Source organism: Hemibagrus wyckioides, linkage group LG06 (assembly GCF_019097595.1).
Source record: "Hemibagrus wyckioides isolate EC202008001 linkage group LG06, SWU_Hwy_1.0, whole genome shotgun sequence".
Taxonomy (NCBI): domain Eukaryota; kingdom Metazoa; phylum Chordata; class Actinopteri; order Siluriformes; family Bagridae; genus Hemibagrus; species Hemibagrus wyckioides.
The window spans coordinates 14090171-14364032 of NC_080715.1; the positions used below are offsets into that span (position 1 = coordinate 14090171).

The 273862-nt window shown below is 37.5% G+C and overlaps 8 protein-coding genes across 9 annotated transcripts in view; 4 read left to right on the forward strand and 4 right to left on the reverse strand.

Annotated features, from left to right (window-relative positions):
* actr3 (actin related protein 3) overlaps positions 1 to 4809 on the forward strand; it is a 12557-nt gene extending 7748 nt beyond the window's left edge. The window contains exons 6-12 of the mRNA XM_058392809.1: positions 132 to 239; positions 441 to 584; positions 1855 to 2028; positions 2696 to 2788; positions 3446 to 3571; positions 3667 to 3750; positions 4313 to 4809. Of these exons, the coding sequence (XP_058248792.1) occupies positions 132 to 239; positions 441 to 584; positions 1855 to 2028; positions 2696 to 2788; positions 3446 to 3571; positions 3667 to 3750; positions 4313 to 4408 (825 nt within the window). The 3' untranslated portion in view covers positions 4409 to 4809. The remainder of the gene's footprint in view (positions 1 to 131; positions 240 to 440; positions 585 to 1854; positions 2029 to 2695; positions 2789 to 3445; positions 3572 to 3666; positions 3751 to 4312) is intronic.
* Positions 4810 to 30701: 25892 nt separating this feature from the next.
* LOC131354882 (inactive dipeptidyl peptidase 10-like) lies at positions 30702 to 118718 on the forward strand. 2 transcript variants are annotated; one of them, XM_058392968.1, is made up of 27 exons: positions 30702 to 30834; positions 31000 to 31315; positions 84409 to 84523; positions 85235 to 85330; positions 97073 to 97167; positions 98543 to 98617; positions 102342 to 102394; positions 102492 to 102573; positions 103245 to 103365; positions 105247 to 105401; positions 105704 to 105801; positions 105902 to 106025; positions 106139 to 106177; positions 106372 to 106479; positions 107436 to 107527; positions 108425 to 108472; positions 108652 to 108773; positions 110634 to 110678; positions 111238 to 111336; positions 111579 to 111648; positions 114112 to 114306; positions 114397 to 114451; positions 115828 to 115927; positions 116097 to 116155; positions 116288 to 116360; positions 116466 to 116539; positions 116970 to 118718. In XM_058392968.1, the coding sequence occupies exons 2-27, from the start codon at positions 31259 to 31261 to the stop codon at positions 117105 to 117107; spliced, it is 2388 nt and encodes a 795-aa protein (XP_058248951.1). In that variant the 5' UTR covers positions 30702 to 30834; positions 31000 to 31258; the 3' UTR covers positions 117108 to 118718. The 2 variants fall into 2 exon arrangements, with proteins under 2 accessions (XP_058248951.1, XP_058248952.1); XM_058392969.1 differs by lacking the exons at positions 30702 to 30834; positions 31000 to 31315 and adding an exon at positions 64110 to 64497.
* A 1083-nt stretch (positions 118719 to 119801) lies between these two features.
* Positions 119802 to 175119, reverse strand: LOC131354883 (inactive dipeptidyl peptidase 10-like). Its single transcript, XM_058392970.1, has 26 exons — positions 174953 to 175119; positions 157073 to 157184; positions 156626 to 156721; positions 150698 to 150792; positions 150384 to 150458; positions 149759 to 149811; positions 149441 to 149522; positions 145959 to 146079; positions 143197 to 143351; positions 137106 to 137203; positions 136853 to 136976; positions 136661 to 136699; positions 136463 to 136570; positions 136041 to 136132; positions 134254 to 134301; positions 133987 to 134108; positions 133049 to 133096; positions 130893 to 130991; positions 130666 to 130735; positions 129532 to 129726; positions 128390 to 128444; positions 127876 to 127975; positions 127637 to 127695; positions 125703 to 125775; positions 122396 to 122469; positions 119802 to 122275 (listed from the first exon to the last, which is right to left on the reverse strand). The coding sequence occupies exons 1-26, from the start codon at positions 175007 to 175009 to the stop codon at positions 122150 to 122152; spliced, it is 2376 nt and encodes a 791-aa protein (XP_058248953.1). The 5' UTR covers positions 175010 to 175119; the 3' UTR covers positions 119802 to 122149.
* A 25042-nt stretch (positions 175120 to 200161) lies between these two features.
* On the forward strand, positions 200162 to 207933 carry ddx18 (DEAD (Asp-Glu-Ala-Asp) box polypeptide 18). The gene is made up of 14 exons (XM_058392923.1): positions 200162 to 200321; positions 200794 to 200988; positions 201908 to 202081; positions 202238 to 202373; positions 202733 to 202833; positions 203486 to 203685; positions 203886 to 204000; positions 204125 to 204264; positions 204722 to 204883; positions 206251 to 206403; positions 206488 to 206601; positions 206710 to 206766; positions 206876 to 207053; positions 207502 to 207933. The coding sequence occupies exons 1-14, from the start codon at positions 200207 to 200209 to the stop codon at positions 207645 to 207647; spliced, it is 1986 nt and encodes a 661-aa protein (XP_058248906.1). The 5' UTR covers positions 200162 to 200206; the 3' UTR covers positions 207648 to 207933.
* An 86-nt stretch (positions 207934 to 208019) lies between these two features.
* On the reverse strand, positions 208020 to 217837 carry ccdc93 (coiled-coil domain containing 93). The gene is made up of 23 exons (XM_058392924.1): positions 217717 to 217837; positions 216030 to 216143; positions 215831 to 215925; positions 215269 to 215380; positions 215052 to 215150; positions 214801 to 214857; positions 214435 to 214535; positions 213269 to 213305; positions 213068 to 213166; positions 212188 to 212238; positions 211968 to 212054; positions 211477 to 211590; positions 211306 to 211368; positions 211032 to 211105; positions 210846 to 210927; positions 210674 to 210748; positions 210296 to 210367; positions 210105 to 210213; positions 209854 to 209936; positions 209562 to 209599; positions 209336 to 209420; positions 209121 to 209234; positions 208020 to 208412 (listed from the first exon to the last, which is right to left on the reverse strand). Exons 1-23 carry the CDS (start codon positions 217798 to 217800, stop codon positions 208356 to 208358), a joined length of 1902 nt encoding a protein of 633 aa, XP_058248907.1. The 5' UTR covers positions 217801 to 217837; the 3' UTR covers positions 208020 to 208355.
* A 1253-nt stretch (positions 217838 to 219090) lies between these two features.
* On the forward strand, positions 219091 to 223059 carry insig2 (insulin induced gene 2). The gene is made up of 6 exons (XM_058393601.1): positions 219091 to 219237; positions 220277 to 220587; positions 220876 to 221000; positions 221579 to 221745; positions 221844 to 221943; positions 222089 to 223059. Exons 2-6 carry the CDS (start codon positions 220347 to 220349, stop codon positions 222125 to 222127), a joined length of 672 nt encoding a protein of 223 aa, XP_058249584.1. The 5' UTR covers positions 219091 to 219237; positions 220277 to 220346; the 3' UTR covers positions 222128 to 223059.
* Positions 223060 to 244629: 21570 nt separating this feature from the next.
* en1a (engrailed homeobox 1a) lies at positions 244630 to 249878 on the reverse strand. The gene is made up of 2 exons (XM_058393089.1): positions 249096 to 249878; positions 244630 to 245744 (listed from the first exon to the last, which is right to left on the reverse strand). Exons 1-2 carry the CDS (start codon positions 249589 to 249591, stop codon positions 245434 to 245436), a joined length of 807 nt encoding a protein of 268 aa, XP_058249072.1. The 5' UTR covers positions 249592 to 249878; the 3' UTR covers positions 244630 to 245433.
* Positions 249879 to 257500: 7622 nt separating this feature from the next.
* Positions 257501 to 267275, reverse strand: marco (macrophage receptor with collagenous structure). Its single transcript, XM_058393703.1, has 16 exons — positions 267117 to 267275; positions 266157 to 266255; positions 264568 to 264659; positions 264357 to 264480; positions 263670 to 263723; positions 261433 to 261531; positions 260894 to 260938; positions 260680 to 260751; positions 260529 to 260582; positions 259262 to 259357; positions 259135 to 259179; positions 258971 to 259015; positions 258846 to 258881; positions 258620 to 258703; positions 258310 to 258471; positions 257501 to 257989 (listed from the first exon to the last, which is right to left on the reverse strand). The coding sequence occupies exons 1-16, from the start codon at positions 267232 to 267234 to the stop codon at positions 257859 to 257861; spliced, it is 1356 nt and encodes a 451-aa protein (XP_058249686.1). The 5' UTR covers positions 267235 to 267275; the 3' UTR covers positions 257501 to 257858.
* Between the last annotated feature and the right edge of the window lie 6587 nt (positions 267276 to 273862).

Here is a 273862-nt window from a genome sequence, read left to right on the forward strand (position 1 = left end):
CTGCTGGGCCCCTAACCCCCAATTGCTCAGTTCTATAAAATTAGATTAAAAAAAAAAGGCAATTTGGATAAGGGTTTCTGCCAAATGCCTGAAATGTAAATGCGTGTTTGTTTCGCTGTGTGCGTTTTCAGGCAGTCTTGGCTCTAGCAGCATCCTGGACCTCTCGACAGGTTGGAGAGAGGACTCTAACCGGTACAGTCATTGACAGTGGAGATGGAGTCACTCACGTCATCCCTGTGGTCAGTCTCTCACTCCACTCCTGTGCATAATACATGAATTACATGGTCATTCTTATTCACAATGAAGATTAGAAGGAAAAAAAAATCAGTTTTTGTACTATAATTTTATGCATTATTGCAAGCTAAGCATAAATGTGGTTGGTGAAGAATGTGGTGTTGGATCTGTAGGTGATTTGCTTTGTTCGTGTTTCTGTGTTTTAGGCAGAAGGCTATGTGATTGGCAGCTGCATAAAGCACATCCCCATCGCAGGTCGTGACATTACCTACTTCACACAGCAACTGTTGAGGGAGAGAGAGGTGGGAATTCCACCTGAGCAGTCCCTCGAGACTGCTAAAGCCGTCAAGGTAAGCATTTGCTCGTGTAAGTGAGTCACCAATCACCGACCAGTCTTGAATCATTAGCTTCTTCTTTTTGAAGGCTCACTGGGCTATCAAGAGCTGCCACCTAATCGTCCGACTGAAACCTGCATTTTAATTTGATGCATGTTAAAAATTCATTTTCCGTCTCTTCTCATTTGGTTTGTAGCGTGTAGGACTGAGTGGAGGTTCTACAACCTCATTGAGAATGCTGTGGACGATTTTCAAAAAGAACTCTCCATGTAAATCTCTAAAAATGCTTTAGGGCAACTCGAACGTTATGCAGGTCACAGTGGAACTCGTATTGACTTGCAAAGTGGCTCGTTGCCTGCACAGAGCTTAGCATCAGTGGGAATGTTTGCATATCGCCTCATGTACCATTTCGCGGAGAACAGTGAGCAGTATTCAAATGTTTATTTACATATCACAGATTTACAGCAGGTTTGTCAGCTTTACACATTTGACATTACATGCACACTGTTGGGATTTGAAGTCTTTAACAAACACTGAATGTTACAGAGCTTTGCTAAAAAGACTAGATCGAATACAGAAAATGTAGCTTACAAAAAATTGTATGTAGTTATTTTTGAATCCTTTAGTGTATAAACGCTACTTAGGAGTAACTAGGCATATAGATTATAACATTGTTTTGCATGACTAGAAATCCATTGGCTGCCTACATAAGTCTTATAAACGTCTTATAAACATTTTTAGCGTTACTATTTGATTTCAATTTTAATTCGCCCTTCTCTTGAAACACTGCATTTAACTACTAGAAACAAGCTGCCTCGTGTGTGAGTGTCTCTTATGGTTTAGGGTTCCATGATGCAATTCCAGCATTAGGAAATTAACTATAGACCTAAATGGGCAGTTTATGTAAAATTGATTCTGCTTCCATATTCACGCAGCTATTAACATCATTTGCCTTTGAATTGCATTTGAGTTTAAATGTTTAATATTTTTCAGGCCGAAGTGTTAGTTTGTTTTGTGTAAGCATCAGTTATTTTGTCTGTCCTGAATTGCCAGGGTGTTTTATTTTCCTTCTGTGCATGCAGTTGGAAGATTGTGTGGGAGCTTAACTTGGATGAGCTTCGCTTAGTTTCGTATAATGAAGTTGTTCCCCCAGGCATCCAGTCATTACTCTGACATGAGCCATTAGTCCTGACGCGGCCTTTCACTGGCGTACAGCGGGAAAATATATTTCAAGAGTTACACTCGAAATACTAAACAATACAAACGTGTGTGTGTGTTTCTGTAGGAGCGCTTCAGTTACGTGTGTCCTGACCTGGTGAAGGAGTTTAATAAGTACGACACAGACGGCTCTAAATGGATAAAACAGTACACCGGCATTAATGCCATCAGCAAGAAAGAGTTTACCATCGATGTTGGATATGAGCGCTTCCTTGGCCCAGAGATCTTCTTCCACCCTGAGGTTTGTACAACATGTGCATACACGCAAGCAGTGCTACTCATTTCTTTTAATTGCAACGTTTCCTCGCCTCACTTCTTATCTCCTCTCTCTGGGGACGTGAGGAAAGAACGGAAACAAGGACAGGAATAATCGAGGGCAAATATATCTGCCAAAAATGACATCCTTGCTCAATGACATGCCAGTGACTGTAAAATGATTTCCCTTATTGATATGATTCACAGTAATACAGATTTGCCTGCGCAGCACATTGTTCATTACATGATTACATAATGATTAAACGGCAGTGCATCACACACACTATACCAAAAATGACTCCTTGTATGCATTTGTTTTCACCATGTCATTGAAAATTAGGAGCATTTATACCATACACTTAAATCATGTGCTACAAAATGGGAAGTACCTGTGTACCTTTCGATCCAGTGAGGATGAATCTCCTTAATCCTTATTCCTCTGAGTGCATTTAAAGAATTGATACGTGCTTAAATATGGCTGCAATTGATTTCCGAGTCACAGGCTAAAGAATGTAGGAATCAAGGACACATCAATTAGATTACTAAGGTGCACCCAGAGAGTGCTCAAGAGAGGTGGGAAAGAAAAATGCATGTGTTGAAAACAGCACTACATTATAGACCTCACTCTTCTACCCTATGCCTGTGTCTGACAGTTTGCCAATCCGGACTTCACTCAGCCAATCTCAGAAGTGGTTGATGAGGTTATCCAGAACTGTCCCATTGATGTGCGTCGTCCCCTCTATAAGGTAGGTGTAGCAGAGGAGCAGTTGTTTGCTGCAATGCGTTCACGTTCATTATGCTGTATTCTGATAGTGTTAATGTTGCTATTGAGGTGCTATAACGTTCTTCAGGAACTAGAACCATATGGTTCCTGGATGTTTTTTTTTTTTGTTTTTGTTTTTTTACATTTTCACGACATCTGTAACAGTCTGTGGAGGTCTCCATGATATTATTTTATTATTTACTTATTTGCCCCCACTTTTCTTACGTTGGTGGAAATCACAATACACTGTCAAAGCTTTCATCGCTGTATGTGTCGTTAGTCTGCTCCTTAACTGATGACTTGGATTCTTGTATGGTTTAGAACTAAATCTCAATAATATTATATCAAGCAGGACTATACATAATTTCAGATTTAACCTACTGTGTTCTCTTGAGGGAAAGTTCAGGATTTGACTCCAATAACAAGCCAGAACACTACATTGAAATAACTAGCCTAATATTTGAATATAAATATAAATAATTCTGTGAACGTGAGAACGTTTTTCAGCTTAATTTGCAGTTAAATGTGCCCCTGGTTACAGGGAGATTGAGAACCTCCTTGAGAACCCGCCCTCATCCCATGAGTCTGAGCGAGTCTGCAGTTTCACTCTGGTTTGTTTTTCTGTGTGTCTCCTCTGTAGAACATTGTTCTGTCAGGAGGTTCTACCATGTTCCGTGATTTTGGCCGGCGTCTGCAGAGAGACCTGAAGAGAACCGTGGATGCTCGTCTCAAACTGAGTGAAGAACTCAGCGGTGGCAAATTGAAGGTCTGACAGAAATCCAAATTTTATTTGCATAAAGACAGTAAACTGTGAAGTAGTTTGATCTTGAATCATCATCTGTGTGATTGTTTCTCTTGCAGCCCAAACCTATTGACGTGCAGGTCATCACTCACCACATGCAGCGCTATGCTGTGTGGTTTGGAGGATCCATGCTGGCCTCAACAGTGAGTTACACACACCGATTAACTCAGCCTGAATACACGAAAGGGATGTATTACTCAGAATGAAGCGATGTTCTACACTGATACAAACAGTGCAGTATACCTCGAGGTGTAATACTTGTTCTGGACCAAGCATGATTGCATTTATGATATTCTTACTAACTGCCTGGTCTAAGCTGCTGTGGTTTAAATCAGGCTAGTGGTTTGTTCATATTATAATAACTGAATTCATTAGAACTTCCGGTGCAGCAGTCCTACAGAATTCACAAGATTTCAGAGCAATTTACTGACATTTCTACCTTTTGGGTTTTTCCACTGTTTACAGGGACATAGTGGTAGTGTTCAAATTTCATTTAAAAAAGCAAAATAAGCAAAAAAATTAGCACTTAAGGCTGACACTCTAAAGTGCTGACTTGGATATGAACATGTAGAACAATAAACAGCTTCAGATTTTCCACTGCATTATATCTCTACTACTACTACTACTACTACTACTACTGGGAAGTCTTTAACTTGTCTTTATAACACAGTTGCCTGTTTGTGTGTGTTTTTTCCTGTCATCCAGCCTGAGTTCTACCAGGTGTGTCACACCAAGAAGGATTATGAGGAAATCGGCCCCAGCATCTGTCGCCACAACCCTGTGTTTGGTGTCATGTCCTAAAGAGTCCACAGACCTACACACACGCGCATACACACATACACAAAGGGATTGGGGTTGGGGTGGTCAGGGCTGGGGAGAACAATAGAGCAGGCCACTGGAGAGAGAGCTCATTTCGGTTAACACCAAACCTGTCTGCTGGATCCAGATGATGAATGTTGTGTTTGTTCGTTCGTTCGTTCGTTCATGTTATTCCCAGGACAAGGGGAAAATGCGATTTACTAGACCAAAATGACTCCAGCTCTTCTCTGCCTCTGCTCAGTAATCTGTGGGTGTCTAATAAACAAAAAACAAAACAAACAACAAAAAAAAAATCCCCCGTTGAGTAAAAATGTGAGTAAACAGTAATATTGACATTCATTATAGTAGTGATGCAGAAGACAGCTGGTGTTGTTCATGTTTAAAGCAAAAAGCGACTCAAGCTACTCCTAAATAAGTTGACCATGCTAGTCTTCTCCCCCCTCGTTCCCAAGCTGCATCATATTCGAGGTGCTTCATGTTCTTTAACAGGCAAAGCAGGGGGGGAAACGGACCAGATTAATCCACAGACCTGTTTGATCCACAGCTTTGTTTCTTCTTGCGCTTTCTTCAATTAAAAAATATATATTTCTTTCTTTTTTTTTCTTTTCTTTTTTTCTTGCATTTTCATCAAATTAGTTTTAAAATATGTTGACTGCTTTTACCTCCAATCATATCATATATATTTACATTTTCCTCCCTAACTGGACGGAGATGCGTTTATCAATAATGATAGGATTATAATGAGCTTGAACAGGAATGACTATCGGACCAGTATTGCTAACCTAGTGGACTTTTATATTTCATTGAACACCAAATTACAGCAGGTTTGGATTTGTAAATGCGATGCCTAAAACATTCCAATAAAGGCTTAAAAAATGTTTCTACAAAATTATTCTTTCTCTTTCTCTTTATTGTTATTTTTTTTTTATGGGTTCATTTCAACAGTACACAAATGCTTGAACCACCAAAGCACCAGACAAGATTAGCTTGTCTTCAGAGTCTTGTCATAATGAACTGTTCTGTCATTTTGAGTCTTGATAAATGCTTTTCAGTGGTTCAGTTAGAGATGATTTATTTTCTAATTCCATGCTTTGGTTCTTTTCACTGGTCTTTTTTGAAGCCAAACATTCATTTCAAGTTGTTATAGAATGCAAATGATTCTTGTAGAAAGGGAATGGAAATATTATCGGTGGCTGTTAAATGATTATATTATTGCTATTAGTAGTAGCTAGATTCAGCAAACTGGTGGATGTGTGTAAGGTGTGAGAAACTCTGCCTGCTTTCTTTCTGACCTGGCCGAGACCTGTAAGAGCAGGCACGATATTGATGAAACAAGCTTTATCCTGGAAACCCTTATGGGCAATTGTCCATCATTATCTGGTATTTCTTCTTTGCTAGGTTTCATAAACTTGGCAAACACATTCCAGTGTGCGATTCTCCCAACATTTTACATTTCGTAATTGTTATACAGTTCATTTGAGTCAAAACATGCATTAACATACTTTATGTCCGATTAATTATTCTTAAAGAGTTCTATTCATGTATACCTTTAGATTGAAGAATTTTCATGACCGTAAAATTTAAAATAAAACGTTTGCAGGGAAAAAAAAAATCAAAATCAATAATTGCATTGTTAGGATGAAAAGCCAGGGCATTTTATATTCCTGCACAGCATTAGCTGGCAACAAGAGGGCACTGTTTTACTCTAAACCCTGACTAAGTGTCTCTCAAACAAATGAATGCAGGCATTATTCACCCGCAGTGTGGTGAAAACCTACTGGACCATGACTCATATCCTTTTATTTACAAAAAATAAAAAATTACCCAGTGCCTATAAAAAGTATATGCTTCATTATTCTCTTTTGACACATAATCTTAGTCTTGGCTTTGTGTAGGCTACTTCATCCATCTGCAGTGGAATTAGGTTTGTATGTGGATGATACACCACATGGCATTACAGCTCTTGATTTGATCCATGCACCATGCTGACATGAGGAAATAATCAGAATTCTAATGAATTAACTGCGAATGCCTCAAATGCTGTTTTAAATATCCATCTCATACCCCGCCATGAAAAAGTTGTATTATTATTCACTGTGGGGGAAAAAAAAATATCTTGGTTACATTACATTTACATGATATTTGACATTATTTCAAGCCTTAGATTTCATTCTTAAAAGAACAAACTGTGTACGATTGAATAATAACATGCCAACAAGATTATTTCAAGATATTTAATGAGTAACATCTAGAAATCGGTTTTAATGAGCATATGTTTGATTTATTGTAATCTTTTTGCTAAGATGGCATTTTTTGCTGTGGGGTTTGTATGATATAAAAAGTAAGACATAATATGGTGTGGTATTATGTTGCTGTTATCACCCAAATGTTATGCAGATTATTTATATATATATATATACTGAGAGTACACTGGCTTGGGCACGGTTGGTTCCCTGGTTCCTGGACTTTAATCCAAGTCACAGCAGTGAATACATGGGATCCTATCTCCTAGACCACCAGGGAACTGTTTTACAGCTCTTAAACAGTTGTAATTTGCCAACAATTGCATATTTAATAAAATAATTGAAGCACACGAAACACATTTACATTTCTGGTATTTAGCAGACACCCTTAAGATAAGATAAAATAAAATAAGATAAACCTTTATTCCTCCCGCAGTGGGGAAATTTCCACGTTACAGAAGCAACAAAAGAAGGAAAATGTGCAAATGTGAAGCAGAAAGATAAAGAAATCTATATAACACCCTTAAGATAAGATAAAATAAGATAAGATAAACCTTTATTCGTCCCACAGTGGGGAAATTTCCACGTTACAGCAGCAACAAAAGAAGAAAAATGTGCAAATATGAAGCAGAAAGATAACGAAATCTATATAAATACAGAAGAAAAATAAGAATAACAATAATTTCACAAAAACACATCTTAAGTTGTTGTTATTGCACAGAATTTAAGTTATCCAGAGTGACTTACAATTCATCTAATTTTCTATATAACTGAGCAAGTGGGGGTTAAGGGCCTTACTCAGGGGCCCAGCAGTGGCAGCTTGGTGGACCTGGGATTGAACTCACAACCTTCCGATCAGTAATCCAACACTTTAAATGCTAAGCTACCATGTACCATTACTAGTTACATTTTGTGTTTACAACTTATAGTACCTATATACTGCCAATCCTTCAACATCCTGTCTTTATTCCTTATTAATAAATAAAACAAAACAGGGTTCTTCCCTTACAATGACTTCTTTGCATGAAGCTATGTCTCTGCTCAGTGAAGTAAAACTCTGAACTGTACAGACTGTATAGTGCTGTGTATGGTACACAAAATCTTGTCACTAATTGTACTCAACCTATATACTAATCTTCATGGTACAGCATTAGCGTAATGAATCCATGCTAAACCTAAACCTGCACAGATTCACTCATTTTTAAATAATTTTAATTAATATATCTAATGAATAATGGGTGAAAAAAAATGAGTATCAAAACATACTTGGCCAATCAACACGTCTGTTACAGTTGTAAATAGCATTAAACTAAGTGTAACATTTTGCAGCCTAGTTTATGACTATAGTTTAAATCTGCAATTATGGTTATAGTTTACTTTAAAAATCCAATATATATACCATATTTAGTATTGAAACATCAAGTATTTTCCCAAATCCATCGCTGCATGCGTTCCACATGCCCCAACTTTTCAATTTTGCACCGGCTTTGTGGCGGTGGCATTAATATTCACACCATTACCTGTTGTAAAACTGCATCAGGCTGTCTGTCATTTAAACAAGTGCTGAACGATGGATTCAATTAGGCCGTAAGGACTGCGGCTGCTAAAAGATTGATGAGACACTGCATAAAGTGTGGGTGTAATAGATGCTATTGAGCTAACTAAGAAATCTTGTTTTGTTACTGACATGGGTGGCGTTTTAAAGTAAATAAAGGAACGGGAGAAAAGCTTGAATAAAAGACGTAAAAGTAGAAGACACTTCATCAGGCGTTACAATGGCACTGCTGGGATTTCTCTTTTCTCTTTATATTTATATTAGAATTAATACTGTCATAATGAATCACTTCCAATGGAGTGTGTTCGGGGATTTTGCCTAATCCAAAGCTTTAAAGACCTTCTATTACAACTATTACTAATAATACTACTACTAATGCATTTTTATAGATAGTGTTTTATATGTTTCTTTCCCCAACAATATTTCATGGCATTGCCTAACACCCCGTGAAGCAAGAATGCTCTGGGTGTATGCTGGATATGGTGACATTATGAGTTGTGACTTGTGAATGTTCTCAAGCCCGCCATCAATACTGAGCACTTTATGTGGCTAGGACAACCTTACGTTTCAGTCCTTAGTTCTGTGTTGTTTTATGTAGCACCACGGTCCTGGAGAAATGTTGTTTCATTTCACTGTGTACTGTATCAGCTATATATGGTTGAAATGACAATAAAAAGAAATTTGGAAACCTGGAATTAAGGCTGCAAATTTCAAGTTATCATTGGCATTCACACAGGTCATTAAACAAGAAATATAGAATATCAGGGAGCTGACTAAAATTTGGTAGATTAAGTACTAAATCAGATTGCCATCAGCATATTAAAAACTCAGAATGTAGTGATGCATGAGATGGCCAAGGGGTGCCCAAATAATATTTGTGTAATAGCAAAATAATGGACTGAGATCTGTGGGACCCTCCCTTAGTAGGAGAGTTTCCCGGCTGGTAAAAAATAAATAAATAAATAAATAAATAAATATGGTTTAAATAAGATAAATTCTCACTTGTCCCCATTTTTTGCCCCAATTTTTAACAGCTGGAGGTGGTATTTGTGTGTTTAATTTAGGATCTGTTATTTGTTGCATGTGTCTGTGAGATCAGGATCTTAAGAATATACAGTTCTATCTGTATTTGATTTATTAACCATCATATCCAACCAGATACAACATTTTCAGTTTTGTAAAAAGTCAACATTTACTTTCATAAGGTGTATATTCAGTGGAATGTAAACAAAAATGTAGATTGGTTATATTAATAAATTCTGCCAAAAATGTCAGAACATTCGAATGCTAACATCTCTGTCAGCCCGGAAAGCACTGCAGAAGGTGGTGAAAACTGCCCAACGCATCGTAGGAGTTCCACTTCCTAAGATCAAGGACATTTACAAGAAGCGTTGTCTCACCAGAGCACGCAAAATCATAAAGGACTTTTATCACCCTGCCAATAGACTCTTTGCCCTCCTGCCTTCTGGGAAGCGCTACAGGAGCCTCCGGACCAAGACTAGCAGGTTTAGGAACAGCTTTTTCCCCACGGCTGTTTCTTTGCTGAACTCTGCCTCCACCCGATCACACACACATTGACTGAGTACATTATTATCAGTGTATATAACCTTTTTCTGTATATAACCCTTTCTGTGTACAGTTTACATATACAAATTATTTATCATAGTATACAATATCTTCCTCATTGCACACATCTAAATCATTGCACTCATTGTACATAACTCCTCTGTATACTGTTTACATATTTAATTATTAATATGGTATACAATACCTTCTTTATTGCACCACTACAATCATTTGCTCATTTGGACTCATTGCATTTACCTCCCACTGTATACTGTTTATATACTGTTATATATGCAAATTATTTATATATTTTTGTATATTGTTTATATATGCAAATTATTTATTGTTATATACTTATTATATATGATAATTATTTGCACTGCGAAATGCACTTCTGGTTAGATGCTAACTGTATTTCGCTGCCTTGTACCCACATGTGCAGTGACAATAAAGTTGAACCTAATCTAATCTAATCTAATCTTGCAGTATACAACATCTGGTAAACATGTGTCTACATCAGACACTTGTATAATCACTACATATAATGGCTAAATATTGAAGACATATTACGCAATGCTTTTGATTGCCCTGATTCATTTCCTATCTTGGAAAATGTTGGTGGTGACTGAATAGGGCCAGGAATGATTTTGCATGCTTGTCTCCCGATCCCAAACAGCTACAGGTTTTGGAGGGTGTGCAGTTCACAGCTAATTATCCACTCTGCTGATTGGATGATGTGCCATAGCCTGGCCTTGTCCTGTGTTGTGGATGAGCTGAACCAGACTGTTATGGAGGAGGTGAGAATGTACTCGGTGAAGGCTGTGAAGCACTGAACCAACACTGACTGAGGAAGATTGCACGTTTTTAAATCAGCTGCTGAACTGTATTGGCAATGGTGTTTATTTTAGACTGCCTTTTAAGGACCTGGGAGATTGCACTGGTTGGAGAGGGCTTGGTAGGTTTTTTTTTTTTTTTTTGGAGGGGGTGTGGGGCGACAGGACTGGAATTCCAAATTGTCATAAATTTACCAAGAAATGAACTATTCAATCTTGAAACCTGCAAGCAGACTCAGTCCAATTACTGCTGTCTCATCTGTCAATTTTAGTTGATTTAAAATGGAGTTCCTTGAGTTGTAGTACGGAGTGCTTTAAGATATAAATTAATGGCAACTGGTGAGCCAACTGAGGAACTGCAACAAGACCAATTAACATTTACACCCTGCAGCTAAAATGATTCGAGCAGATCTAAGGCTCCATAAACCTAAGATCTGAGACCCAAGGTCCAACCAATCCAGCCTCTACCTGATTAAGCACAATCCATTTTGAATGAATTCAAACAGAATGTGTTAAAGTGTCACACTGCAGAAGAAGTAAACTGCCAATTATTTTTCTGGACTTTATTCACCTTTAAAATTTCTCTTATGAATGTGCATACTTTGGGCCATAATTCAAATGCTGTTGTAAAAATGTTTGTAAAATGTTTTTTGTGCACATCAATCTATAATGGCTGGCAAAATTAAAATGCAAATCCATTTGTCATTGTATTTTCAGTGTCTACACTGGTCTGATTCGGCCATATTAAAAAAGTGACAGCAATCCTTCCATTTGCGAATGCACTTCATCATCCTCAGACTACACGGCTAAATATAAAATGCCTTTGCAATCCTGTTTGCATTTGCATTTTTACTTTTAACAAGGTAGACCTGTCAATCAAACACTGTGGTTGGGGGTTTGGGTGGGACTTTTTTGGTTCACAGTGCATTTCACAGGAAGTGATGAAATAGGTATGCATTTGTGGTTGCGACAGAGTTTTTTTATAATGCTAAAATATGGCGTTGAGGACACTGAGGACATTTTAGTGTTTGCTCCTTCTTTCTTTTCTTCTTCTTCTTCTTGTCCAAAAATTTGAATGGATTACAATTTGTTTACATAGTCCAGAAAACAGCTATGGATGATTTTTTATTATCCAACATCATAATAATTTCATGTTGATGAAGAGCTCTTGAGGTTTTTTTTAAACACTTGTAGTGCATTGTGTATCCTAAGGATAATTTATCATAGAGTGGACTGATAAAATCTTCCAAAAGTATAAACTAAAAAGCTTTGGCTGCCTGTATGATAAATTATTTCATCTTAGTTTATTTAATCTAAGAGCTTTTTCATTTGAGTTACTGTATTTGGAACCTCCTGAAAGCCGTCCGCCTCTGGCTTAAGTGTGGGCAGGGAAAGCATTGAGGAGCATATAAATGAATATAACATTCATCTTTTTGGTAAATAGGCCTACCTTTGCACATAGCCTTTGCATGGTGGTGTTGCTTATAAGATTATACTTTTAAAAGATTTTCCACTGTGGCTTTTGCATTTGGGTTTTATTTTGTTTGCTTTTGTTTTATGAATTTTTGTTTTTGTTGTTTTTGATTTATAGTAGTAATATGCTCCTGTGTGGTGGGGGGTGTAATTGAGATGACTTTCCTTGCTCCATGAATTAAGGCCCAAGTTAAGCCCTGAGCTTTAGCTGTTTAAAAGATCTTCTTTCTGCCATAATGCTTTGTGGGGTTTTGTTACAGTTTTATTTATTTATTTATTTTTTTTCTTTCTTCCAATTTGCAATTTCTATGTTTTGCAATTTGCTCTGAGATTTAGTTTCTGTGTTTTCTCCCAACGTTCTCTGTTAGCCAGAGGGATACATCTAAAATATGTAACAAACCTAACAGAGAAAGCACAGGTTCCATTAATATACTGAAACAAGAACTGCTGGATAAATTGAATTGATTTATTCTGACACACGGCTTGGTCTAGAGAAAAGTGTGGACAAGACTAGAAAACAATTTGACTTATTGTAGTAACTGGTAAAAAGGTGGATGGGATTTAGATGATATTGCTTGTATTTGGTAAATTAAGCACAGTGTCACAAAATACATTTGTCTACAGCCAGTAAAATGCTGCTTATTCTATGAACCCTCCTCACTTCCAGTGTTGGTGAGAATCACCAGGAAAGCTTCATTTGTGTATGCACACAAACGTCAAGGCCTTCCAACAAAGTCAACAAGTGATATACTATGATGCTATATTTGCATTGAGTGTAAATAAAATACTGCTGTCATTCAGCCCCCTTTCCCTGGAACCTTCTGCGTAGATTAGTGCTTATTGGGTTGGCACTGGTTGGGAAAGATGACGATTCATTGTGATTAACCAGAATCCTTAAAACAACAGTTACATATGTAATTTGTTTTATATCTCATCCCTCTTAACCACCAGGTGAGCCAAGAATCACCTTAATAACATAAGCCACAATAGTATGAAGAACCAGAGGTGCCTTTCTGGAAGAACTACCTGGAAAAGGATTTTTGCAGATGACTGCCACTGTCACTGCGCTAGGAGGAGCGATGATAATCTTGTAGCTGGGGAAGGAGAACAGTGCTGAACAGGTAGCAGCAAATACAGCAGGGGTGTCCAATCTTATCTGGAAATGGCCAGATGTGGGTTCAGCTTTTCATTCCAACCATGCAGGAGCCAAAACTAAGTATATTGAAAAGCAGGATCAACTGATTAAACAAGCTGATGTGAATCCTGTTGATTGGAATGAAATCCTGCACCTACACCAACCTTTTGCAGATAAAATAGGACACACCTGGTTTACAGCATATATGCTTAGGGATTAAGCCACCAGGGTAATCCCTAAGGTGCTGAAAACCAAGGTGCTGGTGGCCATCTTGGGGCCAAATGTTGGACTGTTGCCTAGTTGCTGAATTCTGTGTCAGGAGAAGGAAAGGTATGTGGTTGTAGATGGTGAATGGTGAAGCCAGTCATTCTGTTCAAGCAGGCTGTCCAGATTCAACATTGAGTGCCACATTCATTAGTGTGTTGACTTGCCATAGGTAAGGAGGTCCATCTGGACTCTGCCCAACATCTCAGTTTTCACCACAGCGAAGTAGAGACACCAATATTCCAGTGTATATCCAGTCTCGGCCACACTGCTTATCAAACAATAAGGGAAGACTTTGTGATGTTTATCTCTGTCCTCTGGGACCACGCTCCATATCCAGCAAGACAGAGCATGTGCCCCTATGACAAGGACACAATACTGCACATTATAACATCCTGTCTAAAACTAATTGGCAAGCATTATAATGTGTGCCACGTATTGCATGACAGGGAGGCATTTTCTGTACATCAAGCTTCATGTAGCTGAATTGTTCTGCCTATTTTAGAGTTTAGGAGCCCTTTTCTGAGTTTACTGTGCAACCAATCCCTGGAATTAGAACAAGGATGTTGCATGTGCAGGAACGTGTCGTCCAAGTCTCAGAAGTATACTGATGCCTCTGGCTATCAAGGCAAGTCCATTTACATACATCTTGAATGTTGCCTAAGGATAGAAATTTTAATTGGAATACCTGATATGACCTATCTAGTGTTCTGGGGCAATGAAGACAAGTAAATAAGTGTTGCATGAGTTCACCAATATGAACCAGACATGGATGCTGGCATCTTGGTGTTGAGCATGGTGTTTTGAACCTTAGAGTCGACCTTTTCCTAGAGAGAACAAACACCTTGGGTGAGAGCCAACTTTAGAAAACATGTGATCTGTAGCCCTGGCAGTAATCACAAATTGTAAAGCAGTTAGCTCCATGTGGTGTACATGAGGTCAGACAGGTGAACAAGACAAGGAAGAGGAAGCAGTATTTATTTTTGTGATGTTGGTGGAAAGTCTAGACATGTATGCACACATACAAAAGAAGGTACCCAGGTGATTCTCTTGGCCTCTGGTGGTTTTGAGGAGTGAAATGGAACTAGATATTATCATCACTAAATAAAGTTCAAAAGAGACAAAGTTAAAACAGTGGGTGCTTATTGTGTATTTGTATTTTTCTTTATTATTTCTTGTCTGCCGAAGCATGCCAGATTTAAAGTACATTACATTGGATTGATGGCACAAAGGTGACTGTTTATGAAATGGACCATAACGATCGCTGATGAGTAAAAGTGTGTAATCTAGCTTAAAATTGTTTGGAAATTCATACTATTTAGCAGGAGGCATCCTGAACATAGCTATGAACTTTAAAAGACCTTGCGATCTAAAGGAGAGGTCAAAAAGGAACTAATGACTACTTGGTTTAAAAAATATATTACTCTAATATTGCAAAATTGAGATCATCCACATGAGATATTGGGTAGAGGAGCATCACTCAGCCAAATCATGATGGACAGCAGCATTTCCAGTACAACTAACTGTAAATGAAAGACATTGATTCTGACAAAGAAACATGCTTCATAGCATCACTGTGTAATGAAGTGAGACAGATGCTGGACATTTAAGTAGACTCTGCTTCCTTCTTATTGACCATAAACAACCAGTCAAACTGAACAACCCAATAATCAAGAAGCACCTTTGAGTATACACTGGGAGCAAATCCTGCGGCGTAAAGCTCACACTTTAAGAAAGACTATAAATGTGTCTTCAGTTTGTCCAAAACCCTACAGGCTTTCCTAGCAGAAAGGACCAGTGTGATTAAGGTAAACACTACACCATCTATTTATTTATCTATTTGCCATGTGAGAGGAGAGTCTCTGCTTTTACTCTGGACTAAGCAGGCGGTTCAAATATCTTCAGGAATGTGTACACTTATTTAAAATGAATCATAACTTTATAAAAATGTGTATTGTTCTCACCTAATGTATACAAATCAAATACAAGCTATACCAATTGCGTGACTTTCAACTAATGATTAAAAAAAAAGACATTGAAAATTATTGTTTTTTTGGCTAAACAACTGTGTAATGATGCAAACTCTAAAACAAGGATTTGCTTTGACTTCACATCTAAACCTGAAACTCGATCAGCACTGAAAACTGTTTCCTCTTATAATATAACATCAGCCTCCCATTTGTCACTCCTATTCGCTTACATTCTCATGCTGTTACTCTTTTTTTTAATAAATCCTTCGTGTCCAAAGCTATGCTGTGATGTTTGATATTTGATATTTGTTGTACGATAAAACATTTATTTTGTTTGTACAAAACTCTGGATCTGACTGGAAATGGCTGGCTTCGTTCACTCTAATAAAGCATTTGCACCAGACAACACATATTTCTCTGAAGCCGCTTAGACCGGCGATTATGCTGGACTTTTTAATTGCTTGTCAATTTGTATGAAATGACCCCAATAAAATCTTGCCAGAATCCCATAACTCTATAATTCTATGATACTCAATGTTCTCAATGTCAGATTATATAATGAATATCCTCTAATGACAGGCATGCAATCAAAGAAAATTACTACAGGGACACATAGAAGAGAACAGACGGGAGAGCCTGAAGTAATAAGGATATTTCAGGTTATGTTTTGGCATGACCACTACTTTATTCGTAGCCTTTGCATGTTCTCTTCCTCTAAAACTGCTTATGATGATTTTATTTTCTATGTTTTCATTCCAGCATACTGGCACTGATTAAACTGAATGGTACTGAGTTAATTAAGCTGAATATTAATCTATGTATCAGACATCTGCTGGCTTTTATATGCTTATTAGTGAACTGTTCTGTTCCTGAGGCTTACTAGAGGTTTGCATCATGTGTGAACCTTCAGAGGTTATGCTGTGTTATAATTCTGTGTGAAAAATCGTACTTTCTGCTACTGTTTTATTTCTTGTGTTCTGGCTTTTGGTGTTGCAGTCCATACTAAGTTGAACAGACAGTATTTTCAGGCTACCCAAAAAGTTTGAATACGTTTAAAGTGATCTCTCAGTATAGCAGTGGCTTTCCTTTGACCATTTTAGTAGAAAACAAACATAGTCCAGATGAGGCTGCCTCTAGAATTAAGCCATTTGCTAGCTCATGAATTCAAAGGGCTTTAATTTGACCATAGCCCACCCATTACAGATATAAATACTTAAATGGACAGGCTATTCTATTTAGTCGTTATAGTCGTTTAGTTTATCTTAAAGGCAATTTGCTATATTGCTATAATAGAGATCCAAACAGAGAAAGAATTGTACTTACCTCATGACCTAAAAATCAATATACTGCAATTCTTTGGTTTTGGATTATTCTTCAGATATGGAAAATTATTCTTCCTGCTTTAATAGAATAATTCCTATGAGCAAATGAAATTTACATAAACTGTCGGGTGTAGTACATTAATCTCATAGCTGTGCTAGTTTTATTTGCAGTTATATTAAATACCTGCTTGGCTGCAGTGATTCCTGAGTAGAGATTTAACCTGCTTGTATCATTTTAGCTGAGACTCTATTACAGCTGCATGCTGACAGCTGTCCAGGGAAGCAACATAAAGAGAAAGATTACTCTGAGACTCACTGCACACTATATGACAATTTATACTGAAGACCAAAAGACCTGACACATGCATGGCACCAGTGTCGCACAAAGTCGCATATGAACCTGCCCATCCACTCCACAGACAAATGGCTGTGTGTGAAGGTTCTTTGAAAGGTATCAGCATTGAACTAGACAGACTAGAGAGACCAAGGATAGAATGAGAGAGAGAGTGATGGAGATCGGGATAAAACTCTGGTGTAATGGAAGGAGACAGGATTCTCGAGAGAGTTATCAGACAGGCGAGATAAGGGGGAGGACAGGTAGAAGAGCGAGACAGAAACAGAACGATAGAGAGAGACGGACAGAGAAGGTGAATTTATTGTGAAGTTTCTTTCTCTGCTCTGCTTTTGTTTCGTTGTGTCTAAGGTTTAGGAATTTCCATACTGGATTTTATTCAATGCGCAAGATGAAAAAAAGAATGCATTTTTACATTTTAGCTTCACTGTACTCAGGAATTCAGTTACACCAGTCCACACCTGGCCACCCACTCAGTCAGACAGATAGACACAAACACACACACACACACACACACTGCAACACACTTATCTCTAAATTCTATTCAATCTCTCAGCTCATCTGTCTCAATAACTGTCACACACATACACTCTCAATCAGCCTTTACTTTACAGTTTCCCTCCTCCACACACACTTCTGGAATGAGCCTGTCTTTCTCTTTCTCTGCATCATCTCTCCTGTAGGCTCTGTGAGCAACTGAACAGGAACGGAGGACAAAGGGCTCATTATCAAAGCGTCAGCAGTGGACGGCTCTGCAGCTGATTCTGAGAACACTAAGAATGAGTTTTATTGGAAATCCTCGGCTCCGGACCCTGTCACAGCGCTGCACAAAGCCAGGATTTCCCTGACACTGAGGCAGACTTTTTTTTTTTTTTTTCCACTGAAAACTCACAAAAATAGTTTAGGATTTTATTCTGGCTAAAATGAACATAACTTTTATTCAAACATATAGTGACAGCTTGATTGAAAATAAATATCATTCAGACAGAACATCTGTACACTCTGTCATTCAAGCAATTACCCAATCATGTGGCAGCGGCGCAATGCATAAAATCACACAGAAACAGGTCAGGAGCTTTAGTTAATGTTCACATCAATGTGCACATCAGAATTGATAAAAAAAAAGAAGGAATATTTGGATATATATATAATACGTTTGAGTATTTCAGAAAGTGTTGATCTCCTGGGATTTTCACACACATAAGCAGGGGTGTTCAATCTTATTTAAAAAAAAAAAAAAAAGGCTAGTGTGGGTGCAGGAAAGCCAAGATCAACTGATTAAACAGGTGGAATCAGGTGTGGCTCCTGCTTGATTGGAACGAAAATCTGTACCCACACCGGGGCTTTGGGGATAAGACCATGCACTACAGAAAGATGTGAAAAACAAAAGTGGCAGTTCTGCAGTCAGCAACACCTTGTTGATGAGAATGGTGAGAAAACAATAGCCAAGAACAAGAATTTGATGCTACAGGCTCACCAAGACTGGAATAGTGAAGACCAGGCCATGCACCTCAAGTTTCAATGTATTGTGCATTCTGAGATGCTTTTCTGCTCATCATGGTAGTAAAGAGTGGTTAATTGAGCTATCATAATCTTCCTATTTGCTGGAATCCTTCTGGCCATTTTCCTCTCTTAACAACAAGTTAAGTGTTTCCGCCACAGAGGTACTCAGACCAACCCATCTGTCACCAGCAGACATGCTACAAGGTCGCTGACATACATTTTCCCCCAGTCTGCTGTTTGATGTGAACATTAACTAATATTCTGGATGTGCTACTTCTACGTGATTTGCTGAACAGATAATTGCACGAATGAGCGAGAGCACAGGTGTTCCTATAAAAACAGCTGATTAGTGGGTATAAATTAAATGCAAACTAACTTTATTTCCTTCCCCCTTAGGAGCGCAGTTGTTACCTTTCCAGTTTTTTTTTTTATCGGGGTGTAAATATAAGGCTGCACACATGTAAAATCCATCTGTCGTCCCTCACCATATAATAAGTCGACGATCCTTCAACACAAAAAAGACAGATGGTCATTGACCTGCACAAATCAGGTAATTGCTATAAAAATACAGTAGTAGTTAAAATACCATTAAGGACAATTAAAGCCAGAAAAGGTTCCCAGGTCTGAGACAGTTGGAAATGTGCCAGGGATTGGACTCATGAGCACACTGTCCACCCACACAGTGTGGAGGATTGTGAAGAAGGGAAAAAAGAACCCCAAAATCACAGTCTAAAATTGTACAGGTTTTTTTTTTTTTTTTTTTTTTTTTTTGGCTCTTGTGGTTGTCAAGTTTTAAAACCAGCTCTTAAACACCACTTTCATAACAACAAACTGTTTGGAGGTGTTTCAAGATAGAAGCCCTTTCCGAAAGCAAGAATGCAATGTCTAAACTTCACCAAGCATCATTTCAAGTACAACCGCCATTGTTTGTTGCAGTCAGAGGAGATGAAAATCAAACGTTTTGATCACACACGCCATCAGCATGTCTGGAGACTGAATAGAAGGACGAGTACCTGAAAGCTCACTGTAAGGTAAAGATGTGGATGACGGATGCTTTGGTGCCGTTTTGTAGCAGGTAGTTTCAGTGTCTCCTGTGAAGACTGATCATGAATTCTGCTAAGTAGCAGGTTGCCTCTGCCTGGAGGTTGAGACTTGAGCATAAAGCTTTCAACAAGAGGATGAGCCAAATATACTTCCAAATCAACAGAGACATTATTAAAGAAACACAAAATCAATGCTTTGCAATGATCACTCTACTGAAAAGCTGTGGGCTGAATTGAAGAGGAAGTCCACATGCACAAGCCTAAGAAAATAACAAAGGTTGAAGTGTTTTATATGGAGGAGTGGACCAACATCCTTGTACGACTGTCTCTAAATTTGTTAGACATTACAAGAAGAGACTCGGTGTTGTTATTCTCTCCAGTTGTTAGGGTGATGATTATTTTCAAGCCAGTGTTTTGTAGAAGAAAATATATAAAGATATGTCTAGATCGATGTGCCTTCCCCAGAGAAACATTCCCACTGGCTTTTCCATCATGTAACAACAGGGGAAGAGAGAAAACCTGCCATCTTTCCCTCCTGGTGAGATTGCAAAGACTGAGCCATTTGGCACGAGGCACAACCGAGTTTCATTTCTTAATCATAGCTGAAGTGTGCAGCTCTGCACTGTTAAGCCAGGCTTTTACTAGATATGCCCTCAGGGAGATGAAGAGCTGCTCTTGATGTCAAAGCAGAACACAAACAGAGAGCCGTTCGCTGTGGCTGAATTATTTTTTGTTAACATAGCCACGGCTTTTCACATAGGAATAAACTGTACGTGGGTGTGTGTAGGTGGAAGCTGTATGTATACAGTATATGTATGTCGAATAAATATATTTCGATCTCCGTTGATAGCACTGGAGAAATGGAGTCTTTCAGAGCATCGGAATTGCACTAATGGAAGAAAGGCAAATTAGTTTTCTAAACACTGTGTTAATGGTGTATCTGAGCACTCAGTGTGGGTGGAAGTGGGAGTGTGTGCGGTGTCTCTGAACTGTAAAACACAAGTGGGTTTTCATGTGTTACTGAAACACGTTGATCATCGCTCCATATTCTTATTCATATTCACAGCATGTCTGGTTTTTCGCAGGCAGTGAAGCAGATGAAAAGAAGAGAGGAGGAGGAGAAGGAGGAGAGAGCAATAATGGTGGGAGAAGCAGGAGTGAGGAAATACTGTAGAAGTAGCACTGGGGATAGGAGGGGGGCGTTTGTAAGACCCAGGACCTGTAATCTAAGGCTAAGGCAGCAGGTGAAAACATGCTGGCTTCATTTTATGTCAGACGAGTATACTGTCATTTTGAAGCAGGAGGAGTTGGATGAGTCGATTTAGTAGGTGTAGTTATCAAATGAAAGCTGATGCTAGCTAGCTATGGGGCAAAGCTGACGTAAAACACAAGAGGATCCGCAACAGATCGTTATTACAATAATGGAAATAACATGTCAGGTTCCTGGGGTTTTTGAGGGGAATATATTTTGCCTGTGGTTTCTAAGGAATTCCTCACAATCCGTGATATCATCAGTACATACCGGCATCACTCGTACCCAGCTGGCCTTTGGTTGTGTAATTACTGTATAAAGTAGTTGTGTGTCCATGAGTATTTGTATCTTTCATACATGTGATATATCCCATGTGTACTGTACTGTATCTCTTGAACAAAAAGGAAATCCTAATTCTCTATACACTATGGGGTGCTACCACCTATTGCTGTGTTCACTCTATTTTTGCCTTAACCATCAGCAAATATTTTATACACAATCAAATCTATTGGAAAGTAACCAAAATGGGGCCATTTTTTATAAAGCTTTTTAGGTACCTTTCTTCCTGTAAGAGCAATAATAACGCTTTCAAGAGGTAAAGAAGCTTTTAAGAAAAGCACTAAGTGATGCCGCTTTGTTTATGACTAGAACAAACAGGTCACTGGTCAGGCACCAAGATGGAAAGTAGAGTGCTGGTGGTTAAATTAGTTTTCCTTCTGTTGATTTTTTTTCTCTCCGAAGACACCTCGAAAGCAAGCAGCCTCCTGATTACAATGTTATAATAAATCCCAGTCTAGCTGTTTATCTAAGCTACCTAGTTATCCAGTACAATCACATACAGTACAAGGCAGAAGTCAAGATTAAAGCATTTTTATGATTACAATAACAAATGACGCTCTAGACAATACCCCCCTGTGTCTTCATCCTAGCAACAACATTCAGTAAGTAGTCAGAATGATGTAGAATAATGGAGGATATGGGTATTTTATTTTAAGTGGAATAAAAACAGAACTCTGATTCATCACTGTTTCAGCTTCTCAGGGCTAGCATATACTGAAGAAAATAACTCTAGAAACAACTCTTCCCGACTTTTGATGTATCTGAGCCACGCTGCTCATTTCAGAAATTTGCTGTGAATGCTGTGGAAAATGGTACCTCAAAACATACAAGTTGAAGGGACAGTTTTTTTTTGAAGGGACAGTCATCATCATCATCATCATCATCATTTTCTTCGCTTTCTTCTCTCACAACAAAGAAAGGTTTGCTACCAGGTGAATTTAGAGAAGCATGAACTTAATTCAGGTGCAGTCTGAGGAGTCATTAAAGTCAGCTGAACGAGTTTATCTTGGCTTGAGCTAAAGATTACTTTTGATTAAGGTGTTTAGCTAACTATCTAATGAATCCAGCACTGCAGTGCACCCCTGTGGGCTGTGAAGAGAATATTTATGCGTTGTGGTGCCTTAAATGTTCTCTCAGGGACAAAATCTAAGATGACTCACATTGTCATACACTTAACCGAAGACTAGGTTAAAAGATAATATGACGTTGTGTACTCATGGATTACAGTTAGTGCTTATTTGGGCTTATTGGTGCATGTGTGTGTAAGGACCTGAGCTACTTGTACAATGAGGCAGTGCGATACTCTGGGCTATGTTCTTTTGGGAAACCTATGGGCATTCATGTAGATGTTATTTTGGCATGTACCACCTACCTAAACATTGTTGTGGACCTAAACCCTTCATCGCAACAGTATTCCCTAATGAAGGGTTTGATGAACATGACATGAGTTCATCAAAGGAGAGTTCACGGTGTTGACTTGGCCTCCAAATTCCCCAGATCCCAATAGGATCAAGCATCTGTGGGATGTGCTGAACAAACAAGTCCAGTCCATGGGGGCCACACTTCACAACTCACAGGACTTAAAGAATCACAGAACCAGCACACCTTCAGAGGTCTTGTGGAGTCATTGCCTCAAGGAGTCAGAGCCATTTTGGCACAAGGGAGATGTACACAATATTAGGCAGTTGCTTTAGATGTTATAGCTGATCAGTGTATAGTTTCCTGGGATTAAGGGTTCGATTTAGATGTAGGCATAGTCTTAATTAACTGCATTAATAATTATGTCAAGGGAAGGTTCTTACAAAAATAACAAGAGAAACATGATTGTGTGAGTGCGTGTATGTGTGTGTGAGAGCATGTGTGCATAATGTGTGTACTGGGTTATAACAGGACTTATATGTAAACTGGCTCCTTGAAATAATGGCTTCTTTTTTTGTGTGCGGTATTTAAATATTAAAGTTCTTTTGTTGGCAGCCCTTTTTTATCAAAGGAGAGCAGATATTGACCACAGTAAAACCCACACAGAGACACGGGTAATATGTTAATTAAACATTAGGATCAGAGATTTATATGGGATGTAATAATGACAGCCTCATTTAAAAGCCAATATGAGGCTTCACTAACCCTATATTATTGAGCCAGTCTCACTCCAACATACTAAAAGAACTTAAAATAGGGAATCCAAACAAATTTTTGCCCAACTGTGGGCAGTGTATGAGTGTCAAAAATAGATAGGACAGTATTACTAGATTCATGATGGTTATATGATACACAATCCTGAGGAAGAAAATTATTTCTCAAACTAAAATGTCTGCAATTTCAAATGCGTCTTGCTTCGAAAAGCACCATTGAGTATTAGATGCATTATGAAGCACGAACATATTCTGTAAACTCTTACCATACATTTGTTCTAATCCAGGACAGTGTGAGTTTGGAGGTGAATGATGAGTTGGTAAGACAGAAGTTTCATCATGTATGGTACAAACAGGCAGCAGGGATGTCAGGGCACATGCAGCTGATGCATACAGGATACAGACATGAGAGGGCAGAAGGAGAACAAGGAAACAAAAGTTATAAAATGATGAAAAGGAACAGGCATCATGGACCTGGGCGGAAAGACAGCAGAGTCAGAATGCATGCAGCTGCTGTGGCAGAGGGAAGCTGGAGACATGTAGGCAGGGACATACTGTACAAAGGCAGGATCAGTTTGACAGGTAGACCTGAAACCTCTCTGGAAGCTTGTGGAATGATAGACTAAAAAGAGAAAATGTACTGCGCTGATTCAGAGCCAACATCAGAACTAATCTAATGAGAGGGCATTAGGCTTCTCGCAGGGGGGCATAGACTGCCATTTTGACAAATTAATCAGCAAAGTAAAATTGTATTAAGAAATAAGCTTTCTGGACTACTGATACAAAAACACACCGCTGTATCACAAAATACTCCAAATATCCACTCTCTCACTCACACAAACTCACATTGGCTCCATCTTTGTTATAGGGCTGCATTACATGCAGTACATGGCTATTTTAATGTACAGAATCACATTTTTTGGCATTATATTACTGCATATAATTTTCATAGCAAACCCACATTATATTCTTTATTTTCTATGGGTATCACTTGTACACCAACTTTTACATGTGCACACACATACTGAGATTTTCCAATAAGTTCACAAAATGAAGTAGGATGTAATATTTGCCATAAATGTCCTACAGTAATTATTCACCAGGACTAAACTAGCACAGGTTCTAAATGAGAAGCAATCCTGGTGATTAAATGGGGTTTATAGTTACCTATATAAGTATTCCCTGGCCCTCTGCTAAAGCAGTGCTCATGTAACAGTGTTCTGGAATGGTATGTCTCAATATAAGGCTGATGAAGATTGTTCTCTTGAGGTAGATATGGGCTTCTCTATAGGCATAGCATGTTGAGGGCTTATGTGATAAAGTTCTTCACCCACTGGGCTAAACCTGTTTTAGACAGAGGAGCTCCCCATGTTTTTCTCCTATATCAAATTAAAAGCAAAACTGTGATCAGGTGACTGCTGTTTCATCCAAATAACACCAACGGGGCACAGCCGAAAATAAGCCTATGTAACCCTAAATTGCCAACATTATTGTAGATGGGGACTTGCCACAGTTAAGGACTTGTTAAACAGTAGAATATTCACTTAATGGTATACATTACCCATGTGCTTCATTCTTCATTCGTTCTTTCATTCAGAAGTGCTTCCTTTTTTGCTATTGTATAGTTCTCAGCCGTTGATCTAGTCTGAGTGGCGACACCCACACAGGTGATTTGACTGCTTGGGAAGAAAGCTGCGGACCAGTGGAAGTAGCTGTGGGAACAAAGGTCTTGGCTGCTGTCTAGGAGTCACAAGTTTGACTCAGTGGACTAGTTGCAGAATCACTGCACAGAGTAGGACTACCAGAAGAAGAGGAAATACATATAACTGAGAGAAGTAAAAGCAGAAGAAAATTAGGTCAGTTATGACCAAGGGCATCCTGTCCCTGCATCTTGCCTGACTCTACCTGGAAAACCACAATATGATCACTTGCCAAATGCGAAGTGGTCTATCTGCTCCTAACTAAACTTTTCTCATACCTGGGCTAAAATCTCTGGATGCAGATGCCACTCTACCAAACATATACAACATCTTGAGGGTGGCAGACAAGTTGCTCACACACTCACATGATATTCTGTGCAAGCTGGAGCTAGCTACAGTACCTGATATCATGCCATCCTGATACTTCATTGTCACAATGTCATAATGTCTTAGCATACTAGTGTGCATGTCATCTGTGAATTTGCCAGAAGAACAGGACCAGATGGATTCCCTCAGTTCCAGCCTGTGCTGTTTCCTACTCCTATACCAGAGGGCCACTCACATCCAGTACCTCAGTGGTACCCCCCAGCACCCCCCCCCCAGCCTTTAATTGAGATCTGTAATGATTCTCTCTCTTTCTGTCTCTCTCTCACTCTGGTGCTGGACCATTCCCAATCAGACTAATGTATTTGCTTTTACTGAAGCAAGATTCAGCCTGTGGTCTTTTAGGTTTGATTGCTAATTACCCTCTTTTGGAATCACTATAGTTCTAGCAAATCTAATAGGATCACTGATTTGGCTGCAAATATCAGTAAAGGCATCCTCAAAGTAGCCAATTCATAGCAGCCTAGCTTAATCTGATTGACAAGATAATTATAATATACACCACACACTGGAATGATGGCGACGTTAAAACACTCAGTGAATCTGGTTTCATGCTGATGAACATGTGTTCTGGTGTTCTTCTCTCCGTTCACTGTAATGTGATTTGAAAGGTAAGGGTGGAAATATTTTAAATGGCCTGCTCCTCTATAATTGTCTCTAACTTACAGGAGCTCAGAGCCTGCACCACATGGCCTGCCTGAATCCCCAAGAAAGCTATCAAAGAATCTGTGGTATGGCACACTCTGCTGTCATAGGTGCAATGCTATAGAGTGAAACCCACAACCACACTCAAGCCACAGCTATCTTCAGGTTGGCTATGACAGAGGACGGCTTGCTTTAAGCTTGCCATGAGTCTTGGCATACACCACTCTCCATAGGTTGCTGAGACTAGCTGAAAGTGGCAGCTCAGTGGTAGGTCATTATCAGCCTGAAAGGACCTCCTGGGGGTAGATGCAGATATAGCATCCATGTACTCATCTGATAAGGAGTGAGAAGGATGCTTGGTCACTGAGCTATAAGGAAAAATGCCGACCTCTGAATTACTCTCGACTCCTGGATCATCAATCAACTGAGCCATGTCTGCAGCCAAGTTGTTCATTCCTTTAGACAATAACTGAGACTGCTTCCTGGGCTTCTCGGTGTGCTTGTTGGTCATTACTTGCTTTAGGCATTTATAGCCAGCAAGCTCTTTAGACTGAGGAGATTCAGCCTTATATAGCTTTGTGCCAGTATCCAAATCTGACTGCCAGAAATTTCCCAACCTCACTATCTTAAAGATTCAAACACTGACTGCCTGAGCAAAAAATCTTGTATCATCTGTGCCTACCTGCTTTGTATAAAGCAGGGGCAATCTATCTCAGGTGCTGGAAAATTGATGTTTGTGTAGAGGGACTGCAAATGACCTGGAATCCAGCTGAAAAAAGCCGGATCAGCAATAACAATGCATGGCATGTTGAGGGAATACCTACTCTACAAGGCTTACAACATGTTTACCAAGTGCTGCTAACCAGCTTGTTGGAGGAAAATGTGCAATATTCAAACAAGAAAACAGGAAACCACCTCAATGAGAGAAAAAAGAGGATTCTGAGCAGGGAAACGAGGAAAAGGCCTTTCCTAGGTTACTTTGAAATGAACATCTCTAGGAGGTATGAAATAGAACTTGAATCATGAGAGTAACTTTGTGACAGTTTTTGGGCTAATTAAAAATCATTAATGTAAAAGATTTAAACTTGCAATGATTCATGTTTAGGTCACAAAATTCACATTCACTTTTTATAGCATCATAACACACGCAATAATGGTTCCTCCACCACTATCACTACTTTGTGTCTTAATTAAATCAGAACTATCCATATTATTATGCTCAGTACAGCCATGGTTCTGACTGCAGTGCTAACAGACTCTAAAACAGTGAAGTTCCTGGTGCATAAACGTGGAGTACTGTTTCAAATTCCAGTTTTATTTGTCACATACACAACCATTCACAGTATGAGATGTAGTGAAATGCTTGTTGAATGATGGTTCTTAAAATGATCTGGGAGCTTATCTCCACATTCTTTGGACGAAGAGAAGTAACACTGATTAATTTCTCTACTTTTATAGCAACTAACTATTATGATACTAAGAATAAAAGCCAAAGCATTTGGCTAGTTCAGGAGGCTATGAATGCACAGAAAAATCTGATTTCTTTCATCCAAATCCTGAAAGACAGATCATTATAACCTATTCTTTTCCAAAGCTCATTTTGTCCAAAGATGATCATATTTTATAATAGGAATTAAAAACATTTTGTAGATACTACACATTGTATTAAATGGAATATTATATAACACCATGATATATCTCTCTGGTTGCTTGTTCAGGATCAGTAGTAACTGTATTATACAAAAATATACACATGCTACAGAATATAGCCCGAAGCTCAAAGTCCCCCAGCTCTATATCTTAAAAACTTTAGTTAGCAACCCAGACATTTATCAGTAGTGATAAAAGGGAATGATTTAAACTGCAACTCATATAACAGATTTGCTCTGCTACTGGCTTGATTTAATGGTCAGCTTGGTTTTTTTCCCCCACTTCTAAATCGGTTTCTCCTTCAATGTTAATGTAGAAAAGAAGTTTTGTTTTCAGTTCAGCCAGTGTGCCATGGTGCTATATGCTGCACGCATTCGCATAGCCTCATAATGTTCACACGAAGAGACAAAATGACGGCAGGGAAAGGTCAAATCTTCAAGGTATTGTCAGAATGTTGCATGCTTGGTATGCATAGCACTTATTCTATACACAGGGATATAGAACTGGCAAAGCTGTATTTTATTATATGTCAAAAGATGGTATGATCCTTTGAATTTTAGTATCAGCAGCTATGCACAAATGCTTAAAGTGGATCCAACTGGAAACACTGAGTGTTCGGTAGAAATACACCCTGGATAGGATGCCAGTCCATTGCAGAGCACCATGCACACACACTTATTCCCACCTAAGGGCAATTTACTTACCAGCATGTTCTTGGGAGGTAGAACCTCAGCACAGAGTCAAAACAGAGACCTTGCATATTGTAAAATATAAAATCTTGTCCAAAAGTATTCAAATGGCTAGATCAATTCTGTTGTTTTCCTTATACTCTAAAGACATTTGGATTTGAGATTAATAAACGAATACAATGCTGTAGTTAAAGATTGTGTTTTAATGTCTGGACCTTTACCTCTAGATGCTTTAAACAGCTTAAAACTTAACACCATCCGATTTGACCCATTTAAAACTTGACCAACCCAAGTGATCAAAAATGTTGGAACACAAAACTAACAGCTATTTCTTGTTGTTCAGGTGTGCCCTGTTAGATTGATTGTTGAAACAGTTAAAAGCTCTGAATGTCTACTTTTGGATATGGCCATGGGTATGCCTGTGAAGACTGCATTTATTGTTGAAAAAGCGTAAAAAAAAACTCATAAAGAACTGTCTATGGGAGAAAAGCAAGCCATTATGAAGCTAAGAAAAAAGGAAAAATCGATCAGAGCCACACAACCATTGGGCATAGCCAGTACTACAATTTGGAATGTTCTGGAAAAAAAAAAAAAAGACCACAGATGTACTAACAACCAAACATCGAACATGACAGCTAAGGCCAAGGAAAACAACAGCAGTTGGTGACAGAAACATTGTGAGAGCTGTGAAGAAAAACCTAAAAACAACAGTCAGTGACAACGCCAACAACCTCCCAGTACAGGGATGAAGGTATCACAATCCACCACTTAAAGAGGACTTCAGGAGCAGAAATAAAGTGGCCATACCACAAAATGCAAACCACTCATCAGCAGTAAGAATTGGATGGCAAATGTTTTGAAACTGAGATTAATCTCTACAGAAGGGATTGAAAGGCCAATGTGTGGAGAAAGAAAGGATCTGATCATGATCCAAGACACACAAGCTCACTGGTCAAATACAGTAGAGGTAGCATCATGGCTTGGGCTTGCATGGCTGCTTTTGGAACATGTTCATTAATCATTATTAATGATGTAACTCATTATGGTAGCAGCAGAATGGACTGAGAAGTCTACAGAAACAGTCTGTATGCCAATTTACAGAGAAAGGCATCCACTTTAATTGGCAGGAAGGTCATCATGCAGCAAGACAGTGACCTAAATATTAAGTGTTATTTACTTTAATTTACTTTGCAACATTTTGCTCACATAAAAACTGAGTGGTGTACCACCAAATGTGCCATCTCCTGAGGTGTCTAAAAGATCGAGATGTAAATATCAGGAAGTGAAAGCTGAAATAATGATCTATAGTCTCATAGTCATCTTTTGATCCTGAACCCAAATGCCTTCAGTGTAGCAGAAACAAAAGAACTGACCTCACTGTATTTACAATATTCTGTCACAGCGATAATACACAGACAATAAAATATTGTCTTACATTTTTTCATCAGGGTCTCTGTTTGATTCTTCAGAGTTAGTTAATCTCTCTAGCTGAATATTCAGAGCTGGTTTGTTTTTCTGGCTGTGTTCAGAGAATGTGTGTTTCTTTGGCTGAATGTTCAGAGTTAGTGTCTCTATCTGGCTGTATTTTCAGAGTTAGTGTGTCTCTCTGGCTGTATTTTCAGAGTTAGTGTGTCTCTCTGGCTGTATTTTCAGAGTTAGTGTGTCTCTCTGGCTGTATTTTCAGAGTTAGTGTGTCTCTCTGGCTGTATTTTCAGGGTTAGTGTGTCTCTCTGGCTGAATGTTCAGAGTTAGTGTGTTTCACTGGCTAAATATTCAGAGTTGGTGTGTTTTCTTGGCTGTGTGTTCAGAGAATGTGTGTTACTTTGATAGAATGTTCAAAGTGTGTGTGCTTCTCTGGCTGATTGTTCAGAGTTAGCATGTCTCTCTCGCTGAATGTTCAGAGTTGGACTTGATCCACTGCTCAATGCCACCCACTGTATAGAGCCATAGACGTGGGGCTTCTGTACATTGCTATCATCTCTCAAATCCCTTTGGTCCCCATTAGCGTTGCTATATAGCAGCACCTCGGAACTGTGGTGTGTTTCATTTCAAACAGCAAGTACAGAGCTGTCTCTGCTGTTAAAATTATCTCAATGCATGTGTACAGCAAAGCCCCTCTGTTGTATTAACTCCTTAAGTGTTCATTTGGTTCACTTCACTAAACAGTGTGGGTGTTCTTCTTCAGGACTAGTGATTTTGCAGTGTGACAACATAGACGGTGAGTGTGTGCATCTGTGTTTACAGAATCTGCATAAACAGACCTCAGCTTGATGGGGTTCAGGACTGGTCACTGCAATGAGAAAAGCTGGTTTATCGGGAAGTGTCCCTTAATCTCAGAAGGATTCAGGTGTTAGTAGTGTAAGTGACAGGTGATTACCATTGATTTGAATGTGCACCCTTTGGGCAATCTGTTGCAAATCAGTTAGTCATTAAAATTAATGTTTCATTTACATTCGTACTACATGCAAACTTAAACATCTTCATGCTTATGTAAATGCTGTGTTGCTGGGCTGTGCCCTACAGGTGCGCATATATATCACAGAGGGGGAGATAGTGGGGAGAGTGGAGCAGAGAGATCCAGCTGAGCACATTACGCATCTGATTCCCCACGCACTATACTGTCGGATCGCAGAGAAAGACCCGAGGAGAGGCTGCTTGCTGCTGCACATGCTTTATTTGCTGCTACTTGTGGACTGAGTGGATTAGTGAATTTCCAGTCGCTGAAAGTCCGGCTCAGACTGCGTCTTTTGGATCGGGCTGCCGCCGAGCTTTGAATGCAAACATGAACCAAACAGCCACCGTTTCCCAAGTGAAGTGTCAATCGTCCAAAACCATAAAGGTAAGACTGTTTTCCACCTTTTGTTTTTTTTTTTATTTATTTCTGCATGACTGATTTCAGGCTGATTTCTCAGTCGTGGGTGCAGTGTTCCGGTGATGGGAGATGAAGTTTGGCGACTCACCGCTCCAAAGTTGGCAGATGATGATGAGGAGGATGATGAGAGTGATGATGAATAGTTTTGCGCAGAGGATCTCCGCCACCGCGCCTTTTGCGTGCTCCACACGGCTGAAAATCCAGCCGTTATTCTTTGCGTATTTGTGGTCACTTTCCCTTAAAGCAGATTTCTACCGTATTCAGGGCGTTCTGATGAAATGTGCATTTGTAATATGCTTGTATTGCTATGCATGTGTGTTGCTCTATTATATAAACACATACACACGATATAATGAGCTGTATTTTTTTAAAAAGTGAATGTTGAGCAAGTGGAACAATGTTTGAGAGGCACATTTGGTCCCCAAATGCATGAAGATGTTGTAATTCTATACACGTCGAATGCAGCACTGAGGAGCGCATATATCACTCCCTTTGCAATGCGTAGCCATAGTGTGTGTGTGTGTGTGTGTGTGTGTTGGGCGCGCTATTTCATATCTAAAGGATTAGTGAGGTGCATTAACACTGCGCAGAGCTTCTGCCGATAACAATGCGAGTTTGCAACTTCGCACAGTCAGCCCTTATTTCAACAACCGACAATGAACTAGTAGTCTTTCAGCAGCCCCACGGTATATCGTATTCTCCACCCTTCCCATATACGTACAGTCAGTAGTGGATTATGTAAAAATGGCAGTGTAGACAGAGCTGGTGGGGTTGCACTTGCAGCTGAGGTTTTCATCTGACAGTGAAAGATGAGAGAGCGTTATGAGCTCTGTACTGCATGTCAGTCAATACTCTGAGGGAGCAGCAGCGTGACTTTAAATCCTCATTGCAGTCTGTCATTAATTTGTGTTGAAATCCACAACAACGGCAAGCACACGCCGAGCAGCTTCATCTGCATGGCTTGTTGAATGGTGAAGCTTTAGTTTGCTTTATGTTAACAGGCGTGTGTCGAATTGAAGTGTGTGCAATTGATGGAAATGATTAACACTGGGCTTACTGTTCATTCCGCCTCATTCATCCTCTCTGTGCTCATTAGCAATATGACCGAACCCGAGATCCACATGAGATCTTGAGATGTTTGACGGATGAGCTGATGTTCGGTGTGCCCGCTGTTCAGAGAGCTGAGTGCCTTCTTCATCTGATGAGCTTGTCTCCTGATTGCGCCAGGCACGCAGCATGGTCAGCTTTATTAGACCTCTTAGGTATTGTGCCTGCTGATCTGAGCGCGTGTGTAGGGTAAATGCAAAGGTCAGCTGTGACAGGGGGGTCAATCAATGAAGAGTTCAGTCCAATTACAGTGAGTAAAGGAGCCATCATCAACCTGCAACTAAGCATCCTGTCTCATTTACACACACACACCCACACACACGCACACACAAATCCTGGCAAACTATTGAAATATTTTCTGCATCTGACTGTGCTTTAAACAGAAACAGGATAGGCAGAATTCACACTCACTGGCTAGTGGAAGCATGCACAAAGACTACATGGCACAAATCAAGTGCAGAATATTCAGTCTATATTGAAATGATGGAATGGCGAATAAAGATTAAAGAAAGATAATAAAACTCATTATTTTATTAATAAAAGTCATGAACTGCATTTCAGTGTTTGAATGAAATGAGCCAATAATTTTTATCTGGTTCATAAAATATTTGCTCATTCATTTATTTAAACCTTTAATACAAAGCTCTGAAAGTGATTAAAGATCCACCAGCATCAGTGTGACACAAAATTTTGTTGCCTAAGAACTGAGAAGTGTGAGAAAGTGTGAAATCGGCCTTCACTTGCAGAGAAGATTGCAGTATTGCATTACGCCCATTGATCTGGGCTACACTGCTATTGTTTACACATTTATGAAGCTACTAAAGGCTCATTGATAAGTGTAATAATACCAAAATCTGGCTACTTAAACACAAAGAAAAAGACCTGGGAGCTCATTTCTGAAGCAGCAAATAAGTTCTCGTACATGCCGTTACACTATTAGTGTGTGATTTTCACGGAGGCCTTTTTTGCTCAATAACACATTTTTGTCTGCATGCACAAAAATATATATCTTGCCAAATTTATAAAGCATCAAATCATAACAAGTTCTTTATCACATATTTTCACATATTTTTCCCAGAAGAGTACATGACTATTAGTATTTGTGGTTTTTGGCTTCTATCTGACTTTCTCTTCACACCATTCCACAATTTGATACAGCCTTCTGCTAATAATGCTTAGTCTTGGCTGGCGTAAAGTTACACTCTGTGATTTCAGAACAAGCAAGTGATCTTGTTTTTCAGTTTTGCTCCTAGATATTTTACTCTCTTTATGTTCATTATATATCAGTATAGACCAGAAACAACAGTCAGTCATTTAAACGAGTGAAAATGTATTATTCAATTGTAATTCAGTTGAGTGCAAAGAGAAGGAGAAGGATTTATTTTTGAGGCATCTAAAAATACGAAATGTCAAGAATAAGAATGCAGATATATGCAAAAAAGAATGTTAAATTCATTTAGGTTGGTAGAATGTAAAAAAAAAACCCACACATTTAAACAACCTATTTTATTACTAAATGCTGAAATAATGCTGAGGTAGTATATGAAATATGAAATGTGTTTATTTTCTACACACCAATCAGGCATAACATTATGACCACCTGCCTAATATTGTGTTGGTCCCCCTTTTCCTACCAAAACAGCCCTGACCCATCATGCACTGTGTATTCTGACACCTTTCTCTCAGAACCAGCATTAACTTCTTCAGCAATCTGAGCAAAAGTAGCTCGTCTGTTGGATTGGATCACACGGGCCTGCATTCGCTCCCCATGTACATCAATGAGCCTTGGCCACCCATGACTCCATGCACCTTCCTTGCTCTTCCTTGCACCACTTTTGATAGATACTGACCACTGCAGACCGGGAACACCTCACAAGAGCTGCATTTTTGGAGATGCTCTGATCCAGTGGTCTAGCCATCACAATTTGGTCCTTAGCAATCTCGCTCAAATCCTTACGCTTGCCCATTTTTCCTGCTTCTAACACATCAACTTTGAGGACAAAATGTTCACTTGCTGCCTAATATATCCCACCTACTAACAGGTGCCATGATGAGGAGATAATCAGTGTTATTCACTTCACCTCTAGGTGCTCATAATGTTATGCCTGATCGGTGTATATATAAATGTATATGGAGGTGTAGTGAGCGAAATGTATAGAGATCTAGAAACAGACAGTTCTTTTTTTCTGTCTGGATTGAACCTAACAGGCATTCTCCTTCTGGACATTATTGCCAGACTCATTTTTAAACCCTGACTTGTTCACATCATGGCTTGCCCTGACTTAAAACCCAAAGTCCCAGGCTAATAACCCAGGAGTCACCACACAGTCGAGCTCTTGCTTATTAGAGCAATCTGAAACACTAGGACCCAGTCCACAAGAGAATCTTTAAAACCATGCACTGGGTTAAAACACCCAAGGATTACTGTATCATTAGAAATCACTGGTTGCATTATAAAGCAGCAGTGTAGTGTATTAGAGACATGTGGCATCTCTGAGTGGTGCATTCGATCTTGATAGAGTAGGAGTGAAACCCCACAAATCAGAGATTACTTTCAGTTGAGGTGAATTAAGCATGCTATTTAAGCCTGTCTGTCAGTTTGAAGAATCATTTATAAGCAAGAGGCATTTGCTGTGAGCTTAGAGGAAAATAAAGTAAAATAAAACAAAGGAAGAGAACTGGTCTTCAATTCCCCCATCTGTTGTATGTTTTCTGAAACATAATGCAAAGTTCAGATGTTTATCGCTGTGCTTGGTGCTATTGCTTCTCTCCAGGACGAGGTCAAATGCAAACTTTTCTTTCTGTTTGTTCATGTGCCGACTGTCTCTTTTGTGCTCCGTGTCCAAGGTTTCGCTGTTATTAACGGAAAGGAACTGGGTCCTCTAGACAGGCAAGAATCCAGTGTCCTCCCAGTGAATGTAAAAAAAAGGCATATATATTTTTCACGAACATCAGATGAAAGGTTAGTATGGGCTGTAATGTGACAAATTTGTACTCCAATCTGTCACCATAAATCATGCTACACTCCACTGAGGTGCCTCCAACTGTACAATTTCCTTATGTTCATAGGAGACATGCAGTAATTTCCTGAGGGGATAAGGATGCAATGATTTGGATGGATTAAAAGCAGTTGGAGCACTAGAGCAGGTATTTTGGTTGCTCTGGGGAGCATCTCTAAACATCCCTTTTGCCAGGCAACAGATAGAAATCTGAGTGAGTGAGTGAGTACGGGAGGATTTAATGATAAGAGGGCTCGTAAAGAGACCACAAAAAAAAAAAAGTAAAATAGACTTGGACCTGATTAAAGATTGTTGCAACAAGATTACAAGTGTCATACATAGCAGAGTTTAAAGACATCCTTTCAGTTTCTCAGAGCCTGAACAAAATTGGTGCAGAATTACTAAAAGCCTGATAAAAAGTTTTACAATTTCAGTAATATATCTAATTGGGGAGGATTAAATGTGTTAATGGATTTAGTAATGAAGAGCCATAGACCAGTCACCACATATGAAGTACATTAAGCTCATAGCTAGAGAGAATGCTTGCACATTTTTTTTTTCTCTATCTAGCTGCTTAATTCTGGCCTTTCGGAGTGTTTACAGGCCACGTTTTAGTCAGCACTTATTTGCAGAGCCTCACATTTGATTAATATGAACACTTGTTTTTGATGCAGCAATCACATTACTAAATTGAATGCTTTCTTCGCTGCCTGTTAGGTAATTATAGAAGATAATTATACAGCTTTTAAATAACCCAAAAGATGCTTTAGAACAGCTATATCACACTGACACATACGAGTGAGAAGATGTAGATGAACAACCAATAATATGTTTTGATAGGAAGTCAGTGAGGGCCTACGGTGCTAAAGATTTACTGTAGATGGAGGAATATGGAACTAGGTGGATTTGAGGGTGCAGGTGGGCTGGTAATGAAAAAGAAGAGTACAGACATAAAAAAAGAAGCAAGTGTATTACGAGATTTATACTGGAAGTGAGGAAAATGTTCAATAAGATTAAATATTTGGTTTTATGGTATAGCCAGGTTCTAAAATACAGCTGTAAAATTGGACCGAGGTGAAGTATTTGTGAGAAGCTGAGCAGCTAAATCTTTGGAGCCTTTGGAGAGAAAGAGAACTGATAGCACTGTGGACAGAATTGCAACAATCCAACGGCCTAGAGACAAACACACGACTGAGGGATACAACAGCAAGTGGGAAAGACAAGCACTGAGTTTCTCAATGTTCTCCAAATGAAAAAAAGAGCTTTTTCACTACAGAGGCTGATGGTAGTCAAAGGAGAGAGTATGGTCTAGAATGACTCAGAGGTTGTGAACAGAAAAAGCAGTAGGCGTGGTATCAATGTAAAAGTTTATATATTTATTTTTGGCTAAGAACCGCTTTTGAGCCAAAATGGTGTTGGAAAACGGTGTTATCGTTTTGGAAATTGAGAGTTGTTTGTCATCCAAATCAAATACTCAGGAGACAAGCAAGAGTTTAGGCCATGGGCAGGTATTGGGTGGGATTTTATGTATGAATGTCATCAGGGAAAGTTATGATTAAAGCTTTATATGGTGTGTCTAAGAGCAAGGAAGTAACCAAATTATAAAAGTCAATGGACCGAGAGCTGAGCCTTGTGTAATAGTGGAGATTGTGGTGTGTCGCCAGAGAAGGTAATGAAATGTTTTTTATCCATCAGATAAAAAGCTAAACCAGTCCTCTGTGCCGTGCTGGCAATACTCAGTTCACAAAGCTTTTGTAAAACGATAGAGTGACACATAATATCAATGACTGGGTCCACATCTAATAAAAAAATATTCTTAAAAGTGTCAGCAGAAGTCATTGTACACTCTTTTCCTCTGTCTTCCTTTCTGGGTGTTCTTTCTTTTTTTTATTTCTTTCTGCAGTCTGCACATTTATGAGCTTGTAGTTTTTAATGCAGTCTTTGTTGTTTTAACTCCATAGCTCATAAACTAGAATAAAAAGAAAATTAATTGGGAAAATAAATACAAAAGAATTATTATAAGAAATTATGCAAGCAATGATAGCCTAAAGCCTACCATCCATAGACTTCCCCAGACTCTTTACTGCGGATGCTCTGCCAGCCTTGTAGCCCCGGTTATTTATTGTTATAATTTTTTTTTTCTTTTTAATTCTGTATTTGTTTTAAGGTCTGTTTGCCTTTGGCTTTGAAATCATAAAGTGAACAAAGCTCAGCATGTTTCAGCTCAGGTAACTGGCTTGGCTACATTGCCCTAAAAAACGTCCTAGTTACTTTAGCAATATATTTCTTATATATCTTTTTTTTTTCTGTTACAAGCTGAAAAGCTGTCTACTGAATTGCTTTTGTTCGCTTCAAAATTTTTTTTATCCTGCTGCCATCAGCAACCACATTGTCAATAAAGACATGTCCTGCCAGCTCTACTTTCAGCTATGTTTGCATTATTCCGACTCGTCATCAGGGGACTTAACATCTCGATTCCAAAAACACTGACCACATTACGTGCTATATAGGCTAAAAGTTTGGTAGTAATGCGCTGCATAAAACTATACAGCATGTGGAAGAGCCATACGAGAACAGTGATGTGTTTTGAACAGAGGATTTGAAGATTTGAACAGACCAGATCCCTACAACACCCAGCCACATCTCACACTGACACGTTCACCTGATTTCTGATACAGCATGCCTGGGTTCAATCATCCACACACCCTATAAATAGAGGCTTTGAACTTTCACGTAACGCAAAGTATCTGCTTAGTGCTTCTCTGCAGCTGACATTACCAAGCCTTCTCGCCTGTGTTTATGCTTCTGGTTTTTGATCTGGTTTGTTTCCCTGGTTAATTTTTCTTTTCGAATGTTTCCTGACCTTTCGCCTGCTTTTGACTATACGAGTAAACTAAGGGGGTTTTTTTGGATCTGTTTGCTATTTGCCATCTTTAATAAACACATTACCCGCAACTGCAGCTGTCTGTGATGGCTGACGTTGACTAAATGGCTGCTGCTATAGTGACCAATTATTCTGATTCTGATATTGTTTATTTATTTATTTTTTTGCGAACTCCGGTTCTACATCCAGCAAATCTATTCTCCTTTAGCTTTACTGAGACTCTAAAATGCTTATAAAGGCTATAGTAACCTAATCAGAGGAATTAACATAGTAAATATTAAGTCATAGATCTAAAAAGTCATTTAGTGAAGAGGACTGTTATCAACAAGGTATTTTTTTATTTTTATTTTTTATTTTATTTATTTTAAGTACAACGCCAAGGGTGGAAAGTAACAGTACATGAGTACATGGTTCACTTTATGAGTATACTGTAATTAAATCATAGTACATTTAATATTTAGTTTTGTATTTGAATAAAATGTCATATTCAGCTTTGCTACATTTATTTGGATCACAGAATAAAATAATATTTCGCCCTGGATAAGACAGTGCAAATTTTAAATAATTCAATTTTAAGACCCAAGCAAAATAAATCTTTCTCCTGCCAGATGTCTACTCTTCTTACAGCACAATGTTTCAGATGAGACAGTGTGATAATGATCTGCAAATTAAGTGAGCCAAAACTGGAGGATATATCAGCATTTCACATCCAAACTGTAGAACCATATGCAGTTTGCTTGAGTAGCCAGATCTTTAGATGGTTTACATTTGAAAATCAGTTTTGATATTCAATATCCATTGCCTGTTGTGTTAAATGTAAACTATCTAGTCAAAGGTTTGTGGACATCTGACCATCAAACCCATATGTGAGCCTTTCCCCGAATGTTGCATCAAAATTCACACAATTTCCTTGGATGTCTTTGGATGCTGTAGCAATCCAATTTCCCTTCACTGAAATTAATAGGCCCAAAGCCTGTTCTAGCATCACAGTGCCCCTGTGCACAAAGCAAGCTCCGTGAAGACATGGTGTGCCAAGTTTGGTGTGGAAGAACTCGAGTGGCCTGCACAGAACACTGACCTCAAACCCACTGAACACATTTAGGATGAATTGGAATGCAATGCCAGACCTCCTCAATCGACAGCTGTGTCTGACCAAACTAATGCTCTCGTGGTTGAATGAGCAAATCCCAACAGTCACGCTCCAAAATCCAGTGGTAAGCCTTTCTTGAAGAATGGAGGTTATTATAACAGCAAAAGGGAGACTAAATCTGGAATGAGATTTCACATAATTGTGTGATGGTCAGCGCCACAAACTTTTAGCCATATAGTGTATCTATGTGCTTCTATAGTCTATAGGTAACTCTCATGATAATGTGAAATAGGCATCTTTCCTGGATAGCAAGCTACATAGCAAGAAACATGAATGAATTAACATGAACATGAAAATATAGCTACTGAAACCACAGCAGCATCTGACAAGTTACCTAGCCAGTTAACATTACTGTTCTTTATATACCACTGATAATTGAGGTAATGTTCACTTCAGCATTGCTCACCTCTTTGGTGACCCTAAGAAGAGACAGAGAAAATAGAATATTGGATTTGTTGTTGTTAATTGTACACATATGAAAACGTAATTACAAGGGTTTATAAATAGTTTTTCACCAGATGGCTTATTTACTCTAACTTGAGTAATTTTCTTAATGATTACATTCACTTTTACACCAGTTGGAATTATTATTATATACAGATCAGGCATAACATTATGATGACCTGCCCAGTGACCCATCATGCACTGTGTATTCTGACACCTTTCTATCAGAACCAGCATTAACTTCTTCAGTAATTTGAGCAACAGTAGCTGGTCTGTTGGATCAGATCACACGGGTCAGCCTTAACTCCCCATGTGCATCAATGAGCCTTGGCCGCCCATGACCCTGTCGCCGGTTCACCACTGTTCCTTCCTTGGACCACTTTTGATAGATACTGACCACTGCAGACCGGGAATACCCCACAAGAGCTGCAGTGTTGGAGATGCTCTGATCCAGTGGTCTAGCCATCACAATTTGGCCCTTGTCAAACTCGCTGAAATCCTTACACTTGTCCATTTCTCCTGCTTCTAACACATCAACTTTGAGGACAAAATGTTCACTTGCTGCCTAATATATCCCACCCACTAACAGGTGCCATGATGAGGAGATAATCAATGTTATTCACTTCATCTAAATATATATATATATATATATATATATATATATACTACACTAGTAATTGATTTATTCATGTCAGAAATGTACTGTTTTAAATAAACCTCTTTGGGTAGAATTGTAGTCTACAAACATATAGAGTTTAGTCCTTAATAAATTGATTAGTACTGAAATATTTCAATATATTTAAATAAATCATTTTCAGCAGGTGTTCCTGCTTCCACACCATTGACAGGAATACAGCTTCAGCAGTCCTTTACATATTTACAACTTCACTTTACACTGAAATTACATGCTGACTGTCTTATATCACTGAATATTTGCAGATATTTCGATTCACCTGTGATGCCTTAGCCTTAGCTTATCTTATGAACCTTTGTTCATGATTTTACACACTTGCTTTCATCCTTTGTACATCCTTTAGGAATTGTGATATTATAACTAATTGAATATGGAAATACGAATAATGAATTTGGTTTCAACTCAAAACTGAGAAATCCTCGTTCCAAATGGAAGTGAGTATACAGTAGTCATGAGGATGATGAATGCAAATTGCAAGCACCGATTCAACTCATTAGAGAGAGATCAAAGAACTCATCATTCTTGGCAAAGAAAGATTAAATTGCAAATCCAGAAATCAATATATTATATTTTATTAGATGGTATAGCACTTCGAATTAAAAGTAGTGTGACGCTACTTGTAGATGCGCATTAAGGGTAGCCATCTGTCCTTCCTCAGCAACCCCTGTGCTTCCTCCCTATTGACCAGCTGGTCTTGAACCAATGCCATGTATGTTTTATATAGTGATTTGTTTTTTTTTTCTCCTCATATCTGCTTGTTTTTCTCTCTCAGTGGAACAAATTCAAAATGGCCATTTTGGTTCTGTTTCATTAGCAATATTATATAAGGCTAATCTGAAGTACATTTTATTCCTATCTTCATTAAACAATTCTTTGAACTTATCTATTTTTTTTTTTTAAATAAATAATAAAGTTAAATATAAATTCAGGCAAAAGTCTAGCTTTAAATCAATACACAGTATTAGTGGTAATATATCTAACTAAAATCGCATTGCATTAATATACAGGTCACAGTCTAAACCACTCTCTAATGTCATGTACATTTAGGCAATAAAAAGTTTAAATATAGCGTTCAGTAGGGTTCTTCACTTTCAGTAGGATTTCTTCACTGCCCCTCTGGGGTAGCCTCTTAAGCTAGACATCTAGCATTGTGTATAGTGTATGGGATGTTCTGTCAATAAACATAGCCAAGAACTTGCTTTCTCAAAGAGAAAAGGTTACAAAAAAGGCTTTCTCTAAAAGGTTGTCAAACATGCAGGATTATGCACTATACATTATCTAGTATACTCATGACTGTCTGCTTCTCTAATAACTTAAACCGGGAGTTCATAACTTATAGTTGCAGGTTCTTGCCCCAGATAGCTCATTGTGTCAGTGTTCAAGTTTGTTTTAATGTAAAACAGCACATTAAATACATTCATGTTGAAGTATTTGTGAGTTTGGTTATCTAATCATATATACTGTATTATTTCCATGATTACAAGAGTTGTTTGCTGTTGTAACAACACAGGGAGACACTGTTAGTGCATTTACAATGGTATTCAATAAAAGAAAAAATCACTTATCTCAAATACGCCCGGCTGTTAGCTTCTAAACATAAAAGAACAATAACAAATAACTTATTTTCTCACTACCCATTTTCCAGCAACATTCAATTTCTCATTAATGAGAAGGCCCAACATAGAAGAAGTGGAGATGGGAATCTTTAGGCTCCCAGTTGCAGAATTCAAGTTGCAGCTATATGGTGAGGTTAGCATTTGGTTTGATAAGTTAGAGATATATAAGATGACAGGCACAGTTTTGATGACATGTGAAAGTGTACTGATGGAGTATTAGTACGAAAGTTGAAGATTTTGTACCAGATCTGTGAGAGCAGAGTGTACAGATGAGGAGAGAGAGAGATAGACAGATGCTGGACAGACTGAAGGATTAAAGCACTGCTGTCCTTAGGCAGAGATAAAGAAAGAGCTAAAACTTGCTGCACCACTATCAACAGGTAGTTGAACTATATGCAAGAGAGAATACAAAGTGAGAATAGATCGATTGTCAATTAAATCGGTTTAAATAAAAGAAAAGTTGAACTCAGAACACCTTTGAAGACAACATGTTAATTAGGAAGATTAATATTCAGGTATTTTCCCCAAATGGCCTGAAGCTTACGGCTAGAAAGTATTGAAATTAAGTATAACTAGATGCTCTAAGGCCTGAAGCTGAGACTACCTCTGGGGAATCTCAGTGGTTTTATGTAGAACCCTACAAAAAGGGTTAGGAAAGAACCAAAGAAAGTATCTTTTGAAAATCTGGAACCATAAAGCATCCAGAGAACCACTGAGTGTAGTGTTCAGGTTTTATCTCTGAATTCAGGAATGAAAAGATTAGGTGAAAAAGGTCTCTCTTACGATAATGTTCACTTTATATAACATTTTGTGTGTGTGTGTCTGTCTGTGTTTGAGAGAGATAGAGAAAGAGAGATTCACACAGTCAACTTGAAGCAGGAAGTCATGCTGAGCACTGCTGTTAGCTGACACACATGGCAGGTGGCAGTTATGTTTTGCTGCGCTTATGGCAGGGAGAAGCTTAGGCCTCTAAGTGCCTGTGAGGATGCTGTGACTAATGAAGTATTTGTACACTCTCATCACAAACACTCAGAAAGTCAACCTCCTGCAACAGCTGTAATTATGCATGAGTGAGTCGTTTTGGTTGGATGTAGCTGGGCAACCGTTGCTATAGTGAGGTGACTGTTAGAGGTGGGGCAAACTGAAAAGCAGCAGCGTGTGATGGGGAAAAGGGCAGATCTCTGATGTACTGTAATGGCCTTTAATTCGGACAGACGTTAAGTGCAGGGGTGAAGGCGGAGTTAGAGTAGTCTTGAACTCCAGCCCCTTCTCATGGTATTACAACTTCTACTGAACATAACAACTCTATGATAACCACATAGAATAGGTAGTGTTTGAAAAAAAAAAGTGATATTTTGCATATTTTAACTCCTGAAAGTCATGGATAATTATTTAGATGTTCATCTTAAAGCATATTCTACCACTGCTGTAAATGATTTAGCAACTATAGTAAAAATAACACGAAAGGTATGTACGAGTATGGCTGTAACCAGTTATGAGAACACTCAGCTTTGACCCTCAGTAATTTCAGTTGTTTAAATCAATGTGGAAACCGTGGCATCCTAAAACAATTGGCTGATCGTCACAAGCTGCTTAGATGGCTATACACACTTGTTAGATCAATGATGTATTGTGTAACTCTACCTTTTAATAACATACGATCAGCGTCATACAGTTCGTTATTAGCTATCACATGTAAAAATGTAATTCAGAAATCCTCAGGCAAAACAAGAAGGCTTGTCTTGTTCAAACAAGATAAGTAACTCAATAAAACTGGGAAGCTGGATGAGCAGTTTCTGGATGAATGGAAGGATAACATAACAGATTAGGGAGATAATTGGTTCTACACACTGTGGTATATCAACAAGGTTTATCACATTTCTGCAATGTGAACCTAAAAATGTAATCCTGGTTATTATTTTGTTTCAGAAAACATGATGCAGCCATTCTGAGGAGTGGTTTCGTCATTAGTTATAGTCTATGTTGTTACTGTCGCTGTGGTTGAAGCTGGGTGTTTTTCTTCAAAACAACTGAAGGTCACCAGTTATGAGTATTTACAGCAGCAGTGTTTTTTCTCGGCTTAACAGTTATATGCAGCAGTGAGAGATGGCTGTCCTAACATCTGTTGCGTAGGCTTCTCTACATTGTCCAGCTGTAGGCTTTGCTGTGAGTTGGTGTCTATTATCTATAATCGCTTCACACAGAACGCCCATATTAAAGCCTATATTGGAGTTATTACTCTCGGAAGCGAGTATGCCTCTTTTTGTCTCAACGGCCTCAAAATGATCCTACTGGATACATAAATATGTAAAAGATATCATGATGTTGCTATGTTGTGCAATATCTCCCTGATTTATTTTGTATTACATTTCTGGGTAAAGTGTGTATGTGTGTGTGTGTGTGTACTCAGGTGTGAATAAATGGTGTTGATCAGTGGCACTTGTGTGATTAGCAGGTCTTAGTGGAAGTGTGGTGCTTCACTGAGTGTGGTTCCGCTTTACTTACTTGCAGCAACACACGCAGTACTGTCACACTGTCACACTCACCCTGCTGTAAGAAAAATTCTGTCTCATGGCCAACTAGCACAAAGCGTGCTGTAACAACTATACCATGTGACACACGTAACAACGATCACTCACCCTGTTCCTGAAGATATGCCTTCCACCAGATTTCTTTTCCAGCCCAAACCAGCACAACTGCTGCAGATAATCAGTTTACCCGACGAGCCGCATCAGGTCATTTCGATAAGGGCTGGAAACGAAATATAGAAAAATATACAAAATATACAGGGCTAATGACTGAGTACCGCTGCACAGATGTTGCTTTGTGGCTGCTACATAGTAGAACAGAAATACTGCCACATGTATGTGATACATGATGCATGCATTTTGTTACCTCAAACACATTACTCTTAAGATAAAGAAACCCAGGTTATATGAGCCCTCATGTGGGGAAAAGTAGAACTGCTTATTTCTTTTCTTCTCGGTGTTTTCTCGTTTTCTGTACAATTTTTGAGTTCTGTAAGGGTGAGTATACTCATGAACTTGGAAAGTGAAATAAAATTTGTTTCGTTAAAAAAATTTTCGCCCAGCCGACAATACTGAACAGACGGGTTACAGTTCATGTGGAGCAGTGACATCATCTGGCAATACAGATCTGTATAGCTGTGTCTCGTCTCCATAGCTATGAAAATGGACTTGATGCAATTTAATAAACTAACCAAGATATAAAATCTAACACTAACAAAATATTAATACTTAGAAAAAGAATTTAACACAAGACCAAAAAGACCAAACAGCAATATATGTGTAAAAAGCCTGAGTGTTCATATGCTATAACTATATAATACGAGAATATGTGTAAAATATGTATATCCAGTTGTGTAAATACAGGGCCATACAAATAAATCAGTGCTTTCATGATTAATTGTCATTTGTTCTTTTGTTCGGTAATCAGTCAGTGAGTTAATAAATGCAGTTTTATTTATATGGCTCAGCTACATATAGGAAATGAAAGGCACATAAGCACAAGGCATATAAGCCAGAGAACAGGTGCTAGGTATCTTTGCATCTTTGTATGTATGAACTGATTCAGGATTTTTCAGTGAGTTTTCAGAGCACAGGGGCTGTTTGGACAGCGTTGATAGGTGAAACCTTCTGTTCAAAGTATGCCAGTTTTTTCTCTCTCGGTAAAACAGGAGGTGAGAGGGGTTTAAGGCAGATAAAATACCCAGGAGATTATTTTGCTTAGCGATGCATGCATACACTGACTTTAGAATAAAATGATGTGGCACATGCTGAGGTCTTGGCCAGTGTATTTCAGTTTAGTGTTTTTGAGACACTTTTAAAAGACTAAGCCTCTTGGTTCAGATTTAATTCATGCTCTAGTGGTTTTGCTATTATCTTCTATGACATATATTAAAGAGAGTACAATAAGTGAGCTTTCTGAGGGCTCCTGAGCTAAGTAATAGAGCTTGGGATACTAGTAGAATAACTCAAGTAGAAATAGCATACAATATGTGAAATGCTTGTCCTTAAGGATTAAAAGCGATTCCAGTTAGAATGTCAGTAAAAGTTCAGTAAAAGTGATGTTTTAGACTTCACAAGATGACAATGTAAAAGGAAATAAGACTGCCACAACTCACAACGAAAAGCAATACCTAATATACACAAACTACCGTATCACAATGATTGTAGAAAATTCAATTAATAACAGTGTTGATGTAGTATTTTCATATCACTGCGCATAAAAAAAAGATCCGACTGCAAAATCTATAACTGTATGAATTACTAAAGCATTCCTGTGGCACACTGCCAGGCTCTTTTGTCTGTCATTCAATTTTCTCCCATCTGAGAGCAAGGAAAGCTTATGGCTGTCAATGTATAATAATAATGGAAACAGTGCGTCCTGGCAGAATAATGAATAGTCACATACTGTAGTGTCATGGTCAGTCCACCAGGAAATTACATTACCTTTCAAGTCAATCTGCTTGAATATAGAAATGAGTAGGTGACGGCTCAGACACAGGGTGCTGCAAGAGATGCTGCTCTCTACCCAGCCACATTTTTCTCTATTAGCCTGTGTACACAGTGTCGAGGATAGTTTTGACAGGCACAATTTTCTTGTAGGCAGAAAGTCCCAAAAATCTATAACTACGTCAATATAGTATAACAATATAACATTAGTATATTCACCCTTTGCCCTATTGATTGAACTGGTGCTTATGGTAAATGCGAGTTGAACAGATACAGTACATACAGTGGATTGCCTTGAGCAATTCTAGTGATTTAGAGCTGCTTAATCATAGTAATAAAATTTACATGTACATGTCAGACCAGCAGTAGAAGCTCAAAGTTGCATGAGCAGCATTTTAGCACAAGAGGGCGCCAAAACTCCACTGTAAATGTAATGAGTTTATAACGTTGCAGTAATCTGCTAAAGCAACATGCCAGCGTTTGATTATAAATTCGAAACAAATCCAATGTATTTCATCACTCACAGCAATCATCTTCAGCATTCGTGCTCAGGCTGCCATGATGCATAGATTTGACGGATTATTTACTGGTTAATATTTGAATACCATCTTAAATCTACCCTGTTAAAGAGACGTCATGCAGCTCACTGTACCCTGATGCTTTTCAGTAATGTGTTTGCTTGCAACTTGATTCCTGATGAACTTGAAGAAGCTTCGTCAGTTATGAAACATACAAAATAAAGGATTTATATAAATAATATGAAGCTTGAGAACATTATGGTGCTAGATTGGTGGGTGGGGTGGGAAACAATATAATGTTGTTGATGAGCTTTCGGCTGCTTCCTACGTGTGTGAGGGTCACAACTGGTACGCACAACAACTTGGCACAGGTTTTACGCCGCATGCCCTTCCTGATGCAACCCTCCCATTTTTATCCAGGCTTGGGACCGCCACTGCATTTAGTGGCTGGGGTTTATGCACTGGCAGAGAATTGAACCTGGGCCTTCCACATGAAACAAAACAAAATTAGAACAATTTGTAATAACTAGGTTATGTAATTGAATAATGGTTTCTGGTGGTTTTAGAGCATTATCATGTTGTATCCAAAGTACACTTTATGTTAGGGCAGGATGCCTCCTGGTTCTTCAGTTTCCACCAAACCATGCACACATAGCAGTAGATGTACTGACTGAACTCAACATCTACAGGGTTGAATTAAGTCTTTCATTTGTGTCCATTTGAGCACTGTTGGTGTTAAATCAGCACTGGGGATTTTGCTTTGTAGGTGTGAATGAGTGTGTCAGTGTGTGTGTGCATTTCATGGTGCCTTAAAATAGATTGGAGTCCCATCCAGTGCCTCCTGCCAGATGTTCCTGAGATAAGCTCTGCATCCGCTGTGAACCTGACCAAGGATAAAGTATTGACTCATAATGAGCAAAAGAACTGATATTCATATTTGGATTAATGTGTTAAGAATGTGTTTATGTTTTACAATGAAAGAAGTGCCATTCAACAATAAAAACACATTCATGTAGACCTATTTTTTATCACCGTATTGTTAGATGGCAATACAGTGTTGCTGATTGTAGTATGTTTTGTCATCATGTGAAGCCTTACCAGCATTGACAGTTTTGAGTATGGGGCTAAATAAAAACTATCTTTGCAACATGCTTTGCTTCCATTAAAGTTGCCCACTTACAATTTTGTTTGAATGACTCAAGAGACAATCAAATGACACTACTGATGTGGAGAAATCATTTTTCCTTCTGTTAGAGAAACAGTTCCATGGCAAGAGATAATATTCTAGGCAATCAGGAGGAAAATGAGATGGTGAAAGACAGATGCACTAGGCTAGGAAAGGAGATAAGGGACTTTGTATTGAGCAGTCTTTGCATCTGGCTTAAATTAACCAGAACGAGTGAAGTGTTACGTGCAGATGAAGCTTGCATAGACGAATCAAAGGTGTTGAGTGAAGTGGTTTCTTCAGCACAGGACACCTCTCAACGTCTACATACTAGCCATATAAATCATCATAGTTTAACATCGGTTGAATTTGTTATCACATAATCAATATATCCTGAGTCAGATTTCAGTAAGCAGTACAGAGAGAGAAGGTCTGGCCTTGTGGTATACTGATGGGACGAGTATCTTCAGGCTCTGCCCACATTCAGGAGCATTAAAATTCATGAGATGTATTGGCTTTTGGTTTTGACTGCCAAGGCATTTCGAGAGAGAGAATAAGAAAGTGAGAGGCAGAGATAAAGACAGGCAGATAGAGAGATTCTCACTAGAAGACAAAGAGAGAAGGGAGATCATGGTCCTGCCATTACCACATTTACATAAATGAACCACAAAAAGAGCATTTATATTTTCAGTTGTTTTCCAGTGGTAGATTTTTTTGTGATTCTTTTGTTTTATTTTGTCTCACTGTAATCTTTAAAGATGGGTTTTTTGATAAGTGGTTTGACAGGTCAGTGTGTGACAAGTGCAAGATATATACAGGACATTAATTATACAGGAAATTGCATGTTAGAGATGCTGTGTGGAAATCTTCTGTAGCAGCAATTGTCTGTAAAATACTGACTATGAGGAGAAGTGTAGCAGCAATATTGGGGAAAAAGGTAGCAGCAAAACAGAGTCTCATAATAGTAAAAATGCCCCATAGAGTTATAAAGTTCTCTGATGGTTATACAGTGGTGGGTGATAGGAAAGGTTTGATTAGTTCAGGGGAGTGTTGGGAAGCAGCAGTGTGTTCAGTATATTAACTGTCTCTTAGAAGAAGCTGTAGCAAAGTCTGGTGGTGGTGGTAGCATGGATGTTCCAGTACCTTCGGCCCGATGGCCGAGTCCATGAGTGGTGTGGAAAGGGTCATCCACAAATCTGGAAGAGTTACGAATACACTGGTTGGTATAAAAGGTGTCAAAATGGGTTAAGAGACCCCACTGATTTTCTCATCTGTTCCCTTTAGTCACTCTAGAGTCTTGCACTCTGAAACTGTGCTGTTCCCATACCGTAAACAAACTGAAACAGCTGGTCAGGATGCTCACTATTGTCCCACTGTAGAAGATGGTGAGGATGGGAGAAGGAAGACTTAACTCTTTTCATCCTTCGAAGTAAGTATCTTTCTTTTAGGTGAGGTAATGTGCATGCCAAGACTCTTGGAACATTTGATGACACTTGGTACTATTTGTCTTTATAGTTTCACTATCCATTGTCACCCAGAGGAAGATGGATATCATTTTGAATATGGTTTCTCTCAAGGTTTCTTTCTCGAGTTGCTCAGGGAGTTTTTTCACTTTCACTGTCACCTCTAGCTTTGCTCATTAGTGTTCTAAATATACACTCAGATTTCTTTAAACCTGTCTCATGACAGTGTCACTTGCTAACAGTGCTATACAAATAAAATTCAACTGAACTGAATTGACATGAGTATGTAAGTGTGTATGTGTGTGATGCCCTGTGATCCAAACCTGGTTTTATCCCCTACCTGTCTACACACACAAACCTAGTAAATGTACATTTTATTTCATCATACTTACATCAGCTGGCCTTCACAACATGGTTTCCAAACATATTTTGAAAACCAGATGAATATTAAATTTAGTATCTGTTTGTCTTTGCCTTAATTGCACACGAGATGAATGTTGTCAATTAAAATTCCCCAAGTGAGACACAGCTATGTCATTATGACATGACATAGAGATAGAGATGGAGTGAGGCATATTGTATCTTACCAGACTTTTAAGCAAAAAGTAAAAGTGTTTTTTCCCTCCTAGCTCTGTCATTGGCTGTTTTCTTCTTTAGCAATCAGACAGTTATATCCCTAACCACCTGAAGCTATAAGAGACTGCTACGTTTTTGTTTAAAAATATCTAAAGTTATGTGATCAATCCGGAGCAAGATTCAGAAGCTTAAAATAGACTTGTTTACCACCAGTTTATCAGTTCCTGCAGCTGGAAATTCTTCTTCTTTTTCTTTTCATTTAAACAATTGTCTCAAAGAACAAAACAGGGACAATGCTTGGCAAAACCTGATATAGTGTAGATTATGCACAGCATTAGCCAGTACTTGTGTGAGCTATTGCTGGCTCTCACATTACCTCTGTCTCATCTCTTTCCTTTTGTCATCTCTTTTCCTTCCTCCTCGTCTTTTTCTCATCCCCGCCACCATCCATTCTCGGATAAGATCAAATCAAACGAACATTTCAGGAAATATTGTGGAATAGAGAGTGTTAGATATGTAAAGGATAAACAAATGAAGTTCTATACAGTAGAATTCTGCTTGTATAAAGAAAAACCCCTGTTGAATTTGTCAGTGCCTCATCAAGGTTCTCTCAGCAGCATCACAAATGAAAATGGGAAAAATAATCCTAATGCATATTTAGCAATTATTATTATTATTATTTGGTGACCAGCTTATGCTAGGATTTGTTTTTGCTAGAAAGTGCCCCTCAACAATTAACAGAAAGATTGAAGGAAGAAGATGGTGTAAGGCGACACGATTTAAATAACTTCATTAATGGTGTGGAATCCAGTGGGTGCTTCAGCAATTATCACTGTGACCCAGAGAAATTAGCTGCCAGTCCCACAGGACTTGACCCAATCTCACGTTAACGAGAACAGCTGCAGCTGTACTGCCCATCCCTACTCCCCTACCCTCCCCTCCCATCCCCACAGCACAGGTAGACACACTGAATACACATCAGCGGCTGCACCATCGACACACAAAAGGTGAGAGGAAATAGAAGAGAGACAGATCTCAGGTCAGCTCTGTCTGCACTGCTGGTATATTGTTTATGTGTTCTGTATGAGCATGTTGCCTCCTGAGTAACTGAAACAAACTTATGTACTCTGACTGAGAGAGACTGGATTACCCATCGTCCTTCCTCTGGTTTTCCTTCTCTATTCATACAGCATCGTCTTTCAGTTCTCCTCCTGTATAGAGGAATAAGGAGCTATTCCTGGAGTGCAGTGAGAGCAGGGGAAAGGCATAAGAGAGAGAGAGAGAGAGAGAGAGAGGAAGAGTGAACAGTTAGAACATGCCCTCACAGTCAAAGTCAGCTTGAATAAAACTGTCAATTCTTTACATTTGGCTTTCCTTAACTAACATTATTGACTTATTTACTTTGACAAGTGACTTCAACATTAATAAATTATAAAAAGCAAAAAAGTTAACACCTCCAGCAACTGAGAAGTTAACACTTCCACAGAAATGAGTCGCAATGTCAATTACAGAATGTTTCGAGATATGGATAACTTACAGGGTTGCCAGGTCTAAGCAAAATTTCCATACCTGCTACCTCAACCTCAACAAATCTTCATGTCTTGTGATCCCTGTATTGGCTTCCAGGTGTAAATACTGGAACTTGCTTTAGGTTCAACTCTGAGTGTTGTCAGTTAACAATGGCAAAAAATAGGGGTGTCATGGGGCACCTCATTTTCCTTATGGATGCTAAGAATACTGGTAATGCAGATGTTAACCTTTTGGTTTGTTTGGTGTGTTATTAACATCAAGTGATACATACCACTGTATATTCCTATTGTTTCTTACAGTGTATTAATATCAGTGTTCTTTGTTTGTTCATGTTAAGTAATGTGTTAAATAAATAAGCCATACTGCACCAGTTAGAGTGTGGTTATATTAAATGATGGCCTAAGCACAAGCCCACAGAGATCTATTGCAGTAAGCGTTTTGATCTAGGAAATGGAATTTTATGTGTTGAACACAGACACTAAAACATCCCAGTGCGGTTAGAGCAGATATAAGCACACTGGAATGCTGTTCGACCAATCAAAATAGTGGATCAGAACAAACTGTTATATAATGCCAGTCAAGGGAACCTTAATGTATCCTGTTAGCATATAATCATACCTAATAGTTAAGTTTAGGTTTCAAGTTCATTTAAATGAAATCCAACAAACTTATTTTTGATGTCCTTATAAATAATATGTGATACTGAATATAGTGGGAAAGATAAGCAGTGAAGGCGAGAATGACAATAAAATTGTTGAGCCATGTAGAAAAAGACCAATAGAGCTTATGTGATTGGCAAATAGAGCCAAAAGTGGTGCTAGAATGCCTCATGAGAGGAAATAGACAATGATTGCATGCTTCTTGGAATAGGCTGAAATAACATCAAGGACAATATAAAAACAGTATAACTTTCCGTAAGCTCTCTTGAGCTGGAATGGGTTGGTGCTCTGTCTCTGAACAGTTGATAAATACTTTATGATTTGCACTCTACAGTGCCTTTTTTCACCACAACTGATTCTTTTTGAAATCTGTGTAAAATAGGTTGTGTGCTTTTTGCTCTGCGTTTCATATTAATTAAATAATAAACCTTGATTATTATTTCAAGAGCTTGTATAAGGTTTGCAGTTCTCCAACATAACAAAAGTCTTAATTAAAAATAAATAAATAAATAAATAAATAAAGAAATAAATAAATAAATAAATAAATAAATGATTGGGCCAAACAATATGACTGTCTGGACCGTTACACACTGTATAGTACAGATGTATGGAAAGTAAAAAAGTCACCATTCCCTGCCTGCTAGACAAAATAGACTGCTAGGCGATAGACACTGAGTAAACACTCACAGAAGGTATTAAACACTTGGATGTTAGCCTCAACATTACCTTATTTCTACCTCTACTTAAATTAAAATCTCGTTTCAGAACCGTTTTTCCTGACAATACACTGATTATTGTAAACTATCACAATCTGAATACTAATTTGGCCTGGTTGGATGCCACTGCTTTTTAAAAAATCCACCACATCACATGTCTTTCATTGAAAGTCATCCTACCTGGCTAATTGTCTTCGGTGTTTAGCAAGCTGTGCTTGTTTTGGTAGCAGACAGCCTGTGATCGTACCCCATGCGGTCATATGCCTAATGAGCTCATGAATATGAAAAAACACAATCACACAGTTCTTGCAAATTCAAAATGATGAAGAATATCAAAATAACCCCAATAGGAGATTGTTGCACCTGAGCTCTAAAATATTTTAATGAAGTGAAAAAGCATATCTTGATGTTGACTCAACTTTTAGGGCTGCAGATGTGACAGCATTTGAAAATACAAAGTCCTATAGTGCACCACATGCATTTCAATGCTCTCCCATAGTTATATGAAGTCAAATGTAATGTCTAACATCAGAATGTCTTTCAGGTTAAAGCTTTGACTTTATTTCGGATGAGAAAAATGAGCACTAGCAACCGAGAAACACTACAGTCCTCACCGGCTGTGTGCAGCACTTGACTAATTTTGGTCATTACTCAGAAGGACTCATGCAGTCAGCCCTCTATTACTCAGCCATGTTTGAGCTCTCAGGCACATTCCTCTTGGTAACAGGCAGAGCTAATCGGTAAAGAGAGACAAGAACCTTCAAGCTGAAGGATGTCATGAGCCAATCGATTAGATATAGATGATCAGCTCAGCTCAAACAGATTTGTAAATTCTCCCACTGACACAAATCTCTGGACTCACACAGATTAGAAAACCGACATTAAATCGATATATGTCTAACCTCTTTTGCATGGAGGGTTTGCAAGTAAGGCAGAAATGCTGAAGTATAGAAGATACACACACACAAACACAAAATGTGTGAGTGGGATGGATTTAGAGTGTTAGAGCAGGGTTTTAATATTGTTATTGAACACTTCTGTAAATGACCAGTATCTAATTCCATTGTACTGAAATTATGAATATATACATTTTCATGCATGAGCTAAGAAGCATATTAATGTGTTGTACTTAAATTGGAATGGCTTCTACAAAACTGTGGAGATCTAAAATTACTGATAATCACTGGTCATGATATTTGATGGGACGATTAAAAAAATCATACCACATCTAGGGGGTGTTTTCTCTGTGCAAACAAATTACATAATAGCCACTGGTGCAAGTGAGGCTGCATATATCTATACTCTGGGCTAGAAGGAAATCAGCTCCAGAATCACTTCTGTACATTTCTGTGTATTTTTCTAAAAAACAATTAGTATACATTTATACATACACACATACATACATAAACCGATCAGCCATAACATTATGACCACCTGCCTAATAATGTGTTGGTCCCCATTTTGCTACCCAAACAGCCCTGACCTGTTGAGGTATGGACTCCACTAGATCCCTGAAGGTGTGCTGTGGTATCTGGCACCAAGATGTTAGCAACAGATCCTTTAAGTCCTTTAAGTTGTGAGGTGGGGCCTCCATTAATCAGGCTTGTTTGTTCAGAACATCCCACAGATGCTCGATTGGATAGAGATCTGGGGAAGGCTGGGAGGCAAAGTCAACAACTCAAACCTGTTGTTGTGCTCAAACCATGCCTGAACCATTTTTGCTTTGTGGCACGGCGCATTATTCTCCTGAAAGAGGCCATAGCCATCAGGGAATACCGTACATGGTCTGCAACAGTGCTTACTGTAGGTGGTGGTACGTGTCAAAGTATGGCGCTTTCAGTGGTGCACAGGGGTCAGCATGGGCACCCTGACTGGCCCCATATACAACAGACTGTGATGCATTGTGTATTCTGACACCTTTCTATCAGAACCAGCATTAACTTCTTCTTCAGCAATTTGAGCAACAGTAGCTCGTCTGTTGGATCGGATCACACGGGCCAGTCTTCACTCCCCACGTGCATCAGTGAGCCTTGGCCGTCCATGACCCTGTCGCCGGTTCACCACTGTTCCTTCTTTGGACCAGTTTTGATAGATACTGACCACTGCAGACTGGGAACACCCCACAAGAGCTGCAGTTTTGCAGATGCTCTGATCCAGTGGTCTAGCCATCACAATTTGGCCCTTGTCAAACTCGCTCAAATCCTTACGCTTGCCCATTTTTCCTGCTTCTAACACATCAACTTTGAGGACAAAATGTTCACTTGCTGCCTAATATATCCCACCCACTAACAGGTGCCATGATGAGGAGATAATACCTAATCGGTATACATACATACATACATAAATACATATATAGTAAATATTCTGTTACCCAAAAACGAAACTTTAAGTCTTTTTGTTTTTGAACAAAAATATGTTAACTAATTATTTCAGGTAAAAATATTTTCACTGTCCTAGTAACTCAGTTTACACCCATCATAACATATTAAGCAGTGAATGCCATTAGCATTATTATAATCAAGTTATAAACTTTTAATGAAGGCTGGATACATGATTGTTGCTTGAAAGTCTCTTTGGCACAAGCATAACCTGATCTGTCACTGTGAATGCACTGAAACCTGACATGATCTTTAATGACCGGTGCCTTTGGGTCTGGGATTGATGAGAATGTACATGCTATGTGATAGATTGAGTGTAACTGTAACCTCCTCTTATTGATTTAAGGCAAACTGTCACTTCTTGCACCTTGTGCATACACTGCACTCTCAGAAAAAGCATAAGGGCATTTCTTTCATGCCAATGCAAAGTAATTTTAAAAGTTATTTAAGGTATATAATTGGACCTTAATGTTTACAATACCTCAGAGAACAAAAATGTACATGAACAGGATCATTTTGGCCGTCAGAATAAGCCCACGTTTATGGTGCGCATCCATTACCAAGCTCTGAAAAGACACATTTAGTCACTACACATGCTGCCAAATTAGATCTGCTTTTTTAAAGGCTGTTTATCAACTTTCTCTTTGCTCAGGATTACAATATGGTCATGTTATGTTTACACACTATTTACCTGCATGCATTGCTTTTTTATTTTGGTATTAATCTGGTTTTAGATTTTTAGCTTTCTCCTTGTGAAGTTTCAGTTTAGATCATTTTATATATTTCCCTGTCAAGTCTGTATTCACCACCATGAGACTAATAGAGCTCAGAGGCATTAAGGTAAGAGCATAAGTCCACCATTAATCAGCTCCTTGCTAAATCAACATGCCAAATTGATGCTTGCAATCACATTAACTCTTCCCACACTGCACTCATTAAGATAAACACACAGTTGGCACAGAACACCCAAACACTTAGGTGCTAATGTAATGTATCTTTTAGTTTGTCACTAAAACCTGATGCCTGCACATTTATTTGTTGCACCTAATTAGATGAATGCGAAAACCCATAAACTGACACCGGAAATGCTGTTTTTCGTGTGAAAGCTCAGCCTGATTATCGAAATACTCTTGTTATAAACACCTAACAACATGGCACCTTGAAATTTAATGCTGTGGAAGCGAGGGAGTGGTCAAGTGCCAGTTTGTGAATGGAGGGCGGAGTTAAGGAAAGTGACACACCTGAGCCGAATTGTATTAATGACTGTTCACTGTTTTAGTGAACTGCTGCAGGCATAAAAGAGAGGGAGACAAGAGCCGAGGCAAGGGAGCGGAGCACATAGAGCTGTGTGTGAATCTGCGTGCTGTGAGTTATTCCAATCCTGCCTCCAGTTTCCTCTTTCCCTGAACCCTCCCAATCATGCTACAAATGCACAGGATCTTTATTGTTCCTGAGGGAACTTGCAGTGTTATAGTCATGGGAAAACAACACAATGCTCCCACAGGACATATATTAATATTTACCTCACTGAATAAGAGGCACAGTTTAGTAGAGAACTAAATATAAAGAAAAAATATATAATATAATACAATACATATAATAATACATTTTCAAAAACTTTAAAGACTTAGTTAAATCTCATTCATTCTTCTTCAGTCAACCATTTTATCTTGGTCAGAGTTGTGCTGGGTCCAGAGACTATACTGGGAACACTGATCATGAGGCAGGAGTATCCCCTTGATGGAATACCAGTATACACACACACACATCCACTTCCTGGCAAGTTTGTGGGAGGTGGGAGTAAACAAGAAAACCCAGAGATAATCCAGGAGGACAGTTGGAGGACAGGGCAAAACCCAACACAGACAGTAACATGAGTTCAGGACTGAACCAGTGACCATGGAGCTGTGTGGCAGAAACACTACTCACTGCACCACCCTGCTGATGTGCAGTCGATCTAACAACTATAATTAGGATCTAAAAAACCAAAGTCAACAAGCTTGATCACTACCAGAAAGCAGCCTTGTTCAGTTTGACTTTTAGAGTGAAGTCAGCAAATATATATAGTGACATTAATATGACCCTATAGCTTACATACAGCACACCGTAACAGTGTATGGAGGTCACATTACAACAACATAAGGCGAGAGTGTTACATATGTGGGGGAAAAGGAATTGAACAAGGTTGAGATTGAACATAATGTGAAGAGTACAGATTATGTAATGAAATAAAACCTACAGCGCAGTGCAAGTATAAAGAAACGTACAAGGATGATCATAAACCTCAAGAACAGTGCGAAACAGATGCAGTACATAGTATGTAGAGTACATAGTTGCAAGTATACATTAAAGAAATGAAGAAATAATGATGATGAAAGTAAGTAGCACTTTAGCAGGGAGGTTTAGTGGAGTGAGGTACGCAAGGCCAGCATCAGTTAAAGCCTGCTGTTAAGGATCCTAATAGTATAGAGAACAGAGATTATATTTCCTATGTCTATAATAAACCATACATCTTATCTGTCTTTCATCTGTATATGCTTACACTCGTAAGTATGTATGTGAGTGCACTTGTTTGTGTAGGACATGAATGTACAGGGCTGTGATCTGTCTGCTCATGCACTCACTCAGCCAGGAGCCTGCTGCAATTTAGATTACATTATGATAGGGAGAAGAGAGGGAGGGAGGGGGAGAGAGAGAGTGAGTGAGTGAGTAACAGAGAGAGAGAGAGAGAGAGAAAGAGAGAGGAAGGGAATTGGTCAGTTGTTGGCTTTGTGACTAGAGTGTACACCAGTGTGACAGGAGCAGATGCTTACATTTCATTTTCTCCACTGAATTTGATTTAAATGTGAAAATTAATCACGTTATTTAATCATGACTATAAGCTGAAGTCACCACGTCCTAGTGGTCCTTGTTCCATGCACTTTCTTGTAGTGGGGATAAAAAATCAATAGTCATCCAATCACCTGTCTCCACTTTAATCTGGGGGCTATTTACCGATGCATGGACTTGATCTTATTTGTTTAAATGAGCAGAAAAATATTTTTAATTATCAAGGTTTAGTGGTATTTTCTGCTTAATGTGATCTAATATGGCAGAAAGCCACACAACTGAAGTGAGTAAGATGAGCAGGTGCAGTAACATCTGTTTAATTATCTGAATGTGGAATTATTTGCGAATTATGGGTCTTGTGGGCTTTGATTTCGCATTTCCTTTGAAATTCTGCCGAAACTTTCCTTTCAGCAGTACTTTAGGGTTTGATTTTGAAACGCTTCCATCCCTTAGTGACCCTGTCTGACCCTACTGAGCTGCTCAGATCCTCCATCTACTTCTCCATCAGGAAGGAGCTGAATTAGATGACCTTTAGAAAGCATGTGCGTGCACACACACACACACACACACACACAGGCACGCACACACACACACACAGAAAGCTAATGGAGAAATGACTTACTGACTTATCAGAACAGAAAATCACACATCATGTATTTTAGGTTGCTATGTTTGCTATGAGTGACATTAAAATTAAAATTAGAGATATTTACTTTGTAGGATTATTTTTGCGGATTTATCTTATCGTGGGGCTACTGCACTGTGGGCCAGATGTACCTGCATGAGATGGAGCTAATACTGTAGTTAATCATGCAAATGCTGCCACTGTGCCTGGGACTGGCATGAGTTGCAGGGTTTAATAGATGCTCTGAACTGGCTCACATGCCACATTTGTAGACAACACACATTTAATTTTGGACAGAATGCATTTTCTTTGCATCTGAGACTGGATGCATAAAACATAGTGCATCTGGCCCTGAATGTCCTAAAGTATTTATGCATCCATTTGCCTAATGTTTCTTTGAAAAGCTTTGGATGTTTCCCCCTTGGCTGCAATAACAGCCTCTACTCTGTTGTGTCTAGATATTGGGGTGTTGATGTGGGGATTTAATTCCATTGAACAGCTTTAGTAAGGTTAGACATTCATGGCTGTTCATACCCATCATACTCAGTAACAAGAGTTGGAGAATGTAGTATGGCCTTGCAGCTGGAACGGTTTTGACACTTTATGCACATTACTGCTAGTTTCATCATGCTGCCTTCACCCACAGACACTATTGATTCATGTCCAAATGTCAAAACCTGCAGTGTATGATTTGGACAGGGTTTGTCCTTTAGCTCTGGTCTTCCTGACCAGAATATCATTCTGTAGCTTAAATCACGATAATGTAAATAAAAAAAAAAATGAAAAAAAACCTTATGTTTTTCCAAAAGAATTTATTTGTTATGATTATCTTTTAAACCTTTAAACCCTTATCCACATGGACCCGTTGTTCATTCTCACATTCAATCATTTGTCATTTGACACATATTATGATATAATGAGGAGTATCAATTGCCAGGCAGTGTGACTGGACAAAATTTTTATTATGGTAATATCGATCGATCGTGTTATACTACAGCAATACTGTGGTCAGATCAGACAATACCTCCTCTGCATTGTTCATATAATTGAGCTCATGCTATTACATTTAGTAACAACGTATAGAGGGGTTTATATGGTGGTTGCTCCACATAAACTTTGAGGAGATGTAACCTTGCATGTAACCTTGTAAGTCTTAAGGAGAGAGGATTTTGCACTTTCTGGTTTTCTGGTAAAATAAAACAAACTGAATTCATTTGTCTTAATTTAAAAAGATAGAAAAGAGAAAGACTGGTGAGGTAACAACTGCTTTGTTTGTTGTGGATGCTCAACAACATTAAATAACTATAAATCAATAACACATTGTTCTAAATATGCAATCATTGCTACCACATCACTGTATTATTGATAGTTTTCTGATAACAGCGGATCCCACTGTGTTTTATTCCTTGTTTAATGTATATTGGACTGCTGGATATAACGGTAAAGATTGGCTTGTATTATTCTGACAAAAAGAAAACATATATTTTTTAAAATCCTTTGTGATTGTTAGCTCTATAAAAAAACCCTACAGAAACACTTGTGTAGATGTGTGAGACTGGTCACAGTGTACAGCTCCCTGTGCATAATAATACAAATTGCAGGGAACTGTTAAATATCGAACCTTGATATCAGTATCAAAAAGGCCAATTCTGTGAGAATGATGTACAAATAATTTACAGCCTTTATTCAGGATAGTGCTACCTCTTGTTGACAAATATCTCTTGTGTAATGGCTGTGCTGAACCCCTCTTCTAACTTTAGTGTTTATTCTAGTTAATTCTAGATCCTAGTGAACTCTTATTGCTAGGTAACGATCTAAAAACCTGTATGATGGAAGCTACAATGTGAGATGCATCATGAACAACAACCCTAAATGGGCATTTCAAAATTGCTGTGAATTAATGAGGGATTGTATAAAAAAAATAGATATAACTGACGCATAATTGTCAGCCATGGGGTATGCTCCTATGGTGCATGTACATCTGTGGGATAATGAACCCTGTTTGGCAGTGTCGCTCATTAAAGAGCCGTTTGCAGTCATTGTTGAACATATCCAATACACACATATGTGCTTATCACCCTGGAGCTGGGGAGAGCAGAGAGATTCAAGAAACAGAGGCTTCTCTTCCTCTTGCATCCAAATCGAATCCAATTAGGATGTATTCCTTATTAGTAGTAGTAAGAAATTTAGATTAGTTTGTTATAACAAACAGAAATAACATTGTGTGCCTGTGTCTCTCTCTCTCCCCCGCTTTCTTACTTTGTGTGTGTGAGTGTATGTGTATACTGTGTGTGTGTATGTGTGTGTGTGTTGAGGCAGATAGAGAGAGAAAGCGAGAGAGATCATGACTATCATGAGTGAATTGTTCTGAGTGGATTCAGACTGAGCTGTATCAGGGATGAAAGACGTTATGTCTTGTCGTTACACACAGTGCTGCTGTGAGTGAGTGACAGGCAGTGTTGAGCGCTTCATGATGGCACAGCATGAGAATTCATGGCCTGTGAGGCTGTGCTGTGAGATTGAGATTACTGTGAAACCACAGATGGACTCTATAGCAATGCCAAACAACAGTACTATCAACACACCAAAACCAACACCAAACAGCTCTGTCAACACCAACTATATCACCAACTCCACCAACACCAACACAACCCACACCGAACAGCACTGTCAGAAACTATATCACCAACAACCCCAACACAACCCACACCGAACAGCACTGTCAGAAACTATATCACCAACAACCCCAACACAACCCACACCGAACAGCACTGTCAGAAACTATATCACCAACAACCCCAACACAACCCACACCGAACAGCACTGTCAGAAACTATATCACCAACAACCCCAACACAACCCACACCGAACAGCACTGTCAGAAACTATATCACCAACAACCCCAACACAACCCACACCGAACAGCACTGTCAGAAACTATATCACCAACAACCCCAACACAACCCACACTGAACAGCACTGTCAGAAACTATATCACCAACAACCCCAACACAACCCACACTGAACAGCACTGTCAGAAACTATATCACCAACAATCCCAACACAACCCACACCAAACAGCACTGTCAGAAACTATATCACCAACAACCCCAACACAACCCACACCGAACAGCACTGTCAGAAACTATATCACCAACAACCCCAACACAACCCACACTGAACAGCACTGTCAGAAACTATATCACCAACAACACCAACACAACCCACACTGAACAGCACTGTCAGAAACTATATCACCAACAACCCCAACACAACCCACACCGAACAGCACTGTCAGAAACTATATCACCAACAACCCCAACACAACCCACACCGAACAGCACTGTCAGAAACTATATCACCAACAACCCCAACACAACCCACACCGAACAGCACTGTCAGAAACTATATCACCAACAACCCCAACACAACCCACACTGAACAGCACTGTCAGAAACTATATCACCAACAACCCCAACACAACCCACACTGAACAGCACTGTCAGAAACTATATCACCAACAACCCCAACACAACCCACACTGAACAGCACTGTCAACAACAACTATATCACCAACAACACCAACACAACCCACACTGAACAGCACTGTCAACAACAACTATATCACCAACAACACCAACACAACCCACACTGAACAGCACTGTCAACAACAACTATATCACCAACAACACCAACACAACCCACACTGAACAGTACTGTCAACAACAACTATATCACCAACAACACCAACACAACCCACACCGAACAGCACTGTCAACAACAACTATATCACCAACAACACCAACACAAACCACACTGAACAGCACTGTCAGAAACTATATCACCATCAACCCCAACACAACCCACACCGAACAGCACTGTCAACAACAACTATATCACCAACAACACCAACACAACCCACACTGAACAGTACTGTCAACAACAACTATATCACCAACAACACCAACACAACCCACACCGAACAGCACTGTCAACAACAACTATATCACCAACAACACCAACACAAACCACACTGAACAGCACTGTCAGAAACTATATCACCATCAACCCCAACACAACCCACACTGAACAGCACTGTCAGAAACTATATCACCATCAACCCCAACACAACCCACACCGAACAGCACTGTCAACAACAACTATATCACCAACAACCCCAACACAACCCACACTGAACAGCACTGTCAGAAACTATATCACCAACAACACCAACACAACCCACACTGAACAGCACTGTCAGAAACTATATCACCAACAACCCCAACACAACCCACACTGAACAGCACTGTCAGAAACTATATCACCAACAACACCAACACAACCCACACTGAACAGCACTGTCAGAAACTATATCACCAACAACCCCAACACAACCCACACTGAACAGCACTATCAACAACAACTATATCACCATCAACACCAACACAACCCACACTGAACAGCACTGTCAACAACAACTATATCACCAACACCACCAACACTAAACACAGCCAGGAAAAAGAACACCACCAACAGCAACAATGATACCACTATCACTATCACCAACAACAGCATACAATGATTAATCTCTGGTAATGAATACATGTGAACTAAGAAGACTTGCTGTGTGAAGTAGCGCGCTTGGAAATAGCACCATGGACAGCGCCACCTCAACACCAGCAGTCGCAACCACTCCTCTACCAATAATTCTACTACTACTACTACTACTACTACTACTACTACTACTAATAATAATAATCTACCTAATACATAAACGATTTTTAGTCTGATTTGAAGTGTCAGTTTACTTTAAGGAGCGCACATTGCTCTAAGATGTGTGTGTGTGTGTGTGAGTGAGTGAGAGAGAGAGAGAGAGAGAGAGAGAGAGAGAGAGAGAGAGAGAGAAAGAGAGGTCGAGCTCCCGCCCCCTAAAAGGAGCATCATCACCACACGGCGCTGCTTTCCTGGTCACGTCTGAATTCTCCGAATTCTCATAATTGTCTCTGCAGGAATTAAGGAGAGAGAGCTCGCGAGAGAAGAGGAAGAAGAAGAAGAAGAAGACGTTACCGTTCATGCTCAGCTTTAAATAGCGCGCACTGGGACGCCACGCGCGCTCCACCACAACCTGGCTCTTCTGAGCACACTTAAACAGAACTGCTCTCCTAATCCAGTATATTGTTCAGTAGTATTGGGATTTGTGGCTTTGGGGAGATCTGCCACAGTGAAATTGCCTGCTGCAGCCACAACACCGGCAGCGGGATTTAAGGATGACGGCCACTAAGGAGCAGCAGATCCAGAGAGCCAGTGCGCAGCAGGACGAGGTAACGGGAGTGAGAGAGAGAGAGAGAGAGAGAGAGAGAAGTAAGAAGCCCTGCTTCTTGCTGCCTTGTTTAGACACTGGGCTAAATGGGGTTTTCAGAGTCTTTCCTTTTTCTCAGTGCTCTGAATGCGCTTAGACAATCATGCATGGTTAGAAAGTCCAAGTGATGCGCTTCCTCAAAAGCACAGTTGTACCGCAGGAGCTGCATGAATAAATTTCATCTTTGATGAAAATAAAAAACCCCAAAGGATCAGTAGCGCCTGTAAGTCGTTGCAGTTGTTTAAAGATGTACAGAGAAGCACACGGAGCGGTGGTACTGGATTCAGCTCGCTCTACCTCTGTTAGCTTTCGTTTTGCGCGCTATTGTGAGAGCAAATTACGGGACACGATTGAGCTCCGGCGGCGCAGATGTCACTATCAAAACAATTAGCGGCCCTCAAAGCGCGTTCTAGGCTCCACGCTTTCGGAATGCTAATCCCCGCCGATTTCTAGCCTGGGGCTCCGGAGTGAACGTGTTGGACTGAACTGAACAGCCGACAGCATGCTTTGTAAGGTAGCCTAGTAAACTGAGCGGTGACACTGTGTGAATCTGCATCGGAAGTCTAACCTGGTGCAATCTCTCTTTCGTGCACCAGAATAAATTTGAACTGCATATTAACACCGTTCCCAGGCGAGAGCAAAGTAAGAAGCTGATATTTTCTCCCTCTCATCACTTTGTCTGTGCGTGCTTTCTAGTGGAGAGGCTCAGCAAGGGAATAACATCACCTGCTATTCGCTAGAGGGCCTTTGGACGTGACTCAAATCGCGAGTAAAACATTGTTAGGGCTTTTCGGGATCCTCAGGACGCAGTGGTGCTGAATAATTGATGGTGAGCCGTTGTAAATGTTTCACCGTACATGATTATAACGTTGTGCCCGCTGTCGCACCTGCGCATCCGGTCTCTCCGTGCTGCAGGACTTACATCAAGGCTCTAATAAATGTTTGATAGAGGCATCACGACATTCCGGGACACACTGTGTTTAAGCAGGGCTCTTAAACATAGAGCCCTGCTTAAACACAGCTCATCTTAAACAGTTTTATACATAGAACAAATTTTAAACAGATCCTATCTTAAAAACTGAGCTTGGCTTAAACAAATCCCATCTTAAACATTGATCTCACCTTAAGCATAGAGTTCGTTTTCAAATACAAGTCTCACCTTAAACATGGAGTTTATCTTAAACCGATCCTATCTTATACATAAAGCTCATATAAAGCATAGAGCTCATTTTAAATATAACACCCATCTTAAACATACACCTTATCGTTTCTTAAACAGATCCCATCTTAAACATAGAGCATGTCTTAAACAAACCCCATAAACATACAGCTCAGCTTAAGCATAGAGCTTGTTTTAAACATAAGACCCATCTTAAACAGATCCTGCCTTAAACACAGAGCTTATCTTTAGCAAATAGCTTATTGTAAACATAGAACCCGTCTTAAACCAATCTAATCTTAAACATAGAGCTCATCTTTAGCAAATAGCTCATTGTAAACAGAACCTGTCTTAAACAAATCTAATCTTAAACATAGAGCTCATCTTTAGCAAATAGCTCATTGTAAACAGAACCTGTCTTAAACAAATCTAATCTTAAACATAGAGCTCATCTTTAGTGTAGAAACACAAAACTCATTTTAAGCACAGAGCTTATTTTAAAACAGAAACCGTCTTACAGAGATCCCACCTTAAGTGTGGAACCCAGCTTGAAGATCCTGTCATAAACACAGAGTTCCTTTTAAACACAGAATTCGTTTTAAACAGCAAAGAACCCATTTTATAGAAATCTCATGATAAACACAAAGCTCATTTTAAATATATCCTAATGAGATCTCATCTGAAACAAGCAGCCATAAAACTCTTTTCAGAATTCATGCCATTAATAAAAGATAGTTAATAATTATATTATGCCATAAATCAGAAAATAGAGCACACAATTATTTAAAAAAACGTTTTAATAGATGTCTTACCAATTGGATTTTTAACCAATTGCCACTTTAGTTTCTAATCATTACTATTTTCTCCATTTTTGGGGGTTATTACTTTCTATTCTCTCTCTCTCTCTCTCTCTCTCTCTCTCTCTCTCTCTCTTACTTTGTGTATTTCTACATTCATATCATAGCTTGTTTGCATCAGCTACCAAGTGGCCAAAAAGTTAAATAACTCAGTATATCCACAAGTCAGATAAAGAAAACAGAGCAGACTGCAGAGTGTAGTGTGCTTTTTAACAGCCAGTATACCAGTATGAACAACACGAGTAGGCCTATGTAGCCTACATAGACTCAGACTCATTAGGGGATCAGCAACTATCGCTTTGCCCCATGGGAAAGGCATAATTTTTAAAAAAAAAAAATATTTAACATTGCACACAAATTACGCTTACATTTTCTAATGTGCTTTATCTAATCTTCTTTATCCTACCATTTTAGTGTACTAAGCTCAACTTTCAACAAAACTTCACTAGACTTATAGTAATGGTACTTTCGGATGACATACTCCCCGTGACTGTGGTATAATATTCAAGGTTAAAATAAAACCATAATGATGCCACAAAATACTCTAATGATGCTTCAGTGACACTGCTCCGAAATTCTGCAATGTCCAGAAACACCTACGAGAATCCTCACTTTGTTCAGAACAAAACTCAAGACACACATGTTTACTCAGCATGTTCTTTCCCCCCCACACACAAACCTAATACATTCCTTACTTACTGCTTTCTCTCCCACACACAAGCCCAAAACTTTCATAACCTTCCTCCTAACTATGTTTAGCGCTCTCTTGCGGTTTATGCTGATTGCTTGTTTTATATAAGATTTTAGACTAATCCTAACTTTATTTCTTAATTTGTCTATTAGTTGCATTTATTTATATATGATTATTGAACTTGAAATCCAAAGTTCCTGACCTCACTAATTCTCTTGGGCCTGAATGAGCAAATCCCTACAGCCGTGCTCCAATTATCTAGTGGAAAGAGATTGCAGACTGTTCTTAAATGACTATATTATTTTTTTCCCAGCATTTAGAAATATCAAACCAAAAGATATAAAGTAGTATCTCCACTGTAAGAGTTCATAAAGGTATATAGAGTTTTGGAAAAAGCATTGACATTTATGATGCTATGACTCATGTCAGTCTCACTGAGGTAAATGGAAATAATGTTTGCTGATGTGATAATAAGTGTCTGGGAGAGAACGGAGACCTTTCTTAACAAACTCGCACAAACAATACAGACACCTACATATCAAGAGATTAGACAGCATTTAGTGGTTTTCAGTGAAAGGTTTCTGGATTCACAGGTTGACGTTCCCTATGATGCATTAAGGCTCTGTGTGATTGTAGAAAGTTTGAATGCAGATGTACACTTTAAACCAGCTGTTTTACGTCTTATTGTGGTGCAATCATGGCACAGTGCATCACTGGAAAGAAAAAAAGGTGGAATAAGTTCTTATAATAACTTCTGAAAATGATACACATTCAGTGATCTTCTGACCTAGATATTGGTTGACATGACTCAAGCAAACTCATTTAAAAGTAGAGAAGCATGGCTCCATTTGCCACTTGGTGACATTTCTAGATATTGCTCTGGCTGGCTATACAGTCAAACCGCACAAAATCTGATGCTAAGTTTACTGTTGCATAAAATTACATTTCTATTGCTGTTCAGTGAAGGATTAAGATAGGATCTTAAATAGGCTAGTGCATTGACCAAAGATTACTGACTTCTAGCTTCTTATAAATTGATTGGATTTAATAAGTTGAAGCCTGAATGAGAAAAAATAACAGTTGAACTAATGAGGAGTTAAATTAACACTGATTTGACTGAATTCACAGGTTTAGTCATGTGTTATGATATGTGACAGAATATAATGTTAAAGGTGAGACTGTGATCTGTTTTTTAAATCTGAGTGAAGACCGTAGATACTACTTTCTATTCTCTCAACAGAAATGCTCTTGATATGCAAAGCCAAACACTCCACTGGTCTGTACTTAATGAAAATATGACTGATGGCGAAAACTCCAAAGTAAAAGTAGCTAGGACTGACAGTGGCACACATAAAACAGGAGGAATTATCGCAGCATCTGGTCAGGCTATGGCCAGTCACTGAGTACAAAGATATGCAGATATGAGAAATACGAATATAGAGATATAATATTTAAGCAATAATAGTAGATGTAGTAGAATTTTTTTTTTCGAGAAACAGAACGTCATCATTGTTTCCCTCTAAACTTTACTCTTAATTTTATATATATATATATATATATATATATATATATATATATATATAGTAATATAAAAATATACATATATATATAGTAAAGTCTTTTTCTTAGCTCTCAGCAAATGAAATGAAAATGTATAACGGAGTGATTCCTTTATTCCTACATGGTTCACGTAATATGTGCAAAACTCTTGTAAACAAAAAACAAAGATGTTTTTACAAAAATTGAAATCAGTTTTCTTATCAGTAGAGAGTAGTACTGGTTTATAAGAAAATCAAACGGCTGTTCCAAGCATCTTGAAGAAAGTGCCACATTTCTTTTTCAGACCTTTTGTGTTACACTCACTCATTACCAGCTGCAGGGCTTTCAGATGCTTTTATTCTGAAGATATATATATTTTTTATTATTGTTATTATTTATCTTTATTTTTAGACAAGATTGCTTTTTAAGACAAAATGAATATAAATTCGGGAGCGTAGGAATTTTGCACAGTAGTGTAGGCAAATACATCTCATATTAATTTTTTCATTTCATGTAGAATCTTGTAGAAAACAAAAAATACAGAAATTGGACCACTTTTCCAGTTGCTTCCAGAGAGCAATGATATTAACACGATCAAAGAGAGCAGACTGTGTATTGAAGTAACTGATCGTGACACACATATAGGTTCCCTATATATAGTTGCATCTAGCCACAGCATCATCTTATTGTGTAATGTCAATTGGTTGCATAACTAGACCAACAAATCCTTTTCTCACTACACCAACACTGTCACTTTCCAGGATGATAACTGTAGGATGCATAGAACCAAATCTGTGTGTGAGTTGTTTTTAACCCCATTGAAAACCTGTGGAATTATTTGGAACGGCATGTTAAAGACACCACTGGCAACCTTACTGAACAGTGTTGTAATTAGTATAAAAGTGTTATTAGGCCAATTTTTGTCCAGGCCTGCAATTCACCTAGAGGTTTTGGGTGACTATTTTGGTGATTCACTTGCTGTACAAATAATCCCAATTATTTTTAGCCCATTGAGGTCCAGTGATTTCTCTGGCCAGTGTTCCATCATGCTCACTGAACCAGTCACACACAGCTCTAGGAATTGGCTCCTGCAGTGGTCATCTTGGAACAGGGGAGTGTCTGTGTGTTCTGCTTGGACATGAAGCACAAAAGACTAGATCAGAGTCTGGCCAGTGATCCCTTTTATGCAAAATTATATTTATTCGGGTGTACAGACTATTGACTTTGTTCAATAAAGCATTGCTATTGGTGCTTTTCTTTGTTTTAAGATCTTATATATAAGCATGTGTGTGTGTGTGCAATAAGTATGAGGCTATATATATCAACCTCCTGGAGGCTTTTGGCTTTTGCTCTTGTTTAGAGTGCTGCCGGATGAGGTTATGCCAGTGCTGTAATCATGAGCCTCCTCTCTCTCATCCATGCCAAGGAAATTACGCATCATTCATCTTGAAAATAAACATCAAACAATGCATCAGCAAGATATACCTTATGCAGACCACAAAGTGCAAGTATTCAACCCCACCTCTGACTTCAATATTGTTCATAGATTGAGTGGGTGCATTGATTTGTTTACACATTTAGCATAGTTGTGTGGGGATGAGACATTGCCTACACTTGAGAACAAATGCATCATTCTAAATTATAGAACAATCATTAAAAAATGTAAGAAACATACCTTAAGTCCTATAAGTTGCCAGGTGGGGCCTCTGTGCTTCACACTTGTTTGTTCATCACATCCCAAAGATTCAGACTGAGATCGAGTCAACACCTTTATCATGTACCTCAAGCCATTCCTGAACAATTTTGCAGTGTTACAGGGTGTGTTATTCTGCCATTGCCATTAGGGAATACTGTTGCCATGACGGTTGGTCTTCAGGTAAGTGGTACGAGTCAAAGTAACATTCACACGAATGCCAGGACCAAAGGTTTACAGCAGAACATTGACAAAGCTGCACACTGCCTCTATCAGCTTGCTATCTTCCCAAAGTGCATTCTGGTGCCATCTCTTCCTCAGGTAAATGATGCACACACATCTGGCCATCGACGTGATGTGAAAGAAAACGAGATTCATCAGACTAGGCTACATTCTTCCATTGCTCCATGGTCCAGTTCTGATACTAACATGCTCTTATTGGAGGTGCTTTTGAAGGTGTGCGGAGGTCATCATGGGCACTCTGAATGATTTGCAGCTATGCAGCCCTGTACATAGCAAGCTGTGATGCTCTGTGTGTTCTGACACCTTTACTATAGCCAGCATAACATTTTGAGCAATTTGTGCTACAGTAGCTCTTCTGTGGGATTGGACCAGAGGGGCTAGCCTTTGCACCCCATGCACATCAGAGAGCCTTGGGAGCCCATGACCTTGTTACTGGTTCAGCAGTTGTTCTGATTTGGATCACTATTGGTAGTTACTAACCACTGCAAACACCACACAAGACCTGCTGTTTTGGAGATGCCCTGACTCCATTGCAATTTGGTTCTTTTCAAAGTCCCTCAGTTCTTTACCCTTGCCCATTTTTCCTGTTTCCAACACAACTTGACTGACTTGCTATTTCACTTGCTGCCTAATATATCGCCCCCTGTAAAAGTTCCAGGTTAACAAGATGATGTTAATTACGCTGCCAGTTAGTGGTTTAAATGTTATGGCTGATCCGTGTGCATATATAATGTACTTTTTTCAGAGTGTCTTTTCCAAAGTTTGGCAATTTTGGGTAATAAAACCTCTGTGGTGTTAACTAATTGGACCTTAGGAGCAATGACTGTGTAAATATGCAACATAAGTATGTGTGTGAGAAAGCATTGTGTGCAGGTACTCACAATGAGCTGCACAGTGAAATGTCAGAATCTAGTGAGATTGTACAGACTGTGATCACAGCAGCTCTCTACCAAACTCCAAGGATTTAGAGTTTCAAAGCATTTGAGCTGAGAGCGCTGACCTCTCCGTTTCCGCATGCGTGAATTTGTGAATCCTACTGTTGCGAATGGACTAAGAGCCTGTTTATGGCATAGCATAGTTTCATCTTTAAAGTGTTTTGGAAGATAATATTGTTCCAGTTTGATTTAAATGTACCATATCATTTATAGGTGTCTGTGTGATGATTTAGTCATGCAGTGTGCCGGATGCTAAACGATTAACTGTCCTTGCTTGTTTGCTAGATTAGCTTTGTAGCTCCAGTGCAAACTTGTCTAGGCTGCTTAATTGGATTTGAGGTAAGAGGGAAAATTGTGTAAGTGTAATTTATGTCTGACATATTGCTTAAAGACTGTTTAAACATGAACATAGGCAGTAGCATTGTTAGCAGGTCCATGGTGCATAAAATTATTTATGATATTTAGCGTTTTCTTCGTGGGTTTATAAGGGTTTATTTTGGTCAGTTAAATTTATGTGTGTTTTTATTCAATTTTGCAATTCATTGGTCCTAAAAGAAGAATTTATGTACCGTATATTGGTAGTGCATGCAAATGACTGAGAAAAATAACAGTTAAAAGAAAGTAAATGCACATACAGTAATGGTGACTGTTTGTGCTAATCATAGTTCTACTTAAGCTGCATTTTATGTGTCCTAAAATGCACATGAGGAAGTGCAGACATACAGGTATTTTGGCCATGAAACCTGTGAAGGACGGTGCTTTATCATGCAAAGTCTCTTATTGCTATACAGAATGCATGCCTAGTTGTGGAGGTTGTGTGGCTTACAGCCGTGTGTAGAGCTGGGTCAGTGCTATTTTTCTGCTGAGGTCACAGTTCCTATTGCAAATTGTGATTACTGATTAAAGTAAGTCTTTGGTGATATTTTTCTGTCGAAACCAGTAATTGTGCAGTCATGACGTCGTTAATTATAATCACAGTTGAGCAGGATACTCTGAAGCAGTTTTCTCCAAATTTTTCTGAACCCCAGCCACGTTTCAACTCCAGCTTGTGACCTCTCATCTAGTGTAGTATAGCATTCTGCTCTCAGTGCTGAAAATCAGAGTCTGAGCGGTAGAAGCATATCAATGCAGGGATTTAAATATCCCAAGATGCGTGCTGCCGAGCAGCTGATTCCTAATACAAGATTGCAGTACACGAACAGCAAGCTGAGTACCACTGACCAGTCTAATGATCTTATAATTATATTTCCATTCTGTCTTCTTTAAACCTGTTTTATTTTGTTATTGCTGAATGTTACAGAAAAGAAATGATTGGTTTATAGAGCAATGAGAATTCTTGTTTTTAAAGACAATGTGAAACTGAAATTTTTTTCATTTCATGGTCTGTACCGCTTATCCGATCTATCCTCAGGTCACGGGGAGCCTGTGTCTATCTCAGGCGTCATCGGGCATCAAGGCAGGATACACCCTGGACAGAGTGCCAACCCATCGCAGGGCACACACACTCATTCACTGAGGCAATCACACACTACGGGCAATTTAGAGACTCCAATCAGCCTAGAAGTATGTCTTTGGACTGTGGGAGGAAACCGGAGCACCCGGAGGAAACCCACCAAGCACAGGGAGAACATGCAGGAAACTGAAATCTCACTTTTTTTTTTTTTTGTAAACTGAGACATTTTTAAGTGAAACCAGCTAAGGATTTTCTCAGTTTTTGGTGATGAGAGCGAGTGGTAGTGTATAATTGGTGCCTAGCTTGCATGTGATACACTAAGTAAAACTCTGACCTGAGACATGCATTTGAATATTTTATTACAGTGGAATTAAATGCAGCATACAGAGAGATTTTCTTACCCAAATGAGAAATTGTGATAGAAGTAAAGGAAGGGAGATGGAAGGGAAGTTTCATGACTAATGAAATGAACATTTTTTGAATTTCTAAAGAAGAGGATCTCTGGTCAGCATGATACAGAATGGGAAACGTGCTTGGCACAGAATGGAGGGCAAGAGATTTTCAAAGCTCAGTCCTGTCATGAGATGAAAGTACAGTATTAAACCCTACATTTTATTTATTTTTAATTTTTAATTTCACCACAAGCGGCACGGTGGCTTAGTGGTTAGCACGTTCGCCTCATGTCCAGTTGTGCATGTTCTCCCCATGCTTGGTGGGTTCGCTCCGGTTTCCTCCCACAGTCCAAAGACATGCTTCTAAGCTGATTGGAGTCTCTAAACTTGCCTGTTGTGTGTGTGCCCTCTGCTGGGTTGGCACACTGTCCAGGGTGTATCCTGCCTTTATGCCCGATGACGCCTGACCCCGTGACCCATGTAGCTATAGATCGGATAAGCGCTACAAACAGTGAAATGAAATGAAAAACATTTCACCACATTTTACATGATAAGGCAGAAAATAGGTTTTCAGTGAAAGATCTTCACACACACATACACACAGTTGATGATACCAATAAACAGATATATCATGCACAGTAGGCAGCAACCTGAACTAACAAGGTGACAAAATTAAATTTTGATTTTTAGGCTTGTTTGTGTGTGTGAGTGTGTCCACTAACATATTTGAGTATAGCAGACTTGATATATTATAAATTCTAGAAGACAGGTCTTTTTGTACAGATTTTTTAAATATCTCTGTGTTAAATGCCAATGTGATAGACTCACTCCTTTATTTCTCTACATTCAATAAACGTCAAATACAAAGCCCATGTCCTGCTGGGAATGTTCCCTTTTTCTTTCATACTGAATAGAAAAATGCTAAATATTCACATCATCTAACAGACTGAATGCTAGTGTCACAGAGGTCTGCTGAGCTCCACTCTTAAGTAAAGTAGGTATTCATTCTGAATCAGCTTCTTTCTCAGTATTTGCGTTCATGACGGCTGAATAGGGATTAAGATTTGATGTGATAGTAATAATGGGATGTTGGAATGGCAGTAATGAGGGAAGGAGGAGAAAAGATTAAGCCTGTGTTAGGCAGTAATCTTTCCGTCTGCCCGCATGTCTGACCAAGCGTTAGGCAAGGTCGGACAAGTGGACGCTGGCTAAAAATAGGTTACTTATTAACCGCACACGCACAGACACACATGCTCGCAGACACACAGACAATGTCACATATCTATATGCATAGTAACTTAGTTACTCAATGACAACCGCAAAGGACAGGGGGATTTATGAAACTGTCTGACATTAGCCAGTCCGCATTAATCCAGCTGTATAAGCAATGAAAAGGAAGGTCAGTGCTGTACAAAATCCTACATTCAATATTCACTGGCGGAGACGGTAACGGTAAAGCATGAATGTCATATCATGAATGCCTAGTGAAGGTTATGATATGAAAAATTAAACTGAACACAATTAATTTTGAATGCAATTGTAATTACAGCCATGTACACTGCCGGCAGCAAAGAAAATACTGAGAAATTATACTTAAGTGAAAGTGAAAGTCAAATTAGATGTGAAACCTGAACATGCAAATTAGATGGAGTTCATGCCTTCTAGGAAGGCAAGGAGGTGCCTCATTTTATACAAGTCATAAGTTACTCAAGCAAACATTACTGAGGATGGGTTAAGAGGTGTTCATGCTCAACGTCTGCACTGAAGTCTGGAGGCTTATCTAATTTCAAAAACACACAGACAGCTATAGTGCTATTTACATTGCGTAGCATGATAAAGACACTACAAATGACTGAATCATGAAATGATGAATCATGATTCTTGAGTTTTTTCTATGCTGATGAACTTGATTGGATGGTTAACTGATGCGGAGCATACAGTCTATGTCTGGATGTAGGATTTATAAAAAGTATAAAGAGTAAAATGTCATCCTTTATATGTATAAAGTATGTGCCAAGGTGTTCAATCTAAATAATACTTAATTACATAAAAGTATAGAAACGTATGAAGTGTTGTAATGAATTACAATAACTCGAGTATTGTCTTGTCCACTTCTGATTGCCAGTCAAAAGGATTTGAACATCCATCTACACTATATTGCCAAAAGTATTCGCTCACCCATCCAAATAATCAGAATCAGGTGTTCCAATCACATCCATGGCCACAGGTGTATAAAATCAAGCACCTAGGCATGCAGACTGTTTTTACAAACATTTGTGAAAGAATGGGTCGCTCTCAGGAGCTCAGTGAATTCCAGCGTGGAACTGTGATAGGATGCCACCTGTGCAACAAATCCAGTCGTGAAATTTCCTCGCTCCTAAATATTCCACAGTCAACTGTCAGCTGTATTATAAGAATGTGGAAGTGTTTGGGAACGACAGCAACTCAGCCACGAAGTGGTAGGCCACGTAAACTGACGGAGCGGGGTCAGCGGATGCTGAGGCGCATAGTGTGAAGAGGTCGCCAACTTTCTGCAGAGTCAATCGCTACAGACCTCCAAACTTCATGTGGCCTTCAGATTAGCTCAAGAACAGTGCGCAGAGAGCTTCATGGAATGGGTTTCCATGGCCGAGCAGCTGCATCCAAGCCATACATCACCAAGTGCAATGCAAAGCGTCGGATGCAGTGGTGTAAAGCACGCCGCCACTGGACTCTAGAGCAGTGGAGACGCGTTCTCTGGAGTGACGAATCGCGCTTCTCCATCTGGCAATCTGATGGATGAGTCTGGGTTTGGCGGTTGCCAGGAGAACGGTACTTGTCTGACTGCATTGTGCCAAGTGTAAAGTTTGGTGGAGGGGGGATTATGGTGTGGGGTTGTTTTTCAGGAGCTGGGCTCGGCCCCTTAGTTCCAGTGAAAGGAACTCTGAATGCTTCAGCATACCAAGACATTTTGGACAATTCCATGCTCCCAACTTTGTGGGAACAGTTTGGAGCTGGCCCCTTCCTCTTCCAACATGACTGTGCACCAGTGCACAAAGCAAGGTCCATAAAGACATGGATGACAGAGTCTGGTGTGGATGAACTTGACTGGCCTGCACAGAGTCCTGACCTCAACCCGATAGAACACCTTTGGGATGAATTAGAGCGGAGACTGAGAGCCAGGCCTTCTCGTCCAACATCAGTGCGTGACCTCACAAATGCGCTTCTGGAAGAATGGTCAAAAATTGCCATAAACACACTCCTAAACCTCGTGGACAGCCTTCCCAGAAGAGTTGAAGCTGTTATAGCTGCAAAGGGTGGACCAACGTCATATTGAACCCTATGGATTAGGAATGGGATGTCACTTAAGTTCATATGCGAGTCAAGGCAGGTGAGCGAATACTTTTGGCAATATAGTGTATCTATCTATCTATTTATCTCTCTCTCTCTCTCTCTCTCTCTCTCTATATATATATATATATATATATATATATATATAAAATATTTTGTGAACTGAGAAATGTAAGGACTGACTTTATTTTATTACAACAATCCAGATTAAATATAATCGCAAAATGCAATAATGCTTATCAAAGCTTTATGTTTTACACTTAATACAATGGAACCTCAGTATACGAATGCCCTCCCTTATGAATTTTCACCTTAAGAATTGAAATTTTGCAAGAAATTTGCATCAGCGTATGAAGCATTTTCGGTTCGAATTGAACCGAACGCCGGGTCAGGAGCAGTTCAAAACTTGTTTGTGTCAGTGGAAAGCCAAGCGAAGCCAAGTGAATCCAGCTGAAGCGAGATTACGATATTTTTTTCAGTCAACGAAAGCTGATACGAAAGAGTCAACCCATGATACTGCCGTTGCCTTCGTCATGCGGTCAAAAGCTATGGGATTTTCAGCATGTTTTTTGTTGACAGATTGGTGGCGTGGGTGGCCTGTTCTTTTAGCCCAAGCTTGGTGGCACGACTTCCTGTGAGGACCCTTGACATGGAATGCTTGGCCTGGGTCACGCCTGTGTAAACAGGCATACAGTCTACATACGCTTCGTATTGGTAATATTGGTAATATTTTTGGGAGGCTAGAATGCATTTACTGGATTTTTACTATTTCTTATGGGAAAATTCATTTTGCTATACAAATTTTCGCTTTAAGAACTCATCTCCAGAACTAATTAAATTTGTATGCCAAGGTGTACTAACTCCACTGTACTAACAGTGTGTATAAATCTTAAAAAAATAAATCTGCTATAGATTTAATAAGTTTACACTCCATGTGTAATAAAAGTTGTGTTAGGAGGATCTGAGAGAGAAGTTATTTAGATTAAATTGCTATTCACTACCAAATATGTTCTGTCTGTTGCTGTTATACTGATGGATCTGTATTCAAACATAACAGACTCAAATGTTTGACAGTCAGTGTACATGTAGCCAAAATAATTTATTTTATTTTATTTTTAAAATAACACAAACTTATCCAACTTGAGCATTATTCTCAGACCTGGTACTGTGTCCCAAACAGCAATACAAAGCAATTGTTTGAAGCATTTTTCAGATGCATCAGCAGGCCAGGTGCTAGATTAGATTAAATCACCCTTCATTAAATGACAGAAACATGTTACTGAATCTAAATGAACTCAGCAATACCATGTTGGCATGAAGAGGCACTTAATCTGAAAGTGCTGTTCATATTCCATTTATATATCACATACGGTCCTGCTCCTGCCAAATCACACAACTGATTACAAATGCAGTACAAATACCAGGAAATAATTGGGCGGTGAAATTACAGAGGTTCTTGTTATTTTGGCTTCGTGTGAGCACCTTGGATTTGGAATGAAATGATGACAATGAGGCTTAAAATCAATAGCATAAAGTCTACGTTAATGAATGAGAGTACTGGATGAATCCTATAGGAATAATAATGCTTTTTACAGTCCTTACCTTTCAAATGCATTCGTGCAAATTATTAAGTTACAAAACTCTCCAGTGTGTTCACAAAATAATCTTTAGCTACAGTATCTGTAGCATATCAGTGTTTATTGTAGATGCACCTACATACAAGAAAAAACTTAAATTGCACTTAAAGTTAAATGTAGGCTTTTCTGTTCAGAACAACCTAAAATATGTGACTATGTGACGTGAAATCAAAGCAATAACAGTAACATTCAACAAAGGCAACTCGAACAAAACACTCAACAAAATCAAGTTTCCAGTACATTGTCATTCTGATTGCATACATTGTGTTGTCCGTGTGCATTCAGGCTTAAAATAAGCCATTCTGTGTTTCCACTGATCAGCCATAGCAGTAAAACCTCTGACAGGTGACGTGAATAACATTGATTATCTTGTAACGATGCCATCTGTCATTGGGGTGGGATGTACTAGGCAGCAAGTGAACAGTCAGTTGATGTGCTGGAATCAGGAAAAATGGGCAAGGCTAAAGATCTTAGCGACTTTGACAAAGACCAAATTGTGAAGGTTAGATGACTGGGTCAGAGCATCTCCAAAACAGCAGATCTTGTGTGCTGTTTACTGTATGCGGCACTTAGTAACTACCAAAAGGTCCAAGAAAGGATAATTAGTGAACCAGCAATTTGGGAAATTTCCCAAGGCTCACCGATGTCCATGGGGTGCAAAGGCTAGCTAGTCTTGTCCGATCCCACAGAAGAGCTACTGTAGCACAAATTGCTGATAAAGTTAATGTTGGCTCTATTAGAAAGGTGTCAGAACACTCACAGCTTGCTGTGTATAAGTCTGTGTAGCAGCAGATCGATCAGAGTGCCTATGCTGACTCCTGTCCACCAGCAAAAGCACCTACAATAGCCATGTGAGCATCAGAACTGGACCATGGAGCAATGGAAGAAGGCGGCTCTATAGAAAAGGTCTGATGAATCACGTTATCTTTTACATCATGTGGTCGGCAAATTGGCTCTTGTCAGAGTCTTCGCTTCTCATGCACATTAACGAGCATTGAGCACCCATGACCTTGTTGTCCGGTTCAGTGATTGTCCATGCTTTTACCTTTTTTGGTAGGTACTAGCCACTATATACTAATAACCCACTACAAGACCTGCTGTTGTGGAGCAGCTCTGACCAGTCGTCTAGCCATCACAATTTAGCCCTTGTCAAAGTCACTCAGATCAGCAGCCCAGGTGCTCAAGACAAGTAGAGCTCTTATCTGAGATATTTATATACAATATATGTTAGACAAGAGCTCTGCTTGTCCTGAGCACCTGGGCTGGTGATTAGTCCACCCCAGAAAGCCCAGAAAGAGTCTTTATTAACCTAGTAAACCTACATTATATGTATGAATTATTGTCAACAGTAATTGTACATTAAATGCAGATTAAGATAAAGATTATGTTGAGAAAATCACTGAATAAAATGGGCATGTGGTTTGTTGCAAATTGCAATAATGACCATGAGAGATATCCGGATAAATATCCGGACACTGGATATATTCGGTGGTGAATCCCTGTCAGACCTTTTAATGCATCGATTTTTATCTCCTGCTTGTTTTACCTTCAGTCTTGTCTTGTAGTAATAGGCTTGAGGTCATATGATTTACTTAGTATTGCATTTCAAATTGTTTGTCCTGCTGTGGGGTGAAGCATCTTCCAGAAAGTTTGAGCCTCATGAAAGCTGTGCTGTTAACACATTTCTGTAAACTTTATTCTTCTGCTGCTGTCACAAATGATATTACTAATCAAGGTTACTGACAGTCAGGCATGTTTTAAAGACTAGGTGATGTCCTTGAATTATGAGCAGTTTTTATTTTTCTTAATTCAAACCTGTTTAATCATCTTAGACTAGTTATAGCTCCTTAATAGAGTGTTTTGTCGTGAGACGAATTAAGCTGATCAGGGTTTGAACAGTTGGTCACTTTGGATACAACCTCTTAGGTCCTGCAGTTCACATGATCACAGTTCATTCAATCATTACGTCTCATTAAATGCTTTTTCTGGTCAGAGTTGTGGTGGATCCTGAACATAACCAGGAACACTGGGTGCCATGCAAAATGACACCTTTGATGGGTGTTAAAGTCACCAATTCATGTACTGTAATATTTTTGGGACATGGCAAGAAAACCAGTGGAAATCCACTCAGACGCTGGGAGTGCACCATCGTGCCACTTCAATATCACAATGTTTAAAGAAATTGTATAAAATTCAGAACAGCATACTTACTGTCTAGAATGTAAAGCTAAATATAAAGGTGGGAACAGCTATAATATGCTAAGGCTCCAATCTCCACTTTCACTTGACTCAAACTGCATCTCTTTTACGTAAATTATTGAAACGCAGTGAAGCTCGAAATATACCACATAATTTTATTCCACTGCAGAGGTGTCAGTACTGATAGGTATAATTACTATGATCTACATATTTGTGGGCACAGTGGCTTAATGGTTAGCAAGCTTGCCTTGCACCTATGGGTTTAGGGATTCAATCCTGCCTCTGCCCTGCCTTTGCCATGCAACTCTAAATTTGTCTGTAGACTGTGTATTCGATTGTGCCCTGTGATGGGTTGGCATCCTGTCCTTGGTGACCCCCCTTGTACTCTAAGTCTCCTGGGACTCGCTCCAGGTGACCCATGTAGGATAACAGAAGATGGATGGATGGAATCTGCTTATTATTTTTCTTATTATTTATTATTATCCACTACACTTATTTTATTATTTATTTATAAATAAATAATATTTATTATTTTCCGGGTTATTATTTTCCACTACACTTGCAGTGAGAAGATTTCTTTAGTTTTTAGGGATTAGGTTTAGATTTATTATTGTAATGATTTATAATGAATTATTGTCAGTTGTGGTGTGTAACAGCTGTTAGATCTGTTAGGAGAGACAGGCATATAGTATCCACACACACACACACACACACACCACCAAAGCAGTTGCGTTGCATGACTCTCTCTCTCTCTCTCTCTCTCTCTCTCTTTCTCTGCCAGGTGTGTATTTATGGCTCCTTCTCCCTTTGCAAAATAACACAGTGATGGCCAAGGAGAGAAAGAAGCACATTTGGAAGATATAGTGCAGCCCTGACAGAAAATCAAACATGAGAAAGTGAGAGAATCAGAGAGAAAAAGAAGGAATCTGCTGTGTACATGAAATGGATGTGTGTGCCTGTCTGGGTGACCTCGGTTTTATAGCCTTGCTGTTTATTTGGACTGTAAATTGTAACAGAGGTCTGGCTTTTGGTATAACCTATGCATATTTGTGTGTGTGCCTTCAAATGATCATCTCATGCATTTTCTCTCTTTCTTGCCCGTACAGCCGATTACAAATGAACCTAGCAGGAAGTGGGGAAGGGGAAAAAAGATAATCACACGTCTTCAATTTATAATCACTGTCATTCCACAAGGACACACTCTCCTACTTACGTACATGTACACATACACCTACATTCTTAGGCAGTCAGCATGCACAAAGAGGTTAGAGACAGAAGCCTGAGTGAGATGAGTGGAGTAGAGGAAAGTGAAGCAGCTGATCCTGCACTAGCTTTATACAATACAGCTCAGCTCTGCAGTCTGAGAGTTAGAAGACTAAACTGCGCATGAACAAACACTTTAGTTCAGAACTACTCTATACTTTCACTGCTGTTAAATCATACTATGAACAGTCAGTAACAAATTAATGTGTTTTTCTGACATGTGCAGTAATAAAAAATATTGAATAAAAAAATAAAGATACTGAAAAACAGACCCACTTGCAGTAAATTGGAAACTGTGGCATTTACTATAGTCTCACAAGACAGGCATCATTTACTCTTTAGAGCTTTTCACACTGATTTATTTAAATATTTAACCCTGGGCCATTCTAAACCCTGTGTACACAGAATCATAGTTTCACACTTGATTCTTTATCCGGGGTTAACAATTAATCCTTTAAACAATCAATTCATAACCTGACGTTTCACACTGTACACTCCTAAATCCTGGGTTATTGTTCTTATTTGCATATTCGTTGTGTCAACAATCATGACAGGATAAATGCAGCATGTGACTGGTTTAAGTAATGGCTTGTCTCGAAATGCCCCTATCATTAAAAAAGGCTTAACACTTGATTGATCTTTAGGAAAAGAAAGAGAAACAAAAGAACTGAAAAAAGTCAGCTGAACTGCATCCCTAGCAGGCATTGTTATCTATTACAGCTTTGTAAACTTTTTTAGCCTTTTTAAGTTTGTCACACAGCCATTCGCCGATATCCAGCTAATATTTCAGTCAATTCCTTTATACTCGGGTATTTCTGATTGTGCCATCCAGTTTGTCCTGAGTATACCATAACTGTAAAAATCAAACTGTTTCCTTTCCACTTCACTTGTCATGATTTTAATCACCCTTTGACATTATTTTTTAACAATGCAGCTACTGTTTACACAACACACAGGGTTTTTGCGATGGTACGAAGCATGTGATATGAGGCACTCACTGTTGGGTGTCTGTTGCTAAGCATCTAGCCATAACATTCTAACCCTGCATCGTTTCACACTGTACCCGTTTGGCATCGTAATGCAGGGTTAATACTGCAAAAGCACTGCTAACCCTTTGGAGCAGGGTTTCATAAGCCAAACTAAATGAATAACAAGTGTGACAGGCAGTTCAGTGGACTTGGCATGCTAAATTGCCCCTAGGTTTGTATGCGTGTGTGTGTTCCTGCCTTGCACCCAGGGTTACCAGGTTGTCTTTGGATCTGCCACAACCCCAGGATACTTACTAAAGCTGATGAAATGAATGATTATCCACATAAAAGTGCATGAGTAAATACTCCCAAGCCAGGTCTAAAAAGGATTTGTCATCACCCAAACCACTTTAGGAGGTCTGAGGTGCAGATTAGCCAGATGCTATGCGAAAAATTAATTTGTCTTCACAAGCCACATTTGACGATTGAATTCCCTCATGATTCATTTCATCAGAGCTGGAAGTTGGTGTGTTGCATGAATCTTAAATAAAAACAAGAAACAATTTAGTGGTTGAATGTAATGGTCAGCATCTGAGGCTTAGAATAGGACACCATGAACCACACAGACTTTTTCAATCTAGTAACTAGATCTTGCTTGGTTAAATAAAGGTCTCTCTTTTAATGGTGTTCAATATTCTTATTGCCAAATACAGTATATGCATTAAATGGAAATGCAAATGTCTGACAGCTGAAGCTAAAACACAGCAAAAACTAACAATTTAGATGACTCTTTATGACTAAGTCTACTAAATGTAAATGCAGACTAACAGTAAAAAAAAAAACAAGTTGGGGAAAGCATCATTTTCTTATAATGTGTTCTTAAATTACAAAGAATAGACTTCCAACTAAACTTGCACTTTTATTACGTTTGGAAATCGGCAAAACCTCCATAGGATCCGTCATACTAAGTAGATTGCGCCATAACCATCAGAAAACTACAACTTCTATAGCTGTGATTATGTCAGCTGTGGTATTTGTGTATGTACACTTTGTAAATATTACATTAGAATGCAGCTGTGAAAAGGAAGATAAAAATGACATTGGTGTTGCCTTCATGGACAAAGCCCAAATCCTCTGAATTTACTGTGTACATATGCATGATATACTGTAACTGTCACACACAGAAAGCCCTGCACAATATTATTGTACATCATCCTTAAAGATGCTTGTTGTAACTTTTATGCAGTCCAGATGAATTATGAATGACTGAATGGCTGTGTACAACAAACAATGACAGGCTGATACATAATACACAGATGGGGTTTAGTAATGTCCCGAGGCGCATGGAGCAGAGAGAAAACACACATGCATGCTTTAACAGCTTGAAACATGGACCTGCATAATCAAGCCCTCTAACCATTTACTTAATCTCTGAAGAACATTTCGGCTGCAGAAAAGCCTGAGTATTGACTTTTTTTTCTTTCAACTTTATCTGACTCTGTCTCTTTCTGTAGGACCTTGGGGGAGTGAGTCCTCCTCAGAGAAACTGGAAGGGGATTGCCATCGCCTTACTGGTCATTCTGCTGGTCTGTTCGCTCATAACCATGTCGGTCATCCTCCTCACTCCCGGTACTCCCACAACCCACACACACACACATGCCCAGTTGTAATTTATCTTCATTTAAAAGCAAAATGCTTATTTCCCACTTGTAGTAATTTGGTAATAGTAAATAATTTAGTAATATTATGAATTACCAAATGTGATGTGCGCGAATGTGCCCACTAACACTGTTTAAAGTTTTAATCAATTTTAAAACCACTCAGCGAAGGCATTGCTAAAAGACGAGGTGGCCAAAGTTCTAAATTGCTTGTTTCTAGCCCATTTATACATTCACACAAATAACACTTAATGAGATTCAGGAAGCTATCCTTGTGTTTTAAATAGCTGCCTTGTTTGTGTGAGGAATATATTTAATAGATTATCTTTCACATTTAATTACATGTATTAGATCTTTGAAAATCTTATAAAATCTAAATACATAATCATGCTAAGATGGTTGCTGACAAATATTTTGCTCATTAGATTAAAGTCAATATTAACCCAATGTAAGTGACTTCACTAACATACTCTGATAGACACACTGTGGACATCCAACATAGGTGTGGTGTCCTTGAAATAAACAATTAAATAAATGTAATTCATACTTTCATACATTCATACACAGGCCATTTACTGGTAATTGATTATATGAATATTTTCAATTACAACCGTAACCTTCCCTGCATAATGTTTTTCCTTATGAGGTTGCATTTGTGTTGTGTGTGTGTGTGTGTTGGCAGCGGACACTCTGGCTGGCAGTGACACTAAGCTGACAGTGGAGGATCTGTTTAGTCCGGATTTCTATATACATGATCCTGAGGCTCGCTGGATTAATGGTAAGACACGAATCTATACGAGAAAGAAAACTTTAGGAGCAGTTTTTTCTCTCTTCAGTACAATCATATACACATATACTGTTTACAGATCTATGCCAAATGGCACCCTTTGATATGCAAGTGTGCACTTGAAGTCAGTGAAGTGGGAAACTATGGTGTGTTTGCTGTGGATAATGCACGGTTGTAAAAACCTAACCTTTGGTACACTGAGTCATTGCTTAAATGCTTCAAACCAGAGTGACAAATACAAAGAATGCATCTTGATGAAATCAAGTGTATAATCTTTAAAGTTTCTTTTTATCACACAATGCAAGCTATAGATATAATAAAATAGACAAACTGCTGAAATGTTTTATTCCTCTTATGCCACAGCACTTTGTCAGTGAGTGTCCAAGAAAAGAGTTCATGTTTTTTCGTATATTATAGCAGCTATAAACGCCTCTTAAAATAAAAAAGACATCCTTTTGGCGCCAATAAGCTCGTTACAGAGAAACTGCAATGCTCAAAGCACTCCATCTTTTGAATTTTCCATGGCAGAAAAACTTAAGAGAACAGCTTTACCTCAGACTGTTAGAAAGAGAAGACACCATAGATTCCTTCCATAAATATTAAATAAACCTTTCCTCACAGAAAGTTGTGCAGTGTAAATGATTATACCTTTTTTTCCCTGTGGTTTTCAATAACAACACAGTTATTAGCCTTGGATTATGGGGAGCATCCAACATGCAAGTCCCTGTGAATAAGTTATTACTAGAAATGATAACATATTACAACAAGCCCATTTATAGAAACCTGTGATTTTCCTTGCATCCAGAACTACTGTCAGCTGTGCTGCTGTTATAAATTAATCGACTGCTTCTGACCAGTCAGTATCGAGAAATCAACAGCACTGCCGTGTGAGATTAGTTAACAGATTGTGCTCAGTTAAATCAAAAAGGTTTTTGTTTCCATAAGTTGCAACCTTAATGCGTCTCAATTAAAAGTTACGTTAACGAAAAAGGCACCTTTGAGTTTCTCTTTTTATCAGTGTTGCATGTTGTTCCCTGCCCTCAAAAATCCATCTGCCAGGGATTTTAGCCAATGTCACATGGGGATTTAGGGGAGAGACGCTGATGAGACCTCTGTTGATGATGGCTTTGCTGACGAGTGCATTAAAGGCTCAAAGTGGGTGCTTGGCAGGACACAATTGAACCCCAAAATGAGAAATGGGATATCCTATGGACCGGAAGACCTTGTGTGCACACAAATGAGGCCCACAAGAACTCCAGTGCACTAGGGCAAATGAATACTGAAAGATCACAGGTTTTATTTAGACACTGTGCTCCGCACCTGATCCCATGTAAGTCTTAAATTTCGCAGTTGTTCTATGCTCTATGCTTGATTGTTGTTCCTGCTGAGCCCTTGAACAAGACTCTTAATCCTCACATGCACTATACTTGGATTGCCAGTTGAATAAATGCAAAAATATAACATGTTCTAGATCCTCCTACAAGCACATATCCTAGACTTAAAGCTACCGGAAAATCAGAAGGACTGATTGCAGACCTTCACAGGCACACATATGGCATCGATGTCAGAGACTCGTTGAATGACAGCATGGCTGATGGCTTGATTTACAGCATGCTTTCGTGAAGCTAGTGTCAGTGTCATGAGTGCTGTCACTATCTCATTCTGGGCATTATGGTAGATGGAGCAGAGGTTTTGTACTTGTGCTGGAAGTACTTGTCTATTATATGATTAGTGTGATGTGTATGTGTGTTGCTTGTGTGTTTATAGTGGATGTAATTTGGTTTAGTGATTATACTGAAGGAGTCTGTATGGGGGTGGTGGATGCCTAAGAAAGAGAGGGAGAGAACAATTCAGTGTGTGTTTGAGAACTAATCAGTGTGTGTCTGGTCTCTAAGCAACATAAATTAAATATTGTTACATATTGATTTATATATAGTCTATTTTGTGCAAAAACAAACATGGTTTAGTGAAATAATGGAAACATTGCTAATTTGATTGAGCCTGAGCTATTTTTTCTTTTTATTCCTCCCATTTGCAGTCTTGAAGTGAATGTATCTGCTCTGAACAGCACTACAGGAGGTGTGTTTTGAAACCTCTTTGGTCCAAAATTGCACTAACATTACTACCTTTTTAGAAAGGGCATTTCTTTTTTTCAAGCCAAAAGTCCTGTCCCATTTCTTATAACCCGGTTTTGTACTTACACTATTTACTTTCACACCACTTCAGCATAAACTAGCCTTCTTCCAAATACTAACAAAATAAAATGTTTATTTTAGAACAATAATAATAATAAAAAATAAACCATAATGACAGTTGCCAAGTAATTATGTACGTAATCATGTATATAATTAACTGAACCAGTAAGTCTAACAAAATGAATTAAAGACTCGCCAACTGTATAATTACAATTTCAAATTCACATCATAGCCAAGTAAACACTCAAATAGTAAACTGGAAAACACATTTGTTAAATTAACCAGTCAGTGATTCCTACATGAAATCTATCTACGCTAAGTGTAGTGGAATTGTATATCATTATGAAAACGGCCACAGTGCTGTGTTTGTCTGTCATGTGTTATATTATATGTGGCTTTGTGTCTGGAGAGGACCTGATGTGATTAGAAATGATGTAACCGCACCTCATTAATAATGTATTTAATTCAGCTCAATTCATTTTTGTAGACATTCTGTACACTATACTTTCGCATGACTAGACCAATAATTGGGCTTATAAAAATCTTGTATGGTTAAGTGTGGAAGAAAGGTTGTGTGTGTGTGTGTGGGTGTGGGTGTGTGTATACCTCATTAACCTCTACAAACTACAGATGGATGAGGCAGATCCGTCTGTCAATACGTTCCACTCTAATAGTCTTCTCTGCACACTTCATACAACACAACTGAGCACCTTCACTGGTAATAGCACTGCACATGCAATAAGAAACCTGAGTTATAGCTCAATACCTTCCCCTCCACTGTGGTGCAGAATGTGGTATTGCACTGCCAGGGTTTGGCCCTGAGTGGAAATAGCTGTAGGAAGGTTAGATGTGGCACTAAATTTCTGGAAGCCTTTCCAATTTCATTTGGAAAGCTTTCAAAATGAATAATCAATACATTAATGGAGAGGGTAACCCACAATTTACTCATAGTCTTTAACTGATCAATATGGCAGGGGAACTCAGATACTGGCCACTGCTAATAGCAAATATATAAATATAGTGCTGAAAGCCACTGACTTGCTCCAGTGAACCAAATCCAGGTAAACCATGTCCGTATGTGTGGTTGTGTGTGTGTGTGTGTGTGTGAGAGAGAGAGAGAGAAAGAGAGAGAGAGAGAATGTGTTTCAAATGGTGTGTGTATGACTCAGCTCAATTAGACTAAACGTGAGAAAAAGAGAAAGTGAGAAATGTTTGGCGCTAAAATTCCTAAAATAACTAAAACTTTGCTGTAACACTGTTTTTTTTTAAAACAGCACACCCTACAAATTTGGAGTGTATATAAATATTTAAATACAATTTCTAAAAGCCATTCGCTCAGCCACCATGCGGTAAAACAGAGCCGTCTGTTTAAAACACACCACAAAGTTAGGATAAAGATCTGTGTGTATTCTCATTCACCCAGAAGTGGTCATTTATACAGACCTTGTAATGTTTTATAACAAGGGAAAACACACAATGTCTAGCAAGAGTTATAATCCATTTAACAAACACACTTGGAACTTGTCATCAAAAGGCATTAGGTAGGAAATGGAGGGACAGAAATAAGCAGAAGGTAGATGAATGAAAAACCCAGTGAAAGATGTGTTTGGTGTATCGCTTAGATGTCAGCTCAGACTTCCTGGTTTCCCACATTTGTCCATATTTGTGATTAAAAAAAAAAGATCAAATTATTGTGAAAAAATTCGTTCTCCTTTAATTGCAGTTTGCAATTGTTAAATAAATGCAGTGGCTTAAGTTCGTAAAATTCCCCAGGAAAAATAAAATCTATCAGCAGACTTAATCAATCTTTTGTTTAAATTGTGTAGACTGTGATATAAAGGCTATAAAGTGCAGCGGGTTGTATTGCCGCCTCAAGGTTCCTGATTCAATCCTGAGCTTGGTTTACTGTTGTTTTGTAAATGTGGCATTCCTCCAGGTGCTCTGGTTTCCTAAATGGTGCTCTGCTACTCTGATGTGACTCGTATCAACTTTCCCTGGGATTAACTCTGGATTTAATGCAACCCTGCCTGCGATAATAAGTTAATAGAAATCACCCACCCTTACAGTCTCAGCCATAATTATGTGATTGTGCACCACAGTGGCCCTCAACTAAATGACATCAGTGATTGAAGAATTGTAGGGAGAACTGCGCTGGGCTGCTTCTGCTTTGCTCGAGATAGCCAGACCCCTTACGAAAGACTGTTGGGGAAAGAGGGAGACGGGGAAGTTGTGGAAACATTGTCTCTAGTAGATGTAGAGATCGATGGGAATTAGTAGAAATTTAAGTAGGAAGAAGATGGAGCTTCAGTCATAGTTTTTCTTTCTCAAATCCATTTAGAAACTAATATTATATGATCATATCATACATCTTTCATCTGACCTGGATAACAATGCAAATCTACTTTCAGTTTTAATGTAATGTTTGCCTTTTTTTTGTCAATAAGAGGTGAGACTAAGAAGCATATCAAGGGGAACAGGATCGATGCTCAACAAAAAGGTCTGGTGTTTGTGTGTGTGCGTGTGTGTGTATGGGTGAGTTACATAGAACAAAATGTTGAATAAAACATTCCCATACAGCTCTGTATCCACAAGTTGTATAGGAATGAGCAAAAGCACAGAATAGTGTACGTATATTATTAGTGGGCGTGTGATTGCATGGTCATTGTGTCTGGATCTGGCAGATAAGTGTGTGTGTGTGTGTGTGTAAGAGAGGTAGAGGGGGGAGGGCTCTAGCAGAGTGAGAAATGTGCAGTCATTGGTTGTTATGGTAACAGGATAGAAGGATGAGGCATGTGGGGCATTCAGGTCTTTTTTTGGCGGTACCATGAATATTTCAGTGGGTCATTTCCCTTCTATGCATGTGTGTGTTGAGAGAGACTGATTTCATGGTTTAGGTGTGTTAACAAAATGTGTGTGAATGTAGAAGAAATAAGAGCCAGAGGTGTTTGTATAGTTAAATGATGCTTTTGGTCTGGAAGGTTTTATTACACACTCACTCACTCATTCATTTTACACACACACACACACACATTCTGCATTCTGACAGTCAGTTTTCATACAAGACTGTAGCTCTCTATTTACACTTTTTATGCAATAAATAATTTAGGGCACTTTCTCTTTCTCACCTGTCAGGCTGTTTGACTCGTCCAAGTATGATATGTTGAGAATGTCTTTGGTTTTCCACTGCACACAGTTACATAGATCAGAATATATGAAGGGTAAATACTGACAGACATGTCAGAAGGGGTGGGGCTAGACTGTAGCACTCACTCATTTGTCATAAAATCATGAACAAATCTTTGGAAAATCACTGATATGAACTGAGAAAAGAATTTTAATGGTATAAATACACACACACACACACACACAGACACACACACACACACATACACACATATATATATATAGCTCTGGAAAAGACCACTGCCCAATCTCCAGATTTGAACCCTATTCAAAACCTCTGGAATGTCATCAAGAGCAAGGTGGATGATCAAGCAAAGCTGAGCTGTTTGCTTTTTTGCAAAAAGAGTGGTATAAAGTTCCCCAACAGCAATGTGAAAAACTGGTGGAGATCATGGAGCCAAAACGCATGCAAATCGGGGTTATTCCACCAAATACTGATTTCTTAATGTTATTTAGCCAAAGTATCAACACAATTTGTTTACAAATTATTTGCATTTTGTTTTATTTGAGTTATTAAAGCTCTGAAAATACTGCATGATCTTGGGTTATTTGGATGTGTTGTCATTTCCTTTAAATATACACTCTAAAGAACAATAGTTATATTTTGAATTTAGGAGATATATTGTCAGCAGTTCACAAAAAATGAAACAAAACTGTTCATCTCACCAATACATGAACCTGTAAGAAAAAACATAAGAAACTTTATTCATTATTTTGAAATTATTTTGCAGTGGACTCTTATTTTTTTCCAGAGCTATATATATATATATATATATATATATATATATATATATATATATATATATATATATATATATATATATATTTTTTTTATAATTTGGCTAGCTGGATATACCTGACCAGGAATGTGAAAGTACCCTGAGAGAGACACATTAGTATTCAGTACATTGCTTACTGTGTGCGTGTGTGTGTGTGTGTGTGTGTGTGTGTATAGCTGAAATGTTGTTGAGTGAGACAGGATGAGATAAAATGTTTCCTGTAAGATGTGTGTGATGAGAGGCAGAGCAGGCATGATTATGTCTGTTTTGTATGTCCTCACGGTTAAATGAGAAAAGAAGAAAGAAGAACGAGATGAATATGTCCTTCTGCTATATACTCCATCTAAACTGCATTCAAATCCATATCTTGTATGCACAGACACAAGATATCCTGCACGGTAATAAATAACAGCTATACATCTCTCCCATGAGCTCCTAAATCCCTGACTTAACTATGATTGTACAAACAGCTTTCCTGTGTGAGATTTAATGCATGAGTAGTGTTAACAGAGAGTGCTAATTTTAATTCCCACACAGTTCTCACTTTCTAATAACTCCCCATCATCAGTTTTTCTGTATCCGAAATACAGAGAGCTTTCATTTCTTACGCATGCAAGAAGGAATCTATCTTTTTCAAAATGATGTCCATGCCCATAGCAAAGGAATAACTGTCATATGAAACACAGGAAGGTGTCGATCCCTGGCATCAGTGTACTTCTGTATATATAGTATTCACCTTTTCGGTTTTCTTGCGTTTTTGAGAATGCTAGTCATAGGCAATTTCCACCTCACAGTAGGTGTCTTGTGAAGATCTGATGCAGTTTTCCTCTATGGCTTATAAAAATGATGAATGCTGTTTTTTTTAGATGTTGCCTACACATTATGAAACAGCGCCACTAGCCTGGCACCAAATTCTAACTGCTCACATGTTTATCTAACAGACAAAAGGCTTGCTCAGTGTAAATATCCAATGTAATAACCACATGGGTCATTGTGATGTACTAGCTAATGTTTAAAGCAGTTTAGATTCTGACTTTATGCTTGCTCACCATGAGATGGAAACTTCATGCCTGGTCTTAATGAAAATTTGATTTGTGACCAGTTGTTGCACCGGGCTTAAATTTACATCAGGAAAGATATGGCTCAGCTTATGACCAGGTGTAAATCCTGTTGGTGCACCCAGGATGAATGGTGTAAACAATCTCTGCCTTGACAACAATCTGATCTAGTAATGACTCTTAAAGAAAAACATCAATAGGCTTCTAAGTAATGCAATAAAAAAATGTTCACCATATTGTTGAGATTCAATCCAGAAGATGCCACAGCCATCTGAGAAAAATATTTTGTGTTGTCTTGGATGGAGACATCAATTTCTCTCCTGTCAATCAGAGTGACACTAATCAATCATGGACGCTTGTGAGCTCATATATGGAGTGAGCAGCAGAATGCATTGATCTATTGCTACACCCCTAGCCAGTATTTCATAGAAACTATGAGAAAGGAACTAGGTCATTTCCCCCACTCTGTGAGAGCAGGTGCTCTCTTTTAGACTCCTGACCATGTACAGTATGCCAGAGGCACTGAGTGACTGCACTACACTAGTAGAAATCTAATGTACACTTTAAAATTCTGCTTTCCTACATCAGTAATTGGCAGTTTTGATAGGCTGCTATTGCTCAATGAAAATAAGCATGAAGCCAGACAAACAGACCATTAGTTTAAATTGAACTGTGATGCATTAATTCAGCTACTGATCCATTCTACATACAACTAATCATCTGAAACATGAGCGGCAGTTATAGATCGATGTAATTGCAGAGTTTGTTGATTTTGGGCTTTTCAACAAATCATAGCCAAAGTTCACAGCAGGTGTCACATTGTAGGCATACAGTAATCACAGACTGATCCATAATCCAAACAGACAGGGTAAGATCGAAACCAGAAAACTCCACAAATACAAATATGACCTGGGACTAGGAAAGGACATATAAAGAACTGTGTACAAAGAACCAGCTCTGACTGGGTGCACAATTTAGAGCTGCAAAAGTAAGACTAGGACGACCATGATAGGATCATGATAGTTTGTGTCATAAATGTAAGAACGCTACTGGCTACTAAGGGTGTATTAAAGCAGGAAGGCATCCAGTCATGTTGATTTGAGTGTTTGTACAGCGTTGGAAACCATCTTCAATCCAGACTACAGAGCAGGTTTGTGTGAGATTGCTGTTTCTTACTGTTTTGACAGTAGCTGGTATAGAGACAGAGTATTTGTTTGATTTCTCTAAAGTAGAATGAGAAAAATAACAGGAGACAGGTGATCAAGGGAAATGTTAGGCGGGAGCTAAAACAGGAAATAGAGCAGGAAGGTTTAGTGAAGGTGTATACATCCTGTGTAACATGTAGCATGTCTCTTCAAAGCTTTTTCTATGTGAATCCGAATCCGAATATTGACCAAGTATGCTTTAGTTGAACATACCACAGTTTAATGCTTAATTCTTTTAATAGGAACTAACTTGTTAAGTTCCACAATATTAAATATAACCTCCATTAATACTGTAGGGACACAGGCTACGACAGGCTGAGCAAAGACACACTGGAAACCAGTTCATGGGTGAAAACAGTGAAATGTTTATTTATAGTAAGTGGCACACAAGTTAAAGGTTCAGTGAAAATAAGAACAGTGCAGGCAGGTTACGGGTGGCTGTACAGTGCTGGTGGCGGTGTAGAGGAGCATGGTGTCCTTCCACAGGTTGCTGGAGAGTGGACGAGGCGGTCACCCAGGGAGTGTCGCATGGCACAGTGGGGAGTGTTGTTGGTGTCCTTTACGGTGAATCTGGATTATGGAGAAAGAGAAAGTCATCATTAATTCCAGCATGAGAGAGACCTTACCTTACTGGCTATGCCCCGAACCATCTATTGTTCTCTTCTCCAAAGTGAGGGTGAGTAGCACTTGTGGCGGTGCTGACTGGTCCGCTGCAAGAGCTGTGTCCTTCCTTCTTTGCCGCCTCCTCCAGGTTCGCTGTTTATTACGGTGGTCCTGAAACGGCGCTGTCCATTCAGTCTGCCGGCGGTGGTTGTATGAGAAGCGATCCCTGGGCCATTAAAGGTGGTAGTGTGAACTCCGCCATCACAATACATAAAAATATATTTTCGCTTTATTTTACAAATTGCTTTGGTATTAGAGGAATAAAACACTTCTGCACATTGGAAAATAATCAGCTACAAGGTGTTAACTCCTCTTCATGTGAGGTCGCATCACACCACAGTGTATTTCTGTAATCACACACACCAAATTGTTTGCACTCCTTTTCCGGTAAATCAGTGTTAGAACTTTCTGGATACATCCTGTACATCTGTATGATCATTTTAAATTTTTTACTTTTTTGTCCTTCATCATGTTGTCTAATGTAGCTCTGTATCTTTATGGAGAGGAACATTGTTTCATTTCACAATGTACTGCATCAGCTACATATATGATTGAATTGGCAATAAAAGCTTCTTGACTTGACTCTTGAAATTCCACACATCACATATTTATAAAATATGACACTACAGACCCAACAGGTTGTATTGGACCAACACTGCAGTAAAGTACGATAACTACAAAGTGATAACTATGTGGGACTAGATTTACTGCACACTATAAATAGTTAAGCGTATTTTCAATAAAACATAAGTGTCAGTGATGTGCCATAAGAAGTGATAACTATCAGAGGCTTCCCCTTGTACAAACTGTAAACATATTCCACATAAATATTGGGTGTAGTTTTTATTTATCATGTTTATCATAGTTTTTATTTATACCGGATGTTCTTATCCTTGAGGTGCTTTCCATTCACTTTCAATAAGTCTTGGGTGACTCTACTATAGACACTACGGTTCTTATGAAGTACGTCTGTTCAGGTAGCATGTGGCGCACCTTCTGATGGAGCAGTACCTCTTTCCTAATGATAGCTTGTGAAACAGTCGGGTTCCCGTGTGTGAGATCAGTTGTGATCTATCAGCTCAGTGCCTGATTCTGGTGTCATGCAGCTCCCTTGATTAAGAGCTGCTGCTGCTGTACTTAAAACTAGTTGTTTTTCCTGTCATAATATCAAGAATGGACTATTTTCCTTATCTAAAGGGCAAAAGGATATGTAGCTGTAAGCTGTGTCAAGATATACTAATCATCCTTTTCAAAATGACATTTTAAAGATCTTCTTGTGTCTATTAGGGGGAAAAAAATCACGGCATGAAACGGGAAAAACACATCTTTGTAATAGCATGTGTGAGACTATTAAATTTTGATCTGTGTTTGAATGCCTTTTTTCTGGAAATATAAAAGGAGTGTAAGCACACACTGCAATCAGTTTGGTGAGATCAGCCAGATTCATACTTTATGTTTGCAGTAGGGAGAAAGTCCCTGCCCACTGGAGAGCAGCCTCATCAGACTGCTCAGAAGAACCTGAGTGCTCCAGTATCTGCAATAGGGAAAAAATGGATGATGCCCTCCCTGGAGCTAGGAAGAGATGAAATGAAAACAGGCTTTCTGAGTAAAATTGGACAGCTGCTGTAGAAAAGGGGCAATTTAGAAAGACGTCTGCAAGTAGATTGAAAACAAGGGTGGACAAGCAGCTGGCTACCGTGGCAAAGGAAAATGAAATGCTTGAAGGTGTTTAAAATATAGTTGAAGTTATCAAGGAGACAGGTGCTCATGAGTGATAAGGGAGATCTGAAGACCAAGACACTTCCTAACATAAAGCTTTGTTGCACATACAACATTTTTGAGTGGGTTGTGCGGACAATTTTAATTACATAACAAATACTAGAAAAGCTTGGAATCAGACTATGTACTTTGTTATGGAGATAAGATACACAGATTTAGATCCCTTTTTAACTCCTGAAAGCACTGGACCATCTGTGTGGGGTGTCTGCGCTGCTCTCTTGTGTTGCTCACTGTCCTTGAAGGCTTTAACAAGCCCTCACACTTACATCAGGCTGCAATTTATCGACTGGAGCTCTGCCTTCAATACACTCTACTATTCACTCCAACTAAAGTTTGCGTTACTTAGGGACCAACCCCCCCCAGCCCCCCCCCACCACCACCACCACCACCACCACCACCATAGTACCTCACCACACACACACTGACCTACACTGCAGATGAAGGTTTATCATTAAACACAGTTTGAAACTTTGTGAAAGGCAAGAAAGTATAGAAATAGATATTGCACATTTTCTTTAATATTTTATGCTCATCCATCATCTATAAAAAAAATCTACATATACTGTCTTGCTATCTTTTCTCTTTTTTAATATATGTGCAGTAATCTTTGCAAATGTTTTGTTTCACACACACACACACACACACACACTTATGTGTGCACACAGTGCTGTTGGTGTTGGAAGCAGTTGGAGTAATTTAAACACACATTGCCTAATTAAATGAAGATCAGGATTGCTTGCCATAGAAATGCAAAGTACTTCAGGGAGGCAGGAAGTCAGAGAAGTAAAAGTCCTTGTTCACATACTTGTCCCCTCTCTCTCTCTCTCTCTCTCTCTCTCTCTTTTTCTATCCCCCCCCCTCTCTTTTTCAGAATCTGAAGTCATCTACAGGAACCGCCATGGCCATGTCATTAGGTTCAACATCCTTACTAATGAAACAGAGATTATTCTAATGAACAGCACATTTGTAAGTGAAGTTGTGTTTTTTTTATAACCACATAGAGGCCTTGTAGGCCTTGTTTACATAGTAGCTTTAGTTTAGGGACACAACCACATTCCAACCTCAGACTCTATCTATCTATCTATCTATCTATCTATCTATCTATCTATCTATCTATCTATCTATCTATCTATCTATCTATCTATCTATCTATATCTATCTATGTATATACATATATATATATATATATATATATATATATATATATATATATATATATATATGTATATACAATACTGCTGCAACAGCGGTCTTAGGTTCTGGTTTTAAATAAATATCTTCCATGCCTATTTTATGTCTGCTACATTAGCATGTCTGTAGAAAAGAAAACATGGTTTCCAAATATTTTTTCTGATTAAAAACATCACTAACTTTATCAGGGATTTTACCTGAACGACTGTAATTAAGAGAATTAATGCATTTTAAGATGAGGCAATTGTGATTAAATTGTATGGTTTTTAAATGTTGTTTTACTCTTTACTGCTGCATGAAATTGTTATTTTGATAAACTCTCTTTACTTTAGAAAAGACACAAATTTTATTTTTTTACATACAGTGATGTCCAAAAGTCTGAGACCACAACGAACATCTGAGATTCTGTTTTTCTGCTAAAATTTGAAATAAACAGAAAGGGTTTTTTTTTTTTTGAAATATTTAAAACAACAGATGTGTATCTTCAGTATCTTAAAAAAAATTAGTATTCATGCTTCTGCACTATTTCCTGGTCTCGATTTAAATGTATTAAGGTGACCATGTTAACTGCTTTGTACAAAAGGTCAGATTTTTCCTCATGTCTAATCTCTTCTACTGAAGCGTGTGTTCAGATAACACTCCTATGGATTTAATCTAAAATAGATGATAAGGTTTTGCATAAACTTGTGGAGGTAATGCCAGCTTGAGTACACGCTGTCATTAAAGCAAAAAGTGGACAAACCAAATACTAAGTCTTTAGAAACTCTGACATTCAAGTAAATATTTTTAAAGATTCTACTTTTCACTCAGGTTGCTGTCAGTAATATAATTTATAATGCTAAATTGTTGTATTCAATTAGAAAAGAATGCAAAATAGGAGCATTTGCACTTGTGCTCTCAGACTGTTGGATCCAGATATAAGGCAAGGGTGTTTCTATGCTCAAGCAGTTACTGTAAGACACTGTATTTATGTTTTGCTCATGTTTTCTGAAAGTTTAACCAAAATTATTACATTATTTTCATCCACGTTTGACTCATAGAGTGTATACTTCACTGTACATGCAGTAATCACCCTATACACATTGTAAAATAAAAGCATGTATTATGCATACGAATGATCTAAATTAATTTATTGTATTTTTTCCCTCAGGTTGCTTTTAAAGCCACTAAATACTCAATAAGCCCTGATATGAAGTATGTGCTTTTTGCATATGATGTTAAACAGGTATGTGCAATTTTGTCTTACTTTGTTGTTTTAAAAACGTTATGGTTGAATTCTGATAATATTTTATTCCTTTTGAAGGGATATAAGTGATTTGAGCTTGCTCAATGTTGCTATGTTGTACATAAGAGAATGTCTCTAGTTGCTCTTGTTTTTGTCATTCTCAATTTAAAGCTTTTATCTGTGATATGTTTAAGCTTATCAATTTACGAAAAACCTTTTCAAAATTTATGGTTGCCAGTTTGTGAACAGTTCCACTCCAAATATCTCCTGAGTGTCTCATATCCGAATCTAGGACACTGAATTCCATGCTCTAAAAATAACACATGGATTACAGTAAATTACCTGTAGAGCACAAAGATAGTACAATATAAAGATCCTCCCAAACTCAGGATCTATCCTTTTCATTTCCATGATAATATGAGATGTCTGACAGGATGGGATTCAGACAGTGGTGGAGTGAGAGAGAGAGAGAGAAAGAGAGAGAGAGAGAGAGAGAGAGTTTCAAGCTAAACTCACCCAGGATTACACACTTTAATCTTGTTACTGTAGCGATTAATCTGATAAACACCTCCCTCCATTCAGAGAGACTGGTCAGCTCAAAGCCAACTAATCAATCTGTAATTCTTTTAAGAATGTGTGTCTGATATCTGTGTGTGTTTGTGTGTGTGTTTGTGTGTGTGTGTGTGCGTGTGTACGTGTGTGTATATGCTTAGAAAGTTAGAAAGCGACTCAAGAAATAGTGGATTAGATGTCCAAGTAACTGTGGCTAAAGAAAATTAGTGGATTAATGAAAGATTTTAGAATATTCTAAAGCAAACACAAGTTTTCAGAACATTACACATCATTTTTTGTACCATTCAAGCCGCTGTAACAATGCCAGCAGCATGCTGTTCTGAAATACACCAGACTCAAGGGTACGATTGCTCATGTGCCTGTTATTTAGGACTGTACATATGGCATGGCTGTCAGTCAGTAAGTAACATACAACATTTCAACACAAACAACAAAGCCACATACACACACGCTTAGCTTTCTTCTCAGAGAAAAGAGAGAAAGAAAGAGAGATCACATCAATATAGCACACAGAGAAAACAGGGCTCAGGTGTGCCACATTAGTCATTTCCCCTGTAGATTTCCCCCCAAACACCAGCCTCCTGCCAAACCACACCCACACCTGCTACACAAACCTGGTCAGAAGCTGTGAAAATTATTAATGAACACTTGCATAGTGTCGTCTGTTGTCTGTGCTGAAACACTCATATTATTATGCTTGTTATATTTCTTCAGCAATTTAAAAGACTGTAATGATAATTGGTGTGACACAGTAATGAATCATTCTTTATGAGGAGTAGCCGCTCATCTTCACTACAGCTGTGTGTTACCAGTCAGAGCGATCCATCGTCCTTTATCATGTTTACACTCGGAAAGCAACACATATTTTTTTTTTCTACTTCTAAGCAGAATGGTTAGTCAAAGCCAGCCGCAGCGCCACTGCCATTATTCACTCTTACTTTGTTTCTGCCTGTGCGAGCATCAGTCATCACGTTGTCTCTTATTTCCACTTTTCCCTCTCTTCCTCCCCCTCCATCCATTCTCCTGTTGACTTTTCTTGTCCTCATCTCTCATTCCGAGCACTTTTTGTTCGACTCACTCAGAACACTATTTGTCTCCGGGAGTAAAAGAAGCAGTTTTGTTTTTTAATCACCCACACAACACTATCCGTATCTATCACTGTAACTCTCTCTATATCTCTGTTTGTCTCTTTACTGCAGCTGTCTGCCTAACGCTATTGTTGTCAATTCTTCTCCCTTTTTCTATATCCTATTGCTGACATGGTGTATAGTAGTAACACCTGCTGCAGTTGTGTATTTCCTTTGCCCTAGATAAAGCAGGTAATGAAGATAAATGAATGAATAACTCCTAAATTATTCCTAACCAGGCATTAGACTTTTGTTTAATACTCCTAAGTTTCCTTATTTTCTTTTTGGAAAAGTAATCACCCAGTTGCATATATGTTATTAAGATGGACATTTTTTATTTATTTATTTTTATTTTTTTACATTTTTAATGGACACTAATGCTCCATTAGATAAGTCTGGTGCAGTACTGTTTGCTAACTGTCAATCTTGACAAAGCCTGTAGACCATTACAATGTTCTCTGCCAGGCAGTGTGATAATGATTGTGATGGACATCCAGTGAGAGTGCAGATTTTGAAATCTCTCATTCCTGCCCTTAGTTGAGTCAAGGCTCTGAACTGATCACTATGCCAGTGATTAACTCAGAATTTGTTCTTCATTTCTTAGTGGAAGAAGTAACCTGTACTCAGGATTGAACCAGCAACCCTGGGGCTGAGAGCATAATCTTTACTGAAAATGTTCTTTAGTGGAATTTATTCAAGGGTCTTGCTCAAGGGTACGGCCATCTAATCGGATCTGCTCGCATATACAGAATCCTAATGCATATCCAATCATCTCTTTATCTGAGCTCATACAGGTCCAATCAGGAGTCTTAATCTAGCTGAAACATGTCCAATCAGAAGTCTTGAACAAACTCAGACAGGTCCAATCAGGAGTCTGGACCGAGCCACAGGAGCCCATATTAAATCACCTTTTGATCCGAGCTCAATCCGTAGCCCATATCCAATCAGCAGTCTGATCTGAGTGTGTACAGGAGCCTATAATCAATCAGCTCTTTGATTTGAACTGGTACAGGGCTCATAGCAAACCAGGCTGCTCAAGTGAGCTCATATAAGAGCCCATAAATGATCAGCTCTTGATCTGGGCTCACAGAGTCCATATCCAATCAGCTGTCTGATCTATCCAGGAACCAATCAACTCTCCAGGCTTTATTCTCAGAGAAGGTGTCATTCTGCTGTGGTGCTCTATAATGATTCGTGAGATTTGTTATTCTTATTTTGTGTGTGTGTGTGTTTGTGTGTGCATGTACACGTTTTCTTAGTCTTAGTAAATCTTTTCTTCATTGTGTAGCCTGTTGATGCTATTCAGGCCATTCTCTTTGACTCTCTTTCACATGTTTTCTCATTACTCTATACTCCTGCATGATGCAGTGTAACGTTTTTCTGCACCAACACATCTGCACATTCAACTAATGATGCAGTGGTAGCTCATTGGTTAATATGGTGGACCACTGATTTACTAGTCGTTAGTTCAAATCCCAGCACTGCCAAACTGCCACTTTTGGGCCCTTGAGCAAGGCCCTTAACCCAGCTCAGTTGTATAAATGAGATAAATGAAAGTCACTCTGGGTAAGCGCATCTGTCAAATGCCGTAAACGAACCCAATTTCATGCTGGAGCATGCACTTGTAAATGAATCAGTCAGTTTAGCCAGAGAGAAGCTCATACATTGAACTACATTAAAACATTTACAAATTAGAAGACTTAAATACTTTAAACAGAGCAAAGCGAGACACTCAGCTCACTTTCAAGACCATTTCACAGTTCTCTGATAAATGATAAAAGAGCAGCTAATATACAAACCATCTCAGTGAGAGAGATATTTGGGCTTTAGTGTATAAAGATGACTTTAAAACATTTCTGCACATTTTACTGGAACCAAACTTTTTTCTTTCTTTTTTTTCTAAAACATTTATACGCTTGTGGGCAATGCTGAGTTTTCTCTACAATAAAAAAGGATTCTTTTGTTGGTGTTTGTTTTCAGACTGTCTTTATTTTTTATGTTTTTTTGTCTGTAATTTTTTTTAGGTTTACCGTCACTCCTTCACAGCTTCCTACATCATCTACAATATTCACACCAGGTATAATTCATGCTGCTGTAAAACCTTTAGAATTACCCAGTCAGGAACAGGACCTAGTCTGTCTTTATGTGCATTTATATATGTGTGTGTATAACAGGGAGGTGTGGGAGTTGGACCCTCCAGAGGTGCTTAACTCCAGATTGCAGCATGTGGCTTGGGGAATGCAGGGACAGCAGCTGGTAAGAGATAGAAATAAATTCAGATACAAATACATTCTGTGTATTTTGCTAAAGTCAGTGATATCCTCTCGTATGTCAAATCCCTGAGCATGTCGATTTTGCCAAGATGACATAAATGAATGCCTCTAAAATCTGTAAAAGGCAGTCTATTTGTAGTGTAATAGTTCGACATTAACAGTTAGGCATGCCTTCTCGGTCAGCTGGTAGATTGGATCAGGACTGCATCAGATATTGTCTGACATCTGCAGTGTCTGTAGATTTTTTTTTACCCACAGGAACTTCCTTTTTTAACAAAAGCCAATTTGAGCTCCCTGCAGGAAGCCTTGGCTGCAGAGTGTTAAATGTTATCAGAGCTCTGCTACAGTATGTTAGTATGACCTTCAGACAGAAAAGCATCTGTATTTAGTGCTGCACTCCAGCTGGGCATTTTCAGTTATGTTGTGTTGACCCAGTGCTTTGCTCAATCTGGTACCTTTCATTCCTTGAACATGGCTGATTCAACTCACAAAGAGTTTGCTAATTGGCTACCGAGTCAAATCAGTAGTGTTAGAGCGGGAGAGACACAGTGCAGTGAGACCCCAGAATAGGAGCTGAACTGCCTGTGTACTGATTTTCTATAAAGCCTTCAACATGTGACTTGATCCTCGGTATAATGTCTCCTCTGTGCGTAGGTGTATATCTTCGAGAATAATATATATTACCAGTCAGACGTGAAGAGCAACTCACTCAGGCTGACGTCATCAGGGAAAGAGGGCGTAGTGTACAATGGCATTGCTGACTGGCTCTATGAGGGTAAGAAAGCACATGTATTTTAGCTTATACTAAAAAAAAAAAATATCTCAGGTCTTCTTTAACCTAAATTAGCTGTTTGCATTTTCTGGAAGCTGTGTGGTGGAAATAATGTTTTATTAATAATATTAATAAAAAATAAAGTGTATTTATGTCTTTATTTTTTAATTTTGAGTCCAAATATTTAGTGATTGAAATATGACAGATGAAACAAAAGAATATTAATGAAAGTATCTACAATATAATGAAAATGATAACATAATATGAATATGCAAAAAAATATACTAAGATAAATGACTCAAAAACTCCCAATAGGCCAGGTTAAGTATGTTTTATTAGGAATATTACGGTTGTTTTCACACCTGGCCTGATTACTTCAGTATCCACCCAGGACAGATTCTGGGCTCATTTGGTGTATGGTCTCATAATCACAGATTTATTTCAACATTGAGGAATATTCCTTCTGAACTGTGGCCCGAATGTATACTTCCATATGTCTCTTTTGTGCATGCAGGTGGGTAAAATTGTAGGCACTTGGTTTATGTGTGTATTTTTCTTTGGTACCAGCAACAAGTAGTCAAGATGATGCATGCCATGTCATCGTACAGGACTACTAGCAAACTGAGACATGTGAGATTTTAGGAATTTTTTTCACACAAGTCGGCCTGAGACGTTTTTTATTTCTTCAGCGATCTCAGTTCATGCATTAACACCACAGAAAAGAAATACTTACAGTGCTCCAATCCTCTGAAAGTCTGGTTTCATATATCCCCAACCTCACATCCCTTTCTCCTGCATTATGAAAGTTAAGTAAAGTAACTGCTCCTGGGCTTGAAAACAGCTTTCACACTTCACCAATCGCATCGAACTCACAGCTCAAACAGCCCCAAGTCCAGAAAAATGCAAGTGTAAAACCAGACCTTAAACACCTTTAGACTTCCAATGTTCTCTGGAACACGATTCTCCTGCTCAGAGTTGTGAGTGAAACAGGTTCAAAATCAGGCTTGTGTCAGCCGAGAAACCTGCTCAGGCTAGGTTATACTGCTTTAGGAGATCAACAAGATATGCCAGGGCTAAACCGTTTAAAGATTTAAACATAAGCAAAACGCTGTGGAACGTAATGGGGAGCCAGTATAAACATTATCAGGGCTGAGCTAACATGCAGGCTTTCTTTTTTTCTAGCTGCACTCTGAACTAGTTCAAGCTTGTTCAAAGAGACAGCAGAGCAACCGGACATCAAAATATTATAAATATTTTTATAGTGCAATCTAGTAATTATGAAAGCATATACCAGGGTTGCCTCAATAATAATATCCTCTTTTAGAAATGTGATGCACCAAAGATGCACCAGGGTCATTAGCTGTAGTTTCCTTTTTTCACAGAATAGCAATCAAGCTATAGAGCATCAGTGCTCCTGTTTTTATCAAGATTCAAAAGAAAGACGTTTCTATTTAGTTTGACTTCTCAAATAAGCAGTTGCGTCTTCCATCTGGCTGAGATCAAATAAAACAGTTTATCCTGAACACTGATTAAAGATATATTTGTTCTGCACGACTGATCTGGAGCTTTGTGTTGTGTGGGTGTGTGAGAGTGAGTGACTGAGTATGAGTTAGTGGATGCAGATATGCTCCTGAATGTTTATTCATTCAAGTTTGGTAATTAAATTGTGGAGACTTAATTCTGTTCTGAGAGATAATGTTAGATTATTACTCATCTAACGGCAGACACACACATACACACACACATTCTGCTCTGACCAAAAGTGTTAATGATGAGTCTAATCAAAATGCCACTCACTTCATCATTGCATTAGATCACCTAATTATACTTACGGCATCAGTCACTTACAAGCAATGGACATTCTACGTGTGTGTGTGTGTATAGAGGAGATTTTGCATACTCATGTCGCTCACTGGTGGTCTCCTGATGGTGAGCGTTTGGCGTTCCTGGTGCTGAATGACAGTCTGGTGCCCAACATGGTTCTTCCCAGCTTTACAGGATCCATATACCCTAAAGGAAGACAGTATCCTTACCCTAAGGTACATAACATACAACACACACACATGCACATATATTACACATATGCACACTATTCACACACCAGTGATCCTTAGATGGACCCTGAAAAAGGTCTTATGTCTAACCACAGTACACACACACACACACACACACACACAGTCATACACAATCACACACAATCACACACACACACAATCACACACAATCACACACTGTAGATTGATAGTGCTTCTTGTGGAATCAGCTGTAATAGTCAGGTGTATCCGGGCTGTGCTGTGCTCTGTGTGTGTGTGCGTGTGTGTGTGTGTGTGTGTGTTTGAAGGCAGGTCAGCCCAACCCCATGGTCAAGCTGTTTGTGGTGAATCTTTACGGACCAACACACACCCTGGAACTCACACCCCCGGATGGACTCAAACTCAGGTGTGTATAATCATGAGATACAAACTGTAATATCAAATTTCTAAAATTTTTTTTAGTTAAGGAGTGAAGCTTATGTCTGTGTGTGTGTGTGTGCTGTCAGGGAGCACTATGTAGTGATGGTGAAATGGATCAGTAAGACTAAGACTGCAGTCAGGTGGTTGAATCGAGCTCAGAATATCTCCATACTGACTGTGTGCGACTCTACCACTGGAGCTTGCGTCAAGGTACACACACACACACACACACACACACATACACACCCCGATACACATAAGAGACATGCTCACTCACACATAAACTGAATAGCATTGGATGATAATTGGTTTGTCTGTTTTAGAGACATGAGGAGACATCAGAGCTCTGGCTCTCCAAACAGGTGAGATCTCTCTCTCTCTCTCTCTCTCTCTCTCTCTCTCTGTTTAACCCTGTATTCAATTCTGAGGAGTGTTACCTTTAGAGTGTTCTTCAGTTAAAGAGTGCTACATAGCTCTAGAGCATTGCACCTGTCCTGGGTTTTTGTGATTTTTGTGTATGTGATATGAAATGCAATATATTTCCCTCCCTTTTCAGGATCAGAAGCCTTTCTTCTCACAGGACGGCAGCCGATTCTTTCTAACTGTACCAGTGAAGCAGGGTGGCCGTGGAGAGTTTCATCACATTGCTATGTTCACCACACAGGTAATCTTGTTCAAATTTTAAGAATGATAGTATGTATATTAGTTATTATATTATAGCAGGATCTTACTAATTGTTTAAAACCATAGTCCATGACTAAATAATCCTTCATTATTTTTGCTACAGTGACCATAAAACTAAATCTAGGTTGTCTTGGTGATTAAGGGGAATTACTATTATAGACAATTATAGAAAACTGTCACAGCAGCAGTTTTTAGAAAATGGAGCTGAAATTCCCGCTAAAAGAGTGTGACAAGAGAATTAGGAGTTAATGTATCAGGTGTCTATCATGTTTCAAAAATGGCCATGTAACAGCAGTTAATCACAGAAAGAAGCTGGACTGGGTGTATAATTGGGACCATTTCAATTCCATTTTTTTTTCCTGTGCATTTTCTGTTGTGTAATTTGTTTAATCTCGACTGCAAAATGAATCAATATATTACTCAATCTAGAAAAAGATACGGCCTTTTAAACCGATTTTGTGTGACTTCACGTTCTCTATCCAGCGAAACATTTTCTTTTAGCCCTGAGATTTAACGACACAAATATTTAGTTCCTCTAAAAGGTTTGATTAACTGAATCAGGTGTTTAAATAATTAAAAATTCCTCGATGGAGGAGACTGCTTGCAAAAAAAAAAAAAAAGAAGGTAGAAGGCTTTTCTTGTATAATACATTAGAGTATGGGCATATCACTAGAAACACTTCTTTGTCTGAGCTAGATATCTTGTGTTGGTAATTGGGAAATTCACTCAAATCTCTGTATTTCTGGCCTGTCATGTAGAATAGTGTGTATAATCAGGATTATTTCTCGAGGTGTAGGTGATCTTGGCTACAGATTATTAATATGGATGAGTTTATGTGATGATATAATAGATTAATTACATTGGTTAATCAGCGATAAAGTGATCTCTCATTTACACATTGAACTTACCAACGATGATGATTATTGCTCTACTCAGGTTAGGGTGGATCAAAACGAGGTACGCCACCTGACATCGGGTAACTGGGAAGTGACAGAGATTCTGGCGTACGATGAGAATTCCCAGACCATGTGAGTCATTTTGTATTTAGCCTTATCACACACGTAACTTTATTAATTTATAAATGTAACGGGTTTGGCAATACCCAATTCACACACAATATAACACACTGCTGTGACATTTTGATAAACTACATATTCGATGTAGCAACCATAAGCATTGCTTGGGTATGTGTCATTTTTAAAACATCGATTAAAGTACAACAATTAGAATTTAATGACAACATTTGCATGATCCGGTCTGACTCATGGCAGTATATAATGAAACAAAATCTGAATCTAATAAGATTACATGTGGTTAGCTTTCACTAAGCTTGCTTCTAGTGTCACAAAGCTCTCTTTAGCCCCAGATGTGAATACTGTGTTCTGCACTAACAAATTACTGCTAATAAATGTGTGCACATGGGATATGGGAAAGATCTCTTAGTATCTTTGAGTTTTGCTGTGAAAATAAAAACAGGTAATAGTGAAAAAACACAAGAACCTGCACTATGGTCCACTTTGGTTGGCCACAAACTCTAGACTTGTGTGTTTATTACTAGCAAAAGACCATAAACTTTCAATCTGTAAATATTTTGTTCATAAATTTTAACTGTACTTATATTTTTTGTAGTAGGTAATGATTCCTTGTAAGCATTTATTCTGACACGAGTATAACTTTTCATAATAAAGTACACAATTATTAAGCAAGTGTCATATTTATATATCATTCTAATAATAATATAAGTAATAATATCTGGTTATTGAGTGCAGCAAGCTATTTGAATATGCTAAATTATTTCTGATTATAGGTAGGTTAAGAAATATTGATGCATGAACATGGGCTTCACTGAAACTTTTATCATTTAGGCTTTAACAAGTTCTGTGAACATTGAATGTCATGAACAATGGCATGTTTTTCCCCAATAGATATTTCTTAAGCACTGAAGGATCCTCAAGAAGACGACAGCTCTTCAGGTCTGGATTTTGTAAACATTTCCTTTAAATAGCTTGAAGTTCGGACGGACTGCTGTACAATAGACATATAATGCATTCATTTAACACACAAAGCAGTCTTTATATTTTTGTCCTCTCTGGGCTTGCTGAGTTAAAGATGATGAAATAAAAATGAAGGCATTGGGTTGTTCTGTGTTCAGTGTGTCCACAGTTGGTCTCTTCCCACGGCGATGTCTGACCTGTGACCTGAACAAGGCCCACTGCACTTTCTTTAGTGCTGACCTCAGTCCAACGCAGCAGCATGTTATACTGCACTGTAAAGGTACAGCCCTTACATCCACCTATTCACACTTGCTTAGGGAAGTGTGTAACAGTTTTAATAATGTTTTATCAATGTATTATACATTTACAGTACTGGCCTTGGAGACCATTAATGCATCTTCCTAGTTTCATCCTTTCCTAGTCAGTCCTCAGCAACAATTCTTAGGCTAGTGTCTTTTGCGCTGAAACTTTGTGTGATTCATTGATGGAGAAAGCGGCTGTATTTAAATGGAGATTACTCTTAGTAACCGTAATTATCTTGAGGTTACAGGGCATTATATGGATGAAAATTGGAAACTGCACTCACATGCTGAGATGTAATGAAAATAGAAGTAAGGCACTTTGGTAAAGCATCAAGCAGAGACAAGATATTATGCATGCTTAGCACAGATTGTGCAAAGGAACATGATTGCGGTAGTGAAATGTCTGACTTTCGAAAACTGCCCTTGACCTCACATAGTATCTAGTGCTTAATAAGCATCTTTTGGAAAAAAAAGGAATGTAAGTAGAAGTGGATGGTACATGGTAATAGTGGTACATACTGTATAATGGTGCAGCTAAAATAATAGTTAAGACATGTGGACATGTGACAGTTTAAAAATCCTTGGGGACAAATTTCAGTTAATAAGAATTTTGATTAACTGGTATTAACTAGATAAAGATGCTATTTATTATGATTAATTACTTTATTAATTTCACAGCCCTAGTAGCATTATTCATAACAACTCAGGGCTGTTATCCCTTCTACAAGTCTACTTACAGAGCAGTGATGGGCCACAGTTTTATCTCCGTGGCCAGAGACTTAAAAACTGTGATGAAAGCTACATACTTCTTACGTATTTCTTTTATGTTTCATTATCTGTACCAGTGACACTATGAATTATTACTTCTCCTTCTATGAACTCTTTACTCTTTAAATACATAAGCTTGATGGTGGTATGTAATAAGAACTAGTGGTATATGAACTAGTGAAACTCATTTTTTTGACTAAAAAATAAAATCTTGTAGTGTGAGTTACTCTGATCAGGCATATCATTATGTCCACCTGCCTAATATTGTGTTGATCATTTTGCTGATAAAACAGCCCTGACCTGTCATGTACTGTGTATTTTGACACCTTTCTATCAGAACCAGCATTACCTTCTTCAGCAATTTGAGCAATAGTATCTTGTCTGTTGGATCGGATCACACAGGCCAGCCTTTGCTCCCCACAGGCATCAGTGAGCCTTGGCTGCCCATGACCCTGTCGCCGGTTCACCACTGTTCCTTCCTTGGACCACTTTTGATAGATACTGACCACTGCAGACCGGGAACACCCCACAAGAGCTGCAGTTTTGGAGATGCTCTGATCCAGTCGTCTATTCATCACAATTTGGTCCTTGTCAAACTCGCTCAAGTCCTTACCTTGCCCATTTTTCCTGCTTCTAACACAACAACTTTGAGGACAAAATGTTCACTTGCTGCCTAATATATCCCACCCACTAACAGGTGCCATGATGAGGAGATCATCAGTGTTATTCACTTCACCTCTCAGTGCTCATAATGTTATGCCTGATCGGTGTAATTCAGTGGTGGAGATCAGTGCAGGCTACTTGAGCTAGTTGTGGTGACTCGGTGGTAAAAGCTGAGCTACAGAACAGAGAATCATATTTTCAAATCTCCCATGACTGGATCATGTGCTAAAGACCCTTCACCTTCAGCTCAGTTGTGTCCTGCAAGTGTAATCCAAAGAACTAGATTATGTGTTGTATACTGTGTAAGATATTACAATAAAAAATTTTTACAGTAACTTTCACCTGTGTTATTGATTTGTAATAATCTAACCCAGGTTTGTTTGATGTGTTTTAATTGTCCTGTTTAGGACCTGGAGCCCCCACGGTGATTGTCCACACACTCAACACAGCCAGTGAGTGTTTATTTACAACATATTTGTTCCACACTCCATGTAGATACACACACACACACACACAAATTCCCTACTTAGTTAACTGGCTAGTAAATTTACTAACTCTGTGTATTAGCTAATGTAGTGTAGCTAGTTTCATGGTCATTTGCAAATGTAATTAGTGAGTTCTATGTCATTGCCAGGTGAAGACCAGCGCTGCTCCATTAATAAGAGGTCAAGTAGCAGCTTCTTTAGGTTTTCAATAAAGCCACTTCAGTACCCATCCTGCAGTGGATTTAATGCTGTTATGCCAGTTGTTGTTATGATTAAATGTGGCAATGGGGCCTCTGTAAACCTCAGATAACTCACTTTTATGGGTTTTCCCTCTTGGTGGCAAATTCCTAAAGTGAATATATGGTTGGGAGACATCTACTAAATCACAGTGTAACACACAGTAGGAGAACTATAGTGAGTGGCCATGCTGTGACTATAGAGATTTTAATAATAAAAAAAAGAAAAAAAGAAAAAAAGAAAATGGCTTCACCTGTTTTGATATTTCATCCTGTCTCTGTGTGCCCAGATTATTTTATTCTGGAGAATAACTCTCTCCTCAAAGCTGCCCTGAGATACAAGAGAATCCAGATCACTGAGTATAAAACCCTTCAGACTGACCGCTTTGGTAAATATCTCTTCCTAGTTGTTCATTTCACAATAAGCTCACAACTTTTCATTAGAGACATTTATGTAATACTTTTTTGTAATACTTTTTTTTTACACCATGATGTCTTTGCTAATAGTTTTTGAAATGAAGACAGGAGCATTTATTTATATTTCTAGACAACTAAGCAGGCATCAATCATATAAACCGCATAATGCTTTTATTCCCTAAAGAGTTTTCTATCTTCTTTTTTTTTTTTTTAGACCTGCCTCTAAAGATTTCCTTCCCGCCAGACTTCTCTGACTCACGCCATTATGGACTACTGCTGATGATGTAAGCATTTGCTGCTGTGATAAAGGCAGTTTATTTCCCCCATGGTTTCGAAAGAAGAGATATGCCCTATTTTAAAAAATAAAATTATCGATTTTCGTGGAAATGGAAATGCAAACTTCCTGTCAGTTCAACCAAGCATTCTCCTCTGACCTCTTTCATTAACAAAGCTTTTCTACCCACAGATCTCCCACTCATTGGAGGTTTATTGTTTTGCACTATTCTGTGTAAAGTCTAAAGACTGATGTGTGTGAAATTCCCTGATTAGCTATTTCTGAAATTCTCAAACCCAGCCCATCTGTCACCAACAATCACGCCATGGTCAAAATCACCGAGAGCAATTGTTTTCTGCATTAAGATATTTGATGTAAACTTTAACTGAAGCTCTGGACCTGTATGTGTATTATTACATGGACTGTGCTGCTGTCACATGATTGGCTGATTAAATAAATGACCAGCTTTATCGTATCCTATTAGAGTGGCTGATGAGTGTATACACTCACAATCAAAGGTACACACTGTAAAAATACAGTCCATATTAAATTGTCTTAAAGAAATTAAAATTTGTTTTGAAGGCAAATGAAAATAGTTAATACGAATCAAATTAGATTTTTAGTAAGTAGTTTTTACTCAAACTCAAAGATTGATTGAAGCTCAAAGCAGATTTTGGTATATTTTCCATTCATTTCATTTGGCAGAAGCAGGTAGGAGCTCAACCTGTTTCAGAGTTTTACGAAAAGTCTCTGGGGAGAAGCTCCCTCATGAAGTTGACGGAAGGATTCCAAGTGTGTGCGAAGCTTCTGCAGGAATACTGTTAATTTCATCATTATTGCTCTAAAACAGTAGAAAATAGTGAAAATGAAGAAAGCCCTTCTATGTCCAGACATTTATTTGCTGGTTTATATTTAGATGTTTCACAATATTACAATTTAACACTTTTCTTTTCTTTTCTTGTTTGCCACAGTTTGGAAGCATTTGTTTTCTTCATTTTGGGTGTGTAACCCTTTGCAATTGACTTTTATTCAGAAACAGCCATGCTCTCATCACACAAGATGTGGTGTAAAAGAAAGGTTTAAGAACTACTTTTGGATTGATAGGAGAGAAATGGAGATGAGGGCTCATGAGAGAGAGAGAGAGAGAGAGAGAGAGAGCGAGAGAGAGAGAGAGAGAGAGAGCGAGAGAGAGAGAGAGAGAGAGAGAGAGAGGGGTATAATATAATGATCATTACCATGCTGTGTGTTTATATTAAGAGCTATTGTGATGAGTGAAAGAGGAACACAGCTGCAGGTAATTTTGTATTTATATGTGAACACCTTCTCCAAAGGAAGGATCTGCTGTCTACATTAGTATCAGCACACACAGTAAGATGATATTTATCCACTTACACTGATTGTGTTAAATGCTGTAATCATAGTGCTGAAAGATGGTAAACTCTTAATACGCTCTTCAAAGTCTTCCGTGGATTTCGGTTTGCCTGCCTCACTGAAAACAACTCGAGTCTACACTTGAGGTGCTAATTAGGTTGAGAAAATTATTATTATCATTTTTTTTATTATTCTTACCAACATTTATTTTGTTGCACTTTTAACATCCTTTAGACTTTAGAGCTCACCTCCTACAGCTTTATTGATATCAGTTGTTTTTGGTTCCATCTGCTCATGCTTTCAATGCATTTGCTTTGGAATTAGCTGAAAAACATGAAGCCCCCAGCCATATGGGGCAGCTGTAGTGCAGAGAAAATCTAGTTCTGGGCAAAAAAAACATTTTGTTGTAATGTCTCTGAAAAATTAAGACAACATTTATCACTGTCTGACTGTTCAGTCAGACCAAAAGGACACCGGCTTAATGCAGTTTATTCTTAGCGTGTGGGCTTAGGGGCTTGTGTGTGTTTGTGTGTGTTCTTTTGTGTCTCTGTTGTTTTCCTTTTGTATGAGCTACTGAAAATAGTTCTCTGCATAAAAAGTACAATTTGTCAGTGCCATCTTCCTTATTTATAGCTACTTTGAAGATTCTAGCAGTGAAATGTCGGTTGTAGACGTTTTTGAGCCTTTTAGGCCTTGGATGTGTAGATGTTATGAAATAAACATCTATAAAACATGTATAAATAAGTTATAGAGGGCAATATAGAAGACCATTTTAATAAATAGAAAATAGTTTTAAGAAAAACACTCATTTGACCCTTAGCATGGGTTACTGTTTCTGTGAAGTTTTGCATGCTCTTATATTAGATTGTAAATTTCCTTTAGGTTTGGATGAGTGTGTGAATATGTGTGCACAGTGAGATATATATATCACTCCCTGTGCTCCTAGGATAGGCTCTGGATTCGTCTCAGCTCTGTACAGGATTGTATTTGTGTGTCTGAAGTGCTTGTAAGTCCCTTAAATGGGACCTACTGTACAAGGCTGACTGACCGTTGATCCAGTTCATCCCTGAGACCTCACATCCTTTTGCTCTGTGTTTTACAGAGACAGCTTTCCTGGTGGTCAGCAGGTGGATGACCGATACTCGGTAGACTGGGACTCTGTACTGGTGAGCTCAGACAATGTGATTGTGGCTCGTCTGGATGGCAGAGGCAGTGGCTTCCAGGGTCAAAAGATTCTGCAGGAAGTGCACAAGCGTTTGGGAGTGGTGGAGCTCCAGGATCAGCTCGCTGCTCTAGAGTAAGCCGCTCATGTTGTTGATTGACTTAATTATGGGTGGATTGTGTGAAGAACAGAAATCTTATTATGTGTCTATCCTGTTGTTTGCAGATACCTGATGAAATTTCCATATATAGATCAGAACAGGATAGGAGTGTTTGGTCGGGTAAGACCTCGGTTTAACTGCCTCATCTAATTTATTTAATACAGTCTTTACAATTTAAAAATATCACATAGAATAGAAGGAGAAAAAATGCAGGTACCAGTATACTGCAAGCTGGGTAATCTAGCTAACCTTTGATGTCCACATCTGTAGTGTTCAAGGGAGATGAAAATCATTTCTATGCAAAAGAACAAAAAGTCACTTAAAATGGAAGTCTAAAGAGCATGTTAGGTCAGTCTACATAAGGAATAAAACATAATGTGGGCCCAACATTAGCATACTGCGCTGAAGTGTTTTGAACTCAGAAGCTACAATGAACTCAGAAACTACACTGACCTAATAGTTCCTCATGAACCCTTTGCTGTTGTAGAAAGGACATTATTTACATTTACATTATTTACTGTCCAGTGTCACCCTAATGAGGATGAGGTTCCCTTCTGAGCCTGGTTCCTCTCAAGGTTTCTTCCTCATATCATCTTAGGAAGTTTTTCCTTGCCGCCGTCGCCTCAGGCTTGTTGTTTAGGGATAAAATAGGTATAAAATAGTTACTTAATATTAAACTTTATAATTTTTTTTTCTCTGTTTCTATACTTCTGTAAAACTGCGTTGAGACGATGTCTATCATTAAAAGCACTATACAAATAAATTAAATCAAATTGTTTTGTTTTATTCCACTATTTATAACTTTTTATTTGTAACACTGCGATTTGTATGTTGTATTTTTTTTTAAATCAGTTTAAAGTTACATTTAATGTTGAACATCTGATCATTTATGAATAAATTTTTACATTCGAAACAATAGCATATAAATATGAGTGCATTAATATAACACCATAATTTGCCTCGCAGCCAGAACTTTTCTCAGAGCTGCTGTTACAGAAAATTACCAATAGCAACAACCACTAACCCGTCAAATTTGAGAATTCATCAAACACTGATAGATTCCAACTCTGCCTCCTATCCAGATTTTATAATTCCAGTTATTTTCCTGAGTTATCCATGTACCACACATACAAATATTCTTCCATCTGAAAAATATATTATACAGAAGGTATTATACAGATTTGGTGCCAAATTTACAAATAGTTACACAGTTTTAGAAAGCATTCTACAAAAATATGTTTCATACAAACATTATGGCAGCTGCTTACAGACTTCTATTGGATATGGCTTTCATGAGCATGGTTCTCTGTTCGTTTCTGAATACAGTATCACCTGCCAAAATGATTGTGGTGATAATGCATGAATAGAAATCAATTCATTTTTATTCATGTAACAGATACATCACGGAGACAATAGATTGGATTAAGCATCTTCTGTTTATTGAGAATGATCTGTTATTGCTGTGTGTTCATGTATTTTTTGGTGTTTGGCTGCAGGGTTATGGAGGATATGTGACACTCCTGCTGGTGAAGTCTACTGAGAGTTTGTTTAAATGTGCTGTGGCCATGTCTCCAGTTACTGACTGGACTTTACATGGTAAAGCATATACAATCTCACTCTTCCATAAATCCAACCTCTAGCTTTGACCAGTACCTTTACTTCTTAGTGTGCAGACAATAATTACACTGGAAATGTTTGGTCAGTTAGGTCTCTCTCTCTCTCTCTCTCTCTCTCTCTCTCTCTCTCTCGCTCTCTTTCTCTGCAGCCTCAGCATTCTCAGAGCGCTACCTAGGAGTTCCATTACAGGATGACAGCAGATACCAGGTGGGTTTTTCACTCACTATACTCAAACCAACAATATACATTTGCTTACTTGTCATTGTTGTACTCCAGAGCATTATAAATTTGCATTAAAGCAGCAATTAAGATATTTTAAAATACTTGTCTGTTCTTCAGTCCTCCAGCGTGCTACAGAATGTACAGGGCTTCAGAGACCAGACACTGATGCTTGTACATGGAACTGCAGATGGTAAGACAGAAAGAGAGAGAGAGAGAGAGAGAGAGAGAGAGAGTTGATTGGGTTGAAATGACGTTATACTGAGATTTTTCCTCTCCTGTGTTTATTTCCTCCAAGCTAATATTCACTTCCAACACTCAGCTGAACTCATTAAGAATCTGGTGAAGATCGGAGCCAACTACACACTGCAGGTACTGAACAAACAGTAAATATGGAATGCAACAATCCTATAACTATAAATGTTTACTACTACTACTACTATAAAATATTCACAGTACTGAACATGCACCGTGCCATAAATAGGAAGCCGAGATTATATTGCGCATTTGTACACTATGTTTAATTCAATTCGATTCAATTCAATTCAATTTTATTTGTATAGCGCTTTTAACAAAGAGCATTGTCTCAAAGCAGCTTTACATGAGAAATAACATAAGAAAACAACAAACATATAAACAGACAGTCCTAGATGTTATCCCAAGTGAGCAAGCCTGAGGTGACTGATGCAACTGTGGCAAGGAAAAACTCCCTTAGATGGTATGAGGAAGAAACCTTGAGAGGAAGCAGACTCAAAAGGGAACCCATCCTCATTTACAGGCTTGATGTGTGTTTGTTGTGCAGATTTATCCAGATGAGGGTCACTTCCTGTCAGAACAGAGTCGGCAGCATCTTTCGGCATCTCTGAGTAGCTACTTTCGATCTTGCCTTCAGGAGGACATCTTCCCACTCAGTGATGAAGAAGAGGAAGAGGAGGAGTAGGCTGAAGAGTGTATAAACAGCAGGACCTTTACACAAACACACAAACACACACACACACATACACACACACACACACACACCAAATCTTCATCCACACAGACCTGTGTAACACACACCACTGCTCCCTGTAGGATCCCACCTTACAAGAGGCCTGCAGCTCTAAATGGAAAGATTTTTAAATTTTCGATAAGAGGGAGTGTGTGTGTGTGTGTGAGTGTGAGTGAGAGAGAGTGAGTAAGTGATTAGATATGTATATATGCATGTGGGTTTATGTGTTGATGTTTAGACAATGTGGATGTTGAGACATAGGCCCAAAAGGTGTGTAAGTGTTTTGATGGATGTGTGTTTGTGTGTGTGTGTGTGTGTGTGTGTGTGAGCGTGTGTGTGTGAGTGTGTGTGTACTTGCTGACAATGGACATTTCTAACTGGAATCAAACTTGGTTGTTACAACAACAACTGAATCTTTCACATATCAGAAATCACTGCTATCTTAAGCCGGATGCTTCATGCGCTGACCAATCACCACATTGATTTTTCAACTGAATCCCGATTTGACCAATCACAGTGCAGATTGTCTGTTTGTGTGGACCTGATCCAGTCACACAGCTGCATGTTTGTGTTTGTTTTTTCTTCAAATATGTGTGCGGTAGACACCGGGACAAAAGCGCTGCACTTTGTTACCGCACAAAAAAAAATGCTCACTGTTTCCATGGTAACAACCTTCACCAAGAAGAAGTGGCGTCTCTGTCAACAAGCTCTAAACCATGCTGAGAGTTTGAAACGACGAGTTTGACTCTTGTGCGCGCTCACACACACACACACACACACACACACACACACACACACTGGACTTTACTGAATGCTGTAAAAAATCAGCTGCCCCCCTGTCCACACAAAAAAAACTGTGTTCAACAGGTGAACATATTTATTTCAGAAAGACATGTTTCTGGATCAATGTTTCTCTATTGTAGCTCAAACAACATTGATTTCAACTAATAACTGCTATCTGATGTGATCACTGTGAGTCTCCTGCTCCTCTGATTTCAGAGTCACTTTTTCCTCCAGATAAATGTTGCCATGTCCACAGTTTTCCCACTGGAATGGATTACTTTACACCAGAAGGTTGAAAGATGGTCATTTCACATCTCCAGATTCAAATGAAATACTTTAATCATCATTTACCTATCTGCAAATTTGACACCACACTGATCTCATCACAAACTCACAACACACTTCTTAACTCCTCATGCAGTAGCTGCCACAGAGGTGTTTCCCGATCCCATTCATAAAATAAGCTCTGTACATTTCTGTATGCAGTATGTTGATGATCTGTAATAATGTGAGATGTTTTAATAAGCTATAAATACTGTTTTAAACATTGCTTTGTTTATTTGCATGGTATTACTAAAACAATACAGTACTTTTGGTTATGGTAGTCAGGGGTGGACAATGTTTAGAATCTGGAAAGGGCCGGTTTTCAGCCCTAGTATTGTTTCTGGGCTGGCTTTAATGACGATAGACATGGCAACCTTGCTTCAAGTAACATGTAGATCTGCATTTCAGCTCATAATATATATTCATTAATCTATCAATTCAATCTTTGTCAATACAGTCACAACTTGTCACATCCCTGTCACGTTTGTGGTGAATCTGCAAGGTGGGAATGTCTGTTGCAGGGTAATGTGCACACATTCACAGTCACTCATACCAGTGGGCTATTTGGCATAAGCCAGTCACCAATGGCATGTTTTTGGGAGAAGGAAACCCATCTAGTTTGTAACTCAAGCTCAGGATTGAAGACAGGACCCTTGAGCTGTGGAGTAGCATTACTATTATTACACTGATGACATCAGATAGCAGTGATCAGTTACACGTGTTATTATTCAAGTAATCTAGGGACATGTGCTACTCAAACAAATCACCTTCACAAGTTTTCAGTTATCACCAAATGACTTTGGAGCATTTTGCATTATTTTTGTTAATGTATTTAAACTGCAAGTGTGCTACAGATTTGACTGAGTAAAGAGCAGTTTGCACAATTGTGTCACAGAAAATAAATTATAACTCGATCACACATGGAGACTGCAATAGCTTTAGAGCAACAGTAGTGCTTCAGAGTGAAATGAAATTTCTGGGTAGTTGTCATTAGTCTAGCTTATAGGGTAATAGCACAGAAGTGTACACAGCATGCGGAGGGATTGTTTTCTTTGTAATCCTTTAGATGTAAATTATTAAGGTGACAGGAGCGCATTAAAAGACTGAATGAGAGCATCATGCTGATGGCACAGTGTGATATATTGGAAGCTTCTGTAGCTTTTGTGCAACCGAAAAACTGAAACCTGTTCAAATATAACTCAGTGAATAATTATACAAAACGCAAGTCCAATGTGGAAACTGAGCACGGATATTCTGTATCATATTATCATGTTTAAATTCTTAGTGCGGTCATTTAAGTCATAGTGTGGACAGGCCCTGTGTAAGGGTGCATGTGTGTGTATATAGTAGACTCCACAGATGGCGGTGTGATTTGTACAGACAAGTGTATCCAGTACATACAGTATATTTTTACGATTTATCAGATATCATAGTAGTTTAGCCAGCAGGGTGGATATTGTCATCATCTGTGTTGATTTGATTGTTTATCTCTTTTGTAATTCAGATTTACTGTTTTTTCTGCTTTATTTTTGTTTGGCTGGTTGGGATCAGGGCAATGAGAAGGAAGAGAGGTTGGAGGATTGGGCCTTTCTGTCCTCGAGTAATGACTATAAATAAACAGCTCATCCAAACTGACTCTGACTCAGTGATATTATACATTTGGCACCATGATAATCAACATCTGTTACATTTATTTATACAGAATGGTGGTGAAAGTGAACCAGGACAACAAACAGAGAAAGAAACCATGTATGCCTGAGATTATTTAACAAATATTTAACTATTTATTTACATACTTTATGCACATCTTTTTTGCTGGGCTGGCTACAGAACATGCCCTTTTCCCACATTTATGGCTTTAGCAATTTACTATAATATAATCACCCTTAAACTTTGATTAACCAATTACATTTCATAACCACAAACATTGGTATCAATGACTTATTTTTAAATATTACAAGTATTATATTCCACTACATTATATTAATTCTCCTTACAATAAACATCAATGCAATGATTAGTGTTTAACACAATGTTGTACTACATAATTGCAATTATTTAAATATTTTGTGTATATTGAACAGCTTAATCTTATAGACGAACCATTTACAATCCACTGACTGGCTATTCACTTCTAATTAGTATGAAAGTTGGTGAATTTCAACAATAAACATTTAAACTGAGGAGAGGGAATACGACTTTATAACAACTATTCTAATAATAAAGGTATTAGAAGACAGACAGGTCAGAATGTCTTAGCAAAGCTGTCCGGATTTAGTTTTACTTACCAACTGCTGCTTTCCTGATGGTTTGCTGCATTGCATAAAACTAAACTACAGGGGAAACCACAAATTCATCACTCTGTTAAAGTCCTTAAAGACTGAATGACTTTACAAATACATGTCAGTGATAATTTTGAACATGTGTGCAAAGAAACATAGTCAATTTTCTGGTAATCACACACATACTATATACAGATACAGCAAGAAATAACTGATAATCTTTGATTCACAATCTACAAATTTTTCTCCCTAATTTAGTCTAGGCTAGTTCCTGCTCACCAGCCAGCTTTCTCGAATCACACTACAGCCACCAACTAGGGAAGGTGAGGGCTATTACTGTACATACTTTCTCTGCGACATGTGAAGCCACCCAACAACGTTGTCTTTAAACTGTCGCACATGCCACGTAAGCTTTACACACTTGGGCGAAAGCTATTTGCCCTCCTTCACATGAGTTCACAGATGAATGATTTTCATTTGCTCTATTAAGGAGCCCTTCATTATTGGATAATTTTTAGAGATATATTACTGGAAATCTACTGGATAATTGGATACACAAAGGACTCATAATAAGAATTTAAAGTATATACCTTGTCTTATTGCAAACATAGAACACATGAAATTTCTAATCTGATGAAATTTTTAGTTATACATGGACTGTTAATATGAATTAAATGAATGTAGCAATTAGCAGGGCAAATACAGTTACATATTCTACAGATCCTTTAATTACATGACATTTACTTGACATTTGGCTTATGAGTGATATATAAAGTCTTCAATTTGCCACAGGAATGTATACACACTAAAATTCACACAAAATGATGCAGGGAAACAAACATTTACTTCATACTAAACGTTCATGAAAGGTAATGGTGAACATGTCCACAGGACTGAGGTACCTTGATGGTTATACAGTAGACTCAATTCTAAATAAACTGTAATATAGAGTTCATACAACCTTACATCTTACAGAGCATCCCAGAAATAAATCTTAAAATCTATTCTTAAAAAATAATAAAAATACCTAAAAAAACACTTGATCAATAATCCACAGATGAATTTTATCCAAAATCTCTAAGCAAAATTTCATTATTTTGTGAATAATGCTTAACAGAAAATATAATAGGAAAAAATAATGGGAAAAATGCCCATTATTTTTATTATCTTAACCTGAATGGGGGTTCAAGTATGCTTTATCCAAATATCCTTTAATGCGCCGATTTTTTAAAATCTATCATTGGTCTAGTTTTATTATAGTATATTTAACTTTCATGAAGTGAACAAAAAGTAGCACTTTACTAAATAATCATTTGGTTGATTTGTAAGCTTCATAGTATCTATGGGTATTGTAAACTTAGTCATTCATACCAGTGCTGTCTCTACTGACACAGCACAAGTGATCTTGCAAAATCTCAAACTGTGTGACTCAGTGTCGCTGCTCCACTGCTACACCAGATAAGAAAGCCTTCTGTGCCTCTGGCAGGTAGGAGTGGGACCAGAGGGATTAGAATAAAGTCACCCATGTCAAGGATGCTTGTTATGGCAGCCATCTTGTCCTTAAATCCCATCTGAGTCCAGCTGAGATCACATAAGCCACAGATGCTAGTCCTCCTCCCCGGTTTCCATGGTGACAGCAGTGTTTTCATGGAAGCACCCTCGGAAGAAGCTGATGACAGAACTCAGCATGTAGTGTGTGCTGCTGATGTCATGGCCCTCATCAGGAAAAATCTACAGCAATTCAAGAAGAGAGTGAGAATGTGTACACAGTTACAAAATGGACAGCATGGAAAAAAAGTAAACTCTAGCACATTCATTACTGGGCTCTATTCAGAGGGCCGCAATACTGACCTGTAATGTATAGTTGACATTATGCATAGATAACAGCTTCACCAGCTCTGCTGTGTGTTGAAAGTGAACAGAAGCTGCAAGAGACAGGTAGAGTGTAATAATATATGAGAAAACACTGCCAAGAGAACCACTAAATTCCTCTAGATTTATATCTATTTTTAAGTGTATCAGTTGCAGCTATTGCAAGCGTTTCTTACATTTTTATAAAGTGATTGAACTACATTAATTATCTACATCATGTCATGTCCAGATGCTACATTTCACCAGAAGTGCTTAGTTACTGGCAAGAGCTGGTTTGTGTCAATACATGCCTCAATACTTTCATTCGGAGGTCTGCTTGCTCTACCAGACTAATACGATGGACCACTCTGCTATTATTAAGGATTATAGTCAAATTTAGAACACAGCCATCAGACCAATGGCTGATGAAGACCAAAAGTGCCATGGTGATGCACAATAAAAGCTGTCAAATTGGCACATATATCTTCTGAGCACTTATCTGTCTCTATCACTGTCTAAAGCAGAATTTCACTATTCATCAGAAGAAAAAGGTGGAAAGGAGGAACTATTACAACTTTGGAAAAGGTCCAGATTCTGATACTGCCTATGCCTTACACCATCTTTCCTACATTTCTGATAATCACTGATGGCCTCATGTAGCTGGAATACGCAGGATTCTGTACTCATTACTGAAAGGGTCTCTCGGCTAACCTGCTGATGAAGAACTGCCATGGGGGCCAACCCAAGGGATACGATATCATCACCCACTTTCTCAGAACCCCTTCATTTGGTCGTAGTTGCAGACACAAATATTTGACCATTCCCCAGACCATTTCACATTCCTCAATATCTGTGGAATACAGACTCATCTCAGGATGATGTGATAAGCAGACCTCAGTGAGGTTTTTAATAAGAGCAGAGCTACTACACTTTCTCCACATTAAATTCCTACAGCACACCAATCCTCCATGGAACTGAATCTACCTTCTCTACTATGAGGAGACTAAGGCCATGGGATGAGAATATTCAGGAGGTTCGCCACAGGGATTCACATCTCATGCATCAGACAGGTTTTATTTGTGAAGAAGAAGATGAAGAAGAAGAAGAAGAAGAAGAAGAAGAAGAAGAAGAGCTTTGACACTCATGTATCAACTGCAGAGGACGGAACCTAATCACTGTCAGATAAGCAGTTTGGTTCCATTTGTTGCCATAGCTACAGAACAACTCAGGCATTCATGATTATTTATTAGACTAGAGGTAAACATTATAATCTAATTTGGCTACAAATATTTGGTGATGGTTTCATCAATGCCTCATTTATGTTCCAGGTATTTATGAGCACTTTTCTTCAAGACAAGCTAGACAAACAGGTACTACACGTCTACATCAGTGGCATTCTCATACACTCCGCTATCCAATGTGAGCCTATTCAGCATGTGCACAAGGTCCTGAGCCAGTTGCCTGAGCACCAGCTGTTTGGCAAAGCTGTCATGTGTCTTTCTCACCAAATAACCATTTCATTTTTAAATGATGTTATCAGTATTTGGGTTTCAGTCATTTTACTCCCACTTCATTAGCATGATTACATGAGACCATGCTAATGATTAAACATTTAAAACCAGCAAATAAGCAAAAAAGAAACCCTTCCCCTATCCTGAGAAGATTTGCAGCACTCTTAATGTACCGTTAAACCTCCTTAGTGGTCTCTCTTTCTGCACAATTCCTCAGTAAATCTTGTAGTCAGGACCCGTTCATTGTGATTCCCCTCGAACGTAACATACTACTTCTGTGCTTGTTGAAAATGTCCTTCAGTGTTGAAGATGAATTTCACACATTTCTAAGCTCAAATGTTGACTTTATTTCTGTCTAGTATTGTGTGCTGCCACTATTTATGAGATCGTGATCAAAACAGTGCACATATGGCACTTCGTGATTGAGCCTTTTTTGCACATTTTTGCATTCCTCCATATTTAGTAGATATATCTCTGACACCAATGTGGCAGGACTCAGAAACCTGCCTTGAAAACACTTGGTAATAAGGTTGGTTAAATTCAAGAAATGAAGTAAGGGCGAAACAAAATCACACCCCTTTTGTATTCATTGCAGACTAGTTTAAATTCACTCAATTGTCATTTTGAGGCATGCATGAATCATTGCCCGGAATAGTGGTCAAAACATTTTTATGATCCTTTGCTTTTCTGAATGTATTATCCAACATTTCCCAGAGTAATGCTCTACCTTCCTCATCCTTACTATCCAAGACAAGATTTCTCTGAAAAGCAACTTGACAGCAAGACATTCAACAATGCCCATAATTGCTAGTATATAGATCTGATTTCCTCTGAGTTGTGCCTAATTTAACCATGCTCTTTTAACCACTGTTTCTCTTTGCGAAGCATTGTGCTGTTCAAATGTTCCTTGCAAGTAGCACAGCAAGGGTCATTCAAGCTCCTTACTGCTATCTATAGGATGGTACCAGTTGCTGTATCAAGTGTGAGTGAAAGCCTTATTAACACTGAGCTAGTTACTCATCAGATCATCAGGTTCTTGTAGTGATATCAGTGTTTGTTATGTCTTGATAGTGCTGGCCTTGCTAGTTTGATTGGGATGACTTCTTCATTAGGTGACAAATGTTAAATGATGTCTGTGTGGCTGAGGCTGGTTGTTTAACTGAAATTATTACTTAATTACTATTTTTTTATTTCAGTGATACTTTCCTTACAATTTTTTCTCCTCACAATGATTGAACATGTACATAGCATAGAATCTGATAAGTTAATACATTTACATTTATGGCATTTGGCAGACAGGAATATCTAGAGTGACTTACAGAGGTGCTTTGAAGTCACTTTCAATGCATACATCCTGATCCTGGTCATATATTAAGAATACTATCAGTCTAAAAGCTCTGTTAGGAGGTTTTGCAATAAGAAAAGCACACAGACAAAACTTTTCTAATTAAACTGCCTGAAATCACTGGACTTTAGACATCATTTCAGGACTTCCAGTTATTCAGCTTTTCAGACATCTAGGAGATATTCATTCTACCAACTAGGCGCATGTGATAATTTCAGCAGGAAGGACTGAACAGATCCCTCTGCTAGAGCATGCTGACAACTGACTTGAATGCTAAGGACAGGCCACATTGCAGGACAAAATACAAATGCACAAAATGTAACACGATATTTCAGCTGTGTTGGCATTGCCCCTTCGGGCCAAAACCCCAGTTTCCTCTGCAGTATGTAAGAAATGTGTTTGTAATGCGACTTCTGCTGTGTGATAGAGGCAAACTGAGCCTTTCACTTACCATCAGCTGTCCCATGAAGGATCAGAATCTTCTGCTTCTCAGAGTTGCTGATGTTAGACAGCAGGCTAGAGATCTGACAAATTCACGCAGTATCACTCATTATACAGATGTACATACAACTCATATGCAACCGAACATGTTACAATATATTACAATATAACAGCTAAGTCTGGTATAAGGTCTAAGCTGTCTTATTGTAATATATTGTACCATTATACATACTTTATATTCCAGAATATTGTATAAGGAATAAGATGGTATTATTTCCTGGAAATGAAGGTATGATACAATAGTGTGATCATATCGTTATGCACAACACAAAAATAAAAATGCATGAAAAGAAACCTGAGAGAAATTCCCTTGTGCTGTTAATTTATAGCTGTGAGCATAGATGAGTTTTTATCATAGCAGAGACACTGTATTAAGCTAAGATACAGCTATGGTGATTTTTTTAAATAGAGTTTTTCATTGGGATTCATCAGTACACTATGTAATTGTGTATGTAATAACACTATGTAGAAGTTTTGTTCCTGGGTAGTAGGTGTTATTTTCCAATTTATCAAAAGTACAAAGAATGGCCATTACTCCCCTCAAACTTTGCTTGTGTCCAAGACATTTTGAATTTTGAAACTGATCTATTTTCAATGAGAAAACCAGTGAATTTCCTTCACCTGAAGTCAGAAAAAAAACAGCATATGAAACAAAATGAACTACTATCGTTATTTAAAAGATTTGAAGTGAGTAGATTTTCAAGATTTACAGCTATATTGTAAATCATTTACACGAAGCAGCCCCCAAGTGTAGTTTCCTGTCATGTTATGTTGTGTTGTGTTATATTGTCCTTGGTAGCATTGAAAATCCGGTACGTCCTTGTGGAAGTGCTCTCCATGGTTCTGAATACAGTGCTCCCTAAATATATGCTCTTCTAGAATTGATCAAATTGAGCATCAAAGATATGGTCCTGTAGTTTATGTGCCATAGTTCTTCACCAGAATCTCAACCAGTGGTTGTTCTACATAGCTCTGGGATTGCCCAGGAAGCCCAATGCCACCGTGACAAAGCTGTTCCAAACTGCTTCTTGGGGAATACTTTGTACTCCGGGATCTTCTTCATGTGCTCCAAAGAAGGCACCCAGTTGAGTTTTGTCCATGAAGCACCTTTAAAGATGTCTTTCCTAAGCTGGCTGGGAGCTTAGGAAAGACATCTTTAAAGGTGCTTCATGGCTACAGACTCCTTATCTAGAGCTGTGACAGATTGTTGGCCCAATTTGACGTTCAGTATTGGCATCACCAGCTTTACAGGGGTTTACCAATAGCTTCCACTTGAGGTTACTCTCAAGGCACACCACTAAAGGAAGGACTGGTCGCTAAAGCAAGTTTGATGGCGATAATAGTCAATTTTCCTACTTTTGCATTATAAGCCTATTAGGAAATACCACTTACTGCCAAGAAATGAAAAATTGCTCTTTCCTCCAACTGTAATATGCTGCTTAGTGTTGTGGTGTGAAAAGCACTTTGCAAAGATCCAGTTCATGTGTTTTAGAGAAAGATCACTCCCTTTTTAGAAGCAGTATGATATAGGGGTGGATAGGAATTAGCAGGTGACTAAACACCCACAAAATATTTAGCAACTGGTGATTTTTTCAGGTGCCATCTCACCCTCTTTTACCATCATCTTGCTATATTTAGAAATAATAATATAATATAGTTATAATAATAATAATAATAATAATAATAATCACCAGTGCTCTTATTGTTATTATTATTATTATTACTATTATTATTATTATTATTATTATTATTATTGTTATTATTATTGTTATTATTAAAAAAGAATGATTTATTCTTTTATTTAAGAATTCTTAAGAATTATTTATTCTAATTACTTTTTTATTATTTAAAAAAGAAGAAGAGAGGCTGTGTCACTTGCTTTACCTGATACTTGTGTTCCTCCTTGGCTGGGAACCCAAAATATCGCTCTGTAAATGCTGAGGCTTTACAGACAAACAAATAAGCATCTGATTACTAAAGGTCAAATAACTTATTCCAACTCAAATATATGAAATGGCTTTTCAAGACTCTAAAAGAAGATTCATAAACTCGTAATGATACAGGGTGTGTGGGTGAGATATGATACTGTTCATGTTATTGTACTGTAATAGCTTCTGTGGTACCATAGAGTCTCCAGTCAGAGACGGGTGCCATGGCAACACCACAGTGGAATGGGGAGTTGTGAGACAGGAGGAGAAGGGAGCTTAGGAAGCCACCGTATGCCTGCAGAACCACACACACACACACACACACCCACAAAATATAATCGTGCATAACTTCCACAATTAGGGTATGTTAATGCGACATATAGCTTGAAGATGAGTTTAAAGATACAACGACAAAGTATAAAAACTTATGTGTGGTGGTTTCAGAGCTTCTATTAGTTATGTATTCTGCCAAATACCTTGTGTTAAAAAACCTTTATAGATCCATAATATAATATAAAATGCATTTCATACATTCAAATAATGCATGGATTTTTTTAAACATTTGCAAATGAAGAAAAGTAAACTACTTCTAGAGTGAAATAAACATTACATGATTATTGATTATTATTTATATTATTGATGATTTGATTTGATGCTTCATTCCTGAAGCAGAATATATAAATATAATAATATTAACTGTTCTCTTCACCTTGCCAAAAACACCAACCCTTCTCCCATCAATGTAGGACTGCTTCAGCAGATACCTGCAAATACAAACAAGATTACCGAAGCTGATTTGATTCATATTAAGAGTGATGCCCTTAATTGTATCATCAAAGACAATCAATCCTGCCAAATACAATAGAAGCCATGACTAATACTCATTTTAAAACCATACCATATAAACACCTGTAACCACATCACAATAACTGAATTCTTTATTACTGTGCCTGGTTTTAAACTAAAAAAAACGACACTACAGCCATTGTTCTGTCCACAGAATGGCCTAATCTTTGCCCAATATGTTGCTTAGCAAAAAAAAGCTTACTGTTAACTATACTGGCAGAAGAATTGTTTACTGTGAATATTACTAATAAAAAATTCAATTTTTTTATTGAACACTGAATTTTTTATAATATTGTTTTTGTTGCTGCTTACTTTGTGCCTAAAAACATCCATAATAATATCACTGTAATACACAGCCTCTAATGACTTATTGAATGTTGTTCCTCTCATGATTACTTCCTCATATCATCATGACCCTGTGGCCTGTGGCTTGCTCATTAGGCAATGCAAATATCTGTAAAGCTGCTTTGGGGCAATGTCTCTTAAAATTCTATACAAATAAAATATATTTGAATTCATTGAATGAAGTCTTTAATAAGTAATAAAAATATAGGTATGATTTTACGTATATAAAATCTTAATAATATTTTGTGGTTTCAGTCATTTATGTACACCTACATTGATCAGCCATAGCATTAAAATGTAAGAAAGTGAACATCTTGTTACAATGGCACCTTTGCCTCAAGAGGTGGCATAATATTAGTCCATTTTGGAAACTGATGTGTTTGAATATTGGCAAGCATAAGGATCTGAGTGACTTTGACAAGGGCCAAATTGTGATGGCTAGATGATGGATCTGATGGATCAGAGCATCTCCAAAACAGCAGGTCTCCCTTGATGAACCAGAGCTGTTTTGGTGTCACACAAGGGCCTACATTATAATAAGCAGGTGGTTCTTAAAGTTTTGGCTGATCCATATACATTGTGTACTTAAAAAAAAAAAATCTCATGAATTATGGCTTGGACATATGAGGCATATAAAAAGAGAAAGTTACTGTCTTTTACTCTAGAGCAGCGAGTTGATCCTGGAGATCCACCACACCTAGACCCTTGTGCACTTCCTGTAGAATCTTTTGTCCCTGGAAGCGGCTGCCTCTGCCGTCCAGACGAGCCACAATCACATTGTCTGAGCTCACCAGTACAGAGTCCCAGTCCAGATGGAATTGTTCACTCACCTGCTGACCACCAGGGGCACTGTCACTAAAACCAAAGGAGAAACTGCAAGTTGGTGTGCGTGTGTGTGTGTGTGCGTGTACGTGTGTGTGTATGTGCATGTGTGTGTGTGTGTGTATACCACACTATGCACAGACTGAAAGCAGACTGAACAAAGGTGTCATGAAATCAATAGCAGGTGATAGGTAATCAGTGATGTGCCAGGATCAATAAAGAGCTACCACAGTGTGTGTCAAGCTTCAGCAATACCATTGCTCTAATTGGACAGCATCTGAATGCTCCCACACACAATGATATAAAGCTGGTATTGGTAGTATGAGTATCTAGGTTCAAGATTATTGGATCAGTATCCATAAACTAAATATCAATGAGATTAAAAGAAAAAGGAACCTATATCCAAAGTGATTTATTTACAATTTAAAACAAAAATTACTAAAAACAAAAAGAAATTAATAAAAAAAAAAACACTTGGGCTAAGCTTAATCTATGTAATAAACAAGAGATAATGTGTGTAAAGGGTTGGAAAAGCTTACAAAAATGTTCTTTTTAATGTGGTACTGATTAGTGATTACATAATGGACTATTATCAGAGGTTCTATGTAATGGATTACACTATTTCACTAATATATTTGGTTTCATTTCAATCTTTTATTGTTTGTTTCATTTAATGGGTGCTTACTGAAATTGAAATGTTATTGAAACATTTTGTTAATGAGGTTTTTTTTTTCCTTTTTCGACCATAATACTGCAATCCCTATTATTTCTACAACTAATCAGTGTAGCCAATTACAAACTTTCTTTATAACTGTATTGGTTTTATTTTCTACTTTCTCTTTGTGTCTTTTAAATCTGATGCTGGCTTTGTTCGGTGTTCAAGCCCTTTCCCTTCTACACACAATAAGTGTTTGTGTGTATCTGTGAATGTGTGTAAGCAATGGTTAAATAGAGGATAACGGATGAACGTACAGTATGAAAAGCAGAGGATGCTGATTATTCTCATCAAAATCCACAGGGAAGCTGAGCTCCAGTCGCAGTGCTGCAAACACACAGCTCATTATAACAGCTATCACTACGAAACAAACATGCATTTCAGTGCCATCTTTGGTGTACTTTATACACAGTCACGTATTATCTAAAGAAAATCATTATGCGTGCATTGACCATTGTCAGTGTTGATGACAGTAATTTGTTACCATGGTTATTGGAGGATATGATTCTGATTTCTCTGTGGGGGATGTTTTTCTGTCTGAGCAAGTCTTTGAACTCCAGACCAGAATCTACAGTCATGTAACCTACAAAAACAAACAGAAACATTTAGGCTTAACAAATACTTACAAATCTTCTTCATGGGAGAAATTTAACAAACAGCGGTTTGTTTGGGACAGTGCTAGAAATCTGTCATAGAAAACATTAATAATGTTAATAATACAATTGGACATAAATCATTTGAGATATCCCATTATTTTTCTTATCTAACCAAACACTTATCTGCTGCATCTGCAGAATGCTGAACAATCAATTTTAATTTTTATTTCTAATGGAAAATAACCTAAGTACTCAAACTCACAGAAATCTCAGGGTAGTTGTTGGTCCATCAATAAATGATTGTGCAAAATGGAACCAGAATTCTTCACTAAAAGTCTTTGAAACTTACATTTAAAATTATAATTCAACATTTCAGAAGTGGAAAGGAATTGTGTACAGGGTCATTATCATGTCCTCTTAATTCCAGTGAAAGAAAACTACAAAGAAAGCTACGGTTTACAAAGAAATCCTATACATCTTTGTGCTTCCAACAGTTTGGGGAAGAACCGGATATAAGTGTGATGGTCAGTTGTCCACATACCTTTGGCCATATTGTTTGAGCTACACTATATAATTCCCCTGAATAGTAAAAAGCTACAAATTTCCTTTACATTTGAAACATAATTCATATATAAAAGTATTTGAATTTTATTTGCACAGAGCTTTTACGAATGGACGTTGTCAGAAAGCAGCACTACAGAAACATAAAATCAGGATTTAAATTTTCATTTATATATTTATCCCTAATGAACAAGCCAGAAGTGACTTTGGCAAAACTCCCAGACATGTTATTAGGAAAAAAGTCCCTGAAACAATCCTTAAGAGGAACCGGACTTAAAAGGGAACTAAAAAGAAAAGTGTACCATGGGAAATAAGTAATCACGCTTATTATCATCCACATCATATAATGTCTTATACTGTAACCTGAGGTAAAACACACACAGCATTTGAGTGTCTCACACCTACACACATGAGTCTTATATCGACTCTTCACTCAACATGGGTGGGGAAATAATAAATTATTCATTCAGTCAGTTCTGATGGCTATAATTCATGTTATTAATGTTTTTTTATTCCTTCATTTGAACATTGTAGGACTTCACTGCCACTTGTACAGAGTGTTTTTTTTCTGTTTGAATAACAATGTGAAGGCATGGGGGCATCATGCACAATTTGACAGCTGCCAATTTGACAATTCACACATCATTAGAATAGATTATGTTTATATCCATTTTGTTATGACATGTAACTCTCCGAAAAACATGATCAAATTTAAAATATATCACACACATCGTGCAGCTAGTTTTAGACATCTTTAGGCAGACTGACTTCATTTACAGCTGTGTTTAATAAACTGGCACACATATACATCTGGAGATACATACAAGAGAACAAAAAGTACAAGACAACCACAGTGCAATACAATAAGATTTGTAATGGCAGGATAATTTATAGTTACGCAGAACACAATGAGCAGCAGCAGCAGCAGCAGGATAAGCTGCATGGCAAACTGCGCAATGTTGAGAAGTTGAACAGAGTGACTGATGTGTGGTGTAGGCCACTGAATACTAAATGAAGGGCGCATTCTCTCTAGTTTTCAGATGAACTTTGTTTCAGTGGTTAATTTGCAGTTCAGCATACACACTGTGTTCATTCAGCATACACATTGTGATCCAAAATAGATCTCCAGGAATACATTGCCATAGGCCTGAAAAGCGACTATTATTCTCAACAGTAAGTGCTGTACCTATGCATTAGAGAAGGTCAGAATGTTCCCAAGCTATTTTATTCAGTGTTAGGTAAAAAATCAAGTGCAGTAATTATCAGGCTGAAAATCATGCCAGTAATTATCTGATCATTTGCAAGACATGTAATAATTTTATTTAATTCTGACATTACTGGCAATAAGCCCAGTGATGTAGAAGACAGCCGAAAAAGACAAAAAATCAATGAAAAGACAGAAAGTGCTCTCTAATTAGAGCTGTAATTATGGTTTAAATCATTTTATTCTTAGTGACAGTGTGTGGGTGTGTTTTATACTCACTGCTTATATTGGCAATCTGGTGCACAGTAGTTTTGGGAATACCAGGCCCTGGGGAAAGACAAAACATGAACACTTTAACCCACTCAGCAAAATAAATCACTTTAGGTATTTATGCTAGTTCATTTATAATTAATTATGGCCACACAGCCATGCTTCTCAACTGTGAGAATCTACTGAAAATTAGCACTAAATCACGACAATGTGCTGTTTCAGGTCTGATGAAATTAAAGAAGTGTTTTCTAACTCTATCACTATTTACTTCAACGCTATTCCCTTTACTGAGGAAACAACAGAAGCTTGTTTACTTCACTCTTAAAATATTGGAAGTCTAAGTTAAGTTGATTGGTAAACAGACATTTCCGTGGAACACAAATTTTTGTTTCAGATGAACTCTACTTAAAATACCAATTACTGAACACTGAAATGAAACAACTTTGAATTCATGGAGGTTTATTTCGAATAAATAAGCACAGATGTTTACTTTCAAGAACCACAGTATTTTCATGCATGGTTAATTCATACTCTCATTTCCACCTAGGGACAATTTATTAGAGCCAGCATGTTTCTGAGAGGTTGGAGGAAACCAAAAAAACCAAAAGCAAGCTCAGACTTGAACCAGGGAACCTGATGCTGTGAAGTAGATGGTGTTAAAGTTTTATTTTTATGATTCCTTTTAATATTTAACTCATTTTCCAGTGGAGACACCCTGGTTTTTATATTCACACTCATATATGCTCTTAGACTTTCATTACAAGCGATTTGGTCCACAGATCATGGATGTTACACAGGGAGTAAACTTGATTTAACTTCCAGCTAACTTGAAGCAGCACTGTGTGTCAATTTTCTTCTAAGTTTAGAAAATGCTTAATTTACAACTTATTGAAACCCCCAGTTAAAATAGAGAGCTGTGTACAATATGTTGATGAAGAGAGGTGAACCTGCACAGTGCAGCAGTACTGATTGTAAATCCGGGCTCAGCATTGCATCATAATATGAGCAGTGAGTTTTGAACAGGGAACAGGTCAAACACTCGCGATGAAGCAGATCCACTGTCCTCACCCTAGGTACACAAGATAAAACATTAGACATGTCCTTATGCAGCTACTGTACAAGCTGGTCAAATGGTAGAGTAGATCTGTGAAAACATGACTACCCTGATAGAGTCCTTACTAATCGCATGCAGAAGAGAATTCTCCTCAACTCACCTGTACAGGTGTCTTTGTGAGACTCCATCCTCTGTGCTGATATAATACCTACATAGAAACAAGAATGACTCTGAGGCCAATCAGGAAATTGACATTTTCATCCAAAAACCTAACAGTGCAGGCAATAAAAAACGAATTATTTCGGACTTTCATCAAATACTGTTATGCAACATTTATTCTAATTAGGGAATAAAACTTAGAGAAGATGGACTAAGATGAAATTTTTTCATCCTGCCACAATTTATTTCAGAAAATTAGTTTTGATCATTATTTTTCCACATATTTTTCAGCACACATTAAATTGGTATTTGTAATACTTGGGCCTTTTAGTCAAATGCATTTCATTTTTATTAAAAAAAGCCAGGTATACAAAAACCCCTCGGGTTTGTTTAAGAGTGTGTAAAGAAGAGATGGATGGGTGGATGGATGGATGGATTTGGGTGGGTGGATGGATGGGTGGATGGATTTGGGTGGGTGGATGGATGGGTGGATGGATTTGGGTGGGTGGATGGATGGACAAGTTCTTTCACTATATTTATAAAGAGAAATTGTGAAGATTCAGATCTGAAGTGTTTTATGTTGATAACCAAAATTATAGAAAATATTACTTTTGAACAAAATCATTTCCTTTATGTCAGAGGTAGAAAAAAACAGTAAGTCTAGTCTGGCAGAAAACTGTGTCTTGGTCTCTTAAACTGGTATTTTGAGAAGAAATTTAGTAAACGTAAACATAGACTCTGCACTGAGAATGGCAAATATCCCAGAGAGCAACAGAAATTCAGAATTATGATTCATATTCAATTACAGTTAGGGTCTCAGAGGAGTTGAGGTGATTTCCATCTTATATTTTATATCTTATATTTGGAGGCGATTTACATCTTATATTTTCTTATAATACAGCAGAGTGGAGTGGAATTTTATTCCACTCTTCCTTGCAAAAATGCTTCAGATCTATCAAACTGTGAGGGGATTTCCTTTGCACAGCCCTCTTCAAGTCATTCACGGGTTTTTCGATAAGATTTAGATCTGGCCTCTGACTGGGCAATTGCAAAACACTGATCTTCTTCTGAAGATATTCTTTAGTTAACTTGGGTTTGCGCTTTGAGTTATCGTACTGGAAGGTTAAAAATTTTCTTCATCCTCAGCTGCCTAAGAGAAGCCTGCATATTTTGTGCAGCAAAAAAAGATTGGTCTTTGGAGCTATTCAAGATTCTCTCTATCTAGAGTGGAGCAGTCCCAGTTGAATAGAAGCAGCCCCATAGCATTATGCTGCCAGCACCATGCTTCAGCATGGTATGGTTATGGTATTCCATGGGTGATAATCTATCTTGGTCTTATGCCAAAAATACGTTTTAGAATTCTGCCCAAAAAGTTCTACCTCAGTCTCATCAGACCATAACACATTTAGCTACATGCTTTAGGTGATTTATTTATTTATTTTTTATGTGATTAACAATACTAACAATACTTGCCAGATATGTATGGATGTCAAGAAAATCATCCAGAAACTGCTGGTTAGGGTTCATCAGAATCACTTCATTGATGACTGAATCACTTCATTATGATAATTACTTTTGAACATGTGATGAAATGGAACTGCATATTCTAGACACTCTTTTCTTTTCCATTTGTTTTTCACTTGAATTTTGTTGGTTGCTATAACATATTAAACACTGAAAAAGATCTGACATGATCTATCTTGGTTTGACTTCACTGAAACCTGCCATTCTCTAGGGATGTATAGACTTTTATATCCACTGTATACAGTATGTTTATATGAGACTCACACTGCATTCAGGCTCTCATCATATGCTAGTATCTCAGTGACCTCCCAGTTGCCAGATGTCAGGTGTCGTACACTGACCTCCCCATCACTTTGCTGAGCATCAGAAAAGAAAGCAGAGGACAGAGGTCACACAAATATTGATTCTCTGTATGTATGAACCCACTCTATGTCTGAGTTTTGTCATTTTGTAGACACATATAAAAGGGAGTACAGAATTATGATAACCCATAATGCACTATGTCTAAACAATGAACCGGAGAATGCATGCTGTGGTAGGAATATGATGTGGAGAACTATACAAGAGCTAGCTATAAAAGAGCCAGATTATGTCTTTCATCTGTGTACATTTTGTTAAGGTAAAACTATAAATATTGTTAATATTTTGTAATCAATATTGAATCACAAAAAGTTTTAACCATGTACCTGCTCTGACATCATGGTGAGGTGGCGGAAAGACCCCTGGCTGCCATGCTTTATGGGTAAAGTAATAAAGAACGTAGCTCCATCTTTCGAGAACACAGGTTCCTCATTCTGCACCATTCACACAGAAGAGCAGAAATTACTCCACCCATAAATAATATAAGTATATTGTGGAAGCTAAGAAAAAAAAAGTTTGATTACCTGACAGTCAATCCACTTGTCTGATGTCATCACATGCTTCTATATAGAGAACAAACCAAACGAAAGACTTATAGTTGGTGGAAAACAAAAGCTCTTTGTCCACATGTAGTATGCGCATGCAGCTTTGCATGTGCATTGATCAGGAAGAGCCGTCATCTTAGTGTGTGTGAAGCCATGTCAGAGATCACTCACCCGTTCACACTTTCCGGTGTGTGTGTAGCAGAGTGTGAGAATGGATGTGTTTTGAGCTCTGTTAAGCCAGCGCACAGTCACACGTTCCTCGTTCACCCATCGCACCATGCTTATGTAGTACTCACTGCCAATAAAATGGCACCAACACAAACATGTTTACGAGTAGCAGCAACATGGCACTTATTTCAGCACAATTAACCATGATCAGAAAATATAAGGCAATTTATGTTCTTTTGTTCTCTGTGTGCGGTACCTTTTTTCCAGACTACTAGGAGGCAGAAGCTCAACAGTGGGAGATGAGCCATTCAGAGTAACCACATTCAGCTTCACTGTAGGGTTTACTTGACCAACCTGACACACACCCCCCCCCCACACACACACACAAACACCCCCCCCCCCCCACACACACACATTTGTCTATTTTCGAGTACTTTTTCCATTTTCAGCTTTCTAAATAAAAGCTGCAATTATTGTAAAAATAAATAAATAAATAAATAAATAAATAAATAAATAAATAAATAAATAAAAGGCAGGTTGTCTTGTAGGGAACCAGGCAAATGTGCCCACAAGATCAAAAGTGTCAGATACCCTTACGGATACATTTCATGTCCACCAAGACATAACCAATTGGTAATAAGATTTACTATTCTAATGCATTTCAATATTAATGAACCTATAAAATTTTACAGCCTCTGACAAATGGCTTCGTACACTATATATGTGCTTATATAACAGCACAGTTCAATTCTCAAAGGTGTGAATTAATTTTCTATAACAGCATGACTCCTGGCTGTGACATAAACCAGGAAGTAGATAAATAGCTTCATATTAACCCTTGTGTTAAGGGTCAAAAATTACCTGCCACTATGTTTAATAGCAGAGAAAATGAGTAGTATCCAGTGATTGAATGCAGTCATTCTGCACTGTGTAGAGGGAAAACTCAGATATTCACAAAGTTTGTGATGGATGGCACGTTGTTTCTTCCTGCAATATAGATTTTGGGTTTAAAATCCAATTACACTGCTTTAATTTAGGGATTTAGTGAAGGCAGGTCATTTTTGACCCTTAGGAGAAGAAGAGTATACATAATATAAAGACTGCACAAGGGTTGATGCACTTGTTCTAATACATTATCATTCCAATAGAAGCAGCTCATTCACAGGGACTGTTATCTCAGACGCTCCACATAATCTAACACCAATAATAAACAAATTATAATGTGTTTTTGTTTACCAAAGAAAAACACATTTGTTGATGAGAAGTTTTCTGTTTATGCCAAATTTATGGAACAAATCTTGAGGATCAGCACATTGTAAAAGTCAGAGTTTTCACAACCGAGAAGTTTGTGCTGTCACATTTCTTAGTGAGATGACGTGTTTTTTTTTGTCTTATGAACTTCAAGAGAGAATAAAAGAGAGGCTGTTGAGTAAATGGCTTTAACTTGGGTCATGGACATTACACAACCTTGTTGCACAGCACACCGGCATGTATTCTTTTTATATAACAGCATGGTATATATGTATTATTCCTTACTCATTACATAAGGTATATATCAGATTCTAAATCTCTATCAGAACACCAATGGAGATTTAGCCATAGAAGAATAAGGATTCTAGTGATTGGCTAATGGCTAACTTGTTTACTGCTTGAAGAATTTTTTATTAATTTGCTTTTTTATATATTGACTTAGAAATTGTATCCATAATTTAAATGATTTGTGAAAATACTGTATAGAAGTGATAAAAAAGAAAACCCCCGAAAGATCGTTTGTCCAAAAAAAGACGTTTATGGGATTATGTTCCAATTTCTCACCTTCCAACCTTCAATATATATATATATATATATATATATATATATATATATATATATATATATATATATATATATATATATATATATAAACAGCTGTGAAATTAACACACTTGCACAATGTATGCTTCTAAGTATCTCAGATTACTCTACTTATCCCCTACAGGTGTTCAACAGTCTGGCAACAGTTCATATAATTAGTTAGGTACTGTGTACATAATATGCATATGAATGCAGTAATGCAGCAGCTGAGGCTTGGACTCTCAGCCAAATCCTTTCAGACCTTTCACAGACTTCACAGAGAGAGCTAATAGGAACAGAGCGACAAAAGCGGGGGAAATGTGGCAGACTGTAAGCTGTGCCCTTTACTGTCTTAAAGAGCATGGTGCAGGATTCAGTTATATGCTGAATCTCATTTAAAGTACTCTGATGTTCATATGGTCCATAAACTGAAAGACATAACCATCACCATAACTGTAATATCTAGAAACATATCTAGAAATATATATATATATATATATATATATAAATATATATATATATATATATATATATATATATAAATATATAGAAATATATATATACACATTTTCTATTATCTCTCTCTTTTTATTAATGCCATCGTCTGACAGCTACATTCAGTCCTGAAGCTATTCTTCATGTAGAATGTGTTTGTGTGTGTGTGTCTGTGTGTGTGTAATGTAGTTTTTGTAGTCCTATGTCCTATTAGTCTGCAGCACTGTCATTATGTGTGACTCTGTGTCTAAGAATGTTTCTGTCTTTTTTTTTTTTTAAAAAAAAGCTTCTTCTGGAGGTCTGTAGCGATTGACTCTGCAGAAAGTTGGCGACCTCTTCACACTATGCGCCTCAGCATCCGCTGACCCCGCTCCGTCAGTTTACGTGGCCTACCACTTCGTGGCTGAGTTGCTGTCGTTCCCAAACACTTCCACGTTCTTATAATACAGCTGACAGTTGACTGTGGAATATTTAGGAGCAAGGAAATTTCACGACTGGATTTGTTGCACAGGTGGCATCCTATCACAGTTCCACGCTGGAATTCACTGAGCTCCTGAGAGCGACCCATTCTTTCACAAATGTTTGTAAAAACAGTCTGCATGCCTAGGTGCTTGATTTTATACACCTGTGGCCATGGAAGTGACTGGAACACCTGATTCTGATTATTTGGATGGGTGAGCGAATACTTTTGGCAATATAGTATATATATATATATATATATATATATATATATATATATATATGTGTGTGTTTGTGTGTGTGCCATAATTATGATTGCTTTAATTGATTTTTGTGCCCTTGGACTAAAAAGCATATTTATTCTGAATTAATCCCATCTGCCTGTCCAAACTAAACATGAAATTTATATACACTCTGAATATGCAAATGTGCCTTTATGGGTCAGAGCTATTCAAGCACATGAAGTCTGGAGCTGTATGAATAAAACAGGAGTTTTACTCAGCTGAATGAGGAAGGATGTACATTATTAACCTCTTACTTAACAGTGGTGGAAGGTGGGCTTTGGACTTGCCTGCCTGCTGTAAGGAAAGCAGATTTCATCTAAGCTTTAACTTCCCACTACTCTTTTGATTTTCTGGCATTAACAGAGACCTGTATATGTACAGTATATCTCCATAGAACTCTGCTACAGTGATTGCTCTGTCCTTTGCTTATGCTTTCTCTCACACACCACGAGAAACAATCAGAAGTGGTACAGGTCTTTTGTTGTCATGGAGATGGATTTTCACACCTTTCACCATGTCTCATCTAACCTTCATTTGCATTCCATGCAGTTACAGTTACATGTCCAATCAACCTTCTCATCATCATCATCTAACATACTTCTGGTCGCCTAGGAGGCTTTCTGTAAAGAACAGACATGCTCCTCAGTCTTTTCCCTACTAACATCACCCCCTGACAGTCCTAGGCTATTTCAACCTCCCCTCTGAAAATTCTCTTGTCTTTTGCCTCTTCTGCATTCCTTCTCCTTGACTTTCAACAGCTGCCCTCCCATGCACAAGAGAGGAAATGCCCTGGATCTGGTTTTCACTCATACTCACCCCACATCTCATCTCCAATCGTCTCCTAGTATCCTTCATAATCACTCTCCCTATTCTGCTTAAAACCAACTACCAGCATTTCTCTCTAACCAGTCAAAACCTCCAATCTATCTCCCCTTTCTTGGTAGCTTCCTGCACCCTTTCATCTCTTCCTGACTCTGACTCCTCAACTCAACTATGGACCTCCTATGTTCTCTGTCAACTAAACCCAGGAACCCAGGAGTTCTTGCCCTGCTCCTTGGCTTTCAGACATGTTGCGCAGGAATTGGAGAGAACTAATACTAACAGAGAAAAAGTGGAGGAAATCAATACTCAACAATACTCTCCAGTACAAATTCTCCTCGGAAGTGACTTCTGATAAAACTGCCCTCTTGAAAACTTGAAGCTTCTGCACAAGATCCTCGTGAGCTCCACAACATTTTCTTTTCACTACCCAACCCTATGGCTCGCCCTGCATTGTCCTTCCTGACTGCTGAAAACTTTGTCTCCTTTTATGACAAGAAGATTGAGATAATCTGCCAGACCAACCCCGACTACCCCTACATTACACGATCAGGATTCCCCTTCTCCTTCACTAGCAAATTTTTCACAAGTCATTCTGTCCTTCCACCTGCCCAATGGATCCAATCCCCTCCACAATGCTTCACACCCTTCCACAAGGCCTCCTGCTCTTCATCCCTAAAATCATCAGTGGTTCCATACCAAGTACCAAGTACCTTCAAAAGAGCAGGGGTTATTCCCAACCTTAAGAAACCTGCTCTGGATCCCTTAGACATCCCTTAGACATCCCTCAGCAACTACAAACCGGTATCACTTGCCTTTCTTTCTAAGATCCTTGAACACACTCTTTACAATCAACTTCAACAAATCTCTTTACCTCTCACAGAACATTCTCCAAGATCCCAGTGGCACATTCCACAGAGACTGCCCTTTGGCTATCATTAAGAAATACATGCCGCTAGATCAACCAAACTATAATCTATCCTCCTTCACTTTTCAGCAGCGTCTGACATGGTCATCCACAAGAATCTCTTGTCCACCCTCAAAATTCTTGGAATTCATGGAATAGCATGGCTATGTTTACCTTCCTAACTGGAAGGCCATTCATATCAGGTCCCATAAAGGGATCAGCACCTACTCCATCTACACTGGTATCCCAAAAGGCACAGCACTTGGGCCTCTATTTTACTACATCTATAACTGCTCTGTTGGTGAAGTTATGTCCTCTAATGGGTTTTTACCATTGCTATGCTGATGACACACAACTCAAATTCTCCTTCTCTCCACCAGACACCACTGTTTCTGTTCAGATCTCAGCAAAACCAAACTGCTGGTCATACCAGGAAATTTATCTACATGTCAGGATTTTCCCTGGACAACTCGCTGATATCCCCTTCGTCCACTTTGTTCACAACCGTGAATAATCAACTGTCCTTTTCTAATCTGAAAGTGTCTCCTTAACGATATAAGAATGATTCTGTCATTTTTATCCACACAGACCACTCAGGTGCTTCAGTCTTTTATGTGTCATGTGTATGTAAATAGAAATCTTACTCCTGGAAGCTTTGTGAGGAAATTCAGTGTATGAGTGTATCAGTAGGCTTAAAGATCATTAAATGGAATAAATAATTTCTTGAAATGAAATGAATGCTCAAATCAGTTTGTTTGTTTTTTTTAGATTGGTTGCTTGTTTGCTTGTAGTATGGCTATATTTAGACTATAATGAGTTGAATTAGCACTGAGAAAATGGGAAATACAAGTAAAACAACATAGAGCACAACCAACAAAACTATAATATTTTAACAGTGGACTTTGTCACAAAGCAGCTTTACAGAATTCCAGATCTAAAAAATCTAAATTGAAATTTAACAATTATTTATAATGAGCAAGCCAGAGGAGACCGTGGCAAGGAAAAACTCCCTGAGATGAAAAGAGAAAGAAGAAGAGGAACCAGACTCAAAAGGGAATCAATCCTCTTCTGGGTGACACCGGATAGTGCCATTAAAATATCATCACACAAGTAAAATGCTAGTCCACTCTAAAATGTGACAGCTTGTGGAGTATTTTCTCACACTGTTCATTTTATATAAGCCTCAAATAAAAATAATTAGTTAATAATAATTAGTTCCTCATATACAAAGCTCTCAATAATCTTGTGTTCTACAGCATCTGTATACACACACATACCTACACAAACACACTTTTGAGTTTGAATAGCTAGTGATGTTGAGTAGCCAAATACAGACAGAGGGAGAAACTCCCCCAGTCAATTTAGGATTGGACCCCAGGCTCTGAAGTTATGTGACAGCAACAGTATCTCCTATGCCAATATGCTACTATGGTTTACTTACTGGATCAGCATATATCTGGTTATGTTTTGAGATATATTACACAAATACCTAAAAATAATTAGATATTAGCCCTTTTAATGGTGTGGACATGAATGTGTGAGGTATGTACCTTCGGGTAGGGGTAGCGTATTCCCCATGGGTAGAAAGCCCCAGTAAAGCGTGGCAGCAGCATGTTTGGTACGAGAGTGTCGTTGATGGTGAGGAATGCAAGGCTGGATCCAGAAGAAGACCACCAATGAGCTATTGGTGAGTGCAGCACCTCCTCTAAAAGCCAAGCCAATACAAAGTAAACCACAAACACCTGAATTAGTTTCCATTCATTTCTATTTAAACAGTCTACATTTAATGTTTACTATATATGATATTTTAAAATTTACATTATATTTTAAGCTGTACTTTTGTAGACATACTTAAAAGTACAATGCATAGTGATCAGTGAGATGGGGGAGAATGAAATAAGCTGTTCTGACAATTCTGTTGTATTAATTCACAGTCAGGACTAGGTCAGGAACAACAGGTATGAACTGGTAAGATATTCATACATATACGTCATACACCAAATCAAATATGTCACCCTGATTCAGGTGAACGACATTTCACCTGGGCAGATGTGGTAGCTTAGTGGTAAAGGTTTGGACTTTTGATAGGAAGGTTGTGAGTTTGTATCCCAGGTCCACCAAGCTGCCACTGCCTGGCCCTTGTGCAAGGCCCTTAACCCTCAATTGTATAAAAAATGAGAGGAAATGTAAGTTGCTCTGGATAAGGGTGTCTATCAAATGCCTGAAATGTAAATTTGGCTATATGATGACTGGCAGAAGGCACAGACAATTAGAAGAATGAGAGAAGCACTGGATTGTTTCTTTGTACAAAATGAACTCTGTTATAGTTAAACACTATAAAGCATTTGTTCTTATAGCACTTGTGTAAAGCTGACAGGAATATGTTCAGGGTCATAGAACACCTGGGGCATGTCCCAAACCACATTCTACCCTACTAAATACTGTCCTTTAGTGTGCTACCTCTGGCGTCAACTCTATTATGCATTCCAAATAAATACAGTTTTAGACACAACAGTGAGTTCTCATTGAATATGTATTACTTGCAGCCATCAAGAATAATCTGAATGATGTACAATGCTTATTAAATACTTTTCTTTTGCATGGAACAGGCAAGAGTGATCCAAAATATTAAGTCCTGCAGTAATAAGAATGTTACTTAAGTAATCTACTTACATGTAGATTATAGATAGATAGACATAGATAGATAGATAGATAGATAGATAGATAGATAGATAGATAGATAGATAGATAGATAGATAGATAGATAGATAGATAGACAGACAGACAGACAGACAGATAGATAGATAGATAGATAGATAGATAGATAGATAGATAGATAGATAGATAGATAGATAGATAGATAGATAGACAGACTGAGACCACGCTGAACAAATTTGGGATTTCTGTTATATTTAAAACTAAAATGAGAAAGTACAGGAACCTTGGCATACGAATGCCCTTCCTTGGGAATTTTTGCCTTAAGAATTGCATTTTTTTTTTTTTTGGACAGATTGGTGGTGTGGGTGGACTGTTCTTTTTTTAACCCAAGCTTGGCGGCACAACTTCCTATGAGGACCCTTGACATGAAATGCTTGGCTTGGGTCAGTTCTTTGTAAGCAGCCATACAGTTTACCTACGCTTCATACTGGTAATATTGATAATATTTTCAGGTGGCTGGAATGAATTATCAGCATCTAAATGATTTCTTATGGGACAGTTTGTTTTGCAATACAAATGTTCACCTTAAGAACTCTCCTCCAGAAGGAATTAAATTCATTTGCTGAGGTTTTATGTTAACTCCTTTGTACAAAAGGTCAGATTTTCAGTGAGTCTTATCTCTTCTACTGAAGCACGTGTTCAGACGACACACTGATGGATTTGATCTAACATGGTTCATTGGGTTTTCCACAAACTTGTTGAGTCTGTCAGCTCAAGTGCTTTAATGTCATTAAAGACATTAAAAGTATTAAAAATAGAGGCATACCAAATACTAACAAATTATGAAATTCATGTAAAAATGATACTTCTCAGTTATTGCATGCCTATTGAATGCCTTTTACTTTCTCTCCCTTCAGGGATCTCTATTGACATTGCGAGATCAAATCCATTATAGACCACACAAAGAGATTTGAACTTCTTCCACATACAACCACAAACATGGCCTTATTAACCTAATTGACATTACATGTGCACTGCTGCTTCACAGCTGAATCGGTGCAATCATAAGCAGTTCAGGTAATTATAGTTAAATAGAGAGAATTGCCCTCGATAATGAAAAATATAGATCACGGCTGAAAACAGCACCATATTGCAGCACTGCTGGAGTGCAATCTGTCCAACAGCACGGCGTCCGCACAGCGAACACTTTAAATATATTCATCTCAGTTGGTGTGAAAAATTGACGTGAAACATCACATACAAAAAGTTATTTATTTTATCGTTAAATCTAACCAGATAAGCAGAATATACTTAATCAGTTCATCATAAAACAAGTATATTTGCGAATCTCTATCTATGTATTTGTAAGCTTATTAATTTGTTTATGCAGTCATTACATAAAATCTTATAAAATGTACTAAGTCTGACTGAATCCTAATGTAGGACTGTTTGAAAGACCTAACTAAGTGATGTTTGTTACCATGGTTACATAAAACTGCCCCTCTGAAACCTTAATGAAACCTTGAGCTTTATACGAGCACGGAAATTTGACATGAAATGTCAAAATGTCAAAGTTAATATTGTCGAATACGTATAGACATCTGTAATATCATGTTGATTTGAAATATGAACGGTTACGTGTTTGTCTTTTTACCCTCGTAGAGCCAGTCAGGAATCCCATTGAACACTAATCCCTCTTGTCCTGATGATGTCAATCTGAGAGAACTGCTTTTTACATCCGGCTTGTAATAGATGTTATTTTCAAAGATATAAATCTGAGAGACAGACACAGAAACACACAGAGAGGCAATTTTACATGTCAAATTGCAGGAAATGTCACTATTTATTCAACGATGTGTTCAAATTGCCTACAAGGCAAACTTCAGTGGATGAATCTTTCTCTCTTTTATTTTAGCAGGTCTTCTAGACTTCTACAGAAATGATGCAACAAAAGATTTTAGGAGGAAATTGCAGAGTGCTTTTAATGGCGAGCCAAATGTCAAGAAATAGGTAGGTAGAATTAATGTGTACACAATCAAAATTAATAATCCAGAAACAGTTAGAAAAGGCTTTAGTAATGCTTTTATTTTGATAATCCACTTCGGATAGACACACTATAAACCACTGAGAGCATGAGTATAGAGTCTTATCCAGAAAGGGCTGTTGTGGGAGCCTTCATCCCAGCCAAACAGAAGCCCCTTGATCTATAGAGCAGCCTATTAACTCATTCTCAACAACATACCATAACATTTATTTTAACTGATACAGTTTAAGAAATGAATCAATGTGGTCCACATGAACTGAATTGGAACGTGTGGATATATGGGAGGAGAATCCACTAAACATCAATAGCTATAAACAAAGATCTTACAAATAAAGTGAAAGCAAAAGAGACAAGATGACGGTCTATAGAGTAAGAATATGTCATTGACAAAACATCAACAACCATTAACTGTTAACATAGTGCTTAGAAGTAGATGACAGTCTGATTGATTGAAGTCATCTGACAGGTTATTGACAGTCTATGGATCATTTGTTGACTGTTTGTAAAGTGTCGTCTGAATAAAACATGTAGTGTGATCGAGAGTTTGAGTTACAGAACATTCCTAATATCCATTTCAAGTTGTTTGCTAAAAACGCTTTGGAATCCTGGCAATAATACAAATAATAACGGAAATGCATCACAATGATTATTATTTAACCTTATAAATATAGCCATTGTCACAGCCCAGCAATCCACAAATTTCACTTCCCTGCAAGCACAGCTGCCTACATACACAGCCACGATGAACTACACTCCCCAGGACACACACTCACTTGCCTGCTGTCAGTCGACAAGCTACTGAGTGAACACACCTGTGTGTTCACTCAGCCTCACACACACATCACCCTTTAAACAAAAACTTTCATTCACTCATTCTTGGCGATGTTAACACTCGGTTTATTCTCTGTTTCCGATAATACAAAGCCTTGTTTACAGTTTATTTGACCCAGCTTCTGTTTCTAGTTATCGTTTTTACTGCCTTGCCCTATTTGTTCTGTTTGTTGCTGACCTGTGCCTGTTATTCTGACCTTGCCTGCTGTTTTGGATTGTTTGCTATCTGTTTCATTAGAGATGCTTCACCTATATTAGCATTTGTCTCAGCTCTTCTTCTTTTTTAAAACAGCCACATAAATTTGACATTTCTATATTTATCCACTTACCTTTAATCACCAGACCATTTTACCTTTTCTGTTTTTACCCACTCTATACTCATCCAGTGTATAACCATTCTCCCTATAATCACCTACTCTACAGCCTCTCACTTCTCACATAATCACTCTTTCTGTATTTTTTACAGTGAACTCTATCACCGGCTTCTTTATGGCAAATGTCTCTGAGTAGCTAGTTAATGCACGAAAGGTCCATAATGCAACCCTACTCCATAAAAAATTGTTATATAAAACTAAGTTATATAAGATAGAAGTCAGTAGAGCAAACATGTCACCCAGCTTAAAGAAGTGAGTTCAAGTGTAAATCGTCTGGCAGTTGATTTTATCCAACCGAGATAGGATACAATCCACACCCACAGCTCAGCAGTTTTAATGGCTCTGACCAAGGGACCAACAGTAACTGTCTGTTGATCTGGATGACTTTAGGACTTAACCTCATAAACGTCCAGTTGCAAGCTCAGGACCTAATTAGCTAACAAGGCAATGTCACTCGTGGCAAGTTTTTACTTGTGTAAAGTCATGAGCACTTCAAACATACCTCACTAGGAAACATTATTTACAAGCGTAACAAAGTATAGGTAGAAGATCATAGAGGAGGAGGTGCCTGATTATATAGAAAAGCCAACTCATGTTTTTTGGGGCAAAAAATCTTCTCTTCCTTTAAGAGTTTCACTTGGAGCCCTGTCATTTATGTGATTTAGACATCTACCTAGAACTATTAAGAGTTTACCTAGCAATATGCTTAAAGAAATCCAGATTGTTATTAAATGTGCCAAAGGGCTTAGTAAGAGATAGATCAGTCTACATATACATAAGCCATGCACATACATATGCCATTACTAACTTAATTACTTTCTCTGCAAGCACATTGTAATAATGGATGGTAATTATGCGATTCTAATTTGGAGCTGTGTTGATTGTGCATTTGTATGTAAGCGCTCAAGCACAGGTTGCCTGCAGCATCTCTGGAATTACTCAATACTCAACTATTTGGTGAGAGACAGATTTCTCTGCTTTGCTTTAAAGCATACCCTGAATTTACTGCAGCAGAGGTGACATAGAAAATATATATTTCACATTACTGACTGGTACTAATACTTTTATCTCATCTTACCCGAACACTGATAAATAGCACTGATGGTATAAAACACTAATAAATCAGTGTTCAAAGGGTCTGCATATGCCTAAGATATGCAAATGTTCATGAATATGTAATCTCCCTCACTCTCTTCCTCTTTCCCTCAATTTCTCTGTGTGTGTGTGTGTGTGTGTGTGTGTGTGTTTGTGTGCATGTGTGTAGTGCTGCTTGTTTCTGGGGGTCTGTCTTCTAGTGCAATAGATTACAAACTGCAAATGCATGAAAATTAGAGGAACACAGATACATTTGTCAGTGACTTCTTAATCACTTTCCCTGCAAGCACGCTGTAATAATAGTGACATTATGTAACTTCTGTATGTTAGTATGACACTAAAGACAGGTTGCCTGTGGCATAACTATGAACACTAAATTATTTAAGAGAAAATTAGCATTTTTTTAAAAAAAATTGATTTATTTTTGGAATTGTAGTGCAGTAGGCGTATGGGGTCCTCATGCTTTTTCCCAGACATAGAGATTCTGACTAGGAAAAATAAGAACTAAATGCATACATACATACATACATACATACATACATATTTTACAATACATACATATTTACATTAACATGCTGCTAATTGTACACATTAGGCATCTCTTTGCTTCCTCCCTGAATTTCTGATTGACAAGATAATTAAAGGGTGCACAGTGCTGTAGGCGATGTATTAGCTGTTGTTGTTTGTTATGCATGGCTGCATGGTGCTGTGTAATGTTACATGAGGTTTCAGTGTGCTCTGCTGTGCTGCTCTGTTGGACTGCGTGATGATGAGCAGTGTGTAATTACTCACCAGCTGTTGCCCCCAAACTCCCCAAGAGGCAAACTGCAGCACCGAATCTGACACCTCAGGTGGGTTCAACTCATGCACTTCTCTACAAACACACAAACACACTTTTATATTCTTTTATACATATTTTAATATCCTTCCTATTTTCCTTATTTAATAAAAGTATCAGGTTTTGTACAAAAGAAGTTTTCATTATGGGGACCACTCAAACGTTTCCAGAAGGCGAGAACCGTCAGATATTCCTATATTTGTGGAGACATTTGTTCATCAGTAAACTATGCCTTTTCCCCCCATTTAAAATAGTTTGATGTTCCCCAGTACCTTGTATGCAAATTGTAGATCAGGTAAGATGCCAGAAAGGAGTATTGATACACCTAAAACAGGAAAATCAGAACTGTCAGCTGTAACTTTGCGAGTTTATACATGGTATGAATGGTTTAAACATGCATGAATGGCTTAAACACACTGGTTGAAATAATGCATTATGTATGACATGTAATGATAGAATGATTGATTAAACAAACCATTGATAAGCAGCGTCTCAGACAAGTGCATCCTCCAATAGTTTATACACAGCAACATTCAAACCGCTGACCACAGTCTGACATCTCTAATGCATCTGAGTGTGCGTGTGTGTGTGTGTCTTTGTGTGTGTGTGTTCCAGTGAACACAACCAGTCATAAAGGTTATTGATCTGTAAAACTGGATGGACTCCAAACTAGTGCCTGCAATCTGGACTACAATATAACTCAACCTGAAGCTGAGATTAAATTCATATTTGAGTGTACCTGCAGTTTTGCTGCAATCTATTTTTAAACTAAATCATATTTAAGAGCAAATGCCACATTTAAATGTTATCATGGTGTGTGCGTTATATTTATAGTTTATAGGTTATGTTCCTCAAAGATGGAGAAACAGTGTAGTTTGCAAAATGAGAAGCTCTGACCTTTTTTATATCATATGTTAGAAGAACATAGTTGAGATCTGGTGAGACTGCCACTTTGGAAGCTTTAAATGTTACCTGTACAAAAATACAAAATACAATATTTTAATATACTGCATATTCATTGTTATGCAGAAAACTGATTAAGACATTGGATTATGTACAGATATGACACATAATCAGAATAATACTTCAGAAAATAGAAATTAGTAGTAAGGTCACAGAAATATTAAGTTGCCCTAAAGGCAATTCATAGTTTTCATGCTTTTCATACTAAAACAGGACTGTTCTCATGAATGACACTGACAGTCACTCACAAATGTAGTGTTTCTCATCAGAAGCTCTGTCTGATTGGCCTTGATATTTGCTTTCATTATGTTCCCATCTCTGCTCTTATAGATGATCTCCACCGCTGAGAGGACATGTGAGACAGGGAGAAAGAGAAAAAAAGGGGAACGTCAGATTCAGACTGCTTGTTCTGAACGTGACAATGTTCTGTTGACAATGTTCTTCTTCCTCTTGCTCTTTGACAGCAGTGATTTTACAAATCAGACCACACAGAAGAGATCCAGTCTTCCAGCAGTTCTTTGCCTATCGCACTGACACTCACTTTAACTCTGTGCACTACAATATTAACCGGATTGAGTGGCTGAGCGCAAGATCCTGCAGCTTTTCAACCATAACTGTGTGTGTGTGTGTGTGTTTACAGATACAAGTGTGAATATGTGTGTGATTGAATTTATTTATTTCTATCTAGTAAAATATATGGTGAAACTGACCTTGTGGTTTGGTTTATTGACATGAAAGTAATTACAATTTAAATCTGTATATATATATATATATATATATATATATATATATATATATATATATATATATATATATATTAAATAGGCAAACGTCTTTCTTTTTGTTTTGTTTAGACACATCATTATTTACCTAGAGTAAATAGAAATGACATAAATGTCTCGTATTGGGGGGGAGCTAGAGAGAGCGAGAGAGAGAGTTTGTGTCTGTTTGTGTGATTAAGAGTGAGAGAGAGCCAGAGTAGTGGGATTTTGAGTAGCGTGGAGAATCAGGTCTGAGAAGTGACTCTGTACTCAGGCTGCGTTTAATGAGATTTCTGCAGAGCCTGTACAAAGCCTGGCTGACACATGAAAGCAGCCAGTAGCGTGGAGGGCAGAGTAGGGAACCAAAAATGACAATCTTGTCAGTGAATGACTGACTCCACAAAGCAGGATGAGATAGACAAGCATTAGGAGGACAGTGAAAGAGACACAGCACCAACAAAGTTACTTAAAAAGAGGCGCGTAAGCCTTTGAGAAAGCAAGGAAGTGTGGAAAGACTATACTAGAATGACAAAATGGAAAGAGACCCAGTCACCACCACATTAGAGAGACTTTAAGAGACATGTCTTACAGAACTCAGAGACACGGAGACCTATACAGCAGAACTGGGAGAGGTGCATGGAGTTTCGTGTATTACAGAGACTGAAAAGTCTCCTGAAGGACCGGATGCCATAAGGACATACAACACAAAAGTACAGTTAGAATAAAAGAGACACATAAGAGCCTTAGAGAGACTGACAGAGAAAAGGTAACAGTTTTAGAGAGACCAGAGGAGACACAACAGAATTTCGGTGTTGGACGAGACACATCAAAACATTGAAGAGTACAGCAGAGATAATAAAGTAATAACAGAGAGACTAGAGGTGACAAAACAAATCAGCAATAAATACAGTGGAAGAGACAAAAAACAACAGGAATAGACAGAACAGCAACATTAGAGAGACTAGAGGTGAGACACAACAGAATAGCAGCACTGAAGTCAAGGGAGCAACAAAATAACATGATTCTGCATTCACACTAGCATCATGAAACAGAACAACAGCCCTAGAGAGGTTGAAAGAAAGACAAGGCACTACAGCAGGATTGAATGAAAACGATGGGGGAAAAAATGACATCAGGATTACTCGGCATTTACACTAGCAAGCAACTGATGAATATGTCACTTCCAGTTTATCAGTGGATGTGAGTGACAACCACTAAAATCACATTGTAAATACATGTGAACTCACTGGGAGCTGCAGTTACAAGGTAATGTTAGTTAATGTAACCAGGTGACGTATGAAACTGTGGTGTTCCATGGACCGCCAGGGTTTCTTTTCGAACTGGTGAAGTCATTCAATTTGCTTTCCTTTTCTTGCCAAGTGCAAATAAGTGTCATCATCGCTGAAAGTGACTCCATTCGAGCTGAATAAAAAAGTCCCATCTGTATCTTGCTTGTCATTAAGCCATCCTTGTTAATCTGAGTGACCCAGCTCGTATGGACGGTTCTCCAGTAAGTTGTAGAACCATGGTTACATACTTAACCTTGAGGATGAGAATCACTCAAAGTGCTGATATTGTACTCTGCTGAAGATAAGAATCATCCACTGTGTTTTTTGAGTTTTTTTTTCTGTTTCGGGGTAAGATCAAGAGTAAAATCTGGCAAAGGTAGACAGTGAACTACATGGCACCACTTCAGAAATGTCTGCAAGTGATTCTCCTCTTTGTGCTGCCCAGAAGGTAGTTGTACTGCATGTTGAAAGGCATTTAATGGATGGAGGCATCTCTTGACCTTCATTCAAATGTACTTGTGCAATCACTTCCTTTACCTAATCGGCTAACCCGTCTATAGTCAGCAGAGCCCTTTTATGGTGCTCAATTTTTCAGCTGCTTTTTGTTCAGGGCCCAGATCTTCATCACTACTTTGGTTTGCATCACTCCCATGATCTGGTTCCCTTTTGAAATACTAATGCAAACTAAGAAGACAATATTTGAAGCTGACTTCAGAATGATGGATGTGACTGAAGTGGTAGGTACTATAAGTCCTGACTTAGCAAGTTTATTATCCATCTAACCCAATTTCCAGCCAACTGAATTAAGATTATTATGTTTTAATATTTTAGTATGTGCAAACAAACAGGCTTTTTTTATTGTTATATTTTGTGACATACTGTGTAGCACATGTAGTTTCTGACGTTTAATAGAAATCATTTGTGATGGATGTTTTGAAACACACACATATCTCTAGAATGCCAGTACAAGAAGGAAGTAGAGACTTGATTCCTTGACACGTGAACTGATTTTAGTTGGATATGTGTGGATGTTTTCCTGGTCACAGAGCTGCATTTTCTCAATTTTCATTTCATAAAATAAGCAAGAACATTTTTAATAAATGCACAAAGCAGAACATTGTAAATTTTTCTTGGTAGCTTGAGGAAGAAAAAGTTAATATTGTGAAGAGAGGAGGACAGACTGGATTGTTGCAGTGTGTGATAGCCTGAGGAGCCAAAGTATAAGGTAAATCATCCTGAGTACGCTAACACATTAGCAGAGCTGCATAATTATTGAGTTCAGCAGTGCTTTATTAGCCTGACTGCTAGAGATCACCCAAGCAATTAGCATACATAAATAGAATAGACTCTTAAAAAAATCCTATGCACAGAAATATCACTGTATTTCTTGCTAAAACACAAACAAAATAATGTTACAGAGGGAAAAAGATAAACAAATTAGGCTCCGTGAGATGAATCTGGGTCGCTCACTGCCCCTGAGGCTTTGTCAACTCATTTCCTTCTGCAAGGTGACCTGTAATTCCGTCTCTTCTGTTCACTGAGATAAATTGGAATTGTGTTATTTCATGAAAGAACATATTCCTTTTCAGAAATATTTCACAGTATTGGGGAAAATGTATCACAATCACGACTCAGATCTCATTGTCACAATGACAATGACAAAGGCCCTGTGCCCAAAGCGAGGTCCCATGAAGACATGATTCACGAAAGCTGGAGTGAAAGAACTCAAGTGGCCTTCACAAAGCCCTAAACTCCAACCCCAATGAACACTGTTGTGATGAACTTGAATGCCGGCTGTGCTCACCTTACATCAGTGCCTAACCTTAATAATGCTCTTATGGCTGAATGAACAAGTCTCCAAATCCATGCTCCAAAATCTAATGGAAAGCCTTCCCAGAAGAGTCCAGATAATTATTAGAGACAATGGGGAACTAAATATATGGAATGGGATGTTCATGTAAATGGATATGGTTATGATGGTTAGGTGTCTACAGACTAGGCATGCCATTCCTTTACACTATATTGTAAATAACTGTGTTATTATAATTAACAATTTTAAATGCCTGTTCCATTTTTTTACATGTCTATTCAGTGTTAAGCTGAATGAATCTATATAATCTACATCCTGAATGACAGTGTAAGTGTCCTCTGTTTTATGGAGCTGGAAGTCATGTTGTTCATGATGACCTTCATCCCTTTGTGTAAGATGAGGAAAGAACAGGTTCTGCAGTCTCCTCATCATGACATAACCATGACACACTCACAGAGAAGCAGAGTTTTCTAACAAGACAAAGCCATTGTGTGTGTGTGTGTGTGTATGTGTGTTCTGAAAGTGACTCTGTGTTTTGTCCTCATCAAGTGGTTTCTCTCTTTGAGAGACTTTTGGAACTTACTACTGATTGGAAATGATGAAAAAAAAAATAGTACAAAACATTGTGATTGGCCCATGACAGAAACAAATCACTCTTTTGTTTTGATGGATAACTTCAGCCCACTCCAGATTAATACACATAACATACAATGGCATGTATATATATGTATATATATATACTCATGTTGCTACACATTTAAACTGTGTGTTTAGACTTGTATGCTAATGTCATACATAACATGCAAAATTTTTCATGCAGAATGTGCCTGAAAATTATTGTAATTGCTCTTTTATCACTAAAAATACAACATACACAGTCCATGTTGACCTGATAAGCGGCCCACAGCATATTGTTATGATGTCATTTTAATGTGACACCAAACTGACCGGGTTGCACTCCTGAACTGACCCACATGTTCAAAACAGCATGTGCAAACTAAAAAAAAACCAAAGACCTAGACAATCCTGTCTTTGTTTACAAGACTATGAATGAGAAGCAAGTCTTCTTTTATAATTATGTTATTTATGATGTAATTCTATTTTTCTGGCTATTTTTCACTGTCAACAAAACAGGCTGCAACATCACTCAACAACCACATCTCCCCTGAAAAATAGGAAAAATAGTGTCCACTTCTTATATTATCTTATTAGTAAACATACAGCTTCAATTTTTCTATATATTCTTTCTGACTGGGCACAACCCAAATCAAATGTCTGCTTTTTTGATAGCGCTTTATCACTTATCTGGGAAAAGATAAGATTTGGCCGTATCTGCCAGAGGTTGGAACGCAGGCTGTGAATTACATAACTTTAACTCTAACTTTAACTCTATGCTACTTTTAAATCGATGAATAGCAAAAGAATGGAGCATTTGCATGACATCATTTTGTGAACACAACCCAATTAACAGCATTTCTTCCATAGAAAATGTGGCCAAATGATCACAACATTATTATGTTATTAATAAAATTTAATGTTCATGCTGTAGAGTGAAAGGATACGTCATGTGACTGGCTGGCAAAACAGGAAAGGACATGTGTTCTGAGTTTGTAGGAATAAATCTTATAATCAGTTCATTTCACATCCTCCATGTAACCTTCTCACTCATACTATCCTCATCTAATATTTATTTCCGTTAATATTTTATCGTGTTTGCTAGAAATATCTCCTTATGTCTCTTAAAAAAATATATGTCAATGTTACATTCAACTATCATCACCTGTTGTATGCATGTGCAGAGGCTGGAATTACAGGAAAACCTTCAGAGGAAAGATCAAAGGAAAACTTCCATCATAAATCCTTGAAAAAAATAAACGTAGGTCTTATTTATTTCTAACATCAGGCAATTCAATTGTGCAGCATGGAAATATTTCTATAGGGGGTTTTGTGTATGTCTATCTATCTGTCTCCGCTTTCATTTCTTTCTTTCGTGCTCCTTTCATCCCACGCCTCCTGTCTCTGTGCATCTGACAGATCCATTCTTCAGCACTGACACGAGCTGTCTGGAGATCTGATAATTACACCACACATCTGGACTCATCTCTCTTCTTCTGTATGTGTGTGTGTGTGTGCGTGTGCATGTGTGTGTCTGTGCATGTGTGAACACCCTGTGGTCCAAGATTTATAGTGGCAGCAGATGGAGGATGTTTATGAGGGCTGATTTAGACAAAGACCCAAAGACTGGTCTAAAGACACACACACACACACACACACACATTGATAAAAACAAACCAACATGAAATAGAGGTCACTCACCACTGATCCACTGCACCTCAGGGGCTTGAACCTGAAAGTCTCTGAGGAAAAGGTCGTCCAAGGTCAGATGAGATTTCAGAGCTTTACTTCCATCATCTGAATCCAAATGTAACACACACACACATACACACACACACTATACTTGTTAGGACCTTTCATTGACATACTTTGATATAATTAATGCACCTAATTAATGTTATTCATAGATATAAAACCTTGAAGCAAAAAGAATCCTTTCAGCTCTATTAGATTTAAAATAAAATCTGTTGAACACAATGAGTTAAAAAAAAATGAAAAAATAAAACAGCGGTCTTTGTGAGATCAACCAAATGTCCCCACATAGTCAACACTGTCAGATACTGGTGACATTTAGTCCTACAAAGTTACAAAAATATGCCGTCCCACACAGTGTGTGTGTGTATGTGTGTGTGTGTGTGATTTTAAAACCTTTAGAAAGAAAGAAGATGGAGAGGCTAATCAGAGACAGCACCACCAGAATCACCAGCAGAGAGATGCCGATCCCTTTCCAATTCCTCTCTAAACCTCCATCTCCTAGATCCTGTACTCACAAAGAGAGAGAGAGAGAGAGAGAGAGAGAGAGAGAAAGAGAGAGAGAGAGAGTTTGTCAGTACTAAGGAATTAGTATTGAGAGAGTGCGCTGACACTGGTCTGCTTGTCTCTCATGCCGCACAAACTGACTGTAGCAGCTCCGCCGTCATGTTTTATTAGTGAGGGCTTTCATTCTTCCATGCTCAAATAAAAAAAGAAGTTTCTCCTTCTCCACATTCACCATAAGGTTTGCTTCACAGCTTTGCTAGTGAGCAGCTAATTAAGAGGGAGGCAGCACCTTTATGTTGTTATTGAATGTGGGAAACATGAAAGTTTATACCAACTGTTGCATACAGAGCAAGGTTTTCACTGGGTCACTGGATTTTTTTTACTGATAAAGTCCTCAAGTGTAAGAGTCCGTGAGAATAACACATTAACTAACTAAATTATTTTAACTTATTAGTATGCAAGATCACAATTTGTAAGGGAAATATAAACAAAGCAATAATATTTCTTAGGCCTTAATGGGTCAGCAATAAAAATCACCAGAATCTGCTGTAAAAACAAAAAAAGACCACTATTTATTTATTTATTTATTGCATTCAGAGTCTGTATTTTATTAGTGGCGGTTCTTTATCTCTAACCAAACAGCATCTGATAAGATACATTTCACAATATTATTATTCAGTTTTTTGGGAAAAACCCAGAGAAGAAATCTTAAGTACACCATATGGTCAGATGTTTGTGGACACCTGCCCAGCCACAAACTTGGAAGCACACAATTGTAGAATGACTTTGTATACTGCAGCATTAAGATTTCCTTTTACTGGAATTAGAAGCCCAAACATGTTCCACCATGACAATGACCCTGTGCACAATGAGCTCCATAAAGACGCGGTTTGCCAAGGCTTATGTGGAAGCCTTGACCTCAACAGGACTGTAGACTTTTTGAATTTTCCTTCTCATCCTTGATCTTATGGCTGAATGAAGAAAATTCATGCAACTACACAACCAAATCTAGTAGAAAGCTTTTTCAGAAGAGAAGAGGTTATCATAACAGACAAGATAGGACTACATCTGGAATGGGATGATCCTGTGAATGCTAGATGTGAGGCAGAAATACACCCTCAATGGGACACTAGTCAGTCTTAGAAAACCTTTGACAAATTTAAACATACCTAAGGGCAATTAATTTATCAATGCCACCTACCGTTGTGTTTTAGGGAACCCAAAGGGAACTCATTTGGACACACATAAAACTTCAGAGAAAGTCAAACTCAGATTTAAACCAGGGACCCTGGAGTTGTGGGCCTGTAATGCTAATGTATACAGTATATCCTTAATGCTATTATTCATAATTCTGCGTGAAGGTATATGCAGACAGCAGATATAAGTAATAATTATAATAATAAAAAAAACACACAGTCCCTCCACTTAGGCAGTAACCAGTTGCCAAGTGATTCCATGACCTCTACATGGATTCGTGTATGACGAATTAACACATTGTGAGGATCTCACATGTTGGATGCATTTATTTGAGTTTCACTGGACTTTTGTCACCCCATGGCAAGACAAATTTCGCCATTCAGCAACCATCATACATCAATGCTGCAGAACTCTTAACTGAAAATAATAAGGTACCGCACAGTTGCAGGTTGATGTGTACCATCTGGGGTCACCCCACCCAAAGCCACTAACCTTAAAACATTCTCAGACTAGAACACCTGAATACTAGTGCATTATGGGAAGCTTTCTGAATTTACAGGTAATGTGATTAACAGGTAGAAATGTTTACTCATCCTGATTGGTTGAATTTTGATGTTCCAGATTATCTATTTTTATTTTCCTTCAGGTCCTAGCGCAGAATCACCAGTTAAAATAATATATGTCTTTAAAATAAAATAATGTATTACATTTTATTGTTTTATCACTTACCCTACCTTTAATAATCACTTATCTAACATATCTAGTATAGCGTATCGCAAGTAGAAATTTAATATGCTTAGTAAATGGTGTAACTCTGCAGTACAGTATACACAGTACAAATGGGTTACTGATACTTATAACATGCTATGAATGCTATGAAGCAGCTGAAAGCACTCTAATGTGTCAGCTCTGATAGAGTTTGTCCAGTGAAATTAAAAAGCTGTTAACACTTACATTTATGGACAGTGAAGATACATTATTCTCAAATATAGCGTGTAGGAGTTAACACTGCTTCTGCTGTGTGGGCCCGCTGGGCTCTTTGTGTACTTTTATCATGTTATATAATTATTCATTTTCTTTTCTGTGGACTGTGTTGGTGTGCATATTAAATATTCACCAGAACGCAAGAAGACTTTGGGCAGTTTGTACAAAAATAAGGTTGGAGAGAAATAAGAAGTTTGGATCATTGGCACTCAAAGATGAGACACACTGTAGGGTTTTGTTTGAACACAAGACTATTCAGCTGAGTAGAATGCGTGAATACACTCAGTGTAAAAATCCAAAAAGTGCCCCGTAATGCTGAAAAGCCCTGTAACATGAATATTTTAAACATGAATCAAAGTCTTACCAAAAAATTCAATTACCCTGCAAAACAATATAAATTATGATAAATAGCTCCTTTATTCGGTTGAGTTGGGTTTATTTACCATTCTGTGTTATTAGAGTTGTGGGTTAGAGGCACTGTGTTATTAGCTTTGTGTGTGCTGTTAGCTGGTTGGGGAGATTATATTAGTGATGGCAGGAAGGGATGATGAATAATCCATCCTCCAAAGCAAACCCTGCGGGCAGCGGTACAGCCATCTGCTGATCTCAGAACTGCTGCAGCACCACAGAACCTTTCATTATGGAACAGAATTCATAAATAAACAGCCTACGTTTCTCTCTCTCTCTCTCTCTCTCTCTCTCTCTCTCGCTCTCTCTCTCTCGCTTTATTTCCTTCTCTCTCTCTCATTCCCTATGCTAAAAGATGAGTGCTATTCAGAAATGTCTTAAAAAACACAGATTACAGCAGTGCCGTTAAAACCAGGGCCGGAAATGCCACCTCCACATTAATGTCCTCTTTTTGGCATTACCTGCTGAAGCACTTGTCCTTCACAGCAGTGTGTGTGTGTGCAAGTGTGTGTGTGTGTGTCCTAGTCATGATAAAGGTTAAAATAGTGCATTTGCTCCTTGCCGGGAGTGCCTGTCACATTGAGCAATGACTCTCTGTTCCCTGATACACACATACACACTCTCTCCCTGTCTCTCTGCAGGGCAGCACTGTTATTTTGACCTCTCTAAAGACAGCAATATCGCTCTAACGCGTGACTTACTGTACACTCGCAGAATAGTCTCATCTCTCACAATTGACCTCCAATGATCTTCATCAGTATGTGTGTTTTCGTTTGTGTGTCTGAATGTTGGTGAAAAAGAGAGGGCATGACCATGTTCACTTCTTTTGTTACAGTCTTTCCCGGCTGGCCTTTCCCACCCCCTCACCTTGCTAATCTGCCTTCATCTCTCCAAGTCTCCTGTGCCATATTCTCACTGTTCTCTCCTGATTAAAACAATAAAGTGAGAGAGAGAAAGAGTGAGAGACAGAGACTAGAGAGAGAGTCTTGAAAGTCTTAAGTTTTGAGAGAGGGAATGATCACAAGGGCTAGTGTTAAGTGCAATCATCAAGGACTATAAATACTTCAAGGCGTTAAGCGTTCATCATGAGGTCTAGCCACTGTCCCAGCAGAGCAATTCTGTAACTCTGAGGTGTCATGTTTCTTAATATATAAACCATCTGGCAAGAGAAAAGCAGGCATGCTGAAGATGCTGCTGAATTTTATTCTGGGTTCCAATGCACCCTTGTGAACATCTTTTATCCCCCTTATCCTCAGCTGCATGTTCAAGCAATGAAAGCAGCATTAAAAATCTGCTCCATTCCATCTCATTAGATTTAGATTATTATTTAGATCATTACGTATTGGGTAATAGAAAACATACAAAGCATATGATATAATTACCCAATTAGGTGCAATGCAATCCTTGATAGCATTTTATTACAAGTACCTAGGGTTTAATAAATAAAGAGCCAATAATTATACGTTACACATAACTCGCATACAGTACTGGTATTCAAGTACATTATAACTTACTGTATTTGAAAACTACTGTACATATGTACGTAGTGGTACTCCAGTCATCATGAGTACATGTGCAGTTCTTTGTGCCTAATGCATAATAGTAATATTTTATAAAGTAAGTTATTTTAAATTAATATTTCAAATATGAATATTTTGTTTATGCAGTATGTCATACCATACATACAGTAGTATGTAATGACTACATGCTTAGGAAAAAACAGCTCTTCAAGAGTTCTTTAGTTTGGATAGATGCTTTCAGCCTTCTTTTACACTGGAGCACTTTTCTTGACAATGAAAAATTCAGTTATGGGGATCCACACAAGACTATTGCCAGTGGAATAACCAAAGAATTAGATTTAGAAGTATTTTCTGAGAATGTAAGAACTAACACTGTTACTAAACACCTAGTTGCACAGCAGGTTATCAATATCTCTTCACTTTCAGATAAGGTTTTTGTTTTTTGTTTTTTTCCTATTTTAATCAAGCTTTTTTATCTGCGGCACTTGAAAATACAGAGGAAAAATACATCGCTTCAAACACATTTCCAATCTTTTTCATTTTTCACAGGGTTAAATTCTTTGTCATTCTTTGTCTACCATCTTTTCCTGGCCTTTTTTGGCTTGATACCTGTCCTAAGCATCACATTGCTGCCCTCTCTGGTAATTATATTATCACCAGCTCTATTACACAGTTGTGTCCTTCACATCTTTTCAGTCAGATATGCATGTATTTACTAAAGGATCGTGGAACTATTTTTTTTATTATTTTATTATTTTTTTTATTATTATATTATCAGATGATGCACTATATACTGCTATAAAACCCGGTGGGTAGGAGTTAAATACACACTATGCATTAAAATGAGTAATAACATATAACAGTAATTATTAAATACTTATTGTATCATAAAATAAATTGATACCACTGAATGTCTATAGTCCTATAACAACTATACAGCCTTCAAGTTCTGTTTCAGGAGTGTTGTTTCCTGGAGCTGTGTGTTTGTCTGGTTGCCTCACATGCACTATGTTGTGCAGTACACACACTGGTAGGTGGTTGTCAGAGGAACTGAAATGTTAGAGAATATAACAAGCTGTGAGATGCCCTGCTGGTTTATTTTGCTTTTAGAGCATTCATAATGTCAACATTCTCTAAGGCCAGAGATCTCCTGTTCCCTCTGTCACTCTTTCCTTATTCAATTCAAATCAATTCAATTCACAAAAGCTTTATTGGCAGCACTGTATGTAGGAAATTATTGCCATAGTACAGAAAATAGGGCTTGAAAACTCGATGAGCATCTCTCTCTCTCTCTCTCTCTCTCTCTGTCTCTCTCTCTCTCTTATAACTAACCAGCTGTCAGTCTTTCACATTACCATATCATCATTCTGTTCAGAGATCATACACACACACACACACACACACACACACGGACACACACAAACCAAGTCTGCACTGTGCTAACTTCAGCTCTAAGGTGTTTGTTTATTTGTTTATGCTCAGGGTAATCAGACTTTTGCTAATTTACGGTTGTCTTGCAGAAATAGCTCAACTGTACTCTTTACATAGTCATGCACTTGCATATTCACATACATAACAAGCATATCATCCAGGTAGTGATAACTCCTGTTCCTTGGCACTTCTCTGTAAGGTTACCTTTAATCATTAATGCATGATATGTGATCGCTAGTGCAGTCAGTGTGTGATCAGTGAGTGAGAGAACTAAAGAGAGATCAGAGAGGGGGAATGGAGAGGGTTTAGGTTTGACTGAAAGTGCTCATTTCAGTACCTGTGGGAAAGCATGACTGAGGAAGGAATAAAAGCTCATCTGAGAACCTTTCTCATGAATGTAATCATCACAGTCACGTTCTGCTGCCCCATCTGCATGATTGGCAGTCGTATTATACTGCACTGTCTATGATCCATTCGTCTCAGGTTGTAGATAGGAAGTACTGCAGCCTGGCCACCCAGAATAAGTTATCCCTTTCAGCAACTGCATAAGCGCTTATCATTATCTTTCACACACACACACACACACACACACACACACACACACACACACACACACACACATATGAACACACACACGCACATTGCATAGTCTGTAGGGATGTCTAATAGTCCAGTCAGTGGAAAAAAAGTGGCGAGGTAGATGAAGAAACCAAGCTAAAGATACTTTGTGAGTCTGAACATATTTTCCTTTACAACTATCTAAAATAATGTTAAATAAAATCCTAGCATTCCAGCAATTCCATCATGAGTAGTGGTGTGCAAAAGAATACATTCCATTCTAGTTGAGAGCCTTTAGCTGACATTGTTGGCTTGTTTTTGGACACTACTTAGGCCAGACCTGAACACTGGGGATCATCTCCCAGTCTTCATCAGCCTGGAAATATCTCCCAGACACTGCTGTAGACATAGCATACTCTATGCAAGGAAGCTCCATCATGAGCTACATACAGTGCTCTGACATACTTTCTATGAAGGCCATATACAGGATGACCTACCAACATATTCACTTACACAGACTAATATAATTATTGATGAAATGGCATTACATTGTATAACAATGGTTATAACGCAATTATAAATTGTTAACAGAATGAATAAGTAGTATAACATCATTACCAAACAAATTCTATGGTATTGGCACACTAGTGCATTATGGTCAGTCTTGGACACAGATTTATCAGTGTCATACTGTACAAAGGTTAGCTTGGGTTTTACTGGTATTGGTGCTATAATGTGTTACAAACATGACTTATAGTGCAATACATATGTGATAGTTGTATAGTTTAACCTATCTTCATAATTAAAATATAAAAATATCTAGAGCCTTATGAATGAAATATGAGATGAATATGTTCACAGTTCATTATAAATTTGACCTTCATAGAAAATGTTACTGTTATGAGCCACCATGCTGTGCACTCTCCAGAGTCAATGGTTGTATTTTAAGATTGAATAATGTAATATATTATTATATACATTTATTGTGCTCGTTTGTTTCATTATTTACAGATTAGCCTTAGGAAGCTTTGATGCTGGAAATGTCATTTGTTCCCTGTGCCTGGCTGTTAAATGAAGTACAGTTTGATGATGCTCTGCTGTTGTTTATTAAAATTTAACCTGGAACAATAAAACAGTGATGTCCTGATTAGGTTTTTGTTTAGTAAATGTACATAGTAAGTAAAGAAATGAACAAGTAAGTGAAAAATGACTGCTTATGACTAAAATTAATAATTGTACCGCTATCACACACATTAGAGAGAGAGAGAGAGAGAGTTACAATGTTAACCCTACCCCAACCTTAACATTATCTTATATATTTATTAGTAAGGGTCTATGAAAATTGATTTCATTATGAAGTTATGAATTAAAAAAAACATGTTGACCTCAGACCTAGCTTTCTGATCCTCACTGCTGCTGCAGCATGGCATGACTGAGACTTGATTTGCTTTAATGTCTGCTCTTGTTTTGTCTCACACAGTCTCCCTAAAGCCAAACTCAGCATGCAGAGGATTCTGAGTAGCATACACTCTCCCAGCTTTCACTCTGTGACTTTCAGTGGCACGTTTTCAAGCCCAGATAGGAGCACTTCAAGTCAGCTTAAACAAAAGGTGTTTGTACTTATAACCACTTGTGAAAATTAATTTGAAAGCAAAAAAAAAAATGTGTGCAAATGTTTCGGCAGCAGTTGTGCAGCATTCTTTTAAGAAATCACACGGGAGTTAGACATAAAAAGGTGCCTAGAGGTGTTACTGCATCATAAAATTTAAGAGCCTATCATGTCCCTTTGCTATTACACTGGTTTACTAGGGGAAATGGGGCAAACACTTCTAGTTTCGGGGTTTTGTGTACTTTGAATCTAAACTTACTGATGATGGTAGATGTGTAGGCAAGTCATCGTGCTATTTTTATACTGCCTTAAGACATTTTTTTAAATGCCATATCAAGCAGTTTATAATCCAAACTAAAAAAAAAGTGCTGCAGAAGTAGTGTTGTTTTTATGATAGTGGTGGTTGCAAGATAAAATGTGGAGCTAAAATCTCCCACAAGTGTTCATTTGGGTTGGGATCTGGTGATTGTACAAGTTACTGGAACATACTTACATGTCATGTAATGGAAGAAAACCTTGTTACCTAGTTACACACACTGTCACTGAACAAACTTCAACACATTCTACACATTCATTAATCCTTAATCCATAAAATTTATATACTATGAATTAATTTCCCTTGACTTGTTTTTTTTTTGCATTTTATTTACTCACAGATACAATTTAGGAAGAATAGTAGGCAAGAACACCTCCATCTCTACAGAAAGGTATCATGATGTGACAGAATTGATCAGTCAGATGTGGTGACACTACAAACTGTGACACTACAAAGTGGAACTGCCCAAACATCCAGACTAAGACACTCCTGAATCTGATCGCTGTTACTGCACTGTAAGTTAACCCTGTGGTTATAAGCCATTATGTAATATAAATTACTCTCAAAATTTGGGGGGGTTTAATGGAAAATTGCGATACAGGTGCAATGCAAATCAGTTATGCACATGCACATTATGTGAAGCAGATGATTCTGAGGGAAAGTTGTCTCTAATTTAGGCTGCACTGCAATTACAGACAGGCTTTCTATATATAATCGTTTTAGCATAATTATTGAATGCATAGGTATATTTTGTGTGTTTGAAGGTGCTGTTTCTCTAAACTTTCAATGTCAGTGATTTTAGACGGTTAATTGTCACCAACGTTAGAGGAAGTTTATTTCAGTAACAAACAGCCCAAAGGCCTTATGAAAAAATTGTGCACTTGTGATTACATCGGAACAGTTCAGGAAAGGAAGAATAATATACACATAAAACACATATTTTAGTAGCCCATCTGCTCATATAGTTCAACGCATTTTCTTGTTCTGTAAACATTTTATATATAATTTAATTAGACTGCCTTGAAACCATAAATTCATTGATCACTGTGCTAATTAGTCCATGTTTTAAAGTTCAGGGAAAGAGTAAAATTATTTAGCGCTCACAATGTTGCTCACATTTTCCTCCTTCTACCACAAACATGTAAATCTTCAGCAAATGCCACATAATCAAAGCGTAACTTCAAAAATTCCAAGTACTACTTGACATATTATTTAGCGAGAAAAACCATTAAGGAGAAACATTTGCAGAAGTGTTGCCACATTCAAGCATTCATTAACGCTTATTCTGCTGTAGTAAGATCACAATAATTACTGTTAGCGGTGCTCTTTATCAAACACAAGCTATTAATTCTGGACAGAATGTTAAAATATGCATTACTTAGAATGGCAATAGTCTTTCGTTTCAGCAGTAAGCAATGCAAGTCAGTCTCGGTTCCATATAAGTGATAAGTGAAACACATTCAGCAAAATGCGACTTTTTGTTTCATTAAAGATTTAAAGGGAAATGACTGAAGCAAAGAAGAGCAGAGCCAACATCTCCCCCTCACGACAGAGAAATCAGACAGCTTTCATATGTCTGACTTTTAAACTCCTTTAATCTCTCTCTCTCTCTCTCTCTCTCTCTCTCTCTCTCTTTCTGTCTCACTCTCCCTGTCTCTTGTTCTGAAAAAATTCAGACACACGGATCAATTACACATATTCTGAAAAAGTTTTTCCTCCAAGAGGATGTTTGTCAACAGATTTTGCTTTGTCTACAATGTAACCCAGCTAACTGCATTGCTCAGTTGAAGGTATCTCAGAAAATCTCATTCTGTAGATTTAATCACTAGATGTAATCTGACAGAGTTGTATGTCTTTGTTTCAAGGACAGCTAACTCAATTTAAACAACAAAAAAAAGCGTTGGGTAATGCATACCTCATCGCTGGGTTGAAAGGGCCATGGCATTTTGCTGGATCATGTTATATTATGTTAACCCAACTTTTTTTGTAGTAACCCAGAAAACAGCTAAATTGCGTTTAGAGCTCAGTGCTGGGTTTAATTGTTCCTCTTGGAACACAAATTCACAGCTAGAGGCATTTTCAGCAAAGAAAATCCACCTACTGGAGTGTTATGGGGAAGTAGGAGGACTGTGTCAGCCCAGTATTATGTAAAATGAAAATGAGATATAGGGCTATACCATCAGATAGTTCATGTTAGTCTGGATAAGGTACTTGTGTTTTGAGACGTTTTAGATCTTTAGACTTTTTTTGCTAGCAAGTGTGCTAGAATAGTTGCTAGAATTTGCTCCAATTGTGTACCTAGTATTACCAAGCATCAAACTTTAAATAATCTGTTAGATTTACAACGAGCTAAAGGAGCTGAAAGTGGATACACTTTAAAAAATATTTTAAAATAATATATACATAATGCTTAATATGTATATATAAATACATAAACCAGGGGTGTCCAATTTTAGCCGCAAAGGGTCGTTGTGGGTGCAGGTTTTACTTCCAATTAAGCAGGAGCCATATCGGATTCCACACATTTAATCAATTGACCTTGGCTTTCAAAGTACTATGGGATGTGGATTCTGCATGGTTGGAATGAAAACTTGCACCCACACCGGCCCTTTCTGGATTAGATTGGACATTAATAGATGTGTTTTAATTTAGAAGATTTTAATATCATATAGAACATGGGCATATAGTACATCACATACATGCTGTGTTTAACAGAAGAGCACACACACAGCAATGACAAAAAAAAAAAAATCTCACAGCAGATGATGAAATGCAAAATTCTGACTCAAACAGACCAACCATTAAAAGAGAGTTTTTGACCTTTTGTTTAATTTATGCCAAGTACAGTATATACATTGTGCTCCTGTACTGCTATCTGGGAGGTAGTATAGGGACGTGAGAAATAACCGAATAAGTCACTGATATCAACCTTCAGTGAACTCAACACTCAATAGGACCTCAAGGGATTTGACACTTTGATTAATATAGCACTCTATACCCATAAGAGAGGGAGAGAGAGAGATATCTTGTCTTCTGATTATAAGAACCTGATAACTGTTAAGTGCAATCACGAAGTTCTATAAATACTTCAAGGCATTAACATTCATCAGGAGCTCTAGCCACTGACCCAGGTAGTACAATGTAACTCTGAGGTGTCAGTGCTTGTTAATATATAAACCATCTGGTTCTCTGTTTATCACACCATTGGACTATGTCTTGGATTTCTCTTCCTTCATTGTTTAGCACAATTCTTTGCCTTAAGCCCCTTACTGTGAATTGGATTAATTGTCTACATTTATATCCAAGTCCCATGTGTGTTTCAGTGTGTGTGTGTGTGTGTGTGTGTGTGTATGTGTAATTGTGTGTGTGTTTCATGTGTTGCATTAATCAAGTGTTTCTAATCCCTTGACGCCTGTTGAGTGATGAATATATTTACATCAATAGTTTCAACACAGTGACACATGCTACACACAGACAAAATGCTAACACACACAAACACACACACACTACAAAAATTGGTAAAAAAAAAAAAAAAAAAAGTTGTACAAGTGGGTAAAAATATATGCATTGTGTTTATATATATATATATATATATATATATATATATATATGTGTGTGTATTAGCGTATCTGTGTGCCTCCATTTTTAGGGCAGATTTTTTTGTTGTATCTTACTGCCCTCTAGTGCTTCACCTCCTACTTTTATTATGCAAATATTTGGTGATGCATTTTTGGTGATACATGAAAAGTAACCCATACATTTTCTCATAAGTTGTTTTAATGTAATATGTTATATGTAAATGTGAGTACTCTGAAAAAGAATGAAAAAGCATGTTGCAGCCGAGAGAACTGCTATGCTTGGTACAAATCATTTTGAAAGAATCTACCTATATATTTATATATAGGATTGTACTACCACATTTATGCCATCCTAACAGAATATTAAAACATTTATGAAGGTGGGATAAAGCAAAGGCTTGCTGTAAAATCATAAATATTTTTATTTTCTTTGTTTCGCTCTCGTCTGTTGCACACCGTAAATTAAAAAATGTGATTACAATAAATGTTAATAAACAATAAATGTTAATGCAAAGATTTGATTCTAAATAAATTGAAAACAAGCAAACAAACAAACAAAAACACAGTCTGTACCACAAGGCTGTTTAAAGAGTTAAAGCCATAAAGTGCAATAAAAGGGAAGGATTTCACTAGCTGTGTAACCAGGACCTCACCACTAGAAGGCAGTGCTTTACTAAAAGCAGCCCCCCTAACCCTCTTGATCAGACTCCTAAGTGTTAACTGCCTTACTAAAAATGCCACAAAGTACATTTTGAGTATGAAATAAACAACAGACCTGATAAGACTATAAATTAGAGAGAGAGAGAGAGAGAGAGAGAGAGAGAGAGAGAGAGTTAAACTAAGATGACATACACCTGATGGATGTCTATTTTCGGTTACAGACCACTGGTTATCGGCTCTGCCCATGAGGTTGATACTGAATTACACACAGATACTGAAACCACCAAGTGCAGCTTCAGGGATTAAATCTGATTTCCTGACAATACACCGAACACTCAGCCAAGGCTTTCAAATATATTTATGTAAGAAATATTTTGTTTTCAAACGTTTTCTTCCTTTGTGATCAAACCTCTGTCAAAGAAAGAACAATTATATTGGGTCAGAAAGAGCACAGGTCTGATATCAACATGGCCCAGAGCCCCAAGACTGTTGGGGGCAACCAATAAAACTGGAGTTTATATCCCTGAGACAGGATCCACTGATGTACTTACTGCCCAGTGGATGCTGTACAATAGAGTTGGCCCAAATCCTGGTCTAAACATCTCACCTCTAGAAGCAGGGTCTTTATTAGCTCCCCACAGAGGTCCCAACATCTCAAGACTGGAGTGACTGTTCCAGGATGAGAACGAAAATGGCTAATGTATTGCTAGTGCTTGCCATACACAATGCAAAATCATATAGGTTCTCTGAGTTGTGCAGTTTCAGCTCTTGCACCATTGATTTTACTGAGCGATGTCAGCCGCCATGGCATTCATTTGCACAGGAAGTAACTCAGATTGCTTTCTGGGCTGCCTGTTATGCTAATCAGTTGTCGAGTCAGATTCGACTCAGGGTCTAAATCTAACCGAGATTGTCATTTCGGCATCAGCAACACCACACACAGCAGAGTTACACACTGCATCCTTAAAAATAGCCACTGTCAAAGGCAGTGAACACATAGTTGATGCTTATCAACTAGGATGCAGACTCAGATATAGGCTTGCACAAGCTCAAGTCTTGCAACATGGCTTGCTAACCACTCGGGGTATTGGGGAAAAATGGGCGGAATCCAACTCTCCAGAATGTGGGTGTGTGGAAGAAAAAATGACTCCCCCAGAGCTGCAAACAACTCAATCATGCAAGCAGCACATAGACATAGACCATAGAGATTCTGATCAGCTAGACAGTGCAGGTTGTGGAATACATAGAGAAGATAATGTTAAGGGAGCACTCTTCCTGACAGCAAGAATGAGGGGTGTGTGCTGCTTAATGAGCAGGTTCACAGCGATAACCCAAACGTAAGCCAGCTAAAAGGTAGTGAAGTTAGGGTAAGTTACAGCATTTCACTAGAAAAGGTGCTGGGAATGTTTAAAAACTACATACACCATAGTAGAAGAGATGAGACGAGGCTATCAAGAGCTTTGAAGGAGAAAACAATAATGAAATGATAGCTGTGTTTATTACAAATACTTTATAATGTAAGTCATTTGTTCTCTGCACGTGTTTACATGCATGCTTTTCTACCACTATCAAATACCAATTATAAAACAGTGTTATGTATTTTAAAAACATCAATACTGTCCATCCTAAAATGTTTTATCAGCTCCCTTATTTTGCTCATCGGATACAATAAATACATGCATGCATACATATTTATGAGGTTATTGAGTCAATATAGTTAACTTAGCAACTATGTTAATGTATGTTAAAATCATAGCCTTATCAGCTGATAGACGTGTATATATCTCTTGTGTTCTGTGCACCTATATTCACCTCTCACCACAGAGACACACTCAACTCAAACCTACGCATAAACTCTCACACATCAATAGACTGAACTCTGAACTGACGGCAACTCACGGGGAATATTGTGTGGTAAAGGACCTCATGTGGAGTTAATGTACAGTGAAGTGATGCCAGTGTGTGTGTGTGTTTGTGTGTGTGTGTATGTAGACTGAGTGCAGGTTCAAGGATTAAAATGCTCACTAAGACGGATTATCATCTAAGCATAAAAACTTCAATCTGTACAAGAACATTCAAATGAAGTTTTTAGGTCTCACTGATCAGCAGAGACACAGGACCTCAAAACTCAAGATGAAGCATGACATCTGATGACCAAGACAGTAAAACACAACAGAGTTTATGGCTAAAAGTGGTACCTTATCTTTCTATCCACTTATGTATCCATTTCCCAAACATCTTTCTTGTTGGGACTCAGCAGTCAAGCAAAGGGGTGTGACTGAAGAGAGACAAGAACAAATCACTCTTCTCTCTCTCTCCACTATATTCTCTCTTTTGCAGCCTCTCGCTTTCTTAGATACCTTATTTTCAAGCATTTTGTATGTAGTCTCAAGAGACAACCCCGCTGCTATTAATATGAATAAATCACACAGTAAAAAGTAGGCCAAAGCTCTTTGCTCTGGGGCTTTCTCTCTAAGATGCTGTCCATGATGCACTGCTATGGTTTGGACTAGTGTGACTGTGTGGTCTAGTGTGACTCATACCTGCATATAATCACCCAGTCGTACAATCATACAATCAAGCAATCGCATAATAACACACTGTGATCATGCCTATACTGTAGCAGCAAGCTCACTGACGTCTTCAGAAGTGATAGAAATGGGAGTGATATCAGTTTACCTTTCCCAAGTGTGTGTGTGTGTGTGGCTTGGTGTGTTTGTGTAGCTTGGTGTGTAGCGCTGTATGTTGCACTGAACATTAAAACACACAAAGATTCACTGCACTAATTTAAATCTTTCAGCCACTGCTCATTTGGCTCATTTCCCGAAAGCACTTATGTCACTTGTGTAATCACTGATATGATGAATGTTAAATATTTTTTTATGAAGGGATTAGTAATCCTGCTTCAGCTGACAGAAGCGATGCTAGAATTCTGCTGAGTGAATCAATAAAATGTTTTCTGTATTTTTAAGAACAAGTTTCCACATTAAACTCAAATTCATGCTCTCATAGCTATCTGTCTAGTAGAATGATACATCCGTTTGAAAACTGAAATATTAATGCATTAGAGAGAGAGTGATGGACTGTGTGTGTGAAAAAAGTGATTGTGAGAACAGCAGCATTCCTGCAGGTTACGTTTATAAGTTGCTTTGTCTTTACAGCATTTTGCAGTGAAAAACCTGAGTTTGGTTCAAGTTGTACACCGTAGCTATTAACATTTATTAAACTATTAAAATCTGCACCACTCAGTTTTTATGACAGTATTTATGACAGTACCTGTTGCTTGTAAGAAATTATGCAATATCCAGACTCGTCATTATGCTCATTCAAATTCATGCACATCTTTTAATGCTCATTCAAATTCATGCATATCTTTTGTGGTAAGGCCCTTTACCACATGAATTCCTACACATCCTTCACTACAGCTTCACTAGGTTGTAGGAGTGCTTGTGCTTTCCTGACACACCAAGTCACTGAGCATGTGAATATGCAGCTGTGATGGGCCTTCGTGTTCCTGCAGAAGCAGATGTAGCTGTGATCCAAATCATCCCACAGGTGCTGTTTAGGGTTAGAGGTCAATATAGAATACTCAGATCGTGGCTGCTCATCTGTTCTGCCCGTCTGCTGCAACCCGCACACTAGAGCAGCTTTTTGGTAGAGCTGATTCAGGGCTTATCTGTGTGTCGCATGCCAATTATCCTCTCACTTCTAGTGACATTTGTGAATTGAAGAAGAAATTCATAAAACTGACATTTTCTAGCAATGACCTAAGGGCTTTTTAAATGTAACCTGATTAAGCATTGTTATATATGTGTGTGATCTGCAACTTGTAATACCTCACCGCCCAAGCTATAGTTCTTGTCATAGGATTTAAGGCAAAATGACTGATCTGTTAATGTACGCAATCTATAACGATTCTATAATTTCATAATTTTTCATAAATATATATTCAAAGGATTATTTGAAAAACTGTACTAAAGTAGGAAGAAAAAAATGAAGATAATGCCTTATCAACCAAAATTAGCTTGCATAAGTTGAATCATTTGCACTAGAAGGATTCACAATAAGGCATGCTTCATTTAAAGCATACACTGGTTGTCTAAGGCTTACACTCTTCAAGTACTAAAAGTAAAGATAATTTTACAAATGGTAATATTCCGCTTCTGAATATTAAGCTTACATTTACAATGGCAAAATGAATTAAAATCTAAATGATTCTGGGTTTAAAATCTAGATAACTATTAAGAATTCATTAAACCAGAATAATTGGATTGAGATTTCTCCTTCATACCAATAGTCTGAAGCTCTTCTGGCCTTTCTTGCACATTTGTTATAGTATTCAATGGTTTTATCTCTTTCTTTCTCTCTCTCTCTCTCTCTCTCTCTCTCAGACATGAGTGTCATAAGGTTAATTATACTGTTAATTGAACCTACCTGATATTTGAAAGCTTTCAGATTTGTTAATTCTTCCATTTTTATACTGTGAAATTTAAAGCATCTGCCCATTCCTCTGCCATTTAATCCACATACTGAGGAAATGTCATTTTTGATGGTTCACTTGAAAACAGCATGAACAGTGGACCTGTCGAATGGTTTTATTGCAAAAGTAATAAAGTTTTATATGATTTATTAGTTGACGTGATACGGAGCTCCACAGAAGCAGCCCCACCCTAATGAGAGTGACAAACAATAATTAAATCCGGAGTTATTTATTTCTTATTAACAAATGCCAGAATGTTATAAGGCCAAATAGAGAGAAAGAAAGCATAAAAAAAAACCCTTATGGGGATAGTAGGCTTGTGAGTTGCTTCATTAATCACTGAATGAAAGTCTAGTGATGGCACTGTAGTAGCATCCTCTGGGATCAGATTCCATCATTGTTTCAGTACAATGATCCTATTTCAGAAACACCACTCGCTTTGGGTCTGACAAAAAATATAGGTCAAGATCTTAAGTAGTACTTAAACACCAGTGGGGAATTGTAGATGGAACAGTATAAACAAAACAAAACAAAAACCATTGGTATTAACTATACATTATAATGGACTGGGGTATATCCAAGTATCTGCTTAAAACTTTTCAAAGTGATCTTAAATTATGTATAACACTAGAAACAAGACAAGAACTGAATTATTCGGTTAGAAATTGGGTAGAAATGTTTTCTTTTACCAGAGTGACTTACAGTGATAGAGACTTCAAAAGCTAGTAGTAAGCTTCTTGCGGTAAGCTTAGTTCAAAGTGCCCAAAGCCAAAAAGAATCCCAAATGAAACCTCCTAAGACGCAATATAACACAAACATACACATTCCAGCACATTTCCTTTAGTTTTTGTCTCTCCTGCCTGCCCACTTCTCCTAATGAAAGATCACAAACTTTTTCCTCACTAAACTTTATTGACTGTGCGTCGTGCGTAATCTTTATTGACTATAACCCATCATCAAACGGCATACTGGAGCAGGACGCATGACTTTTTGTTTAAATGGTGATTATAATAATATTATTAACCTACCTTGTCGGTTGAGGAGCGTCTGCGGCACTGGTTCGTGACTCCGGCGGTCTGGTTCATGGTTCTGAAGCTGAACAGTTCTCTCAGAAAGCCTGAGACAGAATGAGAAAGACTTCAGTGCGCAGGTGCGCTCAGTCACTGAGAGAGAGTTTACCATCTACACTACACTACTCACACACAGCTGCCTAGAACATGTGGAAGACCAAAAGGTCCATAAATATGACACATTTGCTGACTCTGCACTGGCAATGCATTTTTTTAATGACATCTGAACTTAACCGTAGAAATAAGAGAGGTATTGCAGCAGAGGGTGTGTATTAAAATAATAAATAAAGGACTGAGTCCTGTCATTAAGTAAAATGTGTCGTACTGCATTGCAAACTCGTCACTGTGAAACAGAATACTTTGCTTCTCTCCTCCCTGTAAGCCAGCCATATTGTTGAATTTCAAATAATGAATATTAATGATCATCTGTAGCCTGCTTATGAATATTCATGAATGGCAAGGTTGGCAAAGTCAGCAAAAGGCATCCTACAACAGCTCGCTGAAAAATATACAAGTGACTTCATCCACACGTTTTGCGATTTTAAAACAAAATGTTGGAAAAAGATAATGGCAAGTTTTCATCAACTACAGTCAAGAAAAGATTGTTGAATTTCTTTCATCCCTTTACAGACAGAAGAGAGCACAGCACAGAGTAAAAGATAGATTAGATGCTCATTCATTCGTTGTTCAGTAACCACTTGATCATGGTCAAGATCGTATTGTGTGCATTTATTTCTTTGTTTGCCCAAATAGCAAAGAAATGTCCTCTGTGGCTGTGCTTATGCTTAGATATTGTACTGAAACATGTTATGTCCCAAGGTTTGTACATTCATCCATTTACAATAGTGCTTATCGTATCCAAGGTCAAAAGGAACCTGACGTCTATCCTAGAGGTATCGGGGCAACAGGGAACCAACCCATTGCAATTGCACACCCACTCACACACTATGGAGAATTGATGTCAATCAGCACACATGTCTTTGGACTGGAGAGGAAAACAGAGTACCTGTTGGAAACCCTCAAAGCATGTGGAGAACATGCAAACTCTGCACACAAAGAAGGAGGCGAGAATCAAAACCCCAACCCCAAGGCAAACATACTAACCACTAAGCCAATGTTCCCTCCCCCAGGTTCATCATTTATTTAAAAACATATTTTTTATCATGTCATCTTTACTGAGACCAATCTTTTCACATCAGCCAAGTGTAAAAGCCTTTTTTGCAATATATTTACCAATTTATGTCTTTTCCATTCAGATTTTTAATATAAATATATGAAAAATGGCCATATAATTTTTTATAAAAAATAGTTGAGAGGTCTTCTCAAATATATAAAGGTATGTTAAATTCAATAATAAAGCTATCTTTATTAGGTGCTGTTATAGCACAACGATCAACAACAGCACGGTCTGATGTGACATTACACAAAGCCGAGTTCCTGATACTACTGAAAAGTTGTTAAAAATTACTTTTCAATAACAGCAGTCCTGATGTATTCATCTTACATCACAGTAATTTATCAATTAGTAATCATACTTCAGCCAATAGTAGTAGGGGGCTCAGTGGTAGGTTTCTCACCTGCCATGCGGAAGGCCTGGGTTCGAACCCCAGCTACTGGATGCAGTGCTGGTCCCAAGCCCAGATAAGAGCATCTGGCATAAAACCTGTGCCAAGTTGTTGTGCAGAACAGTTGGTCTGCTGTGGTGACCCCTCACACCCAGGGAGCAGATAGGAGTGACATGAGAGTTCTCCTGAATGAAGGTATGAAGTGTTTTCTGATTGTGAAAATTAAAATTAAACTCAAAAAGAAGCTTTCATTGCTATCTGAACCCATTTACTATAAATAGAATTACATATTTGAAGGAATGCATTAATATACATCGTGAAGCTGGTGCTATCAGATCTGCTGCAGAAAACTAATTTGACTAAACAGAATCAAGTATTCAAGTGCTGCTGGTATAAATAATAATAATAATAATAATAATAATAATAATAATAATAATAATAATAATAATAATAATAATAATAATAAATAATAATAATAATAAAAAAAAACTTTTATTAATTCCAAAGACAGTTATTACCATAGTGGACTGGAGTTTATTAGTGATCATTATACACCAGTTAATACAGTGTCACATTTAACTGTCTTCTTAAATAATGTGAAATACTCCAGACATGATGGCAAGCTTTTCAACTAGTTATATCAGTCTCTGTGTTAGATGACTGAAGGCAGTGCAGTAACAGTACTGTGCAAAAGACTGAGGCTCCTTTGTTTAAATTAATGCTAATTTTGGCTTAGATGTTTATTTTTATGAAGCTGTATTAGTGAGTCGTTTTAGATATCCAAAATATAGGAAAAAAGTAAAAGTTAAGAATAGTTAAGAAAGTAATGAATTACATAATAGACCACTTTTTAGAAAAAATAAGGCTTTACCTGGAGAAACAGAAGTGAGAGTAATAGGCAATGTCTCCAGAGGAGCTGCAGCAGATTCTTCAAGATGCTCAGCAAAACTTAGTGCTAACATTCTCATAAAATTGTATGCAGTGTACTCGAGACTAATGATGCATGTTTAAATAGTTGTCATCCCCAAAACTGACTTTATTTAGTTGAATGCTGTCAAGTACACTTTATAGTATTTTTTGTTTATGCAGTAAATGTTTAATTTCAAGACATGTATTTCTATTTGAGTTTACAGCACTTCTTCACGGATTCCTTTTGCACAGTACTGTACATGCAGTAATAATAACACCCTCCTGTCACTCAAAGACTTAGCAGTCTGTGCTGTTGAATGTAGCACTTCAAACTATGATATGTTCAATTCCAAACAGCATTAATACTGCAAACACTTCACATAAATCTGCCATATTTATGGACCATTAGGCGTACCATAATGACATACCCTGTTGCTCAATCAGCCGTGCCTAAGCACTAATGGTGAACCAAAACTGATTTCATCAGCACTTTCAGTGAGTGAGATGGGCCACAGGTGCAATTATAACTTTTTAACATTATATCATTTTCGTGAAATGACAGTGAGACTTCAGGTAGCTTCTTCAACATTTCTTTGCACATGATTATGTTGTGATTCAGAGCTTTCTGACTATTTCTCTTTGTTTCATTCTATCTAAATAACACTATATCCAGAGACTCTGTTTACTAGTTCCTCATTGTGTAGTTTCTGGTTCTGCTCTCTGTCTGTTTGGATTCTAAATATGGATTTGCCTAAGATAGCATGTTATCAATATGGATTATGATGCCATGATTCCTGGATAAAACCAAATTAAAATGACCTTGCATTTTTATCCAGTTGCCGCTGCCTCTAATTCAATACAGATTTGATGTCCAGTTACATTTGTTCTTGTATTATTCATTCTTAAAAACACACTGAGAGAAGTAATGAGCAAATGAACAGCCAAAAAATAATGAAATAAATAAAACTGGACAGCCATTACACACACACACACACACACACACACCCACCCTAGGCAGGCTGCATAATGACACACAACAGTGAACATTGACATGCATCTACTTCTGTGCCAGTGCTAAAGACTGTTAATGCTAATGCAGCATTATTAAGCCCAGAGAAAGAGAGAGCGACGAGAGTAATGGAGAAAGAGAGAAAACATTACCCCGATGAGTGGAGCATTAATATTAATCTGAGCTCCAGGCTACTGTTCATGGTTCAGAGAGCTTTTTTTCAGGTCTTACTAATGTTCAAAAGCTCTGTGTAGTGTGTGTGTGTGTGTGTGTGTGTATGTGTGTGTGTGTGTGTGTGTGTGCATTTCAGACCCAGAGCAGGGGAGTGACTGTGAATGAGACACATACAGCTCAACCTGCTTCTCTAGGGAGCACTCCAGCTTGGTCCTGTACCACATTACACACACACACACACACACAAACAAAGCGGGCTATGGCAGTCATGCTTCAGTGGGGTTCCACTGGGTTTTCAGCTGCAGCAGCTCTTCTTCATGCTGAGATTGCTTGCATGTGTATGTTAGTGCAGGGGGATGGTTGAGATGTTCCCTGTGCTGGCATATATATCTTGTTTGTGCTGCAGTACTGGACTTTTCATGTGATAATACAGTATCTTTGTGTTTGCCACAGGAGGTTGGAATAGTGTGGGTTATTATGCTTAATGTGGGATGGAGAGTTTGTGTGTGTGTGTGTGTGTGTGTGTGTGCTGTTTGGCATCAATATTATTTAAAAGCCTCTCATCTGTTCTCTTCATCCTCCGTCTCTTTTTCTAGGTTTCTGTGGTGACATTTGAAGTGTGACTGAATCCCAATCAGAGACTTTAACGGTCAAAGGTAAAGGTGGAGTTAGGAAACCTATTGATCTACAGCCCCTGAAATGTCATTGATGTTTTTCAGCAGTGGTAGGTTTGCTCTAGTGGGTGTGTGTGTGTGTGTGTATGTGTATGCCTTAAGTCCATATTTAAAGCTAACAAAATATACGCTTTCATGAAATACACAACATAATAATAATAATAATAATAATAATAATAATAATAATAATAATAATAAAAGTTCAAAGCAGCATTTTGGGAGGCCAAGCACTCAAACCCGGTGAGCCACACTTTCACAGACACACTAAAATTCTTGCCTAATCAGATAACTTTAGGCAAAGAGATTCAAGAGTCATTTGTATGTGTACGTTCTGATCACAGGAAATGGTGAAATTCTCTGACTGTAGGATGAAAGGCAGCAGGGTGGTAATTGCTGCTGCAGCTGCAACTTTATCGTTTGGATTGGTGTCTAGAATCTGATGAAAATTGCTAAAAATTTGTAGAAGGAGGAGCAGATAGATGTAAACATTCTGTTATGTTATTATAAATTGTGACCAGTAGGTGGTGCTGGTAAGAAATTTGCATCCTGGAGATGCTTATCAAGTTTTTATATCACTGTGCAAAGTTTTTGCTGAGACTCAGCCTCACGTCCTGTTTGGCGTTGTTGATTTGATGGCAAATGGTTTAAAGTATTCAAAATTGTTTTGATAACTTTTATGAGTCTCTCTGAAGATGATGTGTGTCAAATTTGTTGGGGATTTGTAGGAGGAAGAACAAAAAAACAAAATTCCATGAAGGCAGAAAATCTAATTAGGCAGAAATTGACATCATCGGATGAGCTGAACTTGGCTTGACCAAGCAAATACAGAAATGCCTGGCTTTTACATTTTGAACATCATGGTCAAATTATTTTAAAAAATGCTTCCAAATTAGGCCCAAATTTGACCCAGTGTTGGTGCTTTTTTATTGCTCCTGTTCGAGCCACATTTCACAATATGTACTAGACAGATCTATGCCATAGACACCCTAGCCAGAGGAAGAAGAAGAAGAAGAAGAAGAAGAAGAAGAAGAAGAAGAAGAAGAAGAAGAAATAATAGGGTATCTACACACTTTCTGTCCTTGGCCTAATAATAATAATAATAATAATAATAATAATAATAATAATAATAATAATAATAATAATAATAACATTCAGAATAACATTAATTACCCATAGACTTTAACTTGGATTTCAAATTTATGTCGGTATTACTAGTATCCAAAATCATGCTACATTTAACGCAGTCAAATTCATTAAATGATTTCAGCTCTATAAAAACATGAATGTGCATTCAACATAATTATAATTTATAAGATATGGACATATTAGCATGAAAACTAATGAGCATGAAAGCTAATAAGCCATCATTAGTTTTCAAAGTAGATTTGGTCCGTCTTGAACGCTTCCCATTAATATTTAATGATCAGAATCATAATCTTCTATTGACCAAGTACAAGAAGTGCAGGAATCAGGTGACAAAAACTCTAGTAGGAAAAAGGATTAACCCTTGTATGGTTGTGTGGGTGAAATGAACCCCTTTTTTATTTTTACTAAAAGTGTTTTGCATTTGTTGGAAATCATCCGCATTTGCAGATGCATTTTTGAGAGCTGCATTTCATAGCCAGTGGCTGCACTAAGCGTTTGTTTCTTGAGCTTCTATTACTGTTCATCGTCTGTATTTGATAAATCAATTCAAAATAATGAACAATTAAAACACTGTCCTGTTTATTTATTTATTTTTCAAGATTTATGCCACCACAGGTCTCCATTATAGTATATTTTGTATACTATAATATTTGCTATGCATAACTATGCAAATTATAACTTTATCATAAAAACAAATGATGCTTTCATTGTTAAATGTGATCTAGTAATTGCAAACATTAATCACAAATGTTATCTATATATTGTTTGGTATGGAGACAAAGACAATATGTATAAAGGATATTTGTTTATTTGTTTGTTTGTGTGTATATATGTGTATATTTTGTTTATTTCTGTACTGCATTAATGTCCCGGGTCAGTGTAACCTCAACAATATCAAAGGGATTAAAGAGTCAACATCACACTGGTTTAACATACAGTATGGAAATATAATATATAAAATGTCTTTACATATATTGTATTACATATAATATAAATATATTGTATTAAATGTAATATAAATTACCTTCTGTTATAAGATTGATATCAGAATGTCATGACCTTTTATTTCTATTTCTAGTGTTAAGTGTAATGTTACCGTTACAGGAAATGCAGTGTATAGTCAGACAAGACAAGATTTTTCTCCTGCTGCAGCAGACTCAATAACATAGTATACTGGAGAAAAAAAGGTTCAGTCGTTCAGTAAATATGGCAAAACAAATCCGTAATTTTTACACACACACACACACACACACACACATAGACAAATTGTTGCATATTATGAAGGGGCTTGCTGGTTAGTATATTTGCCTCACACTTCCAGGGTTGGGGGCTTGATTCCCATCTCTGCTGTGTGTGTGGAGTTTGCATGTTTGCCCCTCTGCCTCAGGGGTTTCCTCCAGGTACTCTATTTTCCTTCCCCAGTCCAAAGACATGTGATGTAGCCTGATTGGCATCTCTTAATTATCCGTAGTATGTGAATGGGTGTGCACAATTGTGCCCTGCAATAGATTGGCGTTCTGTCCAGGGTGTACCCTGCCCTGTGCCCCAAGTCTTCTGGGATAGGCTCCAGGTTCCCCATGACTAAGTAGGATAAGCGGTGTAAAGATGGATAGACAGATGTACATGTTATTCTAATGCACTAAATTAATTATTGTAAATATGTAGGCAAAACTGAACTGAATGCACAGGGTTAAATTTGCTATTATTTTGCTCACAAAACTAGAAAAAAGAAGGAATGACCTCAGCTTAATCTGATTTCATTTCAAGCATTATGGATAGGTTGTGTTCAGTAGGTCCTGTTGCGTGATAGTGTTTAGACCTAAAGCTATTCTGTTAGGAAATGTTACGGTAAAGTGTTCAGTGCAGTTTTCGTGGTTCATCCTCTTTGTGTTTCTCCCTCAGGTCCATGGTTTGCACATGACTTCCTTTTGGTTTAATTATTTTGACGATTATTTTGGGTTCTGTCAGTAAAGGCGTTAGTGACTATTAAATAATGATGATGGATTTAGATTATCTGATTGAATGATGGTTTAGTTCAATGTTAAGATTTAGATAATTTAATGAAATTGAATAAAAAATTCGAATAAAATGTACTTATAGAACAAGATAATGGCTTACATTGTACTTACATTTGAACCAGTGGTGCCATGTAAACCTTAAAATATAATTAGTAAAGTTTACTAAGACCTTTTGTTGGAAATTTTTGGCAGACTTTTCATGAGTATGCATGAAAAATGTATAGATCACTAAGATATTTTATTATTATAATTTTGCATGGTTTGTTGCAGGGTTTATGTCACCCTCTTAAGATTTTCATTTAACTGACACTTGTATAAAACGTTTAGGCAGTTGCCATGAAACATAAAACATGTCATAACATCTAACATTAAAAAATAATAGAAAGTGCCATGACATTCGCTGTAAGGTGTGCAATAAAATGCTGTCATAGTTTTATTACACACCTTACAGTCAATGTCATGACTCTTTTCTATTATTTTTTTTATGTTAGATGTTATGATAAAACTATAGTACACAGAAAAAGATAGCATAAGTCAGATAAGCTGTCATAACATTAATCAGGAATCATTTCTCTTAATGATGAAGCAATAAAATGATATATTAAAACAAACTGTTGGGATATCTATGACACCTGTCATGACATTTATGACCTGGATATATCAGTCATATCTTGCAAGGTCCAAGTGTGTGCGCTTTGCTTTCATATACAGAGCGTTATAATAATGTCTCCTGACAAATGTCACCTCAAACTGGTCTCAAAGGATGAATGAGAAATGAGTTACTGTTTTCTGGAGGATATAGCCAGATATTCAGGTGACCATTAGTCTTTTTGTCATCTGCTTTTGCTTTCTCTGAAAAGAGGAAGTCTGCAGTGTTGTGTCTACTTTGTATTCAAGTCCAAAATCAGGTCAGTGTCCCAAAAATCTGTGTTATTCAACAAACACCTTCTCAAATACTGAGCTAAAACTTTAATGTCTATTCAGAGCGCTTACTTTTTGATGAATTCATTTATGAAATTTAATTAACATCCAAGGAATAAGCCAACTTTATTGACATTGCCTTAAAAAAAAGGTCTTTCTCACAAAACTCATTAGATATGCAGAAGCAGAATTAATCTTGCTTTCTGTCTCTATGATTCATCTGATATTTGATCAGAGCTTCAATTAATAATTTCTAAGCATGTCAGAAAGGGGGAAATTTATAATGAGAAGGAATGAACATTTGAGAACAACAGAAATACACAGAAGCAGGGAGACAAATCCTTGCCCAAACAAACACCACTAAGCTGTATGTCATATTTATTCGTTTTTGGGCCAATATTTAAGAAGCGCATGCTACAAGAGCTGCATGGGAGCAGAAGACGTGCAGTTAAGCTTTCATTCTTCTGTAAATCCATAGGGATGTGTGTATGAGAGAGAGAGAGAGAGCGAGAGAGATTTATACTCATCCATATGCACCATGCATCTGGTACAGTCCAACCATTTTTACAGTATTCAATAGAGTTCAGTTATTTCTCTCTCATCTTTAAAGCACACCACAAGAGTCATTTTATTCCTACACAGAACAAACAGACAGAGAAAAGCAACTGGTGTTACAGGTTAATTTCGTAAGACATTGCTTAAGATGGAAATCAGGAAGCCATAATTAGCGTTATTAAGATAAATAGGCTGTTTCCAATAACAATTCAACTCAAGTAGATAAATAATAAACAAAAGCTTGCCATTTGGATAATGGTATCTGGATCATTTGAATAAGACTCGTTGCTGAACATCAGAGCTCTTTCATGTATGACAGAAGCATTATCTCGGCATCTGATAAAGAGCTTCAGACTCCTGCTTCACAACAGTCTTTCATCTTGACAATCTCTATAGTCCAATTACCCAGAGAGAGAAAGAAAAGAGAGAAAGAGAGACTATGTGCGGTCTCAAATGCAGCATGGGGCTATTTAAAGATTTCTGTTGCTCCTCTGCATCAGTTCATCAGGGACAAAAAAGAAAGAGAGCTCCTCTATTTCTCTCGGGAGAGGACAGGAAAGGGCAGGAGAGGAAAAGTGAGGAGAGTGGAGGAGAGATATTTAGGGATGCAATAGGACAGCTCTTGCCTCAGAGTCTCCTTCTCCTGTCAATTGATCCATGACACAAATCAAGGACGATAATCAGTATTCCTTTATGTGATAAAATATCATGACAAGCACCATGTTTGTAGAAGAAGACTCTCCAGAAATTCTTCTTTGCCATGTTTGTCACTTGCTAAAATACAATCATTCATTACTTAAAACTAGTGATTGGGTATTCATAAAGCTTCTGATTATAATTATATTTTCTGGTTTGAATATCATAGAATTAAACCGCTGGAGGGCAATGGTGGTGCTTTAGACTATAATTAAACTGATAATGAAACCATAACTCACAATGTCCTATTAGCATGAACGCTTTCAGGTTGATTGTGTTAATCTAATTATAGCTGGATTCTGAAGAACATGGAGCCTTTGGCCCTGAAAGTCAACACTGGTCAAGTTGATCACATATTTTGTTTGTTTGTTTGTGCTTTTCTTTTCTTGTGTGTATGAATGATAGTTTATTGGAGATTTATCAATGTTGTCTGGTGTGGAAATGCTTTTGCAGATCTTTCTGACTTGAGTCCAATCTCAGCAAGTCCCATGTTATACTTCCATAATGTGTGTTTTAACCTCAGCAGTCTGAGAATGTATGAACATCAGACACATCACCGCTGAAAGTGCAGAGAAGTGCCGCAGGCAAAGTACATCATCATCCTACACACACAGACATACACACACATACTGCCTTGCAATAAGTTTCTGGATAATTCCATAGAGAAGTGTTACTGACTGCAGTTCCTTCACCTAAACAGTGCAGAAAGAATTTGAGGAACTTGGGCAGTTCTGGCATGGGCAAAAAGTTTTTCTAATTGGTCAAGATTAACAAGACATGAGTGTGTGGTTTGTCATGTTGGATGAAAGAGACATGCAAATGTATTGATGTTGCACATTATCTAAAAAGAAGAGCTTTCCGGGCAGCATGTGAAATATCCAGACAGCTGATGTTTCCAGTGTGAGGAGTTACTGTTGAACTAATAGTGTAGCACTCTATATTTCTTTTAAAGTAAACACATAGACAATGCTTACAGATGTGTCTCTCTCTCTACATCTGGGAGTGAGTATATGATATGTGTTACTTTTTGATATGATACTATATTCTGTTGAGGAGTGTGGGATTTGAGCATTTAAGGTGCATCCCCTGAGTCTGCTCATTAATTTTGAATCAAAGGTCAAATTCACAAAGCATTTCAGAGGTTGAGTTGATAATAGTGAATGGAGTGCAGTAGTAGCCCAAGGGAAAACACTGCTTAAAGAGAGAAGGTGAGTAGTGACTGGTGGCAGACTGAATGAGTGAAGGTAGTGGGTAAAAAACATACTGTCTATGCTGATATAATTTTATACCATTTAACCCGGTTATTTACAGAAGAAAGGATGAAGGAGTATAAACAGAGAAAGAATTGTATTGTAACCAATGATATGCTGAACTGTAGAAATGTGAATTTATGACATACAAATTGATCTTTGTTAGTTGGTAATAACCTAAAATGTCATATTTGTAACTCATGAATAAATGTTGGAACAGTGAATGTGCTGAAATGTCAACTGCACTAAACTGTTCATGCCTCGGAAGACCAATTTGGCACAGAAGTGCTGTTTGCACTCACCGTAGCTAAAAGGATTTTAGTGAATCTATATTGCATCGAAGGGGCGTAAACCTCAGGTTTCCGCATGATATGAATTTCGGGGTTTTGTTTCTTAAGGCTACAATTACATTAGATTGTGGAAAACTCTGAATATGAAATAACATGATACAAGATGATTCCAATTCATAAGGCAACAAATCGATATTTGATGATACCCCTGAATCTGCTACTGATACTGATACTATAGGATTGGATTTAGTAGCCGTCAATCGATGTGGGAGTAACTTCATTCAGAATCTGGTGTAAGCTTACCATTAATTTGTAAATGATTATGACAAAAGAAGGACATTTTTATGTAACAGACTTCCAGGCAAATCACCTTCTTATTCACACATCAGTTTACTAGAGATATTTAGATAGATAGATGTAAGATTTGAGTAATATGTGTGCATCGTGTACATTGATTGTACAACTGTAACAGAGATAATATACAGTGTAGATAGATAGATAGATAGACAGACAGACAGACAGACAGACAGACAGACAGACAGATAGATAGATAGATAGATAGATAGATAGATAGATAGATAGATAGATAGATAGATAGATAGATAGATAGATAGATAGATAGATAGATAGATAGATAGATAGATCATGTGATCATAACGAGATAAACTAAGTACAAGGTTTCTCTGGAAACCTTGTGAACTCTGTTCAACTATATCTAAAGGAATATATCCACTAAATTCACAACCTTGGGAATTCTTACGTTTGAAGCGATGTCATTTACCTTTTTATTACCTAATGATAATGAGGGATGACATTGTGTGTATTAATGACGGAAATCTGTGAGACCTAATGCAATAAATCTTTTTTGGATGTAAAGTAAATATATTTTCCTTATTCTGTTTATCCAAAGTACATGCATGGTATCACACAGATTTATCCATAATGCAAACATTGCACCAATTCAACAAAAAAAAACAAACAAAGAAGACAAAGTGCAGAAAACTACAACTTAAAAATGAAATATTAACATTTACTGATGTGTGAATTGTGGTTCACTGTGAAACCTGACAGCAGTGGGTTATGGATTATTGTTTTAAAGTTGCTGTTATATTATTCATATCGACTGACTAAGAACAGGGTGAGACATTGGGAGGAAGTGGTGCAGAGCCTGATGGCAGTCAGTAGAAGAAACTCTTAATAGTGTTTCTCTGAAATATCTTAGTGGAATGAGTCTATAGCTGAATGTGCTCCTGGATATTGTGGGGAGAATAGGCAAATCTGTCCTCATCCTTCGCTATCACAATGTTCTCCTTAATAGCCTCGATTGATTCCACACAACACAGACGAGTACAGTGCATACACACATATCAAAACATCACTGTTATGAAACCTCTCCTCAACAACAAGAAATGCAGACTAGATGTCAAGTGCACTGAGATTTGTGGCAGGTTCTTGTACTTTCTGCAAGAGGCCATTTTGTCACTGATGAAATTCTCATGGTTGTTTCATGACACATGTGTCCTGAAGTGTTTGTTATTCAGTGAGAGAGAGAGAGAGAGAGAGAGAGAGTGGGGGTGGGGTGGAAGAGGGGTGCTGCTTAAATGAGAGCACCGGCACTCACTTCAATAGGAACTTTGAGAGAAAAGCTTTTCCCAAGCCACTGCACTGTTATGCATACTTGTTAAAAATAACAGTCAGCGCTTTAATTAGAACAAATTTCATATGCAAACATGAACAGAGATGAATTCACTTCTGAATCCTCTTCTCTGCAACATTTTGCAGTACCCTGACAGCTGGCCCATTTTAATTGTTCCTGTTCTTTAATTGCAAGGACATTAATAGATAAGAGAGAAAGACATCCGATAGCTCTAATGATTTAAATCTCTGATTAATTCGACTATTTTTTTACCAATTCTGTCATCTTTTATCACACCTAGATCAGTATTCATCAAAACTCACATCGCTTCAGATGAGATCGTCTGCCAAGTAATATTAAATGATTAATTTGCATAAAACGGGTTGTGTATTTCTTGATATGTTTGCCAAAAAGTCATACAGAATGAAAAGTCAAAAGACGTTCTCAAATCATTAATATAGATTAATGTATTTGTAATGTAATTTGTTTTTTCCATTTGCAGAAGGAAAATAAAATCTATTGCACCAGCAATAATGTGGAATGGATTTATGCTAACTGAGCGTGGTAACTCAATTCTGTTTTGGTTAATGATGTGTCTCTGTGACCAGCCTCCTTTGCATCAAATACAAGCGAAGATGAAAGTAAGTTTACATAAGCTTATATGTTAATCAAGCAGTGCTGATTAATAGTGTATGAGCTCTAGGTGAATCCTGATGTATGAGTAAATATATATGAAAGAACACAAGGAAAGACCCACTGCACAGTTCAGCATAGTGAACAGGGTTGAAGAGAGATGGATGGTGGTTTCAAGCAGAACCAATGGAAAAAATTCAGAGATATGTAGAAAGCTCTTGAGAATTTTGTAAACGGGAAAGTTAATGAAAAATGTAGTAGTTTGAATTCAAATAAGTATCTCAGGCACATACAATAATTAGACCCTGTAGACAGGCAGATACACAAACCTTGTAGGCAGGTAAACACACATGAATTAAATACTGCAGACAGATAAATACATATAAATTAGACCATGTGGACAGATAAATACACATAAATTAGTCCCACTCCATCCACACATCATCACTGAAAATGTTCACTCAGATACACCACATCTATATCAACTGGATATGTGCTTTATTATTCACAAAGAACATCACCATCTCTATAAATCACATTTCACTGATGATACATCACAGCTTTGTGTTGTGAGTGATACATCTTGTTGTATCACTTGTTATATTGCTTCAAATCAATCTTTGTTTCAGCTTTACCAACCACATACTTTGTCAATATACAATTACTGACTCTAACCCATCAATCCTGAACATTGAACGGAAAGTGACCATCACTGGCCAAATATCATTTTTGTGGATCGTTTCGTTCTCTTGCAGCAGTGACACAAAAATGGCAGTTTATTAATCCCACTTTTGCCTGCTTTTAAATCATCACGTTATATTCTAATAAACTTTTTTGGTGCTATTTGTCAAAAGAAGATCAAACAATTAAACAGTTAAAATATGTAAATAACATAAGTCTTCTTTTTATTGACAGCATTGCTGAACCCAGGATAATCATTCACTCGCTCATTTCAGTAAATGCTTAATTTTGTTCAGGGTCAGAGTGGAGCCTATCCCATTGAACCCTGTGTGCAAGGTGGCAAAATGACCTGGACTAGATGTCAGTTCATGCCACTCATCACTAGATAATAACATTACTTAACTAACAACATTGTGAATTCACACTCATTCATTAAAGTTCAGTACAAACAAATTTCCTAATACACTGTTTCCTTAGTATCTTAAAAAGCAAAAAGCAAACAGAGTTTGTTTAAACATTTTACCGACCTGGAAAAACTACTTGATTTGCATTTAAATAATCAAAAGAAGTATATATAATACATTCATTTATTCATCAACAGTAAATGCTTTATCCTTGTCAGGGTCATGTATGCACGCACACATTCACAGACACATTCATACCTAGGGGCAATTTTAGAGTAGATAATCTACTTTCATTCATGATTTTAGGAGGCAAGAGGAAAGTAGAGAGCCCAAGGGAAGCACACAAAATGAGATGAGAATGTGTGAAACTCTGCACAAACAGTAACCCAGTCTCAGGATCTAACAGGGAACATTGTGCTAAAATATATGAAAGAAGGTTAGTGTTAAAGGGGAATTTGTAATTTTCAGGCAAACTTCATAGTATATGAATAAAAGCACCATATTCCTGTGTTTAATATGTTGCACAACTTCAGTGTTATGCACACCTCAATATCTCTGCGTGGTAAAGAAACAGTCCATCAATCAAAAATGTGTATCCAGCAGTGGTCCAACAAACACTAATGAAGGGCAGAGGATATACACAACTTGAACACCATGAAATAAAAGGACCTAAAATCTATCTGCATATTTCTAGCTACATGATGACCGACATGGTAGGTGTTTCTAGAAAAAAGGCCAGTAATTGTACACAGTGGTTAAACAACAACACCAACAAAACCCTCTGCTGCATCTAAGACAAAATACACTACCATGGAGTTTTCAAATCAGTGTCACTTGATGGTAGTCCTGTTGGAGACTGATATGATTTAATGCTGCGAAAGCTGTATGCTAACATTTTTCTAGTTAATTATGGCAGATTATTTACCTACAATTCCTGAGATGGGCTCAGTGTTATATAATACAGAAATAATAAATAAAGTGATTAACTGATTACATTGTACTTGTATTTTCTCTCATGTATTGTTTTATTCCTAGGGTATTCACAAGGGTATACGGGTAATAAGGATCCCATATATATATATATATATATATATATATATATAAGTTGGAAGGGATTCTTATTTCCCTAAGGCTAAAACAGTACATAAGCTTCAATCACAACCCTCTGGGTCTGGGTGGAAACACAGAGCAGAGTTTATCCCACTTTTTATGTCACAAAGTCACTGAGTCAAGGCAATACATACAGCCATATCTATAGAATGAGCACTCACATCGTGACCTGAATGTTTATTAAATGAAACTTGCTTGTTTTGAATGTATGCAGCACTGCATTATTTATTTTTAAGCACATTATTCAGTGCCTGATATGAATTATTTAGCAGCTACAGTAAAACTAATAGGAAAATGTATGTATTTTCGAGCAGGGGTAGAACTAGGTGGGCATGCTGATGCCACTGTGTGCCTTATTAAGCTATGAAGAAGTACACTGGAAATCTGTTTAGTAAAGATTTGGGAGGTCTGGAAAATGTGCATTATATCTAATAGTATACAGCAAACTTAATCAGAGGTGCTAGAAGAGGCTAATGGTTGGTATAGTTAAGTCAGTTTGCTAATTTGAAGTTTTTTTCTGTCATTTCTGACAGTGCAGCAGTTTACCAATTACTTGGCATAAGTATCAGAATGGCTTTTATTTATAAAGAAAAAACATTAAAAGATAAAGAGAGATGAAAGAGGGAGAATTGGACTGGACATAGCATACACAATTATATAATAGCCATCAAATAATAGGGTAAACTAACTGGATTTGTTGTTATTTGGATTGAAGTCACTGTGCCATTTGCACATATTCATTCATTCATTCATTCATTCATTCATCTTTTTCTTCATTCATCTCTTGCTTATGCTGGTAAGGGCTGTGGTAGATTCCCAGCATTGCCCAGGAAGTGGCAAAAAAACAATGAACCTTGATTGAAACCCACATAGACATGGAAATAAACTGGACTGAGCTTAGGATTGACCTAGGGACTTTGGAGTTACTATTCACTGCACCACAATGATACCTCTGTACATACACTATATTGCCAAAAGTATTCGCTCACCTGCCTTGACTCGCATATGAACTTAAGTGACATCCCATTCCTAATCCATAGGGTTCAATATGACGTCGGTCCACCCTTTGCAGCTATAACAGCTTCAACTCTTCTGGGAAGGCTGTCCACAAGGTTTAGGAGTGTGTTTATGGGAATTTTTGACCATTCTTCCAGAAGCGCATTTGTGAGGTCACACACTGATGTTGGACGAGAAGGCCTGGCTCTCAGTCTCCGCTCTAATTCATCCCAAAGGTGTTCTATCGGGTTGAGGTCAGGACTCTGTGCAGGCCAGTCAAGTTCATCCACACCAGACTCTGTCATCCATGTCTTTATGGACCTTGCTTTGTGCACTGGTGCACAGTCATGTTGGAAGAGGAAGGGGCCAGCTCCAAACTGTTCCCACAAAGTTGGGAGCATGGAATTGTCCAAAATGTCTTGGTATGCTGAAGCATTCAGAGTTCCTTTCACTGGAACTAAGGGGCCAAGCCCAGCTCCTGAAAAACAACCCCACACCATAATCCCCCCTCCACCAAACTTTACACTTGGCATGCAGTCAGACAAGTACCGTTCTCCTGATAACCGCCAAACCCAGACTCGTCCATCAGATTGCCAGATGGAGAAGCGCGATTCGTCACTCCAGAGAACGCGTCTCCACTGCTCTAGAGTCCAGTGGCGGCGTGCTTTACACCACTGCATCCGACGCTTTGCATTGCACTTGGTGATGTATGGCTTGGATGCAGCTGCTCGGCCATGGAAACCCATTCCATGAAGCTCTCTGCGCACTGTTCTTGAGCTAATGCTCAGCATCCGCTGACCCCGCTCCGTCAGTTTACGTGGCCTACCACTTCGTGGCTGAGTTGCTGTCGTTCCCAAACACTTCCACGTTCTTATAATACAGCTGACAGTTGACTGTGGAATATTTAGGAGCGAGGAAATTTCACGACTGGATTTGTTGCACAGGTGGCATCCTATCACAGTTCCACGCTGGAATTCACTGAGCTCCTGAGAGCGACCCATTCTTTCACAAATGTTTGTAAAAACAGTCTGCATGCCTAGGTGCTTGATTTTATACACCTGTGGCCATGGAAGTGATTGGAACACCTGATTCTGATCATTTGGATGGGTGAGCGAATACTTTTGGCAATATAGTGTATATCTCTGAAGTTTTTAAAGCTCATCTGAGGAAATTAAAGAAGCAAGGTAACAGTGCCAAAATATTGCAGTGGGTACGAATGTAATTATTTGTGTCTGTGTGATTTATATTTTGATTAATAGCTATGCTTGATTGCTTTTCCCTGGGGGTTTGGGTCATCAGTCTCTCCAGGATTTCGAGTTTTTTGTGTTTATTGTGTTTATGATTTTGCTGCATTTTTAATTTTTTTTTGGTGAAAAACTACTTGAATTGCCAAAATTGCAAGCACATGATTTGTATTGTATGTAATATATGTAATTACATTCTATGAAAGGTCTACTCATGTTCTACACACGTGAAAAGAGGGGTTTGGCTGAATATACATGTGACACATCTTGGCCTGAATGTGCAGAAAATCTGTGGTAATATTGAAAAATTGTCTTTTTTCACTGTCTTGTCTATGCTCTGTTTGCACCTAGCTGCACACTGTGCACTTTACGTGGCTAAGACAAACTTCTGTCCTAGCTCTGTGGTGCTCTTTGTTGTTTTGTGTTGAACTTGTTGTATGTTTATGTAGCACCAGGTCCTGGAGAAACGTTGTTTCATTTCACTATGTACTGCGCCAGCTATATGTGGTTGAAATGACAATAAAAGCTTCTTGAATCTTGAATCTTGAAATTGCAAGCTTCTCCAAATTGGACTTGGTTATGTTACGCAGATTTTGCCGGAATTAACCATTCCAAGGTAACTGGATTACTGATTATTTTAAAAAAAAATATTAAGAGTAAGGGAATTTGCACATGCAATTACATTATTTGGAAAGATAAAGGCAAAGTTGTGCGTAAAGTTGTTAAGAGTAAAGATTGTATGGAAGTGTTCACCTGGGAGTTTAAGGAGTATACTTTTGGCATTAGGCCATTTTTATGCTGTAGGCATTGGATTTGTAGGGTGTGATTACAAGCACTGAGGCAAACAGAACTTCATATTGCTGCTGCTACAAGTATGGGGTCATTAAAGGAAGTAAAAGGGATTGAGAGAGAGAGAGAGAGAGAGAGAGGAGGAGAGATAGAGCACTTTTTGTATTCATTTAACTTATATGTACAGTTAGGATTTTACATCAACAGTGAGTGTGGAACCAGAATTGATTGCAGCCCTTCGGCCAACATTAAACTGAACGACAGTTTTATGCGAGTGCATCAAGTTTGGTCCATGTTGTTGGTTTGAACAGCCAGCAGCCAGTCTAAAAATCTGAGATGTGTGCTTCTAGGGGTGTAACTGAACCCCTCACCACATCACCACATACAGACACATTAATACTGAAAATGACCTGGGTCCCTTTATATGTGTCTCATGTGCCACATTGCCATTTATTTTACAGACTTGTCTCATGTTTTTTACAATGCATTATATCTCTGCAGAGACACAAATATAAAATACCAATCTTCATGAATGTGATTTATGTACAGCTTGTTTCTGTCTCAGACCACAAGACTGTGTTCAGTCTATTTACTCTGCTCCTATGCTGGGTCATATACAATATTTATGACTGGGAAATGATTGTGGTGTAGTTACAAATCTTTTTGAGCCATCTAAACATGCGCAAAGACTTTTGATGAATGGACTGCAATACCTCGTGTGCTGAAAGAGGATCCTTCCATAGTGTTCATGTGTAATGAAATGAAATTAATCAACCTTGTGCATTTCTGGGCAACGGATGACAAAAGAAGTGCATTTTCAGTGGGCTTTCAGGATATTTTCAATTAAGATGTATATCTTCTTCATTTCTAATTTTGACAAATGCATCTTGCAGAAGCATTCAATGATGGGATTGTATTGCATATATAATCTGTGGGGGCTCCAGGCAACAACATGCCCACGTATGCTACCAATGATATACATCCTCTGTCTCTGTGAAGTTCTGCATTGCTATGCTGCTGATTCATACTTTTAGGGAAAAAGTTTCATCTTGCACCATAAATGAGTATTTGGTTTGTCCTTCTCAGGGGAAATGTCAAGTTCAAGGCCCACCACCTCAATGAAAACGTTTAATTTGGTCAATTCGAATAAATTTAGAATCCATCTAGTGGACTGTAACTGAATTGGCATATTAAAAACTAGTCTCTGTTATTTATTGAAAGAGCAAAAAACAGAGGAATGAATTCGGGATCATTAACCAGGTTAATTACTAAATGTGCTAATGATATGTCAGTTTTCACATTAACAACCATTGGAGTGTTTGCACATATAATTCCAGAAAGTAAGAAGAAGAAGGCTTTTACTGTTCCCACACATACAGTACAGTGGAGTTCTTTGCATATCCCAGCTTTGGGGTCAGAGCACAGGGGCATCAATGATACAGGGCCATTAAGTGGCAGCTTAGTGATGCTGGGGTTTGAAATCCAACATTCGAATCAACAAACCTGATCCTTAACCACTTGAGCCACCACTGTCCCCTAGAAACAAGTTACAAGGGTGTGAATACTTATGCAAGCACTGTGCGTTACAATCATAATGTGAATTGCAGGTTCTATATAGAAACGTAAACCAGAGGATGTTCCTTTAAGAAATGCTCCCATATAGTATCTTATTCATTCATCTTTAGTAACCACTTTTTCCAGCGTAGGGTCACATAGGGAACACAGGGCATTGTGCAGTATTATACCTGTATAACCACACACTCACTTACACACACTCCTTCATACCTAAGGGCATTTTTGAGTAGGCAATCCGAGTTTTTTAGAAGTAGGAGGAAACTCAAGAGGATACAGGAAAAATATTGGCATGAACTCCACACAAATAGTAACACAAGATACCAGGAGATACCTGGAAGCATAACAACTTCTTTTTTTGGGTCTTTACCACAGGATGAAAACAGCATGGATACTCTTTATGTGCATTTTCTCACTTTTCTGTCCATTGTGTGAACTTGGCTGGATGAAAATATCACCCAGCCAATTGACTGGGATTTCTGATGTATTGCAATCATATAATTTGCTAGGAAACCCAGCAATGAGCAGCCTAGCACAAACCCATTTCTGCTGTAGATCATGAGAGCAGTCAGCAAGCTCTTGGTCTATGCTGTCCTAGTTTTCTTTTGTTCACACTGGGTACATTTGTATTGAAGTCTTGACAACTTTTGTGATCCCCATCTTAAATATATCTTTTTATATATATATGGAGTGTTTGTTTTGTTTGTTTCAGAAGATCTAGCACCAGGGTGCACTATGTGAAGAATGCACGGTTTTAATGTTCTGGCTGATCAGAGTATTATGCACAATGAATGTCATGATTTTCATCTAGTGATATAAAAGTTAATCTCTGATAATCTCTTTCCAGCTGTGGAATTTCAATTTCTTCTTTCAAGACATCTTCACGTTATGGTTGTTATTTATCTGGGAGTTGAGTATGAAGAAAACTTTGGTCTTTATTTTATGCATAGAGGTAAACAAGCTCTGCTACCTTGGTTGAACCTCACTTCCAGCACCACAGAGATACATGAGTAAGGAAACGGAATTGTGTTACAAAGGGGTATAAATAGCATCTCTTAAATTAACATCAGCAAGTGGCTCAGGAAAGATATCAATGCCATTGGTCCCACACGACAGATTTCTCTTTCTTTCTTTTTTTGGCCATTTTTAGTAATCGTCCTGAAAGATGACTCTCCGATCACCTCTTTATATAAAAAGAAATCTTGCTGTGGCTTGCTAAGCACTTGGTTCTAAACTTGGGACTTGAATGTGTTGCTTAACCACACAAATGATATCAGAAGTTTATATATATATATATATATATATATATATATATATATATATATATATATATTATATAAGTACATTGTTGTTAGCTTGCCAAGCCTTATTCTGGCGGTTTTTTTCTTTTATACACCATTGTTTAATTTTCTAATCAAATTGATCAGAGGGTGTTGATTAATTTTCTTTAACAGCTGTATATTAATAATTATTGTAAAACATAACACACAAAGCTCATTTTTCAAAATGTTTTATGAGGAGATGTTTACCAACTGGGAGGAGAAGAAAGTTTCATGGAAGGAGTCTTGAGTGTCAGGGCTTTATAACAGTCAATAGGTTTTCCACCACATGATAGTCTTCATGAACATATGACTTGTCTCACATGTGTTCCATAACAATAGATGTATCTATAACTTTCAGGTAATTCATTAATAAATTCAAATGTCTAATAATTGGCAAATATTAAAGGATAAAACACCTCAGGAAATGTTATTTTAGGCATATATAGTAGGTTTTATTACTGTTATCTACTTACTTTGTATTGCCTTTTTGTCTGATTTGCTGACCAACTACAGTAAGTCACTTTTTACTTGACAAACTCACAGTAAAAGCTGTGCCTTGATTTTGCTGATGACTGAAATAATTATGAATAAGTCTCATACTACAGCCTCTTCTGCAAGGACAAAACTTGAAGCTTTCTCAAAGCACATGGTGGAGCATAAAACCTTCAGACCTTCAGAGGCTCTCAGAGCACAGGATTAAAGCCCAAAGTATAAATAACTTTAATGGGGCCCATCTCATAGCACAGTGCATCTACCTGCCTGAATAAGCAGCCTGAAAGCCACCACTTTTAGATTGCTGTTTTTCTCATCTGCTTAGGTAACACATTTTCCAGTCCACCTACTCCTTTTACTAAAACAAATATCTCTGTCCTTGGAGGGGTCTTCCTTTATGTGAAAGGGCTCTTGGGAGCAAGAGAGAGAGAGAGAGAGAGAGAGAGAGAGAGAGGGAGAGGGAGAAAGAGAGATTCACCTACTGAAATATGTAGGAAAAAAATGTAAATAATACAAAATTATTAAAAATACAAATTGTGCAGTTCAAGGTCTTGTATTAAATAAAATGAAACAGAAATGATGTTTCTTTATGTTTGCTTTTGGTCACATGTGGGTTGTGGATGTGGACTTATGTAGTACTTTATTCTATCATGTAGTATGTGTGACTGTGAAATCAAATTGTTGCCAAAAAATATCTATTGACCAGGTTTTGTCAAAAGTCAGTGTTTCTCTTTAATACCTTCTTAAAATTTTACCAAAACAACCAGGATATTTTTTCTGCAAAAAAAGTTAGATGCATGTTGGATAAGCAGTCGGTTTTTACAATCACAGCAATTAAATACAGTCAGTCTATCCAAAAGTCTTGCTATCTAAGTGTGCTTTTCTCATGATTTTATCAGGTTTTTGGAAAGCCACATGGACATAATGCACAATGAACGTATTGTTAATCAATTCAATTTGTTTTTCAATCAGTTTGTATGCTTTCACAAGAGAAGGGTATTCCTGAGAAGGGTCACGATGGAGCCAAAGTCAATTTTAGTAAAACAGCACACAAGGCGGAAGTCCACGGGAGACCATTTGCACGCGCACACACACACACACACACACAGAAAAAGAAAGAGAGAGAGAGAGAGAGAGAGAGAGAGATTTACACATACATTCACACATACTTTAACACCTTGGGATAATTTAGCAAAGCCAGTTCGCCAGTTCATATTTTTACAATTTCTCAATTTTTTTTTTTTTTACTTTCGATTGAGATATATGGAAAAAGAGAAACATACTTCATACTTCAATTTCAGGAAAACCTGAAATTGTAGAGTTCAAAACTAAACATAGTGGATAATATCCAAATTGTACTATGTGAAGCACTTTCCCAGGCCACAACACAGCTGAATTGTGAAATGTTGCCACCATGTGGTTGTCCTTTATATATATATATATATATATATATATATATATATATATATATATATATATATATATATATATATATATATATATAAAGAAAAATAGATGACAAAAAATAACGATAAACCCTCAAATTATTCACTTTGTATTGTAAATTAATTTATGCATGAGCAGACAAGCCATTGAAAGGTGAAAGATGATTATTTGATGATTAGATAACTGATCAGTTTTAGGTGTCTTACTGATTGATTGATAAATTGATAAAATGATTCTTATCAGAAATCATAATGTGTCTCAAACCCAAGGTTGATTTATCAGATTGGAAAAGAAACACATACATCTAAAACATGCCAAAACATGCAAACAGACAGATTGCACTGCATTTCAGTAATATATATATATATATATATATATATATATATATATATATATATATATATATATATATATATATATATATATATATATATATATATATATATATATATATATAAAGACACCTGAGCATGTGTCTAAACGGACAGTACTGTTTGCTTTATAGCAGCATCTGGGTTGCCAGGTCTCACCTAAATCAAATCTCAAAATCCAAAACAATAATACCAGATCCTAGCCCCGACGTTCTGAAGACACGTTTTTCCCTTCTGTTTCTCAGTATTTGTATAGATAACAAAAATGTAACTGTGTTCCACTCACATTTTCAGTTTGCAGTATCTGCGAAATTCCATTTATCAGTGTCCTGTACGGACATGATCTATTCCATCCGTTTGTCCCTTGTGCAAATTTTGCAATGCCTCATTAATACCTTCTTAAAATTTTACCAAAACAACAGGGATGTTTTTTCTGCAAACAAAGTTAGATGCATGTTGGATAAGCAGTCAGTTTTTACAAACACAGCATTTAAATAGTCAGTCTGTCCGGAAATCTTGATTTGATTGTCCAGAAATCATGATTTTATCAGGTTTTTGGAAAGCCACATGGACATAATGCACAATGAACATATTGTTAATCAGCATCAGTATTATGTAACAGTAATATACCTGTACATTGGAGATAGTATAGATAGTAGAGTAAAGAGAGTAGCTCTTTGTATGTGGAAACATGGCTAAATTCTTCAGATTATTTGCTTTGAAACATTTTTATTGCTTTTTGAAACGCCCCAATATACCCCACCCGAGGGTTTCCCTCTTCCACTTAAAACCGTATTTTAAAACAAACCCATAAAATACCACCCTGGCAACCCTATGCAGCATAAACATCACTGTTCAACGCTAGAGGGAACATCACTAAACACTCTCTTAATAGTTATTGATTTGTTAATTTCAACTTTATGAGTTAATTCATTTTTGTTATAAGAGCATCTTATCTATGCTGGATTTGGTTTATTGGCTATTAAAAAAACCCCAAAATGTTTTGTTTTTAATATGAAACCCTGATTTTTTTTTTACTATGCTATTTGTATCTTACGTATTACACATTTAAAAATATTGAATAAAAATAAGAATAAACTTTTTGTGTGGGGAAAAAAAAGATGTTTACGTTTAACTTTAAGTTTGCTTTTTACGGTGGTAAACATTTTATTCAGGCAGCCGGGTTTCTTTTCACTCAGGCATTCACGGAGGTCACATGTGTAGGAATACTGGGGGGGGGGAACAGAACAGTAGGAGTGTTTACTGAAGGACCCGAGTCACTCACACACGTGTGTGTCTACATGCAGACATGGCCGATCTTCAGATGAAGCTTCTTCGGAAGAAAATTCAGAAAAGGAATGCAAAGAATAAAGAACGCAAGCTTAAACAGAAGCTAAGGGAAGAAGAAGAAGGAGAGGAAAACGGTAATGTTCAAGTTGATTCCTTTGAGTCTGTGGATTATGTTGAGTTTATGCCGCGTACTAAGCTAAGCTAGCGTAGAATGCGTGCTAGCCTGAACACACGAGCGTTTCATTATTTTCGCAATGTGAGATTTGTCCACAGATCTGCGAGTTTCGAGCGTTTTAAATAGTTTTTGTCCAAAATTTGCTTCACATAAGTTCATAGGTGTGGATGGCTAACTTGCCCCTTTAACCTACTCCACCGTTTTACTGGAATTTTGCTAGTCTCCAAGTTAGTAATGTGACAGAATGTGATAAATATTATAGTTCTGTTAGTTTCTCTTCGTGTTTGTGTCATGTCAAGTCTCCACCTGGAAGGAGTAAGATCTAACCCTGTAAACGTCATGTAAATGTCTTAATGAGCTTTATAGTGTTGCTGTCAGCTGAATCGGTCTCTTTACGGTGTTTATAACGCTGTTGTCTTGCTCTCTAATAGAGTCTGAAGTAGTAATTGAGGACTGTGATGGAGAGACCACGGAAGAGACTCCAGTTGCAGGCACACAGCAGGAGAAGGCAGATGAAAAGCTGAAGATTGAGTCCACGCAGGAGAACAGCGGCACGCAAAGCAGCAGCAAGAAGAAGAAAAAGAAGAAGAGGAAACTAAATGAAGAAGGAGATCCCACCAGCGTTTGTGAGTTTTTCTTAAGAGCACATAATCCAGTCTGTGGTGGTGATTAACAGCTGGAGGAATATGTACTTGTGCCTTGTTACACACCTGAGATAATCCTTTGTAGTTCCTGAAAAGAACTCACCTGTGATGTTGTGTTTAACAAATACTGATGCAGAACACTGTAAATACAAATCAGTTTATAATCTTTGCATGCCTATTAATTAGCAGTGATTTAGGGCCTTTCTTATTTATCCAGCTCTGCCTGTGTTTTGGAGGCTGGTAGTGGGTCAGGTTGGCTAAGTTGGATTTTTTTTTAGCAGGGTTGCCAGTTTTACCTTGTAGAGATTTGTATAGAAAAGATATAGAAATTTGAGCATCCTGAATACTGTGCTAAAATATATGCACCTCATTCAGGAAAATGTCATCCTACATGAACAAAATGCTGCTTTTTTAATGTATTATTTTTTAGTATTGACATAATGATCAGATGATTTGGATTGATACATTGGCATATAAGGCAGTAATCGATTGATTGAATTGATTTATAGATTGTTAGTCTAAATATGTGGACACCTCAATGTTACACACACATGAGTCTTCCCCAAACTGTTGCCACGTTGCGAGCACATCATAATGGAGATTGTTCTAACAACAGAGGGGGTGAATCTGGTATGGAATGTTCAGCAAGAACTTGTGGCTATGATGGTCTAACTAGGTTATTCTCAAAACAGAAACTCAGACAACTGGTATGTAAAAAATGATATTTAATAAAGCACTGTGTAAATAAAGTAACAAAGCGCTCTCACTCACACTTAAAATGTAAATATAAATAGAAGTATTTCTCTACATCGTTATTGTTCTCTGATTAAATGTAGGCTTCTTGAATTCTGGTATTATTGGAATATATTTATTGGTAACTGATGGGTTGTTTATTTTCTAGCTGTGAAAAAGGCCAAACAGGAGAACAATGAGGGCAATGGGGCTGAGCTCTCTGAGGGAGGAGAGGAACAGGAGAGTGCAAAAGAAGGATTTAAGGAGGATGATGACGGTGAGAAAGATGGAGATGAGGAAGAGGAGGAGTGTGATGGACCACAGCTTCCTTCTGGACTGACAGGTGTGGAAATACCTTCTTTGTTTTGTAAGATGTCTGTGTGCCTGACAATGAGTTGCTGGGTGTGTTCATGCTTTATTTATTTATTTATTCATTCATTCATTCATTCATTCATTCATTCATTCATTCATTCTTTCTTATTGTCTTTTTTTCCCTCAGGAGCATTTGAAGATCAGTCATTTGCTTCACTGGCAGAGCTTGTGAGCGAGAAAACACTCATGGCTATTAAAGAGATGGGCTTTGAGACCATGACTGAGATTCAGCACAAAACTATACGCCCCCTACTGGAGGGAAGGTGAGATTACCATCAGGATGTGGTAGCTTAGTGGTTTAGGTGTTGGGCTACTGATCGGAAGGTTGTCCCATGTCCACCAAGCTGCCACTGCTGAGCCTTTGAGCAAGGCACTTAACCCTCAGTTGCTCAGCTGTATAAAATAAGATAAAATGTAAGTTGCTCTGGATGAGGGCATCCGCCAAATATAAATGAAGTTTGAAATTTAAATCTTTGTTACAAAACATGCAATGAATTTTCTTCATGCTGCTGTTGATAACTAATTGACAAGCCTTGCTGTATTTACAGTTTTTTTTTTCATGTTTTAAGCATTTTATGAGAGAAAGTGCAGGAATCTCATTAAGCAGTTTCTCTCTCGACAGAGATGTTCTTGCAGCTGCTAAAACTGGCAGTGGCAAAACTCTGGCTTTCCTCGTTCCTGCCATTGAACTCATCAATAAACTCAGGTTCATGCCCAGGAATGGTGAGTACACAGTATTAGTCCAGGCATTTAAAACTACTCCTTAAAGTAATAATTCAACCTAAAATAGTTTTTCTATGTTCAGTTACTTATGCGCTTTGTGATTCTGGTGCCAGTTTGGTGGTTGGAGCTGTACTTCTGTGTGTTATGTTATTCTTGTGAGAAGGTTGCAAGAGATGCCACTAGAACAGTTAACAGTGACATTTAATAAATAATTTCCACTAATCTTAAACACAGGGAATGAAGGGCAGATTTTGTTGTTGGCTGCTAAAGTAAGCCTCCTGGTGGTCCAGCGGCACAATTCCACATTCAGTTGCTCTCAGTTCCAGCCACTGTAGAGTTAACTGTTAGTGCTGATCCCGAGCCCGGATCAGGAAGGGCATCAAAACATGCAGACCAAATGATCCGCTGTGGCGACCCCAAACAGGGAGCAGCCGAAAGAACAACAACAACAACATGTTGTTAGAGTAGGTCAATGTCATATTATTGAGCAATCCAATGAACAGTTAGTGAAAAAACATTGGAATCAGTTACAAAATGCAATGGAGTCACATGATGCTATGGGATCATGATAGCCTTTTGTTTTCTTCACTGGAATTGATGTTGGCCCTGTCTTAGTGAAACTTGTCTGGTGATGTTCCATCCCCTTTCTCAGGTACTGGAGTGGTGATCTTGTCCCCTACACGCGAGTTGGCCATGCAGACATACGGAGTACTGAAGGAGTTGATGACCCATCACGTGCACACATATGGCCTCATCATGGGCGGCAGTAACCGCTCAGCTGAAGCCCAGAAGCTTGGCAATGGAGTCAACATCCTGGTGGCCACCCCTGGGAGACTGCTTGACCATCTACAGGTAGAGCAGTGCTTTAACATTGATTTTAATATACTTGTAAATTTGTCATTTTAAGTGTTGCAACAGTATTTTTAACATTTCCACTTTTGCACATCATATGAATACCTTACAATGAACATGCCAACCCAGAGGATATACTGTTTGGTCTTGTGTTAACTCTCCCTGCATTTTTGTGCCTTTCTTTCTGTTGCTCATTGTAGAATACTCCTGGCTTCATGTATAAAAACCTGCAGTGTCTGATTATCGATGAAGCAGATAGAATTCTCGAAGTTGGATTTGAGGAAGAACTTAAACAGATCATCAAACTGCTGCCAAGTAAGAGCCTCGTGTTTTAGATAACAGATGGCGACATTTACAATAAAACATTGTCTCTAATTAGCTTTGCTAGACTTGAATATTGATTTAGTTATTTTATGCTTCTTTAACTTTCATTACTTAGAGAAGAGACAGACCATGCTGTTCTCAGCTACACAGACGAGGAAAGTGGAGGATTTGGCACGGATCTCTCTGAAGAAAGAGCCTCTGTATGTGGGAGTGGATGATAACAAAGATACAGCAACTGTGGAAGGACTGGAGCAGGTACACTAGTCTTTCTGAGAATACAGTGCAGAGTATTTGTTAGATGCTGTCCTTTCATATAAGTAATAAAAGTATAACATTTTTATACTGTTTACTGACAACAGCAGGCATTTTTACCCACAGATGTAGGATTGTACAGTATTGACTTTTCTGTGTGATATATTTTCCATTTTAAAATATCATGATAAATGATGTGCCTGTCCAGAATGGCCTAAAAAGGCTTTCAGGGAGTGTTGGTTAATATTAGAGTGAAATCATTGCAGTACAATATCATTTAAAGGTGATGTATTGCTCCAGCAAATGTCGACCATGTGGAATGTTAACATGTATAACTTTATTCTGGCTGTTTGCATGAGCTCTTTGCAGAATTTGACCACATTTTGTATGTTGCCTTTGTACGTTGTGTGTGTATGTGTTGGATTGTTTGTTCAACTGTGTGGTTTTTTTTTTTTCCTAGGGCTATGTGGTATGCCCATCTGAGAAGCGCTTCCTGCTGCTTTTTACATTCCTGAAGAAGAACCGCAAGAAGAAGCTGATGGTCTTCTTCTCCTCCTGCATGTCTGTGAAGTATCACTATGAGCTCCTCAATTACATCGACCTGCCTGTTATGGCCATCCATGTAAGTTGTTTTGCAGATTTTGTTCACCTAAAAGGCTGCACATAATTCTTTACTTTACTTTAAAGTTAAGACTTTTATCGAAAGCACCTTGCACTTGAGAAATGAAACAACTGGGAAGCTGAGGGACCCGGTAGTGACGGTGCTGGGGTTTTGAACTCGGTCTTCTGATCAGTAGCTAAAAACCATAACCACTGCCACTAATCAGAACACAGAGTTGTGCTTGTCTCTCTGTGCTGTAGATATTTCCTTTTTATGTGTGACATTAGGTGCGTTTACATGGACACTTTTTAATCAGATCGGACTGAATTCAATCAGATTGACTAATCCGATCGCAGCGTTTACATGAACACGGTATAAAATAATCAGATTGTTATGCGCTTTTGACATGTGCACAGTCCACGAAAACAGGATTCCCTCCGTAACATCCGTACGTCATACGTCATTCTTGCGTCACTGCACATGCGCAGAACCTTCCAGGAACATATTCCATCCGATTAAGTGTTTACATGTCCTCTCGATCGGACTAAAAATGGTTTAAACCACCCCTTACCATCCGATTGAAATTTTAATTTTCAAAAAAAAATTCCATCCGATTGACGTGTTCACATGACGCTTTTTTTAATCTGATTGTGCTTCTAGTCCTGTTACGATCGGATTACAAGTGTCCATGTAAACGCACCTATTGTGTGCATGAGGAAGTACTAATATTAGTAGTTTGTGACTATGGTCTCAGGTTGGAAAGGTCACCAACAAGAACTATTTTTTTTAAAGTGTGTTGATCTAAATGCTTAAGTATCAGTTTATACACCCTTCCTCATTAGACGACTATACTTTGTATTCCTCTGAGTAATGGTGGGTTTGTGAATGGTGAGCTATTAAAGGAAATGGAACACTTTGTAAAGGAGTGTGTAGCCTGGAGAAGGCAATTAATGCTTTTCATTTCATCTGACTGATTTTTGCAAATGCACTCCTTTCCTAATCTTTTGCAAATGAGCCTTTCAGAAGCTACTGTAAAGCATAAAATGTTTGTGTGAATACTGGAATTAATGTCACAGTTGCTATTGATTCAGCTTCCATAACCATAAAACCACAGACAGGTGAAATGAGTAACATTAAGTTGTTGCAGTGGCACCTGTCAAGGGGTGGGATATATTGGGCAACAGTTGATTTTTTGGAAGCAGGGAAAATGGGCAAGTGTAAAGACCTGAGCGACGTTAAAAAGGGCCAAATTGTGATGGCTAGCCGACTCTGTCATTCTTTAAAAAAAATCTTACTCTCCCAGGCTGTGTACGATAATTTTATTTAAACTTCAGTTGTAAGTTGTTAATAAAATGAGCATACGTTAATGTTCTTTTGTGGTTTTACAGGGCAAGCAGAAGCAGACCAAGAGAACCACCACATTTTTCCAGTTCTGTAATGCAGACTCTGGCATCTTGCTCTGCACTGATGTTGCAGCCAGAGGACTCGATATCCCTGAGGTGGACTGGATCGTGCAGTACGACCCACCAGATGACCCTAAGGTATAACTTCAGCAATAATGTTTCGGTTTGTTATTCTAGACATGTGTGATAAACTAATTTGAGTTTGCTAATTCACTTTTTCAGGAATACATCCACCGTGTGGGTCGAACTGCTCGAGGTATTGATGGCAGAGGGCATGCCCTCCTAATCCTCAGACCTGAAGAGCTCGGCTTCCTGCGATTCCTAAAACAGGCCAAGGTAGCATTATAACCTTTTAGATGGAACTTATTCAAAGATTTCAATCGGTGATGACTGTAGCTACATTCAGATGAATGGGATTTTTTACATTGTTTTTTCCCCTTCAAGGTCCCATTGAGTGAGTTTGAATTTTCTTGGACCAAGATCTCAGATATTCAGTCGCAGGTGAGTCTGTCCAGTTACGCTTTAAACAAACGATTAAAGCATCTATTAAACCTATCTAATCTAGTAGCAGAAGTACAAACAGTATTCCCTCTGTCCTGTTGTGTTTCAGTTGGAGAAGCTGATTGAGAAGAATTACTACCTGCATAAATCGGCTCAGGAGGCTTACAAGTCCTACGTGAGAGCATATGATTCCCATTCCCTCAAACAGATCTACAATGTACAGACACTCAACCTCCCACAGGTGGCGCTGTCCTTTGGCTTCAAAGTACCACCTTATGTCGACCTCAGTATCCTTTCAATATTTTGCTCTTTTATATTTGTATCATCACAAAATGTGTATAGTGTATTTTGTACAACACAGAAGATGAATGATGCTAGACTTGCTCCAGCATGAAGTGAGGAATACTACATTTATTTAATGGAGAGGGCAAAGGGAGACTATAAGATGTCACTAGTGAACTAATAAGCCATGTTGGTGCTGCAGATGGGACGGTTTAATGCAGAAACTGTTATGTTTCTCTTAATGTTTTCTTTTTACTGTACTGCAAGTCCTTATTATGAGCACTTATGCAAACAGTAAAGTGCATTTAACAAAGCTATAATAATTACACACTCCAACAATGTTTTGGGAACTACTTGACATTTAGTTTTGTAAATTGCAACTGATTATTTTAATGCTTCTTAGAATTTAAAGTACTGTTGCAGTGTATGATTCCTTAACATGCTCCCTCTCAGATGTTCACAGCAGTAAAGGTGTAAAGCTACAGAAGAGAGGAGGAGGTGGAGGCTTCGGCTACCAGAAATCCAAGAACTTGCATAAGGCAAAGATCTTCAAACATGTTAACAAGGGCAAGGGAGACCGCAGACAGTTCTCCCGCTGAGTTTGACTATTCCTTTCCTCTAATTTCTTAATGCTTCAGGAAACATGGGAATAGTTGTCATGGTCAGTGGTTAATTATGCACATACTTGTCTGCTTCTTTTGTATGTGTATTCGGAGAAGCTGTTGGAAGACTGAATTTGGATCTGTTTCCATTCCTCATAACTGTGTGGAGAATCTGTAATGCAACTTTCGTATGAACTTCCTTTAATCTGTATATGAATATTTTTCTGTCCTCTTTGTATGGGTCAACTGATGGCTTAATTAAAGAAATATTCCAGAAAACCAAGATGCTGCCATGCTTCAGTAACTACAGCAGCTGTTTGAGTCGGTTTCTGAATTTGTCTGGAACAAGAATTCAGTTCAGAGTTAAAGTGATGAATGCATGATGGTTTATTTAATGGTGTAAACATTTTTACAAAACAATGGAATACAGAGTCCACTATGATTGTTGATTTTTAAACACAATTTACATTGGGGTAATACACCCGTGCAAGTATGCATGGCATTGTAAGAGATCTGTTAGGAAATGGCTCAACATGATTTGGACAATTAAACATAAATGGGCTACAGGTCAATATTTATACAGGTTAGCTATTACAAATCTAGTTTTTGGGTCCAATCAAGTGCTTGTAATTAATTTGTGTACAGAACAGTTGACTTAATCATCCACAGTTGTAACATAATGGGAGAAATGAACTTGTAAAACCTTTAGGATGCTCCTTTTGCTCTCAGCTTGGACAGCAGCATCTCATTCTTGCGACACTCCTGTAGAACAGAGGCAAAAATAATGTTTAAAATTTATTTCTCTCTCTCTATATCTATATATGTAGTTATATATATGTAATGTGTGTGTATATATATATACACGTGATAACACTATATATAATGTGCTGAACAAAATACAGGTACTTGGAGTGTGTGTGTGAGAAATGTGTGTACAAAAAATCTGCATAAATTCCATGTACAAACCTTTCGGTGATTAGTGTGGAGTTTATCAAGATGATTAATGCTTAGCAGTGAAAAACTACTATAAGTAAAAGGCTTCGAGAGGCCTTTGAGGTGTACAGCATTCAATCATAGTTCTGGTGCTATTAATTTGCTGAAATATCTTAAAAAACTTGGTTTAAAGATAATTAGAAGATTAACCATAATTCTGCACAACTATCTGATTCAGAAATTTTTTTTTTGCCTGTTTCTGCATGACATTATCAAACTAACGTCCTATTTACAGGAAGATTTAAGGGTTGTTTACATATCACATAGTAATCATCTAAATCTATGACATGATTGTGAACAATTTGTACTTATGCTTCATTACATTACAACTGTAGTTTTGAGCTGCCTAAGGACAGTGAATTGTACACAATTCTCACTCTCTTGCCCAAGAACAGGTTTCTAATACAATGTTGATAAATGAGGGCTGTGGTGTATGGCTAAATAGTGTTTAAAGAAAGTGCAGTGTAGTGTTCTCACCTCTTTAAAGTCTTTCACAGTCTTAAAGTAGAGTCTCTGTTTGTCCAGTAGTTCCAGATACTCGTCATTCAGCTGGTCTCTCCTCATCTTATTCTCCTGTTTCTTCTTCTCCATCTACACAAAGGTTAAAAAACAGATTATTAAAAACTAAAAACAAAGTTAAGTAGTTTTTAATACATACATATCTGCACAAGAATATAGTTTTTCTTATGAACCTTTATTCGACTCTGTTTAATTCCTTCCACTATCTGCTCCATCTGCCTGAGGAACTGCTCTTTAGCTCCTGAGGTTGCCATGGCCCTGAATGCAAACACATACACAGATACACCGATTGAAATTCACTGAAATGTCCAAGTGATGGAATGTGTCAGCCATATAGCTGAAACAGCTGCTGTACTTTATAATGATTAGTAATATGGACATGATTCCATTGACACTCACTGTTGGAAGTTGTCATGGATGGAATTGAGTAAATTCACCTGTGAAGAGAAAGGCACAGCTAAGCTCAAAGAAATTCCACTAAACACAAAATATTCATCATCTATCAAAGTTTTAAGACATAAGTGTAATGATGCAGATTAAAATTGTCTAAATTTGCTGATCACACTGATCTGAAAACTGCATGGTATGGCTGTAGCATAAAATAGTTTTGGACACAACCTTTATGTAAAGTACATAGATATACTTGTATATTATGTCCACAACACTAGCAACAACAAAAGGTTTCTTGTACCTCCTTCTCCAGGTAGACCTTCTTATCATCCAGAGTATTATAGAGTGTGAAGAACTGTTTGGTTTCTTTGTGTGTTGCAGAAACTGCAGTGAGAGAACAAGTCCTTCAGGTCAGACTGTAGTTCAGCTAAGAGGTTCAATAACACCATGTGATTCTCATGCTATTGAGTTCAGTAAATAAAGCAAACTCATGCATAAATAATGAATCAAGGTTAACTGTCAAGGAGTATGTGTACACACACACACACAGACCTTGGCTGTAGAGCTCAATGAAACGTTTTTGGTACTGTGTAAGCTCAGCTCTGCTGGGAACCTCATCAATCTTCCTCTGCAGAATGGCAATCTCCCGGTTCCTTCGAGCCTGCAGGGAACAACACCAATAAAAGAAAGGGAACTTGATTTCATTTAGTCTGCAGAATAAAATGCTGATTCTCCAATCTTACCATCAGAAGGCGGATCTTCTGGAGCTTCTCCCGGTCTGTGCGGTACTGCTGATCTATTAAACGACTTCTCTCCTAAAACCCATGAGAGACAGGGATGGAGAAAAGGAGGATGTGTGTGAAACATTTGGAATATCGAATACTATGCATTATATAGCCTGAGAATAATTTGTATGTCATTGTGAAGATCTGATGTTATAATTATTAAGTTCTTTCTCTTTTTCTGTATATATGGATTTTCTGTCTCTAGACACCATTATTTTACCATTATATTACTGAATTCAGGTATATAACCTACTTTTTTCCACAAAAATTTACAGGTTTCAAATGCATCCAGAAATGTGTGTGTGTGTGTTTTCCATAAAAGCGTGCTTAAATCACCTTCTGATCATCAGCCTCATCTCCAAACTCTATCTTTAGGTCCTCAATACTCTTCTGCAGCCGTGTCATCTCCTCCTGTGGATGAACACAGTTATTGTATTGACACTCAAAACCTCATCAAGTGTCATTCAAACATAAACAGAATATAAACTAGGCATTTGATATTACATACACGGCAGTGTGTGCGGAACTCCTGCTCCTGCTGTTTGAGGTTCTCATTCATGGCCACCAGAGCGCGAAGCTTCTCAAGCAAACTGCAGGGAAAAATTACTTTAGCTAACTAATCTACCAAAAAGTAAGACCTCATCTGTTTTAAAACTAATGAAACTAATATACTTTGTTAAAAATGAAAACCTACCCAGTGTCAGCTTGAGCCTCCACATCTGCCAAAGAACTGAGTTCCTTCTCCAACTGCTCAGCCAGCTCAGTGGCCTACACACACACACACACACACTCACTTAATTGCCATCATAATCTGTATCCCCCTTAGACATACACTTTGCATGAGCAGGTATCTTCACCATCTGCCACTCTCAAAAGATTATAATGCTGGTTGTATGTGTATGTTCAAAGTAATAAATATGACAGAAAACAATAATGTGTGTTAAATGGATTAAATACATGTGTATTACCTCAGTTAATTTGCTTTTGGCCTCTTCACATGCTGTCTTCATATTCTGCTGCTTGGCCTGCATCTGAAAGCATGAAGGTATGAAACTAACTTAACACTGAAGCATAGACTGAACCCCAAGCTGTGCATCAATGTTGTTCAGTAAGAGTGTATGTGTATATGTTCATGTTACCTCCTCCAGTTCTTTAGTCTTCTGCTGGATCTGTTTGTTAAGGGATGTAACCACGCGACGATGCTGTTGCACAGGGCCATACCGTTCCGTACCATCCACAGCAGAGCGCTCTGCCTGCAGAATCACACGCTCATTTACCCTGAGCATTTTACACTTCCTGAGCGTTAAACAGGATTATTTACATAAAATGGAGTTCTAAATGTGCCAAAAATCCATTTTTTTAATCTTTCTGGAAATCTCAGAGCCACAGAATGGGTTATTAAGCTCATATTATGTGTGATACAGTAATCAGATTTCAGTGGTAGGGTCATGAAAGAGTATTTTGTAAACACTTATAAATCCAGAATTTATATTAAAAGAAATTAAAAAACAAACTGATGACTACAGAATACCTGGAATTTGGATTAACCAACACTTTTGTATCATAATCCAAAGTCTTGTCACAAAGTTATTTGCACATTAGCAGTGTGTATAATGATCAGACTGCTCACCTTTTCAGCATACTCAAAAGCAATCTGCTTTATTTCCTCAGACTGTAGCCCCACAATCTGCCCCACTGTGTTAGCAGTCAACCTTCCCTACAACACACACACACACACAGAATCAACATGAGCTCAGGTTAAATCTCATATATAATAATATAATAATTACATTGGCCATGTTTTTATGCGATGATGAAAGGATTTTAGGATATATTTATCAATACTGTACCTCCTCTGTTGCCATGGCAGCCATACCAGTCATGAGAGCTTTGATTCTGAGCTGTAGAGAGAAAGAGTAAATATGAGAGCATATATGAGATGTGTATCTTAATAATGAACTTCATAGTGCTCTACATATACAAAGCATGAACGCTGACTTCATCGTCATCTCCTTGAGAAACAAACCTGTCTCAGAAGGTTGAATATATTTTCATGAAACTCAATCACGTGTAAATAGCAGTCATTCCCACTGTAACATTTTATTTTTTAAGCTAGTTTTCTGTGTAAACTCCGGCAGGGTATTTTTTCTCATCTCTTAGCAATTTGGAGTCAAGCCTGAATAATTTCAGACAGGAGAGCTCTGCCGAAAAAAACCCTTTTAATCCACATTTTAGGCACAATACATCAGTGTTATACATTTTTGCTCCTGAATGCTGATACAAGGTGAAATATAATCACACTCTGAGCATGAGCCTTTCACACTGGCAGTTTAGTCCCAAAACAAAGCAGGAAAAAACTGGTAATGAGAAAGCTGTCATGTGGATCTGGAAGTGGACCTGGTACCTGCGATTCCCATGTTCACTTCTAACTTGTTCAGAATGTAAAGTTATCTGTGCATGTGTTTTAGGTGATGATGGCATTATTAGTCTCCAGAACACATATGTACCATGAATCATACGGGAATATTGTGGGACAGAGAAGAGTCAAGTCATGTGCCTTTCTGCACATAATAGCACCAATAAGAATAAATAAATAAAATGATGATGACTTGTGCTGAGATCTCCTAGCACATTTGTGTCAGGGGTTCAACAGAATCAAGTCTGTCTAAAACCAGACTAATGCTGCAGACCTCTGTAAACAGAAGCAGTGTAAAATCCAACCTAACTGACCTCCTCAGCTGCTTGTAAATCCTCCTCCTCTGAAACTTCGGTCACTCCAGCGGGCAGACTCTGTCCTCCCTGACCCAAAAGCAGCTTCTTTTCTTCAGCCTGCAAAACACAGACAGCATCACATGAAACACCATCTTACATCACAGCCAATTTAGTTATAATTTAGTTGATATTTCAAATGTACAGAAAATTAAGACTCACTTTGTCCTGTTTAGAGTGCTTGCTAAATCCGTAACGCCTGTCAAGAAAAGAAAGAAAAGCACTGTTTTTGAGATCAGCGTTATTGAAGATGGAATCTGTTAACATTTAAACAGGTGTTGAAGTGCAACTTAGACACGTTCTAAAAAACACATGGATGTCATGCTGCTCTGCCCAAAATACATTCCAAGTAAAAACAGCATGCCAAAAAGGGCAAAAATAAAAGAAATTGCGTTTTCCTTAAAGGACTGCAAATCTTTCAGACTAAACACACATGTACTTACTGCATGTAGAAGGAAATGGTTAGGCATGAACTGATGGGATGAGGAAAGAAGAGGAAAGAAGAGGGTGAGGAGAAGGTGATGTGAAGTGAAAAGCTCAGCACTTTGGAAGGGCTGGAAACACCACTGGGTCAACACAGCGAAACGAGACTTAAAGTGGCGTGCTAATTAAGGGAGAAATACTTTTCTCTCTTTCTTTTTTTTTTTAATATGTTCAATTGTTCAGTAACATAAAAGGCTTATACTTTACACGAAAACGAAAAACAAAGACTGACATGAGGTTTCTAAAGGAAGAGTGCAGAAAGACAACTCAAACTAAATAGGTAAAGTTTGTCATGAATAATGTTCATGTTGGATTGACAAAGACAGTCTGAAAGTTCAAAATAGTTATCAGTCTGAAATTTAAAGATAAAGTATGATAGATAGATAGATAGATAGATAGATAGATAGATAGATAGATAGATAGATAGATAGATAGATAGATAGATAGATAGATAGATAGATAGATAGATAGATAGATAAAGAGTGAGTGCTATACAGAGATTTAGTGAGAAAGTATTTCTAATGGAAATATAACTCTCAGGGAGTTTTTCCTTGCCACTGTCGCCACAGGCTTGCTCATTAGGGATAAAATAGTTTAATAATTTAATTTAATAATTTATTTTTAATTATTTAGTTATTTTTTCCTATTTTTTTAGTAAAGCTGCTTTGAGACAATGTCCATTGTAAAAGGCGCTATACAAATAAATTGAATTGAATTAAATATAATTGAAAAGACAGAGTGATATAGGTAGATAGATGGAAATAGTGTTGTTCATAGAAAAACAGGAAGAGTGAGACAGTGATAAGGTGTAATATAATACACAGCAGTGTGTGTATGTCTGTTACCTGCCATACTCGAGCAGGGTGGAATGAACCCTGGACTCTTCATCCAGTAGCTCTCCTGCATCTGCCTGCCTCTTATATCGCCTCTGAGGAGCATATACTCTCTGCACAAACACATACACATGAATCATGAAAAAATTCACTAGACATGCTTTTCAGTACATGGATCTAAGCAAGAAAGCTTGGGTTTTGTGCAAGGGTTAAGAACATAAACAAATGGAATACAGACTACTGACATTAAATAAAGTCACCACAGTGATTTTACAGGAAAATGTGTCATCCGATAAAATTCTCAGTATCAAATGTTACAACTAAAGAATCCACATGAATGCCAGTGTGTTTACAGAACAGACATAATGAGATACTCACAGACACATCCACTACAGTTCTTACTGCTTTTTGTTTCCTCTGCTCAAACTCTTCATCCTGCGAAAAACATTCATAATACAAATAATGTTCAAATCTTTACCTGATAATCAAGAGTGAGACATTCTGATAGCTAACTGCTAAGCTCTATACAGTCTGATTTCTGATAGACGAGATTTGTGATTTTAATTCCAGCTGGTACAACTGTCAGATTCCAAAATTCAACTGTGCTGTAAATTTTAGTGCACTCTCACCTCAGGAAAGGTGTGCGTTTTCTGGAACTGAGAGACCGAGTAGGCACGCACATAGTCTCCCATTTCCTCCCGAGTCTCTATCGCTCTCTTCACCAGCCACTGCAGCAGAGGAGTAAAGGCACTCAATGTAATAATCACTTACAACGTGCTACCAAAACAACATTCTGTCTTTAAGGAGCTTAAACATAATAGCTCAGAAAAAGCCTTCCAAGTTCACCTGTATGACAGGAAAGATGTGGATAAAGTCAAGGCCTTGGATCTGATGTGGCTCTAGCCTATGAGGGCACTTCATCCTGGGTAGCACAGAAACGATCTTTTCTGTCAGAGCTCTGAAAGAAAATAACCAGACTATGAACTGCCTTATAAAGTTAGTGCCTTATGCAGGAAAAACATTCTGCTGGACCTCAGATTCATAATGACAACATTTTCTTAACCTTGGTAAATACTGATTCCACTGAGTAGATACCTCTGGTGCAAAATTGCATGTAAATTAGAGATGTTAAGCAAATTAGTACCAATATCAAAATAGTGTCTTATAAAAAGAACTGCATTGATATACATATGTTATGAGAATATAAATATTTAATGGTTTAAAGTTTTCCAAAGAAACATTACATGTGAAACTTTTCATACAATAGTTAATGGTAAGTGTGCATGTTCTGCAGACAAATGGAAGCAGCATGAGCTGCTAACACACTGACATCTTGTCTGGATCTCAAATGTCATTCCTCATAAGTTTTGAACACTGGCAACATTTTGCTCTGCAAAAACCAACTTACATTTTCTGTCCTATGGTGGAATTTTCTTGAAAGAGCAGATCAACATCTATGTCAAAGTTGCATGTTGTGATACACCATGTCATGCCTCCAACTACCTGTGAGAATATTGAAAACAGGTCTGTGTCTCAGAAGAAATAATGGATAGAATGTTTAAAGCTCTCTGGAGAGAACTCAAGTCTGTTTAAAGATGTGGCTATACCTTATCAAATGGTGAGAGGCCCTTGATGCGTGCTCTGAAATACCCAGCAGCCAGCAACAGCTCCAGGATTTCTGCCAGCTTGACGCTCTGTTCCTCATCTTCACGTGTCTCCACCTGCACCACATCAACAACAAAACAAGTGAATCCTCTGATTTTTGCCTCTGGGTTTGTTCATACTTAGTTCACTTTATGTGCTCTTAGATCAGCATTTTTGTGTATACGTCAACACAACAAATGAACTCATCTAAAGTGACCTATAAGTGAACAAAACTGAGATGACATTCAGAGCTCTGCATTATGAAAACATTCTCACATTGTGCCACTTTATATTTTGCTTTACAGACAAAGAACTCGAGATCTGCCGTGTACACACATAGCTCCAGTTATATGTCACCAAACAGAAAAACAACTCAAAGGGCTTTCTGTGGGGCCACATGGTCTCAAAATCAGGTCAGCAGTGTTAGGTAGCAACATAACAGACAAGCTAATAGAGCTACTGTGGTAACAGCAATACCGTTTAAGTTGTTAGGCAGCAACAACTATTTTAATAGGATTGTGTCGGTAAAAGGAACAAAAGTCACGGCATAAGACGATTAGTATACAGTATGTAGATAATATATGTGATGTAATCATGTATTTTATCTACCCTAACCACTTAGAAGACAGTAATAGAGTCAGTAGCTCTATGATAGGAAGCACGAGTTGATTTGACTGGTTCAGCATCAAAAATGCTTGTGTTTTTTTTACTTCGAATCTGTTTTGTCTGCTCTGTTTTTCTGGCAAATTATAGCAACCATTTGCACAGTCTTACACATATTCACTTTTACACTGTGGTAAAGGAGGTCTGGTGTGAACAAGTTGTCTGAGATGTCATCAGTGCTAAATACACTATGTTGCCAAAAGTTTTGGCTCACAGCCTCTGCTCGAATTCATCTCAAAGATGTTCTATCGGGTTGAAGTCTGGACTGAGGCCAGTCAAGTTCCTCCACATCAAACTCACTCATCCATGTCTTTATGGACCTTGCTTTGTGCATGTTGGAACAGGAAGGGGTCATCCCCAAACTGTTCCCACAAAGTTGGGAGCATGAAATTGTCCAAAATGTCTTGGTATGCTGAAGCATTAAGAGTTCCTTTCACTGGAACTAAGGGGCCAAGGCCAACCCCTGAATTCAATGATTTGGAGGGGTGTCGCAAAACCTTTGGCAATATAGTGTATTTCCATAAAGAGAACCGAGTCCCCTTTAAGGTCCACTTTTCCATTTTTGAACACTAAAACACTGAAGCAATATACAGCTAGGTCCACTTTAACAGTACTGAGTATGATTCGATTAAAAACAGAACTATCAGAAAAACCAGGAGTTTTTATCATGTGTCAGGAGTCATATGATTAGGGCGTGTTAATAAATCCGCCTCGTTATTTGGTACCTGCAGGGGTTAACTGTAAACCTGTTATATTAAAGTAAATTCTCCTGATATAATTTAGGACAAGTGACACTTGTACACGTCTGATTTCATCTTGATTATTTTAGTTAGCTAGGTAACTATTTCACTGCACCGTTAACCAATGGCAGTGACCCGGAGCTAGCTATGCTACGTCGCTAACAACAACATCACCAACACGCCTACAGAATCTTTTCTTATATCTGCTCGCTATTTTATATAATAAGGCACTGTAATTCATGCACACCTGGATGATGTTTCCCTCTTGATCGTATTGAGCACCTATTTTTGAGCCTGTTCTCAGTCTCTGAAAAACAGTGGAGGCCGCCATATTTGGCACGCGATGTCACGTGACGCCTGCACGGTCATATGTTTGCTGAACTATTTCTTTTCTCATTTCTTTTCCTTTGGGCACGTCTAAATATTGGAGTTAATTTCAGAATAGAACAAAAAATCAACTAATTAAATTTTTGTAGATGCAAAATGATCATTAACTTGCAGTTCTGCTCCACCCTGGACATTCTGCTGCATTTCCTCTGTATATTATAATTATAATGTACATATATACATATTCTTAATTCATAGATCAGCCCTAGTCTATCCATCTATCTATCTATCTATCTATCTATCTATCTATCTATCTATCTATCTATCTATCTGTCTATCTGTCTGTCTATCTATCTATCTATCTATCTATCTATCTACACTATATATTATCTCTGTTACAGTTGTACATACAATGTACATGATGCACACATATTACTCAAATATTTAATTAGTCTTTTCTTTACACTTTGTATGTTGTGAATACAACTTGCACATACATCTCTAAGCACATACTGACATAGCCTTATTTATTGATGTACATAATTACATATTTATCTGCACTTGTTACTACTATTTGAACTTCTGGTAGATGCTAAATGGCATTTTGTTGCCATGTACTTTGCAATGACAAATTACTATCTATCTATCTATCTATCTATCTATCTATCTATCTATCTATCTATCTATCTATCTAGAAAAAATAAAAAATAAATAATAGCAACAAAACAAGACAAAACCACAAGCAGAAAGTTTGTTTAACAGTACAGATAAATTGGTCAACATGTTTGTTTTACGAACCCTGCTAGTGTGTGCCACTTAATAATCACACACACATACTCACACGCACACACACACACACACACACACACACACACAGCAATATGATCGCCTGCCAAATCTAACCAAATAATCAATTTTCCATGCAAAGACAATGCACACAGTAGTTCACAAAGTAACTTTACAGAACATTACCAGCAAAAATTAAGAGTCACATATTTTCAAGCTTTATTATTAGACCTAAAGAGTATAAACAGGTAAAGCATAAATTCCTTTTCTAATGATCATTCATATGAAAGCTACCTAATAAAATAAAATAAAATAAAATAAAATAAAATAAAAAGATTCGTAATATAACATAATTTGGGACATTGGTGAGGTCAAACAGCACATTTTCTCAAAACAAAATGAGTTTAGTTTGAGGTTTGGATGGTTTTTTTTTCCTCAGTCAAGAGTAATGACGTCACATACTCTGACTTTGATTGGTCGCTGATTTCAGCCAATGGCAGAGCAGTGGGGGCGGAAGTGAACAGATCAAACACGTAGCCTTGACACTGGAAGATTGTAAATAAAACTGACCTTAGCAAGTTATCTGTTTACAACGTGTTGGCCTTCTATTGGACACTGGATTGTCTTCTTTAATTAGAGAGAATTTTACAAAATGGTGAGTGGCTTTGATTTTCTTTATCAGGTCGATGGTGAACTAAGCTACATGTTAAGCACAGGGTAGCCAGGGTAAAGTTAAATAGCTGCTTTAACATTCAAACAGTCTGGAGTCATCTGTGACTAGCTTAAACTGATTATTTCTCGGTGTGTGTGTGTGTGTGTGTGTGTGTGTGTGTGTGTTAATTTTAAGATTAATATAAATGTTATCCTAAACATAATGCTAGGTGGCTAATATAGATAGTTAGCATGGGCAGTTTGTTGACTGGCCTCATGATGATGATGATGATGATGATGATGATGATGATGTGGCTGTATGAATTCCGAGCTGGTCGCTTACTATTCACACAGCTGTATAGAAACGTCTCCATACGCGTTTCTGATTTAAGTGGTTAACTCCTACAGGGAGCTTATCTGATTATGCATGTAGGCATTTAAAAAAAAAAGGCACAATTTATTAAAGCGTTTAAATTTACATTACATTTACATTTACGGCATTTGGCAAACGCCCTTATCCAGAGTGATGTACAACAGTGCTTTAAAGTCTCTCTCAATTAATACATTAAGACTACTTTTTTCCTCCTGGTCACAGATTAAGGAGTCCAAATCTCTGTTTGGAAGTAATGCAGCAAGAAGAGCACATCAACTTTTGGTAGTTTAAGTTTTTCAGGAAGATGTGGGTCTTTACCTGTCATTTGAAGACAGATAGGAACTTGGCTGTTCTGACATCTTGGGGATGTTTATATCACTTCCCCTCGGTGCCATAACAGAGAATAGTTTTGATGCATACCTACCTTGTGGTCAGCTAACCCAGATAAAAGTTAAAAGCTAAAAACCCAGATAAAAGCTTTTCTAAGGTTTGATTAGCATTCTTAAGTCTTTAAGAATGCTTTGGGACTTCATAGTCATTCACCATTAAGCAACTAAACGAATACTTAATATTTTTCAAAAATACATCTCCTTAATCTTCAACTGTTCAATTGGTTTCTTTACAAAATAAGGCCATTTAATCAGTTTGTTCATTACTTCCTGTTTTGCAGGTGTGGTGTGAAAACAGCTGACTGTGGTGGTAAGGGAGTGGTGGATCATCAGTGCTCTGTCACTGCCACTATGGCAGAGGTCACCGGTGGTAAGGTGATGTCCCGACAGGGTCCCTACATAAGAATGATAACAAACCACACAACTAACCTGCTGATCCGAGGGGCCATGCTGTTCGGTGTGGGTGTGTTTTTAGCGCTTGTGTTAAACCTGCTGCAGGTGCAGCGTAATGTCACTCTCTTCCCTCCTGATGTCATCAGTAGCATCTTTTCTTCAGCGTGGTGGGTACCACCTTGCTGTGGAACAGCATCAGGTAATACATTATCTCCTGAAGTGATGGTTTGCTATTATCAGGCTGTCAGTTACTTTGAGGATACATTTATTTTTTAAGAAATTACATGTATAAATCCAGTGTTGACTTCTCTTAATTTTAAGTGAAACTTTTTAAAAGCACCACAATGGAAAGAAATATAATGTTAAAGGAACCTGTACATACTGAGCAACAATTCCTCAATTCCCCAATTATCTCTCTCTCTCTCTCTGTCTCTCTCTGTCTGTCTGTCTCTCTCTGTCTGTCTGTCTCTCTCTGTCTGTCTCTCAGCTCTAATAGGGCTGCTGTATCCATGTATAGACAGGCGTTTGGGAGAGCCCCATAAGCTGAAGCGTGAGTGGTCCAGTGTGATGCGCTGTGTGGCTGTCTTTGTTGGCATTAATCATGCCAGCGCTGTATCCTTCTCAGACCACAATGGATGCACCTAACCGACTCTTCTTTGCATACATAAATCAGTAAAACAGTAAAGCAACATGTAAACCACCACTTATGTGTTAGTGTATATGCTATATTTACATTTACAATTATATTTACATTCCTGGCATTTGCCCTTATCCAGAGTGAAATACAAAAGTGCTTCGAAGTCTCTGTTTGCAATACAGTCTAGCAGACACATGCATCATTAGGAACTACACTAAAGTAAATACAAAACTGAGGAACAACCTGGCATAATTGCTTCCTGATTTGAAGGCATGGTATTATGTATTTGGTGGGTACATATGGCACAGAGCTGAGATAAAGTTTTAGGAGGCTTTAAGAAGTTAATTACCTAGATTTGTGTAAAAGTACTTGATTTGTAGATGTGGCAAAAATTTCTTCACTGATAAGTGGACATTTACAGCATATATTTGATAAATTTTACTCTGGGAAAATACAGTAAGCACAGCATCTCATGAGATCCACGCAGTGCTAGTACTGTACATAAGAAAGCTGAATGTGTCTGGTGTGTTTTCCTTTATTTCCTGGTTGTCAGAAAGTGGACTTTGCAAATAATGTGCAGCTGTCTCTGACCCTGGCTGCACTTTCCGTCGGTTTGTGGTGGACATTTGACAGGTCACGCAGTGGCTTTGGCTTGGGAGTCGCCATTGCATTTCTGGCGACTCTAACTACTCAGCTACTGGTGTACAATGGAGTGTTTCAGTGAGTTTCTCTTTTTCAAATTTAACAATTACATGAAATAATTAACTGTCAGTAAGAGTGACTTTTTCAGTTTCTTTTCTCTGTGTGTGTATGTGCAGATATACATCTCCTGACTTCCTGTACATACGATCTTGGCTGCCCTGCATCTTCTTTGCTGGTGTGATAACCATGGGAAATATAGGAAGGCAGCTTGCTCTTGTAAGTACACACACACACACACACACACAATTACCTGCTCTATACTTGTGTTTAATAAAGTTCTCATATTGCTGATTGTCAGTTGATTACAAACCTAATTTAGTCTGAAATTGCCTTAATAATAATACTGAGGTCTTCTTTCCAGTATGAGTGTAAAGTTCAAGAAAAGATTCATCAGGACTAAAACATCTTATACCTTGGATGCAAAAAGGAGGGAACCTACATGAACTTTTACAGTTAAACAGGTGCTCTCTTACACTGCAGACACAACGAGTGCTGTCTACTTTTATAGATCAGGGCAGTTTGGAGATCGGAGCATGTTCTCTGACTGCCAGTACAACCTCTCTGAAGCTATATAAAGCTGCAACTAGGATCGATTGACTGAAACGTCTCTGAAAAGTGTATTCTTCAACTTGCATATGTATTTCTGTTGGATATGATGTGCCAAAGTGACTCGGATGCGGCTGTTCTTTTTGGAATATTAACTCATGAGCTATGCTTCTGGTCTATAACTCTTACTCATATATGCTGATTCTTTCGGAGGGTGCTGCCAGACAGTGTTTTTTTTTTTTTTTAGCCATGAATAAGAAATACCAGTAGAGACTATAGTGTATACATCAGGTCAAACCACAGAAATAGAATCCTTTGCATATACAGTTCGTATACAGTACTGTGCAAAACTCTTAGTCATAGACAGAAATTCTGTAAAGCAAAGATGCCTTTAAAAACAATAAAGTTAAAATGTATCTATGAAAATAAAATATTATAAAGAGTAGTGAACAGTATTATGGTAAACAAAGACAGTATTTTTTGTGACAACCCTCTGCTTTAAAAAAATAACATCAGTGGTCTTGAGTACAGTTGCATTTTGATTTTGAAGGAAATTAGTGGGTAAGTTTTACTGAGCATCTTTCTACAGTTCATCTGGAGATTTTGACTGTCACACTTTCTACTTTTTTTTGCATGTAATTTTCCAGTAGTACTTTTTTGTCCTACAAGTATCTTGTTACGTAATCTCTTCTCTTCTTTTTTTTTTCTTCTTGCTTTCTAATCTGTATTTTCTTTACTGACTTACAAACGTGTTTCTGTAACATTACATTTTAGCTGGAAAAATAATATTTGGAAATGTTTCTGTACTAATTTGGGTGCCTAAGTCTTTTACACAGTACTGTATGCTGAAGTTAAACTAAGGTACAGTGGTAAATACCGTAGTATCCAAAGTTAGTTTCGAATTCTTTTCAAAGCCAGCAATGATGAGCAGACTAGGAATGAACTTCTTTGCTGTGGAGGCAAGCAGCGTAATTGCAAAACAGTTTACTGTGCATTTCTGATTACTGCTCTGCCACTTCACCCACACTCACTAGCACACAGGTGACATGATAACATGCTGCAGGAGACGGCAAGAGCATAATCAGTGATAGACCAGGTGTGTATTAACCTACACATTACTGTCATTTAATGATTAAGCTTTACCTCAGCGTTCCTGTGATCCTGCATTGTGTCCTGTTTAATCTCTCTCACACACACAGCCTTCATCCATCTTCCTGTTTCTCACATAGTCGTATACGCCTCTGCGTTGGTAAGGGAAAATAATAATGAACAGTGGTTTTGGACTGTTTAGTTTTTCACTTTAACTATGAAATTACTCATAATTTTTTGCCTCAGCCTTAATATTATTTTTCTATTCAAGGCTTTTAAAGGGAACATAGGATCATCTGCTATGAAACATGTTTACTCTCATTATTTACCTCTATAACTGAACAGAGAGTAAAGTGTTACTCAAGATCTTTTGTTTTTGGAATATATTGTATTTCATCAGCATTGTACAAAATGGAGTGGAAAATAGGAGTGGAATAATATGGAAAAAATTTTTTTGGTGAATGTTTTATTCAGTATGTATTTGTGAATGTTACGTTGCATTACCGGTTTTAAGATAAAAGTTTAACAGGAAAATAGAGTGTGACCTGTATTGAGTAATTATATTGAAAATCATTATAATAATTTTTACAGGAAAGCCTATCGTTAAATGACTGTTAATGGTGACTGTTCAGGACTAAGCTTAGTACACAGAGACTTGGACCAATGTGTTATGAAGTACACAGCAAAGAAAGCTGTATTGCTTCAGTTAATGAAGGGGGAAAAAATGTTAACACTTACATTCACTCATCTGCCAGAAAATAAGCAAATGTAAAACATGTATGAAAAGGTGTATTGTCATGATTGTTTCAGATCCCTTCCACACTTCAATGTGTAATTGTAAAAGATTCAGTTCTTAAATAAAAGACATTTTGAAATGCATTCGTGGTTTGGGATCTTTAATCAAAATGATAAATATCAAATTGGATTCTGCCAGATTCTCATAAATTCCCCTTTAGTAAATCCTCTCCCTAGATCTTCCAGCATGTTATGTTTTATGTGTGCATATCTATCTGCTGAAGGATACAGTGTGTGAGCATTTTATTAACTCACTTAATCTCTGCCATTTTCATAAAAGTGGGTTAATTGCCTGAAGTGTAGTTATCTGCCAATAATGTTAAATGCAAGCCTGTGTAATTGATTTATTTTTCAGCATGTGTGTGTACTTATCTAGTTAACCTTCTGTCTGTGTGTGGTCTGCATACTTACACAGCATCTGAACAAATGCAGGGCACTGAGTCGTTACGGAGAATTATCCGAGATGATTTATGGAGTTGACTGGGTGCAAACATACTCTTACATGCATTCTGCTTTATTCAGAAATCGGGTTCCATACACTGTGAGAAATCCTGCACACACACACAAAAAGGATAACATGGGGTCATCAGATTATTATTAGTGTTATCTTCTAAACCTTTAAATGAATGACACGTTAATTTTATGTAGTCACATAAAGGATAATCAACTCCACAGTCTTGGAGAAACTTGTTCATTTGTAATTATGTAGTTGTTTTTCTTTTGTCAGAATACTAATGAAGCAGAGCTAGTTCTCCAATTAACATGCAAGTGAGACATACCATTTCATTAAATCATTAAGTCTCCTGTTCATTATGTGTTATTTATATCGAACCGGATGAAAAGCCATGTTACGAGAATCTTCATCCGAGATCTGCCATAATGTCAGAGAGTTAGTATTCACAGAATACAGCAATTGATCATTAGTTTATCATTAGATCATCATATTGAAAGAAAAAAAAAAAATCTTCACATTTTCCAATTGTGTTTGTACTCAATGTGCCCAGGTTCCTGCAGATATTAACCTTCCCATGTTGTTTTAAATGTGTACATGTAATTTGGAGCGATGCATCCAGTGAAATGCAATGCATCTGACTCTCTGATTTGAAGGAATCTCTTCTGAAAAAGGTAAATTCTGCAGACTACAACATCCAGTTTGCTTCTGTGAGATGGATTTACTGGTCTTTGTTTATCATGGGGGATCATGGTAGTGCCTCACATCTCCAGGGTTGGGGGTTTGATCCCCACCTCTGCCATGTGTGTGGAGTTTGGATGTCCTCCGCATGTTTTGGGGCTTTCCTCTGGGAAATCCAGTTTCAGTGGTGCAGTCAGCCCATTCTGGTTTAACAGTATCTTACACAACCTGGTAATAAAGGTCATAAATGAAATATTCCCCAGTGATGCTGCATCATCTAAAACTGGCCTAATAAAAAAAACCTTGTTTACTCCATGGACTGTTCTGTATGTGACACACTTCATGCTCATGAATCTCATTTGTGATTCTAACAGCATTCAACATTCATATTTAAGACAGACCTGTTTGGACTGGTTGTGTAGATGAATTGTCATTGTGTAGCTACGATGGAAGAATGGAGCTATATACATAACACTATGTTGAACACTTTCAACCCCAGCAAATTTGCTTTCTTTTCTGCTTTGATGCTTTTCAGTTCAGGTAGACTAAGCGACGCATGCCCAGATGCAGCCGGCGCTCCGGGAGCACGCCGTGATTGACAGGATGCCTCATTTTCCGCGCCACGTGGCTGAACACAGGGTGGGTTCAAATCAATTGAATCTCTTATTGCGCTTCCTCTGACAGTATCCATTATAAGAGCAAGCGTATGGTGAGAGTGAACCACCTAAGCAGCCTAGGCACCATGCGTGGTGGATTGGAAACGGAAGTGTGTGCGCTTGTTTAAGGTGATGGATACAGCTGTAGGCCGACAGACGGGCCGTTACCGCTCGCGCGCACAGCAGTCACATGGGCCAGCAGAGCGCTTACTGTCTTCACTGTGTTGAACACTCTTGCTACAGTGGAGTTAAAAAAAGGGCCAACAGGTTTATCAAGGAATACAACAATCCTACTTCTATAATAAAAACGGCTTGTTGAATAAACGAGCATTTGAGCAGCTCCTGTTCTACTCCCTCCGTTCCAGACTCAGTGGTGTGATCAGTTTTCAGGAGAATGCGCAAGCGTAAAGGTGCACATTGTATTGTGCGCATGTTGGAGGTTTTGCTTTTTTATAACCAGAAAATCTGAAAGTGTACTGCAAAAAAAGTTAGTGTACAAATAATGCACCCTGATAAATAAGCAGCAAGAAAAAAAATTGATTTTCACTTTATTTAATGAACATTTATTTATCACCAGCAGAGTGCGCTGCTCCCTAAAATATAACTCTCTCTCTCTCTCTCTCTCTCTCTCTCTCCGTGTGTGTGTGTGTGTGTCTGCCTGTGTGTCTCTGTGTCTCATTTCAATTTCAATTTCAAAATGCTTCACTGGCATGATTGTTTACAGTATTGTCAAAGAAAAGCGAAAAATGCAAGGACCAAAGTATAGAGGTTACACTAATCACATACATATACACCACAAAAAAAAAATCAAAAATTTGAGAAAATAAAATGTATGTTGAGCGTGTAAAATTTTCTCTCTCTCTCTGTCTCTCCCTCTCTCTCTCTCTGCACAAACTGCGTCCAGATATAATGGTAGAATTGTCTGAACTTTCTTTCTTTCTTTCTTTCTTTCTTTCTTTCTTTCTTTCTTATGAATGCATTTCTTACTATTTATTACACTCACAGGGTGACCCCAGGTCACTAACACTAAGCTCTGTTTCTGATTTACTGAAGAGTCAGTAAGAATGCAGTTTATAACTGTGAAAAACAGTATGTACCACCAGTGTAGCACAGCTCCCATGGGAATACACACACACATACACACACACACACTGCAATGTGTGAAAGAACATGATGAAGTGTTTCTCTGTTGAGATCACTGCTTTTGCAGCTGTATACTAAAGGGTCATATCGCTTCAGACACACACTCTCAGGTAGATTTTTCAGACAGCACTTCACTGGTCTCGTTTGTTTCTCAACTTTGAAAGAATACAGATTCCACCTCAAGAGTCAAGAACATGCTTACCCTTATTTTCTCAACCTAAGCTGAATATATTACACACATGTTATACATACTCTTGTGTGTGTATGCATGTATGGGTAAGGGTTAGGGTTAGTACACACACACACACACACATATATATATATATATAATGTAAGCAATTTACGAATCATACATAACCATATCTAATGAAAACATCTTTTAAAAAAATTAAATGTCATGTAAGTAAATAATTTCAGTGATGTCTTACTTGCAAACAGGATGTTAGGATGGAAACAGGTCCAGGTGGAATGATACTGACTACTGATGAGTACTGATGACTACTAGATGATTTCAGGTCCTTCTCTCCTTCTCTCCCTTATGACAGGTAAGAATTGAGATATTTAGACCACACAAATGTCTTATTTATTTCCATTTTTGTCCATTAAAATGAACAACAATGAAGGAATCATAGAGAATATATATTCCTGATATTTAGGGTATTTATGAATAATTCTCTCTCTTTCTCTCTCTCTCTCTCTCTCTCTCTCTCTCTCTTTCTTTATGTATGTGTTGGTGTGATGATGCCAATTTCAGCAATTCCAGACCCTACACACACACACCACACACACAGCTGCAGTAATTTATAAGGCAGTCTCTTGGGAATGTCACTTGCAGCATGTATGCACTCTGAAAATCAATTATCCTGCTATTGTGATCCTGAATGTGCTGTTTAGTGCTAAAGCGTTAAATAAGGCTTTATAACAAATGTCAATTCAATATTCATTTTTAAAATAACCTGTCTAATCTGAAAAAAACACTGAAATCTATAGAATTATATAGTGCCCTTAATTGTAAATAAAATATTGATTTTTTTTTATATATAAGAAGATATAGGTAACCAACTGTAAGCTATTGGTACAATTATTAACATAAAAAACTTCAAAGAAAAAAGCCATACATTTATAAAACATGCTATTTATAACCCAGAGGAAATGAATAAGAGTTAAAATGTTGTTTTAGTGGTTCAGAACTTGTTGGGAGGCACAATAAGGCACAAAAAGCTTTTTCACTGTTCATTCTTAATTAAAGTGGGGTTTTTTTTGGTGTTGGTAGTGCAAAACATCTGTGATATCAAGATATAATTGCTTTTATCATATTTATTATGTACACTAGCAAGCCTTTGTAAAAGGTTGCTTCACTTCTTGGAATGGAGAGAGGAAGTAGCGAGTCGATGGAACTTTGGGGAGTAGTGGAATGATATGCTTTTAATGTGTTACAAGATTTTTGTCGCTTGCTTTAACCAAACTGATGTTTGGAAGTCTGCCTGGAGTAAAAGATGCTGAGTGCAATTTATCTTAGCAATTATTTTACAGGGCTTGATAGGTGCATACCTTTTTATTGAATCAGTGAATTGTAATTGCTTTGTGTTCTTCATCTCAGGCTCTCTGGTGTCTCTGATTTGCAAAAGTCTGACTTGTGAGATAGGTTGTAGTGAGGTGTCCCCTTTAACATCCCCCATTCTCCCTACTCTATCCTGTGTGTGTGTGTGTTTTATGACACACCAATTTTCTGCTTGTGCTTATTCAGTCTTGCCTCGAGGCTTGGTCCTCTTCATCCACTTATGAAGCACACACTCATGCCAACAGCCAGTCCATGCCGGAACACTCCAGCTGCTGGGATAGAGAAGCTCAAATACCAGCAACTGTCATTAATCTCGCTCAGTAGGAGGCATTTTAAAGTATAGTTTTAGAGGCTTGTTAGATTCTGTCATTCAAAGCCTACAACCCCATCACACTCTCACACACATATCAGGCCCATAGGGCTCTCTATCTCTCTGTTCACCTGGAAGAGGGGTGGGGTTGCAGGTGTACTGGTGCCTGTGCAGGGGCATGATTAGTTATGTGTGTGTGTGAGTGTGTGTGTTGTATGTGCTGAAAGTAAGGAATGTGTTTGCACAAGTGCACTTTGCTGCATGCATGTAATCATTTAGTTTTTTTTATTAGAAATGTTCTAAAACATTTCCTAATTGTCATCAGTCATCATCTTCGCTAACTGCTTTATCCCAGTCAGGGTTGCAGTGGAACCTAAGCCTATACTGAAGCCTGATGCAAGAATACACCCCAAGTGGAAGAAGAGTCAGTTAAAGGGCACCATGCATACACACATTTACACCAATTTATACTGTGAATTGTTTATTCAGTAGTGGGAAGAATGGAAAGCAAATATTCCAGAGGGGACCCACACAGATACCGGGAGAAAAGTGCACAAAGATCTGTACATACAGAAACCAGAGCTCAGGTTTAAACCAAGGACCCTGAAACTGAGGTAGCAGTGCTTTCTGGTGGACTACCATGTTTTCCAAATCTACATTAGATAACCAAAACTGCTGTAGTGCATAATCACTACTACTAAAATACATGCAGTTTTTTCCCAATTGTGCAATAAGTTGTGGTTAGCAGTCTTAGTGCAGTTTCAGAATCGTAGATATCTGAATGGGCAGGGAATGTCCTGATTAGCTGGACATTGGTGGTCTATGTTATTTGTTTTCCCCATTTACTGACGTTGAAACAATAATTTCTTCTCAGAACAGATATTTACTCACCTGCCTTCTCAAACATTAGCTCATGCTTTCATTAGGTCTTATATTATGATGCTTTACTTTATTGGTCCACAAATGCTTAAATGCTGAACAAGCAACAGTAAAACCAAACCTCAACACACACTCGGTTATCTGCTTACACCCATGTTGTATTAATTGCACTGGTTACCTCTCTATTCCCAACTTCATTATAAGCTACTTTAGTTTCCAAGTCCACAGTTTTGTTCCTGCCTTTTTTTCCTGAGATTCTCCATCTTCACATCCTAACCTGAAACCTCTGGCCCTCTGGCAACAGATTGCTTGTAGCAGCCAACATACTTTTGAAACATACTTTATAAAGTGACCTTGAGTGTTAGAATGGCGCTACCTAAATTGAACACGTAAATGAGTAAATACATTTACATGCAAATTTGTTCTCACAGGCTCACTCCATTCTATTTGGATCTTTTTATATGCAAGTCTGGTTCCATCTAACACTGAAAAAGTGTTGAGCTGGTGCAGTGCTGTTGCTGTGCAGGTGTCTGTGGCTTTGGGTTCAAAGAGCATGAGTGGGGTCAAATAACTGGTTTTAAACGGTGCTACAGCCACCTGTCTAGAGTCAAAGGTGAGAGTCATCCAGGTCACACAGAGGGCTGACCATTCACATAAACTGAGACAAGTCAGGACACATACAGCTTACAATCTGCTGTAATGGGAAGTTTTAAAAAAACCTGTGATTCTAACAGTTATGTGTGTGTTTGTGTGTTTTGGCCTCTTCTAATCTTCCAGTGGTCTGTATGTGTGAGGTCTCTTTCTCTAGTGTATTTAGAGATGCTAAGATACATGGATGCAGAAAAAAAATGCAGACAATTTTTGACAAATGACAAGTTTAGAGAGAAAGTCTGAATTGTGCAGATTTATGATTTGATTGGGTAGGATAATGTCACTGTTTTCAGGGTCACTATAATGTTTTCAGGGTCACTAAATTCATTGCCAATAGAGAATAATTGAATTAAATTAATCTTTTTGTATTAAACAGAAATGTGAATTAACTTACAGAGCTTAAATATAGAAGCCTTTGGAGAAACTTTGAGGACCCCTTTTTCTTAGAGCCTACTTTTCATCCTGGAGTGGTATAATTACAAGTAATCACATTTACTTGTGAATAACAGATTCACACAAAAGTTGCTAATATTCTTTGATTCCCGTGAATATATCCTGTGCTGAAAAGCAAATTGTTTTTCAAGTTTGTTTTTAGGAAACAGCTGTACAGAAGTATGCATTCATGTGGACAGCCAATCAGGTCGGCTAAACGAGTTATCTTGGGACTAATTAAGCTTTTATTTTTAATTAAAATTCTTCACTACACTGAAGGTTATGCCATTGATTTTGTTTATGCTACTATCCTGCAGACCATATGTCCTATCTTACGTGCCTTGTCCTATCTCCAGTCTGTTGGTAAGCTCAAAAAATGAGCTGAATGGCTGTTATTGCTTTCTGGATAGCCACAGGAACCTACTTATTATATGGTGACTTACTGTCTGGTTTTTGATCATGCCTCTGGATTGTTGTGGGGCATTTTAAACACTCAGAACATGTATTCCTCGTATCATATTTGGGATACTGTATACCAGTGGTTCTCAGTGCAATTTCCTTATGCTTCTTAGTTGTTGGGGTTTTTTTTGTCTCTAATCTGCTTGTCAGGATTCATGTAGGGTTTGCAGTTCCAAGATTGAGCTCAAGAACTACACCTTTACACATGCTCATTACCTACACCATTTCTTTCCAATACGATGGACCCCCAAACACTTTTGTATTTTGTGTGAAAACAAACTCAACCCATAGAAGTGAAGGAGTCGAATTAAGGCTTATAAAGTGAGTTGAATGGATCATGACTAAGCTGCAGCTCCTCCATGTTAAGATCTGAGTTTGTTCAGGAAACTCCTGTCTGTGCTTTTCCTACTGAGTGCCTCACACTTAACAGGATGTTCAAGCTGAATGCTCACACACCGTTTTCCTTGCTGGTGAAGGATAATGACTGCCATGGCAACTTTCTGTAGAAAAGTATGGACAATCCTACTGGCTGCCCAATTTTCCACTCACTAAAAGCAATGTTGTTGTGGAACCTGACTCTTTATATTGAGAAGACTTTAATAAGCCATGATTTATTAAATAGGTCTTCATAATGCTATAATTATTCCAAAATTATTAAGCTATAAACAAAATACATTTATTTATATATGTGGATCATAGGAGTCTGCTCTTATGTATGTGTGTGTGTGTGTGTGTTCTCTCATACTGCTCTCGTCATGTGCGGCTGATCAGAGTGCTCCCCTGCAGTGTGTTTGTCACTGCAAAGTGAGCCCTTGACTTGTTTAGGAAGTAAGGGAGCCTCTGCTTTGTCCATACTCAGTGGGGCAGAGAGAGAGAGAACGAGAGACAAGGAAGAGGGATCAAGAATGAGAGATGAGAAAAATCAAATGACTAAAAAAAAAAGCAAGGCGTCTAGACAATATTGCTAGCCTGAAAGCAAGTGACATTTGTCCCCTGGGAATTTTTCGTCTATCCTCTAGGTCTTGTTCCACCCCTCTCTCTTCTCTCTGTATGTGTGTTTGAACCAGGTGTCTACAGCAGGTGGGGGGTGGGGGACATTTGTGAGATGTTCTATTTAAAACAGTCACTAACCAGATCTCTAATAAACCTTTCACCTTTCACCCTTTCGGGTCACACAGGTCACAGCAAATGTGCAGTCTTTGCCACCCACTGAGGCCTGCACCACATAGAGAAACATCCTCCCACTACCTTATACTCACAAACTTATACTGTACCTCCTATCTGTATAGGTATTTGGATTTAAGCCCAAAGGTGTGGTCTTAACCAGAAGGGTGTATTTTTAATTAATTACGAACCTCACATAACCTCAGGAAAATCCTGGAAAAACAGAGAGATAGAAAGTGTTAGCATGGTCCCTATATTCTGGCTTTGACAGTTCCTCAACCTCAGTTAAATCATTCAAGTTCATAACTGATCTCAATTAGAGATGTGCTTCAGACTGTTTTTAATCCCATTAGTGCCATTATTATTATAGAACTAACTAACAGAACTGAGTTGGTTCTATTTTCTAAATTAGAAACAAAATACTAGCTTAATTATTAAGCTATGTTATCTGAACTAAGCAGGAAATGTACAGACCAAGGATTAATAAATGAAGGTTTCCAGTGACTCTTTTGTTGCATCCTGCAGATTTTAGTCCTGATCCACATTCAACCAGATGCCCTTATCTTGCTTAAAGGCAAGAATTATTAAAGAATAATACACATTATTTTCGTATCTGTATTTAATTTGATTTATAATACAATAGTTCATTATGAATATGGTGTTATATCTCCACTCTAAGCTATATCAATATGGCTTGTTAAGATCTTAACAAATATTCTTATTTAATTTAGTCAAGTGGCTATTCCAATGAGGAGGATATGTCCTCTTTGCTTTTGCTATTTGATTTTGTACATAACATAGATTAAATCCAACATCTTGGTTTCAGGACTTGCGATTGATTGCAATTTAATTTTTAACCGAGTATAATATGAATGAAATTAAAATGTTATTTTTATTGCTAATATATTTAAAACTGTTGTAACATTAACATATTTTTTAGAACAGAGCAAAAATCTCGTCAGGTGTATGTTTGACCATCGTTGAGTGAATTTGCGGGCATGTTAATCACATCTATAATATCATTATATGTAATATTAATTTTATATTAATTCCTAAGATTTTGTGAGAATTAAGGATATTGGGAAAATCAGTAGGTGAGTCACACCTTTTCTCTCTGCTCTCCATGGTGCTGATTTGGTTTTGGCATAAGTAATGTAGCATGGGACTGGTGAGACTGTGGTGTTACACTGGCTTTGGGCCAGGCTTTGTGGTACTGGACACATCACTGGATTGAGAGTTTCTTGTATTAAACCCATAATAAACACATTATTTGTTTACGACAATGGTACGGAACCATTTTCTGTTAAGGTAGGGTTATTTCACCCATTCAAATATAATATTTTTGCATCCCATTTTGAACAATGCCCACATTCACACACAAATGCAATATTTCAAGCAGTTCTTTATTTGTGTAAATGAACACTTGGACAATAAATATTGACAGTAGTCATGTAAAATCCTTTTTAGTAACTCATAGTATTCCAGTAACCAAAGATTGAGCATATGTTACAGTCAACATCGTCTCATGCTTATAAATTTCTAACAATTGCAATCAGTTTATATGAAAGGTTTTAGGGACAGGGTTAGTGTTTGTCCTATGAATTAATTTGTATGTGATAAAATGAACTCCAACCACATGAACTCCTAACTATCCTGTTTAAGTTTGTATGAGTTCATATTTTTTTGTCTTTGTGTGTGTGTGTGTGTGTTCAAATTTAGAGGCTGTGAACTTGGTGAACATACGGCCAGACATTAGCATAATAAAGTAGCCATTCTGTTGTGGGAGTGTCTGTCTGTTTGTGTGCATGTGTGCATGTGTTTCTAAGGATGCTCCAGATGGGCTCAAGCAGCTCAACCTTTGACCCTGCGGTTGTAATGATGTCTGATAGACTGGTTGTGACATCACATGACTGTCACCTGCATTCTCCATCAGTGCAAATCAAACTGCCATTATATCACACACACACACACACGCACACACAAACACACACACACACACACACATACACACACACCCCAAGAGACTCTTCAGTGTGAAGAGTAATAAATTGTGCTTTAGTAGGACAGAACAAGCAGCTTGGCCATTATCCCCTGCACATGCTGCTCAATAGAGATAATCATTTAATGATTATACTAATTACCTATCAATGATCATTAGTCTGTCATTACTCTGCAATAATGGCACTATAATAAATTACTCTTAAACATGATTCTGTAATCAATTAGCTTCAACCCTGTGCTAAATGATTTATAATTAATAATTGAAAAATTGACATTCAAAGCAATCTATAAACTACATTGTAATGGCTAATGTTGATAATAATGCATTATTTGTATATGAAAGCTCTATAGAGGGAATGTCTGTTTAGATTTATTTGGTTAGGGGATTAGTCATTTAATCAATTTAAAATCAACCCAGTCGCACTGTAAACTTTGCAAGAATTGTAATGAACATGGACATTGTGTTTGGATTTAATTTAGTTTTATGTGGATAAAGTCAGAGGATAGCAGCTCCAGTTTCCCCGGTTTGAACCTGAGTTGTCTGTGTGGTTTTGATTGTTATTCTTGTATTTGTGTGGGATTTCTCTGGGATATCCAGTGTCCTCCCACCTTCCAAAAATATGCAGGTAGATTGGTTGGCTATGCTATATTTTGTGTGTGTGTGTGTGTGTGTGTGGTGCACTGTGATGGATATGGCTTTCAATCCTGGCTGTATCCCAACTCAAGCCTAGTGTTTCTGAAATAGTCTCCAGATCCACCATCAGAATTAAGCCCTTTTTTGATGAATGAATGAAGTCATAAAAATAGAAGCCCTAGACTCACCCCTCACCTTAATCTTAACCTAATATCTCCTCATACAAATTGCATGATGCAAATTTTTATGACTTTGCTAGCCATGAAACCAAGCAACAAATAATGTGTCAATAAATATTATCTGAAGTGTAAAAAACTATGGAATAATATAACAAATAATGTTGGGATGTTGAGAAGTGTGTGGGGGCAAAGGGATATTGCTTGAGTGCATTGTTTCCTGGACATATTGGAGGGCCCAAGCTTACATTTCTCACTCTCATATACTATAACTATATAACTTTTCTGTTTGTTTTCACTGAGAGTCAGTGGTGTTTTCTGTAAATTTTTTGATGATGCAGGACAGAAATGAGGCCTCTGACTGACTGTACGATGTGTGTGTAAAGTGTGCATGTGGTGGAGTATAATGGAACATAAAAGCTAATCTCTCAGCTCGTTCATCATCCACTTTACAATCCAACCTGCCAACCGTAACCAAGGCAACAGCCTTGCATGAACCTTACTCTCATCGCTCAGTGAGCCAGTGGGCCGAAAGCGTAAATGATGTTCCATTAGCTTCCTCATGCCAGAGTCATTGTGGGCCAATAGTAGGTCAAAGGACATGAGATTCCTCATTCTCACCCTGACACACATCGTCCACATCAAACAATAAGCCACTGAGGTAAAGTGTGTTGTAGAAGGATATAGGTTGTATGTGCCAGCAGTGTAAAGAGATCTACTTTTTAAATGAGGAAGAATATATGTTACTATTAAGAACAAAATGAAAATAGTGGATATTCCAGCTGAAAGGTAAAACTGGGTAGTCATAAAAGTGTAATGTAACTGGTTAGATACTGGAGTTGGATAAAGTTCTACCATCTGTAGACTTTGGAATGATTTCCTCTCAGATTGGACCCATGGTTGTGACTGTTGTTTATTCTCATATTTGTTTCTCACTCTGTTTTGCCTTTGTTTAAAATTATTGCATTAGGTTTCTTGCAACAAGCATTATTTAACAAAAGAAACACACAAAAAACACCATATTTTTTCTTTAACAACACCCAAGTGTTTAAATGCTGTGACAAGACATGTCATAAGTTTATAAGTTTCTGAGTAAAAAGTTTATTTATTGCTTTAAAAATTTCCAGATGAATCATAGAATCATTACCTATGATTTGTTTCTACAAACAATAAATAGCTATGCTAGCTTGAGAGATTACACTTTTAATTTCACATTCAGTTAAGCTATTAAAGGATATTAGGAAAGTTGTATGGGAAAAAAATTAGCATTGTATCCAGATCAAATTTATGAGTATATAGGAAACTATTATAGATCCAGATGGAGAGTGTTTCCACATTCTCAATTTAAATATCGTTAAATATTGTTAAAATATGTTTGTGCATAAGAAATAAATACCTTTGATGCAATTATGAATGATGCATTCTATAAGTATTCATAACACAATCTGTAATTGAAATGGATTTAACAGGGACTTTTACAAAGTATGCATAACATTTGAAGGCAAATATGTTTAAGGTTTAATTCATTTTATAAAAAATATTTTAGACATTTGTTGGTTACATATGCATTCACCACTTGAACCTCTCCCTCTAATTTCAAGTCTTTCGCAGACTGGAACAGGTTTCATCAAGATTTAACTTCATTCATCCATCTTTCTCAACTCATCAATTACCATTGGCCTCTTGGGTGCTTCTCTGACCAATTCCCTCACTACCTGATCTAACTTTTGGTTGTTTCCATTATTATAATGGCTTTAGAGTGTACTCTGTGGTATATTCTGGATATTATAATTTATTATAATAAGTTTGGCATGTTATTCTATAACCAAAACCTCATTAATACATTTCCAGAATTCTTACATTTCCTTCTTCCAGAGTTTGATAGCTTCTTTTTTTTCATGATGTTTCTTGTTTAAGTGCTCAATAACAAATAACCTGGGGCAACAGGTATATTTATATTGAGATCATGTGACTTTTTAAATGTATTACCTAAATAACTGTTATTTTGCGAAGATTTATGAAACATAATAGATTCTAGATTATAATTTTTAAAAAATGGAAAATACACTGTGTCTTAATTAAAATATCAATGTTCTTAAAACCCTCTGTCAGCTAGTTACATCTCTAAAAATATATCTATGGAAAACACGCAAAAATAATGATCTGAAAGTCGCCCATAAATATGTGCCTCTGTCAGACAGGTGGTGGCTAAGCCTAGACATGTGTGTATGTATGTACTGTATGTCAGGCAGGTAGTCTGCAGGTCTACTGTCTCCGTGGCGCTAGTCATGAATCTGCTATCATGTCAGTTTAACGTGTAGTCAGAGCTGATAGTCATCACACACCAAACACAGCTCTGATAAGGCCGCTGTGACATTAAACAGAGGTTTTGCTTCAGGCTACCAGAGCTGCAAAATCCCTCATACCAACATGCCTTTAAAAACACACACCATATGTATTATGTATATACACACACACACACACACACACACACACATATATATATATATATATACATATATATATATATATATATATATATATATATATATATATATATATATATATATATATATATATATATATATATATATATATATATATTGATAGATAGATAGATATGGTATATATGCTGCATCTACTTTTTTTGTAGAATTTTAGAATTTTAACTGGAAATTCAATGTGTGTGTGTGTGTGTGTGTGTGTGTCTAAAAACAAAAAGGACACAAGAACAGGATAGACAGGGAGGTTGTATTAATGTATGGCCCCTGTCATGTCCTACTATGTTACTGAGGCTGGATGACCACTGCCTATCTGCTAGCATCTAAACTATGAGGGTGCATGATTTATGACCTCATTGCTCAGGACATTCTGACAGCTTATCCATGTTTCTTGTGTGTCTGTGTGTGTGTGTGTGTCTAGAGAGAAAGGAGAGAGACACTTTTGACGCAGAGTGTCCGGTCCTGTGTTAAGCGTCCGGTTTTATAATGATAATAGTTGCTTTACTGACAGCACAGTGACATGCTACAGACACACACACTCTGCAATTTCAGGCTTCTCTGTTTTGCAGAGTGACAGTGAAGTCACAGTGATAAAAGACAGGGAGTTTAAGAGGAACTGTATGTGCAATTTTACTGTATCCTCTACAGATCTAATCTTTGTGTGTGTGTGTGTGTGTGTGTGTGTGTATAGGTATGTGTGAAGTGAATCTCAGGTTAAAGATTTCATGAACTACTGAACTTTCCAGTAATTCATCAGAAGTGCACTATGATTTTCTGCCTTTAAAGTGACACATTGTAATTTTATATATATATATATCATTATATAAATGTGATCGACACACAATCACATTTATATAATGATATATATATATATATATACTATGGTTAAATAAAAGTTTTGCATGTCCAATTCCAGTATCTGACTGACTCTTACACACTATCATTAACTAGGAGATGAATAATTGTGCAAACCAAATTATTAAATGTTTTTTTGACGCAGTCACTACATGTCATTTTATCTTCATTCCTGTGATGAGAATAATAACATAGTAATAAACATTCTTGTTTCTGTTGTGTGAATATTATAAGTGTATTTGCTGTGCACATAAACTATGTGAAACTACAGAAGATGTATTTGCTTTAACAGCTGTATTAGAGTGTGATACGTAATGATATTTGTCATATGTAATAGGAGATTCTGTTAGAAATTTATTCATTTGCCTGATTATTTGACTTTCTATATATGGTTATTTTTAGAGCTATCATCATCTTTTAAGAAATACTGTTAGATATTAGTCTCCATGTATTGATCCCTAATGTATCAGCATACACTAAAAAAATTACATGCTACACCTTAAAATAAGTGAACTTTCACTTTAATTCCTATATGTTTTTACTTTGAAAGTACTGACCAGATTATTGTAATGCCTATGTTTTTTAATTGTGTGGTTTTACAGTTCTGCATTCTTATTCTGTACCTTCATAATGTAGGTAATGTAGGTGCACACTTCCTGTTACAAGCACTCAGAAATATAACTTAATGCTTGAATGTATTCCTTTATTTGTGATTTATACCTATTATTTAAGACACTTCACCCCTCCACCAGTAAAACATGAAAAACTAACAACGGAAAAACAGAACAAGCTTTTAAACAAGTCCTGAATTGTATTTAAAGCAACTATAAATATTAATTTTAAAAGAGATGGCTGAAAACCAACTGAAACTTGTTTTTTAGGTTATTTTTAGTTCATTTAAATATTTTATTACTGCTTAGAGAGTAGTTTCAGACTAAACAACAGCATTATTTCTGGACAATAGCATTATTCCTAGCGACAACTATAATAATCATTATATAATATAATGATAATCAATTATTATTATTATTATTAATATTATTATACTATATAACTATAAACGTAAAAACTACAATTGTTTTGCAATTTAGATTCAATTTATGCAGTTTCAGGACTGTTTAGACAACATACAACATGTATATATGTATACTGTAGTGCAACATTAAATATATATTGTATATCTATACAGAACCATAGCACCACTCTTTATGTTACACACAAACAGAGGTTTAAATAAATAACTGAATTATAAACTTAGTTTTTACGGTGAACCTGAATTTTTATTATTTATTTTTTATATTTGATTTTTATTTTCTTTATAGTTTATAGGCATTTTATGTACTGAATCAAGCCTCCTCGATATACACCACTTACATTCTCACAGACAAAAGCACAACACATTAATACACCTACATACAAACCTACACCAACTCTCTCTCCCTCTCTCTCTCTCTCTCTCTCTCTCTCTCACACACACACACACACACACACACACACCACACAGAGCTTGATAGAAAGAGTCTGGAATGATCTAAATGGAGATCAGGGGATTCACATGTGTTTCCTTTTTCTCCACAGCATAGACTCACATACACTTGTGCATACACGTCTGTACAGACACAGACACACAGACATGCAGATGAGCGCACACACACACCACACACACACACACACACACACATACACATACACACACAGACTCTGGGATTCACATGCTGTACTGTGTCTGGGGTGCTGTCAGCGAGCTTGACCCCGACTGGTGCTGAAAAGCCTCTGTTGTCTACTTTTTCTCTCTCTGTCTCTCTCTGCTGTCTCTCCCTGTCTGGCTGTTAAAGCTAGAATAGGACATGAATGAGCAATTCACTAAGCTGTCCAGTCTAACCCTTTTTTGTCCTATCACAGTTACCTTGATGTTCCTGACAAACTATATTACCAATTTCAAATAACCAGCCAAACTAGTAAATCAAATTCTGTACTCGGATGGCTATTTGATCAAAAAGAGGTTTATTGTTGATCATTTGTAGTTTTGTCTTGTTATCATATCATCTTCATTCCTTATTGAACTATATATAGTACATACGATTTGGAAGAGTATTTGATAAGAAGAAGAAGAAGAAGAAGAAGAAGAAGAAGAAGAAGAAGAAGAAGAAGAAGAAAAAGAAGAAAGTACACATGATAGCTCATTACTGCTAACTAGTAAACTACTACTAAACTGTTACTTTATTATAATTACTGAGTACATTTACACAGCATTCATTAGTTGGGTATTAATATAGTACTAATTATTAATTCCTCCTTATTTCCTGCACTATATGAGTTATTGTACAGTATTATAAAGTATTTCTATGTCAATGTAGTCACCAAATAAATAATCAAAATAAATAATACATTATTTTTAGGATGCTTAGTGGGTTAATAGAACAGGAGTTTAAGGAAATAATTCTAAATATATGTAAGGCATTTATAATTATCTCCTATTATTCAGCTATGGCAGCTATGTGGTTATGTGTTTTGATTATGTTTTCCTATAAATTATTTAATATCATAGAATATGTAGTTATAAGAATGTCTTCAAGCCCCTTGAAGAAGTAAGCATGCTTCAAAATACACAGAATGCTGGACTATCCAATCCATTCTGTTACGCTTAAAAAACACTTCAGCATGTGTGAGAACACTGGCCAGCTTTTCATGCCTTTGTGCTGGGAGAGAGTAGCGTGTGATAGCACAGTGTGTGATATTATATTGTGATAGAACAGTGTGTGATGAGTGTGTAGCTATTAGGTCAGTGTTTCCCAATCCTGCTCCCGAAATATCCCACACTGTTTGTTTTAACACACCCACTTTAAAATCAGGTGAGACTTGTTACCTGAGTTAAATCAGGTAAACAATAATCTGTGCAGAGCAGAGCTACCTGTTTGTGTGTCTCTCTCTGTGTGTGTGTGTGTGTATGTGTGTCTGTGTGTGTGTGTATACGTGTTCTACTTTTTTGTTAATATATCCCAGCCCTACAAATCTAGATATATTTAACAATTTTGATGTTTTTAGCAAAAAAAAATGTAAACAAATCTGGAGCTTTAAGTACAAAAACAAAACAAACAAAACAAAACAAAAACACTACAATATTGAGGTTAAGGTTAATGCTAGGTTTGTGTGTCCGCGTAGCATTAATCAGCTGATTGGTGTGTGTGTGTGTGTGTGTGTGTGTGACAGAGAGAGCAAGTGAGAGAGAGAGAGAGCTCCATCTCTGTGGGTTGCGGTATTTTTGGAGCTGAGGAGCGTGGCTAACAGGTTTAACACCAGCCCCGCGGCACAGTGTGTGGTCCGGACGCAGTTTAACCATCAGCCGCATCTGTCTGTGAGAGGGTGTAAAGCCTTGCCATGCCTAAATCTGTTCGTTATGTGCAAAAGCGGTGGAACGGCCTGCTGAAATCACAACCTGATATAAATCAGAACAGACGGTTGTTTATCGTCATCTTACTGAAAGTCATTTTAAAGTACTAGTCCCGTTTGTTTGTTTATAGGTTTCTTTCATTTTTAGAGAGAGAGAGAGAGAGTGTGTGTGTGTGTGTGTGTGTGTCCTCATTTCACAAGTCTAATCACAAGTCTGCTTCTGAAATTAGAAAGTTTCGTGTTAAACTCGTGGTAAATATACTTTCTGGAGAATTTCAAATGAACAGCCATAGAATTGCTTAGAATTTGTAAGAATTGTCAGGTCAGATGTTGTCTAAAGTTCAAGGTTAATTCAGGAAAAGTAGTAGAGATCGTATATTATCACACAGGCTGTAGATAGTAATGTATATATTGTAGTATAAGAATAAAGTGCCATGAAAGGAAATGTTCTAATATTGTCGGCTAAATAATATTCTGTTGTTAAGGCACAGCGATGGGCCAAAGCTGTTAGTAACAGAACGAAACATAAACGTGGAAGCTGTCCTCTTATCGGTCAGTCTATACATGCATATACAGTCTATGAAATGAAATGAAATGAATGACTGTAGAGTAGCCTACATCTAAACACCATTGTCATCAGCTCGGTTTGGTTTACTCAATTATCCTACAATACCGCACAGTGTTGACAGTAAGCTTAATTGGTGACATTTAAGCATTGATATCACGCATTTATTTATTTATTTATTTATTATTTTTTATTTATTTATTATTTATTTGATTCTCAAGCCTAGTAAAACATACACATATAAACCAGTAACATAAAAGCACAAGTCAAACGTCCCGTTATAAACACAAATAACGAAACCTATTTCTTTAAACCAAATAACTAATTATTCATTCATTCATTCATTCATTCATTCATTCTAGATTATTTAATTCAATCATCATCTTATTTACGCGCACTGTTCAAGCTGCTGTAAACCCGTTCAGTCTGGCGCACGCGCGGGTGTCGGAACACAAAACCCGTTAATGGTGGGATGAGTCCTGTGGTGTTGAGTTTCATGTTAAGTTTTAATCCTGTCATAAACTTAGAAAAGAGAAATTTGAACTATTGTTATTCTTCTTCTTCTTCTTCTTCTTCTTCTTCTTCTTATTATTATTATTATTATTATTATTATTATATTAAATAATATAATAATAAAATAAAAAAAATAAATAAAAAACATAAATAGAAATTATTTCAATTCGATTCTTAGTGCAATTGTACTTAAACAAAAAAAGCTGCAGTTTAATTTGACATTCCATAATATAACTGATTAATAAATAAATATAACAAGCATTTCACTATCAAATATTTGATTAGTGGTGTATATTTATTAGGTGAATCAGTAGGCCGTCGGCAAATTATTAGGTGGAACTGTTTGCCAAAAGTTAAAAACACCAGACATAATAGATTCTAACAGCGGTTAGATTGTCATTGAGCGTTACCTTTTATAAAAGTTCCGTAAACGTCTCTTGATCAAATGTTTGAACTTGACAGATTTCGTGCGGTTCTTTCTTTCGAGCCTGTCTAGACAAGCATAAATGTTTGAGCACAGCCTCACACACACACACACACACACACATACACACACACACACACACACACAGGTTATTTTCTTAGCAAGAATACACTGTGTAATGCAGTACAGACCTGCACCTTCTGCCTCAAGCCTTCTGAGGCTATAGGTACAAACCTGAAAGACCATATCTGTTCGAATCTGAGAGAGACACAGAGAGAGAGAGAGAGAGAGAGAGAGAGAGAGAGAGAGAGAGAACATTGCGCAAAACGGAATGAGAGGGGAAAAAGGTAAAATGCGCCTGAATATAATTCTTTCATCGTTTATTTCTACAGGATATGACGGTTTAGTCGGTAGCCCCAGGCAAAGCAGCTTGATAAAATTGTCATCTGGATACAGTGAGAAAATAACTTATTTTCATTTTCTGATTGATTACTAGCATCGGTTAATCTTTGATAAATGCAGTCACGTCAACACGCAGACTAGACAAGATCTGCAGAAAACACGCATGTACTGAAGCCTATTTCCACAATAGCTATCGTTTCTCCATCAGTGCAGTCCACATCTGTGAACAGGACCAAACCTTATTTCATTGTAAACTTAATAGTTTATCATTTTTAAATTTATTTTTCCAATTTATGTTGATCATAAGACTGCTTTAAATGATTTAATATTAACCTTGTAAGTATATGGTGCTTGCATGGTGTTACGGTTAATAAAATCACAAACGCATAAAACACATGGTTAGCTGTATTATTTTAACGTTAATCCTAGATAATTCTAGATAACCGTATACAAAGGAATATAGTTCATATTTTCTATACAGCCTATATCTCTTGAAATTAAAATTAAAATTTGCTGTTTGGAATTTAAAACACAGTAGGATTTTAATTCATCTTCTCAAACAAGAATTCAGATGTCATTTCTTATCTCTCTTAAATGAACTATTTCAAAATAGAGCAGTGCAGAGTGAACAACAAAAGGCAGCTTAAATGCCACTTTAATATGCAGGGTAATACAAACGTATACACTGTGTGCATAGTGTGAATAGTGAGATTTGCTGGTGACTGTCGGGTGTACAGATAGGCCTAGAATAATTTATGCTTGAAAAGACATGAATTGGAATTAGGAAAAAGCTCCAGGAATGAAGCATGTTAACCTATTCATACACCCTCAACACACAGCATTTATTGTCATATAACAAGAAGAAAAATATATCTCCCGTATATAAAAGTGTTTATTTGGAGAGAACAGGTCTGAATATTTCAAGTAGAAGGCTATAATTGGTATTCTGATAGTCAGGTTACTCAAGTCCCACATTCATGTCCACTGTCCTATACAGAGAGACTGTACTTGAAGCAGCAATCTTCCATTTCATTTTCCCAAAGGAATCTAATCACCTGCTCTGCACGACTCAGGCTGTGTTACAAGTAGCCTGCAATCTTTCCATCTGGTAAAATCTTTGGCATGAGACTGATATATTTGCAAGTCTGATAGTCTGATGGAATTTTAAAAATGTTGACGTAATTATAGACATAAAAACATACAGATAGACATGATCGAAAAAAATATATATATAGATGTGGGCACTACATTATATGTTACAAATGAAGGTTATAATGATACTGATTAGTGGTTACTTTATACGAGTTTTTCAAACTTCTTTTCAGACACTACGATGTCCAGCGTTTCCTCACTTTTTAATCAAGAGTGCAAACGCAGTCCTGCTGTTCAGTTTGTGTGTTAGTGCAGCTTTATGCTCATCTCTATCCTTCAGTCACTCTCGTCTTGGATGGTGGTGGTGGAGTGGTTGTACAGTCCCTGCGCCATCAAATGCAGCGCCAGTGAGTTTTTGTAACCGCTGGATTTTTTGATCTTGGCACGTTTGTTCTGAAACCAGATTTTAATCTGCGACTCATTGAGGTTGAGCTCGTTTGCGAGGGTCTGCCGCCGCTGCTCGGTGATGTAGCGGTTCAGCTGGAACTCCGCCTTCAGCCGCTGCAGCTGTTCAGCCGTGAATGCCGTCCTGGGCCGCTTATTCTCCGCCTGGCTCTTCTTCTTTTTCAGTCTGCGGGTCCTTGGACCTGATGTGAGAACAACAATGAGACGAATCCATGAATATCAAGCAGAGTACTAAATACATGAAGTCAAAAGAAAATGAAAGGTTGCCCGAAAAACGTTGTTTTTTGTTTGTTTGTTTGTTTAGCACAAATAACAGTACATTGACTCGTATGTCTGCCCAACCATTTATGTTATACTACTACTATTACTACTATTTTTTTTATTATTATTTTTCAAACTATCATTATTTATTAGTTATATATTATAAAACTATATAATTATTAGTTACACAATAATAATAATAATAATAATAATAATAATAATAATAATAATAATTATTATTATTATTATTATTATTATTATTATTATTATTATTATTATAGTGTAACTAATAATAATATAGTTTTATAATATATAACTAATAAATAATTATTATATTACATAATAATAATTAGTAGTAGCAGTAGTAGTAGTTGTAGTAGTACTACTACTAGTAGTAGCAGGTAGCTTGTTAAAGATTTGTATTTATTATCAAAGTCTTGGATTTGCCAGACTTCATTATAGTCTTTGTTGTAAAGTGTGAGAAAATATATCATTTAGGATATATCTTTATTCACGGCACTTCAGTTTGAATGGCTACTGCTCTACATGTACTTCATTATTCTGTATTGCTTTTGGACACCAGGCTGCTTTTGTTTGCAGTTCTGAGATTCACATATCAGGTGTGTGCGAAAGTAAACGAATGTGCCTACTCGGCTAGTCTAGCTTATGAAGGAAGGGCGATGAGGTCGAGTTTGGATGATTACACAGATCAGGCTATAGCGATTTCATGACTTAAACAGGTTAAACCCCGAGTGTGTGAAGCACTGATATGTGAAAAACTAAAAAATCTTTCCACCAAATAAAATGGGTAAGATAAAAGGTGGATAATATATTCGCATGTTCAAAATTTAGAATTTTAATAAGGCCCATTGTCCACTTATTTTCGCTTTTTTCTTGTCTAGATCAAATAGGTTAGGCTGGGTCGTTTTTGCAGTCACTCTACAAGGTTATAATTAAACTGGCCTGGCAATATTAACCGATAAAGTATCGTAGCCATTGCTCGCATTTCAAACGAATGGCCTCTAAAACCTGAGCCTCCATTCAGCATCTTATTTTCTTTACATGCTCAGAGATTAAAGCTACTATGTGTAAAGGGTAAATTTCCTGATGTGTGTCATGAAGTGCATTCCACATTCATTAAACTGCATTAACGAAAATTTCACTTAAAAATAACCTAAACTCCGAACTGACCTTTTTTATTAGTTATAAAAAAGTTCATTGTCTCATAATATCAACTTTATTTATGACAATCATATTTCAGTGTTAGTTACTGTTAATGTAATTCAAATAAATGTTTTTCAGTAAGTGTCTAGTCTCTAATACCTGTTGACTATATAATTAGAGACAAAAACACACACATTTAGAATACAGACCCTTCCGAATTCCTAATAAATAAACTAAAGAGAAATTAGTCTATATAGCAGAGATGAGCCAAATCCCAGGTCCAGGCGATTCATAAGGGGCTTGATGAATAACATACCTGCTATGCAAACTAACCCACAGTTCAGCAGGTTTTATGTGATTTATAAAACTTAAGATTACTTTGCTGAACTCCCTTTAGATTAATTCTGTATTTAATGGCTATAGCACTTCGATCACACACTTCACAATGTTTTTTTTTTTGTAACCAAGCGTTATATCTGAAAAAAGAAACAGGTAACATCCAGGGTTTCTAGGGGATCTTTTGGACAGCCACCATTTCTAGCATTTGAAGTCACAATTAAGAAACTAAATGAACGAAGCGTTATTTATTAACGCTTATTACAAACCTGTGTGTATATATATATATATATAACAGATTTTGTACATTGGCTTTATTTAAAAAAAAAAAAAAGTTTGTTTTTATTTACAAATTACGAAACAATAGCTCACATGGTCAGATAAGCAACAAAGAGTTAGAATAAAGGTCTCTAGCAGAAACCGGGTATAACCGGGTTTTTTTAATACAAAAACTAAAAAATATATTTTTTATTTAATATTCATTTTTACCACAGCACATGGGCATGCTTTCCACACTGGCATAGCTATAACAGTTCCATCTTGTCGTGTGCATAGACAAATCTATCTTTAATAATAACTCTGTTGTAGCTGTATTAACATTAGTGCTTAATAACGCATCCACTTCAATTCACTCTATAGATCGTGCAAGGACACACGAAGCCCTGATCCTGTGTATTGTGTTTTGAATATGGCTTTGGAAATTGCACATCGTAGTGAATATATATGTATTTTTTAAATATTTTTTTTTTGTAATTATTATACAATTTTCAAGCGTTGCGTGAACTGCATTAATTTACAGTATGCATAGTATTGAACTGTTCTGGCGGACATAATATATTATGATTTTTTTTTGTTCATGTTTTTATCCAGGCCGATTTTTCACGAGTCTTCAGACACAAGCTAAGTCACGAGTCACTCAAGTTCAAGTACGAATCCAGTGTGTTAGTCCGAGCTGAGTCAGTGAAAGTGCGATGCAAGTGCCCCTAACTCTCCATCTCTAGAGATTTTGTCTGAAAATTGTTATTACTATTCTTACTGAAAGTTTGAAATGTTATTATGCACAAATGCCTGAGAAATTCTTAAGTAATGCACCAAAAACCTGCAACTTCATTTCCTTTTTTTGTAAGCAAAATTAATATAAAGTTAAAGCGCCACCAGTTACATTTTTGAGCATGTGATGTTTATTTATTAGCTCTGTTTAACGAACAAAAGCCTGAAAGTGAAAATGCCTTTCCATTCATGTAGCATGTCGTAGGCTATTGTAAGGTAATTATAAGTAAATATTTATCTTTCTTGGAAAATATAATAGACATCTATTAACACACGGGTTCAAGTCTAAACACATAAAAATTATGCCACTCACTGGAAGGATTTTGCAGATTTACAGTCGCTAAAAATAATAATAATTATTTATATTTTTATTATTATTATTAATATTAATATTTTTTCCCACATCAGTATAACATCAGTATGACCTACGCATATCAGCTTACACATTCTAACAATGTAAATAAAACATTAAACCTATCACACATTTGAGGTTGCAGCCAAAATTCATGGTTTGCCTAATTCTCCAGTAGCCAACCAAACTTTTATTTATTTATTTATTTATTTATTTATTTATTTATTTATTTATTTATTTATTTATTTATTTATTATTTACATTTTTTAATTTAAGAAAATATTAAGTTGAAACGATTTAGACCTGGTCGCTACACCATTTCCCAAGTAGCTGATGTTGTAGACTGAGCTTGAATGACCCGTTGGCTTACCGGATGAAGGACGGTCTGAGTATCTGGTGCAATAAACCCAAGCGGGCCAAAGTAGCCCACGAGGGTCTTTACCAGCCGCTGCTTCTCCGACACTGTGTTCTGCACCTGCTGCTGATTCTTTAGCATGGTCTGGCGTTGTAACTCTACTCGAATTGTCCGCTATGGGCTCTCTCTGGCTTGATGGCGACGAGACCGAAGAGGAAGTACAAGAGGAAACGCTGTCGGAGGAGTCTGGGCATGGAGTTCCGGGCGGCGCGGGCCTGCCCTGCCCGCCCCTGTCAGAGTCATTAGGACGCTCCCTAGCTCCTGTTCCCGGATCCTTTTTGCAGCCAAAGTCAGGCCGGAGTATGTCATCAATAAAAAAGTTAGTGGTCCTGTGAGCTGGATGCAATGCAGGCTGCAGCAGAGGCGGCGGTGGGGAGACCTGGCTCAGGGACAGAGACGCACTGTCCGCTTCACTCGGGTCCCGACTGGAGGGATCATGCGGATCTTCCATGACTGGCGACTGCTCTGTCTTTCTTTGCTTTCCAATAGGGGCACCAGTCGGGTCTGGAACCAACTACTCTTTCCTGCATGTGACGAGGCATAAGGCGTTGAGAAACGTTATCTCAGACGACGGGCTAATTGCTTGAGCGGATTGGAGCGCATATTAAAAGTCAGCTCGTCGACACGCCTCGGAAACAGAGCCTGCGCGTGCTCGCCGTATCCGTGTTTTGACAGGACTGACAGCGCATGGTGCGCAGCCTTCCTTTACCCTCCGCGTCGTCTCCAAAATTTATGACACTCGGGCAATCGTGAACTCTGTTAGCCCAAACGGATCTCTCCCATTCCTGGACCCACTTAAGCCGGAAACAACGTCAGCTCACTCTATGTTTTGTGAGCCTATCTATGAGCGAGGTACTCTCTGCCACGTGTGTCTCCGTCCAATACCGAGTGTCTTCTATTAGCTAGAGTTCTAGACGCGCTCAAATCATTTGATCTCAAAACAGCACACCCGGCTGCAGACTTTCCTTCAGACTCCAGAAGTGCAGAGGGGAAATAGGCCTAAACAATTGAGCATTCACAGTATGCTAATAATTTGATATTATATAATACTATACTATGTAATAATATTATATTATCCCACGCATGCTTGTGGAAGAATAGAATAGAATAGAATAGAATAGAAGTGATCAAATGTTTTGATATAAGGCTAGGTTTTAGGCATTAATAATAATAATAATAATAATAATAATAATAATAATAATAATAATAATCCTTATTATTATTATTATTATTATTATTATTATTATTATTATTATTATTATATGGCGTGAGAATTAATTATGATTGTAATAAGACTGTAACGACTCACTTACTGAAAACTCATAGGTTGATATATTTATGAAACCCATGCACAGCTTTGTGTTGTAATCCATTATATCTCGGCGTGGGCAGGTTTGAGAACTCTATCCCCAGCACTATTTGCTGCAAGGTAATTAAATTCTAATTAGTACACTAAGACTTGCCCGTTTTGTGAGTCAGATCCATTCAGGCGCTTAATGGCCGAACAGCCTGCTATCTCTCCTGCAGGAAGCGCATAGAGAGCGTCCGTGAGAGATAATTTATAGGGTTTAATTACTCCGCATTCAGCGCGATCAGCTTGGCGTTTATCATACCGAAGTGAATAGAGTAGAGCAAAACCCGCCGCTTAATCAGGCGCGCGTGGGGATGAGCTTCCTCTACAGCGCGTTACACAGACGCTGCGCACTAACCCAGGGTTCACTGAGACAACATTTATATACTGGACTTGATTGACGCTCAAGCGTTTAGTGATTAATTTCAGCGCGACGTATAAAACAACATGATAAATGTCGTTTTCAACGCGGGAAAACATTGCTTAATGTGAAGCTAAATATGCTGCCCAGCTGGACCTGTTCCCAAGAGAAATGACAGAACAGTCAGAATTTACTGCAAATACAGCACTAGTCTATAAGCTACAGTGCAACTAATATTAAATTAGACATGATGTAGTTTCCCACACTTTAAATAATGCACATGGTTCACGTTTATTAAAATGATTTAATTCAAGCAGACGAGTACTAATATATGATATAAAATGTGTTCAGCGGGACAAAATAAACCCAAAATAAATGTTATATACGATACATTAGTTCTAGGACTTCTATAATTCTGTGTGTTTTGTTCTTTGGTGAAATTGCAGCCTGCATTAGTACAACAGCAATAAGTCTTTTATCAAATAAAAAAAATAAAAAATAAAAAATAAAATAAAATAAAAATGAAATTAAATTAAATGAAATTAAATACATTTTTAAATGTAATTAAATGAAAGCAAAAAATGCACTTAAATTACATTAAAATAAAATAAAATAAAATTGATTACATTCAACTAAATTTAATTAAATAATTAAATACCATTTGAATTTAATTATTTATTTTTAGAAAGTTTTGAATCCTTCTTAATTTCCTTTTATTCTTTTCTTTTATTTGTCGTATTTAGTTAAGGGATCGGGAGGAATTATAATTGCACTGTAGGTACTTTACACTAATAATAATAATAATACCACTGTTTCAAACTGCTGCATGCACGAGGGTTTATTTTACAGTCATTCCTCCGAGCTGAGGGTTTCTTCCTGCGCAACGATGATCACGCCGCAATCATAAAACACACGCGTGGCTACAGCACACCTTACGCTTCTATTCTATTCTATTCTATTCTATTCTATTCTATTCTATTCTATTCTATTCTATTCTATAAAACACAGAAAATGGAAAATAGACTGCAGTATGGTTCAATTAAATTTAATTCACTTTTATTTGTATAGCGCTTTTAACATTGAACATTGTCTCAAAGCAGCTTTACAGAATATAAGAAACAAAAAAACATAGTGCAAAAAGTCCTAGATGTTAGACAAAATCATCCCTTATAAGGCAAAGTATAAAACAACAACAACAACCGTTTTGTACTGACACATTGCAGAACATTTTCTTTTGTTACCCACCACCTGCGTAAAAACGCTCCCATGACACTGCTGCAAAACAACAACAACAAAACCTTTCATCTTTTGTCTAAGCTAGTAAGTTGGACAAAAAGATGATTATGCATATATACTATACTATACTACATTATTTAAATATATATATATATATATATATATATATATATATATATATATATATATATATATATACATATATATATATATATATATTAATATGTGCACTTTATTATTATTATTATTTAAACTCATTCATCTAAAATCTGAAGTGTATTATATTTGTATTTTTTATATGATCATTATTCGTTGACGTTTAATTGCGCGACGGCTTTTTTATTTTTTGGGCCTATTTTGTTTTATTGTGACGATCGACCTGACGAACGTTCAACTATAAGGTGCTTTTAAAAACGTACACAGAGTTTCGTTATTTGGTTTGAAGTATGTATTTATAACGGGACCTTTGACTTGTGCTTTTATGTCACTGGATATGTTTTACTAGGCTTGAGAGAGAGAGAGAGAGAGAGAGAGAGAGAGAGAGAGAGAGAGAGAGAGAGAGAGAGAGAGAGAGAGACTACAAAAATTGGTTTATTTAAAACATAGAGAACATAAATTATTTGGTTAAATAAATAAATAAATAATTGAAAAGCCCATCTACAAGCACGTCGAACAAAGAAATCAAAATCTGTGTGGTGAAGTCTTTGGGAAAAGCTCTTTCTCCATCTAGTGGCCAAAAAGAGTTCTTGAGTTAAAGCGCCATGCACCATACTGATAGGGCAAAATGACTGCAGTCTAATCAGTTAATTAATATAACAGTCTATTATTACAGGTTGTCATTAGGCATTAATTTTCCTATACATGTAACAATTAATCCCACATGCAGCAATTAATACCAACGGCACCAGTGTTATAGATCTAATAGTTGCTGTAAGTGTGACATCTTCGAAATATTAGATACTTAATTGTACTTTATTGAACCTATGAGGGAAATTCTTGTGTTACAGCAGCTTAGTCAGTTACATAATACAAATAAATAAATGAATTTATAAATTAATAAATTAAACAGAGCTGTGCAGATATGAAACACAGTTGTGGATTTAACCATATTTAAATCAGTATTTACATTACAGTACACATTCAAGATTCAAGATTCAAGAAGCTTTTATTGTCATTTCAACCACATATAGCTGGCGCAGTACATAGTGAAATGAAACAACGTTTCTCCAGGACCTGGTGCTACATAAACATACAACAACAAGTTCAACACAAAAACAACACCACAGAGCTAGGACAGAAGTTTGTCTTAGCCACGTAAAGTGCACAGTGTGCAGCTAGGTGCAAACAGAGCATAGACAAGACAGTGCAAAAAGACAATAAATACAATAAAGACAACACAAAAGAACACAGGACACTTAGCGCCGAAAAGAAATAAAAGAACGTGTACTGGAATGTAAGTGAAATAAAATAGATAAAGTGAAATGATGTAAAAAATAAAAAAAAAAGTATTGTGCAAAAATATTGTGCAAAAATACACAGCAGCGGTTGAGGTAGTGCAAATAGAATAAACATAAATATAACTATAGCAGCGGATGACAGGTAGAGGTAGTGCAGTAAGTAATGAACAGTATAAATTATGTGTGTGTGTGTGCGTCCACACAGTCAAGAGAGAGTGTGTGCAAACATGTGCAACCTGGTTGTAGATAATAAATATGAAGTACCTTGTGAGTTTAGAAAATAGTGTAAATAGCTGTAGTAGTGCATTGTGAGAGTGTTGTCACCGGTCACACACAGGTGAACTATTGTACAATATTATTGAGAATGGTATGAATGATCTCCTGTAACATTCTCTGTGACAATGAGTCTTTTGTAGAATGAACTCCGCTGACTCTGTAATGTATTGTAGAGTGGGTAAGATGGATTGTACATGTTGGAGAGCAGTTTGTTTATTGACCTCCTGTGCCTCACTGACTCAAATGTCTCCAGTTTGTGTCCAATCTTGCAATTTAACTTAATTTTACTTAATCCTGGCATCCCTGATGCTGCACCCCCAGCAGACCACAACACAGTAAATGTCATTTGCCACCACAGACTGGTAGAAGTGTCAATGTGTTACAAACATTGACAGATCTGTGCTTCCTCAGAAAATAGTGTCTGCTAATTTCCTTCTTGTATACAGCATTAGTGTGGGTCCTCTAGTCCAGTCTGTCGTTTAAGTGTACACCCAAATACTTGTAGTTGTCAATAATTCCAACCTCCTCGCCCATGACGATTATGGGCTCAGTCTAAAGTCCACCTTAATATTTGAAATATTAAGTAACCTAGGTTTGTTTTGAGAGACACAAATAATATCTGCTGCAATATAAGAATAAAATCATAAGAAAAGATTCAAATTCACTTCACTAGTTTACAGGATTTACAAAAATACTTTCATGAATTAAATGAAGTAGTGATAACAACTGATAATGATGTTTATGTGTAAAATTTACTCAAATTATGACATGCTCTTTAAACCCAGGATCCTCTATTGTTTATCTGTAGTAGCTTCATTACTTGAAACATATTCCAAGTGATTGAGAATAATTTTGTTATTGCAATGTTTGTTTTAAACTTTGTTTTCAGAATCATTTGTTTTAAACTTTGTCACCTATAAAAGGAGACATTACTACAAATTGTAAGTTAAAATGGTCAGTTATGGTTAATGGACATGTAACTGCATCAGTTGTCCCTTTTAAGGAACCCTTAAATGTTCTGTGTAAAAGCTGTTTGCTAAACAGAACAGTAGAGCCCTACAGTTTAAAACATGATAACCCCATTAAGTTATGGAATAGGTTTCTTCTCTTTTACTTAAATTGTCAGGACAAATATTGAATACTAAATTCAAGTTTATACGTTTTCAAAAATTAAAATTTAAAGTAATCCTTTGTCTTGAGAAACTTGAGAAAGTTGAGTTTACTCACATTTTTAAAGCAGTTGGTGAACTTTCTTTTCTATTTTCACCATCTTGAAATGTAACCAAATAATCCCGAAAAAGAACTAAATGGTGGCTTCCTGACAGTAAGTGGTTTTTGATCTAAAAGCATTTGATACTGAAATTTTAGTATTGTGTTAATTATACACATGCTCGCCTGGGATACGAAAACATTTGTTATCTCCTTATACCTCTATATCTTAGTCTTTCCAACATCATATCTACTGTAAAATATAATTTATATACAGCGGGTAAAATATTGAACACGTCACCTTTTTTTCCCAATAAATATATTTCCAAAGGTGCTATTGCTGTGACATTCTCACCAGATGTTGATAACAGCCCACAACAATCCACACATGCAAAGAAATCAAACCATACATGTCCATAAATTATGTTATGTGTAATAATGTGAAATGACTCTTGGAAAAAAGTACTGAACCCATGAAGAATTATAATTATAATTAGAAAGCAATCCTGCCCCTTGTCAGTACAAATTAATATCAACTGGTTCAGTCCCAACTGATGGGCAATAAAAAGGAGTCTAATTACCAAGGTGGCACCCAAGAAACATCTCATGGTGTGTAAAAGCAAATAGTTCTCTCAAAACCTTCACAACCTTATTGTGGCAAAACATACTGATGGCATTGGTTACAGAAGGATTTCAAAACTTCTGAATGTTCCAGTGAGCACTGTTGGGGCCAATAATCCAGAGCTGGAAAGAACATCATTTCACTAGAAACTGGCCATGATCAGGTGCTCCTTGCAAGATTTCTGACAGGGGAGTGAAACGAATTATCAGAAGAGTTTTCCAAGAGCCAAGGACCACTTGTGGAGAGCTTCAGAAACACCTGGAATTAGCAGGTACAAGTAATGCACTAAACCACCATGGTGTGTATGCACGCTCACCACACAAGTCTCCACTGCTGAAGAAAATCATGTTGAATCTTGTTTAAAGTTTGCTGCATAACATTTGGACAAGCCTGTAAAATACTGGGAAAATATGTAGATGCCATAATACACACCATGTTTGGGGGACAAATTTTTTGGGCACTGCACATCACCCCAAAAATGCCATACCAACAATGAAGTTTAGAGGTGGGAAGATCATGGTGTGGGGCTTTTTTCCAGCATACAGTACTGGCAAACTTCATATAATTGAAAAACAAATCTGCTGCCATCTACTGTGATGATGAAGATGAAAAGAGGTTGGACATTTCAGAAAGACAATGATCCCAAACACACAGCCAAGGAAACTCTCAACTGGTCTCAGAGAAAGAAAATAAAGCTGCTAGAATGGCCCAGGCAATCACCTGACTTGAATCCAATTGATTGCTTGCCAAATTGTTACAGCACTCAACAGAATGGGATATATCAATGCTAACTGACTTAACTCATCTAAATAGCATTTATAAATACTTTTGTCCAAAGCAATCCCTGAGTGAGGCGTACTGCAGTCCAAGCATCTTGCCGTTGATTCCATTGAAACATAAAGGCAAAGTTGGTGTCAAGTGAACCAAGTTAGGTTTGTATGTTTGTTGCTTATTTGTTTATTTGTAAATAATACTCTTTATGCTTTTGTAAATGTTTGCATGTTTTTTTGAAAACACCCAGCTTTAGTTCATCTAAAATAATTGAATAGGATGATTTTAGGTATACTGGGGCATCATGTAAATTGTCTCAGTGTTTTAGCAGCATTCATTTTATAGATTATAAATTATTATCATTTAAGAGATGATTATTCATGTTTTTGTTTTTTGTTTTTGCAACTAAAAAGAATAAATAGTAATATGTTTCTTTTTTTGGTGGGATTTGTACAATATTTGTAGTGTAAGGACTCAGTTTGTGGCTATTTGGTTCCTTTAATTTCTGTCCTAAGGACAATTTGGCCTTTTCTTCTTGACATTGTGAACTGAAGAGGTAAAATGCTTTGGCATATTTGGCTGAAAGTGTTTTTCATGCAGTACACTGAATACACTTCAGAGTCCTCCAGAGTAAAAGATGCATCATATAAAAAAAACATGTGGTTTTGGACTCAAGTCTATCTCTCACATGTACAATCGGCTGAGCAAGATACAATCAACAGTGCTGTCATCATGGAAAGAATACTGGGCATGAGGAAGGATACATCCTAAATAGGAACCGGATCATAGCAGTGCACTATACACATATACTCACACACATTTACATGACAATCAGGGTATTCAACCTATGACATGAAGGAAACCCATGTGGACACAGGGAGAACACACAGAACTCCACAGTAGTCCAAAGTCAAGATTAAACCATCAACTGTTAAGCTGTGACATGGCAAGACTACCTGTTGTACTCCAGTAACATTTCAATGTGAAATGGAAGGCTTATTATTAGTCTAATCCAAACAGTACATATTTTAATTGATGTTTCTTTGTGTAATCCTTTGTGGCATGACACTGCATGTTAAAAAAAGTGGAATATTTATTGAACAAACAAACAAACAAATTAATTAATTACTAAATTGTCCCAAAGCAATGTGTTTACAATGTGTGAATCGTTGTTGTAATAATACAATGGCTAATGCACAAATATAGATAGTAAAGAAGATAGACAGACAGACATACCTCTTTAGAGGCGTAGAGAAAAGTGGTGAAAGACAGAGACTGTCACCATTTTAGCTTTAAATCTTCAATATTCAAAACTGTATTAGATTTGTATGCACTCAGTCTGATTTGCATGTGTGTGTGTGTATGTGTGTGTGTGTGTGTGTGTGTGTGTTTTGGGGGTAGGGGCTTTGGTGGGCTTGGGGGTTGTTCTGGCTTTTCAAGAGCAGGTTATTCCAGCATCCTCACCGTGGCCGCAATTATTTACGCCCATGCCTGCATGTCTGCAATCAAATATGGAGGACTCTGTTCCTGTACACTGCAAGTCATCCAGCCAGATTCGACCCGTTCCTGAAATACATCATGCACGGGTCTGTGTTTCGGATGTTCATTACACAAATAAAAAAAAAACATTCAAAAAAAAAAAAAAAAAAAGCAAACTAGAAATATTATGCTTTCATTATCATTGAAAACCTCCTTTACTGTTAATCTTTCCAGAAAAAAATGTATGTAACTGATTATATTGTATTTGCATGCATGACCTGCTTCGGATGTTGTTAACCAATGATTTTTAACTTGTATGAATGAGTATAAATAAACTATGTATGAATGAGTAATAAATGAGTCTTAGATAATTTTTATCAAAACAGGAAGAAGCTGTAGTAAATCACCTGCTGTTGCTGTGAAAACACGTGTAGCTCGCTGGAAACCCAGCATTTTACACAACACGTTGGCGTCCATAGTGTCAAAACTGTCATCACACACCGTGCCCCACTCTGAGTTATACAGTACCTCCACTCTGCCTGAATTAGAAGAGCCGACCAAACGCACCACTAACGGGACAAACACAGATCAGACACGAATTAGATACTATGATAATGATATTAAAGACAATCAACACACACACACATACACACACACACACACACACACATATATTATTAAATATTGCAATAAAAGGTCCAATAAAAGTATAGTTACCTGGACTGGATCCCCTTTCTCCCTTACTTCCTTTAGTGCCTTGGAGTCCTTGCTCTCCCTTTTGCCCCTTTTGCCCTATAGAACCTGAAGTCCAGAAATATAGCCAGATAAACACAATTAACCATAGAGCTAAAAACAGACCCATACTACTTAAATCATTTATACCAATATATATGACACACAGTCTATACATGCATACATGAAACAAAGATAATTCTACACATACCTGTATCACCCTTTTGTCCAGGTAAACCTCGAGCGCCTACATGTTTGTGTAAGAGACAGACTAGTAAGTAGTATCTGAACATGTATAATGAATCTACGAATAAATGTTTACATAACTGCACTCACCAGTGTCTCCTTTACTGCCTGCCATGCCTTTAGTTCCAGATAATCCTGCACATTATGTATGCTTTAAATATGCATTCCTGATTCATTCATGATCATATTATAATTAGATTTTTTTTAAAAAGTACATAAACCAAATATCTGTAACATTATAAACATAAATTTACCAGACAATCCTCTCTCTCCCTTTTGCCCCGGAGCACCTGGAAGACCTAGAGGAAATTGCATATTGTTATAAAACTTCATATCAAAACTATGTGTGGTCCAATCATAGCCAGTGTGTGCTCCCCTTACCGTTAGTGCTTTCTCCCCTGTCTCCCTTCTCTCCAGGTGAACCTTTCGGTCCAGGAAGCCCTTGCAGCCCAGATTGGCCCTGCGGTCCAGGAGATCCTGAGAGTTCACAAGAAAAAAGTGACACATCAGCTGGACTAGTAGTGAAATAGAAATTGAGATTTTTTGCTTTCGAAAGGTGAAAGAGAAGGCACATTTTGTTCATCGATTTAGCGGTTATACCACTGTTGCTATGCAACGGCAGAGGTATGAAGCAGTCAATGTTCTGATACTGTTCACTACTATGGATGGGAATGGGTCAAAGTTATTTATTTTATATTGATAGATAATTCTATTTATTTAGGATAGAAGTCACTCAGTACTTTATTGCGAATTTGGCCACAGCATGACTGACTGATCATATGTGCAGTTTACTGATTTATCTGGCTATAATGATGGTCTGTTAAAAAAAAGCTAGATTAATTGACAATCCATGAATTTGGGAAAATCAATAATTTATGAATGAGTTTAAGATTTTATAATATGTATAATGTCCACTTCTCCAGAACTGCCCAAACTGCTATTATTAGTTTCAAGAAACAAATAATTAGAGAATTATAGTTATATTTAGCATCTGGTATTCACTTCCTCAACTCCTTGATAAGATGAGAATGGGAAAGCAGATAAGCTTGATGTAACAAGACCTTTCATAGGTTACCCATATAGGGTCATAGTCCTGTGGTGTGTGGTGAAATGGGTGCTTGTCAAGGAAATGAACAACTGGGAATTCTAGTGATCCAGACCTTAAACTAGAGCTTACTTTTTCCTTTTTGTTTATATATATATATATATATATATGCTATTTCCTCCCAAAAGAGTTTTAGACTAATTGTATCCTTAGTCTGTGCACCAATGTTTTTGCACGTCACGTCTGCCAAATGCTGAAAATGTAAATATAAGAATAAAAGGAAATGGAACAACCATAATCAATCTTCTGGTATATGTTGACTACAAAGGCTCTAAAGGTGCCAGTCCATAATAAGACTCCTGTTGTAGTTCCATTTCATATTCCACATTTATCACTGCAAAGTAGATTTTGCAGTTAAAACTCGATATAGAGCAAAGGATTTAATTCACACCAGACATCCTTATATTTTTTAGAGTTTTATAACAGAGTATAATTTTTTTCTGAATATTTATGACATAAGATTATTCTCTTGCCACTAATGTATTCTGTCCTTTGAAAATTACCACAAAAGTGGATCGCTCACATTTGATATCTTATTCTCACCTTTTGGCCCTTGAACACCCTGTGCTCCTGTTATGCCTGGTAATCCTCTAGGTCCTACAGAACAAGTGGAAAGAAGACTTAGTATACAGAGGGCTTAATAAAAACAATGCTTTAACCTTATTAGGAAGGAGCTAGAGCTGTCCTGGATCACCTGTTGGTCCGGTGTTCCCTGGTGGCCCAGCAATACCTGGTTGTCCTGGCTGACCTTTTGTACCAGGTGTGCCTGGAGAGATTAGACATTATTAATGGGACATAAATGCAATTCAAGTTTTCAAACACATTATAATTTTTTATTTTATTTTATTTTTTTAAATATGGAAAGTTAAACAATTGACAGCTTATTGAGAAACATTTTATTTACAAACCTGATGGTCCTGGAATTCCTTTTTCACCCTTAATACCAGGAACACCTAGAGAGGAGAAAGCAGAGAGATGAGAGAGTTTACTGAAAGTTCATAATAGACAAGGTGGTGGTTATATTATGGTTTCAGGTTGTCTGTGGTTGTCAAGGATTTATATGGAATTATCCATATAACTGGATAAATTGTTCCAAACATTGATCACAGCAAGGTCAAATGTCAGACATAGTGTTTCTTTAATAGCTTCCATACTGTTTGAAGAATATTTTATTAAAAATATATATTTTATTATAACTGTATATTTATTACAGGCATACAAATTAGAAACAAGATATAATCTAGACCTATTTGTGGTGCAGGTATCCCAGCTGTACTACTTGTTTTGGAAAATGTCCTGATTTTAAAGTCCAGTCTGAAGCTAATATACAGTATAAATATAAGGATGTATCAATGTAATTCTCTATTACCAACAAAACAAGGCATACATGAGAAGATCTGCTTTATTATCTCTTTGTTACTGTATATATAAATTGATGCTTTACTACCAGGGATTCCTGTGATTCCAGGTTGGCCTACTGGTCCTGTAATGCCTATCTCTCCTTTATCTCCCTTTGGACCTATGGCTCCAGGTTCACCTACTCGACCTATTAAAAAATAGCAACAACGTGCAAATCTGCATAGTAAGAACATAAGTAAGGCTTTAATGCAAAAACAGTTAAACACATACACACCAACAAGCCAGATAATTCTATATTTCTTATACTGACCTGGTGATCCAGTGTCTCCTTTAAGTCCCTGTAATCCTGGGAGTACTAACATATCCTAACCCTATTTGACCTGAACATAACCTCTGTAATATAAAAATGACCTTTTTTTTTTTTATTATTTTATAATAATAATAACAAAAATTACAATGGATCACAGGCTCTAGCAGTATGTAGAGGGATGAAGGCAGGAACATGCATGTTTATTACTTCTGCATATAATTTATATATATATATGTATGTATATATATACACACACTACTCACAAAAAGTTAAGGATATTCGGCTTTCGGGTGAAATTTCAGGATGCACCTAAAATGCACTATAACCTTTACAGGTGAACTTAATTTGACCTTCTCTACACTTTTGATTGCACATGTCCAACTGTTCAGTGTTTCAGTACTTTTTGCATAACTTGCTATTCTCTAACACGGTGCTTAACGGCAAAATTCACAACTGGTGTTTGATCCATGAATCGACCAATAAATCTTCAAATCGACCTAACTTCATCTTCATGGACAAAAATGCTCCAGCTCATCAAGGTCACATCACTAGGGAATGGCTGCTGGAGGCTGGGGTACCTCAAATAGAGTGGCCTGCACTTTCTCCAGACCTGAATCCTATAGAAAACCTATGGGATCAGCTGAGTTGCCGTGTAGAGGCTCGTAACCCTGAACCCCAGAACCTCAATGATCTGAGGGCCACCCTTTAAGAAGAGTGGAATGCCATGCCTCAGTAGACAATAAGTCGACTCGTGAAGAGCATGAGACGTCGTTGTCAAGCTGTAATTGATGGTCGAGGGCACATGACAAATTATTGAGACACTGACATTTTTTGTTGTGGTATACCCACCTCTGTTGTTGGCTTTTGTTTCAATAAATTGTTTGAGATGAGGAAATCACCATTGCATGCTTCTACTTAAATGCCCTACTTTCATGATATAATATCACTGTAGCGTGAACATTTTCCATAAATTTCACCCAAAAGCCAAATATCCTTAACTTTTTGTGAGTAGCATATAACCACATATAGTTGACACAGTACATAATGAAATGAAAAAAAGTTTCTCCAGGACCCTGGTGCTACATAAACAACATACACCATATAATTACTATAGACAACAACACAGAGCTAGGATAGACGTTTGTACTAGCTACATAAAGTGCAACGTGTGCAACTAGGTGAAAACAGTGCAAAGACAAGACAGTGCAGGAACAGGAAGTACAAAAACAGCACAAGACAGTACACATAGCGCAGAGAAAAACATTTGCAATGAAAACAAAATGAAATGTCGTGCAAACATGAGAACTGTGAAAACCATGGTATCCAATAACATACATGTTTGTAACATACATACAGCAGCAGGATAGTATAGACTGTGCAAAAATGCAGTAGCAGCAGCTGAAGTAGTGCAAATGAGAAGTTAACATCATAGCAGCAGTTGAAACATTTCAACAGTGGTTGAACAGTGGTTGAAGTAGTGCAAATAAGTAGTAAACATTATATTGTGAATCTGTTCACACAGGTGAGTGTCTCTATCTATCTATCTATCTATCTATCTATCTATCTATCTATCTATCTATCTATCTATCTATCTATCTATCTATCTATCTATCTATCTATCTATCTATCTATCTATCTATCTATCTATCTAATGACGAAATGACAGAACTGGTCAGTAGGGGGCACTATACACTCACACTTTAGCGAGCAAATTCAAGTTTGAGCATATTTGGAGTCTCTTTACATTTGATCAAGGGCTACATGGAATAGAAAGGTAAAGTTGTGCATAACGTATCAGTCAGGGTATGATTTGGAAAGGGGAAGATGTACAGGTGGGTTAAGAGCAGCATACAGATTTGACACTTTTGTTTGAGTTTGGGACAGTGAGACAGTTTAGTCTACTAGAGCCTTGTTTTAGAGAATTGTAATTTAAGGGCTGGGGTATGTGGTAAGGTTGCTATGGTGCTGTGTTGCAGTGTGATGGCAAGCACTGTTTTAACAGAGAACTCACTCACCTTGCAACCCCAAAACTCCTGGTGGTCCTGGAGGTCCACGAGGTCCTGGAAGTGCTATTGAAAAGAATGAAAAAGATCCCAGTGCATAAGAATCTTATGTGGTGCATGCATAGTGGCTGAATGCATATAATTAATGCTTTACAAACACAATGTAATTTTATTCATTTTAACAGTTTGTAGTTTTAGTTGAAATGTGTGGCATTTGCAGATCTATAATAATAATTTGTTTGGAAAATGCTTAAAAGTAATTGTGGATACTTATTTAGCTAATTTTATTTAAATTTTTTCCTACTCAAGCCAGAATAAATATGCTCAGCTCCACCCCTTCTCCTTATTAATCAACCCATGAGACATGCATAGCGTTGATAGAGGAGATCCTGGAAAATCAAAGGTTTCGTTCAGTTGCAATTTGTCTTAAAGGCAGAAGGGGGCTCTAAAAAGTGCACACTTCTACTTTGATAGATGCTGAAAAACAAAAAATCATCTGGACAATATTGACATAAATCCATGTCAATACTGATGGTCATAATCACTTCCAGTAAAATGGTAATTAAAAACAAAATCAAGTCAATGTGTGCATATACCACTCTGCTAATGGTAAAATACCTTTATGCACTGTTTTGTGTGTGAGTGCATGTGTGTGTGTGTGTGTGTGTGTGTGAAACACACACAGAGAGAGAGAGAAACCTTTCGCCTTGCTGATGTTGTCCACTTGATGCTGTAGCTGGTGAGCACTGGAATTGAGTAGGAACATTTGTGACATCAAGGACTCCAGACCTCCCTCATCGCCACATAAGTTGGTCAGGCAATGCTACAGAAAGTCCAGAATTCCATTGGTTAAAGTGCATTTGTATGCTTGTGTGTACATGTGTACCAGTGTGTGTATCTGAGTGTTTACCTGATCTAAATGAGAGCTCTGTTGTTTCATAGATGATACTGCATTTTGATTTCTTGTCAGTTCAGAGTGAATCCATGTCTCTAGACTGAAGACTACATACACATATAAAAAGTAATAAACTTTTAAACATAATTGCAATGAACATAATCAATTTTTTTAATCAAAACATTCATTTGGCATTATTATTACTTGATTTTGCCTGATTAATATCTATTTATAAAATTATTTTACCCAAAAACAAGCATCATGATTCTGTTGTGTGCCAAAACCTTATGTTTGTGGAACATGAGTAAAGCTGTTAAATGTTTTTTTGTGTGTGTGTATGTGTGTGCATGTGTGTGTGTGTGTGTGTGTGCGTGCGTGTGTGCCAAAAAAAAAGTAAGAAAAAAACTTCATCTAGCATATTTATTGTTCCTAAAATGTGTTGATTTTGTGTGTTTATTGTACATTTTAGCACATTAAACATCCAAGCCACTTAATACAAGTGAGTGCATATTAATATATTAATGTGAATTATTAATATTAATACTAAAATGAATTATGTACAAATATACAGGGTTTGGACAATGTTTAAAAAATGTTTCAGACCACAGTAATTTATTAGTATTGTGTAGTGCCTCCTTTTGTGGTCAGAAGGATTTTGAGTCATCCCTCTAGCGGAATACTGGCCAGATCACTATGTGATGCTGGTGGAGAAAAGCGTTTTCCGACTCGCAGTGATGCGCCCATCGAGCACAAATAGAGGGCCTACAGAATGCCAAAATAATGCAACTCAAACTTTACATACAATTTGTACTAGTACCCAGGTTAGCACCCAGACATCCTTCTGGATATCGACACACCACGAAGATTTGCTGTCCTGCTTACAGATGCACCAGCAAGACGAGCACCTACTGTACAATTTGCCCTCTTTTGAACTCTGATCTGTCTCCCATTATGTTGTGTGGATTGCAATATTTTATGTAGAGCTGTGCTTTTGCTCTACTTATTCAACCTTCACACTCTGCTTGGAATATGGAGTATAGGCTTGAAATCTCCAACTCTGCATTGATCAGTGTTTTAGTTTTATTGTCCATTGTTCAACTCATGTAGATAATGTAAATTGTCTTTCTAATACAATATTAAATGACAGGAGGAATAACATTAAACTAAGCCAATTAAGCAAACTAAGCAAATTAAGTCAGTTAAGTGATTATTTATTCCTTTTTTTCTTTATTCAATCCACCTTAGATGTCAAAGTCCATTGTCTCTAAACAAAACCATGCAACATGCAACATTTATTTCAAGTGTGTGTATGTGTGTGTGTGTATGTGTGTGTGTGTGTGTGTTTGGATTTCTGAAGCATTCAATTATACTAGGAATGCACACTTCAAACTAAACAGATCATATGAGCATACAAGTAAAATACTTGTAAAAGATTATTATTTTAATGTCAAATACAAGGAGTTTTTGTGTGTTATATAAATAGAGAATTAACAAAGAGTAACTCCTTGATTTTCAAAATACTATGTTCTGTTCAATATATTTTTAGTAAATTCCATTAGCAGGGAGCAGGTAAGCATTTTCTTCATGCACAGATGGTTCTTTACCTTTGTAAGTCAGGAAGCCATTCAGTCCTAGTAGTAGAAGCAGAAATATAATCACTGAAACCCTGCATGCTCTTCCTGATGACTTTCTTCGTTTTCCATCTGCAAAGGGATCATAACGGCACACAAGATGGCACATACAATCATGAGGACCAAAAAGAAGGCCTTCCTGAAGGTATTGCACAAAATGCAGCTCCTGAACAAAGTTATTAAAAGTACTATATCTGTATATGAGGAGTAACCAATTGTCCTGAGGTATGCTCTTTGTAGGTGGAAGGGAACCAGGTATGGAAATGCAGACAGGAAAAAATGTCTCCACACAGACAAAAACCCAAGCTAGGCTGCACAAAATGACATTTTAGGAAGATAAAACATCTTGAATCTAGTCAGATTTATGTACTATTTCTTATTATATAATTAACTAAGATAACACATTTCTTACTATTTTACATTTTATAAGCTTTAAATGTTCTTATTCTATTGGCAGATCATTTGGCTTCTTCTTCTTCATCATCATCATCTTCTTCTTCTTTTTTAATTAATGCTTAAAATGAGCAAAATAGTCTGCCAGGATTATGTCTTGAAATAAGTTTAATAATCTTAAATTTGGTTTATTGTAATCTCAGAAAAAGAAATAATAAATTTGAGTAGATTGAGTAGATCATGACATTATGTGCAGTATAAGCATTGTTTGCAGTAAATCTTTCATAACAAAGCATCAAAGTTATGATTAATAATTTTAGTGAATAAACACTAAAGAAGATGTTTAAACTTACTCAAACTATTAAAACTATAAATCCCATCTTTTAAATGATTACATTAAAAACGTCCCATAATTTTATAGTTTTGGAATTTTGTCATAGATTTCATTAGCTTGCTCTTCCAGTCCATTTTATTTTTGTGTGTCAAATACTTTGAACTCAAAAACGTGCCGGATTACAGTTGTGATTTTGTGATACTTACCACTCGTCTGGAAATCATAGCGGCCTGAGGTGGAGAAATTCATTTCTGCACCATAGAAAGGGTTTTCTTTGCCAAATATCGGGCCTTTGTCCTGATTCTCATCTAATGCTGTTTCCATCTTCTTCAGTACACTGGGAGAGAGTAGAAAGAACAAAACAAAACTGTACATTTAAACAGTTGACTCAACAAGCTGACTCAACAAATTAGTCATGTGACGCACGTAAGAAAATAATTTCCTCAAGGCATTAGCTTAGAAAAAGGAACTAAAACGTCCCTTTTACAAACTACACAGTATGTATCTGTATCACAATGTACAGAGTATCCTGTTTTTATACTGTAATAAAAAAAAAATCTTGTAATAATTATTCTCAGTTTCATCTGTAACATTCATGCTAAAGGTGAGTGATATTTAGAGAGTAAGAGAACATTTTGAGGAGACACAAAAATAAACTTTTCAATTTCTATCCCTAAAATGGAAAATGATCCTATAAAACAAAATAGCTAACTAATAAAAGACAGAACTAATAAAACCACACTGATTGAATGTGTGTACATAGAGCCATGAGTTGGACTGGTTTATGCCTGCCTTTTCCCCTGTGTTCACTTGGGATTGATAAAGTGGATTCTGAATCTAAATGAATAGACCGAGGGAGGGACAGATGAATGGATGAAAATCGGTTATATCTAAACTGAACAAAAACTGAATGTACATTCCTGGCATAAATTACACAATCTGGCCCTGACACAGACGCTCATTTCACAATAACTCAACATCTTATGCTGAATCATTGGTGCAAACCCATTATTGTGATTTTTTATTTTTGGTAAGTGACTTTTGCTTTGTTTTTACCCCTTTTCATATGTGCAATGTGTTTAGGGTTTTGTGGCAATAAGGTAAAAAAAAAAAAAAGTTATTGAGAATTGCATACCATGGTGTGATAATAATGTGCAAGCAAACTGTAAACATGTATGCCAATTCTAAAACTAGAGCTACAGGCTGATTCAGAATATCACATGTCTTTGGGCACACATGAAAAAAAAAAAACATATTTATCCCACAGCAGCCGTATTTAAGATAGGGGGATAGGGGAACTTAAACAGCTCTTACACAATCAGAACAGTTTTGTTCTTCTGTATTGTGTAGAAATTAGATGAATTATACAAATTATTTGTTTACACTAGATTGTGAATCAGCACTTCAGGCCACCGACAAACCAGCAAATCCAGCAAACATTCAAATACTACATACTTTCATTTATTTGTTTGATTTATTTTAAAAAACTAATTTGTCAAACACAATGCCCATTAATAAAGAGTATTATAAATGAGCCATAGTTATCCCATGAATGCTAATTTGTATCTGTGGTCCTGGCCAGATGTTAACTGGCATCCTAAAATGCTTTACATTAAAATACACTATAATAAAACTTAAAAAATGTTACTAATTTTACAGCAGCAAAAGCTTTCATTTGCTGAGGAACAACAAAGCTATATATACAGATCCAAACAATATACATACAGTTGATACGAACAAGGTTATGCAGGTATTATATTATATAAATATTCAAGGGGCAACTTGGAGCAAGAAACATGTAGAGGTATGAATTAATAGCAGCAATCTCTAAGTATGAGACTAAAAGGAAAATTCCTGTCCCCATCTTACTAGATACAAGGATGTACTACGTACACTGGCCTCAATTTCTGGCTTTTCTGCAGGCAACACTTAAGAATGGATTGTATTACAGAGTAACACTGGTTAATTATGCTAAATACAGGAAAGCTGAACAATTCAGTCCATCCATGAAACCTGTAACTGAAGTCTCGCCTGCTCTGAATGTGTGACCTTGTTTACTCTAACTGCATGTCACTGATTTGTTTATACGTTTGTCTAGTTGTGTATTTGATGAGAGCATCACTCTGTCGCTGATGTGTGTGTTTTGTGCTGATGATCTTGGGTGACCCTGTCAGAGTTCATCTAAGAGCAGGAGAGGATTAAAGTGTGATCTCTTTCTTCAAACATCCACAGCACGCACTCGTTCATACCAATTAATCACATCTATGTTCAATTCTTACAACAAACTGTTTGGTCTAACATGATCTATAAATATATATATATATATATATGCATGCATATGATTTGTCTTACCTGTTAAGTGTTTAACAAGAAAGACAGGTATATTATATGTGTTTATGTGTGTAACCTTTCACACTGTTTTTTTTTGTTGTTGTTATTTTTATCCCAGCTATAGAAGCAAACATTGAGTTAATATATCTTTATTTAAGAATTATGATTCAGAAGGCAACACATTGCAATAAAGGCAACAGTACAAAGGATTATGTAAGATCAAGTAGTAAGATGTACAAAAAAGTTTCCAATGTGCAACAAACTGGGAAACTGTCACAAGGAGTCATTCACCGGTCATTTACCCTTTAACTATATCATCGTGTACCCTTGCACTAAACTCTATTACGAAACATGTATTTTTTCTGAGTATAACATCTGCATTAAACTATGAAATCCTGTTAGTGAATGATGAAAAGGAATAAAAAAAACATTTAACAGGAATGTACAAATGATTATGAGCTAGATAGCCAACTAGCCAATGGGGTTGAGTGGGGCATCTTTAGGGTCTATTTTCAGTCACAGAACAAAAATAAACAAATTATTTGGACATATTGTGCCTGAAATGTCAGATAATTGCTATTAATTTCCTAATTATTGCCAAATTGCCTAAATTAATTTCCTAGTCATTGCCCTTGCATTTCTGCTATTATGCTGAATATGGGTATGGCTGTAAGCTCGTGCTTATGACTGGAATCACACTCCACTCTTCTGGGAAGGCTTTCAGTTAGATTTTGTAATGTGTCTGAGGGAATTCACCCATTCAGCCAGAAAAGTATTAGTGAAGTCAAGCACTGATGACAGGTGTGAAGATCTAGAGCTCAGTTGGTGTTCCAGTTCATTCCTAAAGGTGTTCAGTGTGTTTGAGGTCAGAGATCTTTGCAGCCAACTTGAGTTCCTCCACTCTAACCTTGGCAAACCAGGTCTTTTGGGGAGCTTGCTTTGTGCACAGGGGCATTGTCTTGTTTTAATAGGTTTAGTTCATTCCACTAAATGGAAATTATATAATTTTTGAGATACTAATCAGCCTGCAATATCTTTGGGCTGGGGGAGGAAACTGGAGTACGCTGAGGAAATCTGTGAAATAAATGTCCATTTCTGGAGGCCACTTTACCCATGAATGTTTCTTTTTTTCTGTCTTTTTTTTTGAGATATCAGACAGATATCTCTCACACTCTCCCTAGTGCCAAAAAAAATAAAAATAAATAAATAAAAAAACATGTGCATGTGTGTGCAGGAAGAAAATGATCTACAACACACTAGAGAGTATTACTTAGAGAGTTTACTAGAGATAGAGATTATAGATAGAGATTACTTATTAGTCACTTAGCTCTGGCTCTAATAAAGTGTTTCATAGTACTAAATAAAAATGCCTGAGCAGACTTAAACACTTCCTGTGCCTGTTCTTCTTCTACAGTTCTTCTTCTACAGTATTTATAATTGAATCACTTGGATTTATTTGTCTTATTTTTATATGCTTTCTTTATTTTTCAGACTGAATATTTCTTTAGGTAATGCCATTCATATGACCAACTACAACTAGGCTTCACAAAAGTTTAATAAATTAATTTTGTGATTGAAATTAATAAGAGAAGCTAATTAAATTTGACAGCACAATGTCAGCGAGTGTGTATTTGGAGATAGCAGGATGTGTTGGTGTGTTTGTGTGTTGGTCATTTAAAATGCTAATTTCTCAATACGTATTTGTTAAACTGCAGTGTTGTGACTCTGTCACACCCTAGCAGGTAGGAGGGAGGAATCAGAACACAGCAGGTTTCTAAGAAAAGAACATTATCGTTATATTTATTTAACACTGTTTTCATTTTTCAGTTTACACTAAGCCACTGCTAGTACACACAGAATGTTTTTTTGCTCTCTCTCACTGCACCACAGACAAGACTCTTTACCTGGACAGAGATGATACTCACTCATTACCTGATCATTCTTCAAGACTCCTCCCCTGCCTCACAACTAGTGCTTGCCAACAGCCCTCACGTATTGCCAACAGTCTCTTATTTCCCCTCGCTGCTATCGACATTACTAAAGCCAGAGGGCAAGGAACTGTATGGAATCTAAACATGGGGAAACCACTGGCATCATGTAATTGTCACAGCATATCAAAATATAGAAAAGTAACTATTAAGGAAACAGGACTACAAATGTTGGTTCAGCACCAATTCAGTGATTAGCCTTCTAATCATGTTGATGTTGTAGTGAAGATACTGATCTCCAACTGAAACCTATAACTTTACACTGACTCTAATGGAATGACTAGTGCAGCAGGTGCAGCAAGAAAAGAATGAACATATCCAGCAAATTGCCTATTCAGCTATGTAATTAATATCATAATTAATGTTTTATTGCCATATTTGTAATCATGCTTGTACATGTTGTTTTTATCCAGCAAATAGTGTTTACACCATGCTTCATTTGAATGGAAACATATGGCTCCGTCTTTTATTGCCTCTGCACTTCCAAATCCCTGAGATTTACAGGCTTAAACTGAAGTAGAAAATTTTATGACTGTTCACAAAAGCCAATCTAAACTGACATCTGCTTTACTCTAAATAATAAAAAAAAAGATGAAAGAGCTTCACACTATTCAAAGCCCTCGAGAGAAAAAAACAAAACAAAAAATAATGGGTTGGTTTAGTATGCATTTGGAAATGTATCATGCTCATACATATCTTACCACAACCACAGTGTTTCAGAAAACCAACTATCCTAAAAATCAACAATAATATGAAACCAGAATGTACAGTTTTACATTTGACATAAAACATGATTTGTATTAGGTATAAATTTAGGTGTAAAGGTGGGGGGCTGATGATGTGTGGCAAAGAGGTTGGGGGTTGTCAATGGAAAATTTCACCTAGAGAGCCAAATAGATGATGGCTGCAACTGCCTGTAGTGATCTGGATTGATGGTGTAAATTGTACCATACACCACTCACTAAACCAAGAATGGTTGCAAAATATCCTTCCAGTTCTCTGTAATAGAGCTCTTAAAAATGAGAGGAAAAAAACGGAACATAAAAAGATGCTAAGTTTGACTTCCCCTTAAATGTGGTGTATATAAAATAATATTGTGCAATAAGAAAACAGCTAAATGCCCCAGCCAAACTATGTATGAGCCAAATATTACAGCATATCAAACAAGAAAATGATCACAAAATGACTGAAATTCCTCCGGGAAAAAATATTTGCTGTATAAATGTGGACATCCTGTTAAAAATGTTGCTTACAAATGAAAGTTTTCCCTTTCAATTTTTAAAGTTTCTTTTTAGCTAATTTAAATCAGGAAAACTGTTTACCACTGTTGAATTATTAATGAACAATTACTTATTGAATGTTAATTCACTGTATTTAATATGACTATCCGTGCCCTTGGCTATGGTCTTATCCAAGTTCATAATGACCAGCTCTTCTCTGTTACTTCCACCCAGTCATGTGCTAGACTCTTAAATCATCTGTTACCAAAATAAATCTATGCTTTATATAGAGAGATCAAAACAGTTTAGAAAAAATAAGAACTGAAAAGCACCTCTTCTTTCAGTTTTATAAATATATTATATACAAATTAAATGACATAGGTACAAGGTATATAATGGTAATCAAGGATAACACTAAAAAAAAACATTAAACATGAATATATAGACTACAGGCACTAATGTGTTTCATCTTGGAATAAATGAATAGCATGCTGCTAGCCCATTTAAAAGTTTACACAGACTAATCTGCTAGTCTGCTTCAGCAGCACACTGTGTAAATATGTGAGATGCATTATTATGATTCTGATTGTATGAAAATCTCTTTACATCATTGATGTTGGACACAAAATAAACATGCTTTTTTGGGGGAAAAAACATCTGTATGAATTCTACCTGGTGGATTATCCTAATGATTACATTTAAGATTACAGAAACCCAGAGATGTTTGCCAAAGCTTGAGCTTCCATTAATTTTGAATTACTTAGTGACGCACCTGAGAAAAGATCATTATGATTTCTGTTTACTGACATCTAAGAGGTTTTTTTAGCTCATTTTTAAATTTGTGTATATGTTCTTGGAAAACAGCTGAATATTTTTCACCCATATCTTGGTTTATTGCTATGGTGGAGCCGGGAAAAATTGGTGTGAGGTGAGAATACACCATATATGGGACACCAGTCATGATACAATCACAAGGCATCATGCAAACACATTTAGACCTTAGGGGCATATTAACCTATTCCACCTACAGACAAGCGTTTGGAGGGTGGGAAAAAATGAGAGAACCTGAAGGATAACATGACAATGGCCATGTTGAGAATATGCAAGACACCATGACAAAAGCTCAGCATCAAACTGGGGACCTGAAAGCTATGAGGTAGCAATGCTCCCCATTACATAGTTTTGTTAGTTTGATTACTTTTTCTCTGCATTATTTCCACTTCTATGAAAGAAATATTTGACCTGGCCACATTGGGCCCTTTTATTGAAATCTACTTAAAAAAAGATTATTCAGCTATATTTCATTCTTTGTTCCACTTTTTTTTTTACAATCTGTTGGTTGAGAACCAATTAAGTAAAATTGTTTGAACATCCTTGAATATGTTAAGTCAGGGAAAAAATATACTTCCTAAA

Coding starts and splice junctions, on each gene's coding strand:
- LOC131354882 (XM_058392968.1), top strand. CDS start 31,259: ATGAACCAAACAGCCACCGTTTCCCAAGTGAAGTGTCAATCGTCCAAA. Junction 106,178..106,371: donor AGCTCTGGCTCTCCAAACAG/GTGAGATCTCTC, acceptor CTCCCTTTTCAG/GATCAGAAGCCTTTCTTCTC. Junction 116,540..116,969: donor GAGCCAACTACACACTGCAG/GTACTGAACAAA, acceptor TTTGTTGTGCAG/ATTTATCCAGATGAGGGTCA.
- LOC131354883 (XM_058392970.1), bottom strand. CDS start 175,009: ATGAACCAGACCGCCGGAGTCACGAACCAGTGCCGCAGACGCTCCTCA. Junction 136,700..136,852: donor ACACCGGAAAGTGTGAACGG/GTGAGTGATCTC, acceptor TTCTCTATATAG/AAGCATGTGATGACATCAGA. Junction 134,109..134,253: donor TCACAAAGACACCTGTACAG/GTGAGTTGAGGA, acceptor TTGTGTACCTAG/GGTGAGGACAGTGGATCTGC.
- ddx18 (XM_058392923.1), top strand. CDS start 200,207: ATGGCCGATCTTCAGATGAAGCTTCTTCGGAAGAAAATTCAGAAAAGG. Junction 203,686..203,885: donor GACTGCTTGACCATCTACAG/GTAGAGCAGTGC, acceptor TGCTCATTGTAG/AATACTCCTGGCTTCATGTA. Junction 204,265..204,721: donor CTGTGGAAGGACTGGAGCAG/GTACACTAGTCT, acceptor TTTTTTTCCTAG/GGCTATGTGGTATGCCCATC.
- ccdc93 (XM_058392924.1), bottom strand. CDS start 217,800: ATGGCGGCCTCCACTGTTTTTCAGAGACTGAGAACAGGCTCAAAAATA. Junction 215,381..215,830: donor TCCACCATAGGACAGAAAAT/GTAAGTTGGTTT, acceptor ATTTTCTTTCAG/AGCTCTGACAGAAAAGATCG. Junction 213,167..213,268: donor AGCACTCTAAACAGGACAAA/GTGAGTCTTAAT, acceptor TGTGTTTTGCAG/GCTGAAGAAAAGAAGCTGCT.
- insig2 (XM_058393601.1), top strand. CDS start 220,347: ATGGCAGAGGTCACCGGTGGTAAGGTGATGTCCCGACAGGGTCCCTAC. Junction 220,588..220,875: donor TTGCTGTGGAACAGCATCAG/GTAATACATTAT, acceptor TCTGTCTCTCAG/CTCTAATAGGGCTGCTGTAT. Junction 221,001..221,578: donor GCATTAATCATGCCAGCGCT/GTATCCTTCTCA, acceptor CCTGGTTGTCAG/AAAGTGGACTTTGCAAATAA.
- en1a (XM_058393089.1), bottom strand. CDS start 249,591: ATGGAAGATCCGCATGATCCCTCCAGTCGGGACCCGAGTGAAGCGGAC. Junction 245,745..249,095: donor CTCAGACCGTCCTTCATCCG/GTAAGCCAACGG, acceptor TTCTCACATCAG/GTCCAAGGACCCGCAGACTG.
- marco (XM_058393703.1), bottom strand. CDS start 267,234: ATGGAAACAGCATTAGATGAGAATCAGGACAAAGGCCCGATATTTGGC. Junction 259,358..260,528: donor GGGTGTTCAAGGGCCAAAAG/GTGAGAATAAGA, acceptor GTGAACTCTCAG/GATCTCCTGGACCGCAGGGC. Junction 258,882..258,970: donor AGGCAGTAAAGGAGACACTG/GTGAGTGCAGTT, acceptor ACAAACATGTAG/GCGCTCGAGGTTTACCTGGA.